Below are 287562 nucleotides of genomic sequence, written 5' to 3' on the forward strand. Positions count from 1 at the left end.
TCAAAACTTAATACTTTGGCAATCTCAGAAAAGTCACATCACCATCCTGTCTATTGTTTCTGTCCTGTAATACAGTTCCTATATCACATGAGCAATCATAGCAATTCAAGTCATCTTGCAGGTGACTGTGAGCAATGTACCCCACTTTGCTTTCTCTTGAGGCTGCCTTTGTCAACCGCTGGGCAATCAGCTTGGAAGCAAAAATCCCACAATGGAGCACACCTGAGATTTAATGTTGATTTATGGCAAAGGAGCAGCACCTTATGTAGTGACATTGGTGTCCTAGCAGTCAGCCAAAGCGTCACACAAACCTGTCAGGAAGAAAGCACAGATTTTACAAAGGTTTCTTTCCATATGTGTTTGTGTGAGAGAGAATAATTCTACCCTTCTTGAAAGATGGTATAAAATTATTTATATCCTGTTCATTAAAGACTTTTCAGTATTTTATCAAAAAGGAATAATTTTACCTATTCCCGAAATGCTATTTCTTGCGTAGAAGTTGGCCAGAGAGCTGAATAAAAATACATCACTTAATTCCTGCAAAAGGCAGAAACAGGCGAAGGGTCCATCCATCACCACACCAGAGCAGAGTTCGCCTCTTTGTTGTGCCCACAAATCAAACTAATTTTGTCTTCCCAACAGGTGGGTCCTGTGCTGAAGATGGTCACATCATTTCTCTAGGCCTGCTTTTAACGGCTGCGGCTGCGGCAAAAACAATCAAAATTGATGTCGTCACTGGCTTTTGAGACATTAACTAAGGATCTCTGGAGGGCGAAGGGGACAATACAACCTGGAAAGCCCTTCTTCCTTTCAGCCTGCCCTTCACTTCCCCTCTTGCCTTGTTCTCCTTCTCCTCTTTATTAAGCAGCTTTTGTGGGCTTTCACCCATTCTCTCCAACAGTGAAAAAGTCCAAGTGAGTGAATCTCCTCCTCCTTTTTTCTCTTTTCTATCGTCCTTTTTCCAAGTAGCGTTTGCAAGGGATCGCAGGGCTTTCAGTGTGTTGGGGTCCCTGCCATGCTGCTTTGTTGGCTGCCGCAGCATTGTGCTTCCCAAGGCAGTGCAGGTGCAGCAGGGTTTTGTCTTGGTGTTAAATGCAGGCTAATTAGCCAGAGGGAAGGGAATGAGGATTGTGGCGGCAGCATTCATTACACAGAGGCATTCAGGTTCCACAGGAATCTGGATCTGCCTGGTTAGCGCAATCTGAGCTTATTTCTGCCCCTGCTCCAACACGGGGAAAGCCTTCAGGAGGTCAGGATCACACCCCGGGTGGGTTCTTGCAGTTCCTTTGCGCTTGTATTTGTCACAATCAGAAGAATCATCTCTGAGGAGGATAATAAATTGCAATCAGTTTTCCACAGCACACCCACACCCCAGGAATTGTGAAACTGTGTATCTGCTCAAGAAGCCATGGAAAAGGCAGACAAAAAGTATAATAAAAGAAACCCAAATACTTTTGATGTAAGATACTGAATACAGCCCTGGCATTGAAAGCTACCAGGTGAGGGCCTGCCCTGACCTCAGTGGCTTTTCTCCACAAGTGCTCATGAAAATAAATTTATAATCTACCATACATGCAGTTTATGTGACACTCTGTTTGGATATTTATTTTGAAAGAAAAAAATCCTAGCTTGGTTTCATTTGTCATTAAAAAGGAGAAGGAAAAAAAAAAAAAGGATTACGGTAAACAAAAGTATAAGTGCCTTGACCCAAACCAAGAGCAATTCTACCAAACAGCAGCAATTTTACCAAATACAGTTTTGTGCGAAGTATCGGTGTGTTCTAGTCCCGAGGTATTTGGCACCAGTACCATTCAGAGCAGCACTTGAATGTGCGTCAGGTCAAACCAATCTCACTAACCATTCAACCATACCTATAGCCCATGCCCATTATCTCGGTCGCAAGCGTCCATAAGTTGGTAGAAATAAAATGAGAGGTTGTTGGAAGTTTATGATTATACTGCCTATTGGGTCCTCTAATCTAGTGTTTCCAGGGTGAAATAGTTTTTCTTTATCCACATCTCCCATTTTTGATTGCAGCCAGGTCAGAGTATATCCCATGTTGATTTAGCAGCACTTTACATTTATTTTGGACTTACTTTGTACTGGTGTGAATAACGGCATAAGTATCAGGGAATCAGGGGAGCAGAGATGTGCAAGTAAAGCAAAATAAACCTTACAAAATCTGCAAAGGAACAGTTCCAAAAAGTCAAAAAACATTTTTGATATCCAGAACTATCCATCTACATTAAATCTGGGACCAGGTAAAAGTTGCTAAGTAACTGTGCTGCAGTTAAGGTCAAAATTAAAAATCTCATATTGCGTTTCCCTAGTCAAATGAAGGACAATTTTGCAACAACTGTGTCTGTGGGAGTTTTCCACAAAAGGTTTCAGGCGACATAAAATGTTCCTGGCAAAATTTTCAGCTGTGTGTCCCAGAGACACTTAACTCTGTACTTAATTCAGGTTTAATAGGCTGTGATTATATTAAATAAATACCAGCTGAACTGATTATTTAATACATAATTATAGCTGTTTAACAGCCATGCAGTTGACTGTTACATTTCAATAAATGTATATTTTCCACCAATCATCTAGTATTTTATTTAACCATTTTTATTTAAATCATAATTGTGCTCTATAACTTTTGGACCCTTAAAGCACTGCTGGGGGTCATCTCCTTCCGCTGTGTTGGTCTTTCCTATCCCCAGCAGGAAGCATGCTGAACAAGTGTTGCGTTTCTTGCAATTTGTTGAAGACTTGTGCCAGGTCAGGCCACACCATTCTGCTTCGCTCCATCTTTCCTTGCAGTTTCACGTGGATGCAAAGTGCTTCTTTGCATCCTTTCCCAACTTGTCACGCTGCTCTGCCCCCAGAGATGGTCTCCTCTCAGGAAGTTAGTGATCATTCTGCTCTCAACAGTCTGTTAAGAGCTTAAAGCTTCAAGAAGCTCTAGGAATATATAATCTGGATTTTATATGTTCAAATCGTAGTCCCTTGTCCATTGGTGCTTTCTGTTCACTTCCGTTTTCCCCTTGCTATCAGTTTTCCTGCAGCTCCCTTGAAGATATTTACTCAAGTAGGAGGCATCTTTATTGCAGTGCTGTCAGACATCTGAAATGATCAGAAGATATGTAAATAATAAGTTGTTTCTAAAACTTGCATCTATTTGCAACTCAGTGAACTGAATAACAAGCTGTTATTAAAAGCACATTTATTGAGATCTGACAACTGTATAACAGGTACATACAGTTTCTACTGTATAGTTGTTTAACCTAACTAATCACTTCACCTTTCAAAAGACAGCATCAAAATAAAAATGATGCGTACCAGTATTTAATTACTTTCTGGTGTTACTACAAACAAAATGGATTTTTAAGGGATATATTTTCCAAAGGCTTTTGTCTGAGCAACTGCAAAAACTGTAAGTGGTGCCATTTCCATGTATTTCCATGTGCCATCAGAAATTTCAGGGTGCACAGTAAATAACTGGGTATTTTTCTGATTTGTGTATGTCAGCGTAAGGTTGGTGAGCCTGAAAACGTAGAGGCCCTTTGAAAAGTGACAGAAAAAAACAGGGTGTTTTTCGTTATTTAGTGCTATATACCTTTTCAGAATAAAAAAGACAAACCCGTCTACATTTCTAACTGTTGTGAACTTCACTTTCTACTCAGACCCTAGGCTACTGAAGGTGGTAGTTGTAAGTGCCCAAGAGGTGCTAACACTTTCCAGAATTTAGCACTACAGAACCACGTGATAAGGAATAGCCAATTCTTTATCATCGTATGTAGTTCCTTGAAATGTCCTAGCGTGATTTCTCAGGCAATACATCAGCCTGCTTTTGCCAATGCTCTGAAGCACGTCTACGTACCATAAAAACCTTTCTTCATATTCCAGAGCCATGTGATGGCTTTATACACAAGTATGCATATACGCATACAAAAAGAAAATGCAGATCTTGCATTTCTGAGAAATAGGTTTGAGGGTTTTTTTTGTGAGTTACTAATCCACAGAGCAAGCACAGAAGTCTCATCCTCATCCAGCTAGCATGTTCTTTATTTGCTCTAAATTTTCCTGATGCTGTCGCAGCTCTGCACCATTCCATCATATGGTAGAGGTATTAATTCACTATTTCCTGCATTATACAATCCCCTCTTCCTTTCCAGTTTTCTCACTCTAATGATACTGTAATAAAAAACAGAGGTAATAATGAAATTGGAAAATAGTATAATTTCTAGCTGGCAAAGGGAGTTGCTGGAATAGCATACAGCTCTGGAAGCTACTTTGCTGCTGGGTTATTAGACAAGCATTTTGAACAGTGATTGAATGACTACTTGTGAACGGCCTCAAAAATTTGCCAAAGCAGTGTTGGTGGATCTCAGAAATAGCAGACATGGGACTAACTAGCTGATGGTGAAAGCTGGGCAGGGTGCTGAATCAACAAGGCGGGGGGGGGGGGGGGTTACATTCAATATTGACAAAAAAATTCTCTCAAATAGATTTTTACAAGGTCAAGTTAAAACTGCTGTGTGCTCCAAAACAATAAGGATTTCAACATGCTAGTTTGATTCTGCTCTCATACGCTCAACCATGCTGTAACTCCATTAACTGGTATTGCCTTATCACCTGGCATGGGCTTTGCTTCAGGAGAGCTACTCCTGATTACACTGGAATAAATAGGATCTGAATCAGGACATTTAAATCAAGTTTTTAATGAGCGCTTCTGAGATAACATTTCCTTTCAGCACACTCACAGACGTGTCTCCCCCACATGCTTTTCCCCTCAGCTGATTTTCAACACTTCATTCATGCACCTGTGATGATTTATTATAGAGATGCCTTTTCCCCAACTAAGTTACCATGATATGATTAAAGATACTAATCATCTGGTTTACTTCAGTTTCAAGAACTTCTAATACCTGAGGAGATGGCATTTCAAAAGCTGGGTGCTCTTGGGAAATGCAGTAATATTCCTCGAACCTTACTTTTGGGCTGATTTTGTCTTTGGAGAAGTTATCCAGGCAATCTGAAATGCAGCGGATGCATCTAAGCTCTGAGAAGAGGGCGCCTCAAAGTTGCACAGATAATTATTGCAGTATTATCTGAACATCCATGAGAACAGAGAAATTGGTGATTTAAAGATGATATGGGTGTTTCATACCCACTGCATCTGTCAGCATTCTCTGGCCAGATGAAAGAGACAGTACTTGGATGCTTTTCTCAACTGAGCAGAAGAAATATGCTTTTGCTCCTGCCACACAGCCATAGAAACACATGTGAGGATGGAAATTCAGTCCCCAGGAACCAAGACATACTGTGAAGACAGCTTCTCAGTGTATAAGCAAATAAATAGGGAACAGGGATGCTTAGCAGGTATTCATGCAGGGCAGACCGTACTGATGTAGGAGGCTATCTCTAGCCTCAAGAAGCAGAGAGTCCTGTTTCAGTGCCCCTGCTCCATGCTCCCCGCTGGACCCTCAAGCTCAACTCCTGAGCTCACTCATATTTTCCATTAGCTCTCCGCATCCTCAGTCAGTTTCCTAGTTTTATACCTGGTCATGGGAAGGCATCCAGCTTCAGGACTCTCCTGGCCACATCCTTCTGAGGGAATCCAGTGAAGACAGTGGGGCTTCTGAGGAATATTTAATTCTTCAGCTCTACACAGAATAAGACAGAAGCGTGAGAATGGGGGCATCCCACTAACCGCAGCTACGATCTCCACGGCAGGATCTCCAGCTAGGCCCACACCACTCCTAAGAAAAAAGCAGGCAGAGAGGAATGAGGGATGAGAAAGCCCACATAAGCCTTGTGAGAGCTCACACTGAGTAGTCAGACCTATATCTTGTCCTGAAACAGAAGATCCACGTGTGGAAGAAAGCAGGAGAGAATGGTTGTTGGACCCTCACAGCGTTCAGCTATCTCTGCTGAAACAGGAGTCTGCAGCCAAGCCCTTCAGTCAGCGTGAGCTCGCTAAACTCCTACAATTAGAGTGTGCCTTTTGGGACAATAAACAGCACCAAGCCAATTGCAGCACAGCTCCTGGAACAGTCTGATGTTAGTGTCTGGAGTCTTTCAAAGTTCAGGAAGTGTATACTTAACAGGGAGCAGCATTGACACAGGTGATGGCAAACTCCAGCTGGGCAAGGGAGGAGGGGGATGGCCAGATGGATGGAGCGAGCCATGTTAGATGAACCCAAAGACACCAGATCCCTCATGGGTGAAAGAGCAGTAAGAAATAAGAAGGGGCCAACACTGATTCGCAGCTGAGCTCACAGGGAACGAGAGGATAATGTAGCTAATAATGCAAAGAAGAGAGCTGTGCACCCCATTCCTTACAATAGAAAAAGGAATGAGTATCCTACACCCTATTGTATGAATTTCCTTGCCTGGTTGTTAGCTTTCTTTAAAGGTCTGTGCACCTGCAGCACAGGCTACAGCAGAGAATATTTCCTCTAATGGAAAGCAGTTCCCAGACTACATGAGGTACTCGGTAGAGTGAACAAAAGTGCAAGTCATTTGTCTTCGCTCTGAAGGGAATTTCATGCCATCGCTTCTATTTTTTGATCCAATAGCTGTCAGCTGAAATTGCCAGCATTTCCAAGCGTGACTGCAAAGGAAAAGGCAGTTGCTCGATACAGCACTATTCAAAATCTGCCCAAATACATGATGGATACAGCGTCCAAGTGTTTTGACCTTCAAGCACTACACACATACATTCTGCTTTTCCATAGTCTGTACTCAGATATGATGGTGGTTTCATTTATCCAAGGTAGGTGGCAGAGATGAGTGTCTGATGACTGATAATATCAGGTTGCATAATTTGCTTTTAATTTATATCTGTCCTCCCAGAGAGTGTCTGGTAGGGGAATAAAATAGATCTGAAGACAAAAGAATGGGTTTAGGCTGAGGGTGATGTACAGAACGTACAGCAGCACACACACAAGCAGCACAGGTCAGCCTCTGCTAAATCCCTGAGCAGGTATTAGCAGTTCCTGTGGGCTTCAAACTATCAGGTAATCTAGACAAGGATGCAGGTAGTCTTTCTAAGTGGTTAGAGTCAAACTAGAATTAGTTTTGTAGCAGATAGCAGGAAACAAATCTAGGGCTGTACCAAGCCACAAACCTATGCTGGAGATATGCTCCGGAGTCATGCCAAAAAATGAGAGATAACAAAGGTGTGCCAAACCAAGAGTGAGGTAAGAGCATAATCAGAAGACAGGCTCAGTTACACCAGACCATAGTACAAGCTCCCTGGCTTTTTGGAGGGAAGTTTGTGTTATGAAGGATGACCTGCTGTAGTTGGCATACTGGTTGGGAGCAGAAACTAGGACGGGCACATCAGGAAGCAGATATCAGTCATTAGGATGAAGCTATGAGAAGCAAGACCCAGGAGAACAGCTACAGCAAATGACGCATGGCAAAGAAGCAGCAACAACTGCTGGGATTGCCTAACATCTCTACCAGTGAAGGCAACTGGCTAGTCCCAGTCCTCAAAGATTGGTCTGAAATTAGTTCTCTAGACAGCCCTCTGCAGACATTGATCAATAAAACAATCTTTTCTCTTCACAGAGTACTTTTCACCTGCGTAGCTTGTTGGATTTCATTTACAGCTCCTTCTAGTCTCTACTGCAAGAGCAGCTTGTGTCTGCAAAGAGCAGCAGCCTGTGTTAACCCTGAGATGTCATGAGCTTTCTCTGCCTCTGCAGTCACACCTGACCTTCGCATCGGCAGAACGTTTCCTCTCTTTCAATGTACTTACCAAGAGCTTTTGTCACAGCTGTATTTAGCCGTACAGTCTTTGCATGCTTGACCCTCTGGAAGCAGGCACATGTCATTTCCTTCCTGCGAACTTCCCATTTCCACATACATCAGCAGCTGGCCTTCCTCTGCCTGCGGAAAGGGTATGCACACTGCGTGTGCACCTTATGTGGTCGCCAGTTTGCATGGGCACATGAGTAATATTAAATTCAATCACCGCAGTAAATGATATCTGTGTCATTGTCCTTTCAGCATCCCTGTCCGCTCACCAGAGCACCGGCTGCAAACAGGAAAAGTATCTGAATCTTCTTCAGCCTGAGGTCGCTTTGTACTGTGGGAACGATCAGCTGGCTGTTTATTTTCTCTATAGCTGCTTTTTAACAGCAATGGCTAGCCTGTAAAGTCTGCTACCTGGGCCGAGAAGGGCCTCGTGTGCAAAACAACACTAGTGCACTTAACCCACATGAATCTGCCATTTGAGCCTTCCCTTGACTTGAGATTCAGTTTATAATTAGTTAGAACCCTCTACTGGTTCGGTAGGCAGCAATGATGCCACTTGTAGCAGATTCTCTTTCACACACTGTGTTATCTGGTCTTAATCTCAGTAAAGATGGGGGAGCCAGTCTGGAGAAAGTCCCACATAAACCAAACATTCATCCTGTTGGAGCCTGTGTTCACATTATGGCTTAGCTGGAATCTGAACTGGATCTGAACTTTTGTTTCTGGTGCAATAATTGGGGTAATCCTGATTTTCTCAAAGAGTCAGAGAGAAATACTCAAAACCAGTAGTCCCAGCAGAACTGTCTTCCTTCCTCCCCACCCAGTTCTCTAGGTTTGAATCAGTGCTAGTGTGCAGCACTTTATCCCAAATAATTGCAGCGATAAGGAGTGAAAAGGGAAAAGAAACAGGAAGCAAAGCAGTGTGTGCTAAGCTTATCACCTACAAGTATGAGAGTCTTATTCAAGACACAAGGAGGGACTTGCGTGAAGACAAGACAAATGGCATAGGATCTATGAGAATGAGGAGGAGCATCTCAGTCCTGTACTGAAAGTATAAGAAACAGGATAGGATAAAAAAAGGAGCAAAGTAAATGAGGGTATAAAGAATGAGAAACACTGAGGCAGAAACTTTTGGATCATAACCCAAAACTTGCATGGTGAATCCAAAAAAAACAAAACAAAAAACCCACACACACACAAATTGTGCTGCATACTTTCCTGTCCTTGCACATTGCTGGAGCCTTCTAGAAAAGCCCTAAGGAATTTAACAGGAAATAATTGTTTTCTATGGGGTCTGTTGCTTTGGAACTTGTCACGGAACAGGGGCTGACCATCCTATCAGGTTCTATAGTAAGAGCATTCAGTATTCAGTTCATGGAAGTTGATGAAGCCTATAAAAATGATCTTATTACCATTTTGATTCTTATTTTTTCATCCTTTCTGCAAAAACTGCTCTCATTCCATCTCCTTTAAAATCTAGAGCTCCCTTTGGAAGCTCCAAGGAAGGTAAGTTTTCCATCCTAAATTCTCTGTACTCAGCAGGCTTGAATAAAGTTCAGTTATGCATGCTGATTTTATCAAGTTCAGCAAAATGAAACCGCCAAAGCTTCCAAGTATCCCAGTCAGAAATATAAGCCTTGAAACATTCGTGACACGTTCACCTGTGAGAAGAATCTGACTTCTGCTGTCTGCAGGAAGGATTTTACAGGATTGCTGGTCACTCCTGGCTCCATCCCTCCATGGTGGGAGGAGGAAGGAGCCCTGTTCCTTGCTTATTCCCCCACTGCTTGTGGACACGGTCTATTCCTTCAGGGAAACATGGCCAGCAAGGAAAAAAAATCCATCCTCCTACCTGCATCTTGCTGTACCTGTGATAACTAACTTGTTACTTCATTGGAAAGCACAGAGAGGCCATAGGTAGTGCTGAAGCTGAGCCCAAGAACAACAGACAATTTGACCTTCCAGAAAGTAAAAGTTATTTAGAAATAAAACCAATGTGTGGAGAGCACAGGTGACCTTTTCAGTACTGCGGACTGGGGCTTTGCCTTTAAGCAGATGACTTACAGGTCTTGAGGTTTTTCTCTTTATGTAAGTTTATTCTAAGAGTCTGTAGTTTTCAAATAGCAATGGGCTTATGCAATAGAAAAGACTTGAACCCCATAAAGACTGTCAGTTTTCTCTAGGAAACCAAGAATCCATTTTTGCAAGAACACATGGCCAGAAAAAGGGGGCAAAAAATAGACATTGCTTCCACAAACATCCCAGCCATCTGCATAAAGGTGCACCGTAGTGTCTCCGCCATCTGATAAAGGAACAGTAAAATCCAGGGCAGGATCAGCAGACATATGAATGCCAGTCAGGCTTCGTGTCCCCATTCAGCAGGTGAACGAGCTCAGCACTGAAACGCCCCATGACTTTGGGATCACTTGTGGGGCTGGAAAAACTGCCTGCTGAAGCAGTTCAGCCCTTGAGTGCAGGCCTTTACAAGCACACAGCCAGAGCAGCACACCCCACGTGTGTAGCTTTCAGCAGAACCTGCTAACTCTGTCAAACGGAGGTGGGCTCTGAGAGAAGACAAGCAGCCCTGGGAGTCCAGGATGAAACTTGAATGCAGATGACAAAACCATGATTTAAGTGGAGCTAGCCAGGAGGTCAGACCAGACAACCTAATAACAGTCTCTCTTAGCCGTACGCTCCACGGATCCTGACAGAGGGTCTCCAGATGCAAAAGACCACCCCACTTTCAGGTTTGCTTCACATCCAAGTGGGCCTCAGAAGAGGTGTAAGCTGCACTCCAAGTCAGACAAAGTTGACATTCTGCACTTTCTTTCAGTTATTCAAATCTAGCAAGTGTGGGGAAACCCTCAGAAACTTCTCAGCCCTGGGACAGCTCCCCTAGTTACCTAGAAACCTAGGCAGAGTTTTATGAGCAGAAAATATGTTAGGAGACACATTTGCCTCATCTGCTTTAAAAGAAGCTGTTTCCCCTCCCCCTTTCCCACCCCGGATTTTTCTCATTAGTTGAGAACTATTTATGACTTTAACTATCTCTAGCTCTTCTTTGCAGCCTGGATTTTCCAAGCCTTTTTACATCCAGCATTAAAGTTTCACCTAAAGTAATCTGTACAAGCTTTTGCAGTATCTGTAGGGCTTTCTATGAATAAGTAACCCTTTATGTGGCTAATACCTCCACATGGTGTCTTGAGGTTTCAGAGAAACCTACTTGAAATGGATTTTTCCTGTGGGCCAAGTGGCTGGGCAGGGGAGGAGCCCTACTAAATTTACCAGAATTAAATTTGGGACCATAACTGAACGTAATGAGTTTTTCAGTTCTTTTATGATTGCCCTCTCCTTTCGTCCAGGATTTTGCTGAACTTCCTTTGCAATGTGTTTGCTGAATATCACAGAGCAAATACTCCAGCAGCCTTTGCATTATCACTATGCACTAAGCAGTGCTTTCTCATTTCATTCATTGGGAAATCACTACTGCAAAGCATAAACAAAGTTAGTACACTGCCTCAGGAAAGCAAAGGGGGCTCAGTAGCACAGAAGGAGGCAAGGTATTAGCCTTTTGCCTTTAGAGGCCATGGTTCAAACTCTGACTCAGTTTACCAGAGACCGCAAAGGCACACCACCAGGGCTGAGCATGAGGAAGCAAGTTTTCACTGCCACAGCTCATGTCAAGGCTGTTTTGCAGTGAGGCAGAGACCACCACAGCTGTAAAGCAGACACAACCTGTTAGTGCTATTTTCACTTTAGGTATTTCTTTTCCCTTCATGGAAGGAAGACAAATAGAAGGCTCTTTGCACCTGGTGAGGAACAGCTGTTTGTTTAGACAGTCAATGAAGTCATTGCTGAGAAACGATGCCATCACACACCCTTTAATACTCACCTGCCAGAAACCATAATGGAGTGAAATGACCCATTGCCATCTGCAGCTGTCTGATATAATCTCAGGAATGCTTCTGCCACCACTTCCATCTCTTATAACCATACAAAAGCCAAATTGTCCTTATCGGTGTTATTTAGCAAGAAAATCTCCCTGGGACAAAAGGAGGGGAAAAGAAGTACTGCCTATCTAATTTTCCTTGCAATTTGCACTGGAAACTTTGCAATGAATGCTACGGCACCTGATCCTGCCCTGCTGTGAGGTCTGGCCAAGGACTACACCAACCTCCAGTTTGTGCAGGAGGAGTTGCCTTAAAGAAGCTCCGTGCTCTAAGGCCACTCTGCTCCTCAGAAGACAAAAGGAAAACAAAGCTTTTTTTCTTTTTTTTAAATTTGCATTTTAGAACAAGGGCTTCTGATATCCAGACCATTAACTTAGCTATGAGGCTTTCACAGAGAAACTTATTACCCACTGTGTGTTTGGTTGTCACTAAGATATATTAAAGGCTATTAATTGTGATGCCTTGCTATTATGCTATTTGGAGTCTCACCACAAACCCACTTTCACCCAACCTGTATTATGCTGTGAATCTTGGAGGCACTTGAAACATCTCGTGCAAAATTCATGAATGTGAAAGTGAGCCTGTCTTTATTTCCATCATCTTGTAGGGCTGAAGACCTTGTCTGAAAGGCAACTCAGTTTCAGGGCGGATCCCTAGCAACTACTACATCTCAATCCAGCTCACCAAGCCCCCAATCTGAGCCCAGATGATTACCATGCTGTATGTGCATCTTCCTCCTAATGAATATAGGCTTATGGACATCTCATGCATTATTTACCAAGGTGCGTTTATTATGATTGCAATGATTTAAGGCAGTTTGTTACAGGCACAGCTCTGAGTGATTGCGATCAATAGAAGAAACAAGAACAAGCCAATTTGCATGGAACAACAATCCTGGTCCTTAGGGGCCGTGCTTCCCTGATTAACCCTTCCCCAACCCCACAGCAAAAAAGAAGCACACTTACTAGTGACAGAGGCAAGTAGTTGATCATGAAGAGGCATTTGAAGGGGTTATGCAACCCCTCCAGTTGTTTCCTGGGGCAGAATTTCTCATGCTGACATAGCATTCTTCATAATATTTATGTGTACTTTGGACACGGCTATATGTCATGCCTCCACCTCCAGGTCCCACGTGCAGAAGCTCCATCCCTTCTCCCAGACATGGATCTGGAAACAGAGATGCATTTGTAACTAGCTGTGGAGATCCCAGGTTCAGTCCCTGAGAATGACCTAGGTTGCAGATACAAGAAAATTACTGCAAACAGGTAGCTAGATCCTGATCATTTCTGCATAAAAGGCAGCAAGAGCTTTCTCAGTGGGAACTAAAAGGAGGAAGGGGGAGTTGTGGAGTGGCTTGCCACTTCCCAGGTTTAGAGGAGACTGAGAAGTCCCAACTCTTTGCATTTGATGCTGACCCATAATCCCATACATTGGAAAGTATTTGCTGTGTGCCTGGGAGCTGGATCAGCTCTCTGAACCAGCCGGACTGATGTTGCTGTAACGTCCCAACAGAACGATGTGAGGTCTCAGATGCCAGAAACCTCACCCTTGTACTATAGGGAGCAGACAACTGTAACCCCTCGTCCCCTCTGGGTAGGGTGGTCGAAACAGAGTGGTTTTAAGGGCAGCCCATGATGGACGCTAGTTTAGCTTTATCCTGAAGCTTCTCACATGAACTGAATCTGGAGATGCCTCTGTCCATCAGCTACACAACAGATCTGAGTTAGGTGCCTTGCTTTTACATGGAAGCTTTGGAGTGGACCCTGCACAAAGGAAGCACATTCATTACTTCAGAGGGGAAGCAAACAGGATGTCTGGACAAAGCACCAAATAAAAGACTAATGACACAAATGGATATTTAATACAATGACTTCCTCCGATTATTCTATAAGGAAACACTCCAAATGCCGTCCATTTTGTACATCCTGCATCGCTGCTTCAGAGTCTTGGAGGGAATTTTCCACACAGCACACCAGTAAGGTAGGGCCCTGCTCTCACCTGCTTTCTACAGATGAGCAAGTGAGGCATGCACAGACTAGGTGAACTGCCCAGGGTCCTGCAACAGTCTGCCATGCAGCAGATGGGCAGCCCAACCAGCAGAGCAGCCTTCCTCCCCTGTTCAGCATCCCAGCACGTGGAAAAGGGCTATAAGACGCCACTGCAGTGTCTGTCCATATTACAAAGCTATTCCTGATGATACAGGGAGACCCGAGTTACATTTCCCCCTTCGTCCTATCCTTCATTCGTCACAGCCAGCGATGCGTTAGAAGCTGGGGCTGACGCAGGCACAGAGATACTGTTGCTTGTGGTCAAGTCCCCAGGCTGTGCCAGAGGCTGAGCTGTCCCCACAGCAGTTCTGCACTGGGGGTCGCTGAACAAACGCGTCGTTTCATAAGGAAAATTCCTCTTTAGATTAAACCAAGACCGGATTTCATTAGTACAGCACTTGTTCTGCGTGCTGCTACTGATCTCTCTAGAGGAAAGACAACTGAACCCTTTTGCATTGTAGTAACGGGCGGGAAGAGACAAGGAAAAAACATTTCCAGAGTTGTTGTGACCCCGATCTAATGACAGGGAACTGATGATTGCTTTGGGTTAAACTAAATCCAGCCCTACATAATTGGCCAAGAGGCCCCATTCGTTTCTTGCAGATGATCAGAAAACAGAAGGCATGAACAAAATGAAGGGAAGGGAATTAAGATTAGATTCTTTGTCACTGCAAAGAGAAGCCTGAAAGACTTCTGTCCAGAAATGGCTTTTGATTTGTCTTTGATTTTTAATGCTAAAAGTGAGAAATATGTATTGTTAATGAATAGGAAAATAATGGTATCACTAAGAACACAAAGCTGAATGATTAAGAAGTTTCTGCTTTAGACACCTAGGATTTATTAGCAGTTATTTCATTCAAACACCTTGCAAGCACTTTGTTTATAAGAGGTCTTTGTTAATATTTTGGTTAAGTTAACAAACATTATTAGGCATCCTGCTTCTCAACAGCTGAGGAAGACCTCCTAACAAAATCAGGACAGAAAGCTCATCAGCCCAAGAACTCCAAGATAAAGAAATAAACAGAAAAAAAATAAAGGAAGTTCCCTCATAACCTGAGCAGTCTTTAACTGTTTAAGTAAAATTAAATACATAAATGAAATGAAAACTAATCAAACAACAAATTTCATTACAGACTATTCCCAAGGTACTGTCCTCCAAATAAGGGATCGCTACAGTCCAAGGAGAGACATATTTTCCAGTGCCTTTTGAAATCTTCCAGTAATTTGCACATTCCCATTTCTTGGGATAGTCCAGCATGAGTAAACAAATAAAGAAAACACCCAAAGACAACCAATCTCCCCATCACCACACACAAACCACCTTCATTTCCTAGCAGTATCCCTGGGAGGAAACTTGTTTTCCTGATGCAGTAAAGATAACTTTGACCAGTACAGCCACCATTACTGGTGATCAAAACCTGGTTTCTTTAAACGTGGTGTGAGCTACTGTTACTCCTGTGTCAGCGATGCAGTAGCAGTTTTCTACCCACCTTGAGTTGTTTCTAAGCTCAAGGGAAAGGGACTCATTCAATTCCATCTTTGCTGCACAGCTGTTTTACAGAAAAAAAAAAAGAAAAAGCTAGTCAGTGTTCCATTCTAGGCCAAAAAAAATAACTTTTAGAGATGAGATAAGACAGAACTTGATCCTACATTTACAGCTCCCATTGCAACAAAGGCCAGCTACAGACCTCTGGGAGAGCCTCACTGTCTCACAGAGTGTAAGTGCCTCTGCAAAGAGGACATGCCCCAAAGGGCTCATGTTCCTTCCTGATTCCTTTCCTGGAGTGACCTAAGGGATTAATTAGGCTCATTATTTGGTAGCTCAAAGTTCCCTGCTGATTCTAAGACATTACAGTTACTTGCAGTCAGTTTTCACAGTGGGACAAGACTCCTGGCAACAATCCTAGCGGGCAGGGGAGACCCCATGGTCCCATTACCTGTTCAGGCAGACCAACACCAGTGCAGCATTCAAGAGACACAAAGACCAGCTTTGCTCAGAGTCAAAGTCTTCTCCACCCATGAAAACCCCAGCCCACACTACCTCCTCCAGCCTGAGCAAGAAATTCCTCTTCCTTCACCAATGACCCATTTCAACAGGCAGCAGCTGATGCTCTTTCACTTATTAGCACCCACCTCCAGCTGCTGGCTGCTCATGCAGCAGAGGAGGTTAAGTGTCACTGGAGTCTCCCAGCTTAGCAGCAAGATTGGACCTGCCCTTCTCCAGCTGCATCCGTTGTGCTCTTGGGGTTGGGCCAGGCTCAAGACAGAGGATCTGACAGGGTGGAAAAGGAAATTCTGAGCATTCCTCATCCGTAGCCTACATGCCAAGTGAAATGCAACGACGAGTAGCCGGACTGGAGTGCTTGTCTTGGGCTTTGGTCTAGCTGTAAAAATTGCAATGCATTTGAAGCAAAGTTGTTGAGTTGGGTCCAAATAAACCAGGCCGCCTGGGTTATGAAATCATTTGTCCTCCAGTACTAATGCAACAGGTGAAATGTTAGGAGGAGCATAAATCCAGGGATACACCCTTCACAAACTGAATTCTGACTCAAGAAAAACACCTGCCCTGAAATGTTCTGAGCATGTGATTTTAATTTTCTTTGACCTTTTTGTCTCTTCTTAGCCAGGCATAAAAATATCTCCCTCAGAAAAAATTCTGCCGGGAAATGATGGACTTTTTTTCCCAAGTCCTTTTAAAGAGGAGAAAGTTGCTTGCCTTCCAAAAGTCTGCTGCTAAGAACAGGCAATAGATAAACTGCCCATTTGGAAAAGGAGTCTGTTCTACAGGGGGAATTCTGTTAATGCTCCTCCATTCTCATACTAGCTATATTCTAAGAAATACAATTGTAACAGGACTGAAATGTAACAGCAGGAGATTCCAACATAAATGCAATGAAATCCTCATAACTAGCAGCCGGAAAATTCAGCTTTAGGTCCCTCCCTCCTTTCTGCTGGTGCATTATTGACTATGAGAATGGAAATCTCCCAAGATTAGGGTCATGGCTGCTAATCATGGTGTCCTGACAAATGCTGATGTGGATAGTTTCCCTGCCTCCTCATAGCCCTGTCTGCCTTCTGGGCTGCTTTGGGATTGTACTCCATCCCCACAACATCCTTCTGCCTCTCATTTTACTTCCTTCATTTTGTCCCCCAGAGCACTAGGCAGTTTGCTCCCGTGCCCCTGTTCCAGGTCACATCTACCCTTGAACTGTCCTCCCAGGTGAATTTTAATCCCATAGTGTACCAGACCTTAAAAACTTTCAGGATGAGGGAGCTGGAGCCAACATCACTCAGGAAGGAAGATATAATATAACCTGTGCCTTCCCATCATTCCCTGGGCCCACAGCCGAGCGGTTAGTACTGCCATGGCACGTCCTGCTCAGGCACTGAAGAACCACGTCCATTGCATTCCTCATGCTGTCCGTGGTTGATGACTTGGGTGGGACATCATCTCTGGTCCAGGGCAGGCTGGAAAGAGCTTGTAGTCAGGTTTGAATTCAGACAGTTCTGGCAAAGCTGCCTCTGATTCAGCAGCAACATTGGGTTTGAGAGCCTGGCTTTTGAAAAAATCACCAGCTTAGCTAAAATCATTAAGGAAAAGAATATGGCTGGCAGACTATGCCAAAAGCGAATGTGAAACAAACTGTTCAAAATATTCCTGCAGGAAGCTGGTTAAGCTATATTGGCGTTGTCCACACAATGTTTTCTTCACCACAAAAACAATGTTTCTGCTGTTGCTACCGCTAATTTCACTCCACTGCTTGTAAAGCAGCTCCTGTCTTTGTAAATCTGTTTCTTGAAAGGGGTTTATAACTTTCCCATTTGCTCTGTTCAGTGCAGGGCTCACTTAAATCATACGACAGGTGAGCAACCCCAGTCCACTCCACTGTGGTCACCTCCAGTTGCTGCTAATGCACATAAAGTGTTTACATCTGCTCTGAGGAAGGTGTAACCCTCTCTGGACGCAAGCTGATCAACCCCAGTGCTGCCACCATCCAGCAGCGGGGAGGAGGGTGAATTTGAGGGAGGGGAAAGCCAAGAGGAGCCATATCTGAGGCACCATCAGCCAGGGAGTCTTTGTGAGCTGCCTTGTTCCCCTGCTGTGCTAGGCAGTCAGCTAGGCAGTCAGCACTCAACTCAAGGTCATAGTCACCTTGACCTCAGCCCCAAAAGACCAACCTACAATTCCTGGATGAACATGACCAAGGAACATCTTTTGTTCCCTGGGTGCAGTGGGAACCTCCCCAGTAAGAATAATGCTTGTGGGTACAGGAGGCTCGCCGAGTTGGTGCAGAGGTTGGACCTTCATTAATGCACAAGGGATCACAAGACCAACAGCTTTCCTTCCACATTTCTTCCCAGGAAACATCTGTGGTTTGGAAACAGCCTTGCAGTAGATGTGCTGAGAGCAAACAACTGCACTCATTTTAAAACAGTTTGCAAATAGGACTACGATAACATGGGCTGAACTCAGTGTCCTAAGAGGGTTTTTCCAGTCCTATGTCCTATGCTCCTGTTCCTTTGACCTTGCTTTTCTAACATTAACACATACCGTACATTTTTCAAAAAGCAACCAGCAAAATGGGATATTTCACTGCATTTGATCCTCCCTGAGAGAGATGAAAACAGAAACTCCTAATGCATGTTAGTCCCACGACTATAGCACTACTGAAAGATAGCTGATACTTGGGGTAAGAGCACTTGCAGGGGACAGAAAATCCTCTGGTCCAGTCAAAGCTCCCCCATCCCACCCCAGCAATGGCTGCATATCCGTAGCTTGTGAAACAATTCCAAAATATAATGTATCTACCATAAACAGGTCCTTAGCAGGGCTCATTCATGATATCAAAACAAGAAGCACCATGATTCAAACACCCTGAGCTGTGTAATGTGTGTCCCGCTGGGCGTGAAGGTGGCCAGGTGGTTTGGGCGATGGCCAGCTAACGCACAGTGCTCTGCATAAGCGGGGCCAAATCCCCCCCTCACCAGAAACCCTTGTGCCTCTGTGTCAGAAAAAAGCTAGAAGGAGGCAACTCCTTGCATCCATGTGAGCTTCCTAAGCCAGTTCTCTAGGAGAGAAGAAACCGCCTAACAAATAGAATGATTCATTATTTTAGCTCAAATAAGCACAACCTAGATGAAGGGTGACACCTTTACCGGGAGGAAAAGAGTCGTGCAGCAGAAGTTCCCACCTTGGGGCTTGGGGCAGGTGGTGGCAGCAGCCACCTAGGCTGTGCACAGGCTTGTTCTCCTTTCTGCCCTTTGACATGTGCCTCCCCTGCAGCCAAGCCATATTTGCTAGCATTTAGATAGCCCATCTCCTGTTTCCATTAACCCCTGGTGGAAGTGAGGATGAGCTGAGGACCAAACTGGCTGTGCTGTATGGCTGGTGCTTGGCAATGAAGGCAGCAAGCTGTGCTCAGGCAATAGCAAAAGGAGAAGCTGGGTCAGCAGTTATCGACAGGGAAGCACGGAGACAGAAACTTGACAGGTGCTTGCTGTTTTGCCTGTTTCTTAAGTGCCACAGCTTTTGCCAGCCAAGGTGACACTGAAGAGTAAATACGCTAGGATTTTCCAGGGCACCCAATGCAAAGCAAAACAGAGTGAGTTGTGTTTGCCTCGGTGGTGAGATGAAAGCCATGGGGCCGCTCGGGCCATGCCCCCTGCAGCCGTGACCGTCCCGAGTCAGAGAGACTCACACCAACACGGTTGGTTATGGTCGTTACTGTTGGTTCCAGTTATAGTGCCCATAGGCCTCTTTTTTCCTCCAGAACAGCCCATACCCGCCGCCTTCCCCCTCCAGCCACAAAAGCTGACACCATCAGCAGGGAACAGGTGGCTGTAAACGAGTCCTTTTCCTTTGATGTCCCCATCCCAAATTTCACCGAGCTCAAGGAGAGAGATGCAACATTTATTAAGACTCTAAAGTCTCCGGCTTTGCCCTCTGGGTGCGAATTGCCAAGTCCTGCCCCCCGCGCATGTCCCTCTTGCAATCATCCCAGCCCAGGTCCAGCTGCAAGACTCCTCTGACCCTGGCCCCCGCACCGCGGCTGTACCCTTCGTATCTGGAAAGCCGCTTGGATGACCCTGTTCCCGTGGTTGGACAGACGGTGTCAAAGCTTGCACTGCTCTGCCTTCAGGGGATGTGATTATTCGGCACGGAGAAGAGACATTTTCAGAATTCCTCTACTGAATCCAACCTTGGAAGAGAATAAAATACAAGGGACCTCCCCGCACAAGTGACACCATGGAGAGTTCAGTGCTCTTAGACAACCGAGCCGTATGGGTTAAATCCAAGAGCTTAACACAAAAATAAAGGGAAAATGTCCTCTCACCATCTGGGATTTCAGATATGTGTATTAACAGAGTTTGGATTTTCTCTTCTTTTTTCTTTTCTCTTTATGGAATTCATTGCTAGTGCCAGAGAAGAAATTTCACTTTTGCAACACTGCCAACTGCAAGGCATCAGGCCTTGGTCTGGGGAAAGCCTGTTCGTCATTTTTCAAGATAAATACTGACATTGAACCTAATGACAAGTTGCCACACAGTTGTTCAGGGTGGACAGACAGACAGACTAAATCTCACTCTAGTACATACATGTTTCAGTCCAGCGGCAGTCAGTCAGCCAGGCTTAGCCATAGGTATATTTGTCATACAGGAACCTGAACAACAGAAAAGGGCACAGATTTTCCACTATCCCTGCAAGCACAGATTCAGCCTCCCCGCCCTGTGCCTGTGAGTTGCCCAGTGCCACCATGAACAAACTGAGGATTAAAAGGACCCCACAATCCCTGCAATGCCTTGCTTTGCTGCAGGCGTTGGGACTGAGAGCTCCTCGTCTCTTTGTCTCGGATCTGGACTTTGGCAGGTGGTGAGCCCCTTGTCGGAGCAGACATCAGCCTTCCCCGCCTCGCCACAAGTATTGGGGTTGCTGATGTATATCCATCTAATTGGAATTAGGGATTCCCCAGACCAGCCCTCCAACTGGAGAAATTAGCTAGTTTATTCCTATAAAGATGCTAATATGAGGAGCTTTGTGAAAGGCAAGAAATTCCCATTGTCATTCAGAAGCAATTTGTAGTGGATTTGGAGCCTTTGAAAAGGTGATGTGCTGGTGGCTGGGTTTGGATAATACCCATCCCCGATATTCACAGCTAAGCATTCTTCCCGTCCATATGCCTCAACGCTGCCCAATTTGTATGCTCATGGTGAAGAGGCACTGGAGCAGAGCGGCAAATGACAGCAAGCTGCCGGCGCCGAGAGGAGGGTGGCTGGCTCCTGGGGCTAGGAACTGGCAGCACACCAACCCCTGCTGCAGCCAGGGGTGACAGGGGTGACGGGTGACACTGTGGCGGGCAGCGCTGGAAAAAGTGTTTTGGTGGAGAGGTTTTCTTAGATGGCTTAAGCCAGCAGTGTTAGTCATTTTGTACTTCTTGAGGGTCTTCGGACAATTTTGCTGGGCAGTCAGCCCTGCTCAGCACGAAATCTCACCCGTCACTGGGGGCATGCGGCGCTAGGAGGAAGAGACAGGTGAAAGCTTTTACTCAGGCTGGCACGTTGAATCAGCTGTGGTACCAGGTGTCTCGCCTCCCATTTTGAGTCCCAACCATTGTTTTCCTTTGCTTTTTCACGCTTCCTTTTCAAGTGGTCAGTCTACAGTTTGGTAGCCTCATTACTCTTTCTCTCTATATTTAAATCATCGACTCTGGAAGTCATTGAGACTAAAGTTGGCACAGTCTCTCCAGCTCAACACCGAAATCCCTACTGGAATTAAATCTTTCCCTGGCAATCAAACACAGCCTTTTGAAATGAAGACTACACAGGCATAACACTGGTATCTTGCATGAATCACGCAATGGGGACCAAATTATCTAGGGAGCCTTAGGCTCTCCAAAAGGCTTGGCAGCTGATGCTTCACGGACCTTGTAGCCAGGCTTGCCTCTAATGCACTGGTCTCCGCAGGAAACCTAATCAGCATGGTAGCAATGAAGCACTTCCGCAAACTGCAACCTAAATTCACATAAAAACCAAATGCCTCCCCAAGCTACTCTCTGCAGATTGCTCTAGGAGAGATAATGATATCAAAATGTTTCTCTCATCTAACAGCTGCCTGGAAATGGAGGCAGAGCTCTGAGCCACAGTGAGGGACCACTTTGGCTGAGGGGGCATCCTCTTGTCGCTGACCTTACATCCTTTGCTCTTTCCATCTTGTGAGGCAAAGTTGAGCAGTGACAGCAGAAGCCTGGAGCAAACCGGGCTGCTCCCCAGAAGGCCAGATGCGTTTGACTCCTGTCCATCTCTCTGTCTCTATAGCTTTATCTGTGTGCAGCCTGGCTCTGAATTTAATGTTTCCTGTGACTTGCAAAGCCTCATTGAATCCATGTAACTGACAGTATTTGCTCTACTGTAGATGTTGGGTTAAGGGCCCCTCAGCCAGGTGTTTCAACATGTGTTTAATTTTAAACATGGGATAGCTGCACTGAACCCAAGGGACTGCTCTGGGGCTTACAGCAAATACTTGAAGTCAGATAGTTTAGAAGCACTGGTTAGGGGGGAAGAATATTTCCATCTGCTCAGACTCCTGCTTTGCCCATGGACCACTGCCCCACTCAGGAGAGGACACCCTGACCAGTTCAGAGCCTGGAAATGCTCGCTGTTCCGCTATGGAGCCGAGCACTCTTCTTGGCACTGATCAGCTCATTCCCAGAGCCTTTTCCATGGCATTGCCACTGCTCTCAGCGTGAGTGAACACTTTGAATGGCAGAATTATTATTCCTTGCTATAGTTCTGTGTTGCACCTGAATATTTTCTCTAGCAACACCTGCAAGAATACTCTTGCCACTTCTGGTGTTTCTCAGTTGTCATGCTGTGCATTTGCTACTCAGGCTCCAGGTGAACCAGTAACACTTTTTTGCTGCTTAAAGCAAATGTAAGTTTAGAAGTTATAGACAGAAGAATCTTAATAAGCAGCTGCAAAGGAGAAAGGGAGGCTTGGTCCTCAGCCAGGGCAGCTGATGTGTCTGGGAGATGTTGCTTGGACATGCGGTTTGGTCTGCCACGGTCCCTCGTATGACCAGAGCGCAGGTGAGGACTGTAGGAGAGCAGTGTTGTCTGGGCTCAACTTTACATACTGAAATAAGTTAAACTGAACTGTAAAAGCCCCTGGATAAGGATTACAGAATCTGTCTGTAATCACAAAGCACTACATAATTGTAACTGCATACTTCTTTTCTTATCTTACTTGTAATGTTGATCTGAACTTTAATGAAAATGTTTTCCAGACATTTTGACCAGCTCTGAAGCAATGCTTTGCTTTATCTACCTGGAAAGAATAGCTCTACTAGCTCAGCACCTTTTCTTTCTTTTTTTTTTTTTTTTAATCTGAAAAGTAGAATGAAGATGCTGTTTTATTTTTTGTTTCCAGCTAGCTGCGTTTCCTATATGAGGCTCTGAATTGTGGAGTTCTTTCTTTTTCCTGGTCCTTGTATAGGATGAGGCTGTTGTGCCTGCCTCCCAAATAAAATAGAGAAAGGAACAGAAGGGAACCAATTTGACTGAAAGTCTCAAATACAGCGGACTTGCCCAAGCCAAGGAAATGGGTAAAAGTCAGAACAGAGACACAATAGCCTATGTTGACCGCACCTCTGCACAGCGGCATCCACAAAGGGAAAGGAGAAAGGCTCCAACCTGAAAAGAACCAGGATGTCCCCTCAGTAAAGAAACCTAGTACAGAAAAGTTCACCCCACAAAAGACAGCCACAACCTGCCTTGGAGATCAGCTCTCACTTCCTCACGTGGCTAACAGGGCATAGCTGTAAGTAGCTTCGTGGCACTTGGGCTTTCTGTGAGGAAAAACACATCTCTGCTGCCCGCCCTCCCAAGCCCTTCCTCTTCATGATGGTCACATCTCCCTGACACATGCTCCAGATCCGCAGTTTAGGCTGTTGGGGACCACTTTCTGGTGTAGTTCCTGATGCACCCGATGCAATGAAGGGGATGGAGGGAAGGATGGCTGCCAGGCACATGGACCCCCACGGGGGTTCTGCAGCACCGCTGTCAGCCACAGCAGCGCAGCTTGGTTTTCACCTCCTCTTTCCTGGTCCTTGCTCCAAATGGTGCTGTCATTCCTACCTCCAGAATAAAACAGACATGGGAGATGTTTCCACTGAAAGGAAATTGGTTTCCACAAGTTACTCCTCCCTGCTTGCTGGAGAATCGTCCCTCCCTTTGAGCGCCCCTGTAGCTTTCCTTTGCGCCTGTTCTAGGATGAAAAGAGGTAGTCATTGATTGTATTAATAATTCAGAGCCTAATCTCACGGACGGGTGTTCACGGCTCATGAGGTGGCATTCTTTTATCTTGAGTTCAGGATCAGCCACATCCTTCAGAGGTCAAGGAGAAGAGCTGCAGCATGGCACATGCCTTCAAAATAATAGGCTTAGGAGACTCAGATGTGTGGATGGAAGTGGCAAATGAAAAGCCCTTATGCTCTGTGCTCTCCATGGCCTGTGCAGCTTGAACCAGTAATGTCCACAAACCCCAAAAGATGACTTCCATTAACTTCCACAAGGTGTGGAGTGATCCATGCTGCGCTGCACAGCCTACAAGTTGCCCAGGTCACCCACACACCTTCTGCTCCTCAGGACAGCCAGCTGTCTGCTCATGACAATCTTACACTACCACCCATCTTCTCCCACAGCCAAGCTCCTCCTTTAACTGCCTACTCATTCATGTAGGCTTAATCTTTTCTGGAAGGACAAAGTGTACCGACGTTATTTGCTTTGTTTGTTTTGTGGCCAAGCAGATCCTTGTGCGAGGAGAGGGCCAAATTCATCTTTTATAAAAGCAGGTGAAACTGGTCACAGGCACTAAATTGGGAATTCCCAGGATTAGCAAAGAAAAGACAGAGCAAAATATTCTGTCTTTACTTTTCCCCTCGCTGTACTTTACACTGCAGGGGCAAATTTGCACCATTGCCCTCAAAGCCAATGCAAAAGGCCAGGAGTCCATTCTCTATCGAGTCCTTCTCTTCCACAGCTCCACCTCCATCTGCTGCATCTAATGTAATCAAATGGTAGTTGTGTTTTGTTCGCACCCGGGGTGGGGGGGGGGGTGGGGGGCAAGCGCAAACAGAAAGGAGCCCTCAGAGGTGTGCCTCTACACCTACTTTACACCTTGCTGGCTGTTTATGGCAGAGAAGGCAAGGTCAAAGACATGCACCTTGCACTTGGAACTGAAGGTGCCAACTCCTCGTGCGATGCTGAAGATTAACGGCGTGCAGATAAGGGCTGGGGGAAGTGGCCAGCGGAGACTTCTGAGCGTTCCCTTGGCAGAGGCTGTGCCTCGCTGTGGGAACTTGCTGCTCCAGCGCTCACTTTTCCCAATGGGGAGTGAACTCAGCAGCAGTTTGCTGCTGCCATGATGCTCTGCTGCCGTTGTTACCAAGGCATGTTTAGTGCCCCGTGCATTAGCTTTTCTTCTGCCTTGTGCTTTGTCTCCTTGGGGGAACAGTTCCACAGAATAACCAGAGAATATGTATTTGTAGTGGCGATTCCCCTCCCCTCCGCCCCACCGTGGTAACACAGGCCCCAAGTGCTCAGATTAGCAACACTCCAGCACCCAGTATTTCACAGCGTGGGACTGGAGCCCAACCTGCTGTGCACACCTGCGAAAAGGTCTGTGCTCACGACCACGTCTACTCCTTTCTCTTTGTCTCTTACATTCACTTGGGTCTCCTCTAACTAGCAAGTTTACCTTCTTTAAGGCAGGGTTTGCATTTGATTTCCTGTCTGCACAGTGTCCTAGGCCTGACAGAGGCAGCTCTGTCCATACTGTCGTATCTAGACACTATAGTATCCAGAACTGTAAACTGATTTGCAAATAATTATTACAGAAAGATGCCATTTTTTATATACCAGATAACTTATCTGGTATACATCAAACTTCTCCCTGTCTTTTCTCTGTTCTTTTTTCCCAATTCATCCACAAATACATTGTTCCTTTGTCAGTACTATATAAGCATAGCATCCATGTTTAAGAAAAAGACCTCTTTGACGTCAAGTTTTCTGTAGCAGAGCTGTTTAGATTTGTTATGATTAATCACATCTATTTTCTAATTTGTACCTAACACACACAGAGAACCCTCCTTAAGCCTTAAACTTGAGCTGTAGAGGTGCGTTTTGTCTTTGCTGCTGGCTTAATCAAGCCACGGAGAGCTGCTGTGTGCTCCGTACAATTGTTGCCCCTTGAATTGCAAAGAAAGAGAACGAGGAGAACGAAACACTTCGCAAAGGGCTACTACTATGGGTGCACTAAGGCGTATTTAGTGCGTTTGTGGCTCTGGGGCTGCAGTAATTAATTGTGCGTGTGACACTCCAGCTCGCGTGGCCTTGCAACCACAGCCTTCCCACCGCAGCAGCACAAATGCAGGCACCCCAGCACCCACACATGCTGAAACCCCTGCAGGCCTCGATGGGAGCCGGGTGCTCAGTCTAAGCTCACACCGGGGGCTCAGGGCAGCTGGAGGAGGACCCTGGCCCCCACCGCCCAGCAGCGGCTCCTCTCCCCTCGCCCATGCTCAGCCCGGCTGCTCTGTCCCCACCGAGGTGCCCCGACGTGCCCGTGGAGGTGGGGGCAGCCCCCAAGCCCCCCAGCCCCCCGTGCCCCACGGCCGCGGGTGACGCATCCCTCCGCTCCGCTCCCCGGCGGGTCCCCCCGGCCGGGGCTGCGCTGCCCTCCCTCGCCGCCGCCGGCTCCCCGCGTCCCCGCCGGGCGGAGGGAGGGATGCAGGGAGGGAGGGAGGGGACCTCCCTATCTGCCGCTATCGCCTCCGCCTGCCTCTCACATGCTCCGGGCGGGCGATGCGGCTCCCCGCGTCCCGCTGAGCGAGGCCGCGCTGCACCCCGCCGGCGCTGCCCTGCGCAGGGCAGGGGGGGCCGCCTGCGAGCCGGGCTTGGGCTCTTCCCCCCCCCCCCGCCCCCCGCCCAACCATCCTCTTTTTTCTCTCTTTTTTCCTTTTTTTTTTTTCCCCTCCTGGAAAAGCAGCCGCCTCTCCCTGCACTACCCCCCCTCCCCCGCGGCGGGCTGGCGAGGCTGATGCGGCCGCTAAGGTAAGCGGGGCGCGGGGCTGCTGCGCGGGGCTGCTGCGCGGGGCTGCTGCGCGGCCGAGCCGTGCGCGCCTCCGCGGCCGCGGGTGCCTCCGCGGCTGCCCGCGCGGCCGGGCCCGGGCCCGGGGCCGGCTGCCAGCGCCGCTGCCGGCCGCGCCGCCGCGGGACCTGTTGAGGCTGCTGCTGCTGCTGCCCGTTGCCATCAGCCTCCTCCCTTCCGAGGCGTTTCGACGAGACCCCGCGGCTCTTCCCGGCTGCTCTGCCCCATCTCTCCCCGGCCGCTTTAGCGCTAGCCCGGCGTGCACGCGTGTCTTCATTCATCCTCCCGTTGATGGTTGCCACTAATATGCACCTTCCCGGGCTTAAATCCATGGGGTAATTCATTGCGAGGCCACTCAGCTGAACTGAAAATACTCCCCCCCACCCCCTCACCCCGTATTCCCAGCATTTTGCCCTTCCCGTTGGATAGCTCCTAACGGGGCTGGGCGCTCTCCCGCAGAGCGGCGGGGCTCGGCTGCGGGGATGCCCAGCTGTCCCCTAGATCCTGTGGTCTCAGCCTCGGAGGGCTCTGCCGGCCCGAGGTTTGACAGCTGCGCGGCCGCGGGAGCCGGGCCGGGGCGGCCGCGGAGGCGCGCCGGGAGCGCGGGGAGCTGCGCGGCTCGGGGCGTCGCTCGCGGGGGGCTCGACTTTGCTCCCTTCCTCCTGATGAACCGGCTCCCTAGATAGCCCTTTAACCTCAGCCAGGAAAAAAAGGAGGAAGAGGTGCAAAGTGGCAGAATACAGCCCCGAGTCAGGACATTTCAGAGGCAGCAGCCAGCATAACCCCCGTCGAGACTTGCTTCCACTCAGGGACCTAAATATATATACGTTTAAGGAAACCGGGTTGCGTTTGCAAGACAGGTGCTTTTTGTTGTGGTGGCGGCTGTGAGGCAGATGAAAGTTTGGTGTTGTTTTGATGTGATTCTTGATTGCTGCCTGTTGGAGTAATTGCATCGCAATTGCTCAGAGGTAGAATCAATTTCCCCAAATTGAGATTTTAATGGGAGCTTGCAAGCTGCTGTTATGTCATGTGGTTTAAGGCGGCGTTGGATTGCATTTATTTTATAAATTGGATACTTTTGCAAATGGTTTAGGGATAACAGCACCACCCAGCGGGAATGAGAGCCCCGAGCTGTACTTAATCCGGGAGGAAGCACATGTGCCTGTCTGAAAGCTGCTCCCTGTTCAGAAACACCTACCGCAGCAATCCGGTGTCATTTGCTGAAATGCCTACAGAGGTGCTGGATTCAAGATTTTTTGCTATGGCATTTTCCCATAACAAGGAATGTCTCTTTCCGAGGAGGTATTCAGGCAAATGTTTAAAATCGGCTGATGACACTGTCATCAGGGTCCTTAGCATTTTGTAACTGAGAGGACAGGAAAGGCGTCATGTGATCGATTATATTTCTGGCCATTGCTGTCAGGAATCGACACAAGGGGATGGGGGCAAGGTGATAGGGATTCAGAGAGCTTTTTCCATAGGATTCTTCAAACTCCCCTTCCTCAATGTGCTCAAGACCTAGATTTGCAAACCCTTGCTGTTCCCCCCCCCCCCCCATTTTTCAGATAGAGCCCTGTTACCTTTAAATGAAGAGACACCAGAGATGTCCTTAGCTGACCTGTTTGGTTGGAGAGGGGGAGAAAGAGGCAGCTATGTTTGCATTTTTCTCAAAACACAAGCAATTTTTAAAAGCAGCAGAGAAAGATGTGTAGCTGTCCTGCTACACAAACTGCTTTCTGTCTCTGCTGATAAACATACAGGTCTCTGTGATTTTTCTGCGCTACTTATTTTTGGCAGTTCAGATTTATCCGTCCTTTCTGCTGAGCTGGCATTTGGCCATTCAAACGTGCTCTTGGGCACCTCCCAGCCCACATGTTTTTTTGTTTTTTTAACATGGGAGCCCAGACATGAAGAACAGAGACTAAAGAGATGATGCTTGGTATTTACTCCTAAGAGGATACTGGGCCAAGAAGACCAGCTCCTTGCAGAGAGCGAAATCCTCAGAAGAAGAGTCCCAGCCAGTCCTCCTGACCTGCAGGACAAGGGACGGCTACAGGCTCCTTTGCCTGAGAGCCGAGTCTCACTCCACAAGGCGCTGTGAGCAAGCGAAAGGGAGAGAAAGTAATGAAATACCAGCAGCCAAAAAAGTTGACACGATGAACTCAATGTTTGTCTGAAAATACCACTTTGTTGTTTTGCTTGCTGACACGAGTGAGAGTGGAGGTTTTCCACTGTCCAATCTTTCCTGCCCCTTGTTCAGCCTGACCAGTTTTGAGCATTTAGATGTGACTTTTATGGCTGGCTGTTTGGAGCGGGCACTGTAAAGAGACAGCCCAAAGCAGGGTTACCCACAGCAGCTTTATTTAGGGAAGCTTTTAATCAATCACTGTCTGCGGATGGAAAGTTGCAGGTCAGAAAAACACTATTTTTTTTTATTGCTGTTGCAAAGCTGTATTTTCTTATACCTTTGACCCAATGGCCTCTCTTCAAGTAGCCACATCGGTGAGTCTAATGTTCACAGAGCCAGCTGTGGGCAGGTTCGTTACCTGAAACAGTGAACTGGCTTCTCTGCACTTTGCTACGCAGTAGTTGGTCTGCCTTCAAAGCCCAGCTCCAAGCCATCACCTTCACCTGCCCCATTAAGTTACTGCAAAAGTTACGTGTAGGGCACTAATGAGCCCCCTGACGGATACCTTCCCTATCCAGGCTGTGTCGTGCAGGAAGATAGGTTAGTAGGGAAGCTTTTTTAGACACTTACTGAGCAGTTTCAAGGTGCGCAAAAACACTCAGGAGCATAAAGCTGGTATCTGACAACTACGGGAGAGTTTCTGCTCATGCAGGGAAAACTGTAAAATGGTAAATAATTGAATGATGAGTAAAAGGAAGGTCTTTAAAATGAGCTGCAATGTTTTCCGGTATCATACACGTGAGGTGTGGCTGTTACTGCCAAAAGGTGAAGGATTTTTTTTTCCTTCTTCTTCTTGTTTAGAAGCTTTTTCTTTAATATGGGAATCTTTCAGAGCACAGGTGTTTGGTTTTTCTTCCATGAGCATTTTGGAACCACTTGTCAGACCTCCCTGGAGAATAATTTAGGGTTTTCCACTCCAAATAGCAAGTGTTTTTCCTTTCTTCCTTCTTTAAGGAGTGGTCTGCTTTTTGCTGTTTAAACCAAACACTAATATAAATCATTGCAGAATATTTCAGGATTATCCTCCTGCACTGGCGAGCACTGTTTATTCTGGCCAGGCCAGGAACAGAGTTCATCTAAACTCTTCATCCCGAGGAACATCAAATACAGATGACCACTGTTCAAATCAGTTCTTCATTTTAGCAGCACACCTTTGACAGGGCCTGGTTATGTTTGACTTTGCTTGAACCTTCAGCGAAAAAAGTGATCTCTTGCCAGATTTATAGCTGGACACAACAACTAAACAAAACAGCAGAATGAGGAAGGTGGGGTGAGAGGGGAGCAACGTCAACAGCAAGGAACAAATATCTGCTAATCTGACACCCAGTGTGGTACTTGGTATTTTGTAATCAGTTTTGAACTAGACTCAGCAACCAGATAACCTTTTTCCCTACAGTCTAGCATCCAGAATATTAGAAACGGACAGCAACATTAGTCACTGATGGAAACTCTAGAGCACAAAATGAATCAGGATGGGTGGTAGGCACAGCCTCTCTCATCTTAACTGGCTTGCCACCAACATCTAAGCGCTGGGGTTCACAGGCATCTTTTGGTGTCTGCGGAATGGTTATTATATTTTCAAGTTCCATCAGCAGCAATAGAAATGTCCAGGAATATTTAATATGGATAATTCATAAGGATCTGATACAGGCTACAGGCTTGTATGGTCCTAGATTTAAATGATATTTTATGAGCTGATGCAGCATTGTGCATTGCTGTGAACATTCATGCCAGAGATATTCTTCAAGGTTGAGCCTCCATTCAGAACAGCCAAGGATCATTTTGCCATGCACTTACGTGGGCAGAGAGCTTTGCCCTCATAAACCTTTTCTGCAGATTGTACAGAGCTTTGCAAACATGTCTTAGCTAAATTCCTCACCCCACCGCACAGTAGACTAGCACTGCTTCATTTTTTTTACTGTGGGAACACTGAGGCAGAGAAGGCAAAGTTGCTTTCTGATGCGTGGCGATAGCTGCATGAAGAGTAACCACGCAGAAAGTTCATCGGAGAGTCAGGAGCAGACCTAGGAGTCCTGACATCCATTCCTCTAACTACTAGTTACAGTCCTCAGAAATACCCATATTTACTATTTTAGCCATATAATTATAGGTACTGAATAAATCCATTAGGAAGGCTCTAAGGGGAGGTATCATCTATAAACCTTACGGTTCAAATTAGACAAATTCACTCAGCCTCAGTGAAGCCCACAGCCATGCATGGTGTGACACAGGACAGAGAGGGTGCTGGGAAATATTCAGAAAAGTAAAGTTCAGACAACCGATCCCTGATGGATTTCCTCCAGGAACTGTGCTCTTTCTGCTCGTCCTGCAAACACCTTGGAGAATCGGCTAACGCTGACTGATTTCTCCGTGTTTGTCACCTGGAAACTCGGAGGCACGCCACCCCTCGGTAAAGACATTAAACAAGAGAATCAATGTGCAAATGACCGAGGCTGTTCCTTTGCCCCTTGCGCCAGCGGCTGCACCCTGTCACTACGCTTTCCCTCCGAGGTGTTTGCACTGAGTGGCGAGCGGTTTCCCACATATTGTTTGCAAAGAGCATCGGGCTCTTTCATGCTGGAAGGTGCTACCTAAATGGAGGTGCCTCTCTGGGCTTCAAGAAGCAAAGAAGGACGAGAAAAAGCAGCCAACGCTTTCCACTTCGCTCCACGTTTCGCAGCCTGGACACCTCTCGTAGGCGAAGCAGAGATGCTAATTTCTCACCACCTATGTTTTGGTGGGTGATTTAAAGTCCAGGTCTTTGATTCAGCTAATGGGAAAGGTGAAGGTTTTTTGTAAAATGTGGAATGGGGAGCAGGATTTCAGAAACACACCTTATTTGGGGCCCTTTCCTGCTCTGCTGTTACTGTTTGAACACATCTATTGTTTTCTCCAGTGAAATCCTCCGCTTTGATCCATGCCAAAACCAGCAGTCCCATTTGTAATGCATGATGCAACTGAGCAAAATCGAGGATAAATTTTTACAAACAGGAGCCAGTGCCATCAGATCATTGCTTTATAGCAGCATGGTTTTCCCTAAATCAAAGGCAGAAGCTTCATAAGGATCTTATTAAAAAAAAAAACAAAAAACCCTGCTTTAACTGGATTCCAGTCTCACATTGCAATGTGTGAGTTTGCCACCAAACAGCAATGCCAAAGTGAGGCTTTAGGCCAAACAACCAAACCAGCCTCACAGCAGCTATTTAGCACCTGGATTTTAAAAGTCAGTAATTCAGCTGTTTTGTGAGTTAAAAAAACAAATAGATCATGCTATATGTCATCAGCCTGGGAAATAGCCGAAGTGAGATCTCTGAGATTGAAATGAAAGCCAAGCTAGCACTGCGGAAGGACAAGGTCAGAGCAAAAGGAGGGTTTTGGGGGTCCAAAACCCGTTTCCCTCATTCTCCCCCTGCCTAGACTCTTCCCAGCTCCTGGGTCCTCTCCCTTCCCCCCAGACTCCTTCCAGCTCCGTCTGCCTACACGTCCCATCAGCGAGAATTTCTTCTTGGGTGGTAGCAGCAGCTGGCAGGGCTTGGACATATTTGCCCCTGTTTGACATCCCCCACAAAGAGGTGCTTGGGGTAGGTATTCCTCCCACGCTGCCTTCGCTACAGGTCTGGATCCAGCCTGCCAGCTTTCATCTCTCGCCCAGCTTGGCCTAGGCTGGCAGCATTTCTGCAGCAAAACTGGCTTTATTGGACATCATTTGAGTGTAACTGTAGGGGGATCAGGACCAAGACAGAGCTCCAATCAGGCAGACAAGGCCCCAAGTTTTTTGGATCCCATATGGGTCCCATATGGAAAAGCTTCATTTTAATTGTGGTTGCAGCCTGGACAAAACCCCGATGTGCTGCCATTTGGAGGCAAAGGGGCTCAAACCCCACAAGGAGAACTACATCGGTGATACCAGATCTGAGAATATCTTCTCAGATATTCACATCTAGCTCGTTCTTCGTCATCGTCCATGGGACACTTGTTATAGCTGAATCAAGAGTCAATCCACTGCAAGGAGGAGATCACAAGATCTTCTTGCAGACTTTAAGCTATCATCCCTCCATAGAGCATCCTTAAGGGTGTTTGTGAGGGGGGAAGAGCCAAGAATTTCCAAGGACAACTACAGGCAAAATCAAGAAGCATCTCCTAAGGTGTAGGAGGAAAGACCCTTTGTTAAAGAGTGTTCACACAGTTGGGAGAAGGGCTAGGTTAAAAAAAAAAAAAGCAAAAGGCATCTTTTTATTCTCGGGGATATAAGATCCCAAAGAGAAAGGAGATGAAACATGAGGAGGGCAGAGGGGCCCTCAATCAAAGGAAGGCTAATAATCTAAAAGACTGAAGTTAAAGCGCATTAGTTAAAGCATATTACACCCGTGGGCACTCATTCAGAAATGAAGTTGTCTTAGTTCACGGTGACTAAATCATCCTTCAAGGGAAAATTTAAAGAGATCTAAGTTGCGCTGGTGTAGTGTTAAGGGGATGCTTTCCTTATGGCTTAGCCTTTTCCTGAGTGGAGCAAACCCCCGGGACGGTGCAGCTGCAAGTCCAACCAGCCAGCCTTGTTTTTGTCATGGCCTTGCTGGTGGCAGAAAATAGCAGTATTTTGAAGCCCAGCAGGCAAATGCCAGTGTGCCCCCAGGTTCTGCTCCATTTGCACCCCACGAGCAGGGAGGGAGTCCAGGGACCGCTGTCTGACCCAGAGGGTCTCTTGGGCTGGAGGAAGGTGCAAGCAAATTGAAAGCCCCAGGACACCATTGTCAGTGCAACCGGTGAGACCTTCCCCTAGAGGAAGGGACAAGCTGAGTATCCAGAGCTACATGTGGGCTGGCAACGCCAGCTAGGCTATGACAGAGGTTTTGGCAAAGCCTTTACAATGCCTTTTCACATCAGTCTTGAGGAAGCACAGGTACCTGTTAGTCCTCTGGATTAGTCCTTCAGCAGGCTAGTGGCTGCATTCGGTGGTCCGGAGTCGTTCCTGTCTCCAAGGCCTATCGGTCTAACGATTAGTATCTATGAGACCTACTGTTTCTGAGTCACCCGGCCTTACTTCAGGACTGCCAGTGCAGGTGTGGGTGAATGACCTGGGATGGGTTGTGAAACGCTCACACCTACTGCAGAGCAGGGCCGGCTCTGCGCGGCGAAGCTCCTCGCCGTAGGAGGCGGCGGGCAGAGCCCAGGGCTGGCTGCCAGCAGCGCCTGCCTCGCAACGGGGAGTTGGCTGAAGCCTCCCTGCCTCCGTTCCCCGCTCTGTGGCACAGAGGCCACGGCCCCTTTGCCCCTGGGGCAGACAAAGCAGCCAACGCTGCGAGGACCACAGCGCTCAAAAAGCCCTGGCTGCCCGAGCCGCAAGCCCACTCGCGGTGCAGGGACCCACGGGCGTCAGCCGCAGCCGAGGGCGGGGGGCCACAGGGTGCCTCGTCTCCCCGCGCAGGGGTGCCGGAGGTGGCCAGCCCCCCCCCGCTCGCCCCCCGCTGCGTCCCCGCTGCCTCTCGCCGCCGCGGGGCCGGGGCTGCTGGCTGCCCCTTCCCCGGGGGCGGCGAGAGCGGCCGGGCCGGCCTCGGAGGCGGGGAGCCGGCCGGGCAGGAGGAGGCGCCCGGAGAGGATGTCGGCATTGGAAGGCAGCCGGGATGATTGATGGTTTGGGCTGTTTTGTAATGGGAGGGGAAGGCGAGGAGGAGAAGGAGAAAAAAGTCTGGGTAATCTTTTCAGTGCAGAGGCCACCCGAGCCCGGGAGCTGGGGCCGCCTGTCCCTGCCCTGCACAGCGAGCGCAGCGCTCCCGGCAGCCATGTGGGGCTTTTGAGTTTTTTTTTTTCCTTCTTCCTTTCAATTGATTTATTTTTTCCTTTTGTTTTCTCTTCCTCTCTTCCCTTCTCCTTTTTGTTTTTTTGTTTTTTTTTTTTTGTTTTTTGTTTTCTTTTTAAACTCTTCTTCCAGGGAGAGGATAGTGGTTAAAGCTCGAGCTGGATGGATGGGTATGGGGAGAGGGGCAGGATCCACAGCCCTGGGACTTTTCCAAATCCTCCCTGTCTTTCTCTGCATCTTCCCTTCAGGTAAGGAACAGCCTCTTGTTTTGAAGATTTTTTCCCCCCTGTATTTCTCGCAGCCCTTGGATAGCAGTCTGTTACCCCAGTCTGTGGGCCTCTTTCTCTCTCCCTCTCTTTACAGCAGCTTGCCACATGTTTAAAATAAGCAAGTGGGACTCAGTTTTGGTGTCCCCCCCCCCCTTCCCTCGCTTTTCCCCGAGCAGTTGCGGCGGGGGGCGGAGGGGGGCGGTTTGCCTTGTCCTCATATTCTTTGTCTCCCCGGTGCGCACGAAAGGTGGAAATAAAAGCAACCCCCGCTTATAGAGCGAGCTGAGGATCGCTACTGACAGCAGCCGTCGGGCAGGTTCCGTTGTCCTGCCTTTCCGCGGGGACGAAATGCCCGGCAGATGCCCACGGGGATGCCCGGGTGCTGCGCTGGCCCGGGGCCGGGGGGCGGCCGAGGCGCGGAGTCGCGCGTGGGGGCCGCGGCGCTGCCCGCGGGCTCGGCGCCGCCGCACGCCTCCCCTCCGCGGGCTTTTTCCTCCGTGGTTTTTTTTTTTTTAATTATTATTATTTTTTTTTAAAGCACCGTCTGCTTTGCACCATTGTTTGGTTGGAAAACTGGCATGAGCCGGGCTGGGAGATGTTCTGCTGTCAGAGGGTATAAGCAAATGGCTAGATGGCAACCAAATGGTCCGGCGAGCATCAGATCCCCCGGCCAAAAAACCTCGCTGCCCGGCCCCCCTCCCCGCGCACACACACACACACACACACACACACACACACACACACAGCCACTTGCACCGATTGCTAATCTTTCTGCCCGATAACATTTCTGGGCCGCCCCCGCGGCCGTCTCCCCCCGCCATCGTATCCCCGGTTTGTTTGTATTGTGTCAGAAAAAGGAGAGAATTTCAGAATTACAGCTGAAAACGCCATCTGTTTCCAATGAATCCCCCATAGTTTTTCACAATGTTTTTGGCAGATCTCTGCCTGCAAATTCCTTCAAGCCCTGAGTGCTTGTTTTTGTTGGGGGAGGGGAAACCAAGTCCACAGAGGCGGATTTGTTCCTTCCAAAACTCTCCAGTTTCTTTACCTCCTTTTTTTTTTTCTTTTTTTTTTTTCATTTGCAACGGGGAAAAAAAGAGGGAGAAAGGAGGAGGGAGAAAGAAACCCCCTAACATGTAAGCCTCCCGAGTTATCTTGTTATTTTAGTAAAACTTACCTTTTTTTTTTTTTTGAAATGCCTCTGCATTTCTTTTGCGTAACCGTAGGTGAAGCAGTCTTGCACACACATGCAATAAGTAAATAAATGCCTTACACCCTTCCTCCCGCTTCACCCTCTTCGCCCAAACGCAGTAAAGCGAGCCTTTTCGGTGCTGTTCAGGGCTAAGGTGTCCCTCCAGCTCTCCCTGCGCAGCGGTGATTTCTCAACACCCAGGCAGGCTGGATGCAGAGAAACCCTTTTTTTTTTTTTTCTGGGAACTTTTGATCCGATGCAGTACGTGTTGCTTAACTCCCTTTATGGAGCGTTTGAGTTGAAGCATTGAGGCTTTGAGATTTACGGTGCAAGAAAGAACTTGATACGGGATCTGGTTGGCTGGTTTGTCTGACTCTCCCTCCAGCAGTCAAATAAGGTGCAAAGAACTGGCAAAACGAGGTGATCCGGAGCCAGCGGGAGCGGGGCGCCAACGGAGCCCGGGCTCCCCGTGGGGGCGGCTTGGCTCACGGACCAGCACCTCGCCGAGTCCTACCCTATGTATTTATTTGCTTAACCGCCCCTCCACACGTGCAACCCTGGGCTGGTTCGCCCTGGTGCCGCTTTCGCACGAAGGGGCTCCGTCCCCTGTGGACGGCCCCAGCCTTCGACGCCCTTGGGCCAGGCCCGGCCGGCGACGACCCCCGGCGCGCTCGCCTGCCCGTGCCCCGCGGAGGGCGCTGGCAGGAGACGCGGGCCGAGCAGGCCGCTGGGAGCTCTCCCGGCTCGGGGCTCTCCTTTGCCCTTTCAGCCGTGCTACGCTGCTGTCTCCGAAGAGGGAGGATGTTCTGCCGCCCAGGCAGCGTGGTTTATCCCGGAGACGGATCCGGCCCTGTCGGAGGTGTATGGGATTGCTTGATGAGTGGCTTCTGTCTCAGCGGCAGGGAAGGATGCCATCTCGGGATTAGGTCGAAATTGAGAAGGGGTGGGGTGGGGGGGGCTGAGGGGGTCGTTAAAACAACACCTTCCCAGCACCTGAAACGACAGCCCGGGGAGCGCTTCCCGTGCTGGGGGGAGGCAGGGCAAGGCGGCGGCGGCGGCGGCGGCGGCGGCGGCGGCGGCGCCGGCGCGGGACTCGCTCCGGCCCGCCGTGTTGGTAGGGCAGGGAAGGAGGCAGGGATTCAAACGTAAACCTGGAGATGTTCTCGCTTCCCTGTTGTGTTGCTCGCTTGAAGCTGGTCTCTGACTCGGAGCAGGGATCCCTCTGCCACTGCCAGCAAGACCGTGTGGGGCTAACAGGCGGCGCCTGTTTTAATGCAGATAGGGTGGATGTGTTGCTTTTTCTTCCTTCGAAATTGCCTTCTTTAGATTGCAGGCCCTCGGTTACTGGGATTGGGAGGAATATTAAGAGTGACTGAGGGTTTACAGCGCCAGCAGCTGAGGTTTCCTTCTCTGTGGCCTGCGCAGCTGCACCGAGTCAGCCGTGCACATGAAAGCGCTCGCCGGGCCGTGCGGCCCTAACAACTTCCTAACCTGGGGGCTTTGCTTGGTTTCCGCACCAACCTGCTGTCTCCGGAGACCCGGGCTGCAGCGCCGGCTCTGGCCACAGCGACAATGAGTTTTGCGGTCTCTCTTCCGGCTCCCTGATGGGCATATCCCAGAAAGCACCGCAGGCTTTGGCAGGGCTGCGCGGGGGGAAAGGAGGATGCTCAGAGATGCAGCGGTGCTGGGGCAGGGCGAGCGAGGAGCTCAGGCCTTTTTTCTGTGCGTCCTAGCAAATCCTGTCTTGATGCTGCAGGTCGTGTGGGCAGAGCCCTGCCCGGCGGCGTAGGGTACCAGGAGGGCACTTCTAAGGGGAGCGCTGCTGAATGCCTTTAGAAAGCTTTGTAACCTGCAGTTGGCAACTACCGGGATTAAAAGAAGAGCTCCCATCACCAGGATATTTATTTCCTTGTCCCTGAGCTCTAAGAATAACCAGGCGTTCGATTGCAGCCCACAGATTGCTTTGCACTCAAGTGCAGCCCGGCTTAGTAAATCACTGCTTCGCCAGCTGAAATTCCTGCAGCGAGGGGGAGAATTGAATTATGTCCAACAGCAAAACCAGATGCCATCCCCTTGATGAAGTCATTGGGCTCTTGCTGCAGGAGCACAAGCTGGCTCCTACGCGCACGCAGCCCTCGCGCGCGCCCACTGAGCAGCTCTGTCTCGCGTCCCGGCCAGGGCCGCGCAGGGCTGGGCTTGGGCAGGCGAAGGTTGGATTCCCTGCAGCTGTGAGAGCAGAGAGTCCTTCAAGGTGGATCGTCAGAAGGGTTGCCGAGTCTCGTTTCCCACAGTATGCGAATGGAGGGGAGCTTTGGCATTTAATTCCAGGCAAGGAAAACTCTCCTTGCGCATATTGGGGGGGTCTCATGGGTTAGATAGAGCCCAAGCTTCCCTCGAGTCCTAAGTGTTTTCTCATACCTCGGTTTCCTGTGCTTTCCGGACAGCTGTTGACTTTGGTCCCCAAAGCACCTAATGATGATCGACGCCGTTTTGGTTTTCTCACTAGCTACCTTTTTTCTACCCGCGTGACGCACTCCAGCCAGCCCTTTCTGAGGTGACAAGGACATGTGGCAGGACGTCCTCAGGGGAGACCCTGCCTCTGCGCTTTGATGCCCGCGGGGATCTGGGAGCACAAAAGACCCTAACAGCACAAAACAACGCGTGTCTCTTTAGTGGGACGGAGGAAGCCAGGTGGGCCGTGGGGAGCAGCGGGAGACAGTGACACAGACTGAAAATCTGTGGCTTTGAAGGAGGAACAGATGTTGTCTTCTGCTTCCACCGGAGCTCGGGCCATGGAGTGTGAGTTTGGGGTCTGCTGGGGGTGTGCTTGTGGTGCAAGGGTTTGCGTTGGGTGCACACACGCAAGGGACTTCCATGATTCACATACATGCTTCAGTCTGTGCTCAACTCCGAATCCGGGACAGGCCAGGAGGACACGAGGTTGTGTGCGTGTCCGTGTGAGCCGTCCGTAGGTTGTGTGGGGCTGCAGGACACCCTGTGAGAGTTGGGCAGCCGCCACTCCCGCCCCGCGCTCAAAACAACGCCGCCAATTGAGATGCCGCAATTTTTTTGGCAGGCATTTAATTGTATAAATTTGCCTCATCCAGATTTATGTGCTCCGGGCTTTTCTCCATCTGCTCATTTTGTGTCTCATTTACCTCGGCGTTTGAAGGGCTGCAATTTCACAAGAGTATGGTTGGGATGATTATTCCTAGAGGGAATACACACCTGTAAGCGTAAAGCACTTTTCCCTCCCCAGCCTCTGCCGCCTGCTTCGGCCCGGTGAGGAGGAGGAGGGAGAGGGACCTGCTGCCACACCTGGAGGGCCCCAGGACTGTGGTGTGTGGCGGGTTGTGCCTTCCAACGCTTCGCAAAGGGAGTCTGGGAGAAAGGCTCTGGTATGGAAAGCACGATGTCTCTGCTGGAATCAAAACACTGGGATACGGGGCTGCCGACCCCAAAGCCTTGTTCGAGGCTGCCGCAGCCGGGGACCACGGGATCCTTATGCATCACTGGAGACGTCGGCCGGGGCAGGGGCTGAGCGGGCTGCGTCGTGCAGGGCACGAGGAGGGAGAAAAGCCGCTGCCGCTCCGCAGCTCTGCTCGCGGGTAAATCCCGTCGCCGCTCCGTGACTCTCGCAGTGGCGGGGACCCGGGTGGCTTCCCTCGCTCCTCTTCCTGAGCTCCTGCAGCACAGCCGCGGCAGGATGGGGCGCACACCCCGCATCCTCCCGGCCCTCTGTCAGCGCCGGTGAGGTCGGGCTGCCCCCTTGGAGCAGGTAAAAGCATCAGCAGTTGTTGTAAAAGCAATGCCAAACTCCAAATCCCAAGATTAAGTTTTAAGAGCAAAGCAGGGGGTCAATCAGTGACTGCTGCTGCTGCTTTGGATGCAAATGCCTTGTTCCTCCTTTCAGCCCGTCTCACTGACTTCCCAAGCGTTGACTGCAGTTCTCAGAGCAGCATCTTCAGCGGTTCAGGGGCTCCGGCTAAGCGCGCCGTGACTTGTGGTTGTTGCTCGCTCTGCGAGTGCCAGCCCTCTCCTCTGCCGGCAAGGGTAGGTCTAGGGGAGCCCAGAGCCGCAATCCTGGCCCGGCTCGCCTCAGACGGCGGTGGGGGGGCTGCGGAGAGATGTGGTCGCGCCTGCAAAGCATGCCGGGGCCGCGGTAAGCTGATACGCAGAGCCGAAAGAGCTGACTAAGTGACACGAGCAATCAAGGGCTCTTTTGCAGCATCCAACGGTTCGTGCTCTAGCTGGCGAAGACACTGACTCTGCTTTTTTTCCTGCCTGTGCTTGTCCCATGTTTCTGTGTCACCAGGCAAGGAGAGGTGGGGGGCCGTGAACCCTGCGCTGAGGACAAAGAGGAGTTGTCCGTGGCAGGTCCTGCAGATGCTTTAGTGATTGACACAGGTTAAAATGAGAAAAACTCCCTCCGTTCCCCTCTTTTGACAAAAAGAAACTGGAGAAAGCCCTTCCCCAGCATCCTCTTGAGCAGGACAAGGACTGGGTTAAAAGAGGGGGGCTGCATGGAATGAAGTGTGCTCTCAGATACACTGCCGTGTGTCTGCAGTCACTCTATCAGCCTGTCCTTCGCCTGGACTTACTGCATTTGCTGCTTTTGCCAGTGGAAGAGAGTGCAAAATCTAGCCCAGGGGATGGAGAGCGGCCCCTCTGGAGTGAACCTCTCCATGCACGCCCTTGCAAAATATGAGCTCCAGCGCTTTAAGAGAGTCAGGTTTATTTTTCCCCTGCAGTTCCCTCCTCCTGGTCCTCCTCCCCCCACTTCAGTGCAACTGAAACCTGATCTAATCCCTTTGCACATGGGTAATTTATTGGTCTATTGGGCTTTTCTTGATGGCAAATTGCATTGTCTTTCTTCCTGGGTTGAGGCTTTAGAGCAGTTTGCTGCATTCCTGCAGCTCTTTTCTCAGGGCTGATCTTTCACACCCCCTCTGAGCCCAGTCAAATCAGTTTTATTGGGCCTCTTTGTTATGCAAACAAGGCAATAATAATCAGGCTATTATTCTGCAAGATTGTGCTTGATTAACAGTTCAAAGGAGGTCGCTGGAGGAGCCCAGCGCTTGCCGTGGTGCACAAATCCTTTCACACTGCCTGGGTCAGATGGCCACTGGGCTCTTCCTCGCTGCATGGTTCCCTCAGCCTCCTCCTCCTGAAATATAGCTGGCCCCTGCACAGGAGACACCATCCATCAGTGCTGGTGGGACTGTGGGGGCTGCTTTCTCACTCCATACCGCTGAACCGGCAGTTATGGGCTTATTTTCCACCGCAGCATGCCAAGACGCCAGTTGACCCATGCAAAGCTCTCACCTGATCTAGGCACCAAGGTGCGCACCTGCCGTAGCCCAGCTCCGTGGGTGCCCGCAGCGGGCGCCCAGCAACGCACCCTGCAGCCTGCATCACGCTCTCCGGGCGCCCAGGCACGCAAGCACGGGCATAGAGCGAGTGCATTATATTAGGTGTTAAAGCATTGCTTTATTTTATTTATATGTTGCTATGTATTTCAGCCTAGCTTTTCCCTCCTGCCTTAAGTGCGCACACACAGAAACTGTTCCTCTCCCTCCTGCCACTTTCCTACCAGTAATGCTGTTTTTCTCATTTAAACTTACCCGCTGTGATGGGGGTGCACTGCAGCCTGGTGGTGCTGGAGGTGAAGGGGTTGACGAAAAGGTTGATGTAATTAATCCACTCTGTTTTCACTTTGGACTGCTGAAATCTTGGTGGAGTGGATCCCATCAGTGAATTTTTCAGGGAGCACTATGATTTTTAACTCTTTTTCCAGTTGTTCTTGCACTAGTGGTGACTCCTGTCCACCCAGGAGCTGAATAGCCCAAATTTCCTTGAAGTTGGTTGAAGTTGCTGGTATTTAGCACGTCCGAGAATCGTTCCTTTCCTATTGAGGTGTCAGCATAAATATGTTTATTTAGATTACTTAAATAAATATGTGTTTAGGAGCCTAAGTCTAGGTGCTCAGATCTGAGGCCAAAGGTAATTACATTTTACTGGGTTCTCAAAAAAAGTCTTTTACTGCGTGTGCAAGATTCGCACATCTATGCTTCAATCCATATATTTGGAAAGACATAGGATGATGTATTTGCATCACATGTGGGTGATGAAATACTTTCCAGTCTGTTGGTAACCAAGAGGATATTAAACAACATCTTTTAGTAGTCAAAATTTTAAAATTAACAAGTCTGGTTAACATACACCCAAGAGTCTTAAAAGAATTGGCTGAGGGATCTTTGGCTTACTGAAACTAATTTCCAGTAATTCTTATTACTAGAGAAATTATAGAGGAACAGAGGAATTGTTGATTGTGTGCTGGTTTTCTGAAAGAGCGTGATTTGGGTAAATGTAATCCAGGCAATCTGACACCAGTCCAGAGGAAAACAGGGTGCACTGATAAAGAATTAAAAGGCTAGTAGTCTATAATTAAAAGCAATCAACATAGCTGAAGAGTAAGTCTTGTCACACAAACCTGATTTCATTATTTGAGATTAGCCTTTTGGCTGTTAGATGCACTCATGTAATACGTTTGCACATTCAATTTAACTGTGCGTGCTGTGACAGCGTCGGAGTATCAGCCGTCTGAACGCACAAAATGGTCAAAGGGTTAAGACCGTTGTGACTGACAGACCGCAAAAAGTGGCTGTCCAGTGCGGATGTTTTAAGTGAGGTTTCATGGAGAAAGGAAGTAAACTTAATGCACTCAGTCACTTGGTGAAATCCCTGCCGATGAAACGCACAGCTAGTGCGCAAGCTGGTGGGTCGGCGAGGGCTGGCAACGAGCGGGGCAGAGCAGTGAGACCCGGGTCCACCGTTCGCCGCAAGCATGGCTTCAGCGTGGCCAAATGCCAGTTGATGTGTGGAGGAAGGAGGCATGCAGCCCACGGGAGGTCGGTTGGATGGAGGAACGCTCTTTTGGAGACCAGGAACTCTTGAAAAGGTTGTTGCAGACGAGCAGCTTGGTGCAAGCACTCCAGGGTAACACCGCAACAAAAGGTGTGATCTCCAAGGGCGTAAGACAGGCGGGCAGTGGGCGCAGCGACAGGGACCCTGTTAGACCTCAGGATTTGGCAAAGGAGGCTGAAAAGCTGAAGTGGGGGAAGGGAGGCAGCAGAATTGATTGTCGGGCTGGGCAAACACCTTACAGTGAGAACTTAAAAGTGCAAACCGTTTAGCTTATCTAAAGGATTGACAAGAGACTTGATTGCAGTGTGTAAATATCTTTGAGGGAAACATACTGGTTACTAACGGACTTTTTACTGCTTTGGAGAAAATCACTGGTTCTTTTTAATGCCCTTACAATGAAGTCAGATAAAATCCAGTCACAATCAAGACACACATTTTGTAAAGGCGATAAGCCCTTGAAACAGTCCACTGAAGGAAGTGGTGACTTTTCAGCCCGTATGCAGCTCAGGCTGGAGACGTCCTATTGGGATACGCACTTAAACAAACACAGGTCACTGGGTTAAATGCTGGCGTGATAGTCTGTGGGCCAGGCAAATTAATATTTTCTTTTGGCCTTAAACTTTCCAAAACCGTTGGTCTCGATAAATCAGTGCAGCCAGTTACAGTGCAGGGGGGCAGCCGTGGGCCGGATGCCCCTTTGCTTTCTGTCCCAGCCTGTCCCTCTCTTAGGTCTGTCCGCACCGAGATGGGACCCGAGATTGCTCCAAAGTGGAAGGCGAAGGCAAGAGGGAGGCTAGGGGTGGTGGGACCGCCAGGAGGTGCAGCCACCAGTGTGAGGCACGGGGTCGTCCCCGGGGCGAAGGCCCGTTTGCTGCAGACAAGGGTGATGGTGGCACCCGGGTCCATGCTTGTTAGCCCGCTCCTGGGAGAGACTTGCTGGCTTCACGTTGGAGAGGGGTTTGTTGCCGGGCTAGGTCGTCTGTGGTTGCAAAACAGATGCATTGTGAGTAGATGGAAAATAGATTATGGCAGATTGAATAAACATAGTCCCCTGGCGCGTGTACAAATGAGCGTGTGCTGCGGTGCCAAAGCTGCTGCCAGGGAGGGGACGAGGGGTGACGGCGAGGCAGAGGGGCCTGTTTGCTTCCCTTCCCGGCTCGGAGCGTGTCCCGGCCACTCCGTCTCCGGCAGAGCCCTTGCGCCGGGCAGGTTTCCGGCACGGCCACGTGGCTCGCCGGGGGGTGAGTCACGCAGGTGTTCGCGTGAGCCCGGCCGCGCCGCACACAATCGCCGCATTGAGCAGGTCGGCGCGGCCGGCACCCACAGCGCCGGCCTTTGCCAACCGATGAGAGGAGCAAGGCCGGGCGGAGGCCTGCCCCGCGAAACCCACGGGGTATTTCGCCGACCTCGGCGAGGGAGAGCTTAGCAAAGGGGGACGACACCTCTCGCGAGCGCCCAGCGAGGCGCCGGCGTTTTTCCAAACCCAGTGGAAAAACGGGTGGGGAAAGGGAGCGCGAGCGGAGCGGCCGGGAAGGGCCCGTGCGGGCCCGCGGCTGCTGTGCGTGCTGCCGCCGCGGCACCTGGCTTTTGAAATCCGGCCTTATATGGGGCCGCGAGCGAAACAGCGCAAGGGGACGCGTGCCAAAACTGGAGCGATAACATCTTTAAGAAGAACGCTCCCCCTTCAGGCCTAGGAAGGAAAGCGATGGGCTTTTCCTGCCTTCATTTTTTTTTTTTTTTTTTGAGAAAGTACCTTATAAAGTCATGAGTTACCCACTGGCCGTGCGGCCGCGTGGCATGCTCGGCGGCGGGCTGCGCCGAGCGCTGCGCGCTAGCGATCGGTTTGGCAGAAAAAGCAGCCCGGAGGCTCGCTGCCCGCTGCGTCCCCGTGTCCTTGACTTGCTCCGTGGTCGTTCGGCGAAGGCGAGTAGTTTGACGTCGCACCAGGGACGCTGCCGCTCGGAGGCGGCAGGAAAATCTTCCTCCCCAGCGGCTTGAAACAGAGCCCGCTCTGTCTGGAGCAGATGCTGCCCCAGGCCGTGGCGTACGTCTCCTGATCCGAGCGAATGAAGCGTGCCCTTAAAGAGCAACGTGCTACAGCTTTTTTCCTCCTAAGAGCTCAAATCCTGTTACACAGTGTCAGGACATTACCTGCAACCGTTGCTGGGGGAGGCCGTTTTCACGCTCAGGCTCTCTCTGCGTAGGAGCTGATGGGCTGGGAGCAGCCTAAAAGCTCAGTACCTTTCCCTCTGCAAGCTGCTGTCTGGACAGGCTCCGGACCGTGTCCCCCAGTTCCTCCTGGTGCCATATTAAGCCTGGGGTAAATTTGGGTGTCAGAGCCTGTACGTTCAGGGACAGGCCCTCTGGCTGTGCTGGCAAGTCTATCTGCAGTGAAGGCAAGTCTGTCTGCTGCGCCACTTTGGAGCACCCTCCAGCTTTATTTTAGGCATAACTGCTGAGAGAACAAGGATCCTATTGCCTGATACCGCGGCCGTATGAGACAGCCAGCACTAGTGGCATCTGTGTTGCTTTTGCATGCCTTCTTAACTTCTTTCTTCCACCAGGAGGGTCTTGGAGAGTTCACAGAGTTGGGCTTATGCAGTTTGTCATCAGGGGGAGTGAGATGGAATTTCCTTGTTTTCCACCCTGGTGAGCCCACACCCAAACCTCGAGCGTCTCGCCCTGAAACGCTGCCTGCTTGCATTCCCCGTGCCAGCAAACGTGCTTGCTCCTATCGCTCCGACAGTATTATCGATACTGGGGCAGGCGTGTGATAGCCTGCGCTGATGTGACCTTTTCTCAGAAGAACTGGCTCAAGCAGCACCTTGACTTCACCCTCGCTGAGTTTTGGCAGTGGTCTAGCTATAGCATATTGGGACAGCCCTGTTTGAATGTATATAATCCTCCTGGAGCAAGGGAGGTAAATGGCAGGGAGCCAGGCTTTTCTGTTTGTTGGTAACAGGACGTTCACGTTAGCATCTCTCACGTAGGAGAAGCACGGAGCAGTACGCTGCCATTGCAAATCAGCTGCATGCGGTGGGAAGCCCCCTGTTAAGCAATGTGACTTTGGCAGAAATCCACAATCTTGGGGCTGAAAAGAGGCAGATGACATACATACTCGACCCCTAAATGTAGAAGCAGGTATCAGAGCCCAGGTACCAGGTCAAAAACTGTTATCCAGTTACCTCTGGCTAACGAGCAGTTAAAGCAAAACACAACGGCTTTCCACAAAGTTTCTTGCAGGTTTAATTTGGACACTGCCAGGACAAAACAAGCCCTATGGTCTCTGCGCTGTTGCTAGCATCTGGGTTTATTAAACATGAATTTTAAAACTGTGAAGAACCTGTCACCATTTCCTATTTGCACTTCACTCCTCTTGGAAAGAGTGGAGAGAGGCTGTTTCTTGAAGCAGAACTGCTTAGTGTTTTACAGGCTTGTTCCCCCTTCCTGATTTTCCAGCACCGGCTATGTTTAGGTTTCCAGCACTACAAGGGAATGTTTAAAACTAAAACATACTGTTGCCCCTGAAACAATGCTGGGGTTTGTAACTTTCTTTTTAAACAAATCTGAAATGATTTTGGCACAAATGCATCGCCAGCCTCCTTCTAAACAAGGAGGAGACAGGAATAATATGTGTCCATCTGCGAGAGGCACCACAAAAGCATCTGGAAATGGTGGGGCTTTTTTTGCTGTTGTCACGTTTGGTCTCTGATCCCATCCAGTTTCCAAGCACTCCGAGGGGGTTGATTAAGAGGAGAGGAAGGAAAACACCATGAATTTTAAGTGCTGTGAGCCTGGGTTCACCCAGCAGGGCTCCAAATTGGCAGAGGCAGAGCAGCATCTGCGTGATGCTCAATGAAGGCCACGTGCGCTCGCCCAGCTGCTTTCAAGTCTGCTCCAGAGAAGCCACACTGCCCTGGGGAACAGACTTTAGGGAGGGGGAAAAAAAAAAAAAAACAGATCCAAATTTTCTTTGCCTTCCTCTAGCTTGCCAGCACGCCCCAGGGCCCCTGCCGAGTGGAGGCTGAGAGTGGAAAATGCCTTGCCTGCTCTGACTGCCGCGAGCGTGCGCGGGTGGTCAAGGTGACGCGGCAGCTGAAAGCATGGGCCCTGGCAAGGGACGTCCCCCGCCCCAGCAGTGCCTGGCTCTGGTCCCGGCTCCCCTGCTCCTAACCACGGTTGTTGCAAAGGGCAGAGGCACACGCTCCCGCTGCAATCGCTGCCGTTTCCGTGGGCAGGTCGTCCACTTGCTCCCGGGGCCGGGCGAAGTGCACGGCAGGTGAAGCAAGAGCTTCGCAGCTCCAGCCTCTTCCTCTGCCCTCGGACCCGCCGGTGCCCCGAGCAGCTGCGGGATGCAGCCGTAGCGCTGGGGTGCATCTTTGAGGAGATGCACGCAGAGCCATAAGCAGTCTGGCAAACCCGTTTGTGAAAACTTCCCGGCTGGGGCAGCAAACCCTTCAGCGCACTAGCCGGTGGGGTGCCCCAGAGAACTGCTGACCTGCCCAGCAGGCAGGGCTGGCCCCAGGCTCTGTGAAGGAGCAGGATCACTCTTACCCTTTCAGTCTGACATTTAAGCTGCAAGCGACATTTCGGCCCTTCGCAGGGGCAGCAGCGTGTCAGGGCTGCCCTGAGCAGGGTCTGGCCCTTGTAGGTCCCGGCACGCGAGAGAGCCCGCTGCATCAAGGTGCTCGGCGCAGATCGGGTGCCCGATAGCTCTTGGGGAAGGCTCTTGTCCTGCGTCTGTCCTTCCGCGTGCTGCATTTCCCGTCCGGCTCTCGGCTGTGCGTTGGAAGCAGCAGACCTTGATAGCAGCTGCACAGCTTGAAGGAGGGTTTGGTCCTGGGACTTTGCAAGGGGGTGTCAGGGCAGAGGTGTCTCTAGCTAAGCTAGAGTAATGAGAGAAAAAGGGTTTATACGAGGGGGGAGCAAAGAGCTATAGGAGAGAAATGGGGTCAAGCTCGTGACCTTGAGTCCTTATTCATCAAGCTGAGAGCTGGCACCTTCTTGGGGATTTGCTGGACTGCCCTAGGACTGCTACAGTGGTGTAAGATTTGCCAGAGTGGGTGGTTTCCAGCACCTCAGCAAAAAGCTCTCTGCTGTGCTCGTGCAAGGCACTGGTGCCGGCACAGAGCCTGCTCAAACACACTTCCTCTGCATCACGGTGCGCCTGGAGCACAGCGGCAGTGCCAGGGCTGGGCTTCCCCAAGCTTGCAGATGGATAAAAGGGAGGGCGCACACGTTCTGGCTGCAGTAGGAGTCAGTCTGAACACAGTTCACAGTAATTCATGCAGGCTATTTTTTTTGGCAACATAGCATTTCGAATGTCAAGCCTGCAAAATACATTTAAAAACCCCATTGCATCTCTCCCCACATTAATGATCTTGCCTTATGCCAGCTAATGAATACATCCCATTCTTCCCCATCCTGGTTCTCCCTTGGGAGGATCAATCTGAAGGCTGGATGCTCTTTCCCTTTTTGGCTTAAAGTGGGGCAGATCTTGATGGTTTCTTTGGCTTTGATGCATGAGAGTTGAATCATGTGAGAGGGTCACGTCCGGAGACCGAGGCCCCATCACGCGGTGGAGTCAATGTCATGAGCTTGAGTCGAGGGAGGGAGACATGGCTTTTTGGACATGACACTGGATCCCCCACATGCAGGAGGATACCAGCCAGGCAGGAGGATCCGAGTATTGATCAGCTTGTGTTTTCTCTCCCCTCCTCTTCTCCTTTCCTGCAGTGACGTCTCTATGCCAGATCCTCAAGTGCAACTCTGAGTACTGGGCGGCCACGACTGGCTCTCACCTCCTGGGCACGGAGGACGCGCCCGAGTTCTGCACGGCGCTGCGCGCCTATGCGCACTGCACCCGCCGCATGGCCCGCACCTGCAGGGGCGACCTGGCCTACCACTCTGCCGTTCATGGCATAGACGATCTCATGGTGCAGCACAACTGCTCCAAGGATGGCCCCACTTCCCAGCCCCGGCTCCGGACATTGCCCCCCGGGGACAGCCAGGAGCGCTCCGACAGCCCCGAAATCTGCCACTACGAGAAGAGCTTTCACAAACACTCAGCCACCCCGAACTATACCCACTGCGGGCTCTTTGGGGACCCCCACCTCAGGACTTTCACAGACAGCTTCCAGACCTGCAAGGTGCAAGGGGCTTGGCCGCTCATAGACAATAACTACCTGAACGTCCAAGTCACCAACACGCCGGTGCTGCCTGGCTCCGCAGCCACTGCCACAAGCAAGGTGAGGCTCTGTGAGCAGAGGGAGGTGGGGAGGAGGTGCTTTTGAATGGCCCTGCTTTCCACCATCTCTCTCTTCCATGGTTTGCACATCTGCTGGGGGAGGATAAGATGGGGTGGGAGCCTCTCTGAATTCATGAGTTTGACCTTAGGTCTTGGGTGCCTGGCCTGACTCCCTCCTCTTCCTCTGCTCCTAGCTTTGTTTTTCCTTTAAATGACCTGTACTTTCTTCCCGAGGCCCCTTCATGGTTAGTAGGCTGAGATGGTGCAGTTCAGAGGGCAATCATAGCCAAAGGGGTGGAGGGCTCCCACCTGGGGCTCTTTAGATAGCTGTGAACGGACAGACCAGGAATGATGGCAGCAAATTCTGAGGGACAAACCCCAGTCCCGCTTCTCACATCCTGCTTGCTAAAGGAATGAGACTGGTGCTGATGAAGGCCCACAGACCTCTGGCAGCCTCGAAGTCTGGAGCCCGTGACTGCTTGCCATCTCACTCCCTGAGCAGCAGCTGTGGCAGTGAAGTGAGCTGGGGGTCAGGGGGAAAAGTGCTGTCTTGAGCATGGGCCCACAGCAGGGGAGCAAAGCAGGCGAGTGCAACAGGCCAATGCAAGGAATGGCTGGTAGCCTGCTGCAGGTTGCTAGAGGTTTAAAAGAGATGTGGCTGCACCTTGGCTTTGGGGAGAAAACCCTCCACTACCGCAGAAGCAGATAGAGTCATTTCCAGCAGAGGGACAGTGATGGCTATTGGCAGCCTTGGCCCATTACCCGGCATCTCCCACAGGCCCAACACTGCTCTGTAGTACCATTACAGCTGTAACCAGTGCTACACCCCTCAGCTGTGCCATTACGAGCCCAGGCTGCCAGGATTTGATTTCAGGGCATGCACATCAGCCTGAGGCAGTGTGAGAGGCTGGGCTTCCCTGCCAGGCCCCTTCTCTGAGGAGGGTTTTTTTGCATCGTACCTAGAAACACTGTGAAACAAGGAGCTCCAAAATATCCTGTCAACCATGAGGTCCAAGGACAAATCCAGAGCTGCTCTTTTCAGCTCTAGGTGTGACCTTTTCAGCACAAGGTGGGACTAACATTTTGGTTTTGACCTGTCCTTAATAAACCTTAGAGAATATTCTTAGAGAATACTTAATATAGGTCTCAACTTCTTTTCATCTACCAAATGGCATTAAAATCTGCTGAAGCCTTGCAAAGAAGTCTAGCTGGGGGGCATGGGGGGAAGACACGAGGATCCCAGGGAACAGGGCTTTTCTAGGTTAGAGCCCAGGATCACCAGGACTCTTACGTGAGTCTCCTTCCCCGTTATCTGCCTCACGGGCTTGTGGTGAGGAGGGATTAGTCATGGGATCTGCAGCAAGAGCTATGTAAAGAATTACTGGGTAATTCTTTGGCTAGAGGGCCATGTGCTGTTGGAAAGGACAGGAGCCTCCTGGTCCGTGGGGCTCTTTGTGGTTTTGCACGACAGTCTCTGATCTACCTTTTCCAGCAAGAGGAAGGGCTGGACCTCAGAGGAGGTAGCAGAAGGATAATTCAAGTGACAGTGCAGCCTTGAAGCCAGGGAAAATTGGTGTCTCGGGAAATGGCTGAGGTGGGGATATGAGGGCTGCTGCAGGGCTGGGAGCATCTGGGACCTTGGGAGAGGAGTGCGTGGGAGACTGACATCTCCACGGCCCTGCACGCAGCTGCTCTGGGCCCCTTGCCAGGGTGCTGGGAGCAGAGGTGGTGGGAGCAACCAGCTCCCATTCAGCCCAGTGCTAGGGGAGTCTCATTTTTTCACTTCATATTCAGCCTTTGGGCTTATCTGCCGCATGGCTGTTGGACTGTGGAGCTTACGGCTTAAGTGTGGATATTGGAGCATCTCCTCTCTGCCCCTGCCTCTCTCACAGAGCTCCAGCTGGTCTCATTCTGCCCCTTCTTGTGGGTCCACACATGGTGGGGGCTCCCTTTGCACTTCTCCCTCAGGGAAAGATTGCAAGAGGAAGAACAAACTTGCTCTTCATTCCAAGCAAACTATTCTTCCTCCTCTTCATCAAGCCTTCCCCCAACACAGCCTGCAGGAGCCAAGTAAGCAGGGGAAGAGCAAGCGCAGTGAGGTCCCCCACTCCTGGAAGTGACCCAAGTTTGAGCCCAGGTTGCAGGTGGGGAATTGTCTTGGGCTCAGCCTTTGCTAACATCCCTCCACAGAGGGGCATCCCCACTTGAGCATGAGGAACAAAGTATGTCTGCATGGTTAAGACAGAGCATGGCATCTCCTTAGGTTTGGAGGAGCAGACCCTGTTTGTCTGTGAGCAGGCTGGAAAAGGGAGAAGGCCAGGCCCTTCAGGTCTAAATGCCATGGGAGCCGATGGAGAATCTTCACCACCTCCACTAGAGCCAAGACTCGTCTTCCCCTGCCAGCTGCCAGGCCCTGGAGGCGAGATGGTTGTATGTGCACAGGCATGCCATGTGCACAAGCTTATAATTCATAGTACTCCACACAAGCCCCAGCAACAAGAGAGCCCTTGTGCTGGGTCAGGAGATAAGAACTCACATTCAGACTGTAGGTTCAATCCTGCCTCTGGTTCTTGCCTCCATGCAGCTTGCCTGCATGGTGTCCTTGCTTCTGTGCTGAGGCAGGATGACCTTGTTTGGGTACCTAAAAGTTGGGGCCACCTCTTAGGAGGAACTCCTTGCCATCAGCTGAGGCCCCTGCTCCTAAAAGGTCTGAGCAGATTGATTCTCTGCTCCCATACTCTTGATTGTAACTGTGCTCCTTTCTTTCCTCCTTTGCTCCCCTACAGCTCACCATCATTTTCAAGAGCTTCCAGGAGTGTGTGGACCAGAAAGTGTACCAGGCAGAGATGGACGAGCTGCCTGCTGCCTTTGTTGATGGCTCCAAGAACGGCGGCGACAAACACGGAGCCAACAGCCTGAAGATCACGGAGAAGGTCTCGGGCCAGCACATTGAGATCCAGGCGAAGTACATTGGCACCACCATCGTGGTGAGACAGGTGGGCCGGTACCTCACCTTCGCCGTGCGCATGCCGGAGGAGGTGGTGAATGCCGTGGAGGACAGGGACAATCAGGGCCTCTACCTGTGTCTCCGCGGTTGCCCGCTCAACCAACAGATTGACTTCCAGACCTTCCGCTCAGCTCAGGCCACAGAGGGCCGCACTCGCAGGAAGGGGCCCAGCCTCCCTGCCTCCCCCGAGGCCTTCACGTACGAAACAGCCACAGCCAAGTGCAGGGAAAAGCTGCCCGTAGAGGACCTCTACTTCCAGTCCTGCGTCTTCGATCTCCTCACCACAGGGGACATCAACTTCATGCTGGCTGCTTATTATGCCTTTGAGGATGTGAAGATGCTCCACTCCAACAAAGACAAACTGCACCTCTATGAAAGGACACGGGACCTAGCCCCTGGCAATGCAGCTCCCTCAGGGCGTCCTCAGGCCCTCCCTGCCCTCTGGGCAGCACTACTGTGTTTGAGTCGGTGTTGGTCAGTGTTGTTGTAGAAGTTTACTCCCACACGCCACAGAGAGTGGGGAAAGGGAAGCAGGAAGGGATGAGGGACGTGATGGCAGTGCTGGACAGCAAGTTGTTGAATAGTAGACCCAGCTGGGAGTTAAAGGATCATCTTCAAATCTCAGCCCCTCTCTTCAGTGCTAGCCCTTCCCCTTCCCAGTTCTTGCCTGGGAGGAATGTGCTGCCCCTGGGACCAGTTGGGAGTTTTTGCTGGACCATACCTCACATGGCCCTTCCTCACCTCCCCCTCTCCTCCTCCTCCTTCTCCTCTCAGTAGTATGGATGTCAGGGAGCCTTCGCCTCCTCTTAGTGCTCCCTTGTGGTACTGAAAATGCTCGTAGTGACTGTGATGTTGGCGTTTGTGACCGTGGCTTTGTGTTAGGGGAGCTGTGCCCGCGAGGAGGGAGGAGGGAGCTGGGGTTTCCACTCGCCGGGTGCCGTGCTGCGGTTTTCCTGCTGTGCTGTTAAAACGCTCAACCCCTTCCATGGCCCATTTTGCACACTCGGCTCTTGGTATAACCCTGCTTCTTCACAAGCACCGGTGCAAAGTGGCAGGTAGGGGCAGGGACAAGAGGGTGCAGAGAGGAATGGCACGGTGCTTTGCTGGTGCTGGGCTGTGCTGCTCTGGTGGCCAACGGCAGCTTCTAGGCACAGGGGGGACATGTTCCTCAAGTCCTGGCTGGTGTTTGTTGTGGTTCAAAGGACATCTCCTATTTTAGCCTGTTCACTTGGCTGATTCGCTCGGTAGGTTTCCTCCTGGCTCCCTTGCGTCTGTGGCCAGACTCACTGAGGGCTCTTAATTGCAACGGGAGAAACCTGGCCAGTATTCAAGCGGTTTCTTCAACTTTTGCCCCGCACCGGAGGAATTCCTTGTGCCGTTTGCTCCTCGCTCCCCTAAAATGGGCGGCAGGGAGGCTGGTTAGTGGGGAGACCCAATTTGCCCATCTCCCGAGCCCTCCGCCAATGGCGGGGCCTGTGACCCTCCCGAGCGCTCACAAGGGAAGCCCGTGAGCCGGCTGAGCCCCCGGAGCGGACTGGAGCTTCGCTCCCTGTTTGTTTGCTGCTAGGTCTCTGCTCCTCTCCTAGTCCTGGGGCCTGACTTGCTACCCCATTTCAGACCAGTTGCACCTTAAGCCCTGCTGGGCTTGAATCTGAAATTGGGCAGTGTTAGAAATCCAGCCAGGAGACGGGATGCAGCAGATGACCCCCCCCCCGATGCCCCCAAACCTCTGTTCCCTGGCTCAAAACCATCAGTAATCTCCTTCCCCACCCCCCCACCCCGCAGCATAGGCTGCCCACTCTTCTTCCCCATGCTCCTCTGTGGTTCACCTCAACGCTCACTGAACAAACAACGAGACCACCGTTGGTCTGCGTCTTGGAGACCTCTTTATGGATTTCCCCTCCTTTCCTCAGTAGGAAATTCCCAGAAATCAGCCCCAAACCATGTGTCACTCATGGGGGCAGCTCCTGTTCTCAAGGGTGGTCTCTGGGCATGATGAGACAAGCTGTCACCGAAAGAGGGGGGACAGTCTCCACATTTGGCAGTCTGAGCTGGTGCCAAGAGGCAGCCTGATGTAAATACTCAACGTGACTATTCAGTGTGTCCTAACAGCTCTAGAGCTCCATTTGTAAAGCAGCAGAGAAATGCAAAATTGTGTCAATGGATGTAACTTATATTGTCTCTTTAATATATAGAGCCCTGGCATTGATCTCATGTGACTGTACAGATGAAGAGATGTAATTGGTTTTAAATGTTTAAGGAAAGAAAAGAAACAAAAAGATGTGTTTACTACTTTACTCCATGCTTTGTTTGCTGATGCCCCAGGTATTCTGTTTAGGGAGATTTTAAAATAAGGATATCGCAGTTTGGAGGCACTGAGAAGACCAACCACTGGACCATGGCACTGGACAGTTTAATGCTGCACTGAGTGGCAGCTTCCCAATGCACTAATCGCTTAGCTGAGGCCAGGCTTTTTTGTTTCCTTTGCTAAATAAGAGCCAAATTTTTGTCTCCCCTAGAAATTGGAGATGCAAGTCTTGAAAAGCCAAAATTTGTCACTGGGTGAAGGGGGACATTTGCTTCTCAATCTGTTACCCCATAGATAACCCCGCTGCACAAAGCATCCCTCTGAGGAGATGGCACTTCTTCAAAGCGGGCTCAGCCAGGCTGCAGCATGCTTACGGGTCTGTAGTTCCCACACGACCTCTGCTTCCTAAAAAGCAGGCATGCTAAGGCACATTGCACCTTTTCTGGTTTTGGGCTAATTTCCAGCCCGGAGAAGTCTATCGCTATCTGATGGCCCAGTGCCCTTCTCCAGGTGAGTGCTCCAGTGGTGGCTGGCTGTAACATAGTGGTTGGGGTATCCCTATTTTAGAAGCAAACAGTGAAGCACTTTATTTTGGCTGTGTTTGACCCCGTTCTGGTTAAAGGTGAAGTGTGGCCAAGAAAGACCCAATACTTGGAAACAAAAGAAATATGTAGGCAAGGGGGAGGGTGCTATGAGAAGAAGGTTCCTCACCTCCTCCCTGCGTTCAGACCCACGGGAGTGTCACCGCATGTATATACTGTAAATTATTTATTGGGAGAAATGCAAGTAAAGTTTGAGGGTTTTTTGACAATAAATTAGTGGGTCTCTTTTGTTCCCTGTGTGTTGCATCATACTGTCTGTCCCTGAGGATGTGAACGCTATCACCTTTTTTGTATTATCTCTAAAGCAGCTTTCTTCAATCTGCAGCCCATGGACCCTTGGCTGCTCATCTCTGCCCTAAAGTCTCATCATGAGAATTTCAGTCTGGAGTTCTATTTATCTACAGCCAAATGAGGAAAATAAAAAGGTGTGTGTGGGAGGAGGCAAATGTAACTAATGAGCCCTCAGAAATTAGCTTAGAAAGAAAGCAAGCTTGTAGCAACACTACACAAGATAGTCCAGCCTCCCTCCCTCCCCGCAGAAGTCACGAAGCGCAAATCTTGGCTACCTTGTGCCTCGCTCTCCAGAGCTGTCTCCCTCCCTAGTGGCTTCCAGTCCCTGGCAGCACAGGCTCCTGGGACTGAGCACCTTTGGTTTGAACTGAGCTCTTGGCCCAAATTAGGTCTGTTACTGCTCTCTAAAGAGGGAAAACAAAACTTATTTGGGGGAGTGGTACTCATTTTCCTCTTTTAAAAAGCTCAAGGACTCCATGCCCCAGCAGCTGGGGCCAGGAGACAGTTAAGGCCAAATGAGACATCAGTATAGACAGAAAACATGCTGTGTTGACACATTCAGGCAGAGATGTATGAAAGCAAACCTGGAGCCTCCCATGGCTCAGCCATGGAGTAGCACCCTGGCAGGACCCTGAGCAGGTCCTGCTCCCTCACCTGTAACAGGGACCAATATTTTAGCAGAGCACAGGCCTTCACTGCCCAAAGGCAGGGCTGGGGTGCACAGAAGTCCTAATGTGGTGCCTGTACCCCATCCCCATCCTGCACCTGCTGGGAGCACCTACCTGCTGAGGGCCCAACACCCCCCTCAAAGGGGACTGCCAGCCCTTCTCACAGGACAGAGCTGGCACAGGGACATAGCTCAGGGCCTCTCAGTAGCTCTGCAATGAGGAAACCTCCCCAGCCTCTAGCAATAAGCTCAGTAAAGAGGAGAGAGCACTAGCCTCTAGACACTGCCATGTTGCTCACTTGTAGCCCAAACCACCCCAGTCTCTCTAACACTCACCTCCAGAGACATGAGGCAGAAATGCAGCTGGCCCTGCTCCAGCAGCCCTAAACAGCTCAGTACAAGCTTCAGGAAGAGATCAGCAGCTTTCAGAAAGAGCATCCAAACTTGGAGAGAGCTCAGAGCAAAACCTCCCTTCTCAGCCATCACCTCTGCTCTTTATCCCTTGCCTCCTTCCCCCCACCCATCCCCAATTAGCACCTCGCTAGCCCCAGCCCACCTGCACGTGGCTCCCCACCAGCCGTGCTGGGGCGAGGAGCGCTCTGCTCTGGCTGCCGCTCGCAAGAGCCAAATCTGCAATCCCCTAAAAGCTGCAACGCCGGTGGGGAGCCTGGGGTCTGCCTCCCCCACTGGCTGGGAGGAGGTTACAGCGGCCTCCCACCTGCTCGCCGGTGCCCAGGGTGGCGAGTGGCAGCGAGAGCGTGCCTGCGTTTCCCGGTGAGGCCGGGTCTGGAGCCCAGCCTGGCGCACCGAGCCGTGGGCATGGTGCCCCGAGCCGGCCGCGGCCGCTCGCCTGCTCTCGGGAGATGCTTGGTGCCATTGCAAAGGGATGCCGAACCCCTCTGAGCGAGCGGGATGCTACCGCCTTAGCTAACGCAGAGGGCCTTGCGGCTTCCCCAGGGAGGCCACCCCACGACTGGGCCACCAGCCCTCGGGGAGCTGCTGGCCCCGGGGGAGCGGTGGGTGGGGGCAGTGGCCGCAGCCGTTCCTGTGGCCGGTGGGGTCCGTGGCAGAGCTGGACCAGGTCGTACCTAGAGGTGGGCCGTGCCAGCTTGGCTTTGAGCCCACGTTAAGGTACTCTCCACCCGCCCGAAGCACGTTGTCCTGCAGCGAACGGCTGCTCAGCTCCGCAGGAGCTCGGTGCAGGTCGAAGCCCCGCTTTGGCTGTGCCCATCGCCCCTGAGCCGGGGCTGGAGTTTCGGCTGCTCTGAGCTCCGCGTCGGACCGCAGCCAGCTCGGGTCCAGCGGGGATGGCCAGGGCTGCCGGCCTCCTCGCACCCAGGTGCCTGGGTCTCAGCAGGACTGCAGGCTACGGTTCACCAAAAAATGGCTTTTTGCTGGGAAATGGCTGCCCTCTAGAGGGTCAGCTCTGGCACGGCGTGAACTGAAAACCGGGCCCTTCTCGGCCACCCCGTTGCCTGCAAGAGGCAGGGCTGGGGGGCTCCCGGCGGCGGCTTTGCCCTGACCTTGGGGGCGCCGGGCCCCCTCGCTGCGCTCGGCTAACGGCAGCGAGCTGGACCGGCCTCGGAGGGCTCCAGCCTGCGCTGCGACGTGCAGCGCCGACACAGCCTCGTCGCGGCCGCTGGCCACCCTGGCGCCCGGGACGGCTACGGCGCTGCGAGCCGACTGTCCTTGCAGAGGGGACGCTCCTGTCCGTGCTCACCCGGCGCAGAGTGGGACCACCCGGACCTGCTCCGCTGGAGGATGTGGTAGGTTACTTTGGCCCAAGGGATAATTTTTCCCCATGGGCTCCCTGCTCCGGATTTAATTTGACTGGTTCCACCATGCCTGGCTGGGGTTTCCCCAGCTATCTCAAGGGTAGCAGATGATGTCCACACTGCATGAGAGAGATCACCTTCCTCAGGTGGACCCATAAAGCCATGTGCCGTGGGCACAGCCACCTCGGCCAGCTCCCCCCGAGTCTCTGCCGTCAGGCCGAGCCAGGCTGGGCGAGCGTGCGGTCGCCCTGGAAATGCACAGAAACAGCCACGCTGCTGCCCGTAATTAATAGGAGCACGCTTGGTGCCAGCATGGCGGGACCTGGGCCCGGCAGGCTGGGCAGGTTGCTTTCCAGGCAAAGGCAAGGCCCGCTCCTGCCGCCAACTTGGAGAGGTCGTCACTACTGTAAATCATCAACACTCAATTACTACAGCACTTGTTCTTAAAATAAAATCCCCTCCGGCAGCCCTGGCTGTCTGGGGACATGAGGGCCATCGGACACGCTTGCCTCGCGGGGCACCCAAAAGAGGCCAGGAGCATCCTGGGTCACCCACAAACCCTGGGCAGCTAAACCCAGGAGCACCAGCTCCTGCTCCAGCCAGACTGTTCAGGGGCATGTTAAATCTCAGAGTGAGGTTTTTTTCCCCTTCCTCCCCCACATTTTCCCATGACTGCCTGGGACAGACCTCCAGAGCATCGCTGGACACCCTGACGATGGGGGAGACGGCGCTCAAGGTGAGAGGGTTTGCCCGTGCCAGCTGGGTTGTCCTGGACACCATCCACCAGGGCTGACTCGGAGGCGTAAAAAGCAACCAGTGCTCCCGCAGCAGGGGAACGCGGAGCCCCGCGCGACGGCCTCCCCGCCGCGGGGATGCACACGCGCACCACCGGCGCGGCCGGGCGCTCGGCTCACCCCCCGCGCCGCCCACCTGGGCCTCTCGCGAGCGGAGACGCCTCCCCCGCCAAAGTGCTGGCGCGAGCAGCTGGGTCAGTTTTTCCATTAGGAAATCCATTTTTCAGAGGCATATATCTCGGCTGTGAAATCTCACTGCTGGCTGAAGCTTGGCTGCACTCAGCAGCAGGGAGGTTGGAAAAGCCTGAGTCCAGTGGCTACAGGGGTGAAAAGTAAAGCCCTTTTTACAATGACCTCTTACAACTTGGGAGGAACGGCTTCAATCCCTGCACTGTCTTGGCGGGGCCCAGGCTGCACGTGCGTCTCAGATTGAACAGGAAGAGGAGAGAGTTGTTGGAGACCAAAGTGAAGCAGCTCGCAGGCTGCCATGCTGGGCATGTAGGATGCATGTTTGCTTCTCGCTTAACAGCCTGTGAAGCTCAGAGCTGATGTGCTGCTGTTCCCCAGGTGCAGGGAGAGAGGAAAGGGGATGCTCTGTCCCAAAGAGGCTAGGGACCGCACAGAGAACTCAACCGAGAAGACAGTCCTCATAGAGAAGAAGGAATTTTTCTCAGGAAAGTGTCAACAAGTTTACACATCCCTAAGGATCCAGAAGAAGATGGATGTTGGATAAACATATAAAAGTCAGTCCCACCCCAGTGAAATCTTGGTGGCAACTGGGCAGCAAACACATGGCTTCTCCTGCCCAGGTAGAAATTCCCCTCTGAAGCAGTTCTCAAGTCTGTATTAGCCCCTTATCACAGGAGACTGTGTAATTATTTAAGACAGCTGAGAAGAACTTGAGCGGAGAACTTGAACTGCATGGTGAAAATACCCACCCTAGCATGCCCATGGCTTACAGGAGATGGGTCCTGGGATCCCATGACATCTCCAGTTTTAAGCACCTCGTGCTTACAATACATGCACTGAGTTTCCAGCCTGGCTGTAACTTATCAAAGTACTACATGACACCACCAGAGACACCAAGCTGGCGAGGTTCTGAAAATCTCAGTAACACTTTTTAATATACAAGAATCAAAAGTACAGCAGTTTTACAATGTAGGAAAATTTAATACATACTATATAAACAACATATTTACATCAGAAATCACTAGGACAGTGGCATTTTTTCACAAATATAAATTAATATTAATTACTGTTTTTAGTCAACAGGTTTAAAAGTCCACAATTTTACAGTAAGAGTCCTTTTCTCCCAGGCAGGGAGGTGGAGGTCAGGAGGAAATGGGTAAAAGCGGAATAGTACTTTTGTGTGGATCACTTAAACTGTTCATAAGGACTTCAAAGAGCTGTTAAGTATCCACTTCAACTGGGCATTGCATCACCTGTCCACAGCAGCTTTTGGTCTGCAGGACTTCCATCATGTGAGTTCATAACCTTACACCATTTCCAAAGGGGCCAGGCTGAAAAAAAATCTTTTTTTTTAACAGCAAGTTGCTACTTGCCACTTGTCCTGCAAAGAGGCTAGAGGAATCCTGCAGCTGGTTTGGAAAGAACAGCTGTACCAGATGTTGCCACAAACACTGCAGTGAAGGCTATGGCTGTGGACCTGTCCCCTCCACTCCCATTCACATCCAAGTGACTACATCTGGTTATGGTCCCTATTTTGAGGGGACATAAAACATGTGTGTGTGTTTGGGGAGAAATCTTTTTCTCCCCAGTCTAGTTCTCCAACTTCTTTAAAACCAAACCCAGTGAAGACCCACTCACCACGAGAGAACAAAACTGTGACTGGTTAGTATCAGACTAACGTTGACAGCCAGGGCAGTTCTTCACTGGATATGGATGAAGCTTTTGCTGTTGCCCTGGTTTCTAGAAGGAAACCCCCCAAAATTTCACACCTGGAACCCAGGACAAGCAGAACCCCTCAAATCTAGACATAGAAAATGCCTCTTGTTGGGGTTCAAAGTCTTCCTGCACCAACCGTAACACTGGTCTGGCCAGTATTGCCTTTTGCTACAACTGTATGGCACAAACTTTCAATCACGATAGCACCACATTGTGAACGTGAATGAAAAGAGCAATTTCTCTTTGCCCCTCTGAGTGAGGTTTCTTCCTTGTTCACATTAAAAGCTAATACCTCTGAAAAGAAAGGACCTCTTTGCTGAACACCACAACAAGTGTGCCTGCCATCACAGCTTAGCGAGAAATGCAGCAGAAATGCATTATCTCAACTCCTCCTATCACCCGTCAACTCCAAAGGAGACCATGGAAGACTTGCCTTCCCCTCCTACTGCACAAATACACGCGTAACACTTCTTCAGGGCAGTGCAATGCTGCCCATATGGGTTCACCCCATGGAAGCCAAACTGCCCTGCTTCTGGTAAGTTTGGTGGAAAGCTTGGAAAAGGGGCGGGGGGAGGGGGGGAGGGGGGAGGGGAGCAGAACACTTCCTTGCCTCCCAGAGCCGTGATTTGATGTCTCTCTAAATCTAGCTTGAGATTGGCCCCAGGAGGTCTCCTGCTTGTCAAAATTCTCACTGATGGAACATACAACGTCACAGGGCTACCCCTTTTTTGAGTATCACACTAGCATTGAAGGGGTTAAGCAAACCCCAGCTGGAGAGAACCAAATGCAAACATGCAGCCAGGCATGGGTCTTCTTGTGGCACAGTGATGGGCAATTGTACAACTGTTCCGCGTGCAGCAAATCATGGATACTCTCTTGAAGGGTTTAACAGGACATGTGCCCAGTTAAACCAGTGGGCTCAGAACGGAGTGAGCACGCCATGATCGCAACAGATTTCAAGGAACGTAACTCCTTCAGCACCAAGCAGATGGGAGACGCAGAGGTTATTAGTGTTGATTTGTGTGTGGCCTTCCAAAGTGCTAGCTGCAGTAGGCACAACAGCTGCAAGACAGGCAAGTCAGCCTTGAACACCCACCTCCCCTCCGTCTTTCAGGGAGAGGACATCACAGCTTATTAGGGTCATATACTGGCATCTTAGAAGGAGGCCCAGCATCTGTCCCCTACCAAAAGGGAGCAGTGTGGAACCAGCCTGATCTTTAATACTGAGCTCCAGGAGATGAGACACATCCACAGACACCACGCTCTGGGCAGCCTGGCTGCTTTGTAATCTCCAGGGACGTGACTCTACTAATGAAGAACTACAGCCTAAAAAGAATCACCCAGCCTACTTCTGGCCAGCAATCAGTGCTGTAACCACTATCACCATATTACAGTCTCCAGGCTGGACATTATTCTTCATAATATACTGTGATTCTAATACTTGCATGAAAGTTTGCTCTGAAGTCCATTCAGCTGGACTACAAACCATTCTACTTCCACTGCCTGTGTTGGGGTCCTAAGACATTTGCTCCAGGGATTTTTAAGTACCAAGAGTCCTGAACTCCTCACTCTCCCTCTCTTCACTTAGGTGCTAGTCCCTCAGGCATGTTTCCAATTTAGAGAGTCAGGAGATCTTTCAGTGCAGCTACTTTCAGCAATTCAGAGTTACTGCTGCTTGCTGGAATGGTGGCAGGGAGGTGACTGTTTGCTGGACAGTGACCAGTCCACTGGATTCCTATTTAACTCTGCTCTGCCCTCCCTTAGGTTGCAGCAAAGGCTTGTGGTCACTGTTTTGTGACATGCAGAGAGAGATGGCCTGCACAAAGCCTAGGGCACTTCAGTAGCAGGGAGGTTAGAAGTGTCAGGATCCTCAAATGCCCAGAGCCATCTTTTGCCCTGGTACCTTGCAGCTTCCTGCCAATATGGTCTGTATTAGTTCCTGGACCATCCAAGCTGCCAATATTAGGAGAGGAGTTTTGTTACAAATTCCTGAGCCTTATCCACTGGGAAATACTGTTCTCATCTCAGTTCATTTCCTACTGCTTAGAAGTAAGTGAACTAAGCCTTGACTATGGAAGCCTGTCTTTTCTTCACATATTTCAAGCCCCCTGGAGCTAAGATTCACCCAGTTCCAGCCCTGGAGATAGGTGGAGGATTCCCTGCACCTCTTCTGTTGCAGGGGACACAATGGCACTCAAAGCAGAGCCAGTTTCTTGAAATGGATAGAGACATGAGAAATGCTAATGTGGCCAAGAAGTGATGGATTGTCACCAGCATGGGTCCAACTCCTTTGGAGTCACTCTGCGGAGATGTTGAGCCCCCCCCCTCAGCCAAACCCTGCAATAGGAGCAGCTTGGCTCTTGAGGAATCTCCTGTTTCTCCTTGGATATATCTTCCTATTGCCCTATGCTGGTTACACGCAAAGCCCAGCCCAACCAGCTTATCCCCAATTCCAAAGCAGCATCTGTCATGTAACATCAAGTCAGAGCAGGCACACAGCCATCTGCACAATCTAAGCAGCATCAATCCACCTTCTTGGTTCTGGGGAAACTCTGTGGCTGGGAAAAATTCACTTGGGTCCATCAGACCGGGGAATACAAAACCAAAGCAAAGGATGTCACCCATTCCTCCCAGCACGCAGCAAGCCTGGTTCCAACGTTCAGCTGGAGAAGGGGGGAAATGAAACCAGAATCCAGACCAGAACTGAGAGCTAGGGATAACCTTTCTCCACCTGCTTCCCCAAAATCCTCCTTGACCCAGCAAGATGATAGCAGCATGTTCAGAGTTTCTGGTTACTGGTTTGAGAAACCAGCCGCTGTTGCATTAGACCAAAGATTTCAGATGTACGCTTTCCCCTCTCAGTCACTTTATGTTTTCCGTACATTCCAGTTATAATCTGGATTGTTTTTCTGTTCTAACGACCTATCCAGGGGTGACCGGTGATCGAGGGGTGACTTGGAATCATGAGGGGATTTCTGAGAGGGGGGTGAGCGAGGGTCCGACACTGCAGGGTGAGGTGGAGGGAGAGGCTGTTTGTAATCTCCCGATTTGTCTGTGTGGAAGGACCGGTAATGGTCCGAAGGTCCTTGGCCATGGTATCCCATGGGGGGCCTGTGATCAGACATCCGTCGGAAATCCTGCTGGTGGTAATTCTGAGGCCTGAACTCATCAGATCGTCGACGCTTGGAATCATGATGGTGCCTGGAGAGAGAAAATGAATAAATGGAGATCAGTTCCCCCTGGTGCTCATATAGCCCTTCTCCTCCTGAAGGACCAAAGGATGGGTTATTTCTGTCCCTGGACAATGCAATTAACCAAGTTCATAGCCCTAGAAAAGGCTAATAAAGTACCAGCAAACCAAGCTTCCATATTTACTTCTCTGTCAGGCTAATCTAGTTGCTTGCATACCACTTCATCCATTGCTGGGTGGCAGGCAGAAGTGATTTCTAGCAGAGTAGCTGGCATACAGCACAAAGGAGGGAACATGAACTCATAGTGCCTGACTGGGACTGCAGAAAAGGGGAACATCACCACCTAGTTGAGGACTACCAGGAGGATATGGGATCTTGCTACAGCACAGGTCCGAAATGATTAGATGCTAAGGCAAAATGAAAGCCTTGCCCAGTGACAGTCAATGACAGACCAAAAGGACAAACTCAACTCAGCAAGAAAACTTGACTGACCTTGCTTTTAATGGCAAGCCCATTGCCACTGGCAGTAGTTACTGCCAACAATCCTGTGTATCACTGAGCTGCTACTCATGAGGGTCAAAGGGTCTGAAATCAGGCTGGCCACTAGCCTAACATGGCTAAGACAGGTCAGTTCCTGTACCCCTGGGCTGCTTACGTTGGCCTCACACAACAAATGAACTTTTGTTATTTGCTGTCTAACTTTGGGCTGAGACTGCAACTCCCAACTCTGAATCCACAGCCTATCTCCTTCTGCCATCTGTCTGACCCAAGGAAAGCCTGTCCACTGTGGCTGGGGGCATTGCTGCAAACTCCTCCCAGACTTTTTGAGATGAACGAAGAATACCTGTCATAATAATCTCGGTGGCCTCGGTGGTCTCGGTCACTGTTGTACTGCTCATATGGCCTCTTGCGTGAGAGGTTATTTGGTCTGTAGTTCCCCGAGCTTCGATGGGGTTCTCCGCGAGATCGCCGATCCCCATAGTGGTGGTCTTTGTACCAGTGCTGTTCATATTGGTGATGCCGCTCCCCGCCCCAAACCTGGTTGCTGTTGCCACCATAGTTGAACTTTCGATCCCTTTGCCAGTCTCCTCGGTCTGCAACGAGGAAAGCACAGAAACAGTCTTTTCTACTTCATTTAAGTCCGTTATTTCTTTGCTGAACTCTCAAAGAAATAAGAACAGTTTATTATCTTCCTGTCTGCAGCACCTTTCAAATTTCACGATTATTACTGTGTCTCTTTAGCCTTCTCCTCCCTTAACTATGTGGACCTAATTTTATTCTTTGAATTTCTTTATCATTACATTCTAGCTGATCTTTTTCTGTCCTGTTCTTATACTCTTTTCATCAATGTATCATCATGCTTTCTAGTCCAGCAATCAGTATAGTGACAATACAGGTTCCGTCCCATCATCCTGTTATGCACCATCCTCTCCAACAAGAGACTTATGTCTTTAAACCTGAACAGACTCAGGTCCTGGAAGATTTGTGTCTAGCAGCAAACAGCCGTTAGATTAAGAGGGATAGTTTTCTCCGTTTTCCCAGTGCAGACTCACCTGTGTTGCTGAAATGTCTCTTGTTGGGATGGCCATAGTTGTCACGCGGGTGCCCGTGCATTTGCTGCTGGGCATGGGAAGGAGGCATGTGGAGTTTCTGGGAATGAGGATTGTGAGGCACGTGAGACTGAGACATCACAGAATCGCGGCTGGAGCCCGACGGCTCTGGGCGGAACGGCTTCTTCATGCCAGACATGTCCTCCTTCTTCTTCTGCTCCTGCTAGGCACAAGGGAGAGGGTTACAACTCAACTGCTTTTCCGGCAAAAGATTCAGACTATGTGCGCAATGGCCTAGTCTGGTAGGCTCTGGATTTGTATGGAGTTTTGCTGCACTGTGGGCTACCAGCCTCTTCATGAGGGTTTTGTGAATTAATTGTGCCCAAGTGTGAAATCAGTGGCAATGGTGCAAGCGTAGGGGAGGACAAGTACAATTTTGCCCCCACAGCTGTACCTCTATATTCTATCTCTACAGGGCAGCACCCCCAGCCCTCATGGGGGTGCTTCTCATGGTCAACTCAAAACGATGTGTCGCACCAAGCAATGCTTCTTCTCGGTCAAAACAGCCAGGGCAAAGTAACAAAGATGGCCAATGTCATTAGGTGAGAGAAGAGAAATTCCACATAAAAGAGGAGGTAAAAACGACCAGGGTTGTTTAGTTTTTAAGATAATGACAACATGCCAATGACAATAAAGAAAGCCCATGATAAAGAGATGGTAGGTATTGACATTTCAAGTGTAACAAATTTTAAGAGGAGCATAAAAATCTGTCCTGCAAAGCACGGGGTCAGAGCAGCGCTAATTAACTTTTCCAGGGAAAATAAGTCTTGCATCCTGACCCAAAGCTTTACAAGTAGGTTGTCAAATTCACAGAGCCCTGTTGGGACTCAACACAAACCCAACCAGCAAAACTGGGGCAGAGAAGAGCAAGAAAAACTCTGTTCTTCATGACTACTTCTTCACTAAGGGAATACACATCACATCTCACCTCCTCTTCCTGTGATCTTTTCTTATGAGCCATCTTGTAGAGTTTGTGCAGTTTTCTGGCATCAAATTCTGTGAACTTTGACACAAATATCCATAGGTTCCTGCAAGGACATTAACATTTTCTGTTAATCACTAAATGAGCATTTTTAACTGCCATCTTCCTCACTGGTCTTCTAAAAGCACTTGTTGAAGTTCCTCCAGCAGACAACCTAGCTGTACCCACCCAAACCACTCCTGGGGTGGAGGCTGAACCTCCCATGGTTAGATTCCCTCCCATTCAAATACAGAGCGCAAGACAGTCCCAGCCCTGAAGAGCTCAGGTCACACAGGTAAGACCAGGGATGGGAAAAAGGAAATTACCCCTTACACTTTACTGACTGGGAACCAACAGACAGAAACAGTACATAAAGTCTCACAGCCGGTCTCTGACCGAGCTGAGAATCAAGCCCAGGACTCCTACGTTCCAGCTCAACTAGAAAGTTGCCTTTCCTCCAAAACATTCTCAGGCTTTACACTATGACGACCCCTAAGTGCCTGCAAAACAGCAGGGGCTGTAAAGAGGAGAATGCAGGAGACGGACCCCCTCCATCCCATATGGGAAACTGTCAAGATAAAAAAACAACAGCACACTAAAGAGAAAGGGCCTGTAGCTAACTCAACCTTTGATTGTTACGCTAGGAAGACTTAAAATCCAATAGCCTCTTCACCACTGGCACACTTGATTGCTTTGCCTAGTCACTAAGCAGGGCAGCTTTCAGCTTCCCATCTCCATCTGCTCTCCTGTGCGGGAGATCCCGTGCAGGAACATGCTGATGGCTAGCCCGTGGCTCAGAGTTCTCTTCCCAGCTCTGAATACGCAGAAGCACCCAGTGCTTTGTCTACACAGGGGCTGAACCGTTTAAAGGCCTGCTTTCCAACCAACATCAAATCAGTTCTACCCTCTGTGGAAAATATTTTCCTTCCAGTTCAGGAGAGGATGTTGCAGGATCTTTTGAACCAAGCTCCTCAGAGTGAAATAAAGGGTTTTGCATTGGTTGAACTAAACTAACAGAAATTAATTTAAGGAAAACAAGCACACCATGATGATGCAGACAAAGCCCTTGTCTGAGATTGGTCAAGGACTGAGTGGGCTAGGGAATGCCTGCTTCTTTCACAGTAACATGTTAATAGGAGCTAAACAGCACACTTACCCACATAAAACTCAGCAGCCTCTGAGTACAATTTTAAAATATCACAAACCAGCCAAAGAAAACCCCTCACCTTCTCCATAGCTTGATATGATCCTGGTCAGTGTAAGCTTTAAGGCACTCAGAGATGCGGTCCCCAATTTTTAGGAGGCAATTGCGTGTGTGCTCCAGCTGTTCTTGAACCGTCAGTCCCTTATCAGGCTTATCTAGTTGCTTCAATGCTTTTTTCACTGGTCTCATCCTTTCCTTGCACTTGAACAAGCAACAGAGAGCAGAAGGTGATTCACTTGGCACAGGGCTCTACACTCTGTTCCCTTGTTAACCAGACAGAGCTGGAAAAAGTTCATTAGCACGAGCTAATAGCTTTATCTGACTGCTAGGCAAGGAGAAATCAGCTGTAAAAACAACAATTTGTTAGATATGGTATATAAAATTCAGAAAAGATGAGAGTCTCCTCATCTCTACTGCCCTCCTTTTAGAGGTGAACGATTTGCTTCACAAATAGTAAATGCACACAGCCTGCTTGCCACGGCAGGCAGGGAAGCATAACTGAGCATTTACATGCCGAACAAATAGCCCCAGCTGAAGGAGCTCCTACTCAGTAACCTCCCTCTCCATCCAAATGTGTTTGTTTTAATATATTGCTTTTACTGAAACTGGGAGACAGGAGATGAAAGCAGCATCTTTTTCTATGTGCATCAACACTTTGCACAGACAGTAAATCAGACATACATCTGCTGCTGACTGGGTCTTTCATACACCCCAGAGGAAAAATTAAAGAAAAAAAGCAGACAAAGACAACACTGAACCTGCAGGTCCTAAATTTCAAATTACAGAACTGTTTTTCAAAACTGAAGAGATGGAGTTTTCTGCCCTGGCCTATGCAAGTCAGGCTGCGGAGAGTCTACCATGACAAATTCTACTAAAAGGCTATTTTATTTTCACAACAAGCCTTACAGACATGCTTGTTGCAAGAGCATTTACACAGCTAGGGAAGCACTTACAGCTCAGACAACTCTGTAACAACTGCAGCCATACAAGGTCACCCTCGGGAACCCTCCTGTGTTCCCCTGCCTAGCACGGTCCCAGCAGCTCCTTGGCTGCTGTGGAGAGAGACTCCCACAAAAGGGTATGGGATCATCTTTAACCCAGGGTTGTCAGATGAGCAGTAGGAAATTATCAGGTGAAGGCAGAGAGTCCTTCAGCATGTTAGGTTGGCATGCTGCCCTCTCCCGAATCCCTGGCGGACGAGGGGATGAACATGTGCTCTAATGCAAGGCAAAATTTTGAAGAAAGTTATTCACACCCTTTAACTGTGCAATTGATTTGTGAAATTAGGGGCTGGAACTGATTTGTGAAATTAAGGGTTTTGATATTCCTGTTGAGGTGCCATTGACAGCAGTCAGCTGGGAGACACAGAGGAGTCTGGTAGACAACTCTCGTACAGGTTTTTTCTGGGATGCTCTCTGACAGGCCAGAGGGAATCACAGTGGGGCACGAGGAAGGGCTCTCTCCCTGTGAGAGCGGGATGTATGCATTTGTGCTGTGCACATGCCCTGACACTTACACGTGGCCTTGGATAACGTGCAAGCAAACTCTGGCTACCTTGTTCGGGTTCTCTGCCACTGTCCCCCTGTTTCCCCAGGGAAATACTCACTATGCTGAAAGTTTCTTGGTCCAGATCGTCGTCCTCGTCTTCTCCAATAGGGATCGGTTCACTCCCTGCTGTAATATGGACGGGACCTTGAGATCTCTTCCCTTTACTTCCAGATTTGGTTTCGCCACCTTTAGGCTTTAAAAGGACAAATTATACACATCACACGATGAGCTAGACTGGAGGATCCCAAGTGATCCAACTAACAACCTTTACGCTATTGTTACTGGCAGTTGTTAAATCCTGGGCACTGCTCCCACAGCTTTCCTCCCAAGATCGCAGACTGTTTTGCTGTAATGCCTGTTTAGATTTATGTGATCCCTGAGGGAGCACAGAGAAGTCAGAGCCAACATTTCGGACATGAATACGATGCTTATACTCACATGGAGAAAAACCAACTTTGAGGACCTGGAAGAGAGATCAGGCTAAAGAATGTCTGCCCCTTGCAAAGGACAGCGCTCAGAGCAGTCTGATGTTTATGAGCACCTGCAACTTCATGTGACATCACTAGATCTCAGATCCTCTGGAAAGCAACCTCAAGTCATGGCCCGATAAGTGTAAATTTTGATCTGTATGACTTACCTATAGTTAAAGTCCTTTAGAGTCAAGGCAAAAATCACTGGAAAGCAAACTTTCCCCTACATATGAAATAATGCCTGGTTTGTACTTATGACCTCAACGTCAAAACACACTGGGCATTCAGTACATACCTGTTCTTTGGACAAGTACTTCAGGTAATTACTAGAGAGCCTTTTGCCTCTCTCCCAGTTTGAATCCAGCCTAAGGGCAACTGTACCCAAAATTCAAGGGACATTTTAGTCCACAACATACCACTGGTGTCGAAACATTCATTCTGTTGAGTCCTCAACAGCCACAACGACAACTCATAGTCTAAATGGTTTGGGTAGTTGGGTTATTCTGGGTGAATTTAAATTAGAGGGGAACACAGACAAGCAGCTGCCAACTGCATAATAAATCACAACTGAACATCACTATGAACTGAGTGCTCCAGGCTCTTCTCCCTTTCTTCCTTAACATCAGCTATTCTGACTGTCACACTGCTGTCACAGGGATAGCTGAATTTTAAAGGCAATCTGACAAATCTCCTCTCCCTTTTTTCTCTCCTTCCACAAGCTTTAGGATACATTGTCTTTTCCACTCTTCATTGCAATTCTTCACACTAAAAAAATTAGAAGACCTGGGAAAGGGGAGTACCTGACCCCACAGTGCTTCATTGATGTCTCTTCACATAGAGCCTTTAATAAATCACAAATCTCATGGCTTGCCCCTCTGCTCAGAGACTTTCCTGTGTCTTAAACTACTTATGAGAGTATTGCATACCTTTTCTTTCTTGTCTTTTGTCTTCTTTTTCTCTTTATCACTTTCTTTTTCTTTCTTAGTGGTTGTCTGCTTTTCCTTGTTCTCTTTGTTCTCTTTCTTCTTCTGTTTCTTTTTCACTGGGCTCTTTTCCAAGCCATCCTCCTAGAAAAGCAGCCACAGCACAGTCAAAGTTGGAGTTCCTCTCCTCCCATACACCTTCTTCCATAAAACTTGCATCCATGAAAAGCAACAATTTCTGAGGTCCATCCAAATTTGCCTGCACATCTATTAACCAGACAGCAAGCCCATCTACCCCACCCTTAACAGAAGGGCATAAAAATTAGACCAGGCCCAATCTGTAACTAACTGGCAAACTCCAGATAAGCACTGCTTTCCTGTGCCAGCTGCACTGGAGAACACTCAGCCCGTAAGGTAGATACTGATCAGAGCATGAACAAAAAGCCTTAGGCTATAAGCCAAACCACTCAAAGAGAGAAGCTATTCTAATCAACAGCATGACCTTGGAAAACTCCAGCTTCTCCACTGGCTGATGTACTGAAAAGGAGAGGGAAACAATTCTTCTTTCTGTCCTTTATAAGGCTAAAAGACTTTGTCCTAAGACAACCTTTCCTCTGAGCCAATATATGGATGTATGTGACTATTCTAGGATTCACCAAAAACACTTAAGGCACTGACCTAAAAGAGAGGGTGAGGAAGGTCCCTCTCAGCCCAGCAGCTGAATACATGCTCCTGTGAGTTTGCCAGTCTCTTATGGGAATGCCCTCTGTAGTTCCCCCTGAATCAACAGGGCATTTGCAACAGGTGCTTTTGAAGCTGAGTTTCTGTAGCAACAACATAGCTCAAAAAAAAATCCCAAAGTCACTCTCCACCAAGTCGACTTACCTTGACTTCACCCTCTTCTGACTGGTTGTCTGAATGCCGAGGAGAGGAGAGTTCATTCCCATGCTCATCTTTGACTTTGGGAGCCTTGTTCTCTTTCTTTACCCGTGGTTTCCTCTTCTTCAGCTTGCCCTAGAGAAAACACAGAGCAAGTCAGAGCAAGCAAAGAGCCGTAGCTGCTTGCTGGAGATATACCCAATCTCATCAACACCTCAGGAACAGCTGCAGGTCCTGCAGGGTGGCAGGAAGCCTGAGGAGCCCCTGGGCTAATGGGGCCACATATGAAATTAGATGATCAAGCTCCAGCCAGAAAGAGGACCTGCCTGTGAGATCTGAGGGGCCGAGGGAATATCCCAAACATCTACAATCTGGTGCATACAAAATAATGACACTGAGGTGACATGGCATAAAGCTACCTGATTCCTGGTGTTACTAGGTATTTCACGGATATTTAACAGAACGCATAGTGGTGCAACTTCCAAGTGGGAGAAATAGAAACTAAGATAGTGCAAGCTGAGTGTGCTTAATGTACAAACCGCTGCAGGAAAACAGGGGATAGTCATGCCTATTTATCAAGCTATTTTTGAGCAGTGGATACCACAGCAATTTTTAAAAGTTTTTTGAAAAGTGATGGAATAAACAAAGCTGGGTGCAAATTACTTTCTCACTCCCCCAAAAGGGGGGCTTCAAGCTCTAGAGACAGGGCATAACTAGACCTGGAATATATTTTTTGAATATATTCTGTCTTCCAAGTGTCAAAGTGGAAAATTTAACTTAGGATTAGAGAGTCATGCTGAAGTCCATCAATTAGTGTAGTAATTATCTATCCCCCCCCAATTATCATTTCAGTATCACAGTGTGCTCAGAACACAAGCAAATCCATAGTCTTTCATGCAGAAGTTATTTAATGAGTTGGGAATACAGCCTGCCCCACCTCCCACCGCCAACCAACTAGTGAATCCTCCAGAATCAAGCAGCCATGTCCTCACCTCTTCCCCGTCTTTCATGTTTTCTTTCTTGTCCAGATCTTTCTTCAGCAGTTTCAGTAGATAATCAACCCGGGTCTGGAGCTGTTTTCCCTGAGGTTTCTTATCTGTCTCAACAGGTAGGATCTTTGATAAAGAAAAAAAAAAAAAACACCCACATGCACCTATCAAACCTCAACAGGAAAAGATACACATTAACAGTAATCCTTCCAGGCCAGCAAAAGGCTGGAGGTGCTGCATCTTCTGGGGAGACAGGAAGGCTTAAGGCCTGAGGAGATTCCACAGAGACTCTCCTTGTCTTAGCCATCAGGAAAGCTCCTAGCAACTGCAAGGATCCCTACCCTTAGGCTTTTGTAGAAGTGAAAGGATCCCATGGCAGCACTCTAGGTTCTCAAGAATCTTTCCAGTAAGCATGCAAAAACTAAAGCAAACAAACAAACAAACAAACAAAAACAATTCGCTAAATATATTGGGAGCTTGCATTGCAAAACTGAGTTCACTGTCCATCTTGACACTTCAGATTTGTTTGTGACAGCCTTGTCACAGCAGGCTGGTATCCTCTGGTAGCCTGAGACATTGCTACAGTAATGATAGAGCCAAAGAATCTTTATTGGAAAACAAGGCTGCAAGGCTGCCACTTTGAGAAGGGTTTCTCAACTTGCCACCCACGGGTACCTTACTACTTTATTGGAAATGTGGTGGTGTGTCTCAGGCAACTGTTCCCATTGTAAAAGGCCCTTCTGAACTTCATGTTGGAAGGCTCTCAGCCACAGTCTGACCTTTTCTAAAAACACTAGAGGGGATGTCACAGCAATGCAGTGTGTTGGCAGTAAAGCCGATTTTTGAAGAGCCCCGATGCTCCCCAGCCCTGTGCTGCAGTCCACTGTCCTTCCACTGTGCTGACACAACAACTGGTGGCTTATTTTTAACCTGGATCACTTCAGTAGGGCCCCCATAAACAGTTCTTATGGGAACAACTGAGGGACGAAGGAACTAAATGGAGGCTTTCCAGCTGGCTTTGCTGCTCTAGTCAAACAGTCATGTAACTATACTCTCAGAGTTAACATAGACCAATCGTGACATAAGCAGTGTCAAATCTCTGAAAAATTCTTTCCACACAGATATCCAAACTCCAGTTCTTGTGAGATGCTCAAGGAAACATCAAGTCATGATTATGCAATGCAGCCTCTGTACTGTGCATGTAACCACATATGTCAGCATTACCATTTTCCTCCTGCATCATTTCAGTGTGGTTCATATGGCACTGTTCAGAGAAAATGTACTGCCAATCAAATAACATAACTCTGCTTTTCATCAAGCATGCAGCATTCCACAGAGGTCACTGCTTTCTTCCTTATTATTTATTGTTATTTTTGGAGTGCTTACAAACATAAACATCTGGTTCTGGGACAAATCAAACATGTTCTCTATGAATACTGCCATGGACCCAATGCAAGCAACATGCAAAGCAACCTACCTTATCAGATAACTTCAATTCCGGATCTGTTTTAATTAGCTCCCAGTTTCCATAACCATGCTCGTAAATTCCCACTAACAAGCGAGAATCCTCCTCCACTCCCCAGTCTACATCAAAATGGGCAGCTTTGACACGGCACGTCAGGCGGTACCTGAAGGCATTTCAAACATGAGCTACTTTTAATGCTCCGGGGGGGAAAAGCAAATCCACATATCTAGGCTAGTCTCCTTCCACCACAAAATCCAAATTCCCTAAGCCTCTTTCTGCATTGCCTGCTCAGCCATTCAAACTCACTTCTTCCTTTCCTCTGGGTCTGTGGGGATGGACTTGTGCAGCATTTCAAACTCCTCTTCATGCTGGATGATGGATTTCACATTGACTTGGACACCAGAAATCTTGATAGTAGGACCTCTTCTTTTCCCAGGTCCTTTCCCTGTTCAACAATAAGCATGCCAACTTTAAGCACTCTTATAGAAGGAAGTTTCTCTGGAAAAAGTCTAGAGACACAGAGATCAACACCTTGCCCACAATCTCTTATTTAAATGTAAGTCTGTCTGCTAAGGTGGGTCCAAAAAATAAGTTATCTTTCACCGAGTTGCTTAGTTCTGCAATCCAAACACCTCCCAAGATCATTTTCATAAAAATATACTTAAGTACACCGGAACTGTTGCTTCAGTAATTTTGTTCAGCTATAACAGGCAGAGATACAGCTGAAAATCCAGCCCGGACCTCTACATCTCCAAACCTTGCTGCTTCCTAGAGACGTACGGCACAGAACAGTCATACACGGAGTGGCTGACAGCAACAGCTCAGAGGATTGTTAATTGTGGACCCTGCTCTACCATGGAGTACAAAGCCTCAGTTTGATTCCCAGTCCCAGAAGCAGTTAAAATATGTTCTGGTTGCCTTGTGGCATTAAATAAGCTGATGGCTTCAGCCTCTCCCCTAGAACACTCATGTTTAGCAGACACTAACACACTGAAACGGCACTCTCCAGTTTGAGCAGAAGACTTGCAGATTTCTCTCTGTTGGTGATAGCTGTCTGGCAGAGGAGGGATGGTTTAAGCGTGTGCTTGTTCTTTGGCTTTCAGTTGCCATGTGGCATGCCACCCTGTCCAGCACGGGAATGGTCTTACCAGCTCCACTGAACATCCCCAAAAGCATTGTAACAGCAGCACACAACATCCTCGCTTACCTTCACCTGGATTTTCTTTCAGCTGCTCCTCGTATTCTTGCATTGCTGACACACAGCTGTTGTGGATGAGTTCCCCTAACCGTTTCAGATCAGCTATAGACTTATCCACCAGCTCTGCATCCCGGGCAATGCACTCTAGCCTGGCAAAGGGGAAAAAAGAATTGAAAGTTTTGTACTCGATACACCACATCTCCTCCCAGATGCTCCCTGAATAATCATTTCATAGCTTTTAATAATTGATTCTGCAATGCACTCTGCATACTGTGCTCAACCACAGCTCTCCATCTCATTGCCTGCTGGGGACAGAATTCACTCATGCCCAAACTCCCTGGGTACCTACTCTGCATGGATACAAGACCACGCTCAAGCGCAGACTCTGAGACTGCAAGTAGAGAAAACCTGCGCCAGCATGGCCTCTTAATATGGAGTAAAGTGTGCACCTCTTGCACAGTAGACGGGCAGACACTGTGTCCCACCCCCTCTTACAGAACGCCGGTGTGGCTGTGCAGTGCTTCTCAGAAAGCCCCAACATTGTCTGTCACAGACTTGCAGGGATGCGTAGGCCCCGGCTGCACTTTTACTGCATGCATATACCCGTCTGAGTCACTGTCATGCAGTACACCTATGAATGTATGAAACCTGCATGATTGGAGCTAGAGCAGGAAATAAGACAGTTTAAGTTTGCTTTGTGGCCTAACAACTGCAGTACAGTACAGAGGTAGCAAAACAGATGCAATCCTTTGGCTTTTCTACTGTTAAAGTGAAGGTGAGAACTGTCTTGGGCACAAGTGGCTCCCTCTCTGACTGCCCAGTATTCTTTTATGCCTTCCCAGTTCTGTATTAACTCCATTTAATAACGGTCAAAAGCTGACATCTGCTGTCCCTCTAGTTTGGCCGGAACTCGTTGTGCCAAAGCCCGTGCCCAAGCCTTGTGTTTCTCAATAGAAGAACACAACCAGCTGAGAAAACACAGTTATTTCCCAGACCACCTACACAGGGATTGCAGCCTCAGCTCGGAGACCTCAGTAAGGGCTACCGCTTTCCAGGCCCACCTGGGCATTACTTGCATTTTCAGGGCAGAGGTCATTTCACTGACTATACAATAGCAAACCTTTCAAGCTTTGTGCTGTTTGGGGATTTTGTGTCAAACGCCCATAGCAGTGGGCATATGGCAGTGCTTAGAAACACAACATCCCCCTGTGATAACGCTCCAGAGCCACGTTGGGACTTACCGTTCAAGAGGCAGTCCAAACTTCTTATAAGCCTTGATAAACCTAAGTGAAAAAAGAAAACGGAAACCAAAGCAACAGCTGTAAAAAGTAGGTTCAGTATCACAAATACACTTGAACATGTTAATTACAGCCTGCCCTGTTACTGACCTGGCACTACAGACTGATTAGCTAAGAATCACTCAGGACTGGGAAGCTCAATTCATTAACCCTCACAAAGGGTTTTGTGACCTCAGCTGAAGAAGAACACAACATTACTGTGAATGCTGGATGGCTTTCAGTTGAGAAAAAAAATAGGAGAGTCATATTTTTAGTGCAAAAAATAAAAGAGAGCCCTAGCTCACACCATCTTGGTAATTATTAACTTCTTTTTTCCAAGGAGAAAAGTAGTATTAAATCAATGTCACTCGTAATTTTAACATTCAGGTTGTAAGTGTAACAATTCATCACACAGGTGTGCAGACAGGGATTGATATTTATTTTTAAGTCTTATTTTTTATTGCGAAAATCACTGCTATGGCTAATACATAGCTTAGGGCAAGAGTCTGACACCATTGTTGTGACTGAATATTGCCTTATCCTGGCAGTAGACCAAATCGTTTCAACTATAGATTATTTTTAAATGAGCATTAATTCTTCCCCTTCTTTTTTTTTCCATCTTGTGCTCTTTCAGCCTCCTGCTGATGTACAATAACCTACATGTTTGTTATAGTTGACAGTATAACATCTCCTTCTTTCTCTATAGTTTCAGGGCTGAACATGGGGCAACCACCACAACGTGAGAAGTCTGACAATCTCCTTTTTAATAATATATCAGCTCAAAGATGAAAAGAGAGTCAAAGAAGACTCACAAAGCCCCCTTTCCATCTTTGGCTGAACCTCCAGGCAGAGCCGTTAAGTTAAAGACCTTTGGGAAAGGCTCAGGGATTAGAGGATACGAGAAGAAAATAACGTCACGGAATTCAGCCCCCCAACTGACTTGCGGGACACAGTGCAGAAGAGGATACATTACTACTCTGATCAACAGGACCATTTGTTCTCATGGGGTTATATTGCCAGACAGAGGCTGCCTTTCACTTAAGTTAAATCAACAGGATTATTGCCAGAAAAATATCAGGCAGGCCAGACTCCTTGCCTTCTCCAGCTCTGTATCTCATGGCAGCTCAGCTCTCTCATGTGTAATACGGAATTAACTCAACCCCCTCAGTCCTGTAAGGGCAGTTACAATAAGGATTAATTTTAGGAAGTAACCAGTCTCACTGCAGCCTGACTAAATATAATTCAGTTCATTTTGAACAGACCTGAACGTCAAGGTCATCAGCTGGTAGCAAAATGAATTATACAAATGTGCAGAAGAAATGTTAACTCTTCTCCTCCTCTGTTTAGAAATGGTTTGAACAACACATGCAAGATTCACTGAGTAATTCACAAAGAAAAAACGTTTCGGGAGAAAATGGCCCCAGGCAGTTCACTCTGAACTGAAGAAGCTGTCCCAGCGAACCAGCTTCACCAAAACCACGGATGTGTTTATAGCTGAACCTCTCCTAGAGACATTTGGGCTTTTCTCCACCTGCGTGGGGTTTCTAAATTTGTTTTCTGAACAGTCTCCTGCACTCAGCACTCACCTCCTGATTTCAGCATCAGTAAATCCTTCCACAGTATCCTTCCTGACACTCCGTGGGCGCCCCCTGCGCTTTGGCCTCTTCTCGTCATCGGTATCATCAGTCTCGCTTTCAGATCCAGACGATCTCTGAAGCCTTCTTTTAGTTTCTGCATCTGATTCACTGTCATTTGTCTGAGCCTGTATGTACCAGAAAGGCAGCAGTAAGTATCAAGTGCTAATCTGCCTATCCTTTGTGTCCCTTCCATGCACTGGTACTATTTGATGTTGCGACTGTGTAAAACACCTTGGCATCTCTTTCTGAAGATGCAGAGGCCCATGTCACCCAGCCAGAGAAGCTGGACACTCTTGCAGTTTCTGGCTAGCTAAGGCTCCAGTGTAGTTGGCCATCCAACTTTAACAGCCTTCCAGCCAGCAGTTCCACAGTCGTGTTTTGCTTTACTAAGGCATAAGACACATTAAAACACACTGATTTTCCATAGTTTTGTTCCACATTTGCTTAAGCTCCTTGATAGCTGGGATGTTTGAAAACCAGAAGGATACCTCAGAAGTGAATCTGGAATGATCAGATATGAAACATTCTCCTTCTCTCTAGTTTTCACCTTAATGTTTTTCCCCAGCTTATCACAAACAGGGAACTGCCCCTCCAAGTCCCATGTCTCAGGAGAGTTTTCTTGCATAGTCTGATTTCTTTTGGATTTGGATAGATAGTATCACTTAAAAAAACTTGGGAAGACCCTCTCTTTTTTGCCTGCAAGAGTCAGGTTTAGGCAAAAGTAGCCCAGGGAGCTACAGAGTCAAAGAAAAAGAAACAGCCATAAGAGAGAGTAAACCGCAGTTAGATCTGCATTATACAGCTGGGTATTTTGCCCTGTGCTCACTACAGGTTCTTTATTTTGTCTGTTAACACAAGATGATTCGTGCCAAATCCAACATGTGCCCTTATACTGCATTACAGACCATGGGCCATGGGCCCAATGCACGATGCCAGTAAGAGACCAACAGAATTCCTCTGTGCTTTGCTCCGAACCAGTTTTGGAGGAGGGAAAGCAGCATTCAGATGGCAAGAACGCTTTCCTTGAGTACTGCCTTTGCCAGCTCTCGCTGTACCTTTTTAGTCGAGCTCCGGATCCTAGGCAGCATGTAGATTTCCTCCAATTCTTTCTGCCTTTCTTCCTCTTCCACCTTCTTCCTCTGCTCCTCTGGAATTATATCATCCCAGTCCTTCTGGGACCTCTCATCCAGCTCTGTCTCTTCCTCCTCCATAGTTGCAAAGTTGGCCACCTTTTATAAGCAAAAAGAACACTTTTAGGAATTCTCTTCCCTGGCAGGAATACCCCAGAGCTGTCAGCTAAGCCTCAGCTTCTTCCCCACAGGAATTCTGCCAACATTTCCATAATTACTTTAAAACTGAGCTCTATGTTACTCCATCCCTGGTTTCTTGCCATGTCCTTGGGCTAACAGCTCCTGAGGAAGTACGTGCAGTTTAAGAAGTACTGCTAAGCCTTCCTAAGGTACTGGTTTTGTTTCCAGATTTGGTGAGGCCTGCATTTTATTCACAGCTTTCAAGATCACTTACAATCAAATGAATAGCTACCAAACCGATAACTCCTCAAAAAGCTGCTTTGTGCAGATCACCTCTCATCTGGCCTGACTTGTCCTGTCTGTCACCAATCATACTTCTGTGGCAGGATGTGGGGAGCGCTGTGGACTGCCACGTACCCACACCCCACTACGGACCAAGGCTTTGTACCTTGAACTGTGAGAGGAGCTCGTCGGTGGCGCTGGTGGACACCTCATTCTCTCGTGTTTCAGCCAGACGCAAGATCTCATCAATGTCCATCTCCTACCAGTCGGAAAGAAAGAGTGATAAAGCCGGAGGGTGCCGAGTGCAGGACGAAATAGGAGGTTTCAAGAACAGATTTGCAGGGTGCGATAGCTAAATATGCGTTGTGCTGATATGAGCTAAGTAAAGGAGTGTAAATATCTGCAGGGTATCATAATTGAACTATCTCAAGTGGTACAAGCGAGTATAAGCAAGGGTGACAGGGTTAGAAGAAAGGAACATCAAGGCTGAGCAGTAGGAAAATTTCCAGACAGTGAGATGTATTAACTGTGGACTCTTTCCCCTCGGGAAGCTCTGCTACCTGGGCCATTAGGAGAGTTCATTCAAAGCGCTCAGCAATAAACTGTCTAGCAACGCTGCACTGAGGCAGGAGACAGCGACCTATTCAGCTTTGGTTGTGCTGACTCCTGCATCTCTATGAGAACAACCAAAAAAAGGGATGCTGAAGTGGTGCTCAGAGGAGGTAGAGAAAAGAGCTTTCAGCTGGCTGTGCTATAACTAGCTAATGAACCCTAGAGGTTCAGGGGACTCTCCTGGTGACGTTTACTATTTAACACACAGCAACAGGGCTCTTCTCAACTCCTGGCCCCCCAAGCCCATAGCTCTCTTCCTTCAGCTTCTCTGGGCTCACACGTGTCCTATTCATTGACCTGCTCTCTCATACACAGGGCAAGTATAAAGAGGGAGCAAACACAGACTACCTCCCATGCAGAACCTGCTGAGGATTACAAACAGCCATGTTATTTCAATTTCAAACTACCTGAGGCTCTGACTCTTCCCCTTCAAGCTCCTTGAAGAGATCTTCAGCTCCAAACTTCAGAATAGCTGTCAGCTCCTCTTTGTTGAAAGGATTTGAGCTGCAAGAAGAACGGATCATGAAAATGGGTTTGGAGCTGTTCAGCCAGCTCTGCTACAGCACAAAACCAAAGTTTTTTCCTGATTAAAACCAGGAGCAAGTTTTTAACCTAGCACTAAAAGAGAGTTTTCACTCAGTCCCTCATCTCTTTCCTGCTTTAGCACAGATAACTACTGTGAAGACAACAACCTCCATCTTTTGAGGGAAAACAGTGAGAGTCTGAGGTCATTGCAGCTATTCCATGACATCACTGACAGGTTCCCTCAGACCAGGACGATCTCTGGGAGGAAAACGGAGTGAAAACAGATAACGCATCAGGACTAGTTCTCATTTTCTGGTTAACTCTAGTCTGTGTGTCCAAATTAATGGTTGCATGAGCCGAGTTAGTGGAAGCTCCCATTACTTTTTAGGGTTCTGCCCTGTACCCCAACAACTGAATAAATATTAGGAGATACCAGAAGGATGATGCTGGTTTTGCCACATGCTGCATCTGACACTTCTGCCTTCTGCCACAGTCACTTACTTAGATCGCCCAGAGTTGTTGTCCAGAACAGTCCGGCCAGTGGTGTCCATACGCTGGATTACCAAATGATCCAGGACCATTTTCTTCTTGGCCCTCTCAATGATCTCCTCCTCTACTGTTCCCTTTGTGACCAGCCGGTAAATATTCACCTGAAGGGTGAGAAAAGAACCAAGCTATTTCCTGAGCCTGAACATGCTCTAATGACACAACAATGCATCACCGAGCTGTTTCCCAGGAGACTGGTTTCCTGACATGGTCCCTTCATGCAGAGATGTGTCTTTTTAGAATAAAAATAGGCAGGTTCTTTATATCTCAGGGAGACCAGTTAAAGACAGACTACTTAACACTGCACTTGTAGTACGTGTAAGGATAGAGTAAAAGTCTTCTGAAACAATCACTCTACATTCAAACTAGTACCAAACTTTTCACTGACATAATAAAAACCCAGTAAAGATGGTTGTTCTACTTTCTAATTTTTCAGGGCAAGAAAGAACTGCGATTCCTCTGGCAGGCTTCTTGGTTTGGAACCATCCCAGGACGAAAAGCCAGCAGAAGGCCCTGGCATCTGGCAAATTTGGGCTCATTTTTTGCCTCTTGGCTTTTAAATGAATTTCCCTTGAGTGGGGGGTACTCTCTGGAGTCAAGACTAGAGGTAAAAAGACCATGTTTTCAGAAGCCCTGCTGAGGTGGGACCCTTCACACTGGCTAAGTTAAACGTACGCGCTGAAGACAGAGAGAAAAAGCGCTGGGTAACATTTCTCACCTGCTTCTTTTGTCCAATTCGGTGAGCCCGGGCCTGAGCCTGAAGATCATTTTGGGGGTTCCAGTCCGAGTCAAAGATAACAACAGTATCAGCAGAGGCCAGATTAATTCCCAGCCCTCCAGCTCGCGTTGACAGCAAGAAACAGAAGTCCTGGAAAAAAATACAGGATAACCAGCTTATAACTAAAATAGCAACAGTGGCCTCAAAGGTATGCAAGGAAATGGATAGAAGCTATGTTGTACTTGTACTTCTCTACAATGCAGAAAAAAGGAGTTTCTTCCCACATACTCTGTTCATTTAGGCAGGCCTAGCACCACTGGTCTTTAAGCCAAGGCACAAGGTGAGGCAGTGCTGGCAGGCGGGAGCTGGTGACAGGGATGAAAGGTGTGCTATTCCTGGCGTGTGTGGCGGTGGGCAGGGGAACACAAACAGCTCTGGGCAAGGGCACCTCAGAGTCACTTCTGAAGGTCGGACCACACTGCCCAGCACCTGCAGTGGTGGGAGGCAAACACATGCTCTTTTTGTCTGAAGCCTGCTGGGGGTGAGACCAGCTCCCATCACAGGCCGTCGGAGTCGCAGCCCAAGGGCATGGGCGAGAGCCAGGACTTGTGAGCCCTCACGGATGTCTCCAGGAGGGGAGAAAGGGCTGTTTCAACAGACAATCCTGCATACCTGCCTCTCTCTCTGCCACCTGCACTGCTGTCTCTTTTTCAGTTTTATTTGTCACCCTTCCTGCTGCCATGAAGCACCCGGCTGTGTCTCCTTCTGTGTCCGCCAGGAATCACCCCCCAGTCCAGACTTTTGGAGCGAGGACGGATATTTATCGTGACTGGGCTGACTGTGGTGTAAAACAAGTGCCCTGCACCAGTCACTGTGAGTCAGCAAGCAAGCATGGACAAGAGGCTTTCTGTGTCCTCTCCTGTTTGTCCTCTAGCCTTTCCAACACCGGATTCCACTGCCTGCCCACACTTAAAATCTCCCTTTTGCCTCTGCCATTTCAGATCCAGTAACAGCCTCAGGCCAGAGGAGTCATTTAGCAACTGTCTCATTCCCCAGGTTAAGGGGAGAGAACTGCTACATTCTGACTCTTCCCGGGCTCTTTGGAGCTTTCTGGAGATCCAGCTTTAAGCCCTGACCTTTGGGTGTGGGAGATTTTAAATAAGCAATATGGATAGTTGCAAAACCTGCTACATCTGTGTCTTTCAAAGTATCTGGGGTCCTGTAAAAAGAAATGGACTGAACTAATCCCCGTTTGGCCATCACAATCTGCAGCTCAGCCATAAACGCCTACTGCTTGGGCATCCCACCTGGACCCTCCCCGAAGCAGGCGCTGCCCACGCACAGGAAAGCCCCAGCTGCTGTACCTCAGAGCCGTCGGCGTTGAAGTGGTCCAGCGCTTGCTTTCGGATCTCCCCTTTGATCGAGCCGTCCAAGCGCTGGAAAAATCAACAATAATGATAAAAGAGAAGGTAAAGGAGCCCTAAGGAACTGTTGCACCCAAGTTCTGGGAGCCCTACAGCCTCCTGTCCTGCCTGTAGCCTGCAGCTTTTAAACATTAAAAATAACCGCCAATTAAAAATAACTGCACTGCTTTAACCCGCTGTGTTGCGAGGGCAGGAGGGGAGGTATGTTCAGGCGACAGTCACATAGTGGGTGACGCTGCAGCTCTCGTTACAGGCTCCCAGCCAGGATCTCTGTATTTGCTATCCTCTCCTCAGGGTTTATCAACAGAGCAAGGCCAAAGCTGGGGCCTGTTAGAGGAAGGGTTTTGCAGAGATGGGGCTTTACTGACTGAGCTCTTGTTTGCTGGAAACGTGCCCCTCAGAGCAACCTTCAGGCACTAGCACCAAGTAAAGAAACAGCAAGAAAGCTGGCAAGGCAGCATCAGTCAGATGGAAACAAGCTGCTCAGTACCCATTAGCCACCTCAACCAGAGAAGATGGGGATATCGGCATGCCCGAAAGTGCCAGGGAGCCAACAAGGGGAAGTCAGTTCCCATGCTGAGAGCTCTCTGCACAAACCAGCCTGCTGTTAGAGGCAGAGACATTGGCACCCAAGGGCTTTTAGCGCATGTGCATCAGCTGTCTCAGCTACACGGCTCATGGGTGCAAGGTGTTTCTAGCAGGCAGGATCCAAACCACAAGGTGGTTTAGTAATTAATACCCATCAATAAACATTTAAATCCATTGTACAGGATTCTCCTCCTCCTTTAGATTCTCAGTTTATCAACAGCAGTACTAAAGCAGCAGTACTGTCATAAAAGCAGCCATCATCTGTAACTCTTAAAGGACATATTATCCCCACTTTGTAGAAGGAGAAACGTTTGCAAAGAGAGAAGTGTCATGCCCAAGAGGCAGCATCACACACAGAATGAGGGGTCCCACATTCTCGTCTGGTTTCTGCCTCTCACGCGTTCCCTTCCTTGAGCGCCACACTGAAATGAAGGAACTTCCCAGTTCCCATCAGTGTATTTCAGTAAGCGCCACCTGCAATCCCAGGCGTCAGCCTCTTGGAAACCAAGCGACTCCCATTACCCAGGTTCCCACTACATTTTCTTGAACTTTCAAGTCAATCACACTGTCTTCCCCACTGACATTTCTCACCTGAAAAGGGTAGTGTTTGATAGTCAGGTATTCGGCCAAGATGTCCAGCATCCTCACCATCTGGGAGAAGATCAGCACTCTGTTGCCCCTCTCACGCAGCCTGGTCAGCAGTTTGTCCAAGAGAATTAACTTTCCACTGCTCCTGATCAGAGACTGAAGAAGTAACAGTCATTCCAGCTGATGCTTTCCAACCTCACCCATATGTACACAACACAGAAACCTTGCAGAGATCCAGCTCTTTCGGGATCATACTTCTCCCATACCTCTCTAATCAAATCATCTTACACAGCAGAAGCCACATGTAAAATAAATCATCCAAGATAGATCTTACACTGCACACGCCTCCTGCTCTAGATGGCCGCAATGCGCTGCCTGCAGTGGAAAGGGAGGGCAGGAGATTCAGTGGCTCAGTTGTGAGGACTATTTCCAGTGGGAAAAGCAGCAGAAGCTAAGCTTTGCCAGATCTTATTTTCGTAAGAGGATGGGAGGAAGGGGAAAGTTAAGGAAAAAAATGGTAACCAAAGGCATTGCCCACCTGCAGGGTCTCAAGGCCATTTTCTCTTTCATTTTCCTCAGGAGGTTTGATAAGGTAACAGTGGTTGCAGCATTTTTTCAACTCCATCACAATGTTAAGGAAACCAGATGTGCTTCCCCTTGTTCCCTTTGAAAGAGCCTTGTAGTTTCTTGTCAAAATCCACCTGTAGGCAGGAAAACAAAAAGCTTAGATCATTTCACAGTGCAGAGCGGGCATGCTGGAGCCTCAGAGGAGAAAGCCTTCAGGAACATCTTGTTCGGGTATCAATCTCCACCCCGCCACCTCCACCTCCCTTCATTTCTTCTATATGATACTGCTTTCTTCTTTTCACTAGAAACAGCCCTGATCTTACTTTTCCTCTTGATATTATTACTTCCGAACATTAATCAGCACCACTGTTTTGCGGGGAACTTTACTCCCCCGAGAAAGATACAGCCTCTGTGCTGCAGAGCTGGCCCGTTAAGTTGTATCGCTTAAAAAACAAGCCCAGTGGCCTGGAGATGGGCAACATGAGGGAAAGATGCCATACACCCTTAAACTCCCTTTTAGGAAGCCCCTGATACTACAGGAGAAGGCTGTCACACTGCATTTGGAAGGACACAGGATACTGAACCATATTCCCCAGGCGCATAGAAAGATGTGCCCATTTCTACTGGCACTGCCATCAACTTAATAAACAACTCACTTGTAATACTGCTTCTGCAAGGCAGACATTTCCACGCGGAGGATCTGCTCCACTTTGGCTGGCAAAGATTTCTCCACGTCCTTCTTCACTCTGCGTAGGAGAAACGGCTCCAGGACTTTGTGAAGGCTCTGGTAACCATTCTCTCTACCTTTCCCGTGATCCTCTTCAAAATCCTCCCAGAATTCAAACCTAGCAACAGAAATGAGGAGCAGAGAGGGATCAGAGTATCTCTGGGCTTACTGTACCAAACAGGACCTGACAGATCAACTCACACTGCACAACAAGGTAAGAGATCATCAATTTGTGGGAGATAATATAGGGGATAAAAGGGTTCTTTCTACTCTGGCCAATCAAACACACCTGTGGCAAAACAGAAGCTCTCTGGGTTTAGGTACTGTCCAAGTATCTTATCTAAGTATCTTACCTTTGAGCTCCACTGCTCCACATTGAGTCCCAGGACTGAAAATCCCCAGTTAACCAGCACCCTGGTTTGCTGTCTCCACCCAGTGTTTATACAGCAGCAGTTTCTGAATTTTCCACGGACCCTTCCCTAGGCAGGGTTCTGACAACTAGATTTTGTTTTATGCTGCTCTGAAGATTCCTTCATTTTGGAACTGCTGCTTTTTCTAACAGCTGCTAATTTTCTAATTGCCGCTTTTGAAATGTGAACATCTTTCTTCTCTACTCAGATGTTGACTCTTTCCTTCCTTCTTCTCATGATCCAACAAAAAAAAAATTGAGAGAAGATTTTTTTTTGCAGTCAAACATCATTTTAGTAAGTCTTGGGGCGTGCTTATCTTAGTCTTAGCAATGGATATAGTCCATTTTGTTTTAAAGAAAACATTTGTTTTAATACAGACACACAATCAGCTAGACAGCACTGCCCTTGAGCAATACTCACAGAGACTGCCATAAAATGGCTCGTGAGGATAGCTGAACCGCAAAGTACCAGAAACCGTTGAGATGACTGCTTAAAACAAAAGTTTAGCTCTTTGGAGATGGCTATAAGACAGCAGACAGATTTGAAAGACATATATTGGGTTTCCCCATAGAATTTGCTGCCAGAAATACGCCTTGCATTAGTCACTTAACCTCTGTTTTTTCCCACCACTGCATGTTCTCCCTTACATTGCTCTAACGCCACTGAGTTTAATTCAGGAACTTAACTCAGGGAGTTCTGCCCTTCTGAACTCCCTCAGGTCTATTTGATGGACAAGAATGAACACAAAGAGAGATTTTCTGAAGGACCTGAAAGGAGACTTACTTCTCCGGCATGATGAAGTGCAGCAGGGACCAAAGCTCCTTGAGGGAATTTTGAAGCGGGGTGCCTGTGATCAGCAGCCTGTGGTTGGACTTGAAATCAATCAAAGTTTTGTACAGCAAAGAGTCATCATTTTTCAACCGATGGGCTTCATCCACGCCTAGAAAGGCCCAGTTAATGCTTCCCAAAACAGCCTAGAGGAAAAAGAAGAAATAAAACAGGCCTCAAGACACTGGGTCAGATAAGCCTCACCGCATTGCATATGCTCTCTCTTTGTGGCCAGAAAGCATTGCAAGGTGCAAGCTCTAGGGCGTTCTGCTCCAACTCCTATGCTGGACCCACCACCAAAGAAGCTGGACTTGAACTTTTGGGACCAGGATGCCCACATCAGTTTTGCCTCCCCCTGACAGAAAGGTGAAACTTTGCCATGCTATATAACGCCCCGGCACATCTGAACGGCCTTTCAGCAATAACACCTTTTTTAATCCACCATTTCTTTCTCTAGAAAGCATAGTCCTCCCCTAGCCCCTGATTCTGCCCTTTCTCCATGCCCACAGGCCCTGCTATGTGCACTAGCCCCACTGGGGTGGTGGGAGCAGCAGCACTAGCAGAGCAGATGAACAAATCTATAAAATTAAGGCAACCTGGGAGTTGGTTTTTTTTTTTTTTTTGTAAGCTCCCTTTTTTCACCTAGGACTCTGTGATGCACTGACAGGGCTGATGAGTACCTCCTAGGCAGACAGGTTGCTCCTGTCCAAGTGTAAAAATCCAGATTCACTCTGTGGCCCGCAGTTCAGTGTTTGTTCTCTTCACTAGCCTAAACTGAATGAGGTGAAATCCAGCTACTGCCCTACCTGGTGTCTTGTAAGTATACAGAATAACACAACTGCCATGGTGAAACAGTGAAAACGCTGCAAGGGGTGTCCTGCATTCCCTCAACATCACTGTCAAGCAAAAGCAAATAGGAGCTATATGTTCCCCATCAGTGCAGAGGAAACGGAGATGAAACCTACCAGTTGGAGGCTGGCTTCCTCCTTTGCAAGGCAGACCTCCAGGGAAGTCTAAATAAAACACCCTTGACCATTACTCACCTTATCCTTGAGGAGGATCTCATATGTTGTGATAAGTGCATTGAATTTCAACCTTTTAGACTGAGAGTGGATCCACTCATATTCACGTATCTGTGAGACGAGATAAACGTTAACTTCAGCCAGTGTTACTCCAGGGAAAGAGTTAACTATCATTATTTCAGTAAAGCTGTAACAACAGACTCCAATCAAGATCAAACTCTGTTGTTCAGTGTGCTATATGATGAAATCAGTGTGCCCAAAGAGCAGCCCATTTTAGTGCATACATGGGTCAACTGCCCTTGCGCAAGTAATAAAATAAGTTCAAACAACTTCTTGTAGTGACGTTACCATCACCTGTCAAATGAATGCATCATCTCAGTATTGACCCATTTCATGTCAATCAAGAATCACAACATTTGTGGACCTCATTGTTCGAAGAAGCAGAACAAAGAAATGAGGCAAACACTTTTGCACTGCTGCAATCTTTACTGCAGCCCAATGCAGTAGGGGATTTCCAGACTCTGAGGAAACCAGTACTCTGTGCTGCCTCTAAGGGGGAAGCTAAAGCAGAGAGGACCCTGCAGCAGTGAGGTAAATCCAAGTGCTCAGTTATACCAGCTCGACCTGCCCCAGTGCTATCAGCTGGCCTCTCTAGTAAACTGTGCATTACATACACTCCTATTACACACAAGCTGCTGCTTTGCACCCAGCTGCCCTACCAACCCCCACCACACACACTCACACTTTGCTTTTTCATTACGCACCATGTTCCTGCTCATAAGGTCTCCGATGTAAACGACAACATTTATCTCAGGTGCCCACACTTCAAACTCTCTCTGCCATGAGGTTAGAGTCGACAAGGGCACCACCACCAGGAAAGGGCCATACAGCTGATGCTGATGGAAGAGGTATGACAGGAATGATATTGTCTGAATGGTCTTCCCCAGGCCCATTTCATCAGCCAGGATCACGCTGTTGTTCCTGAGAAGGAAGATAAAAAACACAAATCCTGTCTATGTATTTGTTTGTGCCATTACTGATTTACTGTGCACCAGCACGAATAACAACCAATGGCAGAGACATAAAGGGAGCAATGCAAAACAATTCGTCTGAACACTGCTGAGGGGATTCCAGAAATATCCAGACTGTATCTGGCATAATAGCTTGGGGGGCAAGACTATGAACACTCCTAACTGGCAACCAAAGGTAAAGGGAGCAGGCAGTCACTGGCTTAATTTAGAAGGACGTTTCTCAAAGACTTCGAGGAGCACGTAAGCACGTTGAGACAGAAACAGGCCTTCTTGTCCAGTTAGAGCAGTGCAAAATCAGGGCAGATATGTCCTAGGCCTACACAAGAGCTCATTACAAAATGCAACCAGGCTAAGATGGGGAAAATGCCTTTTGTTTTCACAGAGAACTTCTTAAGTTCATGCTTTAGGCAGTTCCTGCTTGCTGTGTCTGCAATGCAACTGCACCTGATAACATTCAAAATCCTTCAAAAGCTGCAGAAGCAGGCCAGGGAAAGACCTCACTGGAGAACAAGGAGGCCGCACCTTACTGGGACAGAACCAGGAGACACAAAACAAACGTGGCCTGTTCATGCTGCTGACCAGAGCATCACATAGCATGTGCACATACTTGCACCACGAGTGAGCGAGCCAGTTGAGGCCCTCCAGCTGGTAATCTCGCAGCTCCAGGTTCTCACCACCAATGTAAGAAGGCTGTTTCTTCAAGGCAACAAACCTAGGTCTCTGCTTCAATACCTGAAAAAGACGACTCTCTAAGCTCACTGAAGAAAAAGACAAGGTAAGGCTGAAAACTCAGCAATTAAAACAACATGCTTATCTATTTATTGATTAATGTCCATCCACATTTTTCCAGACAGTGCTTGTGTCTGCATTTTAGTCAACCACTTAGCAGTGCTCCAGTTCACCCTCATCAGCAATGGCACATCGCAGACATGTTTTGTTTCCTTGCCCCCAGGTCTGACAATCCGGGCTGAGATCCCCTCCAAGAGTGCAGCACGCTGTACGTAACACACATTAGATAGAACAGCCTTCGCTTTCTTTTTGCCTGTTTTTTTTTCTCCCATTTTTTCCATCCCTCTCCTGCACTGTATCAGCATCTTCTAAGTTTCTCCTCTTCCTAGGTGTGCTGTTTTTTCATTCAACTAATATTAAAGCTTTGCATTTCTGCAGCATCTTCTGCTGAGGATCATGAAGCACTCTGCAAGGATTAATTAAGCCGCCCACTCCCCAGGGGAACATAACGTTCTCATCGCAGACAGCGTAAATAAAACCAAAAGGGATTCGCATCTCTACCTAAAGTACTGTACAATAACAGTGGTGGGGAAGGACAAGAAAGATGTTCTCTGAAATTTATTCTGACAAAATTTCACATTCTCACTATCTGTATCATCAGCCTGAAGAAACCCAGCAACAAGAGAGAAGTGAGCAAACCTTGCAGTCCCGGGTCGGAATAGTTTTGGAGTTGTTACGATTGTTGAAGCTGTCAATGCAGTGCTGAAATTTCTTGCTTATTAGAGCCTCGTCTTCCCAGCTGCATTCCGCATAGGGCAGCCCCATCCACTTACAGAGGTATTCAGGGTCATTTGAGGATGGTTTGCGACTGTTTGCTGCAAAGTATGCAAAAAGCCCAGAGCTGTGGGTTCTGTGGCTGAACCATATGTGTGGTTCACAACCACAAGACAGGTCTTGGCTAGTGGGAAAGGTTTAGAGGGGCCAAAAAAGGCTCCTTTACCTGGGAAATCAGAATGTCCTGCTGCAGACTTGTTGGTCTTCACAGCTGTATTTAGAGGCACAAGGGAAGAAAGGGTTTAGCGTGCTGGCAGCCAGCAGGGGGAGCAGAGTGGACAGTCTGTCATTCCCACACCCCACGTACATTTTTGGTAAGAATTTTATGGAAATGGGTTAAACAACTTTTCAAGCCCAACTCCCAAAGCAACTGGATGCCAATAGCTCTTACTGACATTACTGTAATATTACTGGTGTGCTCACTAAGACCCATATTTATTTTGAACAAGTAATCATGAATTCTAAACCCTGAGCAGCCTTGGAGCTTAACCACATCCTTAAACACAATGCCACAGAAAGTGGTCATCATAGCAGCCAGGCCTGTGCTTCTGCTAACACCTTCCATCCAAAGGACTGAAGTCAAAGAACTTCAACAGCAGCTAAGAGTTTAACGTCCCTTTGGATGCATTATCCCATACTGCAGGTGGGATCACCAGGGAAGGTGAGGGTAAGTGATTGACAAATACTGCTTGTAGATACAAATCCATAAACCCAGATTTCTAGTGTTTAATCCCTAAATTTTACACATTACAATATGTGGCACCAGTTTCATTCCCCGGGGATATTGTGGGACAGGGAATAAGAGGAATTCACACACCCATTCTGCTGTTACCAGAGAACAGAATTCCCAAATTTTATTTTACTCCTTTGGAAAAGCTTTCTGTTCACTTACCAATTACTCTCTCCACTATTTGATACTGTTTGTTCAACTCTGAAGCTAGCTCTTGCTGGCAATTGAAATATTCCACATCCTCAGGTGACACCTTGGCCAGCCTTGATGCAAAAAAAATAAATAAATAAAACCAAAACAAAAAAACAAATATAATTCTGTAATGGCATACAATGCTCACTGAGACCACATACTGAAAATCTACTTTCCTATACAGTTCTGTGAGTCAGTCAAGTCTCTGGAGCAGTCTACTGCTTATGTGACATATTTCTTGAAGCTTCTATAAATTACAAATCATTACTGGAAAGCAAACGTCATAGATGTTCATATTCTCTCCCTGTTAGATGGCTCTTTATTCTGCTGCAAGAATCGGTCTCAAAATCAGAATCAAGCTGCTACTCTACATTCATCGGTTTGGAAACAAACTGTAACTCCCTTTGCCGTTCTTGGGGAAGTCAAAAATAAACTGATACAAAAACTTGCATGTAGACAAGCCTGTAATTCCTCTTAGCAAGGCTGCCTTGATGCAGCCTGCAAGGCAAAATTCAACAGCCTGCCCCTGTGATGAGCCCCATTTTTCGACACAGCTGCCTAGTCCAGCATGCAAGGTTTCACTGCTGCCTGAGAGCCTTCATGCCACCTTCTGGGCTGGGAGAATCTATGCATCGTCTATTTGTTGTCAGCTACCCCGATTCTTAAGCCTGGGAAATGGCAATATTCTGGATTTCTGCCTCTTCTCTGTCTTTCAGCAACGTCATGGCCACAGACATCATTTCTATAAGGGGGATGTTCATCAGCAGGCAAAGAGATACAGGTCTTGTGCACTGAAAACAGTTGCCTTGGATGAAATACTGCGTGCAAGAAGAAATCAAATGGTTTCAGTCCTGACTATGCAAAGCTCTGACTAAAAGAGATTCTCCCAAGGCCAAATCGCTGGCTGAAGTGACGCATACCATTGCTTGATCTCCTCCTCTTTTTTCTTGAAGTTTTCTAGTTTTTTCAGGCCCTTCACCTTCTGCTGCTGCAGGGACTCTTCACTCTCCCATGTGCTATGGATGTATGACCAGCCTTTCCATTTGATCAGGTACTGAACTTCCCCCTCATCCTTTTCAGGATCAAAGTCAGCACTTGGGTTGCCATTGGCTTCAGTTGCATACACTGTGGTGGAAGCACCAGTGGCTGCAAAAGAAATCAGGCTGCAGTTGGTACCTTTGTTAACAAGCACTAGACACGAACTGGATTAGAGCAGAGTTATTTTCTAATACATCCTGTGTGGTAGCACAAAGAATATCCTACAAATTCTTCTACTCTCTGAGACAGGCACATAAAAGTTTTCCATATAATAGAATCTTTTAAAATCTATCATAAATGCCTTTTCTTTAAATAGCACTCAAAGGTCTCTTGAAAACGTTCGAGACCGTTCAGTTTCACAAAAACACTTTTTTAAGGGTACGAGAACAAAATATCCGCTTTATTTCCATTACTACTTTGTCAATGGAACTATGAAAACTGACTCTGCTGGAAGATCTACTTCATCTTTCAAAGAGAAGAAAAGCAAGAACTCACAGAACAATGAATGCAGCTTGAAAACGCGTACATGCTAAAAGAAAGCTGCCAAGCATATAAACTTGACATTTAAGTTTTTCAATGCTAGATTTTACAGAAGCTTCTAGAAAACATAAATAAGAGGCAAAGAGGAAAGAGTGAAGAGCACTGAAATAACCCTGGCCCCCACCAGAGGGTTCAAAGTTGCAAAAGCATTGCACCAGCTCAAGAGAAACAGAGTGCACGACTGAAATCAGAAATAAGGCTTTTTCCAGAACTACGCACCTCCTTTCTTTCCAAGTCTGATGTCCAAGACTTTCTCAATAGTTTCACTGTTGTCCTGTTGTTCATCAGCTCCTTCCCCAGTCATCTCTATCAGGTCATCAGAATCCGTCTCAAAATCATCATCTTCTTTGTAACTGAGCAAGATCAAAACCAAACTGATAAAAAGTTCTTGGCTTCTCCTAGCCCAGAAATACACAGAATGGCATGGGATGGAGCATTTATCCTAGGGTTCAGTGCACGTTCGGCACAAGAATTTTTTTAAGTTTGACGTTCAGTCTTTGTCCCCAAGACACAGATAGCTACACTGTATCAGACTAATACTCCATCTCTTCCATATACTGCCTCTGAAAATGGCCAACATCAGATGCTTCACGAGGAGGCGGAACAATCCCTGCAGCAGAAGCAATGTAAGACTATCAACAGTGAAAGTCTTTTCTGTCCAGTGGAAGATTATTTTATATTTAACAGTGAAGGTTGCAGAGCACTGAAAGATTGCATAGGTGCCTACCCTGGCCTAGGAACTGTCTCACCTTTGATGAACATGTAGCCACAAAAAATGTCCTTTAAGTGGCTCTGTGCAAATCCCTTATTAGGTGACTGCCAAAAGATAGGAAGGTATATTAGCAAACGGATAATGCTTTACTTCTACCATGTCTCAATACTCTGTCCCAAGGCATCACTTGTCAGCCACTCTCAGATGTTCGGTCCAGGCTGGCACAGCTGCTCCTTCTTACTCATTTCAACCTAAAGGTTTACAAGCCTTAATCTCATTTTAGAGTGCTTTAGAAGCATTAAGCAAACCTCCTCACACTTCTCTGAGAGAGACTGGTAAATATTCTCTGCCTTACAGATGGCAAAACGAGGTATAGAGAAATCAGATGTTTGTAGTGTGCATCTGTCAAAAGAACCACATCTCAGCCTGTTGGTATTTACAGGACAGAGGAGGGTCTCTCTGTGGGGGTCACACGGGGCATCAGTGAGTTCAGCAGAGAATTCAGAGAGTGCCCTCTTCCCCAGCCCGTCAGCGCTCATCAGCACGCAACCCCAAACTACTCAATACCTGACATTTTTGGCTGCTCTTCGTCGAGTTTGTCTCTTGGGAGTCTCATCATCTTCGTCATCATCATCATCCTCAGATGAGTCTTGTTTCTTTCTCTTCTTCCCACGCTGGGGTTTGTGAGGCTTTTTAACACTGGTTTTGGCCATTGTCCTAAAATAAGTATTAGTAAAAAGCTGTAATAGAGTGCATTTTACATAAAGGTGCATTTTAATAAGTCTTCAAGAAAGTATGAATCTCAAATATTAGGTTCATAGAGATTTCATCTCCTCTAACTACCGTGGAAACCACTGCATCACTCACTGGAGCATGAAATGGGTAAATGAGAGAGCAACAAGGTCCGTGGGCTCGTACTCAAGAGTAAGATAAAAGAAAAGGCAGAGACTGCCTTTTCACCCCAACACAAGCAGAAAAGATATATGCAGTAAAGTACAGATTGAACCAACCGCTCCTTACCTCCTTTGGACAGGTCTTCTTGCTTTAACTTTCTTTGGTTCAGGCTCACTCTCTGCACTGGTGCCTTGCTCCCCTCCATCTTCATCCTCTTCTTCACCAGAAACCTCTCTTTTCCATTTATTTCTGTGGTCAGAAATAGGCAGTCATACTTCAGAAAAAGGTCTATGAATCTCACTTCAACACAAATGCTTGGCTACGTAGATATCCAAGCTAAGTTAATGCTAGCAGGCCATAAATATGGGAAAAAGTTCAACAAGGCGGTCTACTTGTTCAGAGAAATGCATCGGGGTGCTTCTCTGCTTTTTGGAGCAGGTCTCCATCACCTAGGCTTTAGTAAGCATAGCTGTGTTGTTTCTTGAGCGAGTGCGGTTTTTAAAGCAGCGTACGTGGCAGAGCTGTACTTCTTACAACTGGATGAGCGAGTGCTTTGATTTATTTATTTTTCATTTCCACTTATTCATTTCTGAGATGAGCTGGAAAAATCCTAAGGGTGGTTTCTACCTAAACAGACAATATTTCTGGAAAGTGCTAAGCTTTCACTTGGGGAGGATGAGCTATAACATGCACACTTATATGATTGCCCTGTAACCCTGAAAATAGGGCAGGAAGCCTCATGCCATCTAATTTGACACAGTTAAAGTTTCAAGGTTCAAAGCCAAATCACACTTTATCGTCAATGGAAGGAAGTAGGTTCCCTGTGGGCGATCCAGAGCAAGGTTTCAGCTCTCAAACGCCCTTTGAAGAAGCCCTTCCTCCATGGGTATGGGGGGAATCCACGGTGATTATTCCCCTTGCCTAGAAGAGATAGTACTACCATAGCCCTCACCGCCTCTACCTTCCTTGTTCTGCCCTAATATACACAACTGAATGAAAAATTGAATGACAAAAAATATGAGAAAGCCGGACCACGTGGCATGTTGCCGTATTTAAGTTTTCTCTTTAGTTCACATTAGTGCTTAGAAAAAAGAAAAGCTACTTAGTAGATGGAAAAGGCAGCACAATATAACTGTAAGTGAACACGATTATGGCAAATAGACATTCCAAACATCCTTTATGGAGGTCATTTATTTTATCCTAGAGTTACAGAAGATAAAAAAAGATAATGATCTGGCATTCTAATCTCCATTAATCAAAAAAGGAGGGTGGGGAGGAAAACTGGGGAGTAAACTATTTTAAGCATCTCTGAAGCAGGACAAATAACCTGATGGGGAAGTGGAAGAGTGACAACAAAAGTGAACCTGACTTCTCCGGATTCCCTGTCTGCCTTTCCACAGCAGAGTGGAAAAAAATAAGCAACAGAAAGTTTGGGAAATTATATCCATCTGCAGATCTCCATTCATAGTTCAGTTTTAATCATCCAAAGTACTATTAGTGAAAACATTAAAGCTTATTTTACGAGGTTTCCATGCTGACAATGCCCCTCAAACCACAGAAAGCTACTTTTCTGCAAAATAAAATAAAACAAAGTAACATCACTCAAAACCTTCTCCCTTGAAACTTACGTTTTTTTCATTTGTTTCTGGCCTCTTCTTTTTGGGCTCTCATTTTCAGATTCGCTACTTGCCTTTAATTGAAAAGAGAAAAAAAATCAGGTTGTAGGCACCACTCTGGATTGTCTCCTCAAGGAAGCAGCCGCAACACATGCGTGCGGTCTGAGCTCGGGAACAGCCCGGCGGCTCCTTCCCTGCAACGCTGGAACGACGCTTTGGTGCAACCAAGCCACAGGATCGACCAGCTTCCCAGCACCCTTCCCTCCGCGTCGGCCAAAGAACGGTTGCAGGGCTAACGCAACTGCTTTCTCAGCATGAAAAAGGTAACCCAACAGAAAGGCTGACAAGCTCTTGTACAACATCTGTACTGGAGTCACTGAGCTTGGCTATGACCCATGTCTCTCAGCATCAACCTCTGGTAGTAGGCAGATGCTGCTACATCGCAGTGGTGGCGCTGGCCAGGAAGGCATTTTGCCCTCTCTGCAGTGCATGTAATCCCCAGGGATTGCAAAACCGCAGGGTGAATTTGATCCACCAAACCTTGCACTGCTTGGGTCCTGGGGCTCAGCTGCTCCCAACTCGCCCTGCGATATAAGGTGAATATTATTTCTGCATTACGCTTGAGAATTAGGTAGTATGACTTTGTACTTTTTGAATAGTCGGTACTTTCAGACTTTCCAGGACTACTGTAAGGCTAATGCTCAGCTATGTTACAAAGCTTTTAACTGAAAATGCAGGGGCAGAATGCACTTTCATGAATATCCATAGTTGCCATTTCAATACGATTCCTGCAACCATATTGATCAATACTTAGGCTTGGTTTATGTGATTGCAGAAGGCCTGGCTTCTGCAGTCACACAAATGCATGATAATCTCTTCTTTCATTAGAGAAACTTCTCATAAGAAAGGAAATTTTTATAAAAAGATAATACTCTTTTCACAAGAACGTCCTTGCTTTCCTGCTTTCTCCTCCCTCAGCAAAAACAACTGATGAATTCACTTAGAACTGTGTTCTGCTCTTTCTGCTCCTGTTAATCCTCCAGCCTCCAGTCCCTCTGGCTAAATATATCTAGACATATATTGAGATATATAGAGATATATACTACTTGCTGTAGTATTTTAAATGTAGGCGTCATTAACTTCTAGAGGCCCAGATAACTAAAAAATCCTGAGGGTTGGAGACAACCCCCCCACTCCTTTTTTGTATATAAAAGCTAGTCAGCGTCGAAAATAGGTTATTATAGATATAACAATCCTAAATAAACAGATGACTTCTCCTTATATACTTGCTGTAGAAAAAAACAAATCAGCAGGGAGAAAGCCGAAAAAGCCAATATGAGATTTTTAAAACAGTATTAGAATGATAGAAGTAGCCTCAAAGACTGCTTGCTCTATGCATCTTGCTCATTTGAAATCTTCTGTTTTATACCGCTTCTTGCTGCCATATTCAGAAAGCCACCAAAAGTGACCCTAGCTTTAGCTCTTGAGACTGCATCCATCATTCACACACTGGCACTTCAGTTTGCACCTCCTGCACATCCACCCAGGTGTTCTGAGGAACACCTAAGAAAACTTGCAACCTAGAGTTGTTTATATGAGAATTTAGTGAAATGGTGTAAGCTGCAATGTTGATGAGAAAAGCCTAGGCACTGGAGAGACAGACCCCACACCTCTATTTTTTCCTGTATCCTTTATTTCCATTTCCCAACTTCCCTTTCAGCAGTGGAAATTCCCTTCTTGCTTGTCAGTGTTTCCATTAAAATAAGCTGAAGTACTGGATGCGATGCCATTTTAGACTAAAAACTTTGCTGAATCTCACTCTGTTTCTGTGTCAGATTTACATGTGGCACAACAGCACCTTTTGCACTGTACCTTAGTGTGAATGTGTGTTCATGCACCTATTTTTCTGCACTCTTAGTCCAAGTGTCCAGGAAGTAAATGACTAGCTAACAATTTTGAGAGTCTTACCCTTACAACATCAGCGAAGCCTCCCAGAGATTTCAGTTTTAAGTAGCAACATTTAACAGTCCTCAATTTGCTTTTGCTCTTTTAATCTCTTATCTACTTCCTGTAGCACGCCGCTTGGCCACTCCAGTTTTGGAACATTTTTCAAGAGCTGTCCTTGGATACATGTTTACTTTTTGCTGTCTTTTGGCAAACCATGAGTAATGAAAGATGAATTTTTCTTCTGCTCTGTGTCAGAGAAGATCAGATTCGGAGAAAATCAAATATGACCTTTGGTGCTTCCTGAAACTCTGACATCACTTCTTTGCCAAAATCCTGCTTTTTGGGTTTCTAGTGTTCACTTTCCTGACCCCTCTACTCTTCTTGCTCAGTCACTGTTTCTGCACAGCTGATGTTCATATTTTAATGTCTAATCATCTTTTCCTCATTCTTTCTGCCTTGGAAAAATTAACTTGTGACTCCAGCTCAGCTGCCTTCACAGTTGTTTTTCAAAGACAACATTGTGTCTTTTGGCCGTGTGTCAAGCTCAGCTCTATCTCCTCTGACACAACCAGTCCCCGGCCTGAGTCATCTGCCTGTCTTGTGCTCCCACATCCTCCTGCCTGGATGCCAGGAATTGCTGCAGCTGCGGCGTTGCACACACCAGCCCGGTGACTCAGCCTCCATCCTCGCCTACCGTTGCGCTTCTTTCTCCTCGCTGACTCCTGCTGACATCCTGACCTCGGGCTGCCAGGCTCCAGCCCATGGTGGAAAGCTGCTTCCTACCATTTTACACATAAATAATAATTAAAAAAAAAAAAAAAGCACAAACACATTTTAGCAGCCTCTTAATTCCTCTTAAGCCCACATTCCAGGACTTAGTTGCACAACTCTCCACTGACTTGCTCAAATCAGCCCCAGGGTGGTATTCGTACCTCCGCTCTGGACTCTACAGCACAGAGCTTGTGCTTTTTAACACCTCTTTATCAGCATAAACCCACAAGCTCTGGCTGGTGGTGAATTCCTTGGTTTAGGAAGGAAAGATGATAACCAGAGGCTGGGAGCATGCCAGCTCCAGAGCTGCTTGCACAGCCAGCAGGCAAGGCCCTATTGCAGGTCTGGTCTACCCTCCAGCCTGCCATGGTCATGAAGAAGCACACTGGTTGGGACAGCACATGCACCTTGTATTTTAATAATGTCACCTCCCTGCATGACATGAACTAAGCTGACAAAAACTGTCTGGCCTTCACCTACGGGTTTTGCCAGCTCAGCGACAGAGACCAGGTGAACATTATTCACTCTCGGAGCCTGCACATCAGTGCTGACAAAGCTGCAGCACAGATCTGGCAGGGCTCAGATAGTACCTCTTGGGGTGCTTCTGCTGCCTGAACAGCCAAGAGAAAGACGACTTTCCTCCCCTAGGTCTCAGTTCCCCTACTAAACCTCCTGGCTGTGCTCCTTAAGAGGTGCACCACAAATACGCCCAACTTATCCCTATGTCACTCTTCCAGCTAGACTAGGAACTGGCCTTTTATGACTCATTTTCCATACCTCCAGCTGAAGGGATTAGTCTTCCTCTCCCTGCCTTACTGGTTCCTTCCGCCATCTAATTTATTCTTTCTCTCTCCTAGCATTTGAAGTAGACATACTTTTACTAGATTAATTATGATGCATTTTGCCATGGACCAATGCTATACAAAACATAACAATGCTGTGTATGGAGCACCCAGCTGAGAAACATAGAGCAGCAGCTTTAAAGCTCTGGTCCTACAGATTGTCCAAAAGTGTCCTCCCTGCTAGCCCAGAGCAGGAGAAATGGAGAGTCAGGCAGCATGGCATGGTCCAGAGGGGCCTCTTGCACTCACACGGCACACCAGGAGAGATGAAGACTTGATGAAACAGAGCCAAGACCATATTTCAGTCAAAATGAGGATTTGTTCAATTCAGGCTTAACAGAGGCCAAATTCTAGTGTCAGCACTGAGAAATAGTGAAGGTCCCTGAACTGTTTTCCTGTTTCTTTAGCTCTGAGAGCCCTCTGGTTTTGGTAGGGGTGCTGCTTTGGACTGTTCCAGAAGTGCTGGAGAATCTTAGCTCACCAGGTTAGTTTTCTTACGTCTGTTAAGACTTCTCTCCCCTGGCGATACTGGAAGCATTTGAAATTTTAGCAAAGGTGTGAGAGAGAGCATTAATAAAAATGCAAATGTGCATAACTTTTTTTGGCCAATAATAAAACCAAATATATTCTGTGAGCATCTCTGGCACTTGGCCTTTCTTTCACAGAACAGATGCACTTTGTAATTTCTTACCTATTCCAACTACAAACCATCCTTTTTATGGCAAAAAGATTATGTCTGCTTTGTGCACATTTATTTCTCGACTGCCTCAGAATATTCTGAAAGGCACCTGCTCCGAATATCTCACTTCCCCTTACTAAAATCTGAAGCTGATTAAGTGCAAAGAGAAGGTAAGGGCAAGTACTGTTTTTACTGAAAACTCGCATGTGCTCCAATTCCTGGAGACAGCTCTGGTCTTCTGAAAAGCTCTTCGCTCGTATGCAAAACTGCACTTTCGCTTCCCCATCTCCTAACCCACACTTCAGCATTAATTAGAAATTTTCACCATATCTGATTACTGTTCAGATACTTATACAACACATCTGATGGCCTCAGTGCAGTTCCCAGATGGCAATCATTTCAAACACAAAAATAACCCTGCCCAAACCGGTGATCTCAACAGAAACTCCTCCAAAAATGAACAACCACCACCTACACACACACAAACGCTCTCCCCTGATCAGGGCAAGTCAGTTGGCAGCATGCGGGGAAGGTTTGAAATGCTGCAACCTGGGTAACTCCTGCTCTGCACTCTGAGGTGCAATGCCACTTGAGCAATGCTTTTCACTAACATGGGAAGGGAATATTAGGGAAGAAGGCAGTTAAAAGCTCCTAGACACTGTGCTGGAAGTCCCAAACAGCAAGCGACAAGAGCACACCACTGAGTCACTGATGACAGTCAACCCTGAAAGGTAAAAAAAGCACTCTTCGGAGGTGTCCAGCGCCTTGAATCCCTGCCAACTTGAGCAGGTGCAAGGAGGGCTGAGCACCATGCAGGATCGAGCTAGGCTATTTCCTCCGCTCAGCATTTACGTCTTCTAAAATCAAGACTTTTCATCTCCTGCTCTTTGTGAGGCCCCAGCACTGTGCTCCTGACATGTCACACCCTCCTCCAGACTCTGCTGCAGATGGGAGTTGCCCTACAGGGATCGGTCAGTGCTGCATTGGGGGCAAAGCGGGAAAGGGGACCAATTTTGTCAGAGACGTTATTTTTGGCTTTGCATTGCATGATGGTGGAAGTGGGTTTGTTCAAAGGATTTTTTTTTTGTTTTTTACAATATTTTGTGGTATAGCAAAGTTTTTACATCTCGGATTTTTTTTGTTTTTACTTTATCGTACCTTAAGTATTAGGAAATAAAGATATTGAAAAAGAAAACAACATTTGCAAAACCACGTAATATTGTAAAACAAAAAAAGACGGGACTTACCTGAGCCCCCTACAGGGCATTCGGGTCTGCAGCGGAGGTCTGTGATGGGTGTGACATCGCCAGCACAGTGCATGCTGGGGCATCGCACAGAGAGGCGGCCAGCGAGTCTGGGCTTTGCCGAACTTGAAAAGGAAAACAAAAGCTAAGTCAATGATGTGCTACAAGCCCCTTCCTAACCTGCTGCTATGTGGGACATCCAGCACAGGAGTCTGGGACGGGGGGACCTGGGTGGTGGCACTGCTGGTGACGCAAGTCTAAACGATAAAGCACTGGAACAAGGAGCCAGAAACCGGGATTCTGCTCCTGGATTTGCTGCGTGACTCTGAGTCAGGTCCAGATTTACAAACCTGTGTGTGCAACTGTCAGACATCCAAATGTGTGTTTCAGCACCAAAGAACAAATAGCCGGATCTTCAGGGAGGACCACTGGGCTCCAGCTCCTCTGAAAATCTGGCTACTTATTTTCAGATTCCCAACTGCACATTTTTGTGCCTAAATTTAAATCCCAAGCTGCAAAAACTAAGTCCCCCTCTAGTTTATTTCCCCTCCTCTGTTAACTACTTAACCTTCTTGAAGACCTGAAGATGAAAAGCTCTATGCAAAAAGTCTGTAAGACGTAAATGGAGAAGGTAGCTAATTCCTAAACTTTCAGAAAAAAGTTGTGATAAATGGAATAATTTAAAGGTTTATCTGCCAGGTTCTGACAACTGTCACGTTCAATTTAAGTACAAAATACTCCCAGTATTTAACCAAAGGAAAGTGACGGATCATAAAGCTGAACACATACACAAATGCATTTATCACTGTGATCCATTCTGGGATGGACAGCAATGACTGTTTTATTGCTGTGAGGTGTTTCTGGGAAGTTTCCTTTATTCCGGGTTGGATTTTTTTTTTTTTTTTTTTGTTACACAGACTCGTTCTCTCCAGTACGTGTTTCTACAGCAGAGCATGACCTGCATTAAGCCCCATTCCAGCAATCAGATCAGTGCATGCAGATCTTAGAGCACACGCAGGGTCCCACTGACTCCAGAGGTCTCGGGCCAAGTAGATCCAACTGCAGAACTGGGACCTTAATTGTGAGCTCCAACATCTGTGAACCAGGCTAGAACTCAGCGTATACAAGGCGATGCAGACGACAACTGCCTTTGTTCTTTTGGGTGTTTTTGTTTGTTTTTATATGTTCAGTAATCCCTCATCTTTTTTTTTTTTCTTACCTCATCTTTTATATTAAATCGCGATGGTTCTTGTCTGCTTCGGTTTGACCTCCTAACCCCATAAACATCAGGATATTCTTCCCACATCTGCAAAATAAACAGACCATCAGAAGGCCTGCTTCACCCCAATTATTTCTGTCATTTTAGAGAGGTTTGATGATGAGTTTCTGAAAAATCAATGTAGAACCATTACAGACTTCTGGTAGCAGTGACCAGCAGTGGACACTTAAGAAACCTGACTGAAAAGGATTATGAATATTTTGGACTATTTGGTAATGCTTTAAAGCAGCATGTTTCACCTCAGCCTTCTCTTTATACTGGTCCATCTTTTTCCCAAGCTACGAAATACTTCCCAGCTCATTTGGGCTGAAAGACAGGGTATTGAAACATCCAGTCTCTGCAGGCAACAGTTAAGGGCAGAAGTCAAGGAAGCAACACCCTGCGCATGGAAAGAACGGACCTACCGACACAAAAGGACAACCCAGTGTCGCCAGCAGCTTTCACCCTGATCTCTTTCTTTGGGGAAAAAGCTACCCAAAGAGTGCAGTGACATATAGTCACTAGCAGCAACTTCCAAAGTGCCCAAGTTCAGGAAAGTCTGTACCCCAGCCTCGATGGTAAATGGACCCGGGGTAGAGGCAGGAGCCAGGAACCCCCCCTCCAGCCTGTGATAACGGGGGCAGCTGGACTTCTGATTGCCTGGGGGAAGGCAAGGGACCTGTTACCCTCACACTGCAGCGCAGCACTTGCAATACAGCCTCTCCTGCAACCCACTCCACCGCTTTCATTTGGCTCCTCTGCGCCGGGGAAGAAGTCAGTCTACAGGTGCTGTACTGTGGCACCTATCGCTACTTTGTCCTGGTTATAGGCAAAGGCTGCTATGCTATTTTCCTGGAACAAGCTCCTCAGACTGGCTTCAGCTGCATAACTGGACCACCAACAATACAGGGGTAAAGTCTGGACCAGTCCCTTTTTGCAGTATCCTGTGGACACCTGCACACCGCTACCTCATTGATGCCTCTTGTCACCCTGGGCTCAGGTCACCCAGGCACCCCGTACTCCAGTGGAGCAACGTGCTGTGGCTGCCGGTTCTTCTCCTGAATGCACTGATGCGAATGCGGTTTGGCAGCGCAGTACATGTGGACGTGCAGAGCCGGTTACTGGGAACGGTTGTGTTCTGAGAACCATGTTTGCTGTAACCAGGCCTACAATAGTTTAACACAACGGGTACTACAACATGCATTTGTTTGCTCTGGATGGATAGGAGGAAAAAGGGGAGACAAGAATTGATGACCTGAGGGATATGGATGCAGAGCTGTGTTAGTGGCACAGGACATCAGCAGCTCTACAGGGCAAATAGGAACCACTGACATGCCTCTTGGACATCCACACGGACAAATCCTCTGCTTTGTCCCTCAAGAAAGTTTACCCTCTTACAGATTTCTAAACCTATGTATTCTCCTTCTGCTTCCCCCTCCCCTCCAGTCCCCTAGTGTCTCTACAAACCACTGGCAGGAAAAGAAAATCAAAATACACTGCCAGATATAGTAGTGACTTGAGGTTGAAAGTCTGTATTTTTTTCTGCTACCTTCAAAGGCGTAGCGAGATTCCTGAAGCGTATATCTATTGTGCAAGTGAGAACAGAGAAATAAATTCAGAGCTTGTTTATTCCTCATCTCATCAAAGAAAACAAACCTAAATGCTCCTCAAACTATTTGAAGAACTTTGTCTTTTCATGTTTTAAATGGCATGGGTTTTGGATGAGGGAGTGACTGCCCTGATAAATCTGAATAGCGCCTAATACAAATTAACCTCATCTTTGTGGGTGTATCTGGACAGAAATATAATATAAACAATAATATAACAATTAATTGCATTGGTTACTCAAGGAGAACAGGTACCAACACGCTTAAGCGGTTAGACCTCACTAAGGGAAACACCCAATAACAGGGAAATTAAGGAAGGGAGAGGCTTTCTTATTGGATGGTGTCCTGACCTTTCCATGTTTCATTCATGCTAATTATCATCCTGCGTATGGATGTGCTCCCTCATGGCATAATTTTAATCCTTATTGTCAGGGACATGCTCTTAGAAGCCCACAGAAGGAGAGACAACTTCCTTCAGTCCCAACTTACTAACAATAAAACAGAAATTTGAATGTGTGTTACCACAACAAATACATCCTTCCTTGCTGGCCTAAACATGGGAGATTTAACATGACCTGAGCAGGCAGTTAAAAGATTTATACAGGGGAGAACTATAGCTGCTAGGAACAAAATCCTTTGCTTCCGCCTTGCACATATCCAGGGAATCCAGGCTTAAACCACTGCTCTTCTCAGTCTTTACATAGCAGCTTTCTCCAAAGTTGCTCACTCATGAACAAGCTACGCAAATTGCATATCACAGTTGAGGGGATTGTTACACGCCACAAACAAAAAATAGCTGACCTAACCTGATTTTGCCCCCTGCACGTACACTCATGTGAACTCAGTTCACCAAGTTTCTATCTGCAAATGGGCATTTGGGCTCTTCTTTCTCACTCCTGTGTTACTCGGGCGCCTCCATCCTTCAAGCAACGCAGGTAACCAAGGCACAACTTGTGCACTGGGAGGTGCAACACCAAACAAGGGGACATCACACACATTTGACAGCTGCAAACTTTTTTCCTCCCATAAGCAGTATGTGGAGGGTGAACTAAGCTATGTAGGAGAGCGGCTGCTAAAGGGTGACTAGGGAAAAAAGAAAAATCACAACTAAGAATCACTGTTCTGGATATATATATATTTTTTTTGAAGAGAGAGGCAGTGATGGAAACCAACCAAACTGACCTGATTCCTAGATATGCTTTTTCTTGGTTACATTCCATGAGGAAGCTTTACTACTCCTAAGGGAGAGGACAGACAGGAGAGACAAGTGGAAAGATGGAGGGAGAGGGAAAGGATGAAATGACAAGATCAGTTACTAGTGATAGAGAGGCATCTGCCTCTCACTCGTGCCAGTTGGCCCTTTCACTACCTATCTAGCACCCAAAGGGTTGTCACAGGTCAGCAAACACACACGAGCTCCTGCTCACAAAAATCACACCAACGAGGCACTGCGCACACGGACCAAAGGGCCAAGGAGCGACTCGGGGAAGCCAGAGGCAGGACGGTCTTGGTCCACGTGCAATCAGAAGGCTGGCAAAATGGCAGAGAAGTCAAAGATGGTTTTGTTATCCTGTCTTTTTTTTCTTGCTTTTTTTTGTTTTTTTCTTTCTGTTAACCTGCCTTTTTTCATGGGCAGAAGGGTAAGTAAGTAGCACACGGCTATGCACAGCAGCAGGGGCAATACCTTTTTAACATCTGCTATCCTTTCCTTCTTAGAGGCTGGTTTTTCTTTGGTTTCAGGAGGGGTCTGCTGGGATTTGGAACCCGTTGATTCACTTTCGGATTCAGACTGACTTTCGGAGGACTCCGAGCTGCTGTTTGACTCGCTGCCCTGCTCGCTGCCCTGCTCGCTTTCAGACTGGCTTGCAGAGTCAGAGCCAGAGGCTTCTTCGGATGCCGAGTGACTGATGGTAGAGAGAGAAGAGATTACATTTTAACTGTACTGCCATAGCTTTGACATATGGAAGGAGCAAACCTGAGTCACATCCAAGCTACCAGGGGAGGCTTGGAATAACCTAAACGGAAGTGTTAACCAACCGCACAGCCCAACACAGACTCCCTGTACTGTCGTATCAAATCAGATGCAATTCCGTCCCAGGACAGATGTTTAACGCGCAGGAGAGAGCACAGGCTCCAAATGACCCATTGTGTCTCCTGCTCATTAACCAGAACAAAAGGAGGGCTCGTACCATAAGGAGCAGCATTAACAGCACAGCCAGTGCAGGTCCTCGTGGGAGGGGCTGTCTTGTGTAGGTGCGCTGGGGCTGGAGCACCCAGACACTCTCCGGTCACAGTAGAGGTGAGCAGTCGCTCTGGTGCGGCTCTCCTCTAACCGGAGAGGACTGTGGCCCGTGGTTCAAAAAAATTTGACAATCCATTTCAGAAAGAAGCCAGCACCAAATATTGTATGCATAATGCTACATATTAGTAGATACCACATTTCTTGCAGAAAGAGTAAATTCAGCAGCAGAAGAGCAGAAAGGAGCTTATGCAGGTACACGGCTGGGGCAGTTCACGTTTAAAGGACTACATCAATGCTGTGAAGACTGCATTTCTTAGAGTATGCAATAATTGGAGAGTTGAACGTCAAATAGGTGCATTTTTCTTATTTTTGATGTTTATTGCATTTACATTAAAATAGGTTAATAAACACAATATTTACCTACTCAAAATGCAAGCTTCTCAGCAAAACAAAGGGAGGCCAAACTATTTTAGAAGTCAACAGTTCCCTTAGGTGGTCAGAATACGCCAATATCTTTGACCAGTCTCTCCAACCACACGTTCTTTTTGCTTTCCACTCAAAGCTCAGTTAAAAATGGAAAACTCACTACAACACACATGATAGTGAGGGAAAGGGAAGTTAGCATTACAGATCCCACTATGTCACGTAAGCTAAAAAGGAGTGCAGCAATAACGAGGCTGTAAACTTCTTGAACAAGGAGCATTTCTTTCCAAGCGAGATCTTGATCTGCAGCTAGATGCTTTCATGTTATTTTAAGAATATCTTCCAGATATAACATCATGAAAAGAACAGTCAGAAAAGCTTCAGAGATTTTTAATTTTTTTCCTTTTATGCAACCACAAAAGTAACAAAATGCATCAAAAGCTCTACTCAGATTTCACAACTGAAGAAAAAATATATTAAACAAAAAAGCATGAGTAATTACATCAAGAAAAATTGAAGAAATCAATGTATGCTATACAGTAGGCATCTCTAGATACAGTCAAGTGGCATTTGTAAGTATACCCACGTGCAAACAGGACTAATTTACACCACTGGAAGAAGTATTCCACTCACAGATAAAAATGCTTGAATTCCTTCAAAATCTAAAAGGGCTTTAGGGCTTTCCTACAGAAGTAAATACCCCCAGGAGGGAACGCCTCGGTGGAGCTGGTCTCTGCCTTCCTGCAGGGCTGCGGGAGCTCGCGGCTGCGCTTTCCCACGGAGCGGGCAGAGGGCAGCAGCCGAGCGCGCGGGAGCCTGATCCAGAAATCCCTCAGCACAGGGCATGCAGCCAAGCTCCCAGCCGCCATTTCACAGCAATCTCTCTTCCACCATCTTATGGTTTCATTGCTGTGGAGGCTGTTGCTGTGTTTGTTTGCAAGACCTAAAATGGAAGAACTTAGTATTTGCTGGGAGGGGGAAAATAGCTGTGTGTTAAAATTTCAAAACCTGAAGCAACAGAAGTGACATCTTTTCAGTAAAGGGTTGAGAATGAGTTGTCACTGATACTTGCCATTTTCCATTGCCCTGGTTTGTTTTCGAAAGACACAGAGGTATCCTATTGCTCTCTCCTAGGAGAACTGGAAAATCAAGTTAAACTGCCATTGTTCCAGGCCTTCTGCTATCTGATGTTTGTCCCACTCTTAACCACACAAACTGAAGGCACAGTCCAGTGCACAGCGCTGCAGCCCATCACTCCAACCGTGTCACGCCCTCTTACGGTCTTCCGCTTCCTCTCCATTTTCTACCATTCGAGCTCCTGCTCCTTGTGTTTGCCCACCAAGGCCCTTCGCAGACTTGCGCTCTGCTGTCTGCTCGCTATCAGTTTTGCTATGCCTTTTGCCAGCAGCAGCTGCGTTTCTTCCTACTTGTCCACCTCTCCCACAGAGAGGTCTCTCTTGATGGTTCCTCATTGAATACATCCACAAATCTGCTGATGTTTGCTCTCAAAGTGCCACTCAATGACATCGTTTTGCAACTGAGTCTAAAATAAGAGTTGAAACGTCTTTTTGGGGGGAATTTTCAAAGTTCTATGAGTTTTTCAAGGAAACACTGCCATAACACTCAAGGAAACTATACTTCCATAGCTCTTGGGGACCCCACTTCCACGGGAAGCAGGACAGTTTCCACACCATCCTATGGAGGCTCCCATAAGCCACCTGCCATCCTGTGGCATAGCAGGATGAGGACCTGGCCTTCACGAATATATGGGAACTGGAGACATCCAACCTTCTACTGTCACGATGCAAAGTAGCAACATCAGGCTTTGGCTGAATTACGTTGGCGTCTCATGTTCCAAAACCTGAAGTTCTCCACCAGGGACACGTGAAACGGAAAAATACTTTTTCTTCAAGCAGATTTATTAGCAATAGCTGGAAGAAATTATAACAACATAGGCTAGACTGAGGCCAGACAGTATTGGCAGTATTTGTTTAAAGGCTGAACAGTAATTATTGGTCTCCTCCCACTCTGGCACCCTTTGCTTCTCACAGCCCTAAGCTTTATTACAGTCTTTCTATACATGAGTGTCCATTATTCATAGGTGTTATATTATTCACAGTGTATCTGGGTACTACCATTACTCTTTTTTCTAGACGTTAATTATGTTATCTGAAAATAGGATGATTTCTCTAGTGACAGATCACACACACATCTGCATGTACAGGTATATATGCACTTGCCCCGATAGGGAAGGAAACGTAGATGGGAAATAGTATGTCCTTTTGAAGGCTGCTACAAATAATACCTTTTGCTAAAAACTTAGAAATCCTGTTATCAAGACAAAAGTATATGTGCTTGCCTTTAATTCTATATTGAAATGCAAATGAAAAAAATTAAAAAGCGTAATTCCATAAAAGGTCCTTTCTAAATATCACTGAGACAATCAGGAAGTCTTTCTACCTGACAGTAAGGTAGAAGGGATCAGCAACGTCATACGCCAAATCAATCCTTACCGTCGTACGTAAGCAGGTATTTAATTCCTCTCTATTTCTGGAATATGTCCTGCTTTAATGACCCTAAGTTAATATCTAAAAAAAAACCTACTTTCAACTAAGGTTTAAGCCAGAACGTCTCAAAATCACTGTTCAGCCAACCCAAAACCCTTCAGATTCAGTAGAGAAAAACACCTATGAACACCAACAAGATACAGTTGGACCTTTGGTAACTCCCTTGTTAGGGTGAGAAACTCCTATAAAAATTCAGATCCACTAAGACTCAGCAAAATATGTTCCCACTGTTTCTAAGAAGTACTTCAGGCCACAGCTCTGTTTTAATTAAGAACTAGTTCCTGACTTGAGGAAAAACATAACCAAGAACGAAACATTCCTTCCAAGAAATAACTAGCTGAATGGCAGTGATAAGACCCTTTACAATCAGGCATCTAAGCTTAGAAGGCAACTACAGCATGCCTGAAGCCTCCTGCGTTAGCTTTTAATATTTCACATCTGAGTGGTATGATTTCGTTTCATAAGAGCTCTTCTTCACTAAGTGACAAAACATTTTATAAGGTCTTAACAAGCAAGCACAAACAGTAGTTTTGTTTTCAGGAGATGCCAGAGAAGCTGGAGTCCCTTAGAAAATGACTAGAAATATGTTTCTGGAATTAAGAGCTGACAAGGGAAGGGCTCTTACTGATAGCATTCTGCTTGAAATTTTGCAAAATTGGCTTTTGATGGCCAGATCCTGACTTCTGCCAGTAGACTATGGGAGTACTAATGGCCCAAGATCTTCTACAAGCCAAGCCTAATTTACCTTTAAAAACTGTTACTAATGCACCACACCACCGTTTTGAATCCAAACAGCAATGCTCTACTGGGATTTGCAACCTTAGTTTGAATTCCCCATCGATGAAAAAAACCCTGAGGCAGTCTCAAAACGGTCTTTGCTGTAGACTCCCAGAGTCAGAAAGTATCTGAATCCATGTTTACTGCTCCCTTCAGGCAAATATACACTTAACCTTTATGCATGGCAGACAAAGCTTCACACATCCTGCGGAAAACTGATGCCCAGCTGTCCATCCGCATCTCAGCTTGCTGCCACTGAAAGGCAAAAAACAGGTACCTGGCAGGCGCCTGGGCCTGCCCTCATCCATCCTGCCTCTACAACCCACGTTCACAGTACACACCTTCTGCTGGCTCCAGCACTCACTGGGCTCCTCCACAAGCCACTTTAACTAATACATCAGCAGAAGAGCCCAGAAAAACTGCAGAGGAGTTTTCTGTTGGCTTAGTGAGTAAAATCAGTGCCAGGTGCAGAGGCCACAGCCGTGGAAGTCTGGCAGTACAGATGGGGGAGGCGAGACCTCCATTTCTGGGCAACAGCCAGCCCAGCCTGGCCACCTCAGGCCCTCAGCACCATGGAAGTCTACTGTCACTGGCAGGGTCAAGAAACCTGCTGCAGACTGATGAGCCTTCCCTGCTGCATGGCAACCTCTGGCAGAGGCACAGGGCCACCTGCTAGCTATAATAACGTTTTAAAATTGCAAGTAAATCCACCAGATTTACTACCCATTCATAATTACTATTTTATTACTGACCAAAAGCACAGTAGTGGACAGCTGAGTTGACACTGCCTGAACTGAACAGGACAGTTAATTTTATCCAGACATAAATGTTTCAGACCAGACATATCTGTCAGATCCAGCTCTACCAGTAGAAGAGGATTCTCATTCCCCACAGCTCTCTAGCAAGGACTACCAGCCTCTCCTGTCCGCCAGTGGCACCGTTCACAGAAGTGACCCTGGATTTACTTCAAAGCAAGAATCAGTTAAGTCGGTGCAAATCACCGGTTTAAAACTATTCAACCAAATTTATGTCCCCAAAGTGACCTACACATGAACTGTTCTACAAGTAAAGGGGCAGTGAGGAACCAGAAGATGCGAACCCGCTAATCCACTAATCCCAGCTGGATCTCCTGCAGCTTTAACATTTCATTTGAAGTAAGTCTGATGGATCTATAAACATGATGTTCCCTATTGTTACAAATAAATACATATGCAATGCCCATATTTACTGAAAATAAACAAGTAACTTCAGTTAATGCTGGCACATACAGTAGCAATGAAAAACCCCCAAACCATGAAAATCTCGCCTCTAAGCTCAACAAGCAACTGAGAGGAACGGTAGACTGATCCGGACTACAGATCGTTTGATGAAAAAAGGACCATACATGGACCACACAAGCATGAGAACTTCATGCGATCTATCACTTGGGGGGAAAAAATTATAGGCAAATGCTAGAGTAAGCACTGCCAAGGACAGAGTCAGTATGCTGACCTTGTATGAGAGCTAAGTGAACGGTACAAATTGCAATACTGAAGAAAAATTCATTCTCAGTTTTTTGAGCTTTTTACTTTACTCTGAAAGTCTATTAAAGGAAGTAAGTGGTGCTTGCCAGTCTCCTAAGGAAAATATTTTCTTGGTGGTAAGAGCTGAGGAGGGTCAGTTAATGAAAGAGCTTTTCCTAGCTTATCTCCTATTGGCAAAAATGGAAATAGGGAAAGGAAGGGGCAGAAAAAATAGTTCCTGCTTCTCTACCTAGCAGTTCCCTTCATACTCTACGCTTTATTAGCTCTGCATCAATGAGCTGGCTCAAAATAGCAATTTAAGAAACTAGAACATGTTAGACACTGACAGACTCTTCATATAGTTCAGAAGCAAGTCTCACACAACTCTGAACATGCACAATATCATTTGACCAAATCTAGGCTGGCTGTCAAGGGGCACAAACACAGTCCCCAGGATTACAAGATTGCCCCTACCAGATATCCAACACGCCCTTCAAAGGGCAGAGATTAAAAGTGGGAGGCAGAGGGAGAAAAAACATTTCCCCAGTCTCATTTTCTGGGATTGGCAACTTTTTATGTCCTGAAATCAGCAAATGAAGAGAGAGTTACCATGGAGAACATATATGTGTTTTCCACACAAGATTACAAGCCCTGCTTGCAAATTGTGTGTGTTAATTACATTTATACAGCAATAGAAACAGTAGGGCCACAGTGCTACTGTAACAACTAAGGGATTAGGCACTCAGCAGGTATCCCATCTAAATAGCCATCTGAATTGGTTTGCACCAGTTTCAAGCCAAACTCAAAGGACTGGAAGGAGAAAAGGTACAGGGAAATTTTCACAGATATTCTGGCCAACATCACTGCTGTCTCCAGCACATAATTCCTAAATTCCAAAGGCAGAGCAATTCCTGAGTACATAGTGGGCTAAATATATCCTTCACCGCTCTGCTGCGGCTCCCTGTAAAGCACGTGTGACTATCTTGAATGACAAGCATATTCCAAGTTTTTTTCCCACTACAAAGACACCACACTATGCTTACATAATAAAGCAAAACTAGCAGTTCATTCAAGATTAGGGGAGCGGGATCCCTTGCTCTCTGATCTTTGAGCCAGAGGCTGAAAATGCCTGGGATGTTTAGTGGGAGAAGAAAGGAAAAAAAAAAAAAAGGCAGCACAGTAACAAAAGGAGTCAAAATCTGTCGGCTTGATTAAGGAGGGCCATTGAGAAGCTCCAAAGGCAGCATCCTTCCCCTTCCCTCCCAGTGAAAGGAAAGTACAATTGCAGTTCTCAGGGCTTTGAAAAGGACAGATCTCTCCCTCCCCAGGAATGCGGCCATGTGTTGTAACGCTTTACACTCATCAACCGCTGCAGGACAGCTCAGGCTTGCTCCTGCTGCTGTTCCCACCCAGGCAGCACCCACTGTTGAGAACCTCCTAATAACGGCCAAAAAAAAAAAGGAGCACGCCTGCACTTTGGAGCCAAACAGCGCACACATTTCCAAGGCTGAGATAACGGAGCAGGGATTAATTCACCATGCCCCTCAGCCATTCTAACTACAGCCTCCGCTTTGTCACATCGGAGGACAGCCAGGATGTCAATGGCCAGCACAAAGGGAACTCAGTATACAGTCAGCACCAGATTTTTCTGTGAAGAACAAAAAATGTGATGCTTCAGGCGGAGACTAGATTGCAGTCATGAGCTAGGTTTAAATTATTACAGAAAGTTTTTCCCCCCTTTTAACTTCTGCAAACTTCCTTTGAGACTTAATGGTTTAGAGAAACGCAGTAACATGGAAACGTGGGACCCACAATCATTAACAAAACATGAAGATACAGAAATTCCTTTCTGCTTCCAAATTATCTGAAGTTTAGTAGAAAGGAACTTGACCTGGTCAGAGGATCTTACACCAAGTGATTGTTAAAACCTGCTTTTAAACAACAGATCTAAGATTGATCGCTGAGCCTTCATTCTACAGACATCACATTGCATTCAAAGCTCTGCAGCTTGCATCAGCTCTGTAGTTCCTCCCTGGGAAAGAGTCTAAATGGCTTCTGTAATTAATATAGAAGCAATTTCACTAAGCCATCTATATCTAGCAATAAAAAAAAAAATGTAAGAAACCTAAATAGTTACAGTGTAACTTTTTTTTTAAGGAGTTAGGTGTTCTGGAACGAGTGTATTCTTTACATTACGATAGACCTGCTTATGACTGGGGTAAAGGTTCATGAGCAATGAAGCGTGCAGTACCACTGCTGTGAAGTAGTCAGCACTTAGCAAAAATACTTCACAGAAGCCCTGCCAAGATGAAACTCCATGTGAGAAGTTACCAGCACAATACCAAAAGGGAATCCGAGATTTTTTTTTAAACCTTAGAAGCCAAGACCAGAAGAACATACATGCTATAATGTAGATGAGCTCAGCCCACAGGTAAGTATTAAAGCAAGTCATATATTGAAAATAGTAATTTAGCAGCAGGGCTGCACAAGCAGTGATGTAATAAAAGTTACTGCACATTTGGAAAGACTCGGCCACATTTTGCTGCTTATATATCCTAAAGACACTTCCTGCTCCAAGGAAGGACACTTTGAACAGCATGACAGATTTACAAAAGCTTCACTGCAGGTCACTAAAGACATAATTTTTTTCATCTAGTCTTTTTTGTTGTCAAATCAAGGATCCTACAGAGGATTTAAAGGCAGTCTCTACAAGTACACCACCATCTGTGGAAAGAGTATGTTCAAAGTGCATTTCAGTACACATCTTTTAAAATACAGCAGAAAAGCCTAAGATAAGACACCATGTCAGTAGGCCAGTACTTCCTTTGCTAGAAGGCTGCTTATAGCTAATTATGGCCCTAATCCGGGCCATTCCCCCCTCCCTCAGTTGCTGTTCTGCTTGCATTTATTTTCCTTGGGGGAAAAATATAATACAGTAGAGACTCTTTCTTCATCCATTATTACCACCTTCTTGAGCTGGATTTTAGCTACTGGCAACAGGAGACTTGGAAGGGTTCCTTGATCTCCGAAACTTGACAGTCTAGTTTTAACAGCGAAATTCCTATCAGGACTGCTTTGTCTGCAATAAAGTGAACAGAATAAAAAAGGTATAGTGGCTATATACACATCTTCAGATGTATCAGGAGATGCAACAATAGCATAAGCAGTCATACCCTCCCAGGCTAGGTTTGCTTTAGCTGTCTTGAGATCAAGAGAAGTAAGGCCATGGCATCAGGAGCTTCAGTTCAGACACCGCAAGCCAGCTCTCAGTCTCAGGTGTTTAATCATATGGCTAGTCACACTGCATTTGCTATTAGTACCCTAATCTGCTCCTTAAAACTAGCAGTAACAGGACTGCATAAATAGTCCGACATGCTGTTGAAAAAAATCCCTCCTGAACAGACTCAAAATTCAGAAACCTGTTAACCCTATGAACAGCTTTCCAAAAGCAGGAGAGAAACATGGAAGCAACAGGGTTAGGACCTGTTTTTTCCCCTATGTTGAGCATGAAAGATCAGTATTTAGCATCCAATACCTTCCTTGTCCTCCCTCCAAGCACTCTCAAAGCTCACTTCAAGTTGAAGTTAACCGTAGAGATGTTTGCTTTAATGCAAGTTTCTTGGCCCTGTGTGGTTTATTCTAGGCCAAATGCTGAAAGCCGTTCTGCTAAGACACATACGTGATGCCCAGTGCTCTCCCAAACGCTGTGCCCTACATACTGATAAAATCAGCTGGGATATGACCTCTGTCTCACTGCAGCACAAAATTCTCTCCCTGAACTGCAGGAGGATTTGGCTTCAGTTCACATAGGAAACGGGGGAAGGCTCCGGTAAGGACAACTGTTGCCCTCCCTGTACAGCAGGTGAAACAGCAACCCAACAGAAAGCAGAACGTCAGCTCTAATCTGCAATCTCAGCCACGTCAATTTGTCTTGGCTGAAGGCAGTAATAAGTTTAGGCAAGAGTGGTGTGGGAGTATGTGTGCACGCATGTGTACCGAAGTACAAAAATATCCAGGCAAAAGCATACTTTTAGCCACCAGTGACAAACAGAAGCATTTTTGCTGGGTTACAGAATTACCCAGGTGAGCTCCTTATTTCCATTTTCCCATTTTCACTCAGCAAAACGGTCTTGTGCATTTAGAGAACACAAATAATTTGATTAATCGGCATAAAATATTTAATGAAAAAGACATAATCCAGAAGAGTTTAGAAATCTAAGGAAATTTAGCTTCTTCCAGTTGGTTAGCTCCCTTCTCCCTCCCCCTTAATAGTATTGTGTACATTGCATCCATTTCTGGCAGCACTCGCGGAACAGGAAATAGAGAAGTTTAAAGTCTCAGAATTATGCATTTGTAATTAGACACGACATTTCCTTAGAAAGGGTAATGTGCGAAACAGCAATAACAAAGCAAAACAAGAACAATCTCCTTTGTGTTCCATTCAGATGACATCACGATTCATTGAATTCCTTGCACATTATTCCTTTTGTGCTACGCGGATTAAGAATTTTCCCTTTTCAAAAAAGCCTCAGGACAATTACATAAAGGGTTAAAACTTGGGGGGGAAAAAAAAAGAACTCTTTAAAGATGCCGCTGGTATAAATGAAACTGCAAAACGTGATACATATACGATAGCCACAATAGCTTAAAAAAAAAGAAAGAAGAAGATCGCCAACTTGGAGGATGAAAAGGTGAACTCGGTGGCTAAAGCTATTTTAATAACCATGTTCAACATTTCCACTCAGCTCAAAGAAAATCTGCTGCAAAAAGTATAAAGCCTTTTCCATTAAAAGAGTGAGTTCTACTGATTGAACGATGCTGAAAACCACAGTGCTATAAAAAGGGCCAGACATTGCAGGAACACTAAGATACTTTGTGATTTCTTTTAAAGTTAAAATAATAATAAAGCTTTTCTTTTTTTTTTTTTTTTGGGGGGGGGGGAGAGGAAGGAAAAGAAAGAAAAAAAAAAAGGCACCAAAACCAACCCTGATCATTTACAAGTTGCCATCTCGCTTCTGAAAATAGCCAGCGCTCTATTTAAAAAGAAATAAAAAAAATAGAGTAGAGTGAGACGCGCCCGAGAAGCGGCGAGGGAGGCCGGCGGCGGCGGCTCGCCGGGCGGGTGGCTGCACGTCCGCGGCGCAGCGGCGGCGGGAGTGGGAGGCCGCGCGTGTGCTGACATCACGCGCAGGCAGGGCTCAGCCTCCACCGCCGGCCCCGCTGCTCCCAAGCGAGCGCGCAGCCAATCGCCGGCCCCGCGAACGCGAGGTGGCCTTTGAACTCCCCACCAGCAACTTCCTGCTGTTTTTAGAGTACACACAGTGCAATGCAGTATGTCTGTCAGCTATGCGGCACAAAGGAACAGCCATTTTGTGACTGCACTGGACCCGCACCAAAATGCCAGGCGCTGCGGCGCTTTTTCCCTTCCTTTCGCCGGGAATAGCTGCTTTCTGAGCACCGCCAACAGCAAAAGGAGATGCCCTCTGCTTTCATCAGCAGCCAGAGATGGCAGGTTTTGTTTTAATGCCCTGGTTTCGTCCCTGCACACATGCACAAAATCCTCTTTCGCGTGTAACTACATCTCCATAAAATGGCTGCCGCATAAATCGAGCGTGCTCTGCTCTGCAACGGCTGCAGCACTTGCTGCGGAGCCACCTGGCAGGCTACGGCGGCTGCCCAGAGAAAAAACACCGTTTCAGACCTTACACCTCCAGCTCCCTCAACAGAAAACCACCCAAAATCTGCTTCATCAGCACCATTTCCCCCAAATGCTGTTTTAGGGCTGCAGAGGATATAAACGCAGTGTTTTGCTCAGCTCTGCACCGTCCACAACAGATTTGGAGTTGTAGGAGAGCAACTGCAACAAATGACCCTCAATGGATCCCAGTAGAAACTGCATCAACGTATCTCCCTCACGTTACTTATTATCCTGTACAAAAGTTCTACCTCCAGGCTTATAAAAGTGCTATCTTCACCTGTGTTTCAAGTACTTCTCAAGTTCACAAGAAGGTTGCACTAAGAACATATTAAGTGCTCTTTGCATCATCTGCCTTTTAAAAATGCGACAGAGAAGATGCTAGAAAATGCACACAGATTTTGTTCCATTCCTTAATGCAAGTCCCAGACACACAGGCGGTTATTTATTAGTAATTGCAACATCCCAACTTTTATCCTAGGCGGTGATACAAAATCAGCAGGTTTTCAGTTTGTGAAGATTTCCTGCTAGGGGTACCACCAACATAGCAAAGGACAGGTGTTGCTGTTCATCTGAAAAGGCCACAAGAAAATATAAGCCTCTAAACTTACTGTAAGGAGTTCACATCGTTTTTCTCCCCCAAGAATAAAGTCTGTTTCAAGACAATTCTCAAAGGTGTTTTTGTTTATTCAGGTTTTTTTTTTTTTTCTTTCTTTCTTTCTTAGGTCTGAAAACGTAAAAGTCACAATTCCAAACATATTCCTCAGTCAGTATACGTATGTACTATACAGAAATGGCATTTCTTCAGCTGTAGCACATTTTCAGTCCTGTATTTTTTGCTTCTCCAGCTCCAATAAATGGCACCACTAGTGTGTACCTTATCCACCCATTTCCATCACTCAAGCCTCCAATCAAAGATTATGTAATGTGACTTCATATATTTACATGTATTTTGAGCTAGTCTCACATCCGTGGAGAAAACTGGCCAGAAGCACGTTACGCACAGATATCAATGCATTTCAGGGCTACAGTAAAGCAAACTGGTGGCTTTACTTCCTAGAAATCATTTCCCCTACAACTTAAAAGTCAACCTCAGGAAGTAAAGCACATTTTACGACATTCAGCTGACTCACAACTCCGAAATAAGCTCGACAGGGCTCTCTTATAAATATCCTGTGTTCAATTGTTCCCACACTTCAGGTGAGTGGATGTTACCCGCAGCAAGTTTATTTTGAGAAAAAATTGTAAAGAGAGGGGAAAAAAGGTTAACACTTCACCTCACACAACAGGTGTTACACATAAATTGATCAATTATGCTAAACTCAAACCTTTCAATGAAAATAGCAAAATTACAGATGTGAGACAATGCAAATACGATACCCCTAGGACAGAAAAATCAAAGGTCTTCTCTGTAGCAAAGCTGCTAGATGTCTCCAAATCCATCTTATATTTAGCACGTTTCTAACATCAATAAACTGCCTTAATTCAGATTCCCTTAACAAATTGCACCTATTGTTGCTTTTTGCTGACAATCCACATTTTAAAGAAGCATTTCCAACATTTTAATGTTGGGGGAAAAAAAAAAAAAAAAGGTTTTGACTTCTAGCAAGGTTTAAAAATTTGATGCATTTCTTAACTGCATTATTATACAAGCTCTGTGTAGGTGCTGTATACAATGTTTCAACAGTCCCTAGAGCTAATTTAGTTAATAAACACTTCACATTTTAAACAAACTTACCCACATCCATTTTAAGATTTTAAATTTGACTGTAGTTTTAATGCATCCAGAATATCATACAAGTTCATTTCAGAAGGTTCCATTGATTTGATAATCTATATATTCCCACAGTATTTAAAGTTTGTGTTCTTAAGAAAGGTTAAATATTGGTGGACATCAAGAATACTATTCAAACACCTGCAAACCTCACATAGTGCACATCTGATACAGACAGTGTAGAATTATTTTTATTCAAATTACTTAGAAATAACTGAAGAAAACACCAGAGAAAAAATAAACAGGCTATGATTTAATTAAAATGAACAAAATGCAAAACTTGGTATGTTTACAAACTATAGAATAATAATGCATGTACTTTAGATTTCTAATTTTCGAATAAATCAACCCATTAAATACAAAACAAGCATTTCAGTAATTATACTTCTCTTTTCTTAACAAATGTAAACATTTTCAGTATTTCATACTTTTCCCATATCAAGGTTAAGTTTATAAAAACCTGTAAAGAATCTCATGACTTGACAAAAGTAAATAAAAACATTCTGAGCAAAAATATATTAAACAAGCAGACAAAGCATTTCAAGCCTCTTGTTAATAATCCCAGGTTATATTTTATAATATGAAATACTATCACCAGCAGGGGAAAGTCAGGTTAAATTGTATCAAAATATTCTAAAATACCAAAACAGTATCAAAGTTCTACAAGCTCAAATAAAATTTGAAGTATGGGGTATCAGACAGACAGGCACTTTCCAGTTTATATTTTAAAATGAGCTTTTTTTCATTCATGTAACTTTTTCTTGTGCCTATTTACTATAATTTACTACTACACCAGGCTTCTGTATGGCCCTCAGTTAAAGTTTAGACTTCTGAGATTCTTCAAAGAAAAATTTGCCTTGTATGTAAAATGGTGCAATGCAGCAACGGCTAAACCGACAAGGTCATTTTTCACAACACAAAAAACCTAAAAACTGAAATTCAAAAGCTGGAAAAACATAATACAGAGAAAAGGGCTCCCTTGAATAAAGGTACATTACCTTTTGACTATGACATGGGCCCTTAAGTCACAACACAACTTTCAGAAATTGCTACCAAAAAAAATTAGGGTGTGGCATGCTAACAATCTCAAGGTCATTCCTTAAAAAGGAAGCAAAATCACTAAAATGTTTTATATTAAGCACTGACAGTAACCCAAGGCTGTCAAAGTAAACAGGGTATTCACAGGTTTTACAAAAAAAAAAAAAAAAAGTAAGTTGATAGATCATACCTCGATGCATTGCTGTGGACTGAACCCTCCTCTCCTTGGCTTTTGTCCTTATTTCTCATCATCTTTTTATTCTTAAATATTAAGAGGGGGTCAGGGGTGTCTGTTTGCTTTGAAGTCCTGTGCCCAGGTATTTACTGTCAAAAGTTGAAAGAAAGGTAAGGTCCCAGTTCGTTTCACTGGCTTTCATGATCAGGAACAAAGTCCTGACGCTGCAATGATATTGTTATAACAATACACAACACTGATCAACACGGCAAAACAGAGATTTAAAACAAATAATCGTTTTTTAAAGAAAAATCGGAGAATAAACACGGTAGAGGAGCATCCTGCAAACTTTCCCAAAGTAACACTGGATGCAAATAATCTCTGTATCTTATTGCGTCATCCCAATATAGCTCAAATCGGTCGAAAATCAGAGTACTCAAAACAGCAAAAATCTAAAAATTATTAATATTAATTGCCCACCTACCTGATCCATGCACCGCCGCCAGGACCAAGTCGATATTAGTTTCGGGTAGTGGAAAAACATTAGATCCAAAATATTTAGACTCAGAATGATAAAATACGAATTTCAGATAATGGAAAAAAAATATATATTCTAAATCCCCAAAATATGCTGCCGATAAAGCAAAAGAAGCGATAATTAGTACAAAAATGTCCGGGGGAAAAAGCTCATTAGGAGAGCGCACAAAAATGGAGGTACGCCATGGCTTCTAAGCTGGAAAAACAACGACCTGGGCTCTCTCCACGGCTTCTTCTTTCCAGCAAGGCACGAAAAGGGAGCCCTCAAAAGCTGCTTTTCTGCCCGAAAAAGGTCCGCTCAGCCCCCGATTAGTGCCTAGGAGAGGCAAGGGGCTGTGGGGGCCCCCTGAGGCTGCCCGAAAGTTAGGGAAAGTTGCGTAAAGTGCTGGGGAAGGCACGGAGCTGAGCGCGCTCTCTCTAAGGCACAGCCGCCATCTAGAGCTCCTTCCCAGCTCTGAGCTCTGCCTTTGATTGACACTCTCTACATTTACCCCACAACTCAGGTGATGTACCATAGACCCACCCCTTCATTTCTACCAAAAAAAGAGATAGCCTCCACCTAAAGGGTGCCTGCTACCCCCCACAGCCCTGGCTTCTTCCAACTACCCCAGCTGAGGGGCACCTTAACCCCATGTGGCTCAGGCACCCTTTTGAAACCAGAAAGAAATGTAATTTGTTCTTTTTGTTTTAAAGATTTGCTAAATATTTAAGGGCTTGGGCTAAAATTACTTCCTCCCTGGACAGGAAGTGGTGCTGTTACAAGCCATTTTGAAAGAATGGAAGTGGAACTAATCGCCATGCAGTCAGTAACAACCCACCTTGGGGGTCAACCCCACCCAAGGGGTAACTTTTTTTTTTTTTTTTAATTAAGTGATAGCATCACCAGACAATAGCTCTTCCATTTGTCACCCAATAGGTGCACCTAAAGCTTGAAACAAGAGCACACACACTCTCTTAAGAAAACCTCCCATGTGGCAATAACCCTTTTCAACTCAACAGCGCCTCCCTAGTGGTTTTGCCTGAGAATAAAAATTCGAGAGCTGCACAATTTTAATCAGTTAGGTGAAAGCACTACCCAGGCACTACTGTAAAATAAATCTGAGGCCATTAAGGCTTATTTCTAATTCCCATTCTTAACCCATTAATGCTAGTTAACAGATTTTACATGGCTTTAAGGAGTAATTTATCATGTTAATATAGCCAAGATCCAGAATTAGAAACCACACAATTTCTCACATACAAGGTCCTAGCATTGAGAAGACATATCACGGAGAAAATGGAGGAGATCCAAGCATCCTCATACCTCTTACGTCCTGACTACCATTTGTTTTCCCACAAGCAACAAAATGCTTTAAGTACAAGGACTTCTTGCATATTGGTAAGCATCACAACAAGACAATGGAAGCAAATAGTGGAGGCTGGGGTCGGAAGGGGATAACAAGCTAGTTTGGACTTCTATAGGGACCCTCAATGGCACAGTGCCCCAACAACTTGAAAACATTGGCTTCTACCAGTAGAACCAAGATATTCCCTTTCAACTCCTACTCCATGTGCTTGCCATCCATACCCTCCAACAACCTATCACCTTTCCAAATCAAGAGAAGTTTAAGTTGGTATGCTACGTTGCCATAGTCTATTTTAAACAATTTCAGTTTACTGATTACTTACAGAAGACCCCTTGCACCTAAACTACAAAAATTGAAAACACAATGTAAGACAATTCCAAACAATTTTGTACAACACCAAGGAAATCCACTCATTTGAACACGAAACCCTTCAGGCTGGTCCCAGTATCCAATTCCACCATATAACACATGGCAAAACCAAGCTCGAGTAGGCAAGTGTGTATAATCAAAACAGCTGGATTAAACAGTTACGAACAATTAATTATGGTAAAACTGAGTATTTACAAAAATGTCTGAGCAAGCCAAGTGATTAAATACATATAATGTTTGCTTTTAAAAAAAAAAAAAAAAAAAGAAAGAAAGAAACCTCTTTGAGACCTAGATTATCTCAGCACCAGGTTTGCCTTCTTGGCCTTCCAGCATAAGACAAAGAGGATAGACTATGAACACCAGGTGAAACTGGCATATGAAGGTGCCTACACTTTAACTATTTGATCCACAGAATTTGACCCACAAAAAACTTTAAACCAATTTTTGAACATTAAAACCATTTAAAAATTCATTCACATGTTATCTGTAGTAATATCAAAAGTGACTTCATTTTTCTTGTCAAATACATGGTACAGTATCATGCAGCTAAGTCTAACGGCTGTGAAGTATACTGGGCACTACTTGTAGAGAACAATTTTAGGATAGAGGCTGTTTAGGAAGTATGCTGTCCAGGAAATCTGTTGAAAGTTTACATACACATACAAAACCAAATGAATATACCTGAAAGTTAGAAAAAATGGTTAAGAACTCCTCTGTTGTATCAGGAATAATTTGGGGAAAATTTCCCCCAAAGACCTTGAACATGCATTTTTATTGTCATATTTGCCCGCCCTTCGCTTGATATCAATTCCATCTTAAAGCAACTTCAGAAAGTTTAGCAGAAGTACCCTGACAACAGACCAAGCTCTGATGAAGAAAAACAACAAAACCAAAAACTAACAACTGAAAGAACCAGCCAGAGAATAAAAATTCATTGGAAGTTGTAGCAAAGTGAAGATAATTTTGAAGTAAAAACCACAGCATTTTAAATCAAGTATTTCACAAAATTTACCTTGCCTTTAGAGCTTATCAGCTAAAATACTTCTCACTTTAATAGCATCTAAGAAGGTAACACACTTCAATATCAAAACAATTTAAAAAGAAAGTATCAGCCAGAAAGGACAAACACGAAGTGTAAAAGAAACCAAAACCTTTTATTAAGTAACTTAAAAAAAAATTACATTTTCTCAAAAGGGGGTAGCAACATGTCTCATCAATTTAGTTTCCCTGTTATGCATACATCACCTTAAGAGTAAAGTGTTGCCACCCAACCCTCAAACCGATCCATTACTGCATAGTCACCGATACAGTCCCCTGATTAATTCAAGTGCAAAGTCCATTTTGATAGGATGATCAGAACCCAGATCTTCTCTGGTTTAGCAACACGGGAGTCCATGTTTTAACGTCCTTTCCTTGGACTGCTATATCACAGCACTCATGCATTAGTCCAGTTCCTCAACCTCTCAATCAACAGTGGAACTGCCATCTTGGTCTCTTATTCGTAGACTCCTTTTGACACTCTTCATCTGACTGGATTCTTTATGGAAAATTAAAAGAAAAATGCTGTTGGAATACAGATAATCTTATCCTTAAACTAAGACATTCAAACTAACGTACCTTGAAGATGTATTTTAAGCATATAACTGATGCTTCATTCAGTATTGCACATCCCAGAACACCTAGTTTTATCACAGACTAACAAGGTCACATCAGCAGTACAAGAGTCAAAAACAAACTTCAATCAAAACTATAAAGGAGGAGGGGAGGAATGATCGGAAGTTCAAGAACTCTTTCAGGCTCCATAAACTCAATTTTAAAATTCTTCATGTGAAAGAATACCAGAGAAATCAATAGTGGGAAATATGAGCTATTTGCTCTGGCAACCATCTTTATCGGACTGACCCATTTAAAACTAAAGCTGACACTTCACTTCTTGATGGAAAATCAAGTTTATTATAATTAAGCCAAAAATTTTAACTACTGCCCATGCTCTTTGCTTCAACCACAGAAATCCATTAAAACCAAGGCAAAGGCGTAAAACTGGTTTCCTGTATGAAGATGGTGACTGGAGACAAGAAAATCCCACCATATCAACCGAGATTTCTACCTCATGAAAGACATAGTGTGACAGGAAATGAATATTTATAAACAAACTAATTTGGTTATTGGTGGGAAGAGGGATGTCAGATGAAAATGATAACAAGTCACACTAGTTGCCTTTAGCAAGGTCACCCTAATACTTATTCCAACTACACTCTTCACATAGTAGCAATCAGGCCCTCAAGTGATCAACAAACACAGAGGTGATCAAATTACTTCCATATGGGGAAATACAAATCAAATGTCCTCATCTTCACATTTTCTTCCAAGAATTAAAAATTCCAAAATTAAGCTCACGTATTTCTAAGAATACAAACGAAATACTATTCCTCCTAGTGTGCAAAAATCAAGTACAATAAGTTACTAAATGGTTAAAAAAAATCATTTTAAAGCCAATACTAACTGTAGGAGAAGGGACTGATATATAAAGGAAGGTTTAAAAATACTTCTTCATGATTTTGGGTATCTGCTCTCTAACTTTTGATTTATTCCTCTGAATATGTATAAGCTCCAACCTCATTTTAGTCTGACTGCCAACTCCACTGCTATTTTGTTCCCATGATAATCTGAGCATAATCTCACAGTAAGCGATACAGAAATTACCCACAGCACAGGAAAAAATGCGTGGAGCCATCTAGCGGTCTCTCTCTCTTCATTCAAGTTTACCCATTCTCATTTCAAATGAGCCAGTCCCATAAAGGAAAATACCAACGCAACTTGTACAAAAAGCCTCAGTCTGACTTTCATAACTGCCATATATGTCATGTTTTGTATTTCCCTACAGATTTCTTCCTTGTTTTAAACACACTGGAAAAGCAGTACAGCACGTAAGCAGAATGCAAGACCTGGTAGCCCACTTTGCTTTTACACTGCGCGACATGTGAACTATAGTAATCAATCATGGAATCTTCCCATATTCAAAAATTGAAACAGAAATTGAAGATTCAAGTCTGCAAGGATTTTTTGTTTCCATCATTCAACTCATCCTCAGGCAGGAATTAATTATTTTGAATTCCCCACATACACTAAACTGAAAAAATGATTTTGAGTTCTTACTGGATAAACCAGCCTAATTTTAAACGTAATACAGCATTTGAAGATAAATTAACATTTGGGTTTTTTTTTTTTTTTTTTAATGCTAAGGTCTTGACTGAGGTACCAAAACCTGAGTAATAATGGACAACTTTGTGATGGTTTATTGTCATAATCAAACATTTAGAAGTACTGGCAAGGGTGCCACAGAAACCCCTAGCTAATACTTTTTAAGATAATTTTTATTCTAGCTATTTTAGGAAATAAGGAAATTTAATCATTGGCTTGAACCCTCCCCAGCTGCCAACAAAAAAATGTAATTTGGTTATATGTTAGTCCACCTTCAAAGGCCCATTTCTCTTGGGTTAGCATTCTGCCTTAGACACTAATGAGATCCGCTAAAAAAACAATTTAGGGCAAGTTTCTCTGCTAGGTTCACTTCTATTTGGTTGTAGCAAAAACTTTAAAATGAATGCGATAGGGTTATTTGTAAACTCTTCTCTCGACCTCGTAAAATAATTAGCAGTAAACAAAACTGATGATATATTATAACTGAGCACATGCTACAACAGCACTAGCTATAGAATTATTTCATACATTAAAAAGATGCCACAGTAACAGTGTCCAAGGATCAAGAGCAATTAGTAAACTTTCTCACGTGAAATCTATATTTGCATTAAAAGATTTCACAGAATTTGTTTACTTATCAATTGTGTTTTCAAGGCACATTTTAATCAAGAAATTTCAATATATGTTGGCAAAAACATATGCCTTCGCCTCTAAGACATACGCAATGATTCTACATCCAAGCAATGACACTGAACATCCTTTTTGCTATATGACGTGAACATTTAATTCCTTCTATAAAAATCAGCCAGCCATCACCCCATTCTTCAAGCTTCTATCATCTACTCTTCACTGCATTTGTTTCCAACATGCTATTTTGGCCACGATAAATAAGGGCTTCTGGGCAGTCAGTGTAATACTTGCAAGTTTCCTTCCAAATACTGTTAAAATGTGGACAATCCGTATCAACAAACAGAAGCCATTCACTACCATGACTAAAGGTTTAAGACAACAGTTTTGGAACATCCCAGTTTACAAAGTTTCTGCTTCAGGTTTCTGTATTACTTATTTCTTTCTCCAACTGTGTAAGAGCGCACAGAAACAAAAGACATCTTGTGGCCAAAAAACATGGCCTCAGTAATCTTATGTCCATTGAAACCTCGTATTTCTGAAGCATGAGGCTGAAGGCCAGTCACAACGTTTTAAACAACTATGCATCAGTACAAATGTCTAAGAGACAACTCTGCAAAACATCGTAAATGTAGTGAAGTCTCTCAGGCTTTGAAGCTTAAACTTAGAAGGAAAATAAATAAGTAAATAAAAATCAGGATTAAATAGTGCTAGTAAAGGAAAACTACTTAAAAAAATTCCAACAGAGGGAGTTGACTGGACAGAATGATGTTCTAAAGTATATAACTTCAGGTTTTGTTTGCCCAAATGTTATTAAAACAAGATTTTTACTTTGAAAGAGAGATCTCTAATAACTTTAACTAGAGGAAAAACCAGACATGTTCTTTATTGATGCCAAAAGTCCATAATGAGGTTTTGCCTAGCAGTTAAAAAAACTGGACAAGTATTCTGGGCAGTCATAAACCTACTTTCACTGATATTAGGTGCACAGCACAGCACAGAAGGCACAACAGCTCACGTAAGATCAAGTGCTCTTAGCTAAGCAAGGACATCCACCAGGCTTCATGGATTTAGAAATTAATTTCGGGTAAGGTATGACCAAAGATGCACTCTTATTCACAGATGCAGTGTTTTGGATGGAGTTTTTAAGACCATCCATAGAACAAAGTTTTAAAAAACACAAACAAGCAGGTTTGAATCCTAAAGATTTGGGCTCAAAACTAAGATCTCCCCATGTACGTTTCATCACATCCAGTAAATACACCAACTTCAAAAAAGTTCCTGATGATTTCAAGTACTCTCCCTTTTCATCCCAAAAGTTCATTTAGAAAGCGCTACTTCAACTAAACGTGATCTATGTTGTTAACTACAGAAGTCGATACTGAAATCTTTCAAGACCCATACATTTGGATGTTCTTTTACAAATAAATTTGAGGCAGACGTTTTGAAGACAGCTATTCCTCTCTAAGAGGATTTAGAGTTTCACATTCATCCTTTCCCTTAGGTAAGGACCATAAAATAGGAAAGAATGGAAGAATTACTGAACGCGTAACTGAAAAGCTATCAATTCCTGCTCAAGGAATTTTAATCTGACACAGCTAATCTACAATCCAATGAGAGAAAAAAAAAGCACACAAAAAGATGCAGGAAACAGATGTAAAGATAATACAAAAATGTAACATATGAGTCACACGAGTTCCTATTTTTCAGAGGTTATAGAAGGGAATCAGGGAAGAAAGGCAACACAATGGCCTACAGTGGATAGCATAGCACGAGTTTTGAAGAATAGTCTAAAGAACATTAGTAGTATGCTGTTCCACACTGCACTGGATAAATAGCTTAAGACCTCTGAAAGAACACACTAATAACACTTCCAGGACACAAGAGAAAAGATGAGACACGCTGATCAAAGATCACCAAATCTGAGAACATATATGCATAATAACAAGAACTTCATTTCTGAAAGTTCATAATTTCCAGTTTTGCTTGAAGACTGGATACTTAATCATATGCTGATTCAAAATGGAAAGCAACAAAAAGCAGTACAAGCCTATAATAGCATGTTCTAGCATGGTATGTACCTTACCCACACGCGCTGCTTCAATCTTTTTAAAAGATCTCTACATCAGTCTTGACATTTCGTGAGTGAATCGGAAGAAAGCAAGGGACTTGGAATATAAACAGGGAACTGCTGCTTTTCTAGCATCTGAGGCAGCATAGAAGGCATTTTGTACTACAAGTTAAGCATGTTTGCTGGAGTTCTCTACTAACATAATAGTCGTAAAACAGTTAAAATCACTTCAATTTCTAGCCACTGAAACAACGGAACACTTGACTCTTGAACAAACATTCTTTCAAGCTGTCTGCAGTCTAAAGAAGGGATTACTCAATCAGGTAGCATATCAAACTGAAAGAATTGTCTAAGAAACTGCCTTTTTAAAAAAAAAAAAAAGAAAAAGATTTTGAAGCACAGTTCTACAGGAATACAGAACTTTCACTGAAAAAAGTCACTTCATGTATACAAAATGCGACGGATGCCCTAATTAAAGGTGTAGGATCAAGGAGTTTGAATTTTAAACAGACAGGAAGACAAGAGAACTTGAGTCTTTCCAGAGACAACTCCCAAGAGAGTCACAGAATGTGCTAGAGGCAGCATAAGGTTATCAAAACTGATTTCCTTTTAGAAAAGGAAACTCAGGACAATCCTTTCTCCATGTTCATCCAGTATGGTAGAACTGATATTCATCCAGTACGGTAGAACTGAATGAATTTTTCTACTCAAGCCTGCCTATTTTGTATTTTGACTATACAGAGAATGATTCCTAAATGAGATCTATAAGCTAAGAGTTTAGTAAGGTAAACTGTATCAGTGTTATGTACCATCTTCTGCAAAGTTAAAACACTGAATCAAAACAAACTGAAACATCAGAGAACAGTCACAGAAGTAGTTCTACGAAGACAGTTACTACATGCTCAAAGATCCTCTCTGATGCCAACAGAAGCATAAAAGGACAATACAAGATGCTTGCAAAACAAATTCATGCTGCTAAGACTTTCCACACCTTTTGCTATCTATACCGTAAGTGTGTAGTACTCCTCTGTAGTGACAGATATTTGCATATCAAACCCTTCTGAACAAGCAATATGTATGATTTAGTAGTTCTCAAAGAAGTATAGGGTCAAGTCAAAGAAGCAGAAGACTCAAGTACAACTAGATATGAAAGCTTTTCTTAAGCAAGACAGGTTGAGAGTACTATCCAAGCATAACTCTTTTTCCCCCTAAGAGCCCAGCAAGAACACTGCTGTGGTCCTTCAAAGTGAGCCTTTTAGAAAACGCGCACATGTGCACACACATAGTTTAGGGAACTCCAAGATGTATTCAGTCAAAAAGTTCAGTAAGTAAAACATTATAGCCATATTTTTTTTAAAAAGCTATAAAGTAAATGTTATTAGGAGCAACAACTTACCAGCGCTTCAACCAAGAGTAGTTATTTTGCTTACATTGAGTAAATCAATTCCTCAACACATCTGCGGGGAAAATGATATATTAAAACACTCAAATTAAAATAAAGTCTAAAAAAACTTAGATATCTAGAAGACCACCACGCCAGCCTCAGTTTAGCACAAAACCTTTCCCTTCAATGGAAGCAACGTTCCTAATAGATCCCAGTATATGGTATGGAAGACACTTTTATCAAGAATTTGAACATGAAATATCACTAGGCAACCTGTTATCAAAGAACTTGTGCAAACCCCACAAAAACCCAAACCCAACCCCACACACAAATCCCTTGGGAAACCAAGTAACAGAAAAGCAGATGAAAAGACCACTCAGGCATCTAGTACAAGCAGTATGCTGAAAATAACTCATATGATCTCCATAAAAAAAAGAAAATTTATATCAGTTAGATGCAATGGAATTGTTTAACACATTACTTATTATAAGTCATTTATTCTAAATCCCATACAGTTATACATATACGGTCAAGCTTCAAATTTGAAAATTCATCTTGGAAAATGTTTGTTGGTGACCTGAATCAACAAACATTTAATCAAAAATCACCTTAAGCACAGGTAATAGAAGATTAAGATAAGACTCAAAACAACTCACCAAAACCCCTTTCCTTTTTTGACCATAAATTTCATCTGCATTAAATAATCCACTACCATGAGTCATATGTTATCCTCCTAATATATAAGCAAAGCGCTTCTCTTGTAATCTGCTCTTTCCCTCAGAAACTGCTGTACAGAAATACAGCCTCAAATACATAAAAATTAACATATTCAGTGATATTATAGGTGTATCATTTTCTACAATTTTCTAAACTCATCTTTAATGTGATAGCTACTCAGATGTGCAGAAATAAAGCGTGAACAAAACTAATTACTTTGTTGATATTCATTTACTTGAAATAATTAATATTGAGAAAGCTGCTTTTAAAAGGCAAAACAGAAGTTTACCATAGTAAACTGGCATGAACATCTTGGTTATCCAAATGCACATGAAACATACAGGTTTAAAATACGCATTTAAAATGCAATTCAACAGCAGTTACTAAATGGAAGCAGGAATGATGTACTTTAAAATAGTGGTTGGGCATTTTGTAGTAGAAACACAACATGGTTGCTAGACTTTTATCATTCAAGAGGCATCTACCAGTCATACATCTAGAATACATACAAAGCTTGAGATATAAACCAGGTAAAGAGGTTTACTCATGCCCTTTAGAATCCCTTTTCTCCTATATGTATCATTTTACTCAAGAGGAAAAAAAAAAACCACCTAGAAATTACAATATACGGAATCTAGGTAAAGCTAACGGATGAAAAATTTTCAGCTTAAAATTCTACAGCCATTTGTAGTATTTTAAAGCACAGCTGGGCATACCTGAGCTAGATTCAAGTTTGCTCCGGTTTTCTTTAGTTCTGGAGTTAGTGTCCAGATAGCATAACTTCACAAAAATTTTAATGACAATACCTACTATATATTACATCATCACAGAGAAACAGCTTCCTCTACCAAAATAAGTAGTAGTTAAGATTTGACCAGTGAGTGTTCCTCTTAACTCAGTAAAATTTTGGAAAAGGAATCTAATGTTTTTCAGAATTATATCGCTAAGTAGTAGTAAAACTTCTCTACTCTGGAGTGAATGGATGAACCAAAAAATGAATTTTGTCAAAGTAGCACAAATACAGTAATAATCTATTGCATTTCATGCATATAAACATCAGTGGTCATTTTGCCACCATCTTCAAACATGCCATTACATTTTTAGTGTTCAAGTTAAAATAGTATTGATAAATAAACGTGGTCTGATATTATCATTTTATCTATCAACAAACTACAAAATGCATCACAAGTGCTGAATCTTATGCCAAGAGCCACAAACAAGGAACTACTAAATAGTAGTTTCAGCTGACCAATTTTAGCTTTTCAGTTTAACATCTAAATTTCCTGTTTAACACTAAAAGCTTTTAATTTGACCTATAAAATAAATTGAATCAGACTACCTGCAGTAATTTTTATAGCCATGCAATTAAAAAACTATCCCATATTTAAAAATAAACACAGATTTTGCAAGTAATCTTAGAGGTAGGTCATGTTTATGACATCTCATTCTCCAATTGAGAAGTGAGTACACTATAGTCTATTCTACAGAAAATAAGCCTTGCATCATAGGTCCATGACTTCTTCACTTAGAAGTTGAACTGTTAACTCTAAGAATCAGAAAAGCAAATCTCCTTTTATAGCACGAGGTGAGGCCAGCTACTCTGAAGCTACTTACTTGACAGTGAATTCTTTCTCAGGACAAATTATTTGGGCAAAGATGACAAAGCATCACCACCCCAATGATTCTCCATGCAAGCTGTAGTCCTACAGATTTTATGCCACATTAATAGGCTGTAGGGTGGTCATAAAAATTAAGCCTTTGAGTCTCCGTTAATGTGCACCTAGTCCACCAAGGTCTACATAACCTGAAGAGCAAGCTGCCATTTAGTAGATGAAAAGATGTTCTTCCTACAAGAAAAGGCTCTAAAAAGCACAAAAAAGGAACAAAGGACATTTAAAACTGCTTTTATTATAGTATCTGTTCAGCACAAACAGTAACATGATGATATAGGAAGTATGTAAGGCCATTAAGATCAAACTGCTCAACTTCATATGCATCATAAAATACTTAAGTCAGTCAAGATGATTCAGCTCATGAGCACTATATATATATATATACACACACACACACATATATATGTACACATACACACACATTTTTTTAATGAGCAGGTCAATTAAAACTGGTAATTTCGGAACTTTAAGGACTTAACATTAGGAATATAAATCTTGAACTTCACAAATTTAGTCCCATCATTACTATCAGGGTTTGAGTATACGCTTTTATTTGAATCAGTCTACTCTTGGCTTTATCGTAAGAGACTTTGTAGTACTTCTGGTGATTCTGACCCTCTAAACTGAAGGATCATTTGGATCTCAAATATGTTCAGCTATTCTTTTCAAAGATATCAAATCATTTCTAATACAGAATTTCAATTCTCAAATTTCACATCAAAAAATTACATAACGAAGTTCCAAAATGTACATAACAGCCTCATTCGTTCATCATTAGCTGTGTTTTGATGCAAGACATCCTCCTGTAAGCTACATGTCTACTATGTATAAATATGATTTGCTTTTTATCTTGCAGACTAACAGTAACTCACTGCAGATAAAGGCTTGTTACAATCCAAAGAGACATTTTTAAAAAGCTTAATCAAAATAGGTCTATGACTTCTCTCATAAGAGGTGAAGTCAACATCCAAGCCAAAGAGAGCATCTGCACTCAGGCAGGGAATAAGCTCTGTGGCTTTTCTTAAGTTATCACGATAAACTAAATACATTATCAAAGGAAGTTATCAAGAGTATTCTTGAGAATCCTGATACTCAGATACTCATGTCTCCATCAAGATGCCTTAAGCTTGAATGTCCTGAATTTATTTTATAGTATATTAGCATAGTAACCTGTGAAAAGGAACCAGTTAAGACAGACAGACAAGACTTCCAACTTCAATTATGTGGTGATGAAAGTATGACTCAAATGTAACTCTGTTTAAAGTTACAGAACTTTGAAGTAAGTCTCAAAAAAAAAAAAAAACCCGAAACAGCAGAAAATTGATTTGTTTGTACCATTAAGAAAGACAGCAAGATACTTTGTACCGACCCGATGTGGGGTTTGGGTGTTTTTTGTTGTTGTTGTTGTTTTTTTAAGAGTACAGTTTAGGTGGAAAAAAGTTTTAAGTTTTATGTAAAGATGCAAAGTTAGGCTTACGGAAGTCTTGGCAAATATCTTGAACTAATGACTTGAATTGAGGGAAATTTACTTCTAACATCTGATTACACTGCACATGCTTAGTAGGTATGGCAATCCTAATAAAACAGAGTTTTATTTTTACATTGTGTTGGTAGGGTTATTTCAAATCTTTAAAACGGTATGTTTTACTTCTGAGCGACCATAAAATCCTAAAAAATGTGTAAAGGCACATTACCATTACTGTATTTAGTACATATTAAAAGTCTTTAAATGCACTAAGGCTTAAAGAAAATTCAACAAGGTAGAAAAAAAAAGTAGCTTAAAGGTTCAATGTTTATTTTGCTCAAAAATGTCTCCTAAGATAACAAAATCTAAATAAACATACCTGATACGCACAGTACAGAATTCTGATCGTGGTCTTTTACTCGATCAGCCATCTGATTCTTCAGAAGTAACTTATCAACAACAGCCAGTTCTTGCCTTTAAAGAAAAAAAGTTTCAGAGAACAAAGATATATACAGATCCTACCTATAGTTCTAGTGTTCCTGACTAATATAAACTTTTTTGAAAATATGTAAGGTGTTTTCACGATTGACAAAAAAAACTTTACCTGCATTACAAATGAAAGTAATGTCTTATTTGTGAGGTATTAGCATTCTGGTCTCCAAAAGGAGAAAAAGGCCCCAAAAAGCTTCTTATGTATATATACCTGGAGCTGAGAGTTTTATTGTCACAGATAAACTCTACAATATGCCCAAGTGTTAACGTTAAAAACTTATTAAGTACAAAATACAAACAATTTATGAAGTTCAATGCATGTTTTCATTTCTGAAAGGAGGTGAACGAAACATTTTGGTTTATGTGAATGCGTAACAATTTCCCACCAAATGCAATGCAAATGTATACACATTAATCCACTTTTCAAATAAACTTAAAAAGTAAAATTAATACAAAAGTAGCAGCATAAATGTCACATTTTTATAAAATCATCTACGACTGTAAAAAACAAAAAAAACCCACACACTTTTAAAAAAAAGACTAGATACATTTTATAAAATGTGTCTTTTCCCATTTAAAAATAGTATTTTTTTTCTGTCTGCATAGCAGCAAAAAAGCAAATCCCCAAGATCAAAAAATAACATGGTCACGAACATATTGCCATAAGTTATAATAACCACTCTTACCTAAGAAAACAAGGTACGTGCGATTCTTCTGGTACGATTCTTCTGGAAGCCAGTCAGGAAATAAGGCATTATTCACAAAATTCTACCTAAAAAAAAAAAAAAATATATATATATATATATATATACACACATATATAGAAGAGCATGCACGTTTTCAGCGTTTAGCTTAAAACAGAGTAAGTCAGATGTCTGAATTTTGTTCATCTTTAGGTAATTATTAAGTTTGGAAAAACTTAGGAGAGCAATAATCATATCTGTGGTACCCAACTCTAAAAATATGATTGCACACATTTGGCTGAAGAAAAACACTGGAAAGGAAGAGCGACCGACTGGCATAAAACATGCATGATCTGTATTTTCGTATGTATAGCTGTGATCTGCTCTTCCGTGTCCCATTACTTTAATTTTGAATGACCACAAGATCAAATATCTAGCCAATTTAAGTTGTTTTCAAGTGTAACTTCTTTATCACACAATATCCTTTACTCCTTGTGCTTTTTTCACATTGAAGTCTTTAGAAGTAGGCTACGTAAAACTAAATAATACCTCTGGTGATAGCAAAGTAGTTTTAAAATGGCTTCTGTCATCGGCTTCTGTGAATTTTAAGTCACAAGTTACTCGAGCTCCCCAAATATCTTTTTTGCCCTTTACAGTGCAGTTTTAAAACCTTCGGCATCTTTGACCTTTAATCAGATCGTAAACTATGCTCTTTAACACAAGGAATAACATATTTGCATTACCTTTAGTCAATTTTTTTTGCTCTTTGAGAAAAGGTTTAACACTTAATTTTGCAGCGGTTTTAACTATCAACACAATTTTATATTCTAGAAGTTTGAAATCACTCTATAAATATGTAGATAATTTAAAAAATATTTTTATATTAAAAGATATCTCAAATTAGAATTCCAGTACCTATGAACAAATACATATAAATGCAGAACCTTTAAATAAAATACATCAAGAATTAAGAGTAACTTATTTTCAGAGACATTTAACTGCTTTTTTAGTTTCAGGAATTAAGAGTAACTTATTTCCAGAGACATTTAAGTACTGTTTTAGTTTCAGAAGCTGAAATAAGTCAAATTAAAAAAATTACTCCCTAATGTACTTTAAAAAAAACCCAACAACAACAAAAAAAGCCAGACACCCATCTAAAGCTAGAACTTTCTTTTCAGGAAACTATGTATGTCAGAACCTGCTGTACACTGCAGAACTACTGCTCGGGCTATAAAACTATTTTAATTCAAATCTAAAATGAAGATGCCGAACACTTTGCATAATGGTGACAGAACTACAATGGTTGCTCAAACTTCTATTTCTAAAAAAGCCAACTTTCATTGTTGTAACAACTTATTCCTATTCACAAAGGGAGTAATGAAAAAACGTACATTTATCTCCATTTATGATATTTAAAACCTGCACAGAGTTTTATAATCTGGTATGAATCCATACCAGAAAAATGCAACAAATATGGCTATACATAATCTCCAAGTAACATGAAAATTCATTAATTCACATTTACCTCCTGGTATGCTATAGTGACTTTTTAAATAAATATTTGGAATTTGAATTTTACCCATAAACTGGTCATTGCTGAATGCAAGCCAATGTAAAACAAACATCAGGCGTTCCATTTAAACTTTCATTTTTAGTAAGTCTTCCAATATATAGTGTACAACTTCTAAATTATTAACCAGCGAAACAACGATAAAAACGCTATATAAATAGAAATGACTGCAAGCTCCGGGAAAAAACTGCATAAACTGAGTACTAAAAACAGAACTGACACCCAACAAATGTTTTTTAAAAGCTTTTAATGTGTCACACACAAATTCATTTGTTTCCTTATCATGTAATTTATTTTTAAGTAACTATCTTTTCTCCTGGTAGTATAGTCTAAATGACAACTGTAGTATTTTGCTAACTTTAAACTGTAGACTTGACACGACCGAGTTTGTTTTTTTTAATACTTGCAAGTTCTTGTATTGCTATTTTAATCGTAAAATCATATTGCACGTAATTCTTCAGAGTTCTCTTTAAAGTTCTACCCTTGAATTACTGTTTTTCAAGTGAAGTAAATTTTTATCTATTATTTAGGTGAAGTACTGAGCTGTCGCATCTGCAGCCTGTTTTTTCTTACTGGTTTGGAAAGAGTTAAAAGCCAACACCCCACAAAAAAACACCAAGTTTTATTTTTAAGGGAAAAGGACATGGCGTCTTTGTTCTTACAAACTACGAAAACATATCGCCATTTAAACAGCAATGGGCAACAAATGCTCTTTAAACAGATACGGGCTTAGAGCTAAACATTTAACTGATGATGTAGTATAGTCTTCAACTCCCCCCCCCCCTTCACTGCTGCATTGGAGTTACAAGCTGGTTTGCAGATGCCCCCCTTTCCTGCTGCACTGGAGGGGAGCAGGTCTGCAGCTGCCCCCCTCCTCACTGCTGCATCGGGGAGCCCGCCTGCAGTTGTCCCCATCCTCCGTGCTGCATTGGGGCACCAGGGCGCGCGGAGCCCCCTCGGTGCTGCATGCGCCGGGGGGGTGGGGAGGGGGAGCGCTCTGCGGACCGGGCGCTGCTCGGTGTCATCGGGGAGGTCGCCAAGCCGGGCTCCCTCTGCGGCTCCCCTTCACCTACCTCTCCCGCCCCCGACAGCGCGGCGCCCCCCGCACCCGAGAGGGCTCACGGCGACGAGCAGGGCTCCCCCAGGCTGCCCGCGGGCAGAGGAGGGGGGCAGAGGGAGAGGCAGGCGCCCCCTCCCCCTCCCGGCTCCAAGGACATTTTGTTTTTCCTCCCAAGGACAAAGGACAATGAGAAGCGAGGAGACTCAGGCACTTACCGGCAAAGAGCAACCCGCCGGCAGGCAACGACGGCGCCGAGAGCGGGGCGCTGCTCCCCTCCTCACCCTGCCCGCGGCGGAGGACGACTCCGCGCCCGCCTGGCGAGGGAGCGGCGCGGGCAGCGCTGCGGAGCCCGGCGCCATTGCCCTTCGCCCGTCGGCAGCGCCGCGCGGCAGCCCGGCTCGCCGCGCTCTGTCGCCCCAGAGCCCCCAGAGTGCCGGGCCCGACGTGGCCCCCGAGAGCGGCACCCCGGGCGCTCTCCGGACTTGCCCGCTCCGAGCGGCGGAGAAAGTGCCCGAGAGCCCGGCTGCGGTAGCGGCTGCTTCCCCGGCCATCTTGTGCCGTGTGTGTGAGGGAGTCTCTCCCGTCTCCTCTCAACTCCTTCCTCCCCTCCCCCCCGCACAACATGGCCGCCCGCTCAGTACTCACTGCGGCGGGGAAGGGGCCGGGCCTGCGCCCCGGCCCCCTGCCTACCGCGCGCGGCGCCCCCTCCCCCCGCGCCTCACCGCTCTGCGCGCGCGCCCCGCGCCGCTCCCCATTGGCCCCGCGGCGCCCTCCCCTCCGGGCCCGAGCGCGCGCGCCGCTTCCATTGGCCGCGCCGCACCCTCCTTCGACCTCCCCACCCCGGGCCCCGCGCGCACCGCGGCCGCGGCCTCCCATTGGCCGCGCTCCTCGCCGCTCCCCCCTCCCCACCCGCATCAACGGTCGCCACCGCGTATTGGCGAGCCGCGAGCGGCGCCGGCCGCTCCCGATTGGCTCCTGGCCTCCTCCTGGCTGCCCCGCCCCGCCCCCCGCGCCTCGGCGGGCTCGCGCCCCGTCCACCCCAACCTCCCCTCAGGGGCGGGAGGCAGGGCGGGATGAGGGAGCTCCCGCTGCTGAACTCCTGCCCCACCGACGTCCTCATGTCCGGGGCTGCCACCCCTTCCCCAGCCCCACCTGGCTGGGGCATCTTCAGCCCCGCTCAGCCTCACCCGGCCACCCAACCAGCCTGATCTCGGCCTTGAGCTGGCTTATCAAGTGCCCCAGATAGGGAGGGTGACCTGCCAGTCTGGCCCATCTTCCCCCTTGCCTGCGCAGTATCTTGCCTGCCAGTTCAAACTGGTACTGCCAGCATGCAGAGGCCACCCCACATGCTGTTTCGTATAAGCACCCACTCTTGTCCTAGCCAGGACCACAAAAACAGTCTCACACGCAGACCATATCTGAAACTCCTCCCTGTCAGTGGCACATCACGCTTGAGGTGGCTGCCTCACATGAAAATTACCAGCCAACTTAGCATAACAGAAACCACAAGCCACTTGGTCCAAGTATCGCCTTCTGTTTTAGTCCATGCTTCAAAAATCCCCTCATGCTTTAGCCAGCCCAAGGCACTCCTTGCTAACTGCGCTAAAACTTTATACACTGGTTTATAGTGAGACTCACCCCTCCCTGCATTTGGCCTATAAAGAAAAACTGTTACCCAACAGTCAAATTCGGTACAGTGCCCTGCACTGCCGTTCCCACAAAAAGCATACCTGTTGTCAGTAGTCCCAGCTATATGCCAGCCTGACCTGGGCACTGCCACAGCATATCCTCCAGCCTCCGCTGGCCCCACCTCATCAAGTACCACAGAAACTAGCTTGAACATGCACCTACTGCAGCCGTGCCACAAAAACAGTTGCTCTCTTGACCTGAACTTAGCCACCGACCATGGATCATCTCCCTTTTCTCATAATCTGCTCATAATCTCCATCCTGCTCATAATCTCCATCTATGCATAAAGCCACAAAAAACACTTCACCAGCCCAAGGCATCAGTTCCAGTCCTGATTAGTGCCTCAGAAAAACACCACAAGTACCCAAGTAAATCTAAGTATCGTGCTTTTTTTTTTTTTTTTTTTTAGCCAATACCATAGAAACTGGCTCGTATGCCAACCTCACCAGGACGCTGTCTCCTGTTTTGACTACTGCCATGGAAACCATTTCAGATACCAGCACAATCAGGGCATCCTCCACATTCTTGGTCAGTGCATAAATGTTTGTCCCCAGCCAGTCAGTTATGATGTTCCACTCTAAGAGGCACACCCAGCAAGCATGACAGAATGACATAGTTAATATTTATATACTTCAACAGCCACTTTGAATGATACCCATTGCTTTCCTCCTTTTCATTCGTCATGTGCACAGCATGCTCCATTAAAAGCTGTAATATTAAAAACAGGGAAAGATGGCTCATTCTTTCTTCTTTTATATAATAATATGGGTAGTTACGGCAGCAATAAAACCAACAATGCTTAACAAGAATATTATGGAAGGTCTCAGGAGCTAGTCTAACACTCAAAATTAAGCAGCTGGACTTCAGCTGGAGTTTCCAGAACTGGGGTCCCGTAAGCCTAGAAGCCAGAAGAATCTGGTCAGCTGAAAAGAATCATTGACTCATGTCTTTGAGGATGAAAGATTTTGAACCGAGAAATGCATTTCCTTTTGCAAAGGAGAGCAGACCCCTCCATATCGGACAGAGGGATTGCAAGGGACACTGCATGGTAGATATCCACAAGTCTGCTGACTTACAGACTGGTAGTAGGGTCCCTATAGTCATAAAAGGAGTGATATTGGTGGCCTGCATAGTGATAAAGATATGATGATATGGGAAATCTCCAGCCAAGGGAATTAATGGTGGGAAAGGGAAGTAGGTAGTGTTTCTCACTGGGAGAGGGTAGCAAAAGGCCTTCCCTCTGCAAGAAGAACTGAAGTTCTGTTCTATGGATAACTTTTTGCAACTTCATTCCCAGCTCAGATTCTCGCAAATACTAATCCTCTTGCTCTCTGTGGAACTACTCAGCATAACTATGCAAAGGTGTTTGAACGGACAGAACCCAGACATAGTGCTCCCTGGAAAAATATCAAAAATGAAGAAAAGGGAAAGGCAAATGAGGATGAGGCAAGAACTAGATAAGAGTAGGGCAGAGCAAAGCATTTCTACTTAATGTAGGTATTTTCAATTAGCATTGAAAGGTGCAACTTCACAGCAAGGAGAAACAATTTCACAGCAAGGGTAAAGACAAGAATTCCAACATGCAACTTCCGTGCTTTCAACTGTTTGTTCCCAAAATACAGGTATGTTTCTAGAAAAAATACAAAAAGTATGATGGCTTCCAATAAGCAGATGAAGGGGAGATACAAGATCAGGTACTCAAGACCGGTATTTGAACATTTTAAGAATAGTTTTGTTTTAGCCATGATAGTTTAAGATTATAACTCAACAAGACCTAAACTGTATGCTCAAACTCTGACCTGTTTTTTCTCCGACTATACCACAATTGTCTAATAAAATAGATTATTCCTGTTTACAAACTTTTATTCATGTACATTTACAGACAAAAATGTTTTTAAAAGTCACTTACTGCATTGCTGTTACATGTAACCACAAAGTTAGTAGAAGTTAATAGTCTCATGTGATATATTCAATGTTGTTCTATTGCTTGCTGGTGACCAAAGGTCTAAAGCAGCTCCTTAAAAGCTTATATAAGTATCCATTACCTCTCCTATATCTTGTTTTCAAGCGAATTATATATGCAAGTAAGTAAGCACAGTCACTCTCTCCAGAATCACGTCACTCATCAGACAACTTTGCTGTTCAAGTACCGATAATACTGTATCTGTTTGCATTCTTTTTTCCTAATGAAGTAGTAAAAAACAGCGCTAGCTTGCCTTTTTTCACCTTTTTATCTCCCATGGTCAGCTCAGTATAAACACAAGATTCTTGTTCCTACCTCCCCTGTGGTTATGTCAGCTTTTTTTCCTCTAAATTCAATATTTCTGGGCAGCTGTGAGACGCCCAGAAAATTCCTCCATAGAGTTTATTTCTTCTATTCAGTTTATTTCTTCTGTTTTAGATGACATTTTCTTTTTCTTGCTTTGTGTTTCATTAGGCTAAATACTTCAACCATGTTTTTTGAACCATGTGTCAGGTAATAATGAGACAACTTAATGTTTCCTTTAGTAAATTCAGAAATACTTTTGGAGACTGCATCTCTGGCTAGTATTCCAGATATAGGCACACAACCTTGCTTTCTATTACTCACCCAAATTATTTCTATCTACAGCCTGTGTTCCTTCCTACTCAATGGCCATGAAGATTGCTGTTATTCCTTAGGGAAAATATGCAAAAGGATACTGTAATTTCACAGGTCAACATCCCCTCCTTGATCTGCCCCAGCAAGCTCTCTGTGCCAGAGGATACCAAAAGATTGGCGAAAGTCTAGTTGTTTGAGATGTACCGGGTGGAGACTTAGGATACAGTTCTTTTGAGCCATATACAATATGGAAAGGTCAGAGATACCTGACACCAATATTTGGCAAAATGATTAAGTACTGTACCTGCCTTTTGAAGTGGAAAACAAGAGTGCAAACAAGACTGAGATGTGCAATATTATCAAACTTTTGATCAACCAAAACGCTATCACTTTTCAGGTGAAATCAATAACAATTTTCTAGGCCCTAAGCAAGCACAATAGTTTGAAATATTTTATTAGAAAACATGCAAGCAAGACCAACATATGCTCTTTGAACATAGCAAGCTATTTAGTGGTAGGCATTTAAAATCCTCCAAACTGAGTGTTCACAAATATTGTTACTTTGTCCTGAATAAAATATATTCCCATCTTCTATTTCTGTTTATAGCATGTAATATGTTACTAAAACAAACAAACAAGATCTGCTTTTTTTCCTTCTGATTACTTCCTTAGGAATTTACTACCAAAATAATAGTAACTGTCCAGGCGAATACATATTACCATGTATTCTAGACAAATCTACTTTCTGTCTTACTTTTGAAAAACTGAGATTTTGGAACAGTCTGAACAAAGACACTATAAAAATATAGCTACATCAACACTACTTACATTGATGGGCTTTACGGAGACTAACACTGATTTGACTAAAACCTGACACAGGATAACATCCACAGAGACAAATTTCTAAGCTTAGAACCAACTGCCCTATATGACTGGTAATGATTGTTTTGGTATACTGATCTTAGCTAAAGCTTTTTAGTACTGTCGCAAGACAAGCAATAATAACAATGCCAGCAACCAGTTCATGCTATTAAGCTCAAACTAGAATTCAAATCCAGGCTTTTGTTTCAGCCTGTATTGAATAATAGCAAACACATCTACACACATACATGCACACGCACCAACAGTCAGAACTTTTACATTTGCCCTTGTTGTTTCTATGATTTAACACTGAAGCTAAGATGATGTTAATATGATGGCTTTGCTAGCACTTTTATGGTGCTCATATTTAGAACGATGAACCTTCTGAGCAGAAAGGAAAAGATTTATTACCAGGAATAATTAGAAACACTCTCATCAGTATCGTAAAAATATGGTAAAGAGAAACATTCTTCAGTTTGCTAAGCCAAACTCCAGTGCTTTTTCAGTTTATTCAAACTGAAGCTCTTTTAACCAAGATTCAGCTCTAACTTCTTATTCCTGCTTTCAAAGGGGAAAAAATTATCAGTAAAAGCATCAAGACGTAAGAGAAGTGAGAAATGGAACCAACGTATCTTGTGAGATTTAATCTTCTCTCCTAAGCAAATTTTAGCCTGTTGGTCATAAGATATCAAAGAACTGATATTGTTTCTGTAGATGTGATCTAGAGGTTTGAGCTCAGTTTTTAGATCCAAGACCTATAGAAAAACCCACCCACCTCACTAGATCAGGTTCGCATGAAATCCAGTAAGGCAAGTAAAAGACCAGGTACTCCTATCCAGTGAGAGGATTAATTATTGTGCTTTGTATTAGCTTGACTAAAGGATGTACATGTATCTTTCTTGAGGAAAGAAGTCCAGTTTTCTTGAGGAGCTTTGAAATATGAAGTTCATCATTATTAAAGATCATCTTAGTCAAGGTTCTTACGCTACATTTCGTCCAGACTTAACATATAGTGATTACCTTAAATGAGCTGTAAGAAAATCGGGAAAGGTACAGTAGCCCTTATTTATTATGAAGCAGTTTTAATCTCAAGACTGATTCAAACTTAAAAAATTTGGATGATTTTTCAATAAAATGTTTGTATTACTTAAAATAAACTCTGGAGCTTGAAACAACAAATCTGTTTCTTTACCCCCCCTCCCCTTTTTTTTTTTTTTTAACCTCTTACTTTTACAGAATGATCTAGTTTGTCAGGTCAGTTTTCAGGCAACTATTAAAACTACTGCGCTGGCCTGGCAAACTTTTATAAAAGAACTGGGACACAGCAGGACAAATACTAGTTGACAATTTTGCCTGCACCTAGTTAGATATTAGTATTTTATAAAGTGATAACAAGCTATTACATGAAATAGCTTGAAAAGTTATTTCTCCTTACATGAAAAAGAAGGATACAACTTTGCTTATTAGTGAACTCACCTCTGAAAGTAAATGTAAGAAACTAATGTGTACCTTCCCAGGAACTTTAATACCTATCGTTACAGCATGTAAAGACAGGTTGTATGACTTGAGTTACATGCTTTAATTTCTCTGTACTGATGATGTTTGCTGCTTTGGAAACTTGCAGGACTGGAAACACGAGGATTAGATGTAGAGCTTATTAGGGATTATTAGTAGGGCTTTAAAGACATTTAAAAGGTAGAAGATACAAACAGGATTTTTTTTTTTTTTTTAAATTGTACCATTCTAGCTGTAAAGTCTGCAGAGTTATATAAGTGTTCTGCTGAGCTGCTGAGCTGGAAAATGTTCATCATTTTATCAAGAGTCTGAAGGAAAAAAAAACACACACACAAACAAACAAACTTGGCAAGACTAAGAGAGCCATGCCCAATCTCATGTTTCAAAACAAAAAATTGTTTTCTAAGATATCACACTGTTGTTAGGTAAAGAGTTAGAAAGAAGAGAACATTCTGTAATTTTTAAGCAAAATCTACAGAATATTTGGGGGAAAATATATTTTCATTAATTTCATTATCTACAGCTCCCAATTTTTTTTTAATCAAATCATTTGCAATTCTAGCATGATTACTTGTGCCGACTTTAAATTAATTTTCCAAAAACACTTATCGGTCCAACCTTGAAATTTATTTTCTATAAACATGAGGCAGTAAAGCTTGATTGCTTAAATGGTTGTAAGAACACGAGAAAAACGGGAGAACAGATTTCACACGTGTGTGTTTACACACACATCTGTGGAAAAATCAAAATCAAGGACTCAGAAAACTACTATAATTTTTATTTTCTAGTAAGTGTCAGTTTGACTTCTGGTGCAGAGTAGAAACTTTAGATGACTAAGATAACAAAAAGGAGGTATGCTTTCCTGATAAATCTCTCTAGAGTTTCAGAGGCACAGGGTCTTCCTACTAGCTTTGCAGAAGTGATGAATTTCACTCAAATTCAGCTGGATGAATTACAACTATGACTAGATTAAAAGGAAAAACAACCCTTGCCTGTAAAAACGCAAGTATAGAATTGAGATTTTTCTTTCAAGCAAGTCAAACAATTTAGTAAGAGTCTGCTTCCATAGCAATCTTCATTCTTGTCCCTTGTGTACAGGTAGCACTGTAGGGCACGTTATTGGTTGCTATATAAGAGCTGACAAAATGATACACCATTCAGCAAATTGCCACATACAGTGAAAACTGTACTTTTCTCCAAAATCTTACACCAAGCATGTACTTTTTATTTTAGAGACATTTAGTGTGATGAAGTGCTGAATACACCGCAACAGGGTGACTGTATACACAATAGGGAAGAACCCTTACATTTGTGGTTCAAAAGAAAACTTCTTTATATATGTTAACTCTTACTTAGATGTGGAGTCAAATCAATTTTTGATGTAGCGATATTTTATCAGCGACACACTTAGCCAGCTAGGAGTGCTCATCAGACTAGGGATTAGAATAGTTTTGTGCATGTCAAGTATGTTGTCCATCCAAACTTGAGAATCAGCAGCTGTAACACTTGCAGGCAACTGTTCTGCATGCCAAAACATACTCTTTTCCCCCTCTGAAGAGGCCATCAGTTGTGACAGTCTTGTCTCAGCTCGAAATTACTAATAGCATATTTTTTTGTAATTAGTCAGATTAGTATTAGAAGGCGAGTTGGTGAGAAAAAAAAACAGCTCAAAAACCCACTGTTGGTACAGTCCTGCTGCAAAATGAGGTCAATGGCTATTTGGTACAGTTAAAGCGTTACAATGGAAGCAAGACAGATATCTTAGGTTAGAAATCCACAGCGATTGGTCACTGTTTGAAAATTCTGATTGCAACTTTCATTGCAGTTTCAGAGGAAGATCTGAAAAAGGCTCTGATAGCTCAAAATTTGACCTCTTTTCTTCCACATCTAGTAGCCCATCTACCAAAGTTATTCTCTCTACAAATGTGCCTTGTTTTAAGGTCTAGAAACTTTTAATTTAATAACAAAAGCTGAGATTTTGATCACCTCCTGTTATTCCAGATACATGGGCCTTAAATAATGTCTCTGTGCCTTTAATTCTGCTCTGAATAGTTATATTTAGGTCAATGGAATCACTCCAGATTTCTCCTGGTGTATCTAAATGGAATGTTGTCCTACGGATTTGGAAACATATGAAGTGAATTTAGGAATGAACATGTACATCAGTACTTTGGAAATGCAAATGGCATGAACTAACCTGGTCTATAGAAAGGAAAGAGAATAAAAAGCGGGAGTTTAAGTGAATTTCAGATAGAATAAGAAAGTGCATGTAGTTTTACGCATGCAGGTATAATTGCATCATTATTCTTATGTTCCCCAACATTTATTTCCCTCGCTTATTAATAAAGGTGAAAGGAATAATATATACCTTAAATTGTGTTAAGTTCTTTATCCTTCAGTATACCTTTTAAATTTCCATATAGCACAACATTGACTATCAAGAAACCAAATGTCAGGCTTTTAGGTAGAAGCAAATAGTTTTCCAATTATATGTATTTTATTTTGCCCTACCTAGAATTTCCTTTTCATACAAGCCACATATTTTAACAGTATTAAACCGTACATTTGAGCACTCTGACCTAGTACATAAGATGAATAAGACCACACAATTTTTAGGGGCGGAGGGAGAAATGCATGCCCAACATGAGTTTACACATGCCAGAGAGAAGGTCAAACACTTGAACAATTTAGAACCATGATATGAACAAGAATGAAATACTGAGACTTTCATAACTGATAATTTTCTTAATTTCCAGTAATTAAAATATTGTACTGCTCACCAGCTTATCAGGTGCTGACTATGAATATTTGGGAAAGCATTTTTCCTGTATAAAACCCTTATAAAAGACTAAAGAGGGATTATCTTTAGATGTGTATATATATGCACCCCACCATATATATATATATATATATATATACACACACACACACACTTAATATAATGAAAATTGGAACCAAAAACAATGTCTAAGAACAACTATTTAAATGCAAAAGATTACTCAAGTGATGTTAATAAAACAGAATTAAGCTTAGGAGAAAACAATCTAATTAAGAGGTTCAGAAAGGCACATTAGTGTATGCCAGTAAAGTAATTTTTATATATAAAACATACAATAATTTAATATTATTATAATGCACAGTCTCACAAGAACAAATCAAAGATGCACCTGAAGTTCACAGAAAAGCCCTATCCTTGTATTCTGCATCGCTGATGAACATCAGTGCATTTTGCATTCACGTAGATCAAGGTTACATTTGACCTGTGGATTTAATGTAACCCTAGCAGAGTATAAAAGGACAGTCAAGAAGATAATGATCTTGAGATGGTAAAAATGGTTCTTTACGTTGTTGTTCTCTGGTGAGGGAATCACTGCCTCAGAGATTTCTTTTCAAAGGGAAACAATCGTTAGACTCGTCAGAGAGAAGGGATCACACCCCCCCGCAAAATCAGACTGCAACTAATGAGATGGTAATAACGAAGCAGAATCTGACATACCTCGCTATCTCTATATACAGAGGAATGCGACTTACTCATGGTATTATTTATGATTACTTTTTTTTTGAAATCCTATTTTGGATTTGAATATCCTGCTTAGAAGTTAATACATATTTTGCGAGCAACTGAAATAACAAGGCCTAGCTTCCTAACAGGTGGTAGCCTACATATCCAATTAGTACCCTACCTTACTCCCCGCTCAGAGGCTCCCCAGGGTCCTCCCCTGCGACACTTTAAGAAACTTTCCTCTTCTCCAGGATCCCCTGCTCTCCACTCTGATTTTAGGCCACGGTTGGGGAGACTATGCTGGGAGACATAGGCAGGGATGCTTCTGAGCTATATGTTACTGACTGGTCTGCTGGTGCACAGATGGTGATTGCCTCATCAGCAAGCAAAGCAAAGAAGATAAGAACTACAACATGAGTTCAAAGGTTTAGTGGAAGCACTAATTTGTGTCTCTGTAACCAGCAGCTTCACCAAAAGTGCAGAAACTGTAGAACTTAGATTTGTCTGAACATCAGATGAAATTGCGGTGTTAGAGGCCTCCGAGCAACTTTTCATGCGTCCTGCCTCCTTAAGAAGCCAGGATAAAAATACAGCTACATGAAAAATAAATGAACAGCTTTTCCTGACTCTGAAACCAGAAAAAAACCACAAAAATCAAAATCTTTTACTCCCAAACATCAGCATTAATGCTCCTTCTCCTGTCTCTCAGAAACTTGTTAAATAAATGAGCCTTGTAACGTACTTTGAAAGCAAAAGAGCCAGAAGAGTGGAGAAAGTAAATCCCAGCACTGAAGACCCTTAACAAAAACGCCCTGTAACTTGCTTTAAGAAGGGGATTCAGTCCCACTTCTCTTCCTAACAATCTGCATGTTCCCACTTGATCAAATGAATGGTTCTGTGGTACTAAAGATAAATCTAAATGAGATCTTAGATCAAAACTAGTATCTTAAGTTCCACCTGGAAGTCAAGTCAGCCAGCGCACATCAAAACGCATTGGCATTTTGCGTGCCTAGGTCAGTCAGCCACTTTTTTTCCTACTAGACCCAAATACTTTGCTTAAAAACTTACCTAATCTTCAACTGAAAAACTACATTTTCTCCGAACACCTCAGCTATGATTTTGCCTATGTTATAATGGGTGCACAGCCATGTTAAAACTGCTGGTTATCTTAACTATGGACTTAATCGTGGGTATTTCTGGAACAAAGTTACACCTTAAAAATGTTCCAAGTCTCCTGGAGATGAACTTGATTTTGATCTCCCTGGGAGAACTTAGCCCCTTTTCCTCATTTTCTTTCTTATCGTTGTTTCTGTTTTACCTTAAGATTAAAATAAAAGCCTTTGGACTTAAAGAAGGTGAAGGAGAAGCAACCTCTTGCTTAAAACTCAAAGGAAACACTTAAAATAGAAACTTCCGTGACTACAACATGTCTCTGCTGCGTTCGTTCTGTTTCACAAAATGGCGACTGCCTCTATAGACGGCTGCCTAAAAATGTAGGTATCTCAGGGGAAAGCAAAAATGCAACTTTTTTTTTCTCCTCTCTCTTTTTTCTTTTCCCTTTGCCTTCATTTTTCTCTCTTTACTCTCGGTCCCTCAGGGACTGTCGACAGAGAGCCCTCTCAAAGCTGTAACCTGCTAAATGCAGCAACGACAAGGAGCATACAGCAGAGCTCTCCTTCTCACAAGCTGTCCAGCCTCTCACGCCTGCCCTAAGGGGCTGCAGCTTTTGGAAAACACCCTAAGTTCTTCCACACCCAGTAATCTTTAAGTCCTGCGGAGCGTGGCGACGGGGCGTGTGCAGCGCAGCGCTAGCACACAGCGGCATGTAGGACTCGCACTCAAATGCCATGTACAGGGAGCGCTCGGAAAATAAATCTGCTGATTCAGTCCGTATCGTTGCGATCTTGCGTTCTAGAATTTTCTCCCTCTACTTGCCAAATATAAAGAGACTTTTGTGCTAAATCCTGAGCCGCAGTACGGATGGGATCTGTATAGTGCACCATGTGGTATTGGGTTTCTCGCTACAGTACATGTTTTTATAATGATGGGGGAAGGGAAGGGAAGGGAAGGGAAGCTGCTCTTAAACAGCATGCCAATAATCTGTTGCAAAGGACTGGAGCTCTCAGAGCCAATTAGTCCTGAAGTTAACCGTTTAATTGCTGGAAAACTTGCATCACAGGCACACACTCAGCAAGAACAGGGACAGAAAAGGCTGGCCATCTAGCACATCTTGCTGTCACTGCAGATTTGTTCATTGATATGTTTGTCCACGCTTTTGTAGAATGTGCTTTTGCTTTAATACTTTCAGTATTAAAACTGACCACTGAAACTCTCTCTCGATAAATTAGCTCAGGCCAGCGTGCAAAGGTGGCACAGCTATATCCAGAATGAACACACTGCACACTTTTAATAAAGGCTGCATGTATTTTAGGATCTATCCCAGCTTGTGGTGGAGCCTGTGAAAGCCACCTGCAGGAGAAATATTTCCAGCAAGAAGTTTGGGTGGGTACAACTCGATGCCAAGCTCCCTTTTCCTGGGAATGGGAAGCCGGTGCAGGCCACCGCAGGGGTGGGAATGGGCAGGGTGCTGCCACAGCAGAGGGAACGGAGCTCTGGACCGCTTCGCTATGTCCTCCTGCCTGCAGCCTTCCTGGCAGGGCCGCTATGGTGTCTCTGTTACCAGGTAAAATGCACATGTGGTAAACCCCAAGAGAGTGATGGCATGGTCTGTCTCCCTCTAAACATATACATCTTTGTAATCCTCGGACCGTGTCCAGGCAAAGGCATACGTCAAGCCTTCCTGCGCCAGTTTTGATCTTCTGACCTCTTAACTGCATTAGAGTAAGAAAAAAAAGAATAGTTCTTCCCTATATTCTACAGTTTAATTTGTCATAAACTTTTAAGGCCTGAGGCAGACTAGCTCATGGCTTATGCACTGCTGAACAAGCTATGGCAAGAAGATGCATGGGGCATTCCCCATCTTCAATCTTTTTCTACAGGGGCCAGTCTTTACACAGTCTGGGAGTACAGACAAATGGGATCCTAACGCAGAGCGGCAGGAGCAGGCTCCCACGCGACACAGCAGGCTCGTAAGCCCATTTCTGTACTCCATGACATACAAGAGAATATTGAGTCACACCCTCAGGGAAGCCAGCAAGATCAGCAGAGTGTTTATATGGCATGATGAAGTGCTCTAACGTACCCAGAGCAGGCTCTCTGCCCAGGCTCCTCAGCGCTAGCAAGGAGCAGAGTTTATTAGCTTGGGGAAGAGACCTTACAAGCGCTGCACGGCTACTCCAGCCCTGAGCAAGCACTACCACGTGTAGAAAGGACGTATTCCTACAACACTAGCTTCTCTCAGAGATGAAAGTGAGATCAAATCTCCCTCCTTGCCATGGATAAGGTACCATACGTGTGGAAGGCACATGCTGCTCCCTTTGAAAGGTAGCAGGACTGGCACCATAGCACATCTCATTTCTAAGCTCCAGGAAGAATTCTGGCTATATCAAAGTGTAAGTTTACAGGAAAAAAAAAAAACCCTGTAGAAGGAGAAGGTGTATTGCCAAGAAAATAGCAGATTATTTAGGTTTGTGAGCCATCAGAGCTCTGGCAGTACAAGAGCTCTCTTGTTCCTGTTGCCTCCCACAGCTGCATTCACTAAATATATCCTGTGCACAGGGCTGCATTTCTCCACCTCTTTCTCGGGCCAATCAGGCTTTCACAAACAATATCAGGGTCCCTTGGGACACGCAGTCAGACAGCAGCGATGCCCTAGTTACAGGCAGCATGAAGGATGGAAGCGACTGAAGGGAGTTCTCCAGCAGAATAACCTGTTATGACCACAGGTTATTTCAAGAGACAACGTGCGCAGCTGATTGATACTTACCTTAAAAAAACAGAGTGGTTTGCTCTTGGTAAGGATACACGCCATTTGTGGATTAGTTACTAGAAGTCATTCCCCTCAGATGATTTTCAATAGCTTATGGAAAGAGAACTGGTGATCTCAGGGCAACTTCAAGCAGAAAAAGAATGATCAGCTCTAAAAAACACAGCCACTGTCAGATTCACTGGAGATGAGTGGCAGTCTTAAGTGTCTCAGGGACTCTGGCCCCCAGAGAGGAATTCCAATTTTGTGGCATATTGTCTCAAGACATAGCACGAGGAAAGCAAGCTCAGAGGTATGTGCTGTATTGTGTACTACCTATCTGGGGACACAAATCAAAATGTACACGCTAGAGGGATATCAATTTGGCACCTTTCAGAAGTGTGACATTTGCATACAAAAGTAAAAATACTTTAAGTTTATGAGCCCAGTGCTACCCTCTGCTGCATGGAGTGGAGGGAAACATGCAAACATTAGCCAAATGTAGATAACAGTGAAGCAGAGGGGAGAAAAGTGCATGCTATACTATTGCATTCCTGCTGCTTCCTTTCTCCATACAGCCATGGACAAGCGTGTATCTACATCTGATTCCTTATGCTGAAGGATATAACCAGTGGTTCAGGGGTCTGGCAGGACTGATAGCAGCATTCTGCATAGGACACAGAATGCTGATACTGCAGATATTGTTCTCATTGCTCCTTGAGATATTTCTTTACTGTTTCTATATAATTATCCACCCCCAGCATCCAGCCACAGAGCAGTGTTTCAGACAGCCAGGCTAGTGAGGCTGCTACGATAGAAGAGGGAGCCTGGTAAAATATACAGTCTGGGGGGAAACGTTATGTCTGAATTTCCATAGGGCAAAAGTGTTTCCCCTGTCATCCCCATTCTGCTCTCCAAGTTTTCTATACCTTCTCATTGCATCTTTTACGTATGAGGACACAGGTTCTTCGGCTCACCTGGCACAATGGAGCCTCAGTCCCAACACTAACTTCTAAATACTGCCACAATCTCAGTAATAAAGAAGAGAAAGAACTGGCCCCTCTGATTTAGTTAATTCTATAGCAGATCGAATCCTGGCCGAAAGAAATGGTCTTAGAGATTTTTCTTCTCTTTCAAGCTGCCAGCCGGCAGGGATTTTGACTCTCCTGATCCCCGCTTCTTCCTTTCTTCAGTTTCCTATTTCTTGCAGCACCTCCAGCTCCTCTAGATGTGAAGTGAATTCAACAGAATTTCGTCAATTTTTCAAGCTATCCTATTTTTAAAAGTCAGTGGGAGCTGAATATATGTTGCAATCAAGCCTTGCAGGAGGGAGAATTAAATATCTCATGCATGACCTTAATCCTTAGGATTTTGTAGATAGTTTTTCTTGTAATCTCAATGCTCAAGGCTTATTATGCATTCAAATCAGATCTGTAGCCCCAGAACATTTTGCAACAAAAGAAACCCAAATACGTTTGGATGTAATTGCACAGTCACATGAGTCACATGTTTGCTGTGGAATAAATAATGAATATTTGGAAATAATTGGTAGACTTGTATCACAAAACCTAACAATGAAAAAACCCCCCACATCTGAGAATGGAACCTATTTATTGCAGAAAAACAAGAAAAAAAAAAGGGTCATTTTTAGATGTCAAACTGCAGTAAAGGAAAATGGCACAGGTTATGTATGAAAGGAGTATTTTCTCACCTTTTTTCAATTTAGGAAATATAAAAGTAGGAACCTAAATTCATTTTTAAGCATCTACATAAAATAAGAACCTTATTTTCAAGGGCAGTAAAATCATTTGTGGTATTTAAAACCTCTGAAATCAGATAATTCATTCCGATGGCCACAAAATGACCACAGGTCCCTAAGTTTAATAACAGTTGAAAACTAAGAGAGTTTGGAAATTGTGCTGTGTTTTGCTGTGTGTCTTTCCTGTACATTCTCTCTTTCTCTGGTTTTCTTATACTCCCGAAATAAATTGTTGCCAAAGACTATTCTAATTTGGTATTTGGAAATTGCCACTACGTTAATTAGTGTCATTGCTGTTAAGAGAACTGCACCCTGAACAATTTCTGCAGCACTGGGTGTGCAGAAGGAGAACCTTGATTCCCGAGGACAGAAGTTAACAGGACTGACAGCATCCAGACTCGACTTTAGAGAACGATAGGCAAGAACTGGGATTGTATCTGGAAATACGTGATAAGCAGATCCAAGTGGTTTTGCATACTTTGAACTTACAAGGCCTGCTAGATCCTGTGGATTTCTGAGCACATGTTAAAAGATATATTCTCATTTATGCATTTTTAAAAAGTAAAGACATACAAAAATAGGAAACCAGATGTTAAGACTGAGACAGAGAAGCCACTGGAGTGCAAGTTACCTTTAAAAACACTACAGCTTATAAAAGCAAACAAAATCATAAGAAACACAGATCTAAGGTTTCATTCCTCAAACAAGGCAGTGACTCACCCACATTCCTAACTGCTCAAACAATGGAGGCAAACCCTCATCCTGGCAGACCTGAACCTCTGCATTTTATTACCCCGAACAAATCCCAAGAAAAGTCAAGCAGTGGTGGTGGTATGTTGTAGCAGACATGGAACAGGGCCGTTCCTGCTTCACCGAGGGACTCTCCTTCGCAAACCTGTGATATTGGCTTTTGTTCTTGAAAAACTCAAGAGTTCAGAAGCTCCGTTTTTCATGTCTAAAAATACAATGGAAAGAAAAAGGGCCACTACTAACAGTTGCTTTTTAACAGCTAAACTCTATCATGTCATGTACTGAGATTTTCTAAAATTGCTAAGATGCAGTAGTTGACATTACAATCTAACGATACATAGGACAAGTCAAAAAGTTACCCGAATAAAGGTAAACAAGCAATGTATAGTGTGAATAAGGTGCTGTTTTAAACAGTCAAGTAATTAACATGGGGTAGAATCGACCTAGGGATATGGAAACTCACTGTCCTCAACATCTGCTCAATCATTCCCGCATATAGAGCGGACTTCACTGACAAGCATATCCCACGTGAGAGATCGCATGTAGCCAAACACGTAGATAAACATGCTCATCCCCAGCCTTTCTATATTGCTCTCCAGGGCCTGGGCAGTGCTGTGCAGATACTCAGCTGGCAGGGAGAATCAGCTGAGCTTCTAGGTGGTCTCGGCATCAGCAACAGAGCCACTGACTGCTGGGATAAGATAGAGGTAGTGGAAAGGCTGGAAGCAGTGAGATGGGCCAAAAAGAAAGGAAGCACAGACAGCTGGGCTCAGTATGGCAGAGAACATTGCTAACTTTCCTCAAGAGAAATTCCAGGAACCCACATACTTAAGTTATAAACCTCAGAGAAGCTACAGTTACAAGGCAAGTGCTACTAGGTAACAGGGCTACAGGGAGGGCTACACCCATGCGCAGGGAGAGACACCTCAGAAAACTGCCATTCGGCTGGAGTCTCCCAAAGGCCAGGGCTGGGCAGCTGCTCCTCCTACGCAGCGGTGCTGGGGCTCTGCTCGGTCAGGTTCACTAGCCTGTGCGTCGTAGGATGCCACGCTATGAGCATAAAATCCCCTTCTGGCTTTGTACTCTCTGAAGTAAAGTTAAAAGGACACTCAAGTTGTTCCATCTGTACTAAGATGTGCAGTTCTCAACTTTCTCAGTGTTAGATGGACACCCTAAAAAAAAAAAAAAAAAAAACACACCCAAACACGTTCCTCCCTACTGTGGGCCAGCTCTCAAGAGGACCTGGATGTGCTGCAGAAGAGAAATGGCAGAATTACCTAATGGGGAGGCCTTGATTGCTTTATGGTTATAGCTGGGGTGTTGCAGGTTTGACTGCGGGTATAGTGAGAGCCCTCAACAAGGCTCGGCTGCTAACGGAGGAACACAAAGCTGCGTTATTAGCGGAGGCATCAGGCCTCTTGCAAATAAGTTATCCCTGAACCGAAGCCATGTCTGACACATCAAGAAAACGCTAGTCACGCTAATGCTGTGTGCTGTACTTCGAGCCCAGTCTCAGCGAGCAGAGAAAGCACGTCAATCTGATCCTCCATGCGCCTACAGATTTCACTGGTAGCGTTTCAGGTATTTCAGACTATCCTACATGGACTACAGCAGAGAATTGCTCATCAGGACGCCAAAGGTTATGTAACATAATCTATTTTTTGTTCTGTAAGTCAATAAACATCAGTCTAGCTTATTAGGAAATAACAGAACGGGGAAAGTTTGGGAGATTTTGCTGACGTGATTTCTCAGCGATTCAACAAGCTGCCTCAAAAAAGCGACTATCGTGGTCGGTGTAATAGCAAAGAAACAACAGGACCTCCTTATAATTGGATATTTCCGTGTGTGAAGGCAGAAAACTCATCACAGGAGATGGACTCTAAATTTATTAGTATTATTACTACCGAGTAGCGCAAGAGGCTCGCGATTGTTTCGAAACGCCAGCTCTGCAGCGCGGCTTCGGAAAAGCATCGTTTGTCCTGTGCCTTCAGCCCGAAAACAGAATTCAAATCCCTTCTTGGGAACAAAGGTGCTTCCCAGGAGCCTGGCGCGCTGCCTGCATACCAAGAGCCGTAGCCAGGCAACGGCAGCGAGATCAGGGCTCGCGCCTCACCCATGATGCTCCAGCCTCCACAAACAATTCTTGCCACGTAGGCAAGACTGTGCAGGGTAATGGAAAATTACCGCAAGGTTTTTTCTTAAAGGGCGAGAGCCTCGTTTGGTGGAGAACGCTGGTCTGCATCCTGCTTCCTTGCACACCCCGCGGTAATTTTTGTTTCCTGCGAGAAAGCCTGCAGTGCGTCACCAGCGCGTTAGGGCGCTAATAAAGGCGGGTATCATTTGCATGGTGTTTTGACTGACTGTGGTGATAAAAAAAAAAAACCGTAAAGCGGAGAGCTAAGCAGCAGCGGGGGAGAGCCGAGCAACCAGAGGCAGGAGGTGAACAAGTCAGCTGCTGCCTTCGTAAAACTGCTTTCAACACTGCCTCAAACATGGCGACCTTGACACGATGCAGTTAACGTTAGTCGAGAGCCGAAGCCAAAATAATTCTCTTGCACTTGGCAGGCTTGATATTTTAACAACTGCCTAGGAAAACTGTCTGCTAAGGCTGCAGGAAGAAAAGATGCCTTTAAAGAAAGAGCAGACTTACTTTGCCAGTCATTAGGCTGTAAGGGGCAAGAGCTACTTCTAAAAGTTACGGCCATGTTTATCTCCAGTTTCAAGTGGAAAAGAGACTTGTTTCTTAAGACACCACTGTGCCCACCTGTCTTAAAACACAACCCTGAAGAGCCCCACAAATAACTGTAATAGCACTAAACATGCCATTCAAGCTAGCATATTTTTGTCGCGTGAAAACCAGGCTTTAGAGATTTACAGACTTACCATTTGGACAGGGTCTCTTCTGCTTAAGAAATGCTCCAACACAGGAATTGCCCAACAGAGAGGTCACAGCACCTTTACACAAACTGTGCTCTTCTCACATTTCAGAATCAGCTCCTGTATCCGTTACACTTTTCACTTTACCTCAAAGAACAAGCCAGACTGCCTGTTCCTCAGGGGCACCTAAGGGGAACCAACTGTGTCTAGCCCACAAGGAAACGAGAGCAAAAAACCTTGCTCCCCTTGCTGCAATCCCATTTTTCTCACTGCATGCAGCTGCTGCTCATGATGGCCTTGGTGGGTTTTAATGATGCAGCTGTGCTGTCTGCCGTCTCTGGGGCTGCCTGCACTTTGGGTGTTGCTTGCCAGACTGGTTCTAGGTCAGGTCCTGCAGCAATATGCCTTCTAGTTTTCTGCCATTCTCTGATATTTATGTCTTCATTTGTCCTCCCCAGGCCTATCTGCTCTGCTTGGATGATCACTGGTTAAAGTCTCAACCCAAACCTTTGTGTTTTGTTGTAGCCAGCAAATGAAAGTGAAGCCACTGCACTGAATTAGGGGATTTCTTTATTTCTTTGTTACAGAGACTTACACCCCTCCTCTGAAATTGAAACCTTTGTTTTGAAGCTGCTTTCATTCTAAGCTCCACAGGGAAAAGTCATTACATTTAATAGAGGTTAGACCTCATTTTGTCGTCTTTGATATTAAAGCTTATAAGGAGGGAATGGAATTAGAAGCAGTGACTTCTAAGCAAAGATACACAGTAATTGTAGTTGCTACCTCCTCCTTACCTAGGGTTCATTTAGCATGGCTTGGAAAGAGTAATCTGAAACGGCTTCTGGCAGATAAGCAAACTCAAATAAAATGCAAAGGTTTCTGGTTTCCTTTTACAATCTGTACAGAGAAATGAAATCCTGAAACAATACACAAGGCTTCCTACAAAGCATTCCTAGAAGAATTGCCAACGTGTTTCCAGCTGAAAGCTGATCTCAGATGGAGTCTGGAATTACGTGAAGTGTCTGACAGTGGAGAGAGTCGGTGGCCAAGTGCAGACCGGCCCACGTGGCAGCGTTTGTATGGGGAGAAACCGGCTGGAGGAATTGCTGGAAGTTTCTACTGCAGCTCCAAGGCCATGTGCAGAGAAAGAGAAAGCAAAAGGGCTTGAATTCAGTAAATACGCACAAGGGAGCTGCAAACAAAGATGCCAGAGCTTTATTAGCTTTGTAACTTCACTAATGTGATCTGGGTTTCTACATAGTGGATGGACACTGTTGTCACAGGGAAATGGGCAAACACAGCCACAACCATTTGTTGAGCCCTGTATCTTGAGGTGTGTGGTAAATGCTGCCGGAGCTACCCCAATATAGCCTTTCTCTGGAGGTTATTATCCATGCAACAGAGCAGCTAAATGAATATATCCTCCAAAGTGAGGCTAATCATTGCTAGAAGAGATATGCCACGCTATGCTAGCTAGCCCCATGCTAGCTGTCGCATTCAGTTAGGCATAGCTACATGGGGGCTTTTGAATCTCATGTTCAAACAGTATTATATTTTTCAAGTAGCTCACACACTTTTTCCAAAATATACAGAAATACACATTTTGAAATACACACTCTGAATTCTCTTTTCCCGCTCTGGTGATGCTGGCTCTGCCTCACACATGGAGACTCCTGAGTATCTGTTGTATTTCCAGTGCTCTGAGTCCTGCTGGCTAGGTGTCACCTCCATGTTTAAACATTGGTGCGTTGCTAAGAGAAACTTCCAGTATGTAGAAATAACTAATTCTTGTTACAAGCCTCAGGCTTTAACTTCCCTTTAGACTTTGTGGTTTGAACAAGGACTTCTGCTTAAATGAGACTCAGAACTTCCTGATTGTTGAACAGTTCTCCCAGCTACAAACAATTAAGTTCAGGTTTGTTCAAAGGTCAAATTGGACTTTGTTTCTTTAAAAATCAGGATAATGACGTCCACAGTTGGAGCGCTTTCACATGTTGATAAGTATAAAATTATTTTCCGCAGTAAGATCTCTTCTGGATCGTACCCACCCCAGACGCCAGGCACCCTTCACCAAGCCGAACGGTTGCTGCCCACACCTGCAGTCAGTTTGCTCTGCTGATTGTTCACCGCTGTGGTTTGTGGCACAACGTGCGCTTCAATGGGAAAACAGAGAAAGGCAGCTCCCTCGAAGTATGTAATCAGAAACTCCCCGAAGACCACAGCATCGTTGCTTAAAACATCCAGCCTTTGTTCCTCCTCCCTATGAGCAGTTTTTCGCTCCACATGAGCAAAAGGGATCACAGTCACGAGAAACATGAAAGGAAACCCTGAGTGTGACCACACAAGCCAGATGCAGCCCAGAAGGGCTCAAGTACTTGCTGCAGGGAACATTTGGCAGCCAGTAGGTCTCCTCTGAAATCATATAGGGCCAGCAGGGCACTGCATTGGTAAGGCATGTTTAGTGTAGCGCTCTCTTCGTCTCCACCTTCAGCAAAGCACAGTTATTCCGGCATAACTAGTTTTCCCTCTGTCTTTCAAGTACTTCATGTATCAGATAAAAAGTGTTAATAAATCACACCCCACAACTGCAGCCACATCTCAAGTAATTAATACTGTTCTGTGACGGTGCTGTAAGGAGAAACCTTGGACTTTGGCCTGGGACTCAAGTGAAACCAAGAGCAGTTTTGCCACCCAGTAGTTAGCCTTTTCTGTTTATTTTTGGAAGAATACGTTATTTTTCAAGAGCCTTCCTGTCAAGCCAGCCCAGAGCCCTGTATAAAATACCAGGTCATCTCCCCAGATCTGTATATATCTTTAGCAAGGTTGCCATGTGGGTGAAGTTATGTCAGCACTTCCATTACAACACCTTTCTACCAACTGCAGTGCTGTTGTAAAAGACACATGAAACTTCAGCTCTGGCAGAAACATACAAGAGCCGATAGGGAACACAATCACCTGCTGAACTGATCCTTGCTAAATTGATCTGGGTGGGGAGAGAAAGTGGGGATTTAAAATAGATTTTATCCCTCCCACACACTAATTTTTAAAATGCTGCTGTACCGTGTTCAACAAAAAGTTCTGGTTCGGATTTTTTTTTTTTTTTAAGGTATTTGTGGCAATGAAAAGTGATCCCATCCCTCCTCTACCTCTTATACAAGCCAAATACTTGATTAGAAGTATTAAAGTAAATCAAGTAATAAAATTAAATACAGTTTAATTAAATTAAACCAAGTAATACTTGATTAAAAGTAAAGCCATCGTTACATCATCATTTAATCGGGCAAAACTCCATGCTGCTGTTGAAAGGGGGAGACGGTTGTCCTTCTCCCCGTCCCCATGACACGTTTCATGTGGCTCCCCTCTCTCCTGGGCTGGCACCCCAGCTCATGTGGCCACACAGGGTGCTGCAGCAGGGAACTAATTTAGCTGAAAACCGAGCAAGAGCTTTCAGCCAGTTCAGTTCTCAGTCCAGCTCACTGCATGACTGCACAAACCACCGCATCAGCACGAGGCAGGGGCGGTGCCGTGTTAGGAAGCAGTGGCTGGCAGTGGGGAAGGCAGGAATGCTCTTGGCACCAGCGCTTGTGCCAGTGAAGTGTTTGTCTAGCTACAGCTTCACGCTGTTCTCTCGTAACTGGCTTATAAGGGTCTACGTGCCAGCTGCTGCTCAAAGAGAAAGCGGCTCCTTCTCCCACGCAAGATGCTTGCTATCGAGTGGCCATGCAGTCAGCCAGACCAGGGAATGGATCCAGCCTCAAACCAGCTTTTTTTCCTTCTTTCCTCTACTTTTCAGCTGGATCAGTTCTCTGAGCCAGTTCAGCACGTGGCCCCAGAACCACATGGGCCAGCACACTGACGAGCATGGGAATATGTGGCCAGGGCAAAGGAGTCTCCTTTCAGCAGCACCAGGGACTCAGGTTGGCTTAAACTGACCACAGAGTAACCCCTGTAGTGCCACAGCTCAAGGCTCGGCTGATTCCTCTCTCCTCAGCCAGCATCCACCAAGTGCATTAGTGAAATCAGCAGGGGAGAAGAAGGAGCCTTTTGCTTACTCTGGATTGTCTTCATGCCGGCGCAAACCAGGACCACCTAAAGGATCAGGTAGCTATAGGGGAAGGATCCTACCAGCTCTTTCACTTGTACAAAGAGGTTTCACCACTTCTGGTTTCAATATTTATAAATTTTCTAACTCCAGCTGGTATTTATGTGTTATCCCAGAAAGGGCAAAATTTGGAAACTGCTCCAGCCTTCACCCAGGAGCTTGTTCCAATGTGATAACATTTGTAACTTCAGACTTGTTGAAGAGGTTTAGGAGATGCAGAAGGTGGAAGTTTTATTGAATCACAAAAGCCAGCAACCAGTTCAGCTCAGATCAGTGTTGTAATCCTGGTTTCCTATGGAAACATAGTGTTGCACAATCCACCAGTGCTTCCTTACAACATTTTGAGCGCCGCTGCCAATTTCAACCACATTTGAAAGACAGCTAGAACAACCAAAGAGAAGTTTCTGCATGAAAACCCCTTCCCCCTCCATCCTCCAAAGGCTGGTGCTCTGGGTAGGAAGGCTCAGAGCTCAGCCATCTGCCATTTTCTTTGGTGGCAGCTGCCCGGCCAGGCTGCACGTGCATTTTAGCCTGCCAATTAGCGTGCACATAATCACAGCACATATTCTCTGCCTTGCGTGGGTGTGACAGGAGACATGGGGAGGGAGCAGGGATTATTGCAGTGGAGCCTGTATTAATTAGGATGCAAATCTGCAGAAAACTACATTTTACTTGTTCTGTTGCTCATGAAGAAACCTGTCCTAATTGTCTGCTTTATGGTGTTAAATCTGGAGGAGTGTGTTAGAGGAAGCTTCCTCCATTCCAGAATACACATAATTCCTATCTAGCACCTCTGATAGTACTTGAAAGGGGGAAACTGGCTAATTTTGGCTAACGCTCTCCATCCTAAGGGCATGAGAAGATGGAAACAGGTAGTAGCTAGGTCAAATGTTGTCATCCCAGCCTTATCCCTGCTCCCTTCCGTCAGCATTACTGTGCTGGTAAAGAACTGCAGCAGTGGCACCAGAGCTTGCATCTCCTCAGCACAACTGGTCCACTGAGGACCTGCAGTTTTCCCTGTTTCTTCAAGTACGGTGCACCAGGCCATTTGGCTGATCAGGAAATGGCAGTGCACTGCCATGACTTGCACCTGAGCTCCACTGCGAAGATGACTGTCACACTACACGGGTAGACAAAAAACCTTTCAGGGAGAAATGAATGTAAATACCAAGGTAGGTTAGAGCCTAAAGCACTGCTCTGAGCACACTGGCTTTCTTGGGGACTCTGATTTCACCTCTCATGCTGTGGTTTTTGGCTCAGCACTAGAATTTATTCCTGTTAAATATGTACCTAACAAGAACACTGACCTGGTGGGAGAGCTGCATCAATTTTAATCCCTGCTGTTCCAGTTTCAGCTAAAGCTACCATTAAAGAGAAAGGCATTCACTCAGTGAGGTGTTACTTGACATGTTTGGAGCCTGGCCTCAGATGTGAACATTTGTGGTGTCTCTTGCCGTCTCCCCTGTGTGCATAAATGCAGGTTTTGTACGTGCAACTTTGGAAACTAGAGGGGTTGTACTGACTTCTCTTGAGAGGTACTGACTTCTCTTGAGTGGGGTTTGCCAGGAGTTGGTTAATTTCTGGTACCCTGGCCCCATTTCCTTCTTTGAGATGGACCCGGGACTGCTCTGTTCTAGCCCCTATACCCTTATCTCCTATCAGCTGAGGGAGATTTGCACAGGCAGGTCCATGTCTTAGTCCTGTTGTCTCGGTGAAGTGCTGAGGCTCCTCCTAGGCTAAGAAACAAAAGTAAGCTTAGAGGCTGTTTTCCACCATCTGTTTATAAGATTGAAGCATAAGTCATGGCTTTAAAGGTATGTATCAGAGTTTTTCTTGTTGTCCAAACACCAAGATAGTCTGTTAGTGAATAAAACTATTTCAGCAGGTTTCCAAAGGTTGTTGAATTACGAGTTGTTGCAATTATGAGTCAGTCATGTCGGTTGCATAATTTCCTACTGCTCAAGAATATCCCAACAGAGAAGAAACAAAAAAGAAATAAGGAAAAATGCTCAGTATTCGTAATCAGTTTAATACCGGCAGACTTAAATCCTTCCTCTTCTGAGGTGAGGATATGGCCCTTGCAAAAGAAAGAAAAAGAACTTCTGCTTGTCTAGCTATGCTTTCTCTCCTGCACCAATCACAATAGTGCCTAAGCATCTAACACAGATATGTAGGTCACAACTGCAATCTAACCAAAAGCAATACAGTGTGCAAAAAGGAAACACATGTCTTTGCCATGCACTGCTTTGCCCATTGCCATAAATTGGAAGGTAATTCTTACTGATAGGTTAAATTTCCATTGCAAAGAAAAAAATGGTAATTAAGAAATCAAATGAAAGGCCTGTTAATCTGTCATACTTGCTCAGTGTGTTAACAGCCAGGAGAATTAAACTATGTCAGTTATTTGAATGGTCAGAATGAAATGAGGCACAAAATATGAGAGAAAATAAAACTGAATTCCTGCAGATTCATTTACGGATCACAGAGAACAGAGGTGAGAGAGACCTACTTTATCACCCAGCAGGAGCAGCTGGGAGTCCTTAAACCCAGAGTCCGATAAATCAAACACTAAACCACCCTAATACACTGGCAGTCATTAATAATATTGCATTTAACAGTGAAGCTGACAGTGGTCTCTCCTGCATCATCCCTCTGCCTTTTACTGTGCCCTCCGCTGTTGCTCGGCAGATCTTGCCCCATTCGCAGCCAGCGATAACGCTCCACAAAGGGCCTTACATGGGATATTGAGGTCAGGGTGGGGGGAGTAACGAAAAAGCATCTTTAAGCTTAACAAACTTCCTTTCCCAGTACCCCACTGCTGCTTTGACAGGCACCAGGGCCCTTGGCCCTAGAAACCCCAGTAGGGTGGCCCCAGCCCCACTGCAGGGGGTGAGGTCCTGAGGTCCTCACGGAAATGGGCTGCTGCCATCTAGTGGCATGAGAGTGGTTCCCCCCCACCCTTGCCCCAGCTCTTCTGTCCCCTCGCAGCACACACACACTCCCTGAGAAAGGGGAGCTTGCTTTCCCTGCTGAAGCACTCTGGGAGGTCAGTGAAAAATAGTAATTAAAAAAACCTGGGAATTTAGTAAAAACTCCCCAAGAAATAAATGATCACTTTGCTTCCCCGAAACAAACTGGGCCCAATATAGCGTTGTTGGTTGGGTTTAAATCTGGTTGAAATGACCCTCAGTAAACTCTAGATTTGGTTTGAGATAGATAAAGGACTTACCGACATCTCCCTGCCCATCAAAATGGCAAGTGCAAGGCAGTGTGGGAAGCCGGCAGTGGAACTGTGCTGGCTGTTCTTTTGGGAAAGCGTGCATGTATGTCTGCACATATGGTCATTTGTGCTCACATTTGTAAGGGAGAGACAAACTGAGAAGTAAGAAGCAGTGTTCTTGAAAGTGAGAAATAAGGGTGTTCCAGAAGGCCCTCCTATACAATGCTGAGAAAAACTGAGCAAGATCTGGGCCAGAAGCTCTGAGCAAAGAAATGCCCCCGTTGTTTGATTCCTCCTGTACTCAGAACACAAGGATTTTGTACATTCCTGGTAAATATGATGCTGAGTCAAAGAAATGCATGACTGCCCTGGCACCTTCTCCTCTTTCATCAAATAACTTGTAAGTCCTCAGTTTTTTCTTATCCACTTGAGTCCAAAGGGCAACAGTACTTTTATCTAATCTGAGTTTTGTGAAATATTTTTGATAAGAAATTTCAGATATCGCATTTGGCTGTATCTTGCAGGGCTTTCAGTATTCTACAAAGTCCTTGAAAGTTTATGAGAAAGGTTCTCACTGACAGACCTCTAAAGCATGTGACAAGAGTACTCTCCCCTTCCTGTGCTAAACTTCTCCCAAAAACTGGGCTGTTCCATCTAAGCCTGTATTTTATTGTTTCTTCTTGGACCAAATGAAAGGACACTTTGCACTGAAGCTGTATTACTGTTAGATTTATGCAGCATTGTTATATATTTATATATATAAAACCAAATCTCAGCAGTTCAGATGCCTGTAAATTCTCCTTGCAAAACACGTGGGAAAGCACACGAGGAACAAAATGGTGAGCACATCTTTTCCCCTGATATTTTTTCTGCCTGGAGCAAGCAGCGTTCTCCTAGCAGTTGGTGCAGAGAGAGCTCCCCCTCCTGTTAAAAATTATCTTTAGCCCCTATCCACCCTTGGGAGACTTACTACTAACACTCAGCATCTATGGGAATCGGGCCCATGGCAACGTGAGATGCTAGAAATATAAAATTATAAATGGATATAAAAATACAGCACTGATATTTTATTTTCATTCCCTTTAATATTTTCAGTGGCTTTACAAAACAAAAGCTCATTTTTTGTTTCTTTTCTACTGCAGAGAGATTATCCCCTGTCAATGGAAATCATCCAGCAGGCAAACAATTCATTTGACTGTCTGTCTCTCCACTAAAAAAGCCCCAAAAACCTAGAATAATTTTACTGTCTGCTGCAAGGGAATGGTAATCTGACAGTTTTTACCAGGGTGAGATCCTCATGTCTGACAGGCAGATGTGCTAGCGCTGTGCGACAGGCAACATGTTTGCATTGCGAATTGCAGCAATTTGACTCCAGGAAGGCTCTTCAAAATCATTAGGCAAGCAGGGTAGGGAGGCTGCCGTATCAAATCTGATCCAGAGTTTTCATTATGTAAAAACGTCTCCTATAAATAGGGTAAATACTCATGTTTTAATAGGTAGCTAAGCCAGCAGGCTTTCTAGAAAAGGTAACATGTTTGAGAAATAACTGAGCCTGTTTTGAATGGCTGTATTATAAGATGTACCAAGCAGCAGAGATGGGCTGCACATGAAATTTCAGCTGACTACGCATACTTTCATGAGGACTTTGCTGTTTCCCACTTCTTTTCTTTTAACCTGATTTGTAACAATGTTCTAAGATTTATAAAACAAAAGTCATTGAGGTAAGAACTACTTTAAAAAGCTCTATTTTCCACGTGTCAAAAATCTCTCTGGCTTGCAAAAACACGGCAACGCACATAAATGCCGTTCTTCAGTGGAGAGTCAGAGGAGGAGGAGTTGAGAACAGCTTGGGAACAGCAACAGAGCTAGCTGTGACACAAGATTTCCACTTCCTAGGAACTTGAAAAAGAGAGACAGTGACAATAACTGAAAGAGGGCCGAAAGCAAAAATGCTTGACATGTTTTCTGAACTATAAATCTAAGAAAAGGATGCTCCAGAGCAGGATTCTGTGAATGCCCTCTGGCTCCAGACACAGCTCAACACTCTGGTCTGTCAGCTCTACTGCAACATGCAACCAAATGGAGAGATTTGGGGCAGGGCTGGAAATGGAGGTGTGTCCTTCCACTCCCCCATCGTGAGCATCAGCTCCGTCTCTGTTCTTTGGCACACAGTGCCAATCTCCTGTCGGCTTCCTGTTAGTCTTCAAAGTGTTGATGCTTTGGTTTGGTGCTTGGAGAAGCTCTATGGAGATATTTATCTAGATAAAATTAATTCCTTTGAGAATAACCTCCTGGCAGCACTTTGGAAAGTGGTGGGAAGCTTTTGTCATTCTGACGCTTCTTAAAAATTGGTGTTAGCCATTGCCTAATTTATTTTGAAAAGGACAATCAAATCACATCATTCCCCAGGTCAGATGATAGCTGTGACTTGCCTGCCAGCTATGCTATCAGAAGATGAAGCACCAGACCTTCTTGTTAGGAGTCATTTCCCGCAGCTGCCAAGGCTTTTACTAGCCATTGTTGCCCTGAAAGGCTTCCCTTCTGCTTGAGCTGTCGTAGTCCTCTGCCCTCTTCATTTTCTGTCCTTTTTAGCTGCAGCACATTTTCCATGATGGTTTCATGGTGCTCATCAGACATGGCAAGCAAACATGTCTTTGCAGCATGTCACTAGTTGGTTTGTGACATTTGAATGTTAGTGATCCCTCACTGTCTGATTCAAATAACCACAGAAAGAAAGGAGACAAATGAGAACGAAAGGGCCCAAGCAGATCCTATGCTGCGCGAGGCGTATGCAGGTGTGAATGAAAGCAGCTGGCAGACACACACACAGAGTCCATGGCTCACCGGCAGTTTTGCCACCTTTGCAGTGATTGTGGACTGCGATGATCAGAAGACAGGTATAGAAAAAAGGGTGAGCCTTACAGCATTAGTGATGATCCAGTTGCTCAGCTCTGGAATATGACATCCTCCTTACCTGCACAATGGGCAACAGGAGGCCAAGGTCTACCGGTGGCAGCAACCTGCCCGCCAGCCTGAGTTGGAAGTGAGGGCTAGAGGCCTGCAGCGAGTGCGGCCCGGCTTGTCTCATCAGGGACACGGCTGCTGTACGCTCTGTCCAAAGGGTTTTAGCAACCCACCTTGTTGTGCAGCTGTAGGTGAAAGGCTGCCCCTCTTCCTGTCTGGCTTCTCCTACAGTCAAACGAGGATACCGGTATTTCTTGTGAGACCAGCTTCTGCTAATTGTGCAAACGCCCCACAGATGAGGGCACAGAAGTGCAACATTTTAATATTATTAAACTTTGGGAGCCCCAGAGTTCTCTCTTTGTGGTTATATCTGGGTCACAGCAGGGAGGGAAAGGGCACAGGCTGCAAGTACTGTGCACACTTAAAACCCTGATGGATCCCTATAAGCTTCTGCTCTTTTACACTGCAGCCAATTACGCTCTGGGTGCTTGGGCCGAGTTACATCTTGGAAGACACCTTTGGGGCTGGCAGAGGGGCCATTTGAAGCTGTGCAACCTGCTACTGTAGATCATTTCGTGGACATTCATTTTCTACATGTTTAAAATAACATTGCATACACAATTGCATGGCGGACTCCAGGCTCCCCAGCGGGTTTCTTAGCCTGGACTTTTTTGTTGCCTGCATAGTCTATGAACCCCAGTGCAAAATCAAATTCTCACTTTTGGGGCGGTAGCTAGCACTCATGCACATTGGCATCTGTGCACTGTCATTTACACCGGGGCAGAGCACTTCATGTGTTTCATTGTACGAAGCAAATTGTGGTTGAAGAAACACCAAAAGGTACAATGTTTAGCCCTCTTCTGGCAAAGTCTGAGCAATGCAGCAGTAACAAAGGGATGCATGGCGTGATGTCCATTTTATTCAGTCTCCTCAGTTCCTTTAAATTCTCTCCAAATCAAATCAAGATTTATGTGGATCTTTAAAAAAATCCACTCATATCAAGCCATAAAGGAAATAGGAATCTATACTTAAACACTTAATTAGGGAATGTCTCCAGAACGCTCTGCAAATGGTATGGTGCTGGAATATGCTATGCATTTGGTATTTAAATATAGCTGTATACGCTCCCTCGGCCTTCTGAACTGCTGAAAACCTCCTAGCAGGTGATCACAAGCCTTTCTATAATTGAAATGAACTTAATCCTTACAAAAATGTAGCAGCAGCTGCTGTGAAAGCTGTGGCTGCTTTCCAAGTATTTCTTACATTACCCTGGTCTGTGTATTAAAAAGAGACTGATTGCTATGTTACAGAATCCTGCCACAGAGTGTCTCCTACAAGGAAGCTGTTGTGTTTTAGATTTAAGGGCTTTGTTGTGTTTTCCATAAGAACACTTTGTTCTTAGGTGATGCTTGTCATGCAAGGATCTGAGTTGTCTAGATACTAATTACTTAGGGCCTGCAACAATACACTAAAGTAAAAGGTAAATATAGATATTTTCTCTCTCTCTCTGACACACACAGATGCGCACACACAATATTGTGACACGTGGAGAGTTACATATATACATTTGTGCAGTGCAATATCAGGCCGGATTCTGCAAAGACAAAGTCAACAGAGCTTTTTTGAGTGCTTAGACTACATTGATGGGTGCTACTGGAGTGCTCTAAACATAGCAGAGAGTGACACTGCATGGCTACGACTGTCACTAAAGATGACTGAAGAAACAAAGGAAAGGTTCATCACTGGTATCAACCTCAATCATGAAGATTAGATTTCAAACAGAAAAAGGGTGATAGACTGAAGGGGAAAAGGTAGACCTGCACTGGGAGGTGAAAAGAGGTGAGCTACCAGATCAGAGAAACCAAAGAACACTGAGAAAAGACAACAGTCAGCCTGAAGTAAATATGAGAAATGACTGTAACCGCCCCCCTAATTTAAACTGCATACCACAAATCTCTGCCTGAATCCCAGCATGCTCTGAAGAACTGGGACGAGCAACGGCTTCTCCTTTTTCACTATTGTACCAGAACTCACCAATCTGACTTGGCTTCTCCAAGGCCTCTGCTGCAGTCCTACCTTCCCTCTGCCACCTCCCTTCCTCCTATTTTTCCCCTGGATCTCTCTTTTGATTCTGCCTGATAGCAGTGATACCTGGCTTTTATGCAGCACCAGCAGAGAGCAACTGTCAAGGAACTTTTCGGGCAAGGAAGAATGTCTTCCCTTCAAACCCTAGCAAATTTTACATCACATTGTCCCTGTTACACATCTGGGAGAAGTGAGGCTAACAGAAATTGCAAGATGGATTTTCCGAAGCAGGCACTGAAATCCCCTGAAGCCACCGCAAGGCTGAGATGTAGCACCTCTGAAAAATCAGGGGTCCCTGTAGGCAAGAGTACAACGACCAAAATGAAGGTGCGCTGTCCGGGAGACTGCTTCAGAAATGTGGCTCTGAGTGATTTGACCATGGTCCCAAGGTTCATCTATAACCAGGTTTACTACTCCCTGCTGTGTGCCACAACCCTACTGTCACCCCCTTGGTCTACATAGCTGTATTCACACTTCCTCTCTGTTGTGCTATATCTATTTTATGGCTTAGATTCTCAGCACGGAAAACATTCACTCAATCTTATTCAAACTGTTCTTTTGCCCCGAGCTAACCAAGACACGCACACTCATTTGTAAAGCCTGACATCTAAGGCTGTTTAAAGGGCAGAACAGAAGATGGTGCTGCTGAGCCAACATTTTTTAACAAGAAAACTCTTCCTGGAGTTCCTGGTTTTTGACAGCTCCAGTTCCAAAATAACCTTTGTTTAACCTAAAGAGTTGTCAAGGAGATAAGTTTGAGAAGCACAAAAGCTACAGAGAAACATCCCACAGCTGATTCCCTCACAGAGCAGAGATAGGGTGAAATATTGATGGATCAGACTCCCTAATTATATCTCCTACTGAGGGGCTAGCTTGAAATCTGTAGCTTTCCTGCTTTGTATGCAGCACCGTTGGGATGAAGCGCTGGGATCTCTTGCAGAGCTACATGGGCAATTGGTTTGGGATGTATGTGGCTAATGAGCAGGCGTCAGCTAGACAGCTTTGCGCGAGCTAATGAAATGTTCAGTACAAAACGCGTCACCTCCAGGTATCATCTCTGCCTCCCTCCTGGAGTTTAATCCTCTTCTCTGCTGCTGCCTGTGCAGCTTCACTCTCTGTTTACTGAAGCCTTCTCTGTGTAAAACAACAGGAGCAGCAGAACGAACAAAAGAACTTTTCATCATCAAACTGGGCAAAATGATGTCAAGCTCTTAGGTTGTATTTTTTTCTTATTAAGACTTATGTTACCCAAAATGCAAGCATGCAAAAATAGAGCCAACAATTTACACCCACAGTGCTGGCAGCTACATGTTTTTTGTATGGATAATTTTGAAAAATTTTAATTCAAACTGAAAACAGTAATAGGAAGCTTCTTTGCTTTTGAAATCCAGGGTACCCTCATGCCTCCACCGTTCACCTTTCCCCAAACCAGATTTCAGATGACAAGATCTAAAACTCCTCAGACTATCAGTGTGAAGGTTGCTTACAATGTTCACCAGTGCTGGGAAGTTCAGTGGTTTGGTGCAAAGAAACATCCTAAATTCAGACGCCTCTTCAAAATCTGATTTATTCAGCAACTGTAAATGAAGTGGCTGTAACAGAAGAGGCTGTTTCACAGAATTTCCTCTTCTAACTTACATGGCACTAGTAAATGCAGCTGAGCAGGAATAGCTGAGCAGGTAACATAAAGTGATGCTGAAGAGCGGGCCCCCATTCCACTTTGTCCCTTCTGGTAACTCCATGCTTGGTGAAGCCCATGTGGATTCCAGGGCTAGAAATTAGAATTCATGCTGCATCTCAGCATATCACTATGATGACAAATGAGAAATGAACAGTCTGTGGTCTCTACTGTTAATTCCTCTAGAAAAGGACACTACACAAACATATGCCTATGGCAGCACAGATGATGACTGCCATCAGCAGTCAGGACTCTTTGCTACTCCTGGCCTTAACGCAATTTACCAGGTTAGCTTTGCAGAGCCAGTGCATCTTCCTGTTTTCAGTTCTCCGTCTATAAAAGAAGAATAATATTTACCTATTTTACAGACCACACTAGAGAGATTAATTAGCTAATGCTTGTTGAGTACTCTGAAGACATAAAGCAACAGATGCATTTTAGGGGCTGTGTTCTGTGCGTCTGAAATCAATAGATACTTGGCAAAGAAACTACTGAATGGACTCAGGCCACAGGGAACCACATAGGCCCGTGGATTCCTACTGTAGCTGTTCCAGTTCCAACTCATAGTGGAGAGCACGCGTGTTCACACACATAGGCCGGCACTCCTGTGCAAAGGTGCTTGCTGCTTGTTACAGCAGGGTGAATGATATGTTGGTACAGTCTTCTGCTGCACAGATTCAAAATTCAAAAACAACAGGAATTCTCCCAGATGAGGGAAGAGGATCATCAGACTGTTCAGGCTCTGAAGCTCTCTGGATTTGCTAAGTGTGGCCCTCCAGGAGGCCAAATGAGCTTTTCATTCTCCCTGCCTCAAACAGTTTCTCCTTCTCAGGCAGAGAATGGAGTGTGTAGCAACGGTGAGCCAGCACAGTGGGAAAAGTTTTAAGAGCTGAAACAGAAGCCCAGGAGAGAAGGACTGAACATCTCGGGCTCTTGGTAAGAGGACAGAAGAAACAGAGCCATTCAGTGATAAAGCCGAAATCTGGCCGTCAAATAAGAAGTGGTGGCTACAGGCTGCTATTCAAGACTGAGCCAGTCTGCAGCTGTCTGATGTGTAATTTATCAGTGAACGCATACTTCATTGGCAATCTAAACAGTAGTCCATCATTAAACAGACTTGTCAGCTGATCTACCCCTTCAGCCATGGATGAAGCTGCCTCAGGCCAAGGCTGAGGGATCCAAGCACAGCTGCGTAGGGAAGATGTATCCTGCTCCCTATGCTGTTTCCACTCAGTAAGAGAGGACATGGGCAGGGTAGCACTCTCAAAAATACTTCAGTGTAATTTAATACAGGCAAGGCAGAGACAGGCAATAGAACAGGCCCTACAATCCGGCTGGCAGCTTGCTTTCTGCAGGCACCCACCTGCTGTTCGAAGACTGCCTGCTTTGTAGCTTCATTGCTGGGAGGTTTAGAGTCCATTCCCTGCAGTAACAGTTTCCTTTGGATGTATCGGTTAGTGGCCTTCATGCACCTGATGGGATACCTGAGCTAAGACTGGACAAATTTACCATCTGGTATGGCCAAGGACACACTTGATTGATTAACTACCTCTGGGAAATGTAATGTTTGCTCTTTTTTAAATATCACAAAGATAAAGACAAGGTTTGGTGGCCTGAAAGCAGAGCTCATTGGAAGGACTCTAATCCTGCTGCTTTCCTTCCCCTGCCAGACACACACACACAGCTTGTTATAGCACTAGGAATCGGAAAGAGGGGCATCATTAGCCATTACCCAGCTGGTCAGGTTCTCCCACACTGAAACGTGGCAGAGAAGGCTCAAGGACAGACAAGGAAGGCTGAATCTCAGCAGAGGCACAGATGCAACGAAGCTGCACCGACAAAGCTCCTGGCAGAGCAGAGAGGGGACTACTGAGTCAAACAAACCTGCCCTGCAACCTTGTGCCCAGAGAGGTGCCGTGGTTTTGTGCATGCATCCCTCCTGCCTTTATTGGCTTACATAAGAACTTGGCACAAGCTGGTACTAGAAGAATCAAGCAACTAATTTCTTGGCTTTCCTCCACTCCCCATGAACATACTGTTAACTTCCTGTGCACGTTGTCTTAAGGACATCATGAGAAAAGTCTTTGTCTGAGAAGAAACCAGAAAGCTACACCGCCAAGTTGTTGCTCTGCAGCTTTGAAAGCTCATGGAGTTACTGGACAGAGTCTAAAACAGTTGCTTTTCAGGAATGTCTTTCCACAGTGGCAAGGAATTACAGATCGATATTTGGTTCTTGTCTCACCTGTTCCCAAGCAGAAATACCAGGTCAAAGGTTAGAAAAAATCTTTTCGCTCTGCTGATGACAATTCAAAGCAGATTCAAAGGTTCCCAGTTTAGAAACGCCGAGACTAGGAACAGTAAAGTTCTTAGCATCTTCCTTCAGGAAATGCTTATCTGGGCCTGTATCCTACATCTTCTAGTAATCAAAAGGGTCTGTCACTCTGAATACAAGATTAAGTGCCTGAAATACCAGCTCGTTGCCTCAGTTTCCCAGTCTGTATAATTTACTCATTGAGTCTCCATAACCGTATTAATTGGGAAACTCATAAGCTTTCATTTTTTATTCTTGTTGCAGGACATATGGAAGGTATGGGAGCAGGTGTATTTGGACCAAACACAGAGAAAGTAGGCTCAGAGACTTGCCCTTGTACCTCTAATCCAAAACCACTTAGTGGAAGCTTGCATTTGTTAAATGAGTCCATCAGTCTTCAGCTACTTCCTAGAAAAGCTTCACGGACGTGGAAAAGGCTGTGAACATTCCAAAAACATTACTGCTTTGAGAGGCCACCTCTTCCTAAAGCTACTGCATTGTGCGCTCCATTTTCTGTGCAGCGAATCACTAGGAATTACTAGCAAAGCAGCCTAATTAGGTCCACTGTTGACTTACTCTGTGATCTGGGCAAAAAAATGAATCTGTCCCTGCTGCATTGTCTCAAGCTGTAAAATGATGTAAATGTAAAATATGTTCACTGAAGGCGCTTGAGGCTGAATACAGGTCATAGTAAATGTTCAGAAAGGATACTGAAACCCTTAGATTAAGAGATATACAATAGAAGAGAGTGATAAGGTTATAAAATCCGTCTCTACAAATAACTCATGTTTATATAGTGCCTTTCAACCTAACAGATCCCAAAGCTTTTTTTTTTTTTTCAGCATAACATCCTGATATACAGTCCTGTGATATACTGAGTTCGCTTCACCTACCAGTTCAAGGCAACCTCCTCTGAAGTGAAATGTGGCAGCTGTTTAATAGCCTCCAGTAGTAGTAACTTTAATAATAGGAAGGCATTTATATGGTTTTACAAACTTCAAAGAGTTAATTCTCTCTGCTCCTTCAGGAGGCAGACAAGGTTTATTATTCCCATTTCATAAAGGCAATATAACAAGAGTGGACAAAAGTGGAAAAAATCCGCACTCCCACAGATTTATAAAGTGAAATTCCGTGTGTGAGCCTAAAGTGCCTTTAATCCCATATAGAGAAAACAGATCAACATAGCTTATTAAAAAAGTCCTTTACTAAAAATAATGTTGTGGAGAGAGCTCTGATCTGGATTCTAACACCTGCCGCTTCTGCTGAAAAAATTACCTCCTCAAGCATGTGTTGACATAGAAACATCATGGTCCACAAATGCTTCTGTGCCATGAAACAAATTGGGCGCTCAAAATATACTGCCAAGACTCAGACAATCTCATTTTTAAGAGGACCCAAGAGTTACTAAAAGCCTCTTGAAATATAGCAGGAGAGAAAGCTGCAGCAACACCAATCTCCCAAACAGCCTGGCATTGTTCCTCCATCACGTGCCACTCTATGGGTCTTTCCAGCCTACTTGCACTGCGCTGCACTGCAACAAAGGAGGGAAATTCCATTCTGTGATTCCCAAAGGCTCCAAGAAATGTTTCCTGAACTTGGAGTCCCTTCTTTATGTGTTAAAAAAAAAAAAGAAAAAGAAAAAGATATAAAGTTATTTTGATTTAACCTCTTCTTCACTGAGAACTGGAGCCCTGTTCCCAGGGCATATCAGTGTTCACATATTGTTTCTTTACAGCACCATGATGGAGAATGAAGTAAGAATTCACAAGGACAGTCATCCCTGAAGTCCCAAACACCTTTTTACATCCTAACTCAGAACTCTGCAGCTTCTATTCCTCCTGCTGTTTCCTACCGAGGATTGGCCCTATTGCAACTTCTACCATTATTCACAGTCTGAACCAGAAAACACCCTCTTCCCTTTGCTCGCTAGGAGTTTCATTACCTACCCCAGATGGCATAGGCTGCAGCATTGCAGCCTCTTTCCAGTCAGAGCAGCTTTTTGATGGGGGCTGCAAATATGTTTTTCCCAGACTGTCCAGTGAAATCAGGTCAGCCAGCAAGCTGGGGTTCCCGTTTTCAACATCTCATATGGTCCTGCACAGTAATAGAGATGTCGCCTCTGAAACGCAGTCCCTACAGAAAAGGAACATGCTAAGACTCCCTGACAACTCCCAGCTGTCCACAAATGGATCACCATAGGCAGATCAGCTTGTGGTCCCTCCCCTCTCCCCCCTCAGATCTGTACAACCGTTTATTCCCAACAGATCCAACCCTCTGCAAATGCCTTGAGTCACTTTTATAACCTGAAAGACACTTGGGGCTCGGGGAGGGCGAGCTCTGGTGTCTGTGTCCTGCAGGAGCTAGGGGAGAAGGGCAGGGAGGGGACATGAACTGACCTAATTGGAGCATCTTGAATTCTCCAGCAAAGTGATTTCCATTGTGGTAGCCCATTTGCTGCATAAGTTACTCCCCATTCATCACAGAAACTATCTGGATGTAACTTTGCCAACCAGGACTTGGCCTCTCCCTCTGAAAAGCCCCTGATGTGCTGTATAGCAGCTTCATGATGCAGGACTTGGGTCAGTGCTGCTGCCTGACTCAGTCTCCCTCTTCCACACTCCACAGTAGCTGCTTCTTTCACCTCTCTGGCTTCATTTCTCCTAAGGAAACCTGCACTTCCACAGGCCCACAGCAGCCTCTGCTGTGAAAGGATGTCTAAGGAAGGAAGGATGCCTTTAACGCCCTCCTCACTCACTAAACTTTAGGCAAGTCCTGTGCTCTCCCATCACCTGAATGCCTATGGAACGTGCCATTCATGGGAAACCCTACAACCAAGGAGTCAGACTGAGAGCCAACACATTATGAAAAACCACGGCAGGGCAACACCAGCCCCAGCAAACACGCTACTGCCTGAATTCACAGCCTGGTGTTCGTTTAGGCACCTGAGTATGTATGTAGAGGCCTAGCTCTGGGCACGCAGCTATAAAACATGGGCCTTTCTGACACCGTCAAGCCTAAAACCAACAGCAAAATCATTTCCCACAGCTGCAGCATTGAGCTCACAGCAGTGCTTTCAACCTTCTCTGCTTTTGGAATGATTAGGCACTTTGTGGCATTTCACTTCCACGCAAGTCAAACGCCGCAGCAAGCGTCGAGATCAAAGCCTTTGGGATAAATATCCATGACATATTTGATGCATTATGAAATAACGCAGATGGTCGCCGAGGTGATCCGGTGACTTTGGTTCCTTGGCAACCTCGGTGCCAGGAAACTGAAGGCACAGTCAGCTCTGCACGGTGCCGCAGGCAGCTCCCGGGCATATTCCTCTAATGCTACAGTCCGTGAGAAGAAGGATCTTCACTCTGCTGACTGCCTTGGCGGTGACTCAGGTGTCGAGGGCCCCTTACTGGTGCTGCTTGTTCCCCATTTTCTGTTTGCTCTGCAAGGTCCAATCTCTGCAGGCTGCAGTGGAGTTTACTTTTGACTCCGAGTAATCAACATAATGAAGTGTGTTCTCTTAGGACTTACTTACTATGTCAGTTGATTTCTTAGGATGCTGGGGAGATTTACAAGCTTAAGGAAGCGTAGAAGTCCTTATTTACAACACTCAGGCTTAAGCCTGGACCTAGAGACCGATATATTTGGACTCTCTGGTATGTTTAGCAAATAAAGAAAATGTTTAAATATCTCCACCTCCTCTCAGTTCCCTGCCTGTGGGATTACTATTCATCACAGATAAAAAAGTAAGGAGAGGCCTGACTGTCTCTTCTCCACTGATGGCCCTAGGGAATCCCAGGATCCATGTCACGGCAGGTGAGTCACTGTCCTTCTCACAGAGACAGGAATGACGCAGCCCTTGTTGACTGAAACGAAAAGGACAAAGCGGAGCCTAGATCATCCTGGTCACATTTATTGGGTGAGGAAACGAAGCAGATACAGAACGGTCCCAGTAAGTAAATGCTGTAAGTCAGAACAACTACCCTGCACTATGCTGAATTATACCACCTGAGAATTAAACTTTTTCAAATAAGTAAATCCTGTAGTTCTTTCTTTGCTTTTTTTTTTTCTCCTTCCCTCTTTAAATCTGAAAAAATTAAAAAATCCATGCAATCTATAGGGAGCTTTTCTGAAGCAAAAAAAACACCAAGTTTGACCCTGACCTTTGCAAATGGAAATATGATGTAGTGAGAGTTGAGACCTGAGAGTCAACTAGTATCTTCAGTTCCACTGTTGAAATACAGCTGGTCATTTTGCATTTTTATTATGAGCCTCATGTAATGAGGAAGAAAATTAGGTAAATCCATTTTTGTTTTAGTTGTGTTTCTTGTCAGCTGGCAGATGACATCTGAGGTATGTTGAGAATGACTGGAGGCACAGAATGAACAGCTGATTATAGCTATTGGTTGGGATGCTATTTCTGCACGACCTGCTCCAAAGATATTAAAAGAAATTGCATCCATCTCCCTTGGCATTTATACCTGTTTTCTCTCAGCGTAACTCTACTGACTTCAAAGCAGTTACTTTGCACTTGCACACTTTTGCATGAGGAGAGCATTAGGATCGTTGTTTATAGATATTTTTGAACCTACCCAAACATGATCAATAACGGGTCATATATGGAGAGCTGAAAATCAAAATACACCAGGGAATGCACAAGCAATAGTAAGAGTTCCAGGAAAATAAGTCTTGCCAGAGCTGACAGATATCTGTTTATGGGTAGAATTAGAAATTACAGTTCTAACTCTGCAAATGGCCCCATGAAAGCAGATCGTCTTCACCACAGGGACTGGCTGACTCCACACAGGTACACATGAAGAGGAGAGCTTGCAGAAGCAAGAGCAGTGTCAGTGAGAAAAATAAAATGACTGCATGAAACATTGATAAGCATAGAGTGAAATGACTGGATACTAGACAATCTTTACTCTAGAGAAGAAAGATACAAACAACAGCTACTAGGCAAAGTCAGATCAAGTTTAACGATAAGGTTTAAATAAAAAAGAAAAGTGCGTGATTAATGAAGGAAAGTATTTGATTCCTCGTCTCATGAGGTCTTCAACTTAATACAGTCTGGAAGAGATGCTTTAGTGAAACATATTAGCAGGCTCAATCGAGAATTGAAAGGAACAGATTTGATGCTCTCATGCTTCTTTCTGATCTTAAAGATCTGTGAGCATGTTTGGATTTGGTAAATCATTTAATATCATGTCATAAAACGTACCACTCTGGATGATCTGAATGCAACAGTCCGTGGACTGAATCACAGCTGAGTGGCTGCAAACAAGAAGGAATACTAAACAGATAGGTATTGTGTTATAGAATTATGTTTATTAGGGCATCATAGAGATCAGGCCTTTGGTCTTTTTTGACATTTTTATTGATGACTCTAAAGAGGACTGAACAAAAGGATGACAGGCATTCACAAAAGTGACATGAAGTTGAAAGGGATCACAAATATCAGGGAAACCAGAAAGATGATGCAAAGGACTCTGGATAGGCTAGAAACTCGAAGTGAAAATAAATCAGTGCAATGAATCTCAGAGCCAGGTAGACTGGAAGTCTCATATCTCCTAGTGCCTTTAGGCTTTAAAGGCGATGCTCACTAAGATCATGCTATGGGGGGAAAAAATCCTAAGAAGGTTCAGTGTATGGGGACATGCTTCATCTGAAGCCCTAGAGATAAGTGTTACAGCAATCCAGAAAGAAAACAACAGAGATGTCCTCTAGCACTTCTGGTAGGCAAGAATAAACATGCCTGACCAAGAATCTTCTATAATGAAACTCTATATCATTTCCATTCACTGAGCTACTGTCATGTCTGCAAACTACACAAGGCTTTGTCTCCTCAATGTATTAATTTCTATTCAAATGCCCAGGCAGAGCATCCATTACTAACCTTTGTTAACATGAGCAGATTATTCAGGGAAGTATAACTAAATCTCTTTTATTTTCCTGAAATCCATGCTGGTGCTCTGCTGGTGAATGAAAATTCACAAGTGAAAATGTCTACTGTCTTTCTTTTTTAAAGTATTTGGGGCTGAATTTAAACCTACAACTCTAAGGAGAGATTCTAGAGAGTAACTTCTCTTCTCATACCGAGTTTAGGACTCGGAATCTGCTGTAGCTCCCGGGTGGTCCGCAGCTCCCTTAACGCATGGAACCCAAAGCCTAGCTCCTCTTGGCTGGAGGAAAAGGGGACCAGAGCAGGTGGCCGACTCCTAGGGGAGTCCCTGCACACAGTCACTGCAAATATATCACTTATCTAAAAGCCCCAGGAAAATGGTAAATTTAGCCAGAGTCTACAGCAACTCTTCTGTGCATGCCTGACTGCCACGCTGAGGCATCCTCACCTGCGAGGGGCTAGGCCAGCAGCCAGGGAAGGAAGATCTGGAGGAACGGTATGGTGGAGCAATGCAACGAGGCAGCTGGAACTGGGACAAGAGATGCCAAAGCCCGATTGCTTTAGGTGGCCCCTGAGCACCCAATACTAAAGGGCTTGTGCTGTGTGGGAGCAGTGAATTGATCTTTCCCTGTAGGTCCCCACCCAAACCTATCTGGCATGAGCTAACGCCTGTTAGCCCATTTATCCAAGAAGCAGGGGGCAACCATCCACATGAATTCATTTCTCTGTGATCTAGAAGTTCTTTCCAATTTCACACTCACACGGCTCAGCCAAAGTGATGCACACAGACCTGTAAGCAGCACACGCTGCGCCATCGCTCCTTACTCCTCTGGCCTACACTGCTCTTGAGCTTGGCTTTATCTCTCTCTGTAAAATAAAGGTCATTATGGTGTTACTCGGGCAGTGAAGGCTTTGAAGAAACACTTTGAAGTACATTATAGAAGTAGGCATTATTAGCCACTGCCCAGGGATGTGGAAGGGGTTTAGTAAGATAAAAAGGCTTTGCATTCTCCTGGCAGGAAGCACTACACAAAGTGGAAATTTTTCTGAGCTGAATTCAAAAGAGTTGAATTTTTTATCAGACTTTCTTCTAGACGATGGGCATGCCATTTCCTGGACTGTGTGAGCAGTTAATGCCATAACAAGGTCCACCTTAGAAATACAGGTGTGTTGGGTGGCGCTATGCACAGAGTTTACGATTGAAATCTCAAGGGGCTTGATTTGAGATAAAGTTTGAGGTACGCTGGCAGATAGTAAATCTGGATCAGGACATGTGCATTTAGGGACCTGGTACTCAGGATTTCGAAGCACAGCAGCTTTGGCTAGGGACAGAACTTGGAGTAGTGGCTAGAAAAGCAAGTCCTCATAGCTGAGACCATGGTGAACTAGCCTCCCTAGGGAGGATTATATGTTACGCTTGGCTCCAAGTAGTGCTATTAGACTCCTACCTTCATATACGCTGCTTTCTTTCTCAGATGTTTGGACTGGGGGAAGAAAAAGGGGAAAAACAGGAAAGGTTTATGGACTAGACGTCTCTCAACTGCACTAAACCTGTTAGCATCCCACAGGTAAGGAAGGGTTTGTGGCAATACACTGATAGCAGCACTGACAGCAGATGTATAGTGCCAGGCAAACTTTAGAACCAACCTTATTCAAAGTGCTTCCTTCTGAAAATTGTCAGCTCTGTTTGGTTTCATGCTGAAAATATTTTAAGTGGTGTTTAAGACAGTAAAAATAAGAGGGGGGTAGAAACTACAATTACCAAAGGCTGGATTAGGTGAGAATTTGAGTAGGGAAAAGCTACATTCATTTAGTTTATTTAAAAGTGATCTGTAAAGGGGACAAATATGTTTTACATCTTCCATGTGTACAGGAGACTTAAAAATTTAGTTGAAAAAACTGTTTGTTATTTGAGGCCCATCAAAACATTTTCCTTTATTCTTTACTCTTTCAACCAGCAGGGAAAATAGGTATGAGGGTTCTTTAAAGCGATGAGATACCTGAACCTAGATTTCCATGCCAGGTGTCTTGCCAATATTTGAATTAAATGGAGGATAACAAGCAACAGTGAGTTTCCAGCAATTTAAGAAATAATCCTTTCTTTCTTGATTGCTCATCTTTTATCTTTTGATCTGGTAATGTCATAATCCTAGTAGCTCTCCACCCACCCTTAAAGATCCTCCAGCAAACCAAAGACTGGATGAGACTTCATATTTCTAAAATCCAAACAGATAAACCCCTCTATGTATTTTACAGCAAAAACAACCAAACAAAAATTCCACTAACAAGCCATGGAGTTCAAGCCTTTTTGAAAGAAACAAAGCAAAGCAAGGACATACTGATTTTCCTCTACCAGTCTACCTTTCAGGACGTCCCCCTTCCGGTGTCTGCCTTGCAGTGAAACAGTATTAGGTGTGGATCCTTCAAAGGATCTCGAAGTCTGGCTGCAGATGTTAACAGATGTTTTCCCTACCTTCCTCAGAGAGTGGATGCCACTTTCGCATCTATAATGTGCTGTCCTGAGCACTGATTCCTGAACCTGTAGCAAGATGTCACAAGGGTTTGATCTAACAGCTTCCAGACCCTGGACAGGGGAGATGCTGCACCTAGAGCTGTTCTCAGCCACACACGAGCACTGTTGCTCCAAGGGAATGCTGGCACTGCAGGGAAAGACCAGTGCTTGGATGACAATTATATGCACTGCTCCATTAAACCTGCTGTTGTTCTAAAGGGGGGAATTTCAGTACAGCCAGGAGACAGTCTCTCTCATTCTGTACCTGCCTAATTGGGTGTTAAGATTCTGGTGAACTACAAGCAGATGTTTTGGCAAGGCTTGTTTGTATTAACAACTAGCTCTTCCATAGCACTCTTCCTTGGTATGGAAACATGTTTTGCAAAGGAGCACTCCGGATCAGTATCCCCATTTCACAAATAAGCAAGCCGAGGCATGGGGCAAGTAAGTAACCTGTCCCAAGGCACCCACCAGGTGAGCTATTCCACTGTGTGAAAGGCAAGTCATAAAGCGCTGCTGGGAGCTTCAGGCTCTCTGTAGACCAGCCGCACACTCCAAAAGCATGCCCACGTGGCAAATGGTGTACAGACAGCCCTGAGCTCACTCTGAATGAGGCTTGCTTTCACAGTGGTAATGACCAAGACGCGTCAGTGCAGCATCCTACGTGGACTCAGATGGTTTCTCTGCTCCTAATACCTGTGCAGGACTGTGCGTAGCTCTGCACTGTGCTACGCAGACAACCCCAAATCACTCCCTCTACTACTGCAATGGGGATTGTCTGGAGATGAACGCTCTTTAGTGATGCACAGAAGAGTACAGAATAGGAAGCAGAGGACGTAATACTTATGTGGAAGTGAAAAGAGGTATAAATAGCAGGGACCGTTGGATCCCCAAATATTTGTTCTTGATAGCAGGACTAACACCCTTACTTTTATAAAAACGCTATAGGTCCTTAATCATCTATATACACACACAAAACCACTCTTAGGACATGGGTAAGTGGGTACTGATGCATCAGAAACACTATATCCTACAGCACACATATAGAAACAGAAATACTCCTAGAAATACTGTTTTGACTTGATCTGACTCATCTCCCGGGATGACAAGGTAAGTGCCACAGCTGAGAATCACAATAGTTCAACTGGACCCAGAGTTAAAATGTTAAAATCAAGCTTTGTTTTTTTTTCATATCCAGGTCACTTGCAATTCTGGATGGAGTCCTGCTACTTGGCAGTCACTATAACATCCTCAATAAACCCCCAAAGCCATCTGAGGCTGCAAGATTAGCAGCTACCTCCGCAATGAGTTTATTTTATGCAGCTGAGATGAAGAAAAACAGTCTAAGGACGCAATCTGCAAATTATCTAAAAAAAAACTGACTTGAATTATTTGTCGATTTCATTCAGGTTGCACTTGGGCAGGCCAGACTGCACTTACTGCATGAATAGCCAGGGAAGCAGCGGGGAGGCAAAGTCATAATCGGTTTTTGTGTTCTTTGATTACCGTTACTCTAACTAAACAAAGATCTGTGGTTTACCGGTGTCCGTCCTTTCCCTGTTTTCTCAGATTAACTGCTACACTGTGACATTGTGTATATTAGTGATATTGGAGGAGATAATCTCTGCACTCAAGCTTAATGCTTGCACCAACCTTTACTTAAAAGAAATTTCCTGCTTATCATAGACTTAAATTGCAAGTCTTTTGCAGCAGTAAGTGTCTATAGAAAGGCACAAGTGCTTCACAGGGTTATAGAAATAACAATCTGAGGTGCTAATTAGGAACGTGCAACGGAGTCAGACTTGTCCAAGTCTGACTACTGCTTACTCATTGGTCTTTGGTTAGCAATAAGACTTCACAGTAGGCCTCAGATCGCTCCCGATAGATGAGGCACAGTGATTTTACTCCTCTGTTGGCTGAGCTTATCTATAATATGTTTATCAATAGTCACTGGAAAAATGATTAATCCTGACAATTATCATGTACTGTCTTATCTGACATACTCACTCAAAGGCTCTCTGATCATACTTGACCCGGTCGTTCCTTGATTTGTACCTCTGCTAGTAGTTCGGGTTTTTATTTTGATCCATATGCTCATGAAGTGCTTTATATATTGCACTTTATTTCCTGCCTTACTGAAGCTCCGGTCTTTGTCCAGAAGGTGTACTACTTCTGCAAAAAGTCTTTGGGAAGGCACTTTACCTCATTTTGCATACATTTTATTTGTTGCACAGAAACACATATCCATTCCTGCAGATCCAACTTGCCTAACTCCAAGGATTTAGCCAGCTTTGAATTCTTTGCTTATTTCTTCTCTGCACAATTTCTTGCAAATTCTCACCTATTCTGAATGCTGAAAATACAGCTTGGTGCTGCCCTGAGGCCATCAGAGAGCACAAAGGAAAGGGCAGCCTGAGCTTCATATGCATTGCTAAGCAATGCATAAAGAGCCTTCCCCTCAAATGGCGAAGCTCTTGTAATAGGCATCCATAAATATAGAAATGTGCCATTCCCAGAAACAAATTCATACAGAAAGACTCTTGCTAGTTTTGTCTATTTAGCCAGCACCAGACTCTGCCACAGAAAGTGCAATTGCTAGCGAGAGCTCAAACTTGTAATGATGCTGAACAGGTGGAAACTGGAAGAACAGCGCAGCAGGGGGAAAAAGCTAAACCAACTCTCACCCTTACAATCAGCAAAGCCCTCTCTTCAAGGCTCACATTTATATCAGGAAAGAAAAGTAGGTGCTCATCAAAAAGGAAACCAAATACTCTCTGCATTTTTCACTGACGGTGAATTTCCTCCCTTCAAAGTACTTCTCTTCCGAAGTACTCAGGAGTGCAGGCCTTCACATTAACCACTGCTAAGGGGAACATTTAACCAGGACTTGGTTTCCTTGTTATCCAGATAGGACCCTCTATCCTCTTTACACAGAAAACACGATGTAGTATCCTAACACCCCCAAACCAGATCAAATCCCCAAAGGAAAACCCCCCAAAAGAAAAGATAAAATGTTTATTAAAGGTGGACTAGCAAACTCCCCTTGCTCTGATTTATTACTGCTGTGTTCCGAGCAAACCACATGATGTCATTGAAGAAGAGAGTTGTGAAATCCCACATTCCACACCAGGAACCAGAAATGATTCCCAGACTAGGCAAATGGCATGCAAAATATCAGCAAAGTGTCCATGAGGACAAAAACAAACAGACAAAAAATAACCCTGAAGCCATGTGAAACAAATGATGCTTTCTTCACCTCAAATACTTTTACTTGGAAAGTCATCAGCATCTTGAGAATATGGAGCTAGAATTACAAAGTCAATTTAAAATCCAGGAGCAGCATTTACAGATGATGTATAAGGCAACAATCTGCAAATATTTCCTTTGGATATTGCCATCTGAAAGATTTTGGATGTCTTGCTTCCCACTTTGAATGCATGTTTAGGGGTGGGACTGTAAAATAGCTTCCAACCTTCTTTCTCTCTCTTATTAAAACCCTATTTACTTGGTTTAGGGTTTATATGAAGAGCGAGTATAATGTTATTCTACAAGTTGAGCCCTTGAATAGCTGCACTTTATTGTAAGGTTAAAGAACTGGAAGATCTTACTACACTGCATTTGTTGAAATGAGGGCACTTTTTCCTCTCCGTTACATTTTGTGATTCCTTTCCAACATACTGTTTCTTGAGGTTGGTTTAGTTTTTTCACTTCTGAGGTAAACTTTCCCTCTTCTGGCTCCACAGAAACACAAATTGCCTGAGAAGTTAGGATAGCAAGGACAGCTGGATCAGTTTATGTTGTCTACAGTTAGCCGAGATGCTGGTCCTCAGGAGGTAATACTACCTCCCAGGGATTCATGCCTTGTTCTCAAGCAAGTCAAGCTATTTTCCACTGATTCAGCCTCTTTAACATCTGAAGGGGAAGAGACTACACTATATACCTTGTACAGCTCATAAAAAAAAATGGATCAGAGCTCAGATATTATTTTCCTATGAATCAGTCACTTGAGATTTCTATTGAACAGATGGGAGCAAAGCCCAATCTGTCCTAATTAAGGAATAAAATCAAATTAAATTGTAATTGAACAGTTCCTCAGCATTACACACAAGGTGGTGGAATATAATGTCCCACAGCACGGCAGAATGGAGAGTCCAGGCCCTCCAGGCTCCGAATACAATGTTTAAAGAAGGCCACAGAAAGATGCAATCCTTTCATTATTGCTTTGCCAAAAGAAGCAGCAGACTTGCTAAGTGCAACGCTCCCCTCCCAAAACTATCTTTGGGAGGGAGCATTCTCCACAGAGATCCTGGGAAGGAGAGGACAGAGCAAAGGTACAAATGGACTTAACTGCACTTTGCACACGGACAACACCTTCCTTTTCTTCCTCCTAGCTGTACAGTTTCGCATCTGAGCATCAGGAAATCCCAACAGCATAAGCGTACTTCTAAGGGAGACCAGAAAAAAAGCTCAGGATTCTTCTGGCCTTATCATTTCTAGACTGCTTGGAATATGTTTGACACCATACATACCAGTACTATTGCACCTTGTCAAACAGAGAAACTCTGTAGTGACAATAAATATTAATTCACTGTGCTGGCTCTCAGCCTGAAGTAGATTGAAATATCTGCCACAGGAACATCAGAAAAAGCCAAGTAGCAATAAAAGTCAAACAATACTGCTAGATCTAGCATCCACCACTGCCTGGTTTATGCTAGTCAAGTAGCAGATGTTTCAGACTAAGCATTTTAGAGGAATTTAGACTGATACACAACACAGCACATACTGTTGCAAATTTGCAGAGTACGTATTTCAGGAACATGTCTGGTTCCATTAAAAACTGACCTGCAACAAAATGACTTGGGTTACAAAGCTTGCAGTGCTTCTTGCCAGTCCTGCACCAGAGCAGCAATGACAGGAGAAGGATCAAAGATGACCACACAGAAAATGAGGTCCATTTCCAATGCCCGTTTTTCATGCTCAAGTAGGATTGTGTGCTGCCCACCCTTCCTGTGTCACCCCACTGCAAAGCTGGCAGTACGCAGCTCTGAGCACGCTTAGTAGAAACCTTTGCAGTTTGGCTCTCCTTGCTCAAGGAACACAAAAGGAAAGAGGATGCACATGGGACATCATCTAGCTTTTACCTCTCACTTCTGTCTAATGGTTGTGCAGTTAAGGCAGAATCCTGAAAGACGGGAATTCTCCCAGAAGTCATTTGTGTGATGGGGCTTTAGCTCATAAGCATCCTAGAACCTATCTTGCTGTAGGTGTGTAGAGGACATAGGTCAAGTTGGGGAGTGCTGATAAAACAAGGATTAGACGTATTACTTCTTGAAGGCGAAAAGTGTCTTTTATAAGTGTGTGCCCAGTACATGCCATTGTGCAGCTCTGATTTCCATACACAAGTAATAGCAAAATTTGTACCCTAAGTCTAAAGGTGGCCAGAGGTGGTCCAGAGGTGGTCCTCACGTTCAAAGACCCTACAACTACTACTGCTTCCTATGGAGAAGTACCACGCAGCAAGAGGAATGGCAGTATAAGACAAAGTGAAATCTGATAGAGGTAAAGCAGCAGCTGGCAAACATCTCGGAACAGGCAGGGCCAACACCAGGGTCAGTGTTTACAAATAATAAATCACGTGAGCAGAGCTCACCAATGTTTGGGAAAGAGTCTGCATCACCAATTTGACCTCCTGCCCAGCTGCTTTTTTTTTCTTCTTTTTTTTCCCCATTTTTCCACCCTTTTTTTCCTTTTTTTTTTCCTTTGTTGCTAAACAGAAATAAACCAGGGCCCCATGTTGGAAACCACACAAAAGTACGTAATGAAAGAAAGCTGGAACAATGACTGATTCAGACAGTTTAGGGGGCCTTCTGCACATTGTACATATCAACATTTCCTCATCCCAAAGAACTTCCTGCAAAAAAACACAGGATGCCTTTACTATAGAGTGGGTGGCATTTGATGCAGCTTTCCGATTGGCTGGGAAAGCCTACGAACCATACTTTATTTCACTACTGCCTTTCCTATAGGACATTGCCAGCAGAGAGACTTCTTGGTAACCTTTTTCAGAGTTTAGTGACACATTCACATAAATAATATCTTGACGTATAGGCACAGCAGAGCTTAATAGGAAGGAAATATGCTCTTTCTTCTCTCCCTCTTTCTCTGTTTTTCTTTCCTTTCAGTGTAACGTTCCCTTCTCCCCAGACATAAGCAGTATCTTGCAGTGGTGAAACTCGTGTTAATACTAACCTCGGAGAGCAAAACTAATGAATTATATCTTAGCAATGGCCTAGCGTGGGCTCCCCAGTTCACCCTTTTAACTCTGTCTGGCTTAGTTAATGGTACTGTTCACAAGTTCAGCACATGTGGACTGATTTGTAGAATCAGGACCACAGTTTTCATGAATCTTAAGAAAAGCTCTACTGTTATCTTAGAGAGGTCAAATACTAGTAAATCAATTAACCTGGAACCACAATGAGGGTGACCAGTATATTTTTGTTGCTGAAGGCGGAAAAAAAAGTAAATCCGTTCTAGAAATTCTTTCCATTTTACAGATGCAAAATGTTGAATTAGCAGCCCAGGAAGGTTTATACCATGAGAATGCCCGTTTCAATGGATCACAGTTTGAACTCTGTGATCACTTCATTTTATATTTGGACAGATGTTGCATGTTGTAATTAAAAACTGTTGTTATTGGCAAGGAAATGGTCGTGGAATAAGGAGCAGATGAGTTCTTAAGGAACCCATTGGGCCACATTCATCCCTAGCGTTACCCCCATTGATTTAATGGGCATACAAAAATAAAATTAGTCAATCTGCTTCTTAGATAGATGTCTCCAGGGGAAAACAGAGCAAAACAAGCTAATTGAACCCCTTTCTGCAAACGCTGGTGGCACGTATAGGAAGCAGACGGATTTTAAAACAAAATGTTTTTCAAGTTTGCTCAAGCTTTTCAGAAGGCTTCCCAGCTGCTGTGAATTACCACACATTTGAAAGAGTAACAACAGTTGCAAGGACAAGGTCCCACTTGCAACTACACAGAAGTAAGCAGCAAAAGAAAGCTGGAACAATGACCAGTTCAGACAGTTATGGGGACCTTCTGCACATTGTACCTGTCAAAATTTAGGGGCTAGCCCCTTGGATTCTCAAGGAGCAGTCAGGAGTGTACTCTTAAAACGCTTCAGCGTGCAGCGAGGGGTGGGCATTTAACAACACACCCCTTGTTTACTTAAGTCAACAGCTGCAGCTGTTGCGGAGAAATACAAGCACTGTGAGCTGCACATCATACAAGTAGTAAGACCCAAATTTGTATTTATAGAACAGTCACTACAGATCATCCCACCCTTTCACCGCACAGAGCCTCGCCAGGCAGGCAAGTGCCTCGGGCACCCTTTAAACGACTAGGCACGCGAGCAACTTTACTCACGCAAAGCAGGCCAGCCTGGGGGCGCGACGCCTGTCAGTCAGCACAACGCCGGGTCCGAGTCCCAGTCCAGCTGCTTGGCTCCTAGCCGATGGTCAGCATTTTTATCCTTTCCATTTCTACCTCCTCCTCTCTTCCGCCGCTGCTGGGGGAACGCGGTCTGGCTTTCTTCTAAACATCCCACCTTGCCGCGCTTCCTGCTGCTTCTCCCTACGTAAGTTAAGAGAGAACACCATTTGAGTCCTCATTTGGATATTCTTCTGTTCCTTTTGGAGTCTGACAGTGATAACAATGGGGATGTAGGTGAATTTAGGAGAGACACAGGGAATACTAGAAAGAAATGGGCTATGTTCACCTAAAACGGTGGCAAAAAATGAGGCAAGGTGGTTGAGGAACACGCTGAGCTAAACTGCTCCAGGAGTCCGGCTCAGAGCTGGGAGGATGCCCTTCAACACATGCGACGTCCCCACAGATGGACCTAGCACCGGTGAAGAAAACAATTCCCCGCAGCGGGAAGAAGCCACAAGCAACGGTGGCAGCCCTGGGGCTCGCCTCTTCCCCTTGCTCCCTTCCTCCAGCACAGCCCAGGGAAGCCACGGGCGCACGACCCCCTGGAAAGGGGGGGCCAAACCTACTGCTGGGGTCCTGGGTGGGGTGATTCAGCACAAGGTGTGCTGAACCCGGCAGCCGGGCTGGGCCTCTGCGCCTGCACAGCGGTCCTGACGGGTGCACGGGCACAAACTGGAGGGAGGCCAACATAAAATTGGGCGCAGACCTTGGGAAGACCAGCGCGAGCCAGGCACGGACCGCAGGGGAGGCCCGGCGTAACAAGCCTTGGGGGAGGCCAACATGAACTGGGCGCAGACCTTGGGGAAAGCCAACCCAAACCTGGCACGCGCCTGGGGCGCAGCGGTAGCGGTGGGGGGCGCTGCCAACGACACCGACTTTAGGGGAAGGCCAACATTAAACGAGGCAAAAAAACCTCAGGGGGAGGCTTGGCATAAGCCGGGCATAAAACTGAGGCAAAGCCGAAGCGGGGCAGAAGCCAGGCACAAACCCGGGGCGGGGGGCTGGCAGAAAGGGGTGCAGAGGCGGGGGCAGCCCCCGGGGAAGCTGCAGGCCGGGTGGGGTAGTGGGGAGGGCGGGAAGGTCCCCAAGGCCGGTCGCCGGGGCGACCCGCGAAGCCGGCGGGCCGAGCCCAGCCGAGCTAGGCCGCCCCTCGGCGCGGGAGGCGGCGCCTCTCGGCGAGGAGGGGGGGGGGGGGGGGGAGGCGGGCCGGGCCGGGCCGGCGCTGCCTTCCGGGGCTCGGCGCGGGGGCGGCCGCAGGCGGCAGGATGCGCTCCGCGGCGCCGCTGCCGCCGGCCTGTCTGCTGCTGCTGCCCCTGCTGCTGCTGCTGCTGTTGCCGGCCGCGCCCGGCGCCCGCGGCAGCCGCGAACCGCCGCCGCCCGCCGGCAACGGCAGCCGGCTGCCCGCCGAGCCCCGCGGCGCGCCGGGCAACCACAGCGGCGCCCAGCTCAGCCCCGTGCCCGCCTTGCTCCGCGACCTCTCCGCGCTCAAGGCCGCCGTCATCGGGGCCTGCGCCCTCACGGCCGCCCTCATCGCCTGCCTCCTGCTGCGCGTCTTCAGGTAGGGGCCGGGCCGCCCCGGCAGCGTCCCCCCCCCCCCCCGCCGCCGCCGCGGCTGCAGGTGCCGCTCCCGAGGCCCCCCCGGAGCCGGAGCCGAGCCTACCTGCGTCTCCTCCGGCGGCGGCGCCGTGCTCCTTTTCCCCGCTGCTCCCTCTTGTCTGGGTCGCTCCCGCCCCATTAAAGACGCGCTGTAAAAAGCGCCTCGCCGGAGCCGCGTTTCCGCCTCGCTGCGCGGCCCGGGGTTTGCGCCGCCGTCCTGTCCCGGCTCGTCCCGTCCCGTCCGGGCCCGTCGAGGCGTCCGCGGGCCCCGCCGGACCGCGCGGCGCAGCCTCCTTCGCGCCTCCCGTCGCTGCTCGGCCTCTTCCCACCTTCGCGCTTTGGGCGGCCGCCGGGAGGCCAAAGGGCCGCCTGGTCGCCGCCGCGGGGAAAGCTGAGGTTGGCTTGATGGAAAGCAAGTGGAAGAGGTTACAACGCTGTCACTGGTGCGGCCTTGCAGCACTCGCGCGCAGGGAAGCCCCAAGCACCGTCTCGGGATGCCAGGCTTTATTGAATTTCTCACCTATTACTAATCTTTTTCGAAGCCTGGCCCGAGGTAAAACACCCTTTTGAAGACTTAAGTATTTAATCAAACTTTTGAGGAATCATAAAGGCTCCAGAATCCTCAAACTTATGAATTTCCTTGCATTTTCTCCTGCTCTGCTTTAGAATGAGCCAGAAAGATACAGCAGGTTTCAGGTAGCCTTTTCCAAGCATGACATAGCATATGTATGCATGGGTGCGCAGATGGGATGTGTGCAGGTGTCGATGGTGTAGTACCTCCTGCTGGCTGTGGGAGACAATCACTTCTTTCCTTTTAATTCAGCTGAAGCAAATAGTCTTGGCTTGAGGAGATGCAACAGAACCAAAAGCGGATGTCGTTTTAGACCACAGCACTACTTTGACTCCGTGCTGTAGGACCCAACCTCTTGACGTTTCAGATGGGTTGATTGCTGATGGATGCAACCTCCCACTGCCGGCGCAAAAGGGGGAAAAAAGCCCAATAGCTTGTGGAGCTGAGAGAGGCGCTGGTGACCAGCGGGAAGCCTGCAAGAAGTCTGCATCGGTTTGGTGGGCTGGTTGTATCTCGTCCGTTCAGCACGGCAGAGCCGCAGCAGGGCTGTCCGTTCTGCAAGCCCTTGGTGCCGCTAAAGCGGGTTGGTGCTGGCGTGCGCTTCGAGTCACGCTGGCCACCCTTGAAACCCGTGTAAGATCTCCTGCTGCGAGGAACATGAGCAAATTAAACTCAATTGCTTTAGAAAGCCAGTCTCCCTGTTGGCTTGTTGCTGAAGCAGAAGAAAAGTAAATATTAAAGCTCAATTTGGCACTGTTAGTGTTAATTATTGTTTATTCCAAGGTAATGGCTAGAGTCCCCATTGTGCGCCAAAGGCTGTTCCTTTCCCACACAGTTGACGCGCAAAAAGTTGTTGCCTGCTCGTGCCTGACTTTGCAATGGAAGGTTACTAACCTTCGGTAGTTAGCAGCAATCCTGACTTCTAGGTAGGGGCAACAGGAAAGAGCCTGGAAAGTTGAGCAGCTCGCTCTCCAGGAAGCAGAGCTGCTCCAGGAAGGAGGAGGAGCGCGCCAGGGCTCCAGTGACAGAAACAGTCAAACAACTGGAGTTTGCCGTTTCTTCCTTGTTCTCTTTTCAAGCAACTCTTGCGTTTTCACAATGGCTGCAGGTGACTTCTCTAGTTCTCCTGTTTCTCAAGGAAATCAGTGCAGGAAGGGCAGTGTTCACAACAGTGATGTTATAAACTGTGCATTTAGAGCCTGGGATGACCAGAAATGATATTTTTCTAAGCAAATTAGTATTTTACTAAACAATTCTTTCCATGCATCGCAATAGCTGGCAAAAGACAATGCAGATAAATTTGCTCATTAAACTGAAGTCGTTAAGGGGAAGCAAGTAAAATTCCTTTTTTTTTTTTTTTTGGATCAATATCACCCACTTGCCAGCCTTATTAAGTCATTGTGGACAAATACAGCAAAGTTGCTAGTAGGTGTATGAGCTAGAATTAGCAAGTCTATAACCAAGTGCAGAATGAAAAGCATGAAGTTGTAGTCATAGTTCTTTTGGCTCTTTGAGAGTTCATTCCCTCTGCCTCAGTTTCTTCTTGCTCTAAAGAGAGAACAGTTTCTGTCAAGGACACCTGGCATAAACCTGAATATTTCCAGCCAAAGAATGCAAACTGATAGCCTTTGAAGACCTTTCCCTATACAATAAATCAGCAAAAATAGGTCCAAGTTCAAGTCACCTTGGGAAGGATAGATGAGTTCTCCCATGCCAAAGTCATTGTTATGCAACTGGTCAGAGGTAATGTAGCGTTAAAGATGCATTAAAAATTCCCTCTGAGATCTCTCCTCGATCTGTAACAGACTGCCCCAGCGAAAATGGAAGATGAAGCTTTAGGCTTCTGAATATGCTTTTTTTTTTTTTTTTTAAATCTGAAAGAGCACTTGTTTGTACACAATTATCTGAGCTGCAAAACAAGACAAGAACACCAACAGGTATGTTTGTTCTGTGTCACACTTACAGCTGTCAAATAGATTGGAGGAGAATTTTATGTTGCAGAAGAGATAAGGGATTCACCCTCAATAAATGTAAAGCTTTTCTCCATCAGAGAAAGCATCAGAATAAGATCTTTGTTCATACTTTAGTCAAAAGCATTGCTATTTTTTTAAAGTGTGATGGATTCCTTTTTAAGGAGATTTTGCTGGAATCCATTCTTTGATTCAACCTTCACTGTGAAATTGCTCTGGATTGCTGGAAGTAAATTATCCTTTTAGATAGGAATTGTAGAGCTGAAATAAGTTAGTAAGTGGCCAGATATTCTTGTAACAGGCGTGTTAGATTGATTTTTGTTGGGTTTGTTTGTTTGTTTGTTTGTTTTGTTAGAGCAGGGTTGGATATATGTCTAGCTTTCCAACTCTGTAAGACAACATTCAGAGATGCCTAGTGGTTCCTTTTAGGAATGTTATGCTCTGAATCCGTTTGATGGTTCTCTGATTCAGAATGTGGTATTCCTGTAAGTAATCTGAATTTCCCCCTTCCTCCTTCCCTTTTTCTCTGTGGCTACTATGGACCAGAAGTACAGCCAAAATAGTCTGCATGTGGCAAGGCCTAATCTGTTACAGTAATGTTTTTTGGCAAGCCTACTTCTGTACTTTTTCTTTCGTATACCCCTGGGTGCTGCATGCTCCCAAACCAAAGCCATTTCCCTAACAGACTAAAGTTCATGTTACTCTCAATCAGATAGTTGAGTAAATTGGATTACCAAGAAACACAATTTCTAGAAGCCATTTATGAACAGATCTTGGGGCTGAGTATGGACTCTGTGATCTGTGTTTTTGATTTTGCATGTCTATCCCCATAACCTACCAAATCTTTTATCCTGGTGCAGCTCAGTTCATCTCACTGCAATGCAACTCTTAGGATCAGCTCCCAGGAAACACCCTTTTTCGCATGTGGCCGTCTATGCTGGTAGACCGTATGCCTTCTGGGAAAACTGGATAAGTTACTTTTACTCAGGTGTGCCTACTGAAAACAACCCAATACTGTAGTTGCAGAAAGCTCTGATAGTTTGCTATGTGTCTTGACCTGCCCTAGAATGAACAAATCCTAAGCTGGGAATGGCTGATATTTATCTAGACTCTGAGGGAGAAGCTACCTGCTTTTTTTGTAATTCATTGCTTTGTTATGTTGCATGTTGTTTAATTTTGATTCTTCCCCAAATATAATTTTCAGCTTAGTTTTGCAGTAATTGAAAAACTGGTATAAATTAGTAAGATTGAGGAAAGAGGTTCAAGCATATGATCACAGGATACAAGACCCATTGTTCTACAAGCTGGTGAATTGCTCCAGGGCATCCAAGGCTTAACCCTAGAGAGTTTGAATGTAAACTAAATGCGCTATAGCCAGTTAGATACTCCAGCAAAGAAAAGAAGGCTGCCAGGATCGGGAAAGAAATATAGGCCATTAAAGTGACTTTAATTTAAAAAAAAAAAAAAACAAAACCCAAAACCTAAACCAAAAACCTCGACTTAGGACCTCGCATTAAAAACTTCCTTTAAGCTCTATGTAGTTTAATTAGGGCCACAGAGAGGAGAACGACAAACAAGACACTTGTCCTGGGTCTCAGAGGTCCTGTCTCTGGAGAGATTACATATTCTTGATGTGAGCATGGCAAGCAAACCGGCAGGAGGAGAGGAGAGGGCTTCACAATCTGAAGTTATCTCAGGCTCTTTGCAGCTCTGATGCAAATAGAGTAGAGAATAAATTTGGTTTCTTGTTCTAGAATTCACTGGCTTGAAGAATTTAGCTAGGTTATACATGTGTCTGTATCTCTCCTACGAAACAAGGATAGTTCCTGAGCACGTCTCAGATGGTGGTGGTCTGATCGCACTATAGCATTTGAAAGTGCACACTGGCACTAGTACTGACCACGAGACGTGAGTGGCTGTATTTTAATTGCTTTCAGGCATCACTGCTTCATTGGACTGCAACAATATCTCATTTACATTTTCCTGAAGTTATTCCCATCACAGCCTCTGACCCTCATGTTAGCAGCGCAGCTGAGCAAGTGGATGCTTGTTCTTTGTGGCCTAATATCTTCTATCTCAAGGATGTGACTGATAGAAAATGCAGCATCTTCAATTTGCTACAGTACAGTGTGTATCCTGAAACATGTATCAATGCATACAGCACCATCCAGAGAGCAGAGATGCCTAGACAGATCAACAGTAATGAAATATCACCAGTCTAATTCATCGGCCAATAATAAGCCTGGAGCTTCCCCTGGTTTCTATTTCCGTAAAATATATATATATTTTTAACTGCCCAGGGAGCCCATTAACAGCAAATAGACTGGTCCCAATACCCTATATAACATTGTTGCAGTTCTAGGAGGAAAGTTGTAACTAGCTTAATTAGACTTCCAAGGACGTTGTTTTTGCGGGGGAGAAGGGGGGTCCACTGCCCCTGAATCCATAGGCGGAAAGTGTTAATGCTTTATTAGAAACGCTGAGACCTCTTTCCCTGGGTCAAGAGAAGCGTTATCTTTTGAGTATCAGGGTTGTAGACAAAAATAGATTAGAGACATAAATAACATAATGAACTAGTGAGTTGACTTGGGTATTTACTCTACCACATGATGCCTCAGAAAGGAGGATGGAGGAGTGCTGCATATGACCGGAGTTTGATCCAAATAGCCCCCAGGCAAAATACAAACACAAAGTCAGCGTTCTGCTCCAGCCCTTATTTGTATGCCATCCCTCCTCGCTATGTTGGGTCTAAAGTGAAAGGTTGATGTTTCTGGCTATATATATGTGTGTGTGTGTGTGTATAAATATATATATATATTTTTTTTTCCCCTCATGATGATGCAGTGTAAGCTTCAGATTTGGTTTTAAAGCCATCAGGAACTATTATGATCAGCTACTCTGACCAACACAGCCCCTAAGCATCTCTGGCCAGCCTGCGCATTGAGCCCGCGGTGATGCTTGAATGCCCTCCGGCAGTTCGGTTCATGTGCCGGTCCGTGACTGACGGTCCTGCTCTCCCTGGGTGCCTGCTCTACCGGTGCTGCGACAAGTGCATCTCTGTCCCGACCTGTAGTGTCCCTTGCTTAGGCTTGCTGGTTACAATGAGGTGGCTGAAGGCAGACAGCAGAAGCAATGTGGTTTTTAAGTGGAAGACCGTTTTCAGCACTGAAATACCCCATACCACTCCTGCCCAGGCTAAATCACTCGGGGAGCATTTCCGCTTGTCGTTATGCAAGGGGCGTGCTCTGAACGCAGCTTCCAGCACACCGTTTGCTTAAAAAACGCAAAGCAAGTGCAGCTGGAAAGTTGTGCCTTTTGCTTTTGCCCACGAGGCCTCACACATCCTGATCCTTTCCAAGAGGTCTCAAAAGTTCATGAAACATTTGTATGCTGTAGTTCCTACGCTGTGCGAGGATGCTGACTCTGCTGTCTGCCTGCAAACAAAAGCTATCGTCTGGGCCCACCCGGCGGTCAATGTGCTTTTCCTTTTGTATTGTAGTCACTGATGATTAAATGGATCCTACTCTGCTTCAGTAGCTTTAACATGCAACAGGGTTTCCTGACGGACAGGTTTATTTTGCATGCATATGGGGAGACTCCCAAGGTTTTCCTTTAAAGTTAGCTCAAGTTATTCATTTGGTATTTATGAAGCCTAGGGGACTTGTTCAAATGAAAAAATGTGAGAACATTCACCACTGAAAAGTGCAGATTGCTGATAATCGTATTAGCAAGATATAATGATGTGGAATTAATTGAGGCAAGGAAAGATCCCATTGCCCTGCTTATTGCACAGAACTGTTTGTAGCAGCTTAGCCAAATGCCAGCAACAAAACAAACTTCTCCCCTTTCCTAAATGAGTCCGGTGGTTAAGTGGGGGTTGTGAAGGATTAGTAGATCACTGTGTTGAGCGTTCTGCTCCAGGTCCTCTTTAAAAGGTAGCTCAAATAGAAGCCCAATTAACTGCTGGAGGTTTAAGGATTCTAATTTTCCATTTGTAAAAATACCTATTCTACAGTAGTTGCTTCAAACATTCCAGAATTGGTGTTGAAAGATAAACTCCATAGAATAAGATATGTTTTCTAAAAGAGGGAATGAGTTTGGCTATCTTGCAGCAAAATGGGCCTGATAGGCAGGTAGGCTCTTTCAAAACCACGTGAACCTATGGAAACCCATTGCAGACTGCAAGGCAAGAAGTACAAGCAGTACCAACGTGCTTCATTTGTTCGACAGGTAGACACACTTTAGTTGTAATATATGTTTATGCTTCACAGCGTGAGTAAACGTTTCTTGTAAAAGCCATGCATTCCTTGTAAGATGAGACCTTCTTGCGTCACTTTGCTGCTAGGTCTTGGCTGAGAAGCAGCATGAGACAGAGAGATGTTTTCAGAAGGATTTTCAAGTGCTTGGGTTAAGAGTCCTACTGCACTGGATATAAAATTGCTAGTTTTAACAACAGCAATAACAGAACAAAACACCCTGTGCTCTACGTGACACAGCAGCACAGATTGCTACAAAGATTAGATGACAGGAGAGGACTTTCGTCATGCTTCTGGTGCAAATTTAGTCTTCAGCACGGTGAGGAAATGAAAACTGCTCCATCCCAAGGGCTAGGACCTGTTCAGTCTTGGACTAATGCCCAAAAACGATGATAGGCAGAGGTGCTGAGAGTTTCATGTCAGAGCTCTTTCACATTCACAAATTTAATTTTCCTTTATTTTAAGTCTGGAAGGGACCACTGCGATCATTTGCTCTGATATCACCAGACCTATAAACGCAGATCTTGAGTCCCAGTCTCTTTGTAACGCTCACACCTTGTCCCTGCTGCTGGGTAACTTAAAAAAGACAAGTTCCTGATGCAAAAAATTGCAGCGCTGAAACTAACACACCTTGCGTGGCTTGCCAGGGCAAGACTTCTTGACAGCAAAAGGGTACTCGTGACGTGCTGTCTGCTCTGAGCAGTAATTGTGATTACTAGAAATTAGGGAGTGCTTGTTCGCGCCTGCAGCAGTTGCCCGTTGCATTCTATAAAAAGTCAGAGGGAAAAATTGGGCAGTTTGTTAACTAAAATCATCCTCTCTTCTTCCCAAAAGCTAGCTGTATATGTCGATACCTTCTTTAATATATATTAAACATGTGCTGGTATAAGCACAAAACTGAATTTATACATGAGCAGTGTGAACCTGCTAATCCCCATTAAAGTAGTAGGTGAAGTAAGAAGGACCCACGCAATTCAAGCTAGAGGAAGAGAATTAGCTGAGAAGCCACGCACCAAATGGTTGTTGACTGAAAGCAAGTATTAGAACATAGATCTCACAGAAGAGATGATGCAGGCACTTGAGCATCTCCATTTCTAAAAGATGGTGCTCGGGAAAAACAATCGTAGCTGATTGTTTTTCACAGCACTTAGGCAGTGCCAAGTGCAAAACTCCTCGGATAAGGCTAAAGGTTGTTTCTCCAGGAGTTGTGAGCTTGCCTTGACACCCAGAAAAGAAGGGAGCAGGCTGCTTGTACGCAAACACCACCTCTCCCTTGGCTCCTTATAATCCTGCCTCGAACATTACCTCCTCTCGGTAGGGTTTAACCTGGTGTTCTCATCTAAACGTGTTCCCTAACCCTTTGGCTGCTTCTGCTGGTTAAGGCTGCGTCTGACTTATTGAGCATGGCAGCAGGAGGACCCGGTGGGCTGCTGTGCTCGCGTGCTTGCCCCGGACACCAAAGGATCGTCGTCTGGTTTGTCAGCAGCTGAAAGACTGACGTTGATCTGGATTGCCGTTGACAAGAAACTGTGCTCTACACTGACAGGCACAAACGGTGGCCTTGGGAAGGCAGGGGGAGGGGACACAGGCTGGCTCTGCAGCCTGAGCATCTGGGGAGTCTCAGTCAAACGGGCCGCAGATTGGGTGTTGGTGGGCCACGTCCCTAGGGAAAGCGGTCGGCCTCCCTAAGGAATTCTGTATGAACACGAGCCTTTCCTCCCCACCTCTGTGTTTCAGGTCTGGCAAGAGGATTAAGAAGACCAGAAAGTATGACATAATCACAACTCCAGCCGAGCGGGTAGAAATGGCTCCTCTGAATGAGGAAGACGACGAGGACGAAGACTCGACAGTGTTTGATGTGAAATACAGGTACTGCCGCGAGCCCGTCCAGTTCAGGCTGCTCACTGAGCTCCTGCTAGGGAAGGCAGGTCTTTTTTTTCCTCGGTCGTGCCTGCTTGACAGACACGAGGCAGTCGTAATCCCCCTGTCACTCTGCCCAAGCCTTATCTCTCTCCTGTGCAGCTCCTCCTGTGCCTGGCTTCTCAGCACGCAGCTGCTCTGTGCTCTTCTGCTCTGACAATAACCATCTCCCTATCCCGAGGCGCTCTGCCCTCCTCTTTCCTCTGCAGAGCAGCACAGCAGGACACAGATGCCCTAAATAGTTAACAAGGTTAAACAGCCTGAACTTTCCTGCTCAGACAGTTGTTGTGGGCTGTCATTCCTGTACACACCGAAGTTGTGTATACACACACACACTAGATGGAGGACTGTGTGTCAAGGGCTGCTTTCCCAGGCGCCGTTACTGCAGTAGGACTAGGAGGGAAATAGGGGCACATCTCCCCTGGCCCCTGCTCTCATGTGTTTTTGTGACAAGGAAAGGACTCTTGTCCCTCACTAATGTTGTTAACAGTTAACGTTTAGCGACGAACTTTCACTAAATGTGTTTGTCTTTTTAAGATACAAGTGGTATGACAGCCCAAACCTTTTGGTGCCTATTCTGGGCAAGAAATTTATAGCAACCACTCAGCGCATAAGGATTCTGCACATTGATTTATGGCATCAGGGTATCTGCACCTCTTATTTTTGTTTGCATCAAACTATCTATAACGCTAGAGTTGCATTCTCATCCAAATAAGGTCTGTTCTAAAATCTGTGTCTCTGGCTGAAATAAGCCCTCCTAATTATAAAAATGAAGATCTTGACAGCTCATAACTGGAGATTTAACAGACTTTACTCCTGTTGCCCATCTCCTGACTTTGGAGAGGGGGAACAACGCGCTTGTTCTAAGCACATGTATGCCAGCATCTAAAACACATACCACCACATGCTTTGCTGGTCGTTTTCAAAATAACCATATTATTTCTCTGTAAAAGTCAGGCAGGAGTTGGAAACCATAGACCCAAGGGGTGTCAGTTGTGCTGTGATGTATAATTAGTTCCTGAATAAGAAGATTCCTGTCCATCCTTGCCTGACTGTTGCCACTCTCATTAGTGCAAACAGGAGAGCTATAGATTTCAGGTGTGCTGTTTCTCAGGCAGCTTTTATTTTAGGACTGTGCTTCATTAAGCCTAGAGTGGAGAGTAAATTTGTCCCTACATGTCCTACTTTAACAGCCTATGTCTCCTGGTCCTCTTCCTCCTAACTGAGTGGAAATAACCGAGTACTTTTTCTCTGTGAACTTTTGGTAGCAAGATCAGAGGGATTTTTTCTGAAGACACAGAATACTCTCAATCATGGCAGTGCTTCAGAAAAAGATGTCTAATAGTAGAACACTAGATGAACCAAGAAGAGAGTTGCTGGAAACAGTCTGACTCATGAGAGGGCTGTAGTCATGTTACTTGTCTTTGCTCCCGCAGAGCACACGCTACTGCTGCTTTCAGAGAAGTCATTCAGTCTTCTTGGGTTCCTTAGCATTACAAATGGCTCTTCACCTTGCAGGATGCTCTATTCGGAGACAAGGGGGTTTTTGATTCTTAGCCAACCTGTTTGCTCTTCAGCTGTGGGAGTTCCTTCTCTTCCCCCAGCACAACTGCTGTTAGATTCCACATTTTCAGAAATCCTTGCTGCTTTAGACCTATGGTTTTTAGCTCGAGCACAGCTACCTCAGTCTAGAGGGCGATATCATCTTACAGACAACTGTTTATCAGAACTGAGCACGGGAAAGCTTCTCTAAGGATATGTTTGCCACAAGAAAGCATCAAGCTCTGTGGTTCCTTTGAACATCTCAGACTATAGGTGTGTCCTCTGTATGTCAGTGAACTAACAGGACTTCAGTCAGGGTTCCCCTTGCTCCACTCAAACTCAGCATTCAGGAAGTAGCTGCCTTGTGCCATCCAAGGCTTCCTTTGTTCTTTGCAGCTGTATTCATATTTCAGAAAGGTAGCATAAGGGGAGGTATCTTTACAGCCTCTCTATGAATAATAGGAATTATAAATACAATTGGAGTTACAGGGTTGTTTTGGATATTCACCAATGCCTACAGTTTTAAAGGAGCCTTCTTTAACTGCTACTTCCTGAAAACTACTTCCCCTCTTCATTATCTCAAAAACAAACAAAAAGTGCAGCCATAAGGAGTGAACTTGCAGAGGTGTCACTAGGGCTGATCCATAAGGAATGGGAGGATACTGCTGTTTCAGCTCGTTAGCTAGCTAAAACAACATGTAATGAGCTGCAGTAACCTGGAAGCAATTCTGAAAGGGGACCAAGGAGTGACAGGTGTGTCCTGACAGTTACCCACAGGCTAGAATATCCTGTGCTTTTATGTGTTTATTTTTCATATTCAAATGAAGGTGCCTCCTTGCCAGCAGTTTGTGTCAGCTGTGGCAGCCGTCTGGTTTTATTCCATCAGCCTCCTAGCAGCGGCACTGACTTGGCCTAAGGTACAGCAGGCTTCTGGCCCCCATCTGTGCAGTGACTCTTGGCAAGGTGCTGCTTCGCATACTCAAGTGCTTTGGTGATTGTACCATTATTGGGATTGCTTTTGGAGAGGCTAAACCTAATACAGCCCTGTGCTGCACAAGGATCAACTGGTGTAATGATGAGAGTTATGACTCTGATTTTCTTAATTTTTTATTTCTTTGCAACACACTGGTACTGAAACATCTGCCTATTAACCAGACTACCTGTCGTTCAGTTTTGTAAAGTATACACTGCCACATCTACATCAGAAACCATCTGTCCAGAGTCATTCAAACCGAAAGTCTTCAAAGTCTCTCTGGCTCCAGGATAGCACATGAGATTATCTGTAATCTTTTGACTTGTTCATTGTTTATTTAAAGGCTGTGAAACTGTGAGGAAATTAGTCCATGCTCTAGAAGGTCTGATTTGCAATGGCTTTTGCTCAGTGCTTTCCACTGGGAAAGTACCTAAAGTATTTTTAAAAGACTGTCTTTTGAGAAAACATTGGAATGCAGGAAAAAGGGAACCAGTTTTCCAAAGAACAACGTTGACGGGATATGTTGGCTGCTGATGGACTGTGAGCGTTATTCAGTTCAAGCCTTACTCATCTGCACTATAAGGCAAACATGCTTGCAGATCTCTAGGGTTACCACCAGCATGGCAGTAGGGGAAAGTCTGAAGAGCTGGCCTGGAGTACCATGACATTAGCTACCTCTTATGCATAATACTAAGTACGTGAGTCCAGTATTAACACAATCCTTTGGCTGATACACAGCTCATGAACAGAGAATCTCACTTTGAGTTTGTAGCATAAATCTTTGCTGAGGAGGATGTGGATAGGCTCTGGGCTGGTTTGTTTGGGGTTCCCCTCAATGTTGCTGAAGGAACTGCACGGATGCTTGCTCCCGTGTTTGGGGGAGTAATTAAGATTCTGTGCTATCTCCCCCACATAATGCAAACAGCAGTCTAATTAAAAGGCAGTCGCTGTCTAGCAGCAGCAGGGGAGTAGTGACATATACCTCTCCAATTGTTCTCCAGCAGTTAATTTTCTCCTATAATGCTTTGTCCTTGTATGTATTTGTTTCCAGCCTTACATGAGGCGTCAAAGAACAGCAGACAGCGTAAATCGGGCTGTTTGACAAAGGTTGTTAAATTTTTTGGGGATGCTTTAACATTTTGCGGTCCCAGTAGATCCCACCCCCGCTTCCCTTGGGCTGTGGAGCAGTGAGAAATAACCACCTTCCTTCTGTAAAGCAGGCTAATGAGACCACTTCAAAATCTTAACCAAACAATCCCTTCTGTGGATGCAAAGCCACCCACTGCCTGCCTCTGACAAAAACAGAAGAGTGTGTGTGTGTGTGTGTGTGCTGGATTAGATGCCCCTTTTGCAATCTCATTTCAGTAGCAGGGAAGCAGTTCTGTCAATGGCTTCTCTAATCCTGAGAGCATGGTTTCTGTGTGACAAGACGCTGGAAGCGTAAATCAAAGATTGTCATAGAGCAAAGATGCCAAATCACTTGGGCATTAACACCTCCTTAAGAAGCCTCATGAAAAGAATTTTTTTTTTTTTTAATATGGAGGAGGATTTTCTGTGTGTTTGCTCTTATTTTAAGAGAGGCATTAGGATAAGGAGTTGAGGAGTGATTCTGAAATTGGTATAGAGCTATACAAAGAAAGCAAATGGAATATGGGGAGGATTTTTGTTTCTTGATCACCAACTCTGATCCAATCTGTGTGGCTGAAGGCTGAAAGATCTCTGTTGAACTGATGTTTAGCCCATAAGAACTGGGTCGGTCATGGTTTTCCACACGTCAGATATTTTTTCATGTTTCATTAAGGGATTACACTTGCTGTAAACCTTGGAAAATGAGGTAGTGGGAAACTAAATCCCATGCTGTAGGTGTGCTCTCATCCCAACAATAGATCTTAATTTTAAAATTTCCCTTTCCTAGTTGCTACTTTAACACTGACTTTCAAAAAGGTGATAGAAAGTTGCACAGATTTCATGATCTTCTGCTTGGTGGTGCTAAATCATTGATTCATCAGACAGTTGGTACCTTGTGACAGTCGAGAAGAGAAGAGTAAAGTAAAGGCAGTAGGTTACAGGCAAAATCCTCCAATGCACTAGTGTTAGCATCCACCCCCATCACAGCGCATTCTGCTTTTTTGTGTAAGAGTAAAGAAATCAGAACAGTTGCAAAAAGAAACACTTTCTGGAAATGTAATTAAAATTGTTAGGTTATTAAGCTTATTAACTCTAGTGTAGCTCATTGGGGGATTTCTTGTCAGCTTCAATAGAAAGTTGAAAACAAGTACTGAATAAATTCTATTGCGCCTTGTACATGAAAGGCTTTGAAAGTGCTTCAGTAATCCAGAATATTCAGCGGTGTCTCCTCTCCCTGCTGAAGCACGGCTTTTTGAGGCAGCGCAGTCTGTTCTTATTACGCTTGCTGGGCCCAGCTGAGTGCGTTTCACAACCGTCCCTGCAGAGTGTTTCGATTCCAGGGCGATACATGCCACATGAGAGTCCGGAGCTGAGGAAGAACTGAATGTAAATACCAGAGCTGGAAATTTCCCAAACCAGATGTCAGACTCCTAAATAAGTACTGAAAGAAAGCCACAAGTGTTTCTTGGGCAGATTGGAACCTCCCTTCATCTTGTAAGCTAAGTGAAATTCCTCCGCTTGTGTTCCACACGGATTGTCATTTTTCTCCTCTAACAGCAGCAGCACCAACAAAACAAACAAGCATTTTAGCGTTGTATCTTCCCAAGTGCACTTGAAGGCAAGAAGATTTGTATGTAAGGGGTGGAGGCAGGCAGAGGGAAGGGAACAACATTTATTCAGTCGTTGTTGTACTATGGGGCTTTTGAGATCTTCCAGGGCATTTCAGAGGAAGGATGCACTACGTGTAAAGGCTGGTGTAACACACGTTCACCCCTTTCCCAGGGACTGATAGCACTGAGCTGTGTGAAAATGTCTTCATTGCCATTGCAGGGCTCAGCCTTTGATGCACTTGAATCTTTAGGGAGCCTCTCTGAGATACATAGATTACAATATTGGTGTCTTCTCTTTGACTCCGTCCTTTCTAGAGCATACCTATGTGTGCAGCTCTCAACAGAGCATGGTATTGTCTGCTCATTTCAGCAAGGTGTTTACTCTCAAGGGAGCAGGTGTAATGGATTTTTTTCTTATTTTTGCAAGAGAAAGCCACAGGCCGTTCTGGATGGTGATAGGTGAATTGCACTGGGCTTTGTAGCAGCTTAATTCCCCACCACCACCACCAGGCAGCAATGACAAGCTGTATATAAATGGAGGGCATCATTTATTCTCATCTGAAGGGGGTGCAAATCACTAATTCATTCAGCCACTTACTATAAATGCAACCACTTGCCAAAGCTTTGGTGCTGGTGTTAACGTTTTCCCATGGGTCTAAGGAATGGAGGAAAGATAGTCAAAAAGCATTTTTTTTGTTTGGTTTTTGAAGGCCGGTTTCATTCCTCACTGGGCGGTAACAATTGTTACAGAGCACAGCACAGTCTGCTGGCTAGTTCAGTTAATTACGTGCAAGAAGTGCAGTCCTGCAGGAGGCTCTCACCTTATTCATGAGAGTGTAAGAAATTCGTGTTAAGACAACCTTCTTTTTTTTTTTTTTTTTTTTTAAAAAAAAGAACCCTGAAGCAGTTAAAGCAATAGGGTGTCAGGAAGCGTCCATAGCAAGTAGGATAGCGTGTGCGTGTTGGTTATTAACAGGACACCCTATTCCAGGGCTGCACTGATGTGAAAATGAATAGTGGGTCTCAGATGTCATTTTGTGTGCTGTGAAATAGCAGCCCCCCCTTCCCTAGGCTGCATTGAGGCAGGTCACAGGATCTTTCAGCATTAGGGTTTTGTCTGATGCAACTTTGCTTTTTAGTTCGCTTGGTCTAGCTTCTTCCAGCACAGGGTTAACTTCAGATCAGTGTCCAGTGTCACCATGGAAATCAACTGCTGGAGGGAACTGATAGCAATCACAGTGAATAATGCTGTCTATTCTTTTGTGGCTTTGTTTTTTCCACCTTGCACATGAGTTCTCATCTCTGCCCCTGAGCTATTTAATTGCAAATCTTCTACAGCTGTATTAATTCCTCCTGTTCTCCAGGTAGAGCAGTTCCATGGAGCGATGGTGCCCTGCAAGATGTCGTTCTGCTGTCAAGGGACCTGCTGAAGCCGTGACTGTGAAAGGAGAGGCTTTCATCTCTGCAGCATGAAAACCAAAATAGAGCCTGACTTCCTCTGAGGTGCTGTTTGTACAGCAGGTTGTGGATCTTCTGACCAAAATGTCACCATTCAGTTCCCTGGTTTCCAAAGTACTACGTTGGAATGACTAGAGTTCCTCCTTCCAAACTCAGCTCTCTCTTGCTTTAAGAGGTTTCAGTGTCACTAAAGCATGAAGAGATGCAGCCCTGTGTAGTGACTTGCAGCTCAATATGGTCTAAAAATGTTTTGTAGAAGGAAGAAGAAAAGGAAGACTGAACAAAGCTGCCCCGAGGACTTATTTTCTAAAATCTTAATTCAGTACTTCAGTCACTGTTAAACAGATCATGCATTTAAAGCTCAAGTGTATTTTTCTGGGCCTTACAGAAGTGACTTCTTATCTAAAGTGATGATGTAAGCCATGCTGAAATGCCACATTATGTTTAGTGTAGGACTTTTTGGCGAGGGGGGAAGAAGGTAAAAGGTTGACTCATGTAGAAAATTTTCATGACTTGCTACTGATTTTTTTTTTTAAAGAAACAATTGCACTAAACTTTCATAATGACATTCTCATTGTCCCAAGGAGCTCTGATCAGACCAACTTAAATAAGTGAGACCACAGGGAAAGAGGAAGAATCAGGCATGCCCTAAACTACAACAATATTGGATTAAAGAAGATATATTTTTGTAATTTTCTGCTCTTCCACAGGGAGTAAAACAGCATTTTTATACCATCTTGCATCCCGTGCTTGCTGTAACTTATCTACCAGTCATCTGTATTACCTAACACAAGAGTCCTCATGTGAAATGGTTAGATTGCAAAAAGACAACACTGCTTACTTTTCATGCAAGTTTCATGTAAATAAGATTATCTGTATCAAACTGGAAGTTTTCCCCTACCACCTGCTTAACCAATCCCGTTTAACTCAAGGATGTATTTTTTAACCCTTACTCCCTGCTATGCTTCATGCTGCAGAGGTCAGAGCAGTGGGACAGCACTACAGGAATTAGATTACCAGCATCTGGATGGATCACACCAAGAGACCACAAGCTCACACACATTCCAGGCTGTTGCTAGAAAAGGCAGAATTAACTAGTTCAGCTCCTTTACTTTGTGGTTTTCCTAAAATGTAACCACATGATGCAGTTCAGATGAGTTCTCCTTGACCTGTGTATTCCTCTATTTCCTGCATCCTTTAATCCCTTTTTTTCCTTTGAGTTTTTAAGCTGGAACCTTGCTTTTTGGGGGGTATTGTGCATTTTCTAATTGTTTTAGGATTGTCCCATCATTTGCTTGAGCCTGTAGAAGCCTCTTGCAGTGCCAGCCCCTCAAAGACGGCAGTGTATCTGGCAAACCACCATCGTTCTTGCAGTGGGAGTTGCTGTTTTTGAGGTGGAAAGGCTGATAGATTGGAGGCTTGCAGAGAGCATTAAACTGCTTTGTCATGATGCTATTACCTATGCCAGTTCTGAACAGTTAGGTCCTGCAGTCAGCAGAAGGAGGTGAAGGGGAATTTTCTAGCAGCCTTGTGCTCTCATCAGAGCTGCTTCCCGTAGCATAGCTTGCTTTCCCTAACTGTGACTCGACAAAGGCTCTGCAACCAGCCCACTCAGCCTGGGTGGAAAAATCCCACAGCAGACTGTTGCATTATTATTAGTCATCAAGGCAATATAAAAATACTACGTTATTTTCATTCATGGAATGAATTTGAGTCATTCTATATTGCCGTTACTAAGCAATATTTAATATGTCAGCTAAGAGGTAAGAGTTGGAGGACCTGCTTCCAGGGCCAAGCAGGCTGGGTTCTCACTGATCGGAATCACAGTGACCAGTAGGTTGAATGATGCTGCAGATTGAGATTTAACTTGGGGATTTCTTTTTCTCCCCACTAGTAAAGCATGTTACAGATTTAGGCTGGATGATTCTGAAGGAAATACAGTATCTCTTCAGGGTTAAAGTACTCTGAAGACCAGAGATTGAACTTCTTAGGCAGACTGAGTCCTTTTGAAGTAAAAGGAGTGGCAATTCCAAGAGGAAAGGCAGGTTAAAAGCTTCTGTTCGCATTTGCTGAAGGGGAGATAGCACAAAGCGGCCACCCTCTCCGAGCAAACACCATGGCAACGTGTTTGTGTCCACGCTTGTGCCAAACACCTTAAGTTGAGCATCAGGCACTCTGGAAGAGCGCTGGCGTGTGAATGAAACTTTGTTTTCCCAAAGGAGAGGCAAACTCTAGTTATATAGGAGAGAGATGAGAGGTAAGGGTATGTAAAGGGTACTACTTTTCAAGAAGAGTCAGCTCTTGAAGTTAGCAGGAGTTTTTCCATGGCTTTAGTAGATCCAACCAGGTTCCTTGCTGAGTTGGGTTGGCCATCTGCTCCACTTGCTTGTGGCTAAGAATTGCACCATTTCCATAGCACAACTGAATGTCAGTGTTGGATAGTTGGATTGAAGCCATTTATTTTAAGATGCGGAAGGTGCCCAACTGCCTCTGGAAGTCTTTGACTCCTCTGGAAGGTCCCAAGCCGTGTGCTATAAGCTAATGAGCGCTTGGAGAGAAGTGGCAAGTGCTTTGTGGAAAACAAGACCCACCTCACCAGTTGTTCATGGTTTTTAAAACTAACGGAAATGCTTGGTTTGTTACTCAGTTGCTGTTGCAAGTGTGAGGCAATGTTTACCTCTCTACAGAAGTTGCTGTATGTGATTTAAAGTGTCTAGGTAAATATTCTATAGCTATATTTAGTTAAGATTTTAAGAGCACTTGATGTGACTCATCTAATAGTATATATATGAATATTTTTTTAATGGTAGGAATTAGTTTAAAACATAGTTTTAATAATTTGGATCATTGAATTGAAGTAGATCTAGGAGTCCATTGGAGAAGGAAAAGCCATTAACCACTACCTAAATGTTTTATATTACTGTTCTGTGCATCTTACACTGTCAATTTAATCCTATTGTGACTGTAAGGTATCTTAGTATTTGCTGCTATTTTGTGTTGCATAGCCAAGCTTGCTTTGTTCAAGACCAGTTTTTTTTTTTTTGAAAGTGTATTTTGTTACAGAAAATGAAAAGAGAAACATTATTATAGATGTCTGCCTGCACCTCAGCTCACTGCTTGCAAAATCCACTAACCAGTAGCAGAGTCAAGCAGAGCAAGCAAATTAGAGGCTGTCCTCTTTGTGCATGCTGTGCCACAGAGGAAGAACCCTGCGCAGAACTGCAGCTTCTTTACTCTACCCACAGTCCTGTCTGCAGAGGTTTCTTTTGAGAAGTCAGAAGGTAGCATGCCATGCTTGCCAGTACAATTAAGTCAGAAGTGCACAGACAGCTTTGGTGCCCCCACCCCCTTCCCAGCAGATGTGGAGATGACTGCAAACACTTGTCTAGAACACTAACTCATACACATGTCAATGCTTATCCTACACCTAAACTGACTTGTAGAAGTCTAAGGAGCACACAAGCACTAACGCATTTGAATGATTTGTTAATAATTGTTCCCTCTAATTTGCTGTATGTACGTGGTATAAGCTCTGCAGGGTTGTGGGCTATGGTTTTCGATTTTTTGTTAGAGGAGGTTTTGGATGACAAGTTATCAGGACCATGTATTTCATTTTGTGAAAGTGTTTGACTTTGTTTAAAAATGTTTAAGAGAATTTGTCATTGTGACCAAAGCTTCCCTTTTTTTTTTTTAAAGGAAGATTGGTAAAAACAGGTTTGAATGGACATCTCATGTTTCAGTAGAAACTACCATCATTAAATATGTTCTTGAAACTCCCCTTTGCTGCCAAGTGTTGTGTTTGGGGGGGGAACAGAATTGGGGCTGTTTAAGAGAGACCAATTTAAGAGAGGCTTGCGTGATCCTTCATTGCAGAGGGCTACCAGTACCTGCAGTATAAAGCCCTTGGCTAGTGAGCCCAGGCCAGACCAACATGTGACAACATGGGGAGCCTGGTTTCCATAGCATGGAAGACAGACATTTAGTCATGCTTCATCAAGCAGCTAAGATGAGGTGCACATCTGCAGTTACTGGCTATTGGAGACATGGATCAGAGCAATCCGAGGCTTGTTTGGTTTGTGTGTTATGGTCATTTTGGCTGCGCTCTGCCCAACTCTGAAGTGCAGACACTCACCTAGAACTTGGAGCAGAGCAAGGAAGGGTTGCCAGTTGAGGACACAGATCTATTACCCCTTGCATGAATCAGCTCTGCCTCTTCCCTCTCCCATATACCTCATGATCATCCCTGCCAAGATGTCTTCATCTCTTATTTGGTAAGAGATTCCATAATAGTCTTAAGAGTAATTGTGTGCTGTAGACAAAGGGCAACTGTTGTCTAGCTGGTGCTCTTTAAATTACATCCTGTCTGTAAAGTGAAGCTAAACTTAATTCAGAATAAAGTTATCAAAAAGGTTTAGGTCTTCAGCTATGAACCATGACAGGTCAGCTGTTGTGCAGTAAAGCTGGTCTTTGTAGGGAGTTCAAGATCCATCAAGGTGAGCACCAGTCTAATGCTGGTGGAGCTGTGGTTGAACATGACAGCCTCCCTTCTCTCAGTGTAGGCTGCAAATGTGAGGGTACCGTATCACACACAGGCAACAACTGCAATCTGAGTGGACTTGAATTCTCATCAGAAGAGAAAAGGGTTATTTAGAAGGGAAGCAGAAGACAAGCAAATGATGAACAAACCTGGAATGAAGTATAAGCTAAGAAAGAGCTAAAAAGATTGAGCTTGATGAAGATGTTTATGGCTGGGGTGCTGGGCAGAAAAGGAAAGGCTCAGTTTAGCTCTCTGAATTCTGCCATGAAGCTACACTAAGGTGCTTGTGCAGCAAAGATGCTTAGAGAAGTGCCCCAGTCTCTTCCCCTGCCTTTTTTTAAATGCACCTTTTAAAGGGTTATTTCTCTGACGTTTGGAAGAGTTCTGCATGAGCCTGAGAAAACATCTTTCCCTTTGTCTTGTAGTTGTCTGCTGCTCTTATTAGCAAACCCTGTCCATGCACAAGTGAGAGGCTAACTGAACAGATCTGTCAAATATACATTTAAAGCCTGTGAGGGGCGTCTTTCTTGTATCTTACAGTGCCAATGATCTGTGGATTCCTTGATATTGATAACTACAAAATTGTTAGTGATGTTTGGTAAGTGCTATCACAGAGACATCAGCATAGCACTAAGATTATCTGAATTAGGCCTGACAACGAGCTCTATTAGAGTATGAAGCAGTAGCAGCTCTAATTGCTTGAGACCAAGTAGTTTGTAACTAGGCTGCACAAAAACATCAGTGAAGGTAGTTCATCTCCCTAACAGCTGGCAATTACCAATTTCTAAAAGACCAGAAACTCTTCTAGCTCTGGTTTCTTACAGACATACACTCCTCTGAGCTCAGTCAACTGAGTTCCCAGTTGGCTTGCTTTTCTAGTGACCGTTTGTTGGCAGCATGTTAGATGAGCTGAATTTAATTCAAAACAGCACTTTCACCTCATGAAAAACTGTTCTGCTTAAGAAAACGGTATAAAAGGAGTGACCATTGCTTTTAAAGCTAAAAAGCGAGTGGTCTTAAGAATCCAGATGCAGTTCTTTATGGCTTATGAGGCATAAAGTTAGTTTCTAAGCGTCCCCTGTCAATGGTTTCTCATAAGCCATCTTGTTGACTTGCTTCCCTCCCTGCCAGGGGACTCTGGCAGCACTTGAGAGCCTGTCTACTTTGGGTAAAGATTCCTTCATCCAACCTGGAGGAGCGAAACCACTTTGGCTGTAGAAGGGACGAGGCAGGGAAAGGCTGGTCCTGAGGGGCTTTCACAGATGAAATCAAGCTGACTCTTCATGCAGAGGCACTCTGAGAGGCAGCATCTCCTGCAAAGCTTCGGCCAGCATATTTAACATCTGATTTGGGAAAGACTGCAATCTTAAACACCAGCCTTGAAAGGTAGCCAGCCCTGACTTGAGTACACACTTCCGGTTGTTGCCTGTCACTTCCCCTCTCTGTCCCTCCCAGCGAAGGAGGGGACCCTGATGCTCATGTAAAGGGAGGACATGGATTTCTCTGCTAGCCTTTCAACTCTGCAGTAGAGAGACGGGAGACTGGAGATTTGAGATGAAAAGGGATAAAGATTAGTTAACCAGCTGCACCATTTTATCCTGGTTGAGTGAGTTCACTTTCCAAGGCTTATGTGTGGAAGGTAATGCGTACTCCATACCCAAATCTCTTCCCAACTCCTCTGGGTTTCTTAGATTGGCTCCTTCTAAATATGGAAATTCAATGTGCATGTTGTTATTCTAGCCTAGCAACAGTTTAGTAACAGAGACCTGCTCATGACCATTTCATCCTTCATACATTCCAGGAGTTGAATGAGCCAATTTGGTCATCTCTGATCTGTATTAGGGAGCACAAAGCATTTTTGGAGACTACCAACTCTGAACATTGTTCAGCAAAATAGTTGTAGCAGTGATCCCACTATACATCCAGGTGGGAAAGCAAGTTGCTCCAGGCAGTGAGGAAACAGAAGTGGAGCTCTCCAAAACTTGCTGGCCTTGTTCTTCAGCTGGGAGTTTCAGGGGTATGATCCTTGCTAGGTAACACATATCTTTCATTGCTCTGAGTCTGCTAGAGGAAATACAAAGGGGCCTAGGTTGACTCAGCTGCTCCTCATCAGCTCTGATGCTAGCCCAGAATAGTCACTGTGCTTATGATAAATAAAATGCTTCAAATAATCTTCAATTCCTTGAGGCATCACTTCTGAAACCTTTGCCCCCAAGCTGTTCTTCACCCTCCATGTGTCCCCAGACTGCCTCTGCCCTGATACAGGTATATTTAGCTGAATAAAAGCTCTTTACAGACACTTTTCTCTTCTCCTGCCCTCAATTCGTAAAGATTTAGCTCAGGTCAAGAACATTTGACATTTTCCCACTTCATTTCTGCTTGGCTGTCAGCAGAATTGTCTCAGCAGTGTCTTTTGGACAGTATCTGAAGTTATCCAGCTCTCTCCCCCTCTCTTAGCTTACGGACTCCTAAGATACAGCTCCTGGTGGTGTCTAGACAATTTTTCAGGTAAACAGGAAAAATATTTTATTTAAGTAATTTTTTCTTGTTTTCTTTCCTTGATTTGATAGAGCTTACTGGGTAGGACCAATTCTTCTCATTTATGGGGAAGAAATGCTATCAGTGCTGTGAAGTGAGCAGAGCATTCCCTGCCCTTCTCCTGCTGCATTAATGCAGACAATCCACTTGCTCTTACGTTTCTGCCCCAAACTTTCCAGCTATTTTACTCTCATCCCCAATTGTTATGGGTTACCTGTAGCCATGGACTAGCAACGCCTTGGAGAACAAAGCTAAGGAGAAATAAGCAAAGAAGCAATAAAGCCATTTCTTTTTGGACTAAAGAGTCAAAATAGTGTTGCAACAACTGCAGGATGGCCTTATTAGAAAAGCAGATGCCTGCCATCACTGCTGGACTGCTCAGGTGCCACTAATATCCCAGCCTGAGCTCATCAACACAAACCCACCACGCTAACAGCAGCAGCCACACGCCCAGCCTGCACCTGCAGGATCTCCAGTGAATAACACCACCCAGTGCAAGCCGGCTAACAAATACTCCAGCTCTAACCCCATCCCTGAAACCACCACAGGCTTTGGCCGAAGCTTGCAGGTGTGAGATGTGGAGACCATGCCACTCAGTAAATCAAAGCTGTAAATCAAATCACTCAGAAACGGCCTTCTCCGCGGCCCCTGCCACCTGTGCTGCACAGCCATGCATGCTACCCATTGTTACCCAGGATGTACTTCCTTCCCCTGCCACACAGCTCACAGATGGCTTTTGACCGAGACCACTTTGTAGGAAGCAAACTTATACATGATTTGATTCAAGGCTCCAATGTGAGCACCTGTAGTTAAAAGTCAGATCTATTTGAGTAGGATTAGCATTCCTGAAGCCTGCTAGGCTTAAATAAAATGATAATTAGTACCACTCAGGATGTATGGAGCTGGTGAGGCTGTCACTAAAGACCTGCTATTCACAGAGCTGTTCAAATGAACAGCTTACTCTATCTCTGCGTGTACATATAGTATTTTTAAACCATGTATTTACAGCACATTGTTTGCTACTGTTTGAGGAAAGAAATGATTTGCTTTTAACATAATCACTTTCAGAAGTAAGTTATTCAGCATTCATTACTTGGAAGTTATAAAGGGAATCAGAATTTCTTTTTTAGTTTCTTCCTCTTTCTTACAATAGATATACAAGCTGCAGGGCACGCTTTTACACTCCTATAGCCAAAGCTTTGTGGAATTGACTAATAATCTATTTTGCATATTTATAAACATTTTATTATTTATTAATGGAGCATTTCAGAAGTAAATTTATAAACCTGCTGTGTGATCCCAGCCTTCATAGAAAAATGGTTGCTCATGTCAAAGAGTTTGAAATAAGAACTGGCATAACAAAGAAACAAGTGAGAGCATCTCATTAGTAGGAAAGCAAACGGGGAAGGGGTTTTTGCAAGAATGAATACATACGCACACACAAGATGTTTTAAAAAAAAAACCACACACTAAACGTCAAAAATGAACACAACACTCAAGATAAATCAATTCCCTGCTTTACTTGTTAGAAAACACACAACAGCATAGAGCAGCTTAACAGACTTACAATAGCACTGGTCCAACACACCCTGTATTCACTCTCCGGATTGCCATTACTGCACTCTGCCACTTGATCTCCAGGTATTTTAAGCTTCAAGAGTTTATATAGAGGTCCCACACCCTCCTTAGTGGATTCAAGCCTGGACACCAGCAGCAGAGCTCCCATTATCTCTTCATATCCACCCTGCCAATGCTGGAAATCACAGACAATTCACATATTACCAGAATCAAAGCTGGATTTTGCAGACATCCCCACACAGCCTAGGGTGGTACTAAACTGCCCAGTGATCCATACTAGCAGCAAACAAGTGCACACAATGATATGGTTTCCGATACCATCGTTACTTCACTTAAAGATAAAAACAAAGCACTTTCAAGGTATTCAGAAAAAAAACTCTACCTCACCTCTCTCTAGGAAGCACCTGGAGATCCTTCTCTGCTGAGAGCACTGAACTTCCCTGGCTTCCTCAAGCTCTTTGCTAATGAGGCAGCTCCCACCCACCTTGTACCACTTGGGTGGATCACCCCACTTGTGCCCTTTATAATTTTCTGGTCTTGACCAGCATCCCATCAGGTCACCAAATTGCTACCAGGTGACTCCCTTGCTAAAGAGGCCCCTCCTACCCTAGCCCTCATGTGCCAGACCTATTCTTTATTCTTAGAGTAATTGCCTTTGCATTGGTTTAGATTTAACTCAGTCAGATTTTCAGTCTTTAATATATGCCCTTTTGCTTTAGAGTTTCACTGTGAGGTGGAGGAAGAGGCTCAGTCAGGAGGACATGAGGATGTAGATCCCGAACAGAATTGGCGGCTTGCATAAAGATGAAGCCAGGGGACTGAGGGTTTCTGAGTTATGCTGATTAACTGCAAAGCTGTCATAGCTATCCCAGCACTGGCACTGTGACCATGCTTCCCACCTCGGGCACAGGTGGAACATGTGGTTTCTGGAAGCAGCGTGTCCAGTCCAGAACTTTGAAATATAAGGCAAAACCCTCCACCAGCTTCAGAGAGGTGTTGCATTCATTTCCTAGCCCTAGAAGATGCTTTCTCTTGGTTGCTCCCAGCCATAACATGAATGATACTTGCTACCCCAGTGACAGAGCAGTGTTATTCAGTCATTTAAAGGTGCGGATGGGCTTGGCAGCCCTACTTGCTGCACAGCTGGCTTAGCTGGCTTCTGCAAGGCTGAGCTTTCGGCTCCTGCCAGCCTGCCCAGCTCGAGCTATGGAAAGGACCTCACAGAGCTCCATCTCATAACCGGCACTTCACAGGTTGACCAGGCCATAGGCATCCTGCAGCAGTTCAGAGGGCCCCAAACCTTTAAGAAACCTTGTGACAAAGGGCCAGGAACTGCATCCGGCTCTCTTTGATACCAAGCTGGCAAGCAGGGAGCATGCAATGAGGTCTCTCTTGCTAAGGGAAGAGGTGGTTAATGAGTCTGGCTCATAAAAGCTTGGACACAGAACTGAGGAGACCTGTCAGGCTCTCGAGCAGCAGAACAGGCAGACAGGTGCAAGGTGAGTCTCCTCCCATCAGGAGGAGCTGCTGTGCAATTCTCCCTGTGCCAGAGGCATCAAGAGGCTGCTGCCATTGTGAGGCAAAAGCCTCTGGAAGATGCCATTTCTACCATTCATTTTATTTTATTTCTCTGAGAGGAGCTGAAAAAGTTTGGGGTTTTCTTTGATTTAAATTTCACAGGAAGCTGAGTAAACCGACTGTGCCGTGCATGCTGACAGGGAGCAGGTGGGAAGGAACAGAAGCAGAGGAGAGAAGGTGAAGCGAGTTGCTGTTTGGTAGTGTACCTAAGTGTAGCAACACATCATTTATGCCATTTAATTGTTTATTGTAATTCAAATAATGTAGAAGATATTAATAATAATACCAACTTCATTATGTTTATTTTTGATGTGCTGTCTAAAAAGTTGAAACCTGAGGAAGAACATGACGAATCCAGCATTTTGGACTTCCTTTGGCATTTTGTTTTTCTATAGAACTTGAAAATATTTCAGTGAAGTCTATTAAGGCCTAAAATAAATGTGTGCAAATAGAGGAAACCTGAAGGCACAATACAAATAATGTGTTTTTAGCAGTGGCTTTAGCCAGCAGTTGCAGTAATGCAGCACTAAACTTTGTACCTCACATTTTTGACCCCCCAAAGAAATGTTTGTCCCACTCGGGTCAGAGACTTTTAATGAAAGGCATGTACTCTTATTTAGCACAGAGCAAACCAAGCCCTGTTTGATTAGATGCCTTGTTGTGATGGAGGTAGATAGCGCATAGGACTAATCTTAATCTACAGCCTTGTTCATCATGAAGGTCAGCTCAGACCTAGCTGCTACACATTTAACATGGTCAATATATTAAATCATCTCACCTCTGTGGATCCATTTATCTCTTCATCACATTCTCCTGACCTGCTGTCAGTGGGGCGTGCTGAAACGCAGAGTGGCACTTCTGAGTGCCTAGGAGGTTTACACTTTCATGTACTGAAGTCTGCATTAGGCTCCAGTGGCGTGTGTACTGACCATGCGTGAAAGAAGGAGAAAGGGTTACTGCCAGAAATATAGCCAGTGTAGCTGAGGTGCTGCTGAGAGAGCAGAGGAGGCTGAGGTGGATTTAATGTAGTGTCAGTTCCTAGCCAATGAACCCTTATTTTGTTCTCGTTACATGGATCACTCTGTTTTACTTTTTCTGCTTTGCCCCCAACAGCAATAAAAAGCTGGAGGGATGGTTCCTGCTCTCATTTCCACCAGTACAAATGTGGAGTTATTTCACTGACTTCAAGAATATCAGTGTCTCATGAATAAAAGACGGGCTGATTTTTCTTTTCACTCAGGTGCACAAAAGAGAGACACACTCGAGAGACCTTGTGACGGCACTGGGGTTGGCAGATAGGGAGTTACATGACAGTTATTCACATGAGATGTTGGGGACTGGCACGACTCAACTTCCTTTTCTTCTGGAAGAGACCTGTAGTCTGTAAAGTTTACACTGTCAGTGCATGTTTACGCTCACTGCTGCTATGAGTTTTCCTGATACTTGCTGGGGAACGCAGACTTACTGAGGAGATAAAACTCAATACAACAGCAGCCTGTACCGATAGGAGATGAGAAAATCCTCTTTCACATAAGACAAGAGGTTAAGCTGAGATTTCACAGTTTGCTGAGGCATGGTCTTTGCAATGACCCACATCCGTATATGATATATGGGACCGAAACATAAACAAGACATGATGAACAAGCTTGCGTACTAGCAGAAGTGGTATGTAGTTTCCAGGCAAGGTTCTATATCTAAGTATCACTGGGCTGGTCTGATCCTGACCCTAGGTGCTGGGATCAGTGCTGCACCAAGCGTGCTACTGCTAAATCAAATGGAGGCACTTGACCTATTTCCCTTTACCTGATAAAAATCTGGAACCAGTGACAAATACAGCTCTCCAAATAGCCCCAAAAAGCTGTTGAAAGGAAGGTGACCACAGCTAGAGGAGCATTCCTGGATGATTTGTCCAGTGCACCTAGTTCATGAAATAATTGTTCAAGAGAGAATTCGGGCCATTTGAATTCCCCCAGCCCTTTAAGGGTGCTCAGCGCAGCAGGCTGTCCCTGATGCCATGCTATCTTGTATTGAAGACAAGCTGTAGGTGAACATCATTAGCCTTTCAGATGTCAATGTGGCTTTCAGAGGTCACCCAGCACAGCTAGATGACCTAGATGGCTGCTGTTAGCTATTACATGTCTTCCCCATGGTATGTGGGCACCAGGAAAGACAGCTTTTTCACATCTTATCCCTTGAGTGCACAAGAATGCCCCTTTTTCCTCTTTTCCGCTCTTCTCACCCTATTCTTTCTCCTTCAGACCATTTAATCTTTTTCTTCTTCTTGTTTCACTTGTGGAAAGGGCTATTACTAATCAATAGTCTAGCACCATTCTAAACATCCTCCCAAATCTGAGAAATGAGCAGGCATATGAGGGATTTTCCTGTTGCCCTGTGCTTGAAATCCACTTGGTACCATTCACATTTTCTCAGGACTGCAGATGCTCTGGGTATTGAGGTGACGTGGTGGATAGTGGGAAGACAAGAGCTAAAGGGAGCAGTGAAATTGATACCTCTTGTGGAAGATGAATAAAGCACATGAAACACTCTGGGTGTTTCTTTATTCACAGAAAGCACGTGCCAGACTATTATCATTATTTTCTTTTTCCCATATGAGCAAGTAGAAATCTGGAGTGAAAACGTGCCTCCTGTGAAGCCAATGGCAAAACTCCTGCCGACTTTGGCAGAGCCGGGACTTCCGGGCTGGAGCTTGGCCCCCCTCTTGCAGCTGCAATCTGCTCACGCCTCTGCTAGGTAGCTGCCGCTCATCAGCCAGACTTTCATTTGTTCCACAGCTGCCAATTCATCCAAAACATGGCTCTAGCTCTGATGTGCAGGCAGCTCTCAGTTTTCAGGCCTGATTTCCAAGGTCATGGAATTAGTGAATTGTAATGATGATATCGCAGCCTTTCTGTACTCGTTTTGCCAGCCCCATGCTCCGAGATTCACATATTAGAGAGACATTAAGAGTGAAAATGTTCTTTTTCTTTTAACTATCCTTCTCCTATAAAGCAAAAATACAAATGCACACAGAGAATCCTGAGTGAATGACACCTTTACACGGAGACCGAGCTTTACTCGTTGCTTGGGCTGTACACCAGCACACCCACCTGTGCAAGACACAGTTGATTTATGCAGCATCTGCTTATTCGCAGTTGTAACTTCCCTTCTTGAATACCCAGGGAGACGGAGCATTCATGTGTGTATTCCAGAGTCAATCTGGAGCTAGAAAACGTCAACACTGGCAAAAGAGGCTTATCTGGAGCTATGAATATAGGCCACTTCAAAGATCAGTGACCTACATTTCCCAGGCTTGAAACTGCAGCATAAATCAATAGCTGTGAAGCCCTGTGACTGTCCTGCTACTGTCCCAGAGATGGGGGAAATGAGTCTCAAAGGTAAGAATAGGAAGAGAGATGGTTCATTTTTGAGAAAAATGAGATGCATTTGACTGGCAGTGGAAATACAGGGAGTTTGTAAGCCAATGTTGTGTAACTTCTTGTACCGAAAGGGCTGTGAGCACCTCTGAGCTGATATCTGATAAGGAATCAAGGCTTTCCGGGTGATAGTTAAAGAAGATATTGCCGAAAGCACGCAACTGTGGCCCTACTACACTGCCATCCTTTTAGCAACAGATCTCCAAGGCTCACTACTGTGCAGAAGTTAAACAGCTTGTCCTAGGTGAAGCAGGAAATTTCTTAGCAAAGAAATGAACCACGATCTCTTGCAAGAGAGCACAAAACAATGAGTTCTGCTTTCCTCTCCGAGCTGCAGGTTCAAATTTTCCTTCTACCTGTTGCCTCTAAGCCTGTACTCTGCAATATTGTCACGCCTGCTCCTCCTCAGACTCTCAAGCACCCAAAAGCCAGAAAGACTGACTTAGAAGGATTTTAAAAGATCCCAGATCAAGCTTGGAGTGTCTGCTTGTTGGTCCTTCATTGAATGTTGTATTTGGTTGTCTTTTAATGTGAGTATTTCAATGCATACCTGTTTGCAAACTTCTTTCCATACCCTGCTGCCAGCAAAGACTTCTATTCATTTTTTTTTGAAAATGAAAACTGAGCATGGACTCAAATTCAGGAGCTGAAGGTGTAGAAAAAACACCCTTCACAGCACTGAGAGAGTCACAGGAGGATCGGGAGCACCCTTCCGATGACTATATCCTGCTTGCAGTGCGTCTTGCCTGTGGCTCTCTGGGATTTCTCACTCCCGGTCGTCCGTAGAGGCACGCGCAGGTCTGCTGGTGTGTGTTTGATGTTGGAGAGCTCGCATTTGCTGGATTTCAGTCTGTGCAGAGCTTAAGTGCCAGGGCACAAACAGTCTCCTGCTAAGTTTGTGCAATTAGCCTCCTTTTTAAAATCTCCAGCAGCCTGCATGCTGCTACCTTTGTGTAACCCGTATACTCTTATCAGTCTTTTTTGCATTTATGATGGCCAAAGCTTTAGTGGGGGATCAAGTGTTAGATACCCTGCTCGCCTATCTTCAACATAAGCTGAAGAGTTATTAGTATAATAAGCATTTTACCTTATTTTTTAAGCCTCAGTGCAAAATGTTTTGTAGACTTTGAGTGCAAATCCGGACCCTGTGGCTTTTGTCAAAATACTAAATACCAAACTCTCTGCTTGCCTCCCTTCTGACACCGTTAATGATAATAATCATTCCCCCCACAGCTTAGAATCCTCTTTGCAAAATGCTCTGCAGCGTGCCGATCTGAGCCTCCTCTGCCCTGCACACTCGGCAGTCATTTGTATCAATTCAGCATGGACATGAAAATAACCTGGTGGGACTTTAAACTGCTCTAAATGACCACTGGTAGAGCTGAGTCCATGGTGCTGAGAGATGGCATAACCAGTTATGGAAACGTGGTCAGCTCTGAGCTGGAGCGTAGCTGCTGTTCTTCAGCGTGGATGAGATGCGGCAGTGTCTGGTGCAAAGATGGGAAGGAAAACACACTTAATCACAGTTGACAGAGTGCAATTTCCAGATTAGGAATCTCTCCTGAGAGCCTGCCTTAAACATTCGTATATATTAACTTGCTTTTATTTAACATGTGCAAAATCTCGTCCAGTTCCTGTGTTATAGATGCACCGAAGCAAGCAGATCCTGCAGGTGCTTAGGCTGACCCCCTGCCTGAGATACTGATTTATTTTGCAAATCTAGCCTCTCTTGATATGCAGGTGTTAAGTTTCAGCTCATTTCATGTTCCTCTTTAAAATCAACTCGGAAGTGATGGGTCCCCTCAGACTAATACTAAAGCAATGATTGCAATAGCTCTGGGACAGCCTTCACGATGGGCCCAGATTAATCAGGTATCAACGACAGAGCAAAAACAGCCTCGCGAGAGGATGGCAAAACCTTATATGCTCCCTCATATAACAGTAACAGGGAGCTTTTTATAAGGTTTTTCCAGCAATCTGTCTCCGAGAGCTTTAACAAGACGGGCTATTGCTGTTCTCCTCCTTTAGCAAATGAAGAACTGCAGCAGAGATGCTAAATTATCTCAGGTTCACACATGTGTTGAGGCCTGCCTGGTAGAATCAGTAAAAAATTTCCCATTAAAAGTATGTTTGATGAAAATTTCAATTTTGCATGCTTGAAATTTTTCATGGGAGAAGCTCGATTTTTACAGACATTCTTCACTGAGGAAAATAAAACCAAACTGTATCAAGTGGATCCAGGTTGCAAATTTCAGGCATGTTTATCTAACCTGCACAGCATCTTGTGGACCTGTCAGCCCCCTGGTAAAATGGCCTGGTTTGCAGAGGAGCAGAAGGGCAAGTTATAGCCAAACTGTAATTCCAGTGAGGCATTTCAACAACACAGATGAGTGTCAGACAGGCTGAAAGCTTCTCAGTCTTTCTAAATCCCTCTGTGTGCATTTGGGCAGCTTTCTGCTCTGTGAAAATTGTGGCTTTCATCTTCATTCTCAAAGAAAGCAAATGATGAGATTTTGCAGTTCTCCACAGATGGAAACGCTCTTCTCCTGTCCAGTGGTTGGATGGGATTAAAACCGCAGAGGCACATACCACACTAATTTTCCTGCTGCCAGGTCCTGCCACTCCTGCAACAAGTCTGCTCTTTGAAAAGTAAAATCTGATTTCTGCATCTTGCTGCAAAGTTTTGAGCTGTCCAAATGTGCAGCTTCATGATAACTACTGAGGTATCCAAAAGGAAACAGCTTTTCCTTGCACTCTGTGCACACTAGAAGATTGCTAGTCCAGGTCCTTTGGTACAGTCTTTCCCCATTTCTCCCTCCTGGTTTATTAGGGTGCTGAGACAAGCTGGCTGCAAGACTTCATTCTTTTTTTATGAAATACGTTGCAGTCCATTTACTAGCACATTGCAAAATCCTATCAAAAATAATTAAAACTACAGCTGCCAAAATAAACGGCCGAAGTCCATTCTGGCAATGCTATGAAATATTATCCTACCATGCTGGGGGGGGGGGGGAGGGTGGGTTGTTTTTCTGGCGTGGTTGCGTGCGTACAGCTAGGAGACTCGCAGCGCCTTGTAATCAGCAACAAGTTCCCCAGTCATTAGTTCAAATTAGAGAGGCTCTGATGACAAGCGAATGGCAACACCTCCAGCCCCTAATGGCCGAGGAAGTTTCTGCGTGACCCTTCGCACTGGTGGAGCAGAATGGTTTATTTTGTCCCAATTTCTGAAGAGGAACAGGGAACAGTTACATAAGGCTGCGTTCAGCGGGAGCCCTCGGCGCTGCCGGAATGGCTCGCAGGTCATTTCATCCTGACCTGTGGCTCCCCACGTTTGAAAAGTGGTGAAATTCGGACCACGCTGAGCGCCATGCCCCATCTGCCTTGTGATCTGCGCGTCCTGGCTCCGGCACCGGGCAGCCTTTCCTGCTGGTGGGGATCACTGCTGCTGTGGGTGACAGGGCTTCACCCCAAAACCTGCGAGGCAGGGGCAAAGCCTTGCTGTCCTCGTGGGAGGAAGGTCAGAGCTTGCAGGTGAGCATGTGGCTTCAGTGAGAAAATCAGAAATCACAGAAAGAAGTGGCAAACTCTCAGGGTCTGAAGAGGGGACAGTCTCCACATGCTTCTTACACCGCTGTCTCCCCAATGCCTCTTCACCATCCTCGGTCTTCACTTCAGATCTATCTTTTCTTTTCTCCCACCAAACTAGAGCTGAGGAGACTTTTTTTTCCCCTTACTTAAAGTGCCAAATTTGTTAGAAATAAATACATATCTCTTTGGACAAATCTACTGGTGTAACTTGGGCAGGCTGGCTTTGAAATGTGCACAGCAAGCAAATAACATCCAGCGAGGTTCAAGCTACAGCACCCTCTGCTCCTCCTCTCGCCCGTGGCCATCAGGGAAGACCATCTGTGCGAACTGACTAGAAGTGAGGCTCTGAGGTCCCAGCAGAGTTCCTGAGGTCTCCTGAGTCTCTTAGTAAGCCCCAACGAAGAGCCATTTCACAGGTCTACGAGTCTCGGGTGGAAAGCTCTGAGTGGCCACGGGAGGGAAATGTGCTCTCCTGGCTCTGAATCCCTCCTGGCTGTAGAAGGTGGCCGACACTGTTTGGGTTACTGCAGGCACTGGTAGAGGCTGAATTGATGAGAATGACGGAGCAACAGGAACAGCAGCCAGGCAAGCTGCAACTCATCTGAGACCCTCGTTTCTCTTCCAGCCGTCGGACGTACCCCAGGGAGACTTTCCTGCACTGATTTTTGACAGTAAAGGTCCTGACCTGGGAGCTACAGCCATGGGGCTGATAAAAAAGTGAGAGTTGTACCTGAAGGTGTGACGCAGGCTTAGGAAAATGGTTCAGGGTAAAAGCTGAGCTCTGCAGGGATGGAGAGGAGCAGTGCTGTGAACCTGCACAACTTTTTTCACTAGTCATACGTATGTGGGGTTTTTGAAGTCACAGCTCTTGAAGTTGAGATTGAGATGCTCAGCTTTCATTAACACAACAAAAGCTACGAGTTCCTAGCCCTCATGGTTACAGGGGAAAAAAGCCTGAAAAAAAATGACCCTAAGAACCAGAGAAAAATAACAAAATTAAAAATAGATGGCACACAGAAGAATTCCCACAGATAGTATTCTAAAATAATTCTAAAATTTGGGGGGAAGGTTGAACTCACAGGTTACCCGGTTTCAGAGCTGCAGCGAGAACAAAGCCTGCTCTCCTTCCCAGGAGAAAGGCACGACCTGAAACAGCTGGAGCCTTCCATGGATGTTTGCCCTTTCCTCCAACCTCCAGGGTACATCCAGGATGAAACTGCCCAGCTTGGAAGCAAGGGAAGGGAAGGAGCCCAGGCTTGTTCCTGGAGCTCAGTACAGGGACACATGCACTGGGTTTGATTGCAGTAGCAGAGGTGCAATCATTGCCCTGCTCACAGTAAATTTGTGCCCTGCCACAGCTGTGTTTGAGCACTTGGTTAAATGGTTTGCAGAAATACAGGGCACCTCCCCTCATTGAACACCAAGCTATATTTTTAAGTGCCTGGCTTTAGCTATGGAAATGATGATTAAAACTCTCCATGCCTCTGTTTTCCTTATCTGCAAAGTGGGGATAATCGTATTTGCTCATCGGTATAAATCACACCGAGTCCTCCATCTGAGAAGGGAGTGCATGTTTCTCAGAGAGCCTCAGGCACCGCAAGTATAAATCCCAGTGAAAATCAGTTTGCAATTAGTCTTAGATGATTTTACAAATGATTTTCTCTCCTTATCTTCCTTCTGGAGCAGGTGGTCTCATTTCCTGCACATAACTACTCCTTTCACTCAGGAACAGCAGCCTTTGTTTGCAAATATTTTCCCTGGCTGCTACCCAGTTGCCAAGTAAGTCGTTTCCCAGGTCTGCAAACCTGGAGCCGAACCCATGTCTCTCCGTGCACTGGGCTCCTCATGTGCTTCTCCAGAGGGTTCTTGTTTCTGGGGCGAGGGATAGATGCTGGTGGCTTTTCAGCCAAAGCATCCCAAACACTGGTTGCGCTTCGTTTTCTTTCCCTTCGAGGATCTGGCTGAGTCCTTCAGGCAGCTTTTAAATGCCAACTCCTCTGGGACTTGTTAAAGTGCTTCATCAATGCCCATCTTCCTCTGCAGGGATGACCTTTAACTCATCTCTGCTGTTGCTACCTGACTTGGATCACCCCAGAAGAAAGGTTGCCATGGTGATTTCATATTCAGCTCAACCAAAAAATCCAGCTTCTGTATCTTATTAAATGTTCCCTTTAAAGGACCCTATGCATGGAGAGTCAAGGCCAGGGGTTGTCTGTGTTCGTTGAGCTGAGAAGCTTGGTCACCAGGAGTTTCCCTGCTAGCCAGCATAGCGGTTACCCCTTTGTGGTACCCAAGATTTTTTTCCACGTTAGGGTAAAAGCTCACAGTTTTAAGCTATTAGTATTACTATGAAAACAGTTCTCCGCAAAATGTCAATCTGCCTTTTCAAGGGGATTTTTCACAGTTCTAATCTAAACTGCGCTGTCAAATGTCAGGAGTAGATGTTTAATGAGGATCAGTTGGAAGCCCTAATTGGATGGGTATTCAATGGGCTCTTTTTTTTTGGTTGTTGTTTTATCCTTGGGACTCTGTTTTCACAGAGATTCTCATTAAATTTTAGAAGCTAATCTCCTTTTAAACTACAAGCTCAGTGAACCTTGGTCCTTGGGGGCTGCTTGAAGCCACAACTGTTGTTGGCTTTCATTGAATTCACCTGCAAGGTGGAGAGAAACCCCTTATAGGATGCTTCTGCAGGAGCAACGAGGACCATTTTGGGGTATTCAGTTCTTTTTCTGTGAAAGGATGACTAAGTAGTGCACACAGTAAAGATTACGGTCTAATGGCAACAAGGTCATGGGAGTGATGGAGCTAGAGAAGGGCAAGTTATGAGGGGCCAGGCGGGCTCAGCATGGAGGGCACGTGCCAGGGCTCCCTGCACCCCTGAGAAGCAGGAAGACATGAGGGCATGAGCAAGGGGTCCAGCACCCAGGGATATTTACTATACTTATCTTTAGAAAGAATGGGCATCTGCAGCAGTAAGTGACAAAGCCCCGGTCCCTTACAAAGACATGAACTACCCCAGGCTCATATAACCCCTTTAAAATAGACAACGATAATTCCCGCATGCCCTACAGCAGCCTCTCTGGGCCTCATTAACTCCCTTCCATCATGTGCTAGCGTTTCCCTCCTGCGGGCATGCTGTCTCTCTTGGAGGCAACAGGTGCAGCAGAAAATGGTTTAAAGGCATCTGTCACCAAGCATGCCATGCACCGTGCTGTATCATCTCAGAAATTACAGCTGAACCCCCTCTGAGCCATCCCCAGATCATCCCAGTCCAAGTCCCAATGTCTTCTGCATCCCACCTCCTGGCATGTGGTCTCACTCACCGCTTCCTGGCTTGGACGATGTTGATGGCAGCCAGATGTGCCCAGGGAGGAAGTGGCCGCTGTGCTGGTCTCCTTGGCCATGCAGAAGTCCCCCTGCTCTTCACTGTGCCGTGCAATGCCTGCTTCCTCATGGGAAGACCTCTTCAAAAGCATTTATTTTTCCATATGAATTCAATGCCCTACACACTTTTTTGTGAACAACCCTTTGATTTTCTCTCCCCCTCACTCCTGCCAAAATTACAGCAGATGATTTTTAAAACATTCTGGTTTTCTATAGCCATGCTTTTATTGCTTTTTTAATCAAAACCTTGTGAGGACCATAAAAGACACATCCCAGATGCAAGTGTTTCCATGCCCCGTTTCACATTAAAAATTCATAAACAACAGAGCACCCCCTACAGCACATCCTCTCTGCCCCCTTTACCCTGCAGTACATTAAAGAATCCACATTTTTAATAGATCCTTTGGCTAGGAAATGGCTTCTATTCCAACACACGTAACACCTTCTCTCCATCCCTAATTGCATTTTGTTTAACACATGCAATTACCAAAATGACTTATTCCAAAAATAACCCACAGGATGTTCAGAGCTGCCTGGCTCCTCAGCTGGTTTTCAGCCAAGAAATGTGTGCCCTCCTGCTCTCTCCTAGAAAGCCCAGGAGCAGACTGGCATCCTTGTAATTCTGCCCCTCCCATAAAAACACAAAAAAGAATGCAGTGAAACCCATACCCAAGGCAGGTGAGACAGATTGGTTACAAATCATAATGTCTGCTCACTCATTTCTAGGCATTTGTTACGGTGTCTTAAGTCAGAAACCTCAACAACTCCCCCAGTCTCCAGCCAGGAATAAAAGTGCTGAAGGAAATCAGGCCACAGTAATTTCCCCAAACCGCAGAGCTAACATGCATGGTAATTAATTCTTTTAGTGGAGAGAGGTTTTCTAGCTGCTATGAAGTCTCCCAGGGGCTGACACAATAGCACATCTTCTTGGCGGTCAGGCTGCCATCCTATGGCTTTAATCATGTGTCCCACGCAAGTCTACAGAAAAATTCAACAGAAATTTTCCAGCATGGTGCCTGAAATCAAGCTGCTAAGGTTCATACTTCAAAATGCAGCTGAGACAGTGGATGAAGTTGTGATGTCCCTCACTCAATGGAAGCTGCCTCTTGACTTCAGTCAAGATGAGTCCCACCATGCACTGACTTCTCAATGCAAGGACTGGTATTGCATGCTAGGACCTGGAGTCTTTTGGGGCTATCATCTGTTGTAAAGACCAGGGTCTTTAAAAAAAAAATGCAGAGTCCAGGACTTGTGGGTAATACAGCCCTTGTTGTCATGACGTTCATTTGTCCTAGAGCTGTCTTCATTGTGGAAGAGCTGCAAGAGTCCCTTTTCCAGCTTCCTTGAATTTGTCATTGAAGGTTTCCCAAATTATGCTTGCAATTCTCTTTAAATCTCATCACAGATGGAGCATAAATGCAATGTTATTGAAGATGAAGGACATCATAGCTATAGAGTAAATAAGATGATTTTTGTTTTGCTTTTCTTTAAACATGTTTCCTTCAAAAATTCCATCCACAACACAACATTCAGCCACCCCCATAACTAATTCATTATTTTACAGCAAGTAGAATCAAACAAGAGATAAATGACTGTTGTTTAGTACCATTAGTTTCAATGGCTTTACACAATATTTGAGTCATTGGCTCGCCTCTTGCTTTGGAGGAATCCCAAACCTGGATGAATCTACTAGCATTATAAACCATCCGTGGGGCCAGGCCAGGCCTGCTGAACAGATGGCAGTCCATATGCTTTGGCTCTGCACCCATATGGAATGCTAATATGCAATCCAGGAATAGAGCATGCCATTTCTCCTCTTTCCTAGCAATCTCAAATCCAAAGACTTTCTCAGACATAAGCCGAGTTAAGCAAGTTCATCTGGAACCTGTACAGCAAGACACTATAAGCTTGACGGTCCAAGCATAATATTTTTCTTGCTCTGTGGTTCCTACTGAAGCCTAAATTGCAACATTTTCTAGAAAGCAGCATATCAGGCTTTCCAGAGTGATAGTTAAATAAAACCATTGCATTCCTAAAACGTGCTTTGACCTTTGCTGCCTGGATCATGCAAGAACACAGAGTACTTCATCGGCCCTCGTGGGTGGAATTTCTCTAGGCAATCATACCAGAAAATGGCTGGGGACAAATTTCACAACAACTGGGAGGTTCAACTTGCTAGAGACACAAGATTAGTACCGGAAGGCCTACCACCATTCAGCATAGAGGGACTTAACCCTTATCCTTGGCTGTACTCCTCCAGCAAAGCCAGAAGGTTTGTTCTGGCCAGGCACTTTGGGTGAGAAAACCTCTCCCCATCTGGTTTTAGCAGTTCAAGGACACTGCTTGTCCTGGTGCCTAATCCTTGCTCAAACTCTGTGGGTTTTTTTTTTTTTTTGTCAATCTAGTGTAACTGATACAATCAGATCCTGGTTTGCGTGTGTGGCTTGGTGGCCTGTAGGCGCCTGTCACAAAATATTTAATGAGCCAGCACTTTCTTTTTTTTAATTGTACTGTATTGTATTGTATTGTATTTAACTACAATCTTGCCAGCTGCCCTCCTGCACCCACTGGGCAGAGGCTGGGAAGGGAGCTGACCCCTCCGGCTGCCCTGTAGCCCAGCCGAGAGGGGCTGCCCGCAAGGTGCATGGCAGGGTGCCCGCTCCCTTCCTGTGGTGCAGTGAGGTGGCCCTGCACTCAGGAGCTCCCACGGGTGCTAGGCTGGGCGAGGGTCCCGGCCGCTGCTGGCGTTCCCACACTGATGCGCTGGGTGCTCCGTTGCCATGGGAGTCTGGAACTGCATTGTGCAGCCGACATGGACTGTGGAGCAGGTAGGGCTGGGTGCTGGGGACGGGGGTCACTGAGTGCTTCTGCTGTTTTCTGCAGAGCTGTGATCTGCTTTCAGGTGCCCTTTACCTCCGAAAGGGAGAGAGGGTGGAACTTAGTGAGTTTTTTTGAGGCCCAGTGGAGCGGTTGCAGAAACAGGATGGGGAAAGAAGCTGATCAAAGACATAGCCCCAAGGGAGCTTGGCATCTCAAGCTTTGTTTCCCCAGAGAGTGGAGGAGGCCATGGGGAAATCCAGCCATGTTTTGCACATTTGCTCCTCTCTTGGAGGTTCTCTGACCTCACACATTTTGGGATACACGTATTTATTTGGTCGGGATGTTTTAGAGCCTCACTGCTACTAGAGGTACAAGGGAGCTACAAGAGCCCCTGCCGGAAAGCATGCCTTAGCAAAGACGATAACAGCAGTGGCAGCAGGACACGTTAAATGTCACCTAACGGGAACGTTGGGGTGATCTGAGCAGAACCAAAGATGTAAAACGAGATGTGAAGCCTCAGCCGTGAAGAGATACCCACCTCTCCCTGCCACATATCTATTAACAGCTAGAGGAGGTCACTGCTGGCCCCTGTCTTACTTTGTCTGTGGCCTAAGATATTAAATTAGAATAATTTAGGGTGGATTAAACACCATACAGTACTGTGTTCTCTTTAGACTCTCTTCCTGCTCATTCCTATGCTGACAGAGTTGGAAGTATTTCTGTCTGTGGTGTTACTTCATGTTTATTCTCAGCTCATGCTCAGGTTCATGAGAGCATCATTGTGGGAAAGGTTTGCTGGGAGCTGATTGTGAAACTTATAAAAGTACTTGTAGATTTACTTATAGATGATGTTAAGCAGCTAAATGCAGGCTGCCTTCAGCTGGATTAGGAGTGTAATTGGCATGTGACATCTTTCCCTGGGCATTGGGCTAGGTTCGATGGAGCTGAAGAGGAGATATTCCCAGCTGGAAAAGGAGCTTATTTCAGAATGCCTTGATGTTGCTAATGCTGGGAGAGAAATACATCCTCTTGAGAGGATGACGATTTTTTGGTTATCATTCAGGCCTCTATCCCGGGTCTTTCTCAGTCTTTTCTTTGCATACATGGGTGACGCGCTGATGTGCTATGTCCAAGAGACAAGAAAAGCAGTGGCATTCATTCCCGCTGGTGGTGGTGGCCTCTGCGATTTGCAGGTTAGGCCAGGAGCACCATAGTATCTCCGGTGAGGCTGGAGCAGCAGGCTGCATCCAGCTGCTGCTGCTCCATGCTGATGTTAGAAGCATCCTTGACAGCTTTCAGATAGAGAAAGCCCCAGGGAAGTGGCGTCTTGTGAGGCAGGAGCTAGGGGTGTCCTTTCCAATGCCTTCTCCTGCAGCTGGGACTTCCAGTGATGCTGCCCAGGGCTCAGGCGCTGCGCCGGACGGAGCAGGCGCAGGCCATTGCCAACCTGCTGCGGCAGTGCCCGGCCGAGGAGTTCACCGCAGCCTTCAGTGACCTGCGTGCACTGCTGGCAGATGATAGCCTGTTGCTGCAGGAAGCTCCTGGCCTCTGCGCCTGGCACAACAAGGTCCACTTCACACCAGTGAGGACACCGGTGTGCCAGGTGCTGCTGACTTGCCACAATGCACTGGAGGAAAACCGTTTCTTCGACCCGCAGGCCCGGGTCTCCTTCAAATACGACCATGCGCGAGGAGAGGCAAGCGATTTCCAGGCACACGCCCAGGAAGATGGAAAAGCAGAGATGTGGAGAAGGGCCCTTGAGGAGGCCCTGGGGGCCTACGTCAGCCAGCACTACCCAAAAGGCCTTTGCAGTGTCTTCATTAAAGACACTGCCATGAGGAAAATCCTGGTGGCCTGCATCCAGGCCTCTGTGTCCAAATCCTCTCCATTCTGGAGCGGCCTGTGGAAGTCCGAATGGACTTTCACCCTCACCCCTTCCACATCTACCCAGGTGACAGGAACTATCAATGTCCAAGCTCACTACTTTGAGGGTGGCAACATCCATCTCACAGCATGCAAGGAGGTGACCGAGTCCCTGCCGGTTTCCAGCAGAATGCAGGCCATCAGGGCCTTTGTGAAGCTGGTCGAGATTTCGGAGGGCCAGCTCCAAGCAGGGCTGATGGAGGAATACCAGAGGATGAACGGCACCTACCTCAAGGCTTTCCGGAGGCAGCTGCCCATCACCCACAGCTTGATCGACTGGGAGAAGATAATGACAGGGAGGATTGTGAAGGCTCCCACCCTGCACTGAAAAAACAGCGTGTACTCGTAGTCACTGAATAAATTTGACATGATCTCCAAGAGAGGAAGAAAATATTAAATATGGTTAAAAATAATAGAGAAAAATAAGATTCAGTAGAGACAGAAAATGAAAGCTAGAAAGAGAGTTTTATGTGGTCGAAGGGGCAGCCCAAAGTGAAATTCTTCTGCTGTCTCATGCCAAGGGCAGTAGAATAACAGTTAGAGATGAAAATAGATATTAATAAACCATTCATAAATGTGAGAAATTCAGCAAGCAAAGCAACTAAAATACTGAATGGGCTGGAAAATGCGTGATTTAACAAAGCATCACACTGGAGACCTCAATTATGTATCTGGTTTTGCCTCCTGATGTTGAGGAGCACTCTGGAACAAACTGCTTCCCTTCCCCAGTAGGCCTCTTTAAGCTTTAATTTCCATAGTTTTAAGGCTCACTAGCATGAAACTGGATAGCTTAACTTTTTAGAAGGAGTGATGGCCAAAAACAGCATCTATATATCAAGATCTGTAGCTGGCATAACATTTCCAAGACTATTTTGCCAAAAATTAAAAAATAAAATCCTATTTGGATCAGCTAAAACCATTTGTCATTTATGTCAGATTGACTCAGGTCCATCATGCTCAATATCATCCCCCAGCTGTGTCAAAAATATAGTATAAAAATGAATACGATTTTCATAACACCTTCCAAACAAAATATGGTGTCTTTCTGGTTTGCAAGAGTAGTGTCTCAGAAGAAGATGCAGTTGCTTCTAGACACTAAAAAAACCTCAGACAGCTTGAAAAAATAAACAAAAAATTTTAATTTGATTCACAATGAATATTTGCAATATGTTACTATCTCAGCTGTGATTCTGTTATTCTGTGATTCTGTTATTCTGTGATTGCATCAGAATATCAGTTATTGACCCCACACCAGACCCTTACTGATAAGGCATTCAGGAGAAGGCAATCCTCTCTCCTCTATCCTTCTTGTTTAGTAAACAGGAGGGGAATTTCTCCCCCTCCAGTTCTCCTCTGCTTTGCAGATGGGATCACCTCTCTGGGACAGGCTGCTGGAAAGACATTGGAGGAGTAGGGGAGGCTGCCTGATTTCTGCACTGCAATTCAGAGAATCCACTGCTGCTCGTCCAGACATACCCAAGTTAGCATTAAATAAGCCCATGTAGACACTGATTATAGAGTATCCGTGGCAGCACGGCGCCGCACACAGGCTGCAGGCTTTGCTGCTTGACCAGAGGAGCCATGTTCTGGCCCAGTGCAAGATATCGGCAATATATCCCCCAAGAGAGCAAGTGCTAAGTAGATATATACTTGCATAAACTTTTGTAGGAAGAACAAACCGGTTCAAGTCCTGCGCTACTGCATTCTCCTACTGCACAGCTCTGCAGTGCACGCACATAGCAACGAGCGCACCGAGAGCAGAATTAAACTTGACATCTGAAGGATCCTTATTCAGCCTGGACAGGCCCCACTTTGGGTCTATAATGACAGGTTCATTCCTAGAGCTTCATTCATCAGGGAAGAAAAATCATTGGAGTAATCAAGGAGAGAGGAAAACACGAGTGTATGTGCGTTTGCTGTGCTGCTCAGCAGCATCGGAGCATGAGGTGACTTTTCATCTCTTGGCTGGCTGTTAGCCCAGAGACACAAAGAAGCATGTGGCAGATCAGAAGGCTGGGATGTAACAAAGCAAACCAAGATTAAAAAGAAAAGCAATTCAGGCAGCTGCGCTTTTGGCTGTAGCTCAGCTGAGCAGGCAAGACAAGACCCTCAGCCTCAAGCTGCTGCAAGGAAAAAACGCACTAGAGGCACATCAGCACACAAAGAGGAAAAGGGCACTGGGTTTGGATAGAAGCACCTGACCTGAACTATTGCCCCAAACAGACAAGCTGACAAATGCAGCCCTGAACTCTGGGCTCAGCCAGGTAGAGACCAGACTTGGAGGCTGCCCTGCTGCTGCCGGGATGCTTTTGCAGGGCAATCAGGAAACAACGGATCTAGATGACAAATGATAGGTACAAATAATACACAACCCAGACTAGGTGTATAATGCAATGCACGCATCCACATATGCTTTTCCAGTTCGGGAAAGGAACCACAGCCTGAGATGCTGAAAATGGGCTGAGTACATATTTCACATTACACTACATCTGCCAGCAGCTAATCCTTGTCCTCTCCATGTCGCTTCCAAAACCAGAATGCCAGGTTTTGGAAGGGTCTCCTTTAGAAGCAACCAGCCAAATTACTGATTAACTTAATCATATGCGGCCTTAACCTCTATTTTACAAGTTCAGATCTATCCTCGGTCACTTCTCCGTTGTTACCATCTGAAGGCCTCTTGGCACCAAAGTGCACCTAACCCATAGGAGCGAACTCTGGGAGTGAGCTCCTGCATCCCAAAGCCACCAGCACCGCTGCTTTGGGCAGGCCTCCCTGCCAGCAGGGTTGGATGAACAACGTGGCCTGCCATCAGACAACCGGTTTTCAGAGGAAAAGACAGCAAGAAGGGACAGACCAAAGGACAGAAACTGTGGGAAGAAGGAAGGGTGCACAAAAGCAAATAGAAAGGGAAAAGGAGGCCAGGAGCAGAGCTGATGAGTACACCAGGCTGCGAGGGAAGCGGCTGCTGTCACTTGAGCTGTTAAATAAGTACATTCACAGTGCAACCCAGGCATCTGCATTGCCATCTGAATGGCATCAATACACTTTTTCACTTTGTTCGTGATGGTAAAAGAGCCTTAATTAGGCATGAAGACATTTATCAAGCAGCAGCCTTGCAGAGCAGGCAGGTGCTGGTGACATCTGGCATGCTGACTCGCTGCTCTGACCCACGTGACAGCACCGGGATCAGCAGCCTCCCATCACCGTCGGCCGAGAAACCCAAACAGCACCTGGCTACCGCGGAGCCGCTGCACCTCGTGCAGCACGGGAGGCAAACGCAAAACTTGCCTGGCTGCAGAGGCTGGGGCGAGGTGGGACCAGGACTCAGCTATTTGCTTAAAACAGAGGCAATAAAGTGCATTTCCAATGGGGTCTTCGGCTTGCTGACAAGCGCAACACACAAAGGTGGCCTTGAATCCGCCGCAGGAACTGCCTCGAAGCGGCACCGCACTGAGGAGCTGCGCAGACAACCAGGCTGCAGGACATTGCACAGAGCCCGTTAAAGCAAGCAGAGGCTTCTAGATGGCAGCAAGGTGAAATGGGAACTTAGCCACTGATTTCAGTTGCTGCAGGGTCTCCCTCCCGGTTTAATGTATCTTTAATACAGGGGTGCATAGGATCCATCCTGGGAACAGAAACATCATGAGCAATTTCATTCTGCTGAAGAATTTGCACTTAACTTGCCTGTGCTTTGACCCAGAGGCCGCTTCAAGGGAGCCAGGAGTCCCTTCTCCCTTCCCCTTTTAGAAGCACCATCACACACCGAGCATGCTGCTGTTAGGTACTGCTCGGTACTCTTTGGAACCGGAATGAGAACTATCTCGGTGATTCAGGATGTCCTTCTGGCAGAACATGGACACCACCCCGTGCTGCCAGGTGGGCGAACGAGCTGGTCCCCTCCAAGCCCTCCTCCCTCCTTCGCAAGGAAAGCAGGTTACATGATCCCCCCATGTGCATTTAGCTGCCGTGGCATTTTAGTTGTGCCCTACTTCCCACCTCCCTCATCAATTAGAAAATAAATAAATTTAAAAATGCACATTTATTTCATTTCTTGTATTTTTATTTAAAAAGAAGGTTTGCTAACAGTAATCAGTACCTTGGCCCAGGCCCCTCGATACAACAGTTGACTTGAACAGTCCTGTGGCTTCATCCCTAGCCTCTCCCTCCTCCCCGCAGGGGACAAACCAGGGAATCATCTGGCTTAACGCTCCTGAATCGGGTGAAGCTCCCCATGACTGCAGAACTAATTTCATTTTGCAGCTCTGTCTCAGAAAACACCAACAAGTTAGGCTGATATTCACAGCCAGATTTAGCTTTATCGTGTGACTAAGCATACGTTAAAAAAAGAGTTTTAAAAAATGCAAAAAAGAAATCATTTCCTGGAGTTGGAAGGAAACTTCCCCCTGTGGCAGATTAGCCCACATTTATCCACTATAATGTTTCTTGCACCTTAATCTCAGGCATCTTAGTTTGATACTAATTAGCAAGCTAGAGATTCCTGTGGGTACAGTAGTTTCTAGATCCCAAAACATGAGTTTTCTTCCTTTTAGCACTTCAAACACTTAATTTTTAAAGAGACAATGTCGAGTATTTCAACCCCAAAAAGTACACTTTTTTCACTTTACACAGCAACAGGAGGAGGCACCGAGATCCCGAAGCTTAGCTACAAAAGCGTTACAATGCAGGTCTGAGGCTCAGCTGTGGCACGTTATTTCCTCTCAGAGAAATTAAACCCAAACTGCGCTCACCGAACCCCAGACTCACCTGCATGCTGGCACTAAGTGCCAATGAGGAAGTAGAACAGGCTACAGAAGCAGAAAGTGAAATGAGACCAATACAGCTTCTCCCCTCAAAATAAAATCAAAAATCTAGAGAAAAGCAAATTTGGTTATAAGAACCTTTTCATATTTTGGGTACTCTTAAAAAAAAATAGGGAAAAGATTAATTATTTCTGTGACATTCATCACTACGCAAGCATCCTATTAGATAGGTCTGACAGCCTGTTCAAGTCCTCAGAATAAGAACCAATCGGAGCTTGAAAAAAGGACAGAACAGGACTTAAGGAGCACAACGCCGTATGCTAGCCCTTTGGGGAGAAGTGAAAATAAATTATTTAGACTTGACAAAGTCCCTTTAAGTCCTACGGTCTTTCTGCTTGGCTGGGTCTCAGGCCTATCACCAACATTTCAGCAGTTATTTTTTTTGGGGGGGGGGGGGGAGAGAAGGCAGGCTGCTTAGCAGGTAGCATTTGGGATTTAAGAGCTAAACGTACTTATGGTTTTCATGAGCCCTGACAGATGCTGAGTGTCTCAGGCTCTGGCATAGTAAGACACTTAATATTAATGGCACCAGTTTGCAGCAGCAAACCTCCTTCCTGCTACATTCCAGCACCTTTGCTCCTTTCTGAACTGTTCCTTGGGAGAGGAAGAGCAAACCCAAGCTCAGCATCTTCCTCACCATCCGCCCAGCCTTGAGTCAACCATACCAGAAGACCCTCCCATCTCCTTTTTCAGAGCAGTATCACTGGAATCGGTTCACCTCCCCGCCACCTCCTGCAGCCAAAACAGATTCTTCTCCTCCGCTCCTCCAAAGATGGTGTTCACAGTCCAGCAGCCAACAGGCTGTTCTGCCCATGTCCTGTCCAGCACGCGCATGCACCCAAGCCATTTTGGATGGAGGGATCTGTGTGACTCTGACGGGTGCTGGGCACCAGTCACTAGGAGATAGTCCCTCCCAGGCAGGAGATGGGTCCTGCTCCGGTCCCATCCATACACACAGGCAACCCCTCGGCCACGAGAGCCCACAACAAACCTTCCCTGCCCACCCTACTCCCCGGCCCCCTTCCCCGTCCCCACCATTGGCATGGAGCCAAGAACATGACCTACTGGAGCGCCAGCACCGGCGTTCTTGGCCAGATAAACTAACTACCAACCTTGGACCAGTCACGAAAAAAGGCTTAACGTTTACCCATCACCTAACATACCCTCAAAAACCAAGGTCACCTTCACACATTTTGGATGTGGATCTAACATCCTTCCAAGCCTAGCAAGCCCAAGGCAAGGTGTCTTGCCCAGGCCAGTCACTTCAGATGCTCCCGCATCTTTCCTGTCTCTTCCTTGGTGAACACCAAACAGTTATAATACTCAGGTCAATATATATAGGTACCACGTATATATATTTTTGTCACTGTTCTGCGCATGAACAAAGAAAACCAACCCCACTAAGCACCACTCATCCTTTCCTCCCCCTCCCCTTCCTCCCATGGTTGTGTAGCCTGCAGGAACATGAGCCACGGAGGCCATGTGGAGGCCACCTTACGTGGCCCCGTCACACTCCCCCACAGTCAGCTTCAAGGCTCCCTGCTGGTGCAGAGTCTTTAAGGCTTTGAACTCCAAGGGCATGGTGTGCGGGCTGGCCTGTGAAGTGTAGCCATACTTCAGGCTGTCATAGTAGTGGTACTTGACCGGGTTCTGGTTCTGATCCAGGGGGAACGGCCAGAAGCCATAGAGATAGATCCTGTTGCAGAAGCGAGTGGCTAAGGTATACATGAGGAGGCCAGTGGTCGGTCGCTTTATATGCACTTTGTTCGTGAGCCAGTACCTGAAAAGGGAGCGTAAAGAAAATTGTGTTATTCCCTCGGCAGCCAGGCTCGCACGTGGAGCTCGTGTCTTACACTTTCTTTTCTCCATCCCCTGACTGAGATATATCGGTGATTCAAAGTGAGAGGTTTCTGACTAACAGAAGAGTTCTCCATGCCAAGAAAGCCTCTCCTGGGATTGCTTCATGAATAAGCATCTCCTGTTCTCTGTCTAGCAGTTACATCACACTTGTTGCTATGGTATTGAAGCATCTCATGGCTTTGCAATCCTTTATGAAAAACAAATTGCTTGCAACAGTGGCCTTCAATACTTCAGCCTACAATTATCTTCCAATCAACCTAAGAGATCAATATTATAGACCAAACCATACACGTGTCAAGTAGACTCTAGCAAGCCCTTGAAGCACACATGCTCGCATACACAGAGCTAACTATTATCACTGATGCATGAAGATTTTACTCTGACAGCAAATATAACAGAACTGTAAAAATGTTTGCCTTTGAATAAAGGGTCGTCAGGCTAAAAGAGCTAATAAACACTGCTCTGTTCCCACTACACCCAGCAACTGCCACTGTGATCCGCTATCAAAATATTTTACCATGCAATATATAATATGCAATATGGAGGCCAGGTGCCTTCACTGTTGAAAAGTGTGCTAGTTTTCATGAGGGACAGCAAAAAGAAGGGAGAAAGGTGGCATCCTGTAGTAATGCACAGGCAGAACCTGTACCAGCAGGTATATTTTAAGCAGCCAGGAAGAGCTACTGTAGTACCAACATCTTGTAACGAGAAGTTTCCAGTGCCTGGTGTTTTATTGTAGGGATAATTTATCCAGTTTGCTCAGCAGAAAACACTGTTGGAGGAGTGAGATCAGAAAGGAATAGGGCTGGGGGAAGTGGAAGATGTCCCCTGGGTGCAGCGTCTCCTTCCTGCAAACGTTTGATGTCCTACAGCAGGCAGCGCTGGCCACACACCGTGCTGCCCGCTGTGCCCACAGCAGTAGCACGCCTGGCTCCCGCTTCCTGGCCCCTATGGGGAGCCTGTTAAAACACTTGCTAAGGGGCCTACTCGCTGTAGGTGCCCATGGATCATGTGTAAGAAGTATTTCAAAGAGCTTGGGCTGGGGTGACTCACTGGCACAGCTTTGGAGAAAAGGCATGAAGAAGTGGAGCAGACTGAGTAGTACTGCTGTGAAATCAACCAGAGGTTTGGGATCCTGACTCAGGTCCCAGCTCCTCATACAGATCCACAGGACAGTCCTGCTCATTTATCCTTTCAGTGCTTTCAGCTGGGCTCCAGAGAGGTGTGCGATTCAGACAGCAGGAACCCTTGGGAGATCAGAACCTTAATCCTGCAAATTAGCTTTTCATGAAAGCCATTACAATTTAGCAATCAAAGCACAAAATGTACTTGCTGGCTCTCAGTTAGATAAGGGAAAAATTGACTTTTCTGGTGAATCAAATTCTGGAAGCAGAGCTGTTGTCTGAGCATGTGTAGGAAGGGGCTTCTGCTCCCTGGTAGGGGACAGCAGGGTTTACCGGGGTCCAATACCACAGCAGTATCTAAGCGCCTGCAGCTTTGGTGAAGCCCAACTACGACATTTTGGGGAGGAGGGCCTCCTTGCTTGACTCGTCTCCTCGACATTCAGCATTAAAAAAGGAGGAAAAAACTGAGGAAAATAGAGTGAGGAGTAGTTTCCTCAGAGGCACTACACTGGCATTTCCTGGGCTCGCCTGGCCCTATGGTTTGCGCTATCAAGACAGTAAAGCTTGCTGCTGTGTGAAAGGCAGCATTATCCTACAGGTGGCCATAAAACAGACTCCTCCTTTTACTTTATGTGCAAGTGCGTTAGACCCCTACCATGAGGGGAGAAATAAGAGATTATTGCAACCATTTAACACTGTGAATTAGGGAATCCTTACGCAGCAGGGAAATTACTGTGGAAGAACTGCCAAGCCACATCAATCTGCTGACTTTGGGGGAAGATACAAATGTCTGCGTGTGTCCCACTTTTGCTTTAGGCTTTACATTCCTTTTTTTAAGATCAATTTTCCAGCTTAGTGTTAGCCTGCCTTGAGAAGACCTGACAGTATCAGATCGGCAGCGTGAAGCACACAAAGCTACTGGTGACCTCCTAGCCTGCCACAAGTATTAACTTCCAGGTTTTGTTCAGAGACTGTAGAAACTCTAGTCGTGCACTACAGCCTTGACAGCATTATGAAGTGAAACTTGTGCAAGGGAGGGAGGCGAAAGGACAAAAGCCTCGCTATATATTGCGGTCACAGGTCTGCTTTTACAGCCCCAGCACTCAGGAACTGACTGGAAAGAGTAGCTAAAGGATAGGAATTCCCACCACGCTCATCCCCCCGCCCCAGAACAAAGTGGTGGGGGAGAGCTACTTGTAGATACCTAGAATTCAGAGTAGGGAAGGAAGGCTTGTCCCAGCTTGACTCCGATTTCCCTTTTCTTTACCCAGGAGCACAGGGAAGTAGCAGCACCACATCTGTCTGCCAGAGACTCAATCACCTTCTCACAGACCATCCTTATACCTATGCCTGACATTCATGTGAATACCAAAGTTTTAAGAGTATTAACGATGACAAAAACGGTCTGGGTCAAACTCAGAAGTACCCTGTGCAGAGGCACCCTGTCCCTCTGCAAGCCAGCATGCACGAACGACCCTACCAAGACAAACAAGCATGTCCAACCAGTTCCTGAAAGCAACCCTACCAAAACAAGCCCAGCATGTATACCTCGGCACATGCAGCTACCGAGCACTCATAACCCTCCAACAATATTGGAGTAGCCTACAACAACTCAGAGCCTTACAATAAAAATTAAAAATCTTGCCTCTTTTACCTCCATTCACTTCTATTGCAGACATAGAATTAAGACACTTAAAATGCTAATGGTCACTCCCATAGCATCATAAATTACCCAGCACACCATCATCCATATTTTGGAAGGTTTGAGCCTTTTGTCAGTTCACAGACTGGAAGCAGCTTTTAGCTACATCAGTGGATGTGAGGGGGGAAGTGGTCTGAGCTCTTGGAGCCTCAAGCTACTTGGTCCAGGCAGGAGATGTGCCTGCTTCCAGCTGAAGCTTTGAGAGGCAATGGCTGACTCCAGCTTCTTCCAGGTGCATCAGCACAGATGACAATACCATACGATGCCCATACCATAACTTAAGCCACGCGACAGCGCTCGCAATTTGTTTCCTGCAAGGTGAAGGTTGTAAATCCCAAAGTGAGGTCTGGGAAACGCTTTTTACTGACTAGCTTGTCACAGGAGCGCTGGAGTTACGCAGGAGCAACTCCCTCTTATTTCTCCTACCACCGGCCAACTTAGACAGCGGCCACATACCTGGTGCAGGTGCTGTTCCCAATTCAGGAGAGAACAGTTGGGGATGGAAATACAACCTAATTAATTCCGTAAATCCAAATGAGGTTGTCTGGGTGCACATGGGATGCTGTGTCAACAGCACACTTTTAATATGTGAGGTCCAGGGTTTTAATTAGGAGGAAATATAATCTTGAAGTAGGCAGTAATTATTTTTCAAATTGGCTATGCCCATCACCGTGACTATTAACTGCAACATTGTATGGAGAGATAGCAATTAAAAGAGAGGAGCAAAGAGCAGCCCTGAAACTTGATACCTCCCTTCTCAGAGCCACTCTCAAAGGGTGGATCTCCTTCCCAAGTCAGCGCTGTATCACTTCTGTATTAAACCCTCGGGGGTGTAAACAGCCTATAGAGATGGCCTGATGCCTAAGTGGGATGCAGCAATGAACAGCAACCGTAATGTTATCAGGCAAAAATTGTCTGAGGCAGTTCTTGTTTAGGATCGTGATAGGTATAGACGGAAAACGTCATCAGATCAAGGCCATCATTTGTAAGGAAGCAGCCTAGACGAAGGACCCAGCAGCTGCTTGAACTAATACTTGATAGTAGCCACGGACAATGGCTTCAAGGAGAGCAGTTTGAAGAGTCTTATGCTACTGGCTAAGTGGTCTGGTTTCTCCTTACAGGGTAGCTGTCTGACACCTACAGAGCAAGCATCTTGCAAGAGATATTTCAACTGTGAACCCAGGCCAGTGTGAGAAGGTTTCACATTGATATTTCCCCCAGTCCTCTCCCAAAGTGGAGAAAAATGTAACTGTTCCAGGACACTGTAACAATTACAACAATTTTCCAAAAGGTTTCCAAGAATTAGAAGAGGTCTCCTGAGCAGCCCTGCGCAGCACTGCTGCTGGCTGCTTGATAGTTGGTGTGTGCCTCCCGTGAAGGGCGGGGGGGGGGGGCTGCATTCCAGCCGCAGCCGAAGCAACTGCTGTATCTGGACCTTAAAGCCCAGTGGGAATCCTTCAGGAGACAAAATGCTCTATTGCCACTTTTAGAAAGTCACAGCTCCCATCCTAGCCAAGGAAGGTGGCAGCTTCCACATCCTGCACATCTGGAGTCAACCCATTGCACTTACAGTGCTCAGCTTTACCCAGCATCACCCTGCACATCGAGTTTGGCAAGCAGAGCCTGGCCTTAGTTTTGCACTGAAAAGTTCTGTGCAAAAGTCCTCTCTGCAGGTAGACAGGGCTCCAGGACCACCAGCTTCTGCAGCAGAGAGGGCAGCAGCCTGCTTTGCTGCTGCACATCACCTCCTGATGTGCCCAAGAAAATCTTAAGGTGATCTCCTGCTCAGGGTTAAATTTCAGGAAAAGTGAACAGAAAATCCATCACACTGATGAAAAGAGTAAAAGAAACCCAGGTTAATGAAGAAATTAAGATTCAGCAGTATCAGCTACGTTTAGTGATAAAAATTAGAATACCTGAAATAATGCAACTTCAGGTCCTTTTAAAGCAGCTTATTCATAAAACTGTGATACAAACACAAGCTGTTCTGGAGGTGCTAGTCCTTGACTGGCAGAAGGATGTTATCAGTCTGCCACACATATCCTGCTCCCATTAATACTCCTGGAAAATACAGCTGCAAGTAATCAGGTACAAGTCTTCTGAAGGCACACTGGCACATGGGGACACCCTGCCCTGTCACCTGCACAGTGCACTGCACACACCGGCTGCTGTATGAATAGAGACAAAACACCGGCATGTAGGGAGCAACCTGCTATCCACCTGTCTGGCTTCTGCAGATCCTACTCCATGTATCTAGTTTCCTCTATTACCTCGACAAAAATAAGAGTGCCACGTATCAGATCTCCATTGGACGTGTGTAGACACAGGACTGAACTACGCAAGTCCTCATTCAGATCCCTGTTCACTCAGACTCCAAAAGCTGCACCTGGATTTCAGAGTTGGCCCTTATCTCCAGGCAGAACAAAGCCCAAACTCCAGATCTATATCCAGACATGACCCAAGTGTGGAGAGCAGGATCTGTAATGCCTGGCTTGAATATGGTTTAAATAACCCAACACAAACGAATTGATGTTGAGGGGCTAAAGACCTGTCATAGATGAGTAATTCTGTCCTTATCCAGACCTTGAGTTCTGCACTATCCTTTGAAATACACATGGCATTTAGTAAACACAAAGCAAATATTTTCCAAACAGAAAGAAAGGGAAAGTAACTGGGAAGAGGCTTATTCTATTTCTTTCTCCACTTCTTGCAATCCCTCTCCCCTTCTTTTACAAAAGGGCCTAAACCTTCTCTCTGATTAACTGTCTAGACAACAAACTGTCTAGATTGGTAATTAAGTATCTTCAGTGTGCAAATGCCACGGTTGCACATACCACTTCTGCAGCACCATGCACAATAATCTTCCATCACAAGCAACGCCCCAAAGGCTGGAGGAGATGCCTCAGAGAGCTGCCCAAGCTGGCTCTGTCCATGCCAGCCCTGGAGCAGAAGCAGGGAGGAGCAACAGGGCAGGCTCTGCCCCTGCTAACCCACGAGGGAAAGCACTGGGGCTCGGTGCAGGTACACCACAGGATGGACCTGACGTGCCTTATTTGCTCAAGTGCAGAAGGGATGGGAATAATTCTCTCAAAAACGTTCATCAGTGAGATATCCACTGATCTAACTCACATGTGGCTTAAAGGTGTTCGTAGTTCCCCATGTATGCTCCCTTCACATGCTCTGAATGACCGCTTTTCTCCCCCCCTACATGCTTTGGTCATCTTCATTCCTTATCTCAGCACATCAGCATTACAACTGTCCTTAAACTTTCTGCAGGAGGATCAGAGGGGAAAGGCTTTAAGACAGGATCCCCTGAGGTCCATCCGCAGATATTTCAGAGGAGCCACAATGAGTGTAAGGGACAATACGTTTAGAAACCCCCACATGTGGGTGATGCCGGCTAATCCAAGGCAGAACTAGTATCTAGGTGCTGAGGGAGGAAGGATGCACTGGGAGATGGTAGGCTGCGAAGGGCTTTGAAAGGGAAGACAAGCAGCTTAGGTTTGCTATGTTAGAGAAGGGGGAGCCTGTGGAGTGATGCAAAGAGCAGGATGATGTGATCAAAGCAATAGGTTAGAAAAATAATCTGCACCGTTTCATTCTGTATGGCTATAAATGAGGCAAGATTGCAATTGGCAAGGCCACCGAAAAGGATGCTAAGAACAGGACACAATAAAGAGGAAACTGAGGAAGGGTTTTCACCTGATGAGAAAGGTAGCATCCGAGCCGCTTTACGTCAAAAGGATCAGCAAAGGCTTAGACATCATATGGGTGGCAGGATCCAGGGAAACATCGCAAGCAAAGATGAATCCACTTTTTGCCCCACTGATCTCCACTTCTAAGGACATCAGCAAACACAGACTGCACATAGCTCCCATCACCCTGTGGTGCCGTTGGTCATCAGGGCCCCATTGTGCTACACCCGCTACAAACTCAGCATGGAGATTGCTGTCACAAAGAGTGCACACAAACTGTCACTACTGTTTGGATGTTAAACCTAATAGGACACCTAGCCAAGGAGCTGTGAGATTTATTGTTTTTTTTTTTTTTTTTTTTTTTTAAAAAGAAGCTCTTAATAAAGTCTTATGGGATTAGATTTTGTTCCTGCCAAGAGACCCTTGTGATGGACACAGCGAAAAACACTAGACTAGATTATACAAGAAACCAAAATGCATTCATGAATTCTCTGCAAGGAGCGATATCCAAACCTCCTGACAATTATTTTCCCCTGCTTCCTACGTTTCATGTTATTTCTCTAACAAAAGCTGCTTGGCAATAGGGATTACAAGGCTTTTTGGAGGCACTAACAGATGACTTATAAGAGGTTTGCTTGCTTTCCAGCCAGGGAGACAAATATGCAGTTCCACTCTCCACTTGCCAGACAAATTGCTCAGGAGACATTTTATAGACTCGCTCAGAAGCGAGTCACGTACTCCAGAAACGCACGGCACCAGCGTTGTCTTTGAAAGCCGGCTCCATACCCGAGCCAAGCTTTTCCCCTCTGCCTGAAGTAGCGATTCCCTTTCATGGCTTTGACGGTTTCCTTCTGAGCTCCTCCATCAACACATTTACAGCCCTCTCCTCTCCTGGCAGGGAGGGAGTAGAGCTGGTGAGTGTAACTGCATAAAAAGAGCATCTGTCCTATTCCACAGATTATCCAGAATCATCAACGCTAAGGCTTATCAGTAAACATTTAAGGCACCCTCATAGCTAGGAAGGTGATGTCTCAACTGATGTTGAGAAGGACAACAAAAATAAACCCTTTTCACTTATTGTAGCAATGCACACTCGACAAGTGCCCCAAATGCCCTGCAAATTACAGGAAGAAACATTCAATTGCCACTGACATGCAGCCTGTTCCAGGTGGAAAGCAGAGCTCTTTGCCAGTGCAGCATAATAAACACAGCAGTTCAAGAAGGAGTCAAGAATGTGTTTCACTGGAACTGAAGGGAGAAGTGAAAAGGCAGAGCTTTTGTAGCTGAATTGAGGTTGGCTAAAATAACCTTAGTCTTTGTAGGAAGTACTACTTCCTAAATAACTAAAATACATAAGAGCGTGTTGGCTGAAAGACTTCTCCCATTTCTTTGTGATTTCCAAATCAACTTAGGATGGATTATAAACCTGAGAGGACTGGAAGAGACAATTTTGCAACTGCAGCCCACTGCAGAACAGAAGGATATTCTGTGAGTGTTTCTGCATTATTTATCGTTACATGCTCCATGCCACAAAACATATTCATTTCACAAATCTCAGACCCATCACCAGGTCTCAGATCTGCTGCAAATTGGCGCGTTGCATAGAGACAGCAGGAGAGAGAAGGAAATTACCAGAGCCTATACCCTTGTAACAGCAAGGGATTCATAAGCAAAAATACCTGGAAGGTCCTAGGAATTAGGCTGTACTGCAGAGGATAAACAAGCAAGCTCCTCCTGTCAATTGGACCTGAGAAAAAATTTCTTCCTGGCCCCAAGCTACATCACATGACTTACCCTGAGCACACAGTCAACAAATCCGCAGGTACCTGACAGATTTCCTACCCAGCACAAAGAGCATCAGTACATCCCCCTCTCAGGCTGCGGCCAGTTCATTAGATGCTTCCTGAAGCACTGTTAAATCCATCCCAGAGCCCAAGCCTGAGGAAGCCCCACCAGGGAAGGGGATAATGCTAAATGTGGGCTCCTCCCGCAGCACAGACCTTTGCTCCCCAGCCCTGCAGGGCCCTCCTGTACAGCTCCTTTGCCAGGCCACTGCTGCCAGGGCAGGCCTTTGAAGTGTTTCCTATTAGTTCTGGCTATCTGAGGGTGCTGCAGAGTTTTAATTATAATAATCGTTAATCAGTAGGCATCCTTGTTCTCCTGCTGCTGGGCTGATAAGCATGAGAGAGGGAGCAGGAAGGCAGGTCAGGCAGTAGCTTACTTGGCTTAGAGGGCAACCCCTGATGAAGATTAGTGCTGGCTTCGGTGCCTATAATTCAATTAGCTCTGCTCAGTACCAGCCACTTGCTCTCTCCTCTTACGGTGCTCTGTCAGTGTAGCCGTGACTCACTTCCCCACTCCGCTGGCCCCACAGCATGGCGACTAGCCCAAAGGACAGGACCAGAGGCCTCAGCTATGGCGCAGACCCAGTACTTGGAGTCTGCCATTAGCATCAGCCAGCGTCCGACCATGCACCAGCATCGCACTGTGCACCACCACCTGCATCCTGGACACCCATCAACACAGGCCAGCTTCACTCACTTGTTGGCCTAACCGATCACTTCCCTTTGGGCCCCAGTGGCCTTTCAGAAGCCCAAGAGATTCATTCTTTGCATATTGTCCCATTAGACCCTCCATTGTTGTTAACATGTACAAGAGAAAGACACTGCTCTGAGCTACAAGGGACAGTGGTGCCTCACCCCATGCATGGAGAGACAGCACTGAAGTCCCAGGAGCCCCGCATCCCCCATGGACAGACAGCATCATCAGCACTGCCCTGCAGGAGCTGCACAAGGCAGAACACCAGCGTTAGAGAGCCACCAAGGCCAGGTGAGCTACTGTTTGGCTTACTTTCAAGCCAAAGACTCAAATACGCTGTGGCATTGCCCACACTCCACCCAGCAACGCAGGAGGGCCAGGAAGGTGCCATAAGTAAGAGGTTAAGCTCTACTACTGAACCGCTAAAGGCATCCTCCTCTCCTTCCTCAGGAAAACAGTGCCCAGCCCTTGCCACTCTCTCCACGGGAAGTTTTTGGCACTCCAAATTGTTGCCAGCACAAGATTAACAGCCTGTTGATTTAAAGGGCTTATTACAAAAGCTTAATTCTATTTTGACAAATGAAAGTAAGTCAATTACAGCCAGAAATAGCTCAGAATTTGGGTTTGTTTTCCCCCCTTGTATGAGTTGTGGGATCAGTTCCTTCCCTCTCTTTTATCTCAAAGCCAGTGTTTTCTGTGATATGCCTCGCAGGCTCAGGGAACTCTCAGACACAATAGGAAGACACAGCTATTGTCACCCATTATTGTTCTGCCTGTGATTCACCTCGACACTGGAGCCCTCAGTTGCCTGCAGAGCCACACTTCACATGGCTCCCCTGGAGCCACCCCTTCTCCTCACTTGTGTTGTAAACAGCCCCAAGCACATTACCAGGACCTGTCCCATGCCCATCTCCTGCACCTACGTGTAGCCTGGGCTGGGACAGAGCAACACACAGCTCAGATCAGCCCGTCAGAAAAGCTCAGGCTAGGAGGCACACAGGGGAAGCAATCCTCAAAGTAATCAAGAAACATTAAGATCGAGGCTTAGAGGCAGGAGCACCACGTGCATGAATGAATTCCTATCCGAGGGTACAACAACAGGGTCTAGCCAACACAAGAGAAGAAAACTATGACTACAAAGGGGCTGCTGCTTAGCCGTGTCCAGAATAAGCACCTTCCCAACTCTGTAATCAATCATTACTTGCTCCCCAGAGAAATAAAGCAAGAGACTACCTTGCCCCCAATCCACGTACATCAAAGCCTTACCCCTACAGCTCTCATTCTTTTATAATCTCCCTAGTAACTTTCCCTCTGCCCCACCACACATGGGCCTCCCACACACCTGAAATGGCAACAGGAAAGCAGAAAGACTCCTCCTTTCCCTCCCAATAAATCCACTAACCACACCTGAATCTATTTACCTGATCAGCAGGACCAGTGCCTGAGTACACCTGTTGTGGTCCCCTCCCTGCCTGGGCCCCTCATTTAAGATTAGCAGTGTAATTAATATTACGGTAGCATACAGGCTACTCGCCAACACCCTTCACTCCTCTGCCACTGCTGAGCTGTCAAGGCAGCAAGGAGCTTGCAGGCGTGGGAAGCTGTGTGAGACCCACGTGCACGACTCAAACACAAGGTGACAAACTTTGTCACCAGCTCAGCTAACCAGCACACACAGATTCCTCCAAGGAAAGCCTTCACTGTAGGTCTGGGAGTTGTCGTGGTCTGAAATCCAGCCTTACAGCCAATAAAGCATTGACAGACTTAGGAGCTGGGAACATTAGTGAAAGGTTTACTAGCTCACTATATTTCACGGCTAAAAGACTTCACGCTCAAAGGGCACAGCTAGCAGCCCTTGCTTGCAGAAAGGTAGTGTCCAGTTCTCATCTGGAGACCAGCCTTTGCCCACGGAGCCTTCCTCACGGGCTGCAGAAAGAAACAGCTCGTGGCATTTGCCTCTAGCACAACCCCCTTGCTCTCTTGCTCAAGAAGCTCATGAAATCCTGGCTATGAGCATATCAGAAATGCTCTCACCCTCGGACAGCGTGCAGCAGGCGCAACGAGGGGTAGGCAGTCCTGACATTGATGTGGTGTTTCAGGATGAGCTCGTTCACCCACTCCACTCGTTCCTTGCCCCCCTTGGCCATGAAGGCTGGGATCCAGAGGATGCTGCCATTGAGGCTGTGGAGGCGCTGCAGCAGCTTCTCCCGCCAGGTCTCATTCACTAGATCCTCGAAGGCCCGCTGGATGACTGAAGGGTTCATAGTCACCAGGTCTGTCTTCATGCCCACGTCCTGTGAGTACTCCTGGACGGGGGCCAGATTACACCTGCAAGGGGAAACACAGAATCGCCCTTTAAAAAGGACTTCAGAGAAGGCAATAACAAACATTAGGGGTGTTTGACGCCAAAAGCTGGGGCTGGTGAAAGGCATGTGCCCGTTTGTTGGACACTGACACCTCTGCATAGCCGCAGAGCATCCCCAGCCCAGGCACAGTCTGGGAGAGATCTCCTCCTCTTCCCCCCACGGCTCGCTGCAGTCCTGGCTGGGCGCATCTACTCCCTGGGCAGCCGTCACCTAGCTGCGCACTGTCTCTCACCCTGAGCACAGCTCACATGTGGATTGTGCGGATGGCTGAGCTAGAGAGTGGATTTGGACCTGGGCTGATGTGCTTGATTAAGCACTCCCAGAGCTGCAGGCCAGTCCCTTAGGCCATATGCTCTCTGCATAGGGACAGGGACAGATCAGAACCACAACGAACATCCGTAGCGTCCATAAAATTACCGGGATGGAAGTATCAAACTACTAGCAACGGTCATTGAGCCATCAACACAAAAATTCCTTTTGATTATCACTCCCTGGGCAAATGTACCACAAAGATATTAAGGGAGCTCAGGCTTTGCTCCATATCCCCAAACACTACCTGGCAATCCCAGAAAAGGTGCTTCATGTACGGTCTCTTCGACAAGGGCCCTAAGAACAGCGGCAGTGATCATGAAGCAGGAGGAGAGAGAAGTCTTTGCAGCGAATTAGAGGGGCTATGATTTGGTAACAATGAGCCATCTTAATATAAGCTCGTCATTCCTCAATATGCCAGTGCATGTGTGTGTATGTCTCTGGGGCAGTACTTATAAAGTATGTAATTTTGATGTGTAGTGGGTGAGCTTATATGGCTCTGTATCTCTACTGGTGCATAGTTAAAAAATAACATATTGCAACAAACCTCCTATAGTTGTTGCCACAGCAGATTTGAAATGAAATGGCTCTTCTCACTCAAGGAAACCACTCGCCACTGTAAATATTTATGTATGCCTCAGAGCAGCAGGATGTCAGGCACTGTGAGGTTAGACGGGAGCCCACCACGTTCACCTGGGTGACCTGGGTGACACACACACAGTGCAGAGGGCTAGCAGAAACCTCCGCTGGACAGATGAGGGTGCTTCAGGAAGCTGTGAAACACCCGGTTGCTTATTTTAGCAGGTTCCCAATTGCCGCAGCGGAATCTGACTGGCAACAGGTTTAGGGCCCCGGGTGCGAGTTGAGTGCGTCTGCCTATCTGCAGCAGGTCCATGGCTGCTCTGTAGCATTTAGAGAGCTGCTAAAATTGGAAGGACTATAGACATCTGGTGAGTACTGCCTCCTCTCTGTCCAGGAATGACAGTGCAGCTCCTGCAGTCCTTAATTTTAGCCCTGTTGGGGTAATATTATCCTAAGTCCCTTTTTCCCCTCCTGGTGACTCTTGGCTAACGGTAGACCCTGTGGCACCAGCAGCGGTAATGATACCAGCAGGAGGGAGATGCCAGGGCTATCAATGATTGTGGTCTCCACAGGGCTGGGCTGTTTGGAGACTGTGACCTTCAAAAATCTCTTTCTGTGGTTTTAATTGGTACCTCCTCTCAGGCTGTGCATGTGGATATGCAGGCAGGCACGCACGCTCACCCCCGGGAGCACTCTGCCTGCTCCTGGGCTAAGAGCTCCTGTGCCACACGGGGTCCCTGCTGCAGGTTGGCCCAGCAGGGACCAGCGAGGGACAAAGGCTGAGGGGGCTTTGGCAGAAATTGCCAGCAAATTACCCTAATTATATGATGGTTTCCTACCGCTCCTTGAGGGGGGATGCAAGGCACTTTCTCTGGTTGATTGGGGGGCAAGCAATTATGTCAAGCCATGGCTAAGCTGTGCACCTGGAGCTGGGAGAACGGCAGGTTGTCAACAGCTGATACAGAGCTGCAGAAAGATGCCCTGGCAATGTGTTGAAAACTGGAGGGTACGTTCATGTTTGTACACTGCATGCTCTCCTGTGATGTTTTACAGTGAAGTTACAGTATTTAACAAGTAGGACTGCATCCTAACTATGTCTTGATAATCAGACATTACTGCTATTTTACCCACTTACAGAAACTGAAGGAATGGTCTAAAGAATACGCAGCTACTGACACATGGGACCCTGGAGCCTTTCTAATCTTTGCCCCATGAATAAAATTACTGAAAATAAACATCAGACCTGAAGAGGAAAGATGTATCCTGGGACACAGAACACATCACTGGTCATTACCAGCCCTGCTGAAAAGGCTGCACAGAGCAAACCTTCCTCAGTTAGATGCAGTTTCAAGTGGAGGGTCAGATAATCTACACTGGAAAGAGCACGTGCATGCTAACATATGCACTAGCATACATGGTCAGAGAGAAGTCACTCAAAAGCCCACTCTCATTCAGTATTACACCAAGTCAAGCTTTTTTCCTGGGACTTTGCTGCCTCATGTGAAAGCCAGAACTTTGCCAGAATCGCAATAAGCTACTCTCTTTTGTTCTACTTAACGAGGCATACTGTAAGGGAACTATCCCCAAAGGGCTGGACAGAGCTGCTAATAGCCAGGCAGGCTGGAAGAGCTGGGTTTGACCAGAGGGCAGAGGTGATGTTATCCTCATTCACACGTCACACAGGGGACTGCTTTTGTGAGCCACTGATGGATTGGGCTGTCTTCGTAATAGACTTGCCAGAAAGCAAATGTCTGCACATACATAAATCATCAGTTGACTCCTCCAGCCACTCAGCTAACAGATTTACAGGGGCATCAGGGACGAGAGGGCAGGTATGCTCCTCCTCTCTCCTTTTAGCACATTCCCTGTTGAATTCGGCGCGTGCCCAGGAGGAGGGCAGGCTCTGGCAGTGTGTCTATAGGGACGTCGGTCTAGGAGCCGAGCAATCGTGGGGAGCGTTAGGCTGTAGAGCGCAGGGAGTGCAGTGCCAGGGCACCACGCAGGACTCCCGATGCTCCTGGGGATGCAGAGGTGATGTGGGGAAGAGCTCAGCTTGTGTCCGTGGGAGAGTCCAGGGCAGGATTTGTTTGCTAGAGGGAAGGTATGCCCTTGGCGAAGGCCCACGGCAACCCCGATGGGTGGCAGGACACGGCCCCTACCTTATCACAAAGCTGTGTGCGTCGATCTCGGGGCCACAGCCGCTGTGCAGCAGGACCCCCGAGTTGCCCACGATGGCGCAGGTCGGGAACTGCTTGCCCTTCAGGGGCGACGTGCGGGGCAGCAGCTCGTAGAGGTTCTGGGAGACGTTCATGGTGCTGTCCCTGTCAAAGACATAGTGGATGACGTCCCCAGGCTTCAGCGTCCCCTTCAGCACTGAAATGTCTTTCTCCGCGTCCAGGAACTTCAAGATTTGTTTCCTGAGGACAGGAATGAAAACAGCCCATTCAAGTCAGGTTCAGAGATAATTCATGACGTGGCCTATGTATAAGATGAACTCTTTCCTTCTGCCCCTCCTTGCTCCCTAGCTTGGCAGCAGAGAGGCCAATCTCAAATTGGACTGAAGACCAGGAACAGACCCTGGGCACCTAGTTCCCTGCAGGCTGGTAAAAAAAATCTTGTCTTAATGCCCTCTCCTTCCTCCTCTACCCCTTTCCAGAGCAAGCCAGCATGGCTGGTCTCCGTCAGTCCCCGAGGGTCACTGCATTTACCCGCCAGGCAGCAGATTTCCGTCCCTCCACCAGACAAACTGGCAGTGTGCACTAACTCCACTTGGCCTGGAAACTGGGGGCTCAAGCGCTCCTTGTTTGGCTAGTGCAGGGCCAGCTGGTTCAGCTGGGAATTCATTTCCAAGTGATTGCTTACAGATATGAAGTCTAGCTCAGCAGGCGATAAACCTTTTATTTCTTTCTTGACTTCTTTAGATGATATACAGAGGCAATTTGCCAGCTTGCACTGGAAAGGACCAAATCTGTCTCTTGTCCTATAGATAATTACCAGTACCTGATCTTCAAAGAGAGTGTCTGGTTGTGGCTCCATTTGGATGAGGCTGGTTTAATGTTGTGCTTAATGCTTTCATTACTTCTGTCAACAACAGCTGGAGACGAAGAGTCATTTATTACTACTTCAGCTCTAGAGAAAGGAAAGACAGAGAGAGGGAGACAGACAGGATCCGTTAGCATCCCAATGGCATTTCTAATCACTCTGTCTTCAGCTATGGCTGCTGGAACTCGAACTTCATCAGAAAAGCAAAATTGTAGTTATTACCTAAGCAAGGAAAGAAAGCCCATTTATATTCTGCTACACTCAAGCACACACAAATCCTTAAATACTTGCTCTCTTACACAAACACAGACTTACAGTCAGACACAGGTTTATACAAAACAGTCTTAAACATCTAGATGTGGAAATGCATGCATGCAAAAACACACGCAGACTCCGCAAAGAGAGATTTGCGCATGCACACCCACAAACAAAGCCCCACAAAGCCCCACAGAGACCCAAATTCACCAACAGCTTTTATATGCAGACAATAGCTGCCACCCTGCTCCCTCGTGGTCCCATCCGCACATCCCAGTGCAGATCCACCAGCACATCTCCTAGAGTGGGTTAAAAACCTTGTCAGGGTTTAAAATCTTGACTTTAGCCAAAGGAGAAATGAATTTAGCTGAGCTGCTGGGTGCTGTTTGTGAGATTGGGTCCCAGCTACAAGCACTCCGTAATGAACAGCAGGAGATTGACTCTCTGATAACTGTTTTCCCTTTTAAAAGAGAAGGACAGGATTTTGGTGTCTCTGTCCTCTGCTCCAAGCCCAGCAACGATCAGGGGAATGAGAAACAGTCAGATGCTCTCATGCTGCAGTTTGGAGATGATCACTGGGAGACCCCAGGTTGTAATCCCTGCTCTAGGAGGCAAATGAGCCCCAGCACTCGAGTGCAATTTACATCAAATGGCATAAATTAAGGGAGCCTCTGCATATTTGATTTCAGCCAGCCGCCCTCCAAAGAGAATACCCAAGCATCTCATCAGGTAGCCGCACATGTGTCTGCAGCCCCAAAAAACCTTCACACTTCAGAGCGCTCTGAAAAATACACAGCCAAAGCAGTTGCTATCAGCTAAAGGGAAACTCCCTCCACAGTGCAAAGGGCCTTTTCCACCTGGGGAACGGTTTGTAAATAAATAGGTTTATAAGCAGCACGTAAACCTCATGGAGGGGAAAAGAGCTAGAGGAGACCCAGAGAGAAGGGACTGCCAGGAAGCAGGGAGATAGGGCCAGCAGTGTCATTCCTGGTGTGACACCATGCCCAGGCAGGCTGGGTGCTGCAGGATGCACTCTGTGCTTCTACATGTCGGGGGACGGTGGAGATCCTGCAGGTCATATTGAAAAGCAACCTCCAGCTCATAGGAGGGGCACTTGTCATAAGCCCAGAGAAGGAATGATTGACAGGCAATCTTGGCCTTTCCTGAAGACACTTTGGAGCTCACACTACGTAACGTTTTAGAAAGGAAAGGAAATGCCCATATAAATGCCAGCTGCCAGGGTCCTTGTCTGAGTATACATATATGCAAAATGCTAAAGTACCTTCTCTGGGGCTGCCAGTTGAGGTTGTTACATCTTGCATTTTGCCATTTAATCTGGCATCTCACAAAGCTTATTTATAAGGTTTCAAAAATCCTAAAGGAAATAGGGTAAAGAAACCTTGCAAATAACTATGATTTTCTGGTTCTGTGCATGACATTTTCTGTGTTTTGCTTATGTGTTGTGATGTCATCACAGAATGACATCACCTTTTTTGAGTGGTGTCACAAAGCTCTGAAACTGTATCACTTTGTAATCTTGGAATGACATGAAATCATTGTAAAAAATAACACAGAATGACACCAAATAAAGCTGTGATGCAGCGAAACTACTCCGCAACAGAGCAATGTTACTGAACTGAATTATGATAAAATCAAACAAAGTTCTGATGTCAAAGGAAGCTATCTCTCTTCTAATAGCACATAGTAAAACTACAAAAATGGCAACTCTGTCACTGACTTATTTTCACAATAAGTAACTCTCTCTTCCCCATTCTTTCAGTCACAGCAACTTGCAGATCCTTGGTTATTTGCAAATGATTATTGCACTGAGCTGGGGGAAGAAGGGGGAGAAACGATTAAGAAAATGCAAAGCAGAAGTGAAAAGAAACAGATACATTTGCTAAATAAGAACAGCACTATCCACTGAAGAGGAGAAGCAGATTAATAGCTGCCTTACAGCAAAAACAAATGAACACAAAATCTAATTTACAAACCTATTAGATTTGCTATGTAAGCTGTTCACAGCTGATCTGATTGTACCTCTGCCTCCAGAACTCCTGCAAGACAAAGGAAATGCATTATTTATAAACCCAGCTTCCCTTTGCAAAGCATTGTTCACCAGTCAAGAGATCTGGGTCTGACGAGCTCCAAATGGAGATACGGCTGTGCCAGTCACTCCACCTTGTCCAGGATGGAGATGTCCCGATGCCAGCGAAGGGCTTTTCATATCCATCGTTAGTGGTACCCTACTGTGACCATGAAATCATTCCAGCAAAAAGCTCCTAAGCAGCCCAATTAATATCTGCACTCTCTAACCAGCCATCACAGACATCTGATCCCAGTCGTCAAAGCAGCATGCAGCCTACAGGTTGCATTAAATACATTTCTACTTTTTTAATAGGAAGCAGGTGGTAGCAGTGTGTAGACGTGCTCTCCTCCCTCTCTAGCTTGCCAAGGGACTTCCCCTGTCTTTCTCAGGTGGGAAATGAGCTAAACGATCTGGACAGCATTCCTGCCACTTTCTTTAGCTTGGGTTTTAAGTTGAGACCGACCAAAATATCCATGTTATCCAAAACAAGCCACCTGCCTCCTGGTTGACGTGCAGAGACCTTATCCTCACAGTGCACCTTCTCCTGGCTCCCAGTAACCCGGTCCAGGCACAGTTCCAGTCCCCACTGAGCCTGCAAGCCCTGCAACCAGTGCCACTCATATGACTTGTCAATCCTCAATTAAAAGAAAAACAAATGCAAGTTTTGCTCTGCATTCTAGTTGGCTGTAGAGCCTATTTTTGCTTTAGCTTGCTATTTTCAAGGAGGTCACAAAGAATCAGTCTCTCAGGTTCTGGTGATGTTCAGTGGGAGCTGGGCTCCTAATTGGACACATTTTAACAGCCAGCGTTCTCATTGCTCTGTTTTATTGCCTCCATTGTACAGATACCTGAATGAACACGCTCATCAAGAGAAATGAATTCTTTTCCAGCAGAAACATTGTTATCTGGAAATATATACTTCAATGGAAATGTATCTCAGGGGCCTGTTTCTCTACCAGTCTTGAAACATCATCCCAAATGCATGAGCCTTAAACAAAAAGAAATAGTGTGGACATTTGGTACCATCAAAAAAGATTTTCATACTTGGGAGATGTGATGCAAATTCCAGTTAGTCTGAGCTAACCCCCTCAATACCACGTAACATCAGACCCTTGGAAATCCTGCTCTGGGCCCTGTGATGGTTCTCCTTTTCCTGCCTCCTGTGGGAGACCATCTCCTGCCAGGTTAGACAGGTTTCTCTTCCAACAATGTCTTCGTTCCCGTGACAAACCTGAGAGTCAGTGTGCTGCTTCATTTTTTGGTGTATCAAGGGAACAGCAGGACTAGCTTATTCCTAGAGCCTACTGACATTTAACAAGCCTTTGCTTTAATGGGGTTCACCACAGGGCGTGGGAGCCAGCTAGATTAGTGTGCAAACCACACATCCTTTCAAACACGTCTCCTCTGAAGGAGCCTTCCAAATGGGATTCACACGCCTTCACACTTGCTGTAAGACAGATAGGGACTGCATTAAGGGCTTAGAAAAAGAAATGATGCTCCCTGAATAAGTGCTGGTTCACTACCTCTGTGAAAGGAAAATCACAGAAATTATGAAGTGGAGGAGAACTGTTAGGTCCCACCTCGTCCATGTTTTGTGGCTATGGCAGGACTGATTCTAGGCATCACAACATATTATTCAAATGTATTTATCCAATCTAGCTTTACGTCCCCCAGGCAACAGGTCTGTACATGTCTCTTCTTGAAATTAAGGCTGGTATCAGGGGCTGGTGATGCTGGATGTGATGAAGACAAGTCCAGCTGCTGTTCAGAGCAAATCTCTTGGCGCTCTCTGTATCTGGACGCTATGCAGAAAGGAGGCAGGCTGCCTTGCCCCCCTGCTGCCAGGTAGCAGTCGAGCAGCCCATAAAGGGGCCTCTTTTTTGTTCCATTGTGAAAAGAAAAAGTGAAAAGAAAAAATACCGTCATGCAAATGCAGCAGGATGCACTGTCATGGGCAGCCTGGGTTTTACCTGTAGAGCTGGCACGTTAATGCTGGCATCCTGTCCAGGTAGCTGAGAGGGCAGAAATGCTGCCTTCCTCACTGGGTGGGTATTTATTAGATCTGCACCCTATTACAGTGTGAAATTGCTCTCCTCAGCAGAGGAGAAAGCGAGATGCTGCTAGCCAGTGACCCCAGCCCATGACTTGTGCCATGTCACTGAGCTCACCTGCTTTGCTATTCCCCTAACCTAGGCATGAGATGTTCCCAATGACAAAGTGGAACTTCGTTCCACTTTTCAGGCACTTGAAGCACCTCTGCAGCAAGAGGATTACAATTATCACATATGGTCAGACATTTCTTTTCATGGCCTATCCCCCATCAGCTGTGTGGAGATGCCTCTCTAGTGGGAACGACCCTAGATACTTCAGGACAGAGCTGGTGAGTGACAGGCAGGAGCATGAACCACAGCCCTGCCCACAGATCCTTGTTGCTCACTTAACTCCTGCTCACAACCCTTCTACTGTTATATTCATAATGTTATATTCATAACCTTTCCTTACAGGGCTGGATCCAATGCTCATAAATCCGGGAGCAAAGCAAACCTGGAGGGAATTGAGTCCATGCAGGGAGGCTGCAGAGATACTCTCCCACCAACATCTGCTCCCAGCTTGGTATTGTCTCAAATGAAGGTCAAAAAGGGGCCACACAAGGTATTCAAGCAAACGGTCATCCACCCACAGCTCCACATCTTCCTCGCTCTCTCCCACATGGTCCCTTGGACCCAGCAGACCTTGGGGAGGTGACACTGGTCACCACCACTGCTGCAGGCCAGCGTCTGGCACAGAGGATGAGGATGCTTTTGGCAGGCATCTGAGGTGCTGGCATGGCAACTGCTCCCTGTGCCAAGTTGGTGTCACGGCTTTTTCAGCCTGTCTGCAAATCACAAATATCGCCTGTAGCTCGGAGATGATACCCGGCTGAGGATCTCAGCTGCTCTACTGAATCCTAAAATGCTCCTGTGACATCCTAACCACCAGCCTTGTGGCCCTTTCTGTCTCACACTGCAGCTTTTGGATACCTTCCCTACAATTTCTCTTCGTAAGCCAAAGACAATGTGTACTGCAAATACGCTACCTTGAGGTATACTGCCCTGTCAGTCACCACCTTGCTCAACCCTCCAGTGGGTACCGGTCAGGCCAATCTGTTGCTCAAAATACCTGTAGCTTAGCCAGGCACAATATTTCCCAAAGACTGCCATGCTCACAATTACCAACACAGGCAAGCAAATATCCCCATACCACCTCTTTTCCTCTGTCTCAGAAGAGGAAAACATTAAGGAACGGAAGGCACTAATTAAGAGCAACAGTTAAAAGAATAAAAATTTCAGCCCATTTCATTTTACCTCTGCTGACCTACAGTTTCAAATCTCTTGGCATCAAAAGGCAACCAACCTTGATTAAAATTGCACAGATACGCATTGATTTTGAAAAGCTTCCTAGTGGTACATGATGTTTAGATTGAATTGCCTTATTAATCTAGTTGTTATCAGTCTGATTGTATAGCCAGCCCCACAAAGTATCAACCTGCTTCCTAATCCCATTGTTTACAAAACACTCTTCGTTTGACTTCTGTTTGGATGTTTTCCAGTGATAAGTCATATTTATATGTGCTAATGCTGTATTACGGGCTTATGCCAGCCTTTCTTACTTTTGCTTTGAGATTTTCAGGGTGAATTTGGACTATCTAACACATTATATAGGTGGAAAAACTCTCTGCTCAGATGTAAAATGGCACTGATTCATATAGCAGACAGAAAAGAAAGAAAAAATATCTTGTAGTTTGAATCCAAATTCTCTTGAATGAATAATTCATGACAAATCAGTTATGTGAAGACTTTTTCATTCACAAACAGTGAATGGGCTGTTTAGGGTTTTTGCTCCCCTCTTCATTGTTACCCACTTCTTAAATGATTCTCTTAATTGTTGCTAGGTGCAGTTTGGTCCTGCTTTGGGCAATTTTGACACATGAAATCAAAGCTGCTTTGACTGAACAAGTAGGTCACACAGCCTCTTTGGGTGAGTGGAACTCTAAGAAAAGGTTTTACACCTTTATATTCTCCAGATTACAAATTCAAACTGTTTTCCATGGATATTTTACAATATCCACTTCCAATTCCTGCTTCTCCCAAGCATTTGCGGCAGAGAATACACAAGGGAAACGGGCACAAAAAGCGTGAACGGTACAAATAAACCCGCTGAAAATTTCAGACGTATCTGACGGCCCATTCTGCAGCATTTGCAGAGCCAGTTTCTGGTAGAACAAAATCTTAGCCACAGACTGGCTGTCTGACCTTGGGCAAGTCATGTTACCTAGGCTCTCCTCTTCTCCCCCCTCCACCTCATAAAATAGAGATAATAACAGCTAAACAATCCATTGGGGGACTGTTAAACTAAATCTATTCATTTGAATTCCTCAGAAAGAGAGTTCAGAGTGCCACAATTTTATCTGAGGAGTTCATATGATTAACACCTACTAATTAAGTTTCACAACCTTCTTGTGAGGTAGGTACATTTTATTATCCTTCTTTCATGGCTGAGACAGTGGGGGTCAAGTGGCTTGGTGTGTAACACCAAAAACGACAGCCTCACAAGCCAGGATAGGAACTGGCACTATTGACTTAGAACAGACTTGTCACTGTGAAAGTGCTGTTCACTGGCTGAGGTGCGAGTACCCTCTTGGTGGCTGTGAGAGTAGGACACACAATGGGGAGGCCATGGGAACTGACCTGAAAAGGTCTCACTGGCCTTGGTCATTGGTTTCCTGCCATTGGTCTCCTACAGCCATTGGTCTCCTGTAATGGCTGCAACCTGTACCCATAAGACAGCCTATTGCTATAAAAAAAATCATTTTTATTTTTTTTTATTTATTTTGCTTTTCAAGGGTTGCTCTGATGTTGTCCTTAAGATCAGCATAACTATTTTCTATCTGAGGAGCACACAAGCACGATGCCAGGCCCAGTCAGGCACTGCTCTCCCAAAATCACTGCTCTCTCAATGCACCGGCTGTCTCTGAGACAGCCATGTATATAGGTAACATGGGAAATGAAGAGCACGGTGTGCTTACAGGCCCTCTGAAGGACGTTGCTTCATGGTAAGATAGACCCAGTCATTGTAACTAAATGAATTTTGGGGACAGGGATGAGCTGCCCAGTCACTGAAAACAAAATACAGATATGTAGATAACCCCCTTCCTCCAAAACTTGATACATATCTTTGCTCCTACTTAGGCTTACAATGATATATAATCCCACGTGCATTCATCATCATAAGCCATACCTTGCAAAATCAGGAAGTAGCTCACACCTGCATGCTGCCTTATAACGGATGGCCTTGAATGCACTGACTATGCTATTAAGTGACTGCATTTTGCTGGCCAAGAGCAGCGTGGTCATTAAGCTAAGCCACACGGCTCCCTTAGTCCTCAAAGAGGACAGGATTTGAGGTCAGGATTCACTGCGGCCAGTACTGTGAAACTGGGATCAGGATACAGGTTTCAATCTCTTCTTCTCTGAAATTCACGGTTTGTGCTGGGATACGCAAAATAGTTACACAGGGTAGCAAACGCTATTTCAGTGCTTTGGAAGGAAATTGCCACATTTCCAGGTTCTCTGTGAAAGGGAAATAATTTGCTTCCAAGTGCCACTATTCTAAGCAGTCCTTTAGGAAAGAGAAGCAAACGCACCCTCGCAGCCCAAATGGACCAGGAACCAAGCTCAAGAGGCTTGAAATCGGGATTCCATTCCAGGGGACCATATCCTGGCTTTCCATCTATACATTGGAGTCTCATTAAAAAGATGGGACTCTGTCCAGTTGATCAGCAAGTCACCTTGCAGGCTTCTCACAGACACTCGTTTGATTTCCAAGGAGTTTATGTAGCCATCTGTAGTCATAAAACGGTCTGATATCACAGAAGAAACAAAATACGGAGAGGAAGTGCTTCAGTGGCATTACCTCTTACCACCCCTAGCCCTGGGGCTTTGGCTCATTTCATTAAAGAGACAGGAAACAGCATCACATCGCGTGCCAAATGCACATGCTCTCCTCCCTGTCCCCAGAGGTGCGCGTGCCACCCTGACACGGTGGGAACAGTGCTGATGGGTCACACCACCTGGTAGGGGGGTCAGCCTGCCTCCGTCACACCCACCTAGGGCTTCAGATCAGACCTGACATTTTTTCCCGAGGACACAATAAGGGCTTGAATTAGCTTGTGCCTCTCTGTCCTGGTCTCCATCTCAGGAAGGCTGCAGGTCAGCACGGCCAGCAGCCCTGACAGCAGTGGGTGCTGGCTGTGCAGGACGACTGAGCTGCACTGCTGCATCGGCAGGGTGCCAGGCCAGGTGACAGGGGGACAGCACCCCAAAGTGATGGGCTGTGTCTTGGCAGCGTCGCACGGGGCCCAGGCTGGGGACAGCTGCAGGGGCCAGTGGCCGGGCTGCAGAGGACAACGTGCAGAGCTACGGGAGGAAAGCTAGCTGAGTGCTGCCGGCAGCATGCCCAGCTGTCAGCACCCTGATTAGCCCCACAAGTACTTGGCCAACTCACAAAAGAGAAACAAAAGCCAAAGTTAGGAGGGAAGTAACGGGAGCAAAGATATCTTTTTTGACCCTGGAGGTCAGATACTTACATGTAACACCACATGCCCTCCCGAACACCAGCCTTCCCAGTGTCCCAAAAATGCAGCGCTCGGATGCATTTCTCTGCTCACCGGCCTGTGTTACATTTCATAACACACTGGGAGGAGCCAGGACATTTGATACTTGCAGATTATTCCCTGTGACATTTCAACAGTTGCTTGCAAGGCTTGCATCACCGGGCGTGAAAGAGACTGTGAATAAGAGAAGTGGTGGCCATTGAGTAGTCCTGCCAACTCGCACACTCCTGATAAGTGAGATTCCCTCTTTAGGGATTAATTTGGAAGGGATTTTTAAAGCATTTCTGTGCTAGGATGAAGGATCCTACAGTATGTCTTGATGAGACATTTGAAATCTCACTTCGATGTGTTTAAAATCTCACTTGTTCATATTGTCACAGCTTGGCAGCCTGGGTGTCAAAAACTTCCTAAATATCAGGTGCTATTTTTAGACCTCCAAGTTTCATTCTTTCTATCAAGTCATACAACCAAATTTTAGAGACTTTGGGTTTTGGGGAAATTATCTTGCCCGTGCTGCGAGCCTGTGCAGCTCCAGGAGAGCAAGCCACAGGGGCAGTGCTTGGGCAGCCAACTGGTGGTGTAACTTTGTATAGAGAACCTGGGAGACTCGCTGTAAAAGTGCCAGCCGATAGCTTCCCTGTTGTTCACAGCAGTTGCTATTACCCATGACAGAGAAACGCTGATCTGTCAGTCTTATGTAAACCAGCCTCACTAATTTGGTTGCTTCCTGTCCTGCCCCATTCGCACCTCCAGCCCACTGCCCACCCCATGGGCTTTTTCCTTTTGGGCACAACAACATGGGAAGGTTGGAGGCACTTGGCATTGATACAGCCCTACCTGCCAGATGGCAATTGTGGTGAGGTGGCTCCACATCAACTCCTCTGTAAATGGCAGCAGAGTTTGGCCCCAAGATTTCTGCCTTGCTGCAAATCACTGTGAGTAATAGTGAACATATGTGGAGGACACAGGCATCAAGACACACAAGTTTGCAAAATAGAGGCACCTATTTCTTAATAGAGAAAAAAACCAATTAGGCCAAAATGCTCACATGACAAAAGCATTGAAGAATCAGCGTGAAAGTCACAGCTCCAAAGTCAAAAGGACGAGAAGGCAACAGGAGGCAATCCTGCAACAGCCTGTCATGAGGACACTGCTTTGGGATCACTTTGCACTGGGGTAACAAGAGCACCACAACAAAATCCCGTTCCCTACCTTGAAATACGTGCTCTGAAGGACCCGTAAGAGGCAGGAGAGCCCCCAGTGTAGCCTGATGGTTATGCCTGTCCGCGAGGGTCGGCAACTATCTACCGGAGATCTATTTCCAGGACTGCCACTCTGTTCCCAAGCTATCATGCTCTTTCTCTGAGCCAGTCAGAGACCAGGAAAGTCTCTGTAGAGCGTCAAGTCTCACGTCTACACACATTCACCATAATGTCAGCACAGCCTGACTCAATACCCCGTGATTCTCTTATTTTGTCACTGTTTGATAAAAACACTCACGTGCTTACAGGGATGAAATCTCTCACACACTTCACCTCTCTGCATCCTGTGTGCAGAACCTTATTCCTTCCTTCATATCAGGTCTTATATTAGAGGTTTATTCCTGGCATCAGTTAATTTCTTTGGCTATGTTAATAAAACATTCATCAAAGACGAAGACATTGAAGTAGACAAAAATGATTCAGAGGATGGCTCAGGATGGGGATGTGTGTGTATGTATTTAGAATTCCTCTTCTGGAGCGAGGAAGCAAAAACACCTAAGAGTCTAGCAAAACCTAGGAAGGAGATGAGAAAGTCAAAAGCATCACTGCTTTAAAAATATGTCTACACTATATATTTTTCCTGCAATTTTTTTTTCCAGCCAACAGAGCAGAGCTATCGGAGAGCACAAACAGTGTAGCATTGTCCTGTGGCCAGATCCTATTACCCTGACCATCTGCATCCCAAAAGGCACCCCAGAGAAAAATCCCAGTGGCTGCTGTAGGAAACAGGAGTGGTGCACTACCGAAAGCAAATACTAAGTCCAAAGGGCTGTGGGTAGACAGGCTCATCCTCCCACACCATTTGTTCTTGTCTGCTTTTCCCACTGCTTTGAGTAACTCTTTGGAACACCTAGAGTCTCATGTGTTTTCTTCTTCCACCATCAGTGTGGATGCTGAAGACCTCTCCTCGGCAGTGACGTCCTCCTGGTGCAATTCATTCGCACAGGCATCCCCAGACTGGCATTGGGTGGCTGCAGAAAGAGCGCTGGAAGTGACCGGCTGAAAGTTGCACCACACAGCCAGCACTTGATAACCACCCAAGCTATCTGCCAGCTGTTGGAGGAGATCACCAACAGCAGAGCTGCTCCAGGGCGTTCGCAGGGATTTAATCTTCTGACAATGGTGCCCAGATGCCAAATATTGGAAAACCAGTAGTCTTTTCGGAGCCTGGCCTGCTCTCTCCTCCCCTGGCTCATAAAGCTACACCGTGGAAATTCAGGCAGCGGGAAAGAGAAGTTTAATTACCAGCTGAGCAGCTGCTGCTTGACAGTTGAGTGTGCTTCTGGGTGTTTGAAAAGGTGCTGGAGATGTCTTATGACAATGCTGAAACTTAGTGGGGAAACATCTCCCCTGTTGTAGCTCCCTGCTGAGAGCTGATTTATATTCCTGAGCATGAAGGTGAAGCCTTGGCTGTGGGGTGACAGGTGGCAGTGTAATAACTGTCCATTGATTTGGAGCAGCCAGACACAAGGGCACTACCTAGAGCCCGCTGTGATACTGTTTGACTGAGGCCTTGAGAGAGCACTTCAAAACTGCATCGTGACTGTAACAATATATGCTTTTAAAAGCAGCCCTGCCTGTGGAAAGTGGTGGATGGTGAGGGACAGCGTGCTCTGCATGCAGATGGCCAGCCTTTTTTTTTTTCTTTTTTGATACTCCCAGTGGATTTCTATATGCAATAACAAGGAATTTATTTGCAGTAACAACAAGCAAGAGTGCAGTGCTTAAACTTGGAAAGAGTCGACCCAGCAAGCAATCAGCTCGATGAATCAAACACTGCATAGACAAGCAGCCTCAGAACGGTCAATAGCACAACTGGCAAAGTTTGTGGGATCAAGCTGCTTAACATACGGCTAAAGGTGAGTGTCCCTAAAGCTGAAGGTGTTACTGCCTTGCAGCTGCACACCCATGGGTGATGATCATCCCTGGGCCAACAGTGCAGCAGGGGACAGGACTTGTCCTGATGAGGTTTCCTGAAGGCCATACACTGAGTTCAGTATCTTCTCCTGCTGCTTTAGGAGAACTGCTTTGCTCTCATCCACTGACTCATTCAGCACCTTCTCTACATGCCTCCCTCCCAGCATATCTTCCTTCCTGCTCCCAGCCTGCCTTCTCAGTCCACAGCGTCGCAGCTGCCCAAGTAGGTTTTTGCAGTGTTTTTCCCTGGATCGCCTTTTTTGCTTCCCCTACAGTGCCAGCCTTGCCATGGCTGATGAGGATGTGTCTCCCAAGGCCATCACCAGCAAAGCTGCTGCTCAGCCAAGACAAGGAGCTGTTTAGATTTACAGTAGGAACACAAAGAAAAAGCAGCTGTAAAAAAAAAAAAAAAAAAAAACACACCACTCTTTTTTCCCCCTGACACCAGGCTGCTCTGCCATGGTGTTTGTTGAGGGACACCTAAAAATCTGCTCCCACAGTGAATTTATTAGGCCAGGGAGCTCCTTTGTTTCCAGAGGCAATTGGGTAAGGAAACAGGGGAAAGGCAAAGTAATCACTTTCTAATATTGGGGTTTGGGCTTATTTCTTGCTGCTGAGGGTGACCCAGGCCCAGAGAAAGCAAATGATGGAGGCAATTAAAGGCGGTCTGTCTTTGAAGTTACTGATTTTTATAGCAATGGTTCTTGTATATGTACTTGTGTAGTGTTGGCCTCAGGGCTGAAAAAACAAAATGTCTGTAACCTGAAAGCCAAGGGGAAGACAAGGGAGCTCCTACTGAATTCTTTCCTGGAGGATCAAAGGGACATTTTGTGTTTAGGTAGGCAAAAGTGTACAGATGTGCAAGCAGACTAACCATGGGTGCTGTCTAACCTGGAGATACAGGCATGTGAGCAGAGAATGCAACAAAAAGCTGAACACTTTCTCCCTGTCTGGGACAGGCCAGGAAGGCTCATGCTCAGTAACTGGAGCTGCTGTGTCATTGCTGGCTGGAGTCCCAGGGCTTTGCTTTCTTCCGAAGAGTACAGCAGTAGCACAGCGGAGCGGGCACAGTACCGCTAATGATTGAATCACTTAACCTCACTGTTAGCTGCTCAACAAGCCTTTACTAAATGAACCAACATTTGCAACTCCGTTCTTTGCAGAGAGAAAAAGGTTTCAGGTTCCTTCCAAATTTAAAGTGCGAGTTTGCGGGGTTAGAGCTGAGAAACATAGAGCCTGTTTGGGCAAAAGGGAAACTTGCAGTACTTATCAGAGCTGCTTCTATTCTCTTCATCTCTCCAGTCTCCGAGAGTAGGACTAGCTACTCTGCTTCTTTTGGCAGTTCTGCCTCAAAGAAGCACTGGCTGGCTAAGGCGTAGGATCCACAGCGTGTGCTTCTACCACAGCCAAAGGGCTACCATCATTCTCCTTATCCGCAAGCTCAGAAATTCCATTCTTAGGGTATTGTAAGGTGCTGACCAGCGGCACTGCACTGAAGAACAAGTTGTCACCAACTGCACTGCAAACCCCATAGACGAACTGATTATATGCATGACCCTGAATTTTGTTTTGTTTCACTGGATTGCTCAAGGATCTGCTAGTGCTGCTCCCAGCCTTCCTGCCAGACGCTGCTTCCTTGCAGGGTCTCCTGTTACTGCAGTTCCCATGGACTTGAGTTTAAAAATAACCTAAGGAGACTCTTCTCCTTTGTGCTGCTCTAGGCAGGAGCACAGGGTTCTGTATGTCTTTCTCTTTGTGGCAGCCACACGTGTATTCCTGCCTATACAGGTTAGCAGGAGAAGGGGCTCTTCTGAGTCAAAGGAGTGCTTTACAGGAAGGAGAGATGCGCAAGGTCAGTTGAGTTCAAGTTACTGTCAGGAGAGTTGCAATCAAAGCCTCCACTAAGTATTTTCTTACCCAAATCAGTGCTCCAACACTGGTCTTAGTTTCCAGCCTGATGCATCATGGGGTTTTTGCTAGAGCCCTGCCATACCCAACAGGTAAAAAGATCTCTCCATTGACTAAGTTTATATTGACAATTATCTGGTGTCTGTGCCTTTCTGTCATCCAGAGAGTTATTATTCCTCCAGACCAATCTGGATAATTGTTGTCTAATATGCACTTGCTATGTGAGTGCATGGAAGCGTATGTTGGTAAAACATGGCTTTTTTCAACAAAACATTCTGGTGTACAGTAAATCACAGCCTACTTAGAAAGATCTAAGTAGGATGTTTACACTACGTGGACCAACTTGGACAAGAAGTGTTACAACTGCAGTGCACTATTGGCCACTCAGAGCACGCAAACATATTAGTCACCATAAATGACACAACAGCTCTTTGTGGCATTCCTGAGGCTTTGAAAGGCAGGTATTAAGGAAGGGCACATGAGGAAAAAGCAGCAATCTAACACAAGCTTCCAGGCTGGCCAGCAATATTAGATACTCCAGTTCATCACTTAAGAGTGGAATATAATTCCTTTTGTAATCGAGACAGAAAGGCATGCTGTCCGGACTAGTAGTGAAAAAGCTGGCTGATATCAAGTCCAACCCATTACCAAGTGTCAAGTACTCCCTAAGATGGCCCACACGTCAATTTGAGAAGTCACTTGATGGCAGTGGGTCACCAGCTCCCTCTATAGACAATCAGGACAAAGACAGACCCCTGCAGAGCTGCTACAGCAAACGCTAACAAAAGAGTCCCTTTAAACTTCCACGAAGAAGCAGAATTTTCCTCCTCATCGCTGGCAATAATTATTCCACTAGACGCCGAGTCCTTTGTCTGGCCCGCTCCCCCATCCTGAGGGGAATCAAGAAATGGCTGCAATTGTATTAGCTTTCCTCAAGCCAGGCATGAATGTGTCCTTTGTTTCCTTCCAGGGAAACAAAGAACTTGAGATACAGTGATTCAGAAAGGTAGGTGCCACTGGGCTACACAAAAAAGTTCAGCAGCCCGGAACCAGGTGAATGTTTGAAAACAAAGTGCCAGCACCATTTGAAATGTCAATACTTCACAAAGGCAGCACGCGCCGGCGAGCGAGGGAAGCGCACAAGCAGGACGAGCAGACTTGCCTACCCACTGCCGCCCCAGAATATGGGAGCTTTACACTTCGGGGGAGCATGCGGTTCAGACAACACACGGATAGATTATATATATAATGAGACGGATATAGCAGGATGAAAACCCACGTGCAGGTGTGGCTGCAGGGCTAGAGGAACAGGCTAATGAGAGAAACACAGCATCGGGAATGGGAAACTGCTGAATTCTCATCGTTGCCCTGACACCTGTCATTTAATCTCTTTGTCTCAGTATCTCCCATCTGCAGGAGGAGGAATAATAATATCTGGAGCAGCAAGAAGGGACTGCTTAAGAAACAAACATCTTTCTCAGAAACCTCTGTCAGGCAAAGCAGCTATAGCTACCTTCAGCTCCTAGCTCTCTACCTGTGCTTAGAACTTATTGTCCAGGGAAACAGCTTTTGGTTTTGTTCTTTTGCTAGTAATATTATATTCTCTGTTTTGTACTTAATGAACATTTTGTTCCTTCTTCCTGAGATTTCTCAGTATTTGTAGGTGAGAGAAATATGTTCCCCCTGCTCCTACCCATATGAGACATATTCTTCCAAAGACAATCCAAATCACAGGCAGGAGGCAGGGTACGTGTAAAAGTGGGCAAGCTGTTCACTCCTCACAATAACTAAAGGGTGTTTCAATGCCAAGGAAAAAGAAGAGAAGAGTTGCACCTGCTTGCATTTCCCAGCCCCCCTTGGCAGCATGGTCCTGCCGGAGGACACCTCGCTGGCTCATTGCTTTCATTTCAGTTTGGGCTGAGCTGACCAGAGACAAGGTATGTGGTGAGGACACTGAGGCACACTATCCATCAGCCAAATATTCCTGAGCTGGATTCCTAACCTCTACCTACATTTCCTGTTTGCAAAAGATGCTGGTGTCACGTAGCTCTAAAAGTTGAAAAATCTTTACCATTCCCAAAACTGGTGTAGACTCAGGCACTCAGCTTTTCTACATCACCCCGACAATATCCTTCAGTTAGGTCAGAGCATCATGTTAATTGTTACTGGCTTGGCAACAGCACACAGGGATGAGGTCCTCTTTGTGCTCGACTCCTGTCCTAAGAATTTAGGCTGTATAATGGACAGTGTTTGGCCCCTTGCTGCATTTAGCAATGGACCACTTTAGAGAACATGAACAAGCAGCGGGAAAAAGAAGCAGGGGGGAGAGGGCAAAGCAAGAGAAAGGGTCAGTTTGTCGTACTTAATAATTACTTCTTAATATGGAAGGGTCACTCTTTTGCTCTGTGCATCCGCATATCAGAATAACAGCTGATGTAGTAGCTTATCTATGAAAAACCAGCCTGGGACTAACACATGTGTACCAGAGGACATCAGACCGTAGGAACCATTGCTTACTACCTGTGGTAATGAACGGGTTTATCCCAGGAGGTTCTCTTCTTTGCAAATTACCTGATGCACTGCAGTTTCTGAAATGTGATATTGTAACAGACTATTTGCTGTTTCTACAGAACTCACTTGACCCTTTTGCTGTCTCTGTTTCAGAACTGTTTGGCAGTACTTCTTTGGAGGAACTACAGCAACAAACTCAGACGCCAGGACTTGGAGATAAGCAGCCAGCAAAATAACCAACTTCCATACAGTATATGGAAAAGAGAGGAGAAGAAAAACACTGGGAATTCCTAATGAACTCGAGCGAAAAACAGGACAAGCAAGTAGCAAAACAGAATAAATAGACTGTAAAGGCATAGCAAGTTCTAACAGATAGATCTAGCAGGTAGACAAGGAGAAAAGAAAGAGCAGAAGCAGGAAAAGAAGATGAGAGGAAAGTAAGGAGATCGGAGCAGTTCGTCCAGTGGGTAGGATGTTTCAGAAGCATTTCACTTTCTTATTATACTGATAGTGCCAGCTCAAAACAGAGCAACAATTCATCTAGTCGAGTAACCTACAGTCTGGTACTGGATGTTTCAGAAGGAGATTACTTGCTCTGAAACAAGTACCTTTAAGCACTTCTTGCCTATGACACCCAATATAATGCAACAATAAAACAATAAACATCACTGCATTTAATTTATAGTTTCAGGCGAGTGCTAAGTACTTGTTTTGATGCAACACAGTGGGCAAGCCCATCTGTTCCCATACAGAAAGACCTTAAGACCTTGTACCGTTTTAGCATTAGTGCAAGCACGCTTCATGTTACTACAACTACTCGACTTGTTTTCTCATTCTCTGTTGCAGTGAGTTTCTCAGGTTAAGGCACACCTTGCTCTCTGCATTTGTTCCTCTCAGCCCCTAATTTGCCAACCACCCCACAGGGATGGGGTTTATGGGATGGAGTGGGGAGTTGCCCCCGCCCCCCCCCCCAGGGATTTCTTTTGCCACTGCCATCAGGGCACCCATGTGTAAATACCCACCCCACAGGTGACCAGGAAGGGGCAATCGTGGAGCTCCTGGTCCGTGTCAGGAAACTCCGCTCTGTCTCAGGCTGGGTACAGCCCAGCAGGCTGGGCAACTCGATCCTGCCCACAGTGGTCCCTGCTCCATTGTCACTACCCAAACTGGTAGCTGCTCCACCAACACCCCCAAGCTGGTGCCTGTTCCCTCATCCCCACCTGCAGGCTGGTCCCTGCTTTGCCATCCCCACTGACATCTCCCTGCCCCAGCTCTCCCACCCCGTACACTGATTCTTGCTCCAGCACCGCTGCAGCCTGGTCCCGTAACCTGGTGCTGGCCCCATCACACCCATCCAGACCAGCACCAGCACCCAGTCTCCCCTGGGCTGCAACTCGCTCCACCATGCCCAACCAGCCAACTGCCTGTGCCAATATCCCACTTATGGACCAGTTCCTACTCCATCAGTCCAGCAGCACCTGAGTACTGCTCGCTCCCACTCTCTCCAGACCGGTATCTGCTTCAACATCTCTAAACGGACCAGTATCTGCTCTACCTACACCAGCTCTTGGACCAGCATCCCCAGCCAGGCTGGCACCTGCTCCAGCATCCTACTGGCCCAGTACCTCGACACCTCCAACAGGGCTGGTACCAGTACTTGCTCACCGCTACCGGGACTGGTACCTCAACACCTCTAACGGGACTGACACCGGTACCGACACCTGCTCCAGCGCCCCCACCGGGACCGGCGCGGCTGCCCTGGCTCCGCACGGTCCCCCGCCCCCGGCGCGCCCTGTCCTGCCCCGGCCGGCGGCCCCGCTCCCCTGGCCCCGCGGCGGGGCGGTCCCGCCCGCGGCTGCCGCCGGCTCCGCGGCGCTGCGCGGCAGCGGAACGAGCTCCCTTCCCACCTCGGCGCGGCAAGAAACAGGGAGAGCCGCAGACAAAGAAACTATCCGGAGCCCCCCTCCCTCCCTCCCTCGCTGCTGCTGCCGCCGCCGCCGCCGACACCCCTGTCCCTCCCGCGCCCCTCGGCGGCGAGGAAGGGAGTATTTACCCGCTCTCCTCCTCGATCTCAGAGATGTCGGCGAAGATGAGGAAGCCGACGAGCAGCGTGAGCAGCGCCAGCGTCCAGCCCCGGCACGGCAGCGGCATGGCTCCCGGGCTGGGCCGGGCGAGCCGCGCCGCTCCGCTCCGCGGGGTGCGGAGCGCGGCGCCGCGTCCCGCCTCGGCTCCGCTACCGCCGCCGCCGCTGCCGCCCGGCGGGGGCCGCTCCGCCCCTCGGCGCCCGCGGAGCGCCCGGCCCGCCCGTCCGCCCCTGCCGGCGCCGGCGGGGGGTGGGAGCGCGGGGGCAGCCTCGCCCCCTCCCGCGGCCGAAGTTTGCGGGGGCCGCGGAGGAGGAGCGGGAGCGGCGGCGCCTTGTCCTCCGCCCCGCGCTGCTCGCCGCCTCCCTACCCTCGAGGGTACCCCTGCTAGCGCTGTTGGCTTTTAGGTTTGGGTTTTTTTTTTTTTTTTTGTTTCGGTTCCCCCCGCCCCGCACAGCTGTGGGCTGTTGGCACGTCCCCTCCCAGGCGCGCATCGGCGCGGTTTTGCAGCGCAGGTCGTAGTTGGGTGGAGTACACACACCGATCTCTCCCCGAGAGGACAAAAACTGTAATAAGCTGAGAACAACGCTAACTAGTGTTTACAATGGTGGCGATCATGCCTTTTCTTTCTTGCAACATGCGCGCGTTACAGAAGCTCCTTTCGGATGAACACCACTTTGTAAATGAAGATGATTATTAATCATATGTATCTCTGTTAGCATTTATGCACATTTTGGTAACAATTATTTGCATACCATAAATACAGACCATGATAACCGCAGCAGCCCTGCTATTACTCTTTAAATCTCACTTGAGTTTGAACAGACAGAATTCATTAAGCAGAAAAAGCACAAGGAGCTGCACTTCTGAGGCACTTGGATGTGCTTCTGCCACACTTGCAGCCCCTGCATGCAACCTCCTGGTGGCTACAGGCATGATCTTAGATTTTGCTGTGGCTAGAAAAGGCTGCTGGGTTTAGGGCTACAGTTTCTGCCACAGAGAGAGAGATGAAAGTGTATGAAAGTGAGGGCTAAGAAGAAGGAAAAACGGCCTTCCAAAGAACAGACCAAAGAACAGCCAAAAAAAAGACCAAGAGGTCTTTTCCTTAAATTCCCATTACCTATTACTCCAGCACCAGCCATAGAGCAAAAAGGCCAGCCTGGCAGAATGTGTCCAAATCTGAGTGCAATTCTTTCGGACCAGAAAATTGCTCAAGATTGGAATATCTAGTGATATATGCACCAGCAAGCTGGAGAGGGAGGCAGTGGATTTATAATGCAGCAGATATAAGAAGCACAGATGTGGTGAGAGAGAGAGATACTAATTGCTTACATATTTAAAACAGCATCTTCGGCTTGAATGGGAGGCACCATTAAGCAAAACAGAGCTATTAACTGGGGCCACTTGGAAGGCTGCCATTTTCTGTTCCATGCTCAGCTTTTTGCATCAGTATAAAAGTATGTTGCTTAGGCCATGATATTTCATCAATAGTGATGTACAATTCCTAGCAGCAATGCAGAAGTGTGTCGATACTTACAGGTGTACAGGCAGAGGAAGGCATACTTGGCAGAGGACTTTTCCCTTTATCTGGATTAAATGATGGAAGAAGCCCATTATAGCCAATGTGCTTTCCTGGGGTTTCTGAAACTCCTGTTGTGCAAAGAAGAGAAAAACAAATCACTGTTACATTTATAGGTAAAAAATACAACATAGGTGAGTCCGGTGCAAATACAGTATAGTATATATGGCAAATTTACAGCCTAGTATACAGCTTTTATAATAGAGCTTATTCAGGCCCCTGGGGAGAATGTGATTTTAGGTAGTGTAAGGAGCCCCATAATTTTCCTTCCGCATAAATCTGAGAAAACACTCATTTTCCGTCTATTTTATTCTTCTTTGACTTCTTTTGCTCACTGTATTCTGGAGTTTCACCAAAGTGTAAGTGGCCCGAGGAGGAGGAGGAGGAAGGAAGTGGGTTTTGAAGAGGTGACCTTGCTAGTTTAGGGTCTGGTGTCAGGGTTTCCTGAGAGGCACTGAAGCAGAGCTCTAGTCCCCTGTGATTTAGAAGCACCTCGATGCAGTTGATTTCCCTAGACTTAAAAATCCTTGAGAATACAGACAGCAATACATGCTCCTGCATCTTTTCAGCTCCATCCTGGGTGGTGTTTCAGCCTCTTCTGTCTGCTTTTTCTGTTTAAGTTGCCAATCACAGTGGTTAAATACAAAAACAGAAGTATCAATGGAGGCTGAGCAAAGAGTGGGTGTTTCTTCACTCTGTGGTGGGAGTCAGTTTGCCTTCATGGGGACTCTCTCAGTGGCAGGGATGCCTAGTTGCTGAGATGCTCCTATCGAGGAGCAACTCGTATTGAAAGACACGCTGGGTTTGACTGCTCTTGTGTAAGTCAATGGAAACGCTGATATTAACTGAAATGGAAACACTTCTTTGCAGGGTGAGTTGAGAGTTAAGCTTGATGGCCTTCACTGGAGAGCACCACTGCTAGGGGCTTTCACAAAGAGCTCTGTGAATCCTGTACTTGGTGTCATCTGTTGCTGTATTCCTAGGAAAGATGTAGGCCAGAGAGAAAGGTCATTCTTTAGCTGATCAGGCTTCAAACACAAAGAACAGAACCTTGAAGTACAGCCAGCTTTGAATGGCAGGATGATATGTAGAAGACGTAGGAACAGTGCATTTTGCCAAATTATTTTGTAGTCAATTAACAAGGCTTTATAACATCACATTTCCAAATGCAATTCTGTGATGAAAACCTGGAGGTCTTGTTACATTGTTGACAGCTAAACTCTGCATGATCAGGAGTCTTACTGTAGCAGTAGCAAGAAATGAATATAATAGGTACTGACTACAGGCCAGTACATTTTAGTCTGCATTTACTCTGAGTCCAGAAAGCTTTAGAGCTTTCTGCCAGATTTGGGGGAGGAGGAGATAATGCATCCTAGTTTCATGCAATGCTCTGTCCTGAAGAAATACAAACTGCTTTAGAGCAGTGGCCATAGTTCCTCAGATAGTAGTCATTCTGTACATTCAATCCACTATGACCGCTCACGCAACTCAACTTAAGCAGATGCATAACTGTTGCAGGATTGGGTCCGTAAGCATCTAAAGCCTCAATTTTATGTCTCATTCATAAGATGGGTTGCAGGAAGATGAGAGCAAACTGTCGAAAACAGACTGTTGAGGTAGACTAATATGTTCTGAAACAAAATAAAAGGCTATTATATCTTCTAGTTTCTAATAATTTGAGAAATAATTCTCCACTCCAGAACATTTGCAGTAAATACAGTAAGGTATACTGGGAAAAAAAGAAGTCTTAGCATAATGGCAAAAGTAACTGTACCAGAACAATGTTGCATTTTGCTGCTTTGAAGGGAGAAAAGAAAAGAAAAGGCATTTTACATTTTCTTTTGACCTTTGAGAAATATCAGGAATGTGTAATAGCCATATTCCCCAACAATAGCTCTGAGGGTTCAGAGAGTAAAAGTTAAACACCTAGGGACATTTACAAATAACTGACAGAGAGGTAGTGAATTTAATATGTGGATATGAAAGGCACAGATATGCAGAGAGTGCAAAAATAATATGTATTTAAAATGTTAATCTATGTGAGAAGCATAACTGAGAAAGGTATGGGCACCTGAACAAGCAAGGGAGGGACAGGCAAGATGACCCATTAAGTATTTTCCATGCTATGATGGATGATAAGACTTAGTGCAGCAAGAGGTCTCAGGGGACCTTTCTCCTTCAAATTTGTAGTGCTGTAAAATGCACATAACCTTTATCATACCTGTCAGGCAAAATGAACAAAGTTTACAGCCCATTTTATACACCTAAACAGTACTCTGATGTGGTAAACAGACATGAAGAATGGGAGTCCATATTAACCAGGGTCATAACATTTCATTGCCTCATTATTGGCAATGAACCTGCCTCTAGGTGCTTTCTCCAGTGAAAACCTTGGGCCTCCTGCGAAAGTCAGGCAACTCCCAAGGGGCTTACTGTGTCTTTTCCTCCCCAATAAGTTCATTAGCAGGAGTGAGGGATGCTGATTCAGTATGTTCGATGCCCTCCATCTTCTCCTGAATGCTCTTGTCAGTCTCTGTACAGAGCACAGTTCATACCAAGGGATTTGAGAATATCACTCTGGCATAAAAAAAATCCACAGCTTCTTTGTCTGCCGGTGGAGAAACATCTAGTAATAACCATGCAGCTTCCAGAGCCATAAGCGCATCAGCCTGAAGGCCAGGCACTTGGGCTCCTTACCTGATTTTATTTGCCCTTGGGTAAGGCTTTTCCACTCAGATCCCAAAGTGGTGAGGTCCATCACTATTGTTAAGGCGCATTCATCTATCTCCTGAGGTGCATTCATCTACCTCCTGGAAGAATTTTCAAATGCTGGACAAATTAATGTTTATCATATGCATGGGCATATGAATATTTTGCTTCTGAGTAGCAGACAACAATGAGATAGAGCCCTAGCTCAGGCATTTGGACACAGCCTAATGTCAGTGAATCTGCGTTTATCCACATCAGAAAAGTCTGTAACCTTCTGTGGTCACTTCCCTATGGAACTGATTCATAAAGCATCACTGCCCCTGATCTCTTAGGCTGGAGTGGAAAGTCCTTACTTTCCTTGGAGAAAGGGCCAAAGCCTTCAATGATCTTCTCTTCTCAGCGATTTTTAACATCTGAAGAAGGAATCCAAGCCTGAAGTGGTCTCTCTACCCAGAGTGGTGTGGCAGCAACAAAAAGCGTTAGTGCTGCACAAGAAAGGGAGAAGGGAAAATTAAATTGTATTAATTTCAAGCTCTATTAGGATTTTAAGAAAGTAAAATCAATAGAAAAGGATGGAATCAGTAGGGAACATGACCTTATTTTCCCCGTATCTGAAGGAGAACTGCACACAATAGGGAGACAAAATATGCACAGCCATAAAAATGGATTGGTTTCTTTGATGTTGAATGAGAAAAGTTAAAATGCTTACATAAACTAGCATAGTTTGATTGACATTTGGGAGAAGCGTCCAAAGGATAAAAAGAGCAAAAAGCAAAAGAAATCACTGTCCATTAGTCCCTTTCATTTTTCTCTCCTGCAGTAAATTGCAAAATGGTGTGATCCATGCAACATTTCATCAAATACGACTTACCATTGTCAGAGCAAAATGTCTGATATAAAACAAGAATAATCTTTCTTTCTTTTTGGTCAGATAAGCTGTTTTGGATTAATAAAAATGCCACATCACAATGATATTGATAATTTGCATGTGAAAAGCCTTCCACCTGATAACGAAAACAATTTTTCAGTTTTGCTACCACTAGTCACAAGAGATAAGGTCTGTTGTCCTCCCTCTCACAATTAACCAAGCACAAAAAAATGGAAAAGGTAGAAAATCTGTGACAATCGCAAATTGCCAGTTATCTGAACCTGATGCTAAGGTACTGATATTTCCAAATGCATCTACACAGCTGGCACTCTACCCACTCTATTACAGTCTGGTCATGTGTGCATGTCAAGCCAGGCACCTCCAATTTGGGAAGGCAGAGTTGGGTATGCGTTAAGATGAAGTTTTTATATAATGTTAACAGCGTTCGGCTAAAATCCCCAGTTTACATCATCCCTTTCTTTGTGGCTAGCAAACCGCTGGGTGGCACTGTTGTGTGTGCATGTGCACACGTGTGTACGCGTACCTACACACACACACACACACACACACACACACACACACACACACACACACACACACACACACACACACACACACTGTGCCTGGGTGGCAGGGGTACCCCAAGGGACGGCACGAAGCTGGGAATGTTTTGCTCATGCTTGATAAGCAGAAGGCCACGGAGGTTCCCAAGGTAGAAGGAAGGAGAAAGAAATGGGCTGAAAGATGGTTTCAACTTTGAAGACTATTGATTATTGCTGTGTTTTCATCAACCTGTGCAAAACGCCACAGCTATAACGAGTGAATCCACAAAGTTCACAGTATCAGCACTACAGGCTCATGCAACCAGTCCCAGAGCGTCCCAGAAACTTGCATTTGCAGCATTTGTCTTGCACAGTCGTCAAAAAAATAAAGAAGCCCTTTGCTGATAATTCTGAAATAGAAAAGGCACAAGTTACCTCCTCTGTTCTCTGCTTTTACCCTAAACCCCAACACTTCTTCCTTGTTCTCCCACCTTATACAGAAATAATTAACTCAGCAAGGCCATCTTTTCAATGACTCAGAATATGCATATGTGCTTGGTTATATATGAAGCATGAACGTTTCTTGCATAGGACTAGCAATGATTTGAATTTAACAACACATTTCCCCAAGATAAATCCAAACTCATAAGTATTTCTCACTTATAATGGTAATTTTTAAGTGCCTGATAAACGGATAAGGTTTCAGATGCCAAATTCAGACCCCATCTGTTTTTGAATTTTGTCTCTTATCTCGGCTCAAAGCTACTAGGATGTGGCATTTCTTTTAGGTCTATTTCTGCAGTGCACCTTCATCACGGTACTTCTGTCTGGATTTCATGGCCTTTAAAGAACAGGTCGTATTTGAATCTAGTTCTGGGCTGTTTCAAGTTGGCAGACTCGATTAATCTTGTCCTGTATTTGATAGAAACCTAATTACTCTCCACAACTGTGTCAAGCAGGTAAATCTTGTAACACTAGTTTGGATAAACAATTTTACATATGAGATGGAGAATGTAACCATGTATGGGCACAGTGAAGTATGGGGGATCCCTGTAAGATTAACTTGAGATAATAGATTTTTCTCCTGCCTGTGAGAAGTCAAAGTGGAAAAGAGGGCTGGAGGAGAGGACACAGGAATAGATAAAGAGGAAGAAAACTTTGAGACCCATCCTGTGGGGCCACCATCTGAAGGGGGAAGACAGAGGGGATACCTACCAGAAAGTTCACTTTAGTGATGAGCATACCTGAGAAAACCTACAAGAAGGTTGTCTTTTCCCTGATCTTCTTGTCTTACAATCCCAGGAAAAATTGTGATCTAAAGCTTTTGCAAAATGTGCAGATTACACAAGCAATTAAAACTAACAACCAAAAAAAGAAAAATCACGTGCACACATTAGAGCTTTTCTGTAAGGAAAACACAAGATTCAACAATATGTTTCATTTAGCACAAATGACAAAGTCTTAAGGGGCAATGTGAAGAATTTAGCTTTGTCTTCTCTCCATCTCTTGCTAATAGCTAAAAAACTGCTGTGCAAAAGGTCTTTAATATCAAACCACATTTCAGCTCCAAAAAGGCACTTGATTTCTGTCTATAGCTATTGTCATTTCACCCCCATCAGTAACGAATGCTTTTTTCTCCTCTTTTACACTAATTTTTCTCAGTGCAACCTTCCCACCCTCCTTTACACCCTTTATGGTGTGCAGAGCTGTTGAGTGAATTGCCTAGGCTTCAGAATAAAGAGAAGTAAAGGAGGGCAGTGGGATTCACCCAGTAGCTCTAGCCAGAAGCTGCAGTGAAAACATAGCCCGTAGGTTAGCTCTTTCTGTGGGAGCAAGACCTTAAGTTCTTAACAGAGAACTGACCTAAAAACTTGACTTATGGGGACCAAACCCAAAGAAAGTCGCTTCTAGTTGGTCCAAAAAGCACTTGGTGAATTATGAACACCACAATCACAGTGGAAGCAACTGCAGCAGGGTATTTTCAAAATCCTGCTCCCTTTCTGGTTCCTAAGTGGAAGTTTTTGAATACGTGACCTGGGGGACTGTGGGGCACCAGGTGCTTGAAAAGCCACCTCTGTGGAAACCTGGTTTGTCAGCAAAACGAGAAGGTTCCTTGGGAAGGAAAACTTCAGGGCAGCTTGTGCCTAAATGTGATTTTGCTCTGGTCTTAGATCATTAGTGTCCTTTGTGGCGAGGAGTATAAATGATTGATTTGCTGTTGGATTGAGCCTAGCACAGTGAGATATCGTCAGAAGAGGGAGACTGCATGTAGAGCTCCTGGCAGGTTTAAGTGCTCTGTACAAATGTAGAAGGAGTGTGTATGTGTGTGTAAGAGAGAAAAGGAGCCAGCACGAGAGAGAGAGAGTACAGGCATGTAACAGACTTCCTGACCTAGTGATTTATTTATGGCATTCCTTGAGGGGAGGAAGCCATGCAAAGATCTGGAGCTTGCATGCTGCAGTAAATGGTATGCCTGAATATATTTAGCAAGCAACAGTACAAGGCACAAAATAATCTACAGAGGATGGAAAAATATTTCCATTGCTTGAGAGGTTATTGAATGATTAGAATCAGGGAAGAGAGAGAGTTTTATCTGGAGGAACAGGAAAGATTTCCCTTGCTGCTTTCTATAAATAAATTACAGGAATGCCTCTGCTAAGATTCTCATTACATGTTTCCTAGAAAGCCTGGGTCTTTCCTCTCCTAGGGCACACGTCACCATGCTTTCCTTTTGGCCTGGCCATCTCCTTCACGGGCCTCTGTAGGGAATTTTGAATACTAATAGCCATCTCGGATCTATTAGAGAAAAGGCTCTGTTAGCACTGAGATCCCTGGAAGATATATTTCACAATAAGCTGCTGTCTCCAGGGTAGGTGAACAATGAAAGAGAGAGCAGAATCAATACCAGATGAAATCAGTAGCAACGTTCCTCAGCCTGATGAGTACTTGCATTGGTGAAGACTGGAAACACTTATAAAGTACAGTATGACATATATGGGAACTGCACGAAGACTAACCAAATTCACTAAAAAGCCAAGTGAGCCAGGTCCTGATTCTGGGAGCTGCTGAGTACCTGTAGCTCCTAATAAAGAGCCCATTCCCTTTGATGTAGTTGAGCTGCTGTTGCTACTGCCACCACAAATGTTATCTATGTGGTTCACCTTCATTTCAAACTGGAACAAATCCTGGATTTCATCAGGATAGTGCAGTCACAGTGGGATCTGTAGCAGTGTAGCAGGAGGCTGCAGCATGCTGTGAGGGAGCAAGGGGGAATACAGGGTATTCAGCAGCACTCATCAGATGTTTCACTTCACAGCGCATTAAGCTCTAAACAAGGACACAGTCGCATCTTAGAATTCTTGACACTCTTGTCTAAATTGAACTTCATCAGAAAGATCTTAAACAAAAACCTGGGCCCACCCATTTTGTTTTCTAGTTCAGCTGTAAACCCATCAGTGCCTGCAACAGGGCAAAGGGGCTGCCCTTTGCCCCATACCCAGAACTCCCCCAATGTCAGCTAAGATATTTCCAAGTAAGCTTCTACTTTTGGGATTTCAGAAGGTGGAAATGCTCATGGTCTGAGGCTTCTGGAGACCCTTGGGTGACACAAGGCAGCAAGGCTCCCAGGTTTCTTACCGTCTGTGCAAACCTGAGGGTCTGATGATTTGAAGAGGATTCAGAAACATCAGCTATGACTTGGCATGAGTAGCTGGATTTAATTACTCCAAGAGTGGACTTAATGGTTGGAATTGCATCCCAATCAAATTTCTCTGATGTTCATAGATTCCTAGGGGAAAAAAACCCCAAACCCCTCCATTTATATATACGGGAATATAACGATCAATCAAACTTTATCACTCCTGCTTCCATTATGGCAGCTTATAACCACATAATAAAAGCACATAATGAAAACAGCATAAAAATACACAGTAAAAACACATAACACTTCACCACACAAGTATTGCCATCTTAGCACATTCTGGGTAAAAATGCTAAAGAGTTCTTGAGGCTTCTAGCTCGTACTAGTCACCTCCATAACACTACATCACACCCTTTCCACTGAAGGAGTCCTATCTACTTAGGCAATAATGGTTATGGAAGGCATGCATGATTGTTTAGATTCAGCAAAACTAAGAACCTGAGAGGTCACCAGACAAGTTTCACCTTCCAATCTATACAAAGTTGGATAAAAAATCCTGGCAGAAGAGCCTCTTCACCGTCTTGTGTTATATTACGGCCCTTATTAGAAGAGCCACATGAGATGGATGTTGTGCTAACATTCTTCTTCCTTGTAATTTAAAAGAAAGTTTGTTTTCATAGGCAGTCCTTTGCTTTACTTTCAAGAATACAGACAGCTTGCTCTGCTTCCCTGCTCTTGTTTTATTATCCTTTTCCTGGCACTTGTTTGTATCTTCTCTCTGACAAAGCATGGTTTGCTTTCACTGTAGATAAATCAACACATGAACATGCTATAGCACCTGGACTAGTGGATAACTCTTGACCACAACAAATGATGTTGGTCCATGCTAACTCTGCTTTACACCCAAACTGCTTTTATTAATGTCAGATCACTTACATGGTGCTGCATTGAGATATATGTTGCAGAATAATAGCATTCTTTGTGTAGCAGCGAGTCCTTTATCTCAGGAAAGCTACTTAGGTCAAAGCTTCGTGTGGCGGGCCACCAAATCTGTCCACTTGTCTCTTAATATGTTTTATAAGCTCCTCACCCAATTATTGCAATGAGTGAATAAAACAGTAATTAATCATCAGTTCCTCCAGTGGTTTAATCCTTGTCTCCAAAAATGCCAGAATAGTTACCTCTTACTTTAATAAGGTGAAAAGAATTCAAGAGGCTCTTAAAGTTTTTTTTTTTTTTTTTTTTTTTAAAGCCAGCATTAGGGTGACATCGTGAACTTAAGTGCTCAGCTACAGGTTGATTTTTTTTTTTTTTCTTAAACCAATTACTGTTACTAGAAACATCTAGGATGACTGAGCTTGGTTATCTTGGCGATTAAAGGCAATATCGTTCCTGATTTTATCCAGCTGCTTATTTTGCATCTTTGGAAGCAGTCTGCACTCACATGGCTTTACTTTTTTTCCATTACTTCTATCTCTTTTGTTTATTTGACGCTTTCATGCAGAGAAAGGGGAGAAAAACTACGCAAATGTGATTTGATCATATTGCTGGTAGGCAACAGGTACAGTCAATGAAGCTGCCTTGAACTCTCTTGTGTGCAGTGAGATGGAACTTATTGGTAAAGGGTCTAGACGCTGATCCAAAGCCCACTGAATGGATGCCTCTACATGGACTTTGGTTCAGGCTTAGTATGTAAATATCCCCACATACAATTTGCAGGTTTAGGAAAAGCTGGAGGCTGATTTACCAAAACCCATAGACTGACCCAGCCGATGAACGGAAATAAGAATGAAGAAATTCCTGGCCCCAGCTCCTTCAGTCTCTCTCTTAAAACATGAAAACCAGTCAGAGGTGTTTTCTCCAAGTTCTCAGTCTCTGCAGTGAGAATCATCTGAAGGCACAGCAAATTAACCTGAATTCCCTTGATTTCTTTTAATCTTAACAAAATGCAGGATGCAAAGCAAAATTGTTGTCAGCAAGTGCATTATAGATGAAGGCAATGAAATTGCCCCTTCTGCACCAGCTCTGAATTTGGTCCCTGAGATTTCTACTCTTCTTTTATCTACTGAAAAGGAATGTTAAAAAGTTTAATTGGCATGTAATGAGATAACTATAACAAGTTAATTAGTCCTCAATTAAGTTAAGTTCACCATACGTTCTGAACGTGTTGTTAGCAATTAATGACACCTAATGAACTTGCAGCGGTGACTGAGTTTACAATGATAAGGAAAATAATAATAATAATGCTCATACTTGGTTTCATAGGGCTTTGGAAGCAACAAATGATTTAATAAGTATGTAGTTAAATCACCATGTGTAGTGCAGCAGCTAGAAGGGATACGTTCAGTAAATTTATTCTTGCACTTCTATCAAAATCTAGTAGCAAACAATTGGCTTTCATGATACGCTTTACTGGGGAAGAAACCCTCCCTGAGAGCTTTATGAGACTTTCAAAGGAGAAGGGAAAGCAAAGTTGCATGATAGGGTCAATTATTCAGTTTAGAATTAAGAAAGCAGTGTTCAGATCATAACAAATGGTTGAGCCTGGTGGAATAAAATGGAGACTCTGCGGTGGAAACCCGGGTAGATGAGGGAAAAGAGTTAAATTCTTTTCCAAGATCATTTAATCAGGTGAGTACATGGAGAACAATTTGTCTCAGTGCTGTGAGTTAACCTCCTCTTAACGCTTTGCACAATGAGAGTGCCACATTGAATAGGCATTAGAAGGAAAAAACCCTACAATCTAATTTACATTTTAATGAATTTTTAATTGAACCAAAATCTGTTGTTTCTGTTTAAAGATGCAGTGTTGACTTTGTGGTCTGTGCTGCTGAGAGCCAAGTGGGATCTTAATGTGATAAAAACAATGATAACGCTAAGCTTAATTAGGTTTGAAAGCATGTCTAGTAAAGTGGCATGGAATATAGGAATAAAAATATTACCTTCCCATCTCAGACCTAAACTGTGGGAGGCCAGACAGAACCTAGCCTACTTTGCCAAGCCTAACTGCGATTGGATAAAAAACCAGCCGTTTTTGCTCATTTGTCCACAGATCAGCTAATTGCATCATAGGGGTGGGAGAGACAGTCTGACCCCATGTGTAAGAGGATCATCCACAGTATGCCTAGTGATGATATACCAGTAAGTTTTCTGCTATTACATCCAGCTTAAATGATAGGCAGTATCTACTAGGGTTTCTCTAATCACGTTTCTTTTCATTACAGGCTATCTCAAGATGCCAAAGGCTGGGGTTTCCAAGGCCAGAAATTGGAGGCATCAGCTCTAATCCTCTTCTCTTGTCCTGCTGGAGGAAGTAGTGAGCTTCTGGGAGGTTGTCTCCCAAACGGCAGGCACACAGCCCAGCCTCCAGCCAACCTCGGGGAAGCCAATACACAGACACCTCTGCACATCCAAGCCTCCCTAGAGTTAAGAGGCCAGAGATTTCTGATCAGCTTCACTTGGACTGAAACCAAAATGCTTCCCAGTTTTCAGTTGCACTCATTCTCTCTCTCTCTCTCTCTCTCTCTCTCTTTCTCTCTGGGGTATGTGTAATCCTGTTCCAGGATTACATTAATACATTTCTTTGTCTTTTTAGTGTCTTGTACCAATCATTTTATCAAGTTAACCATGACACATATACACCTAAGGGGCTCACCTAAGTAAGAACAGAACTTCAATGTTATTCTTTTAACTTTGGCTTCTTGTAGGTCCTCTTTTATCCTTCCTCTAGCTGCCTCTGCTCCTGAGAGGAATGTTCTATTAGTTATATGATCAGGTTTTCAACTAATTAAACCATGATTTTATTATTTATTAGTTTATTTTGGGGTTGGTTGTACACTGAGTACCAGCTGAACAGGCTCCTTGCTTCCACAGAAAGTCCAAGCATCTGACGCTCTAAGGTACCTAAATAAAACCACTGTTCTCAAAAATAAGTTATGGCAGCGTGTTTCAAAACTTGTAAAAATCACCACACGAGCTTCATCTTCAACATCCTGCTGCTACCTATCATGTTCTGCATTTTTCAGCAGTTTGCTCCACTACTGCTCTGATACTTGAGTTTATATTGCATATGAATAGCTATCATTCAATGCTAAACTTTTTCCTTTACATTATATACCATTTGATTTCAAAAAGTATGGGAACCCCTGACCCATACCTCCTTTCAATGTCAGTAGCAATAACTTTGGTTCTCTATTAGTATGGGCTATTAAAACATTCCCCCCTTGAGATATCAAGTTTGTCATTAAAAATATCCTTCTGTGCATAGTGGGAACAGAACAGTTAAGACCCAGATCTTACAACTCATCACACACCTAAAACTGTCCTTCCTTCTAGTGGGAAACAAACAATTTTTTCACTGATCCATCCATTTTTGAACTGCTAATGATTTCATGGTCAGAGGCATTAAATTATGAACTCCCTTCCCTACTTTGCTACATCTGAATCTCAGCTGCTGCTCTCTGGAGCTAGATAATCCGAACAGAGAGCTTCAGCTCTCCTCAGATTGCCTAGATTTTGGAGATTTTTCCTGTCTATCCCTTCTTACTTTGCAACAGCATGAGCTGTCAGTGAAGTCTGCTGCTGCTTAGTACGATAAGTGGAGTGGTGCAAGAACAGCCCTTGGTCCTGACAGAGCATAATCTCAAAAGAACTGGAACATTAGGAAATTAATGAAAGGGGAAAGAAATGACTGGGAGTTTTGAATTTCAATCAGGGATGCTGAGACCCCCAAAGTCATGCATATTAAGAGAGCTAATGTACTGAGCATAGGACTCGGCTGGCTCTTGCCTTCATACAAGATATCACAGTGGGACCTTGGCTCACATTCCCATAAGAAACTATCAGGAATTCTTTGGGGAGACAGGGTGCTAATACCAGCTTCCCGAGAGGAGATCCTGAGGAGGTCAGTGCATTTCCAACACTGTGGTCCTTCTAAATTCTGTTTTGACTTGCCCATTAAGCAGGAGAGATATCAAGGCAGAGCTGGAAGCTGGGCACAAACCCAGTTAGCAGGAAGCTCCCATGAGACAGACGCAAACAGAGGAAAGAGACTTTTTTGCACGTCTTTCCTCTCTTCTTGCTACA

At 45.5% G+C, this 287562-nt stretch overlaps 5 protein-coding genes and 1 long non-coding RNA gene across 22 annotated transcripts in view; 3 read left to right on the forward strand and 3 right to left on the reverse strand.

Moving 5' to 3' along the window:
* The first annotated feature begins 26597 nt into the window (after positions 1 to 26597).
* On the forward strand, positions 26598 to 55663 carry RGMA (repulsive guidance molecule BMP co-receptor a). Of its 3 annotated transcripts, none has more exons than XM_068958653.1 (4): positions 26598 to 26860; positions 35015 to 35130; positions 49007 to 49518; positions 52304 to 55663. In XM_068958653.1, the coding sequence occupies exons 1-4, from the start codon at positions 26847 to 26849 to the stop codon at positions 53012 to 53014; spliced, it is 1353 nt and encodes a 450-aa protein (XP_068814754.1). In that variant the 5' UTR covers positions 26598 to 26846; the 3' UTR covers positions 53015 to 55663. The 3 variants fall into 3 exon arrangements, with proteins under 3 accessions (XP_068814754.1, XP_009679527.1, XP_068814755.1); XM_009681232.2 differs by lacking the exon at positions 26598 to 26860 and adding an exon at positions 29041 to 29307; XM_068958654.1 differs by lacking the exon at positions 26598 to 26860 and adding an exon at positions 34645 to 34716.
* Positions 55664 to 60057: 4394 nt separating this feature from the next.
* Positions 60058 to 122175, reverse strand: CHD2 (chromodomain helicase DNA binding protein 2). 7 transcript variants are annotated; one of them, XM_068958753.1, is made up of 40 exons: positions 121647 to 122175; positions 121178 to 121311; positions 106654 to 106873; positions 103324 to 103410; positions 102108 to 102229; positions 96634 to 96695; positions 95132 to 95254; positions 94679 to 94828; positions 93619 to 93752; positions 92742 to 92967; positions 91792 to 91892; positions 91066 to 91110; positions 90765 to 90940; positions 89944 to 90068; positions 89070 to 89286; positions 88327 to 88416; positions 87239 to 87429; positions 85975 to 86163; positions 85290 to 85452; positions 84755 to 84907; positions 83516 to 83587; positions 82152 to 82301; positions 81389 to 81537; positions 80770 to 80866; positions 79917 to 80009; positions 79274 to 79447; positions 78168 to 78343; positions 76546 to 76587; positions 75314 to 75453; positions 74413 to 74551; positions 74119 to 74269; positions 72645 to 72767; positions 71659 to 71787; positions 70777 to 70917; positions 69439 to 69573; positions 67855 to 68033; positions 66596 to 66695; positions 65611 to 65830; positions 64902 to 65151; positions 60058 to 64067 (listed from the first exon to the last, which is right to left on the reverse strand). In XM_068958753.1, exons 6-40 carry the CDS (start codon positions 96642 to 96644, stop codon positions 63734 to 63736), a joined length of 5088 nt encoding a protein of 1695 aa, XP_068814854.1. In that variant the 5' UTR covers positions 96645 to 96695; positions 102108 to 102229; positions 103324 to 103410; positions 106654 to 106873; positions 121178 to 121311; positions 121647 to 122175; the 3' UTR covers positions 60058 to 63733. The 7 variants fall into 7 exon arrangements, with proteins under 7 accessions (XP_068814854.1, XP_068814852.1, XP_068814851.1 ...); XM_068958751.1 differs by lacking the exon at positions 102108 to 102229 and having other exon boundaries at positions 65611 to 65827; XM_068958750.1 differs by lacking the exon at positions 102108 to 102229.
* Positions 122176 to 124549: 2374 nt separating this feature from the next.
* On the reverse strand, positions 124550 to 158131 carry LOC104148186 (uncharacterized). Of its 4 annotated transcripts, none has more exons than XR_011143776.1 (5): positions 157763 to 158131; positions 135731 to 135816; positions 134932 to 135026; positions 130710 to 130770; positions 124550 to 124951 (listed from the first exon to the last, which is right to left on the reverse strand). It is a non-coding gene; the product is annotated as an uncharacterized lncRNA (long non-coding RNA). The 4 variants fall into 4 exon arrangements; XR_011143774.1 differs by lacking the exon at positions 157763 to 158131 and adding an exon at positions 148687 to 148885; XR_011143775.1 differs by lacking the exon at positions 157763 to 158131 and adding an exon at positions 138573 to 139031.
* Positions 158132 to 191284: 33153 nt separating this feature from the next.
* On the forward strand, positions 191285 to 210820 carry FAM174B (family with sequence similarity 174 member B). The gene is made up of 3 exons (XM_068958758.1): positions 191285 to 191577; positions 200150 to 200281; positions 206950 to 210820. Exons 1-3 carry the CDS (start codon positions 191285 to 191287, stop codon positions 206951 to 206953), a joined length of 429 nt encoding a protein of 142 aa, XP_068814859.1. The 3' UTR covers positions 206954 to 210820.
* A 19643-nt stretch (positions 210821 to 230463) lies between these two features.
* Positions 230464 to 232754, forward strand: LOC104148383 (F-actin-capping protein subunit alpha-2-like). The gene is made up of 2 exons (XM_068958843.1): positions 230464 to 230511; positions 231879 to 232754. Exons 1-2 carry the CDS (start codon positions 230464 to 230466, stop codon positions 232752 to 232754), a joined length of 924 nt encoding a protein of 307 aa, XP_068814944.1.
* A 3709-nt stretch (positions 232755 to 236463) lies between these two features.
* ST8SIA2 (ST8 alpha-N-acetyl-neuraminide alpha-2,8-sialyltransferase 2) overlaps positions 236464 to 287562 on the reverse strand; it is a 72575-nt gene continuing 21476 nt past the window's right edge. Inside the window, exons 1-7 of one of the 6 annotated variants that reach the window (XM_068958635.1) lie at positions 263434 to 263621; positions 262492 to 262689; positions 256714 to 256776; positions 254423 to 254551; positions 253582 to 253839; positions 250200 to 250493; positions 236465 to 239026 (exon numbers count right to left, since the gene is read on the reverse strand). In XM_068958635.1, the coding sequence (XP_068814736.1) occupies positions 238741 to 239026; positions 250200 to 250493; positions 253582 to 253839; positions 254423 to 254551; positions 256714 to 256776; positions 262492 to 262577 (1116 nt within the window). In that variant the 5' untranslated portion in view covers positions 262578 to 262689; positions 263434 to 263621 and the 3' untranslated portion in view covers positions 236465 to 238740. Of the gene's footprint in view, positions 239027 to 250199; positions 250494 to 253581; positions 253840 to 254422; positions 254552 to 256713; positions 256777 to 262491; positions 262693 to 263433; positions 263622 to 273111; positions 273306 to 274676; positions 274790 to 287562 lie in introns of those variants that run through there. The other 5 variants (XM_068958633.1, XM_068958636.1, XM_068958634.1 and 2 more) reach the window with 5 other exon arrangements.

The sequence above is a fragment of the Struthio camelus genome, chromosome 12, assembly GCF_040807025.1.
Source record: "Struthio camelus isolate bStrCam1 chromosome 12, bStrCam1.hap1, whole genome shotgun sequence".
NCBI classification, from domain to species: domain Eukaryota; kingdom Metazoa; phylum Chordata; class Aves; order Struthioniformes; family Struthionidae; genus Struthio; species Struthio camelus.

What these genes read in the sequence shown, in the direction of transcription:
- RGMA (XM_068958653.1), top strand. An exon ending in TCTCTGCATCTTCCCTTCAG is followed by an intron (nt 35,131 to 49,006) that starts GTAAGGAACAGC and finishes CCTTTCCTGCAG; the next exon opens with TGACGTCTCTATGCCAGATC. An exon ending in CAGCCACTGCCACAAGCAAG is followed by an intron (nt 49,519 to 52,303) that starts GTGAGGCTCTGT and finishes GCTCCCCTACAG; the next exon opens with CTCACCATCATTTTCAAGAG.
- LOC104148383 (XM_068958843.1), top strand. Translation starts at nt 230,464, where the DNA reads ATGGGAGTCTGGAACTGCATTGTGCAGCCGACATGGACTGTGGAGCAG. An exon ending in CGACATGGACTGTGGAGCAG is followed by an intron (nt 230,512 to 231,878) that starts GTAGGGCTGGGT and finishes CTTCTCCTGCAG; the next exon opens with CTGGGACTTCCAGTGATGCT.
- CHD2 (XM_068958750.1), bottom strand. Translation starts at nt 121,239, where the DNA reads ATGATGAGAAATAAGGACAAAAGCCAAGGAGAGGAGGGTTCAGTCCAC. An exon ending in AATTGAAGTTATCTGATAAG is followed by an intron (nt 72,768 to 74,118) that starts GTAGGTTGCTTT and finishes TCTTTATCAAAG; the next exon opens with ATCCTACCTGTTGAGACAGA. An exon ending in GAGACATTTCAGCAACACAG is followed by an intron (nt 65,152 to 65,610) that starts GTGAGTCTGCAC and finishes TCCTCGTTGCAG; the next exon opens with ACCGAGGAGACTGGCAAAGG.
- FAM174B (XM_068958758.1), top strand. Translation starts at nt 191,285, where the DNA reads ATGCGCTCCGCGGCGCCGCTGCCGCCGGCCTGTCTGCTGCTGCTGCCC. An exon ending in CTCCTGCTGCGCGTCTTCAG is followed by an intron (nt 191,578 to 200,149) that starts GTAGGGGCCGGG and finishes TCTGTGTTTCAG; the next exon opens with GTCTGGCAAGAGGATTAAGA.